General features: G+C 38.9%; 3 protein-coding genes and 1 long non-coding RNA gene across 9 annotated transcripts; all 4 read left to right on the top strand.

The window, feature by feature from the left end:
* Positions 1–10124: 10124 nt before the first annotated feature.
* Positions 10125–49649, top strand: TTK (TTK protein kinase). 4 transcript variants are annotated; one of them, XM_042803243.1, is made up of 24 exons: positions 10219–10268; positions 13674–13851; positions 19237–19381; positions 19665–19890; positions 24389–24495; positions 29071–29214; positions 32731–32839; positions 32938–33013; positions 33087–33181; positions 34244–34343; positions 35101–35191; positions 37197–37378; positions 37503–37639; positions 39792–39918; positions 41030–41122; positions 43138–43295; positions 43380–43531; positions 44769–44893; positions 45189–45269; positions 47254–47430; positions 48153–48243; positions 48458–48555; positions 48974–49097; positions 49200–49649. In XM_042803243.1, the coding sequence occupies exons 3-23, from the start codon at positions 19237–19239 to the stop codon at positions 49061–49063; spliced, it is 2604 nt and encodes an 867-aa protein (XP_042659177.1). In that variant the 5' UTR covers positions 10219–10268; positions 13674–13851; the 3' UTR covers positions 49064–49097; positions 49200–49649. The 4 variants fall into 4 exon arrangements, with proteins under 4 accessions (XP_042659178.1, XP_042659176.1, XP_042659177.1 ...); XM_042803244.1 differs by lacking the exon at positions 13674–13851 and adding an exon at positions 10125–10192 and having other exon boundaries at positions 10229–10268; positions 48974–49649; XM_042803242.1 differs by having other exon boundaries at positions 10201–10268; positions 13678–13851; positions 48974–49649.
* A 30553-nt stretch (positions 49650–80202) lies between these two features.
* Positions 80203–85174, top strand: LOC104359348 (nuclear receptor subfamily 0 group B member 2-like; the record flags this gene model as incomplete). The annotated part of the gene is made up of 2 exons (XM_009965086.3): positions 80203–80794; positions 84915–85174. Coding segments are annotated over 2 exons (852 nt in total), but the record flags the coding sequence as incomplete, so codon positions are not given.
* An 18417-nt stretch (positions 85175–103591) lies between these two features.
* BCKDHB (branched chain keto acid dehydrogenase E1 subunit beta) lies at positions 103592–234980 on the top strand. 3 transcript variants are annotated; one of them, XM_042803453.1, is made up of 11 exons: positions 103592–103771; positions 106505–106582; positions 109207–109275; positions 129436–129569; positions 130203–130358; positions 133849–133957; positions 142204–142301; positions 146628–146738; positions 180387–180473; positions 229430–229582; positions 234654–234980. In XM_042803453.1, the coding sequence occupies exons 2-10, from the start codon at positions 106519–106521 to the stop codon at positions 229568–229570; spliced, it is 969 nt and encodes a 322-aa protein (XP_042659387.1). In that variant the 5' UTR covers positions 103592–103771; positions 106505–106518; the 3' UTR covers positions 229571–229582; positions 234654–234980. The 3 variants fall into 3 exon arrangements, with proteins under 3 accessions (XP_042659387.1, XP_042659385.1, XP_042659386.1); XM_042803451.1 differs by lacking the exon at positions 234654–234980 and adding an exon at positions 233899–234121 and having other exon boundaries at positions 103664–103771; XM_042803452.1 differs by lacking the exons at positions 229430–229582; positions 234654–234980 and adding an exon at positions 211222–211273 and having other exon boundaries at positions 103664–103771.
* A 2129-nt stretch (positions 234981–237109) lies between these two features.
* On the top strand, positions 237110–240883 carry LOC116964108. Its single transcript, XR_004408556.2, has 3 exons — positions 237110–237231; positions 239645–239775; positions 240750–240883. It is a non-coding gene; the product is annotated as an uncharacterized LOC116964108 (long non-coding RNA).
* Positions 240884–288358: the final 47475 nt, after the last annotated feature.

The following is a 288358-nucleotide window of genomic DNA, read 5'->3' as shown; positions in this document are numbered from 1 at the left end:
TAGCAGAAGCAACAGTGACAGCATGGGGAACCATGCAGGATAGAGCACGGCATCTCAGCTTGACAGTTCTCAGCAGCGTATGGGAGCCCACATTGCTCTCTGCTGCTGCCCTTGGACTGCTTTCAATAACCAGGTTAGCTCATATAAGATGAGCTAAAATTAAGAGCTCTAACAAGGATGTCCTGAGGTGGATCTTTTGGCTCTCATGCTGCTATTTACAGCTGTGATAAAAATCAGTTACATATTTATTCCTAGTAATAAGATCTTAAAATGCACCTCACGTTTGGCAGGCTTAGATCAATTTCTTCTTCTAAGTATCTCCTGAGGCTCTGTTCTGGGCAATCTGCCTAGTACTAGCTTCCGCTAGCTTTGCTTCATTGTGTCATCTTGAATCGCATTTTTGGCTGGAAAAGTGTGTGAGAGAACGTCATCCAGTATCATTATTTTAGCCCCTTTTAACAACTTAGTATTGGGGACGAGACTTTTTCCTTTGTCTTCAATTTTAAATTCCTTCATGCTTCACAGAAAAGGCATTTCAATCAATTTCATGTCTATTCTAAAATTTCAGTTTGCTTCTCTCTTGCTTAAATTTAAAATCTATTTCTTAATTCCCTGATATCTCAAATCTTACCATTCTTCACTGCTTACATGGTCTCATATTATGAAAATAAAAAAGTTCTTTATTTCCATTTACTGGGAGGTATCCCCAACATAGCCAAAGAAACATTCAGTTCCCTTAAATGCTTATTCTTCAGTTGACCAAAGTTTTAGTTTTTCATTAAAAAGATGTAGGAAAAGAAGCCTTAATGTAAAATCTATCACACTTTAAAAACTTGTGGAGAAAATATTTATTAATTTTCTTGAAACATTAAAAATCAAACCACAAACTTCAACTCAAGGGAACTACTGACTATACTGAAGAAAATAAATTGAGAAAAATAAATTCAACGCAGAGAAAATTAAAGGAAATAGTTTTGACACTGTGCATTTTGTGGAGAATGTTGATGGGATTATTTGGCTGTATTGGTAATTAAAAAACAATCTACATAACTTCAGTTTAAACAGTATCCACAAGCAGGTAATTTTTCTGAGACTGCAACAAACAGTTTGTATCTCTGGTTCTATCTTCCTCTCTGGCAAGGTCTGATTAATCCCCATTTCCTATATGATAAGAAATAACAGGGTCCACTTTCTCAACACTACTGATGAATAGTAATTAACTCCAAAGAGTGCTCAAGACATTAACATCAAGATGATGCAACACAAAGCTGACCTATCTGTATGGTACTAGAATCTGTTGCTTCTGCGTGTAATTTTCAGTCCAACTGAATATTATAGTACGATACATTGTTACTTCTTGTTCAGCTTCACAAATAAAATTAATTCGATTTTGTCCCCATGTTATTTTTTAACAACTGCCTGAATTTTTAAATGTTTTTCTGAAGCTTTTCCAATTTGTAAATAACTTTGTGAAGAAGTAATAACTTTATGACAAAGTGGTAATCAGGAGTTGCAGTGATGCTTTTGATGCAGTCTGTCCAGGGCTGTTAAGAGGACAGGAAAGTCTGAATCTGATTTGTCTGCTAATTCTGGCAGCAAAAGTATCTGAATGCATGTCCCTGCCATCTTGGCTGAAATGACAGGCTTCTTTTTTAGCAGAACATTAATTTGTTGTAGAGCTGTTGTTTGTGCACGCTCCCAGCTCATCTACCACATGAAAATCTCCTGTTGAAATGAGCAGATGAACGCGTCGTGTCGCTGGAGTCTTCCGCTAATGCCAAGTGTGAGACAAACGTCAAACACTGCATGTTGTTAACATTTGTTTTCTTGTTAGTATTGGCAAAAACAGTGAGAACTTTCAAGGTAGAAATGAATTTATCCATTTTCAGGGGTAGGAGATGATTTTGAGAGTACTTACCCTGAATATTTTGATCATACTGCTCAGAAAAGTGGTGAACCAGTTTCAGAGACTCCCCTCATCCCACTGCCTGAGGTTACTGTCACTGTAGCAGAGTGCATCAAAAGGAACGCGTATTTGAGCTGCACCCTTTCAGCTGAGCATCCCGCTTTCACTGGGATTAAAGTACGCTGCATTCTTTATCTGCATTATGGAAGTAGTGACCTCCAACAAAAGAGGGGAAAACAGGTAAGGGGTGAAAAGCAAGATTCATGAGAACTCTGCCAGAGTTCTTAATTGCTTAAAATAACAGTTGCTTTTGGGGGCAGTTATGACATACTTAAGTCCTTGTGTAACATCATCTATACTTCCCTTGAAGCATTACTGATTGTCCACTTAGTCATTCTTTTTGAATGCTTGCAGGGTTTTTCTTTTTATAATTTTGTTTTCTGTTCTGGTTCTATTTTGTATTCTCCTAATGTTGTTATATGTTACTCTTATTCCAACTCCTCCCATTCACTTATCAATTTCACCAATATTTTATTTACTTCCTTCTTAAGGTCATTAATAAAGATGGGTCGGAAATGCAATCTCTGTGGCATAGTAATACATTGTTTGGATGAAGTGATAATACAGAGGGCGGAGTATAAATAATTGGCTACTTAAATAAATTTTGAATCCTACTTCTTCTAGTCATGAGGGGACACTTCATTCCAGTACAAATATGTTATTATTTATGCAATAATAACAATAACTGCATTTGCATACTTATAATAGCATCTTCCACATGAGGAACTGCGATGATTACAAATCCATTATTATCATCTCTTTATAGAAATGATAAAGCCTTATCATTTCTATAAAGAAAAAAGAAAGCCTTAGCTAAATGTCAGTGAAACAGTGGAAGACTCATAAAGAAAACACAAGTCTTTTCCCTATTAGCTTTGCATCAGCTCAGTTTTTATAAAATTGTTGAAAAGAGAAGCTGGGAAAAGTAGAAGCTGGCAAGTAAGAGGTGGTGTAGATATGGAGCTGCACTTACTCCTGAGGGGCACAGGAAGTGTTCCCACCTGTTGGATTCAGTGTCTGACCGCCTGACCCTGTCTAGGCTTGTTGGACCTTCATTGTGCCTTCTTGGATATAGTCATCCTCAAAGATTTTCTATCTCTCTAGGTCTACTTTTCTTCCCAGCAGACAATTTCTAGAAAATCAACCCATCTGTTGGTGGTTTTTTTTTCTCCTGTTACTAAATATCATAGTTACATGGTCTTATAGAAGCTGCATATGAAACCAGTCTGATAAGAACCGACTTCTTCGTTAAATATTTAGGTCACTTCATGTTCTTTTGGTTAAGAGTATCATTTAGATTACCTACATCTAGATCTTGCCACTTTTTCAGGACCAAATTCACAATTATATGTGGTACCTTTTCTTGATTACACTGGTTGTGGTAAAGGAGTCCTCAAAGGAGACTTTTAACAATTGCAATGGTCTCAACAGTTACAGTCTGTGGAGCAGCATGCCTAACATTTTAGAGATCTCCCAACCTTCTGAAGACCCCAGAGAGTCACATAGACTGGTGAATTAGCAGAAACAAACCTGTATCTTATTTTCTTTGCAGGGTCCTACAGTCTGACAATGAACAAATGTGGTTTGGTATTTATCTTTTTTTTTTTTTTTTTTAGACTCTGAAACAAGAAGTGTCTGATACCATAGCTGCGTGTCGTATTACAGCTATAATGGTGATTGATGTTTAGAGGTCTGTTACACCTCTTTTGAAAGGTATATGTTAAAATGACTGATGCACATTATTGCGTTATGGCCACCTACTCTTTGAAATACTCTAATAATACAGTGAACAATGGTAACATGTTGTAATAACTTTAGGCCCTGTTCTGGAATCGTGATCAAGTGCATCTTTCACCCATGCACATTCTTAAATTTATTACTTTGAGCTGGCCAAGTAAAACTACTTTTACTTGGTTCTTTCTGATAGTCTAATTATTTTCTCCACAACCTAACAATAGCAAAGTCTTAGGTCAGTCATTTATGAGGAAAGATGTCAAGAATAGATGTTGAGCAAACTCAGGTCTCAGATTTCTTCAACCGGAAGGCATTCAGAGATGATGACCCTCTGCCCACATCCCTTATATTTTCATTAAAAAATAAATTGCAGTCTCTCAGGGCTTTCTAAGGGAGAGGTGAAAATAGCTTAAGCTAGTCACATAGAAACCACACACAGTGTAAGGGTGGTACAGACAAACGCTATGCACAAACTAGTGTGTGCTGCTTCCCAGGCAGGTTTCAGAGGACTGTCCTGGTACAATTGTGTCTCTTCAGAACTGGACACCGTCCCCATCCAACTGGACCAGAATGTGGGCAGAAAAGTCTGCAGCTTGTAGCTATCTGACTAATTGCCCTTAACTGACCACTTCTGCCAAAGCTTTAAACACAGAAGTAGTAACCAGTATTATCTACAGTTTTAGAGGTCAAAACGTAGATATAAAATTTCAGTAAGAAACAGATTAGCAGCCAGTGTAACAAGTTTGATAAGTTTTATTGGAGTTAATATATATTATCTGACATTTTTAGAAATATATAAGAACGCTTATATGACATGTGCTGCAGTAAACATGGCAGCTGTACCATGCTTAGCTGCTATAAGATGGAAACTCAAAAGGAAATTTCCAACAGATGTATATAAAAAAAATGTTTTCTTTTGTTCTTTTTACATGGACACCCAACAGAACCTAAAGATCCAGCATGACTCAAAGTTGTGAACCTGCACAACAGACTGTTCACAGGATTTCTCAACTCTGTTCTTCTCTAGTTATTTCCAGCCCACATGAATCTGTAACTCAGTTTGGCCATATATGAAGTAAGCTGCTGAACAGCACCAGCTGGATATGACGAAATTGGTATGTACAGGTGGGTATTATCCTCCTACTGAAGGTACCACAACTCTCATATTATCACAGATTTCCTGTGTGGCCTCACACATACATTGTACTGGCCAGATAACAGAACAAAACATAGGAGAACTCCAGCTGAAAAGTCATCCACAGCAGATTACTAATTATCCAGTATGCAGGTGAGCAATCACCTACTGTTTGTTGTACCCGGTGCCAACCTGTAGAAGCTGACACTATAATAAGTCTACAATTAACACCGTTTGAAGTGGGTATATATAATAACATACTTTTCCTCAAAGATTAGTGCAGCTATTGAGTGCCAAAGAAATCCTCAAACGAGAAAGCTATTAATGTGTTGGAATTGTTATCGGAGTCTCTGGGGTTGATTCCTAGATCTGTTTTGGGCATCCTGTATGACGTAAGGTACGCCACTTACTTTCCCATGTTTTAGTTTTCCAATATAAGATGTGAATAATACTTCTCAGTCTTACATAGGTGCTGAAAACAAAATTCTCAGGTATTTTCAAGGTATTCTGATGAGATTGCGATACACAGAAAAGCATCAGAAAATGGATGTTTAGACTGTGTAGCATTTCATCATTGAGATATACAGGCTGCCTTGCTACTTCCAAATGAAGTATGTTAAAATCTGGAAAGTGGGACATCAGCTGAATTAAAGCCATTCAGTTTTTAACTTAAAAACAAAATACAGATTGTCCAGTGAGAAAGTATATCCATGAAGGCAGGAAGCTAGTAACAAATTGGTTAGGAGTTATAGCAGAGGACAGGATGAGGAGAAATGGTATTGCTTGTGGAAGGAAGCAGTTTACAAAGAATTTACTTCACCTTGTTTAATTAGGTGCAACTTATAGACTAAGATAGCTGCAGACATTCCCTCAACAGCCAGTTGAGAGGAGGAAAGACACCTCCAGAGGCAGGGTTAGACAGTCTCCCCTGCGCTGGCTGCAAAGGGAACATGGATCACTAGCTGTGTCAGGCTATCTACCTTGCAGATAGCTCAGAGGAGGGAAAATTAACCTTAGCCTCCTGTTTTGATTTTTTTTTTCAATAGTAGCCAAAAGCTTAATGCTAGCAATTATCTCAAACTGTAATAATGAACAATCAGATATTGCACCACCACAGGAGTAAAGATGTGTCCTTATTACAAAAGAAGTATAATTAACCCTATCTTCTCCATAACTCTCTCTTGTGCAACTGCTAGCTGTTTTTTGGCAAATAGCAGTTTTCATCCACATTAAGCAACTTATTTGACAGATTTTGAATATTATTTGAGACCAGGATTTCTTATGCAGCAAAACAGAAAGAGAAGAACAAAGAAAGGAAAAGAAAGGAAAAGAACAGAAAGTGGGAGAACAAGAAATGTAAGATTCATACAAGGGGTAAGAAGATTAATCAGAAATTATTTCTCCAATTCCCCAGGAAGCAGATGCTGTGAAGGAACAAATCTGACTGAAAGAAACTGTGTAAAATGAGAACCATACTTGCCAAGTGATAAAGAATGCTGATCAATTTTTGAACACCAAGGATATGTCTTCCCCGAGTCTTGTGGATTCACTGAGTTCAAGGTGGAAAGGTCCATTGGATTATCCAGCCTGATCTCTTCTTAGCACAGTTTAGAAATTTTCATGTAGTAGCTCTACTAATGATCAGAGTAAGTTATGCTAAATGTAACATACAAGCCTTAGCTTAACTGTGAAAAGCAAGAAAATGTATGCATTTCTTTTCAGAGCTTATCAACTATTTTCCATTTCCCAGCTCTTTTTCACTGCCCTTGCACCTCCCTTTCTCTATCCCAGTCTCCTCCCAAATACAGAACCTGCCTCTATTCCCCTTTTCTCCATTGGTCCCAGTTTTCATAAACCTACAGTCAAATCTGGTACAGCTGGCACCATTACCAAAGTGATCTCATACTTCTGTGGTGGTAGTATTCCTGATGTGGTTATGTAGGTGCTCTTGGTACAGTTGTACTCTGCGAAAGATGGCCTTTTCAAAATATTCCACTTCAAATACCTTTGAAGTTTGGCTATTCCTCATGTAACTCCCCCATAACCACCTGAGATCCAGCCACCTTTCAGTGTGATCTATAGCTTCTCACAATGCTATGTTCATCAGTTTCTCATCACATTCTTTAAACTTCCATGTCCCCTCAGTAAGCTTAACCGCAGGCCAGGACCTAGTCAACAGCCCAATCATTTGTCTGCAGCATTAACACCATCTTTGTATCAAGTTTATTGGCCGCCTTTTTATATCACCAATATAATACTCATAAACCATCATGGTTAGAGCCAATCCCTGAGGTATCCTTCTGAAATTAACAGCTTGAACACTTCTTACTGACACTTCCTTTTCGGAATCTGTTGATTAGCCAGTTTCTAAACCAGTATTCTGTGTGTGTGCACATCTGTGCATTTCAGAGACTTTCAGCAAAAAATGCTAACACAAAACACAAAGAAGCCCAGGTACAATGGTTCTCATTATTTTAGTGATTGAATGTGACCATCAATATGGAAAAAAAAGTTATTTTCTAAGTTCAGCCATAAAGCATGTGTCAGATCTGAAATGAAGAAACGCCATGGGACAAGATCCACTGATATATAAATAACTATTGTTCTCCATTTCTCTTCATTAAAAACCAAAATTACACATAAACCTCAAAGTAACCAGCAGCGACAAACAAGTAGTATGTTATGGAAACATAACACCTAGGGGTGGGAATACTAGACATGTTGATTATTCTGGCTGCTGAAAATCTTAATAGTTTGCTAATTATCTGCTTACTATTTTCAGAATAACTTCTTAGTTGTTGAGGTGACTTTGCCATCCAGAACGTTTGTTTGCTTCTTCTCCTGGGCATCCTCAGGTTGTAGCAATACATCAGCAGTCAGGAACAGTCCACATATTCTCAGTAAATGGCATCCATAAAATACTCTGCAGAGCATCCTCTAAATGCACTTTCCACCAAATCAGCTACACCGAGTATCTGTTATTAATTGTAACCAGTGAGCTACAATCTCTTTGCTTTTAGATCAAGCCTTCATATCAGAGACATTACACCTCAAATAGTCAAGAAGATGGGTTAGTGGCTGCAAAATTATCAACTAGAAGGGGAAGGCCTTTCTCTTATATTCTTTTGCAGAAAACACCATAGTGTGCTATAAAGATTTTAGCAACATTTGACTTGCCTTCATGACTCACCTGTACCTTTGCTACATTAATAATGGTATGCCTGTACCATTATCCAAACTGATACAAAATCTTACCATACGATGAGGTATTTAAACTAATGAAACAGGATTCCCCTGATGGCAACTCATTTCAAAAGACCAACCTCTCTCTCCATTTGTCACCCAGTCTAGTCCTTGTTTTTGCAATTCACACATCACTTCTGTCATTCAAACTGGAATCACCTTTAGTGGAGACTTCAACTAGTATAATTCTTAAATTTCCTATACATCTATGACTTTATAATGAATAAAATAATGAGCAATAGCATTTATAAGCAAATAAATGATGGTTCTACCAATAATCCAAACACCACACGTATTTTGTATTTTGTTGAAGAATAGTAAATGGAGGGTCCTTCTTTTTTTTTTTTTTTTTTTTTTTGAGGACTACAGGCTTTCTTTCTCTGACCCTTTTCTCTCTCTGATGCTTTTTTCAGAGGTCTACCCTGTCTTCCTTCTCCTATTCATTTTGGTTTTGCCAGGATTCTATATGGTATTCCGATTTCTCATCACAGAAATGGAAATTAAATGACAACTCCTGGCAACATTATTCGCTCACTAGAACAATAAAATTTTCTTCTCCTTTGACCCCATCAAAACTCCTGCTAATAAAATAATCTATGACTATGTTCCTCAAGTGAAGATAGATGCATAGCAGATTCATGCAACTTGTGCTGTCTCTTTTAACTTTTCACTAGATTTGGATTCTGGTAGAACATGACAGCTCCAACACAACAAAACCGTCAAAACCATCAAAAATGTGTATATGCAAGGAGTAAGGCAATGTATAAAAAAGATCATCTCACTTAAGCCTAGCTGAAAGTGAGAATTGCTTGGCAGAGAAGCACTGACACTTCCATGGGAACTTCCATTCCATTCTAAAATAGGTGTTTAAATTGAATTTCTCTCTTGAATGCCTCTTTTCCTTGACTGTGAACTTGTATCACTGGATTAGACAAGATACTTAAATTTTAGGTTAATAAAGATGATTAGGATAAATTTCAATGGCAGACCAGTGTAGGTATCATATTATTAATACATTGTGTGTGGTGTCTATGGAAAGCTAATGATGCATGTATATACATGTCCCACTGTTTTTTATAGTGTATTATGCTTTTATAGTGTGTTGAAAATATTACAAACATCAGAAGAACCATACCACAATAAAGAACACAGTAATTAATACGTACAGACAGAATGTAAACTGAGAGGCTGCACTGTTCTACTTAGTGCACTTGCATTACTATAATCCAAGAAGAAAGGGACAGCTCAGAGAAAGAGCTGCTTTTAGCAGCCTTAGACATACTGCAGACATGGGATCAGCTTATGAAGAATCGGCCTGAGAAAAAGGAAGAGGAAAGATGTAATCTTAGGGAGCTGGTCAGGACAAACAGTCCCGTTTTGTTACAGCTAACTGAAGCTTCAAAAAATTAAGTTATGGCTTAAAGAAGAAAACACTTTCGGATACATTTTAAATAAGTTGGCATTACCTCGCTTCTGTGTGCAGCACTTTATAATCAAGAGCTGCACCCGAGTAGCCCACACTTCCCTCTCCCTCCCTGTGGGAATAGGGAAGAGCCGCTGGAGCCATGCCAGCGCCCCGGGCGGCGGGCAACCAGGCACTGCCTCGGCCGCCCCGACCTGCGACCTGGCGGGAGGCTCGCCCCCCGCGAAGACCGTCAGGGAAGAGAGGCCCGTGGCGAGCCAGCCCGCCGGGACAAACCCGCCGCCGCCACTGAGGGAAAGCCCTTCCCGCGCTCCCATCACTGCGGCCGGACAGCGAGGCGCTCGTCTCCGCCCTGCAGAGCAGCGCAGCCCCCCTCTCCCTCCTCTCAGCTTTGGGGCGGAGGGGAGGGAGGGAGGGAAGGAAGGAGTTACCACGGCCCCTCAGGGGCTGAGGCGGCTAACGGCTGCCCCGCGCTCAACGCGCCTGCGCAAGACCCCCGACCCCCAGCCCCCTCCCTCCAATAGCTAAGGCGGGCTCCGCTGTTTTCCCCTTCCTCCGGCCAATCGGCGCCCGCTTCCTCTCCCCGCCCCGTGAGCCGTTCTGACCAATGGGGAGCGGGCTCTTTAGGCGCCGGTGATATTCAAACCGAGGAGCGGCGCGCGCGCTTGTTCGGCCCGGTCCCGGTCCCGGTCCCGGTCCCGGTCCCGGTCCCGGTCCCGGTCCCGCCCCCGCCCTCGCCGCCGCGGGCGCTGAGGTTGGAGGTGAAGGTGAGTGCGGCCGTGAGTGCGGCCGGGCGGACTGGGGGGGTGGGTCCGTGCCGCGGCGGAGCCCGCGGGGCTCCCTCCCCGCCGGCCCCGCCCTCCTCTGCCCGTCGCTGACCCGCGCCCTGGCGCACACCCCCCCCCCCCCCCCCGTGGGGAACGGCCGTGTGCGTGGGGGGGCGGTGTCGCGGGCCCCGCGGGGTGGGCTGCGGCGTGGCAGCCGGCGGAGAGATGCGCTGCCGCCCCCGCGGGTGAGGAGCCGTGGGGTCTCTCTCTCTCTCCTCGCCCCTCTCCACCCCGCCATCTCTTCTCGCTGCCTTTCTCTTCTCACGGTTTCTTTTTCTTTACCTGAATTTTATGAGGGCTTATGGAAAGTGGTGGTGTTTTTTGTTTTGTTTTGTTTTTTTTTTTCCCTTTTTTAAGGCCGATATGTTATAAAATTGAACGAGAAAGAAGTCCTAGACAGTACAGCTGTTTGCAGATTTGGCAGCATGTAAGAATATATACTTGGGTGAGGGTATCAATCCATTGTGCAAGTTATCTTCCATTAGGCTGAGGAGTAGCACTTTTTAGAAATAGACATACAGCAGAACTGTGCTTGATATTAACTTACACAAATTGTTTTGGAAACAGGAAGGTGCATGTGGGTGAGGAGAGAGAAAAGGAGGGAAAAATCTTGGAATGCGTGCCCATTTAGCTCTGTCTAGTGCAGGTGATAAAGCAATTTAAATGTCTGAAATGGTACCTTAAGTTAAAACTACTCTTGGCTACGTCCCTTGTTATTGCTTGACTATATGTTTAAACCTTCAGAGTTTAAAATCGTGTCTCAGTGGTTTTGTGCGATGCCCTGTTCTTTGCTGCCCCTTGGTAACACGCTGCTGTACAACCTGCAGTTTGCTTATGCTACAGCAGCTCACCTGCTCTGCTGTTGAGCCTCTTTCTGATTAGGCCCGTTTTTTTTTATCTTTGAGTCTTATCTTTTTTGCAGCCAAGACTAGAATTCAAATTTTCCTTTTTCTTTTCATAGTTGATGTTGCTGGATTTTTTAAAATTATTTTTTATTTTGAATATTCGGTGGTTTTGTTTTCCTTTAAGAAAATGCTGATTTAGCCTTTAGGACTTGTAAACAAAACCAAGCAAAGATTATGCACATGTATAGTGTTTTATTTTTTTTAGAGCCTGGCTAGAGGCTTCAAAAACACCACATTTCTGTGTATTTTGTGAAACAGTGCCTGGGTAAAGGAGAGACTTGTATCAGTGGCTGTAGTTGAGAACAGATTAGGAGTGAGTTATCAAGTCTGTCTAGTTAGAAAGCTGTTTTAATAATATTGTAACCCAGTCTTGTAATCAGGGTGTCATATGTGGGTTATGAAGGGAGTTGAAGTTGGAGAGGATTTGGAGGGCTTTGCCATTCAACTGAATTCAGATTTTGGTGACTGCTTTTGGAAAAAATGAGCTTGCCTCTTTCTAGTAACGTTTTTTTAAACATCTGCCTCAAGTAAACAAAAGTTGCAGGACTTCTTTCACATTCTACCATTGCAATTTGCTCTTTAGACTTTACCCTAAAAGCTTGCATCTTTTAACAAGGAGGTCTTTTGTTTTCATGGCTTCCTGTGGGTTTTAAAGAAACTCAGCAGTGTGAAAACTAGTATCTGTTCCTTCAAAGCAGTAATAAAAACAATCTTGTGCTGTAATATCTACAGAACACTAATTGATGACTGGATGAGTGACAGATAATGCCGTGTGTTTCTGAAGATGGTTGTGTGTTGTTATCACGCGTTTCCATTCTTACTTGCCTTGAACCAATGCGGCAAGATCCTGAGGGCAGGAACTTTTAAACGTTTAAATGTTCATGTGTAGTTTAGGAAGAGTCTTTGGTAGTACTGTGTTATTGATATAACTGCACTTGGAGATAGTTCTATTTCCTGTAACTGACAGCATTTTCTGTGTTATGTGCAAGCATGTGCATCTCTGCTTAAGTGATGAGCACCATTATGGTGGACTGAATATATGAACGGAATAATGCAAACACTGTAGAAGGTGGCAGCTATGGCTAATTTTTGCCTCATGTTTGTGTGTGATCTTTCTGCATAGGAAGGGAAGAATAGCTTAAATATAGGTGGGGGGAAAGTGTCAGAAAACATATGCGTGTAAAGTTCCTGTTTTAGAGGGATACATGGCATTTTACCTTTTCTACACAGGGTAGAGGACTTTAACTCAAAGTTCTTCAATATGTAGTCTCTTGACATCAGTAGATGCTTTAATCAGGCCATAGGATCAGACATAAACAAATATTTAAGATAACAGTGTAGCCACAATGACATGGGTGTATAAGGAAAATATAGGTAATAGCATTACATTAATTTCTTATACTAGGTTGATCAATTCACCCGGAGGAAAAAAGCTGGGCAAACTGTTAGGCACTTGCTTAACATTTTTGCTGCTCTCCACAGCTCCTGGGACAGACAGATGCAAAATATCAGTAGATTCTAGGTGTAGGAAGACTGTACCTTTTTGTTCAAGAATTGAAAAGTATTTTCATACTTTCTCAAAGTTTACATTTGAAGAAAAACTTCATCTGGCTCCATTTAGAAACAAGCAAGTAGTGTAACACACAGCAAATCCAGTATTTCAAGACTGGATGCTATAATTTCTCTTTATTATTAGCAAATATTTTTAGGTGTATTACACATTAAGCCTATGGCTAGCCTGTACTGCTGCTTCATCCATTTACAACATACACTGCTCTTTAGCCTGTGTCCCTTGGCTCCTTATTTAGTGGGTCTGTAGGAGGGGTTGAAGTTACTCTAACTACTATGCATTTTTAGAGGTAGTTCTGTATCTTCCTGATTTCCACATACATGTTCTCCCTGTTCCTTGGTTCCCTGTCCCTAACCTGTTTTCCTGTATGGATTTCTAGATCTTGGATGTGCTGTCATGTAGCAGTTGCAATTAGAAGCTCGCTTCCTATTGAGTGCGTATTGCTATTTTAGGTTTTTGCTGTTTTGTCAGATTTTGAATGCACTTCTCACACAAATTCATGGCAAATGCTTTCTTTAAAAGTGATCATGCAGCAGATTAAGCCAAAATGAGACTGAATACTTGCTTATGGTTGAACTTCAGTATGAGTAGAAGGATTAGTTGCAAATCATGACAATACACAGGTGAATATGCCCTTAGTATATTTTTTTATCTGTAAGTGTTGTAACAAGCTGACACATTTGGAAGTGCCTGCACTCAGTCCAAAAGTAATGTTTGAGCTTTTTTGTTCTGTTTTTACTACTAACTAGGAATAGTTTTATTGATTTAATGGAAGCTATATTTCTGGGATATCATGAAGATTTAGGCAAGCTTACAGGGTGTGCTGATATTAATTTACTTTTCGATGTCTAACCATTCAATTTTTGCTAGGCAGGAACTTCTTCAGGATGGAGAGCTATGTTTCTTGCCTTTGCTGGATTCTTGGGATCATCTGAGATAGTCTGACCCTCGTCCATGTTATCTTTTTGACAAGGCATATCCATTCTTCAGAAGTTGTCTCCATTTAGTACACATTGAACCTTGAACACTTAAGCAGCACACCAGAAATGTAAGTTTGATGAGTACTGATGAGAGTTAAAATGAAATTTATGCAAAAAATTATTTTTTGGTCTACTACATTTGGCAAGCTATTACTGCAAAAAAGAAGTCTTTTATACCCCGAGGAAGATATAAATATGGTGTTTTAAAAAAATAAAGTCCATCTGGGAATTGTTAGCAATTACAGTTGTAATAAGAGATCGTGGTATTACTAAACATGAGGTAAACTCATTTTGATCTTCTTGTTCTGAGTTCTTCATCCATATTTGAGGGAGTGAGTACAGTTTAAGGACAGGTCTTTAAGGATATTCTCACCCAGAAATAGGAGTTTGGGAGTATCTGAGTTCCTGTAACCCCTTTTACTGTATTTATGAAAGGCAAAACTGCAACATGTACCAAAATCTTCCTTGTGAAGAGACATGTTTTTTCCCTATGCAGTAAATAAATATCACCTTGAGAACGGTATGTGAACAGTCTTTGCTACAGTAATCACATATGTAATTTTTAGCAACATGATCTCCAAAGGATGGGACAGTTTACAGAGCCAGTCACAGAACAGCCTAAGTTGAATTTCTTCTATCCTCTTTAGGTATAAACAGATATTAAAGGAAGTTCCAAATGAGCACTGAAATTAGAATTTATTCAGTGTACTTTTTGGAAGAAAAATGGGTCTCTGTTCAGTGAAACAAAAATTGTGTTTCAGACAACACTGATTTAGCATGCTGCCTCTAGCTTTTATAGCTTTTTTTTCCTGTATGGATCTTGCTTACAGCTGTATTTGGGTGATGCTTGCTTCTACTTTTATTAGACCACTGAAAATATTTCATTTTGTAAAGGAAAGAAGGAAGCATTTTTGGAACTTAATGCTTTTTTTGCTTTTCTGCAAAGATACTATAAAGCCATGTCCTAAGCTTCTCACCACACTCCAAACGTTGTTAGTGACGCCAAGACCTTTTGATAGTTGTAATGTAGATGGTACTTTTGACAGACTATCTTGGAGCTTATACCAAAAAACCTGCGTTTTGAATCTACTAAAATAACTCTTCTATATAAACATGTGTTAATATTCCTGGTGGGCTGTTTCGAGTACAGGAAGGATGTGAAGTATGCCCACTTCCGCTGTATAAGCAAGCTTTGTAAACAAGACAGTCTTTCTGCTTTATGGTCTCTGCTTGGGGAAAGCTGTGAGTCTGGTGCTTTTAAAGAAATGCAAACTTGTAATGACTAAGGGTCTAAAAATTAATTGTGAGACTTCCTGAAAGTGGTGCCAGGTTTATTTTTAGATAGTGGAATTAGAGGTGGATGAACTTACTTTATCCCATTCAATTACACCTCTATCAATAATTAATCTAAAATAGATCTAATCTAACTGGGCCTTCCAGCAACTTTTCATTGACTTGTTATACCTGAGTACAAAAGGAACAAAGACTGATTATTCACTGTAAAATGAACTTAGTCTGTCTTTGACTCTTTTTAATCTGTCCAGAGTGCATTACCTTCCCTGTTTCTGGGCCCAGCATCACAGTAATTGGGAAGTCAAATCCCCTGGATATGCGCTTAATTCACCTAGGTTCTTAATATCAAAATTCTCCAGTTCATTACATGCATGGAACATTGATTAATGTGGGAAAAGCTGTGGTAAGTGTTTCATGAAAATGTAAAAGATTTTTGTTGTAGGCAAAAAAAATGTCGTTTTTCTTCAGTCTATTAATCACTCTTGCTCTGCTCATATTGTCTAGATTCTTCTTTCAGCTATATACATGCACTATATTTCCATTGATAATAAACTGATATAGTGTCAAGGATTTGGTATAAGTTTCTTAAAAGTCTTTAAACCTCTGAATCCATATCCTTTTAGAAACTTGAAAATAGGTGTTATTTGTTTTTGGCAATAACCCTTTGAACAAAGGAGCATGTGAATTCTTTTCTGCTTACCCACTGTGAAAACTAATTGCTGTAACCTGTGGCAAGGAACTTAGAATAACATTGAGTGCTAAACTTTTAGGCAGAATAAAAGGAGGATGAAATCATTGCTTGTGTTGGCTTTATGGATATGTATGTGCAGAACACGTCTCATTTTATGTCTTTCCCCTTTCTGTGAATTGCCCGTAGCAACTTATGTAAAGGGACAGGGGCTGTGAAGAGAAAGAGAAGACTTATTTTGTGGGAGATAAAGCCTGTAAGGACCTCTCTTTCTGTGAGGCTTTTTGTCCTGGAGCTGTTGGAATCTGAGCCCCTGGCTTTTCTTGTAGTCTGAACTGTGGCTGCTTTCTGTGTATTGGGCATGTACCACTTGTTAAAGCAGTAGGGAATCTCTTGGAGGAAGGGAATCATCAGAATGGGATAAGTTTGTGATAAACAGGGAGGATATAAAGTTTGTTTGCTGTTGTACAGATTTGGCTACATAATATAGGAAGTAATTACATCTCTGTAATTGCCCAATGTGTATATACAGTAAGTAATACAGAAGCTTGTGCTAATGGGTTTTAAAATACTAATAGACTGTGATAGGAAGGGGATGTGTGCTAGGGAGGTAGCTGAAGTATGAAAGTATCAAATAAGAGGAAAAATGCCATTTTTCTTACAAGCACTTGCTTGTGCTGCATCTGTTGAAATTGCTGAGCGTGTTGGTGTGCTCTTTCACTAGCTCTGCTGGAAAAAACCTCCAGGCTCTCAGTGTATCCCCTATAGACATTTTACTAGGGCAGTGGTTTTCAGCATCTATTGATCGGTGGAGCTCTTAAGTCTTCTAATGAAGTGTCAGAAAATTATAATTTCAGTGTAGTTTAATTTGCTGTGTCTTCAGAAGTCTGTTGATCTGAAAGTGAGACCCTTACAGTCAGCAGATCAGCCTTGAGTACCACTGCACTATGATGTATTAATTGAGACTTGAGTGGCATAACACTTTTTACATTTATTTAGACGTTATCAACTGCAAACCTAGATTGTAATTACCAGCTTAATTGATTGCAGGCACTTACATACAGCATTTAATAGCTATGCTACTATTATAAAAGACTTTTTTTTAAAAAAATCTTACCTTTTCCAAAATACCACATTCAAGGATATTTACTTTTACCTTAACTTTGTTTTTGCATTTTTCCCTGCTTTCTTTTGTCTCTTTCAATGTATTCTAACAACGTGCGTGCACTGTGCTATGATTTGTATTTAGGTAGGAACTTGTGAGCCCTTACCTAGTTAGTTTGTTTCTCAGAATTATATTTCTGCTGGACTTTCCTTTTCACACTCACATGTGTCTACAAAACTTGCAAGGTCGTGACTATCTCTCCTTGTGGTGAGAAGATCCCTGGGTCCTGTTACTGTCACTAACTGTGCAAAAGAATGCTGTAGAAGCATAACATATCTTAACCTATATCTTTGCTTTCTTACTGATCTCATTTATTTCTGCTGAAGTCTTTTCAGGCAGAGATGCATGCCATCCCTCATCCCTGTCTCATCACAGCCTTAATTTTGCTAAGGCTTCCCCAGAATTATTCATTGTTTGGTTCAGTTTATGTGTAAAAGCATTGGTAACTTTCAAATATTTCCCTGTCTTCACTGCTAACCGTGAGAGCAGAGGTTTGGAGTTATGTGTTATCTGTCACTTTGCCTGCTTCCAGCCAATTTTTTCTCACTTCTCCAACACGATGTTAGTTGCAGTGAAACTTTAAAATTTATTTTTCAGATTGAAATTATAATGAGTGAAATTAAAAGGTTTTAGTCAAATGTAAGCATAAAGAGAGAGGTTTGTATAGCATACCTCTGGGTAAAGAAAACTACCTTTTTATTTTAGTAAGACATCACCTACATCTGTGATGCTATCACATCCTTTGAAAAAGTAATATGGCTTGTTCTTTGGAAATATGCACAAGAGTTTGCCCTTCCTGAACAGAGATACTATAGAAGGGTTAAACATACATAGTTTTGTCTTAATGTTCCTAACATTTACTTTTGTAAGCCTCAAATAACTGCAGTTATGTGAACATAAGTCTTAGTAGCTGACAAAGTACATAGATTTGCCTTAGGGTTATCCCAGCCTGCACATAGTCTGTGAAACTCGATACAGATATGCTTTTGGTGTTTCATGTGTGAACTTTATCTTCTGACTAGTGTTTCTTGGCTAGTGCTCCCCTTTGCTATCAGTTTTTAGTTTCATGTTGATTGTATTCTTTAATAAAGCAGACATTCCAGCCAGGAATTAATACAAAAGTTGAATATTACTTATTACAAGCAATGTAGTATAGTAATTTGTTACATATCCCTTACTGGTTCACCTGTATTCAGTGGTTTGTCTTTGTTTGTATAAACTTTTAGAATTAATCCTTTTAGATAGACATCTAGGTGATAACATTTTGCAACAGTAAAAGTTGAAAACTAGGACAAGGAACTACTTCAGAATGTTTGATTTAGAATCTTAGTGGTATAAGTAAGTGTACCACATTTCAATTAAGTGTTGCTTTAGAGAAGGATAATGTTAAAATTGAGGCATAACAAGAATAAACTGATATTTTTCCGAGCACATCTCACTGTCCAACTATACATGTATTATGTTAAATAAAAAATATAATACCCATTACAGAGGAGATAATGCTAAAAGGCAGGTTGTGAGTATCTCTTATGTCTTGAAACTTCTTTCCACTGTAAGTTATATCAGTGATGGAAAAAATTAATATTGTTAAAACAATTCTATTGTTATAGAATCAAGTTTTCTTTCCAAATGAAAAATGTTTACATTTAAGGGAGGTGTGTGTGTGGGGTGACACATCTAAAGTAATCGAACCCAGCATTATAGGTGTCATCAAATTAAAGTCTCTCTTTCCTGCCTTTCCTTTCTCTTGTCCAGTTGAGAGAGCAGGAAAAACATCAGGCAGAAAGATAAAATCTTTCCCCACTTTATCTGTTTTTCTGTTGGGATTTGTCCCTGAGCCAGGTCACTGGGAAGTCTGAGTAATGCTTGTTCCATTGCTGTTTGTTCAAGAGAAGTGGTAGGAGTGTATAGCTAGGAGGAGGGACTACCTCTTAGCTGTCCTGATCGATGGATTCTGGATGTGATTTAACACAATGGACTCACAGCTATTCAGGCAATGTAACCCACCCCCAATTTTAATCAAACCCTGGATATATCTTATTGGAAAGAGCTAGTGTGAAGCATGGACTAGTATTTGGGCAGATGAGTTATGTACTGATTCTTTTTGCTTGTATAAGTTGGCTTCTGCGAGGAAGTTTACTTGTATAACTACATTGACAAAAGTTTCACAGAATATTTGTTACATAATGTGGTTGAGTCTCAAGCTGCGCAACATACACGATAGGCTTTCCCATGGTAATTCCAATTAAGGTGAGCTACAACAGAGTTCTTCAGTAACTTCACTGGTTTTTAATCTTGTGTTTGCAGATGGAGGAGGAGGACCTAAGTGAAAGAGGGTTGCCACAAATTGCATCAATCATGAATAGAGTTAGAGACTTGAAAAATAAATACAGAAATGAAGACAATATCACAGATGAGCTTAACTGTACTAAAATTTCCACTGATACAACAGGTATGTGTTTTTGTTACACTGTTGTCACTTATGCAACAGATCTTAACCTAGATTGAGTGAAAGAACCATTGAATGAAAGGATTTAAGATTTAGCATTTTTTCAGTATTAATGACCAGAACATACATTTAATCTCTCGTTGTTTTAGTTAACTGTGGTGCTCTAATCTTGTTTAAAAAAAAAAAAAAATCGCTAGTCATATTACATGAAAACTTACAGAAAGTGTTGTCTTCTGTTCACGTTTGCTGCAGTTTTAATCAATGTTCTTTCTTATTTTTCTATCAGATAATTCTGGGACTGTTAATCAAATAATGATGACAACAAATAATCCAGAAGATTGGCTGTGTTTTTTGCTTAGACTAGAGAAAAAGGGTGTTCCTCAAATGGATGTTAGCCTACTGAATAGACTCATTGGTCATTACAGTCAAGCAGTGACTGCATTACCTGCAGAAAAGCATAGCCAAGATGAGAGCTATGCTCGCATTCTTGTGAGATTTGCTGAGTTGAAAGCGTAAGTATAAATTTTCAGTATAAGAACGCATCATTAAGAATTCTGCATTTGAATGATGTTAAAAATAGCTTGTTTTCATTAGTGGTTTCTGCAACAAATTGTTATTTTGAGTGTTGATGTTTTCATATTGGCTCCTTAAGATGACTAGCCAAAGCTGCTGAATTTCATCTGTTGTCTCCACAGTACTTGTGTTTTTTTGTATAAGCTAGTAAATATGATTGTTCAGAGCTATTTGGTTTAAGAGATGTTAACACACTTTTTCTGGGTTCTGTGTGTAAGGTAAATGGGGAAATATTATGAGACGCTTTTATTTAAGCTTTATACTTCAGCTCAAAAGAAGCTGCATGCGTGAAATCTGATATAACTTGCAGTAACTATAATCTGTATATTAAACTATGTATGTTGTGAATTAGGATTAATTTCCCTGTGGACTTCTATAACTGATTTGGCTGTGAGGTAGACAGTTGGCTATTATCTAATTCATCTAGTCAAACCATAGTGGTCTGTCCTTATTTAGTCTTTCTCCCTTACTAGAAAAGACTCATCCCAGCTACATTACATTAGCTGCCTTAAGGTAGGAAGAATGTCTCAGAACATCATTGTGTACTTTCATACCTATGAAATTAGTTTTGATTGTGATCATTTATTGCTTTATTTGGTCCAAATTTGAGTGCTGTGGTGGTTCAGATGTTTTCAGACAGAATGTGGGACAGGGTTATAATTTGATTTTTTTTTTTGTAAGGAGTTCTTCTGTCACTTGAAATATCATTGCAGCAAATATTTTGATGAAGAGCTGGGTTTTAACATTGCAGCAATTAGAGTTGAGCAGGTGGTCTGCCAGTGAGTATAGCTAGTGTTTTTCTGTTTCTTGTATGTCCTCGTATTTGGCTTTTTGGCAGGTGACTTGATCTTGCAGTGTGATATTGTCCACTTTTGTATGTACTGTTATTTGCATGGGTCTTGCTGCATTGGTGTTTACTTCCATTGTATGCTTTTAGTAATCTGTTGAATCTACTGTTAAGGAACAAGCAAGAGTGAATAATGACCTGCTGTGAATCCTTAGTATTTTGAAATGTAAGGTACTTTAGTGTAAGTGAAGTAAAGCATATCTTCCAGAAAGACCTCTTGTCTTTAAAGATACTGGGAGTTGGTGTTCTTGTTCAAAGGTTAGTTGCTTTTCCTCAGAACAGAAATTGTGTATCATATGCTTCCAACTCATACTTTCTGGAATTCCTTTTCTGGAATGGTGATTGGATGCTATTATCAAGTCACATCTGTTACCTCATATACAGTAGGATTTGTAAATTCAGAAAGATTATTTCCTACCTCCCTAATCACTTTAAAATTCTGGACCTATTTCCACTTGATCTTTAAAAGAAGGTTTTAAAGGTGACTACTTTTAAAATGGATACTAGAACTACGTTCAGTTTTCTGTGTTGTATTGCAGAAAGCAAAACTGAAGGCATTGTCAGTAGCTTGTTGATGCTAGAATGCATGAATACTATTAACAGTTCTAGTTGTGGTGTCCCACTGAAATGTCTTTAGTTGCTTCACTGCTACAGTCTTTAGAGACCTTCTTGGGAGAGTAGTCTATCTTGTTTTGCTATTAAAATGTACTCTGTATAGCCATATTGAAATACCTTCTGCTTTGGTAGCTAGCATTACTGTAGAATCTACCTAGCTCACTGGGTAGTTCCGATCTGTTCTTTTTGTTTTCTTCTTTATATTTTTAACTGGCAAGAACCATCAGTCATATGTTTCCTGACTTGCTAATGAAAATTATTTTTTTTAAAAAAGATGAACAACTCGCGCCCAAACTCCTCTTAAAGGTACCCTCCAAAATCTGGCACAGCATAAATCCCAATGGAATTTTGCTGTAAGTATCTCCCTAAATTACGGTCCCCAATTTGAAAATTACTTTAAGAGATTAGCCAGTTCTCAATCATTTATTATAACCTAATGCTTTCTCATTGAGTGGCGTATAATGTCGATTGTTTATCTGAAACTATGTTTATGAACTAAATGTGTAATCACACCAGAACATGAAATTGCTTTTGACCGATCAGATATAAAAAAACAACAATGTTGCTTGACGGTAGTTTTTGGAGATTAATGTGACATTAATCAGTGAGTGATTATTTGGGTCTTTTGTTTGGCATGTTCACTCATTGCTCATAATTTTCTTGGTGTTTGAGATTTCCGTAGTGTTTTGTACTCACCTTTTCTGTTCCTGTCTGTCAGTTTGTCTAGAGCTATCTATTTTGTCTCTGCTCAGTTTTAGCATCTGTTGGGGAAAATACTCTCATTTCATGATTCCCTATAGTGCTTCTGATTTTTTTAAGCTACTGCAAGTAAAGTAACACTTTGATACATAGTTGCTCTGATGACACTGCCTTTGGCAGGAGAAAGATGCTCTTCAGTAAGTTGTTTGCTGTTCTTCCAAATGTTCCACCTAACAGGAAAAGCAAGTCAGAGCATCACAAACTTCAGAAGCAGTGACGGAAATTTGGGATTATAGTGTCCACTGGCATCAACACTGTTTTCTTCTGATCAAAGGTGGATTGTTCCATTATTTGCACCGGACCTGTATTGTCCTGGTATATTCTCTAGCCGCGGTGTGACTATGTCAAAACTTTTTGACCTATTGTGATACTGAAGCTGTTTAAAGAACCCTTGAGTGTACTCTGAAACAGGCATAGATGAAGAGTCAGCTGCATCTGTGATTGATTATTTGTATTGCACATTAACCATGCCAGGCTTGATTTTATGCAGTGCTGCCGGCTGTAGCACAGTGCCACCAAGTGTGTGGCACCTGATGCCCGTTGGTAACATTAGGTCTTGTTCTGCATATTGCTATCCAAGTTGTTGCTGCTTTCTACAGGAACTTAAAATTTAACACACTTGTCGAAAGTTAATGTAATTCATATTACAGCTTCCTTTCTGTTATTCTGACTTTGCCTGCAGATGGGTTATTCTGTGCCTGTCCTATAGTTCTGGATGATCAGAGCTGAGTTTATTAAACTTACTCGAGTCCAGCAACATGCCTAAGTTATGATAGAAACTTTTCTCATTCTTAATTCCACAGAATTATACTGGAAATATATTCTCCTTAGCTTTCTGTGTTGTATTTTTCTGTACATGTTTTTTAAGCCATTGCCATAAATTTTTCACAGTCCCCACTTCGAAGTACTACCTTTGCTTACCAGTTGAGCCAAGGTGGAATTTTGGAAAAAAAATCATTTATTTCTTGCTTGTAGATTTTGCTAATAAAAGTGTTGAGAGAACTCGGTTTAAAAAAAAAAAAAAACGGGGGGGGGAGGGAGTCCATTGAAATTTAGTGTTAATTTGTTCATTGTGATATAGATTTTGGCCTTTTGCTATCTTGATGAGTATTTACTGAGGCTGCAGATCCTCTAGCATATTTAAACGTTGGTGTACTGTGTGAAAGCATCTTGATTGTCCTACTTTGGAATCTATAGCTGAATGTAAAAGTAGGATTAAAATTTAGTAAAAGTAAAGAAACTATTAAGTGTGAAGCACCTTGTCAGCACTTTGTGGCACAATCTACATTTTTGAAGTGTACCATGTTTTGGTGTGTCTGCTGAAAACAGACTTAAATCTATCTTGTACCACCAAATTTAACTGATAAGGCTGTGTTGCCTAGGAGTGTGGGGAAAACAAAATGAATTCCCTACATCTTATAAGAAGCTGATATTCCCATAGAATCCTTGATAAGAGGTAGCTATTGGATAAATGTTTTTGTGTCCTAGTTTTTATAGGTATGGTGTTACAGATGTACCAAGAGGAACAACCTCCTTCAGCGACATACATCTCTGCTAAGGGAATATGACAATTTGGATGCAGTTGCAGAAGTTCTTCAATGTAGAAAAGCTCATAACCTCTAGGAAAATTCTGGAGTTCAGTATTGCTTTAATGTAATGGATTAGAAAGTTTGTGACCATATTGTTGCAGGATGTAACTAATAGTGTATATAATATCTTCTGACTTAATACATTTTTCCACTCTTGGTGTTTCTAAAGCAGTCTCCTCCTTGTCCTCCTGCTTTGCAACCCCTTTAGTATAGGAGTGTGTGCATCTAGAAGAACAGAGGTTTTTCCATGGATAGCATCAGCATGTAGCCTGAAAGGGCTACAAGTGAGTGTTCTGTACAGATTTGTGGGTGTTCTGAAGGAAAATATCTACATATTTTGAGGAGTAATATAAGTGGTGACAAAGATTGAATCCTCAATCTTTCTCTTCAGGTTTGAGCACTTTCTGGTTTTTGGAAAGGGTCAGCATGATATCTTTCAACTATTAGCTTTTTAAGGCTCGTTGCTTGTTTGTACTTCACTCATGGCTCTAAGAAAGAGGAAAGACTTCAGCTGTAGATAAGATTGCTTTTCCACCATTACCTAAAGCCATCCCCCAGCAGATGGAACTTTATCATTGTTACTCTGACTCTTCACCTTGTGTAACTACTAATATGCTGTCTTTACAGTCTTCAAGATCCAGAGGAGGCACGGGACCAATTTCATCTGGCCAGACTGAACTGCAAGAAATTTGCTTTTGTGCATGTGGCTTTTGCACAGTTTGAGCTATCACAAGGTGTGTAGAGAAACTTGTTTGGTGGTGTTCTGTGTCGTTTAGGTTTTATTAGTTTTAAACTTCTGCTCTGTTACATAATTTACAAGGAAACTGGTAGTTATTAGATCAGAAGAATAATAATTCTGGATTTTCTTTTTTGATTTAAATATAACAAGAATATATGTGCTCTTTTAAAAAATAAATATGCACACAGTTCTTAATAGTTTTTTTCCTTTTTAGAAATAACTTTCAAAAAAGATGAAAATTGTCAGTGCCAGTGATTTCTGTGTTTTTTGATTTTTTTTTTTTTTTTTTTAAGCTTAGATTTTTAGGAAGTATGAGTAAGGCTCTTGCTGCATTGAAAAATTATGCTCAAATTTGGGTGGCAATTTCCCTTCAGATATTTTCAGCTTGCTTGTGTAAGAAATTCTGGCTCCTTCCAAACAACAACTGCAGATCTTTGTGTGGTTTATTTTTAAACCAAAATACACTGTAAATGTGCAATTTGGTCCAGTTAAATTTTCTCCTCTGCTGCTCAGGTTTTTAAGTAGCCAGCAACTGGATTTTAATTGATCCTTCTATTTCTTGTTTCATTGATCAATGTTCATGTTGGAACAGTGGAGACTGTTCATATCTTGTGTTGCTTCATAAATGCTGTGGGCTGATGTCTCTGACAGCATCATAGATACCATGTTCTAGTCAGTTGGGGGGGCAATTCATCAGTATTCAAAATAGAATGCTGGTCTTCATCATATGATGCCATGCAGCAGTGTTTTAGGCACACCATTCTGGTATGAAAGTGATAATGTCTCTTAATAATTCCAGTTCTCTTTATCGTGTTCCTTGCTGTAGTGGATCTGACTTGGGTGGGAGTCAGTTTTCTTCACAGCTCATATGATGCTGTGTTTTAGATCTGTGACTATACCGGTGTTGTAGCTGTTGCTGAACAGTGCTTGCGATTTATGTTTCTTGCTTTGCCTTTCCTCTGCCCAAAGGCTGGGGGTGGACAAGAGATTGATAGGGGATACAGCTGGGACAGCTGACTGGAATTGATCAAAGGGATATTCCATGTCATATAGCACCATGCTCAGCAATAAAAAACTGGGGGATAGTCTTTCTGCAGTAGCAGATGCTTGGAGACTGGCTAGGCACTGGTCCTCTGGTAGGAGATGATGAAATGATTGCCTTTGCATCACTTGCTCTTTTCTTTTCTCCCTTTTTCCTTCACATATTATACTCTGAGTTTTTCCTTGGTTTTGTTCTTCAGTTCTTTCTCTAGACTATATAAGTTATACTTTAATGTATCTAGAACAACAGGTCTTCAATACTTTGGACCGGCAGGCCACAAAGCTCACCTGGGCTTATGTCAATTTTTTTCCTGTGGTGTGTAGGGGAGGTGGCCCTAGCACTTGGTAGCAGGGTTAGGCTGTGTACCAACAGGCTTGTATTTTTGGGTGTCTTTTTTTAATCTTCTTTCCATGTGTGATCTGAGCAGTGATGTATGCCACCCTCTTTATCTCTTCCCTTTAACAGCTTGCTCTATCTAGAAAGACAAGGACATTCCATTAAAGCCATTTTCTTCTTTCAAAGAAGAAGCCTTGCTGGATATATTTTGAGGTTTTTGTGGCTTGTTTTTCTTCGTGTTTTTTGTCAGTATCCTGCAAGCTGTTGTATATTGCCTAGTATGAGAAATTCTCCCCTAAATTAACTACAATAAATAAAGGAGATTATACTGTTTAGTATGCACTCGGGATTCTGAATACATCTTACTAGATACTCCTCTTTACATTTACTTCTGTTGTTTATAGACAAAACCACTAACAGTGGAAAATCAACTTTTGGTCAAGTGTTTTTTTTTAAAATGTGTTTTAGGATACGGTTTAGCTGTTCAAAGTGTGTCCCATGGAGCAGAGCCATTTTATTAAAATCAATAAGTAAATACTCATTTGTCTTCAGGTTTTCCAGTTTTTCTTCACTAGTAAGTTTATTTGTAATGGAGCATGGAAGGCTGTAGAAATACATGCCATGTAAGATGATGGAGGAAGGAATACTGAATACAGGATAGGGAGGAGAAGACAAAAATCTGCATATTTGTGACTTGAAGTTCCACGTTTTTCCTGTTTCAGATGAGTCAGTTATCAGACTGGTCTTGTTCTAATATAAACTTGTGGTGTTGAACTCATAAACAGTAGTAATAAGTAGCTAATAATTTGTTTAGTGAGCACTATATGCTTATTAAAAAAGATAATAAAACAGTAATACTGCAGTAAAATATATTGTCAAGTGTAATAAACAAAACCCATTGTGTAATTGAAGTACAGAAATGTTACTACTGATTACCAAAGACTAAATTCATCTTTTGATAGAATCACTTGTGAATTTAATTACCCTGTAGCTATGGGATGTGTTCATGTGATAGTTTCCCTTTGACAGAAAATAGTCAACCTAAAATGAAGTCCTAATCCCAAACAAATAAGCCATTTATGATTTACTTTGTTTTATCTCCACTATGTTCTCTGATTTGTATCTGTTATGCTTAAGCTGGTCTATTTGACATTAGGTAATATATATGACGCTACAGTGTCCCTGCTGGGTGCTTCAAAGAGGATTAATGTAACATGGGAGTTGTATATTGTTACTGAGTGCTGTTCCTCTCACTGAGTGTGTTGAGCTTAGGCCAGAGGGAAAGGAGGAGTGTAGTGCTTTACCTCCTCAGCCTGGTGATTTCAGCAGTACTTTGGCACACCTTCCAATTACTTCTGGATTAATCTGTATTTCCCTTTGCATTAAGAAGAAAAAGTTAATTATACATTCACTTTCCTACCTTGAGCAAAATTGTGAGCCAAAGCTCAAGTCAAAATTCTGCAATTATGATTGGCAAATTGATATTGATTTCCTTATAAATTGAATATTTATTACCTGAAGATGGAGTGACACAATAAAGGTACCGTTCTGTTCTGGTTTTATTTAAATGCTGAATACAACTTCATTAAAATAGGTCAGATGAGGAGCTCTTTCTTACTTTTAGTGTGCCTTGGGTAGTATACTTGAAGCAAGGTTTGTTGTGAACTTGGCTTGGAACTCATGACCATAAATAAAACTACTTTTGGCTATAAAAAATGTTATGCCTAGGTGGATCATTCAGGCTTTTTGTATGTGATGAAGTAGGTGGACTGAAATTCACAGATACTTCTGACTTAACTTTTGTGCCTTCGTTCCTCATCTGTTAAGGGGGATGGAGCGTTTCATTTTTCACACAGGCATTTTAGTTTCATGTTATTTTTTTTTTTTTATTCGATGATGCACATAATACTAGGAGGAATTAACTTCATTTTGAATAGCAGGTCTTGTTGAAGCAACGTGTGGTTACTAAATACAGCCATAGGTAGAATGCTGGTTAAGGATTCTTAAAAAGAAACACTCTCCACTTGCTAAGGGTTTAGGAGAAAAATAGTATTATATTATATGATTAAAAAACAACTTACAACAAATATGCACGATAGATTTAAATGAAATCATAGCCAATCTTATTTGGTGGTTTCTTGCTTCAGTGTCTGACATCACCCATTCAATATTCTTAAAAGAGGTTACTTATGCATAACTTGAATATATACATTCTTCTCCCCCTGTCTGAACTGCAGGTGACACTTCGGTTATCAGTGGAGTTTTGAGTGCTGCAGACATCATGGAGATCTGAAATAGAATAGTATATAGTATAAGAAATAATTATATATATTAGAACAAAGTGGTTTACGTTTTGCTGCTTTGGAACTGAGGAAAAAGGGCATTTGGGACTTCAAGGGCAGTAGCAGCTTTAACAAAACATTGCATAATTTTGCCCTGATGCCCTCTAAGCCAAGGAAAAGATTTTGGTTGTGGAACACTACTTTCTGTATTTGACTCTTGTATTTTGGGGTTTTTTATAATAGCTGTATGTGTACATGTTTACATTTTTAAATTGATTGCTTTCAGTGTTTTGTTAAAACATCCCTTTTTTCTCCCCAGTTCTTTTCAGTCTCTGTTCGTGGCATTTAGTAATGTATAAAACTAATGGAAGGATAGTTTTAATTTTCACTCCTCTTTTCTTAGCTGTAGTGCTGTCTGGAGTAGTGGTGTTTAACAGCTGCTTTTAACTTTGATCTCTATTAAGTGCATTGAAGATGTTTTATAATGCATATGTAATAAAGTTTATATCTGGGCAGATCTAAATGAAAGTCCATAAAGATCATCTTTGCTTGCTGATACTACAGAAAAAACCCTGGATTTTATAATTTGTTTTGTATTTCCGTACAGTTCCTGTAACACTAAACAAAAACTGACAATGCAGTTCTGTGAGTTCATAAAGCATATTTTGTGACTTGCTGTTCAACTTGGTGAGAAAAATTGACTTATGTCATTCACTTGTAACTGGTTCCAGGCAGTATCCTTAAAGTGGATATCTAAGGGAGGAAGTGCCCGATGACCAATGGCTTCAGAGAGTGATCCAAAGTGAATATAGGACAGCATGAGTGTAATCATGTCTAAAGAAAGACCATGTTGCCTTAGAGTAATTGTTCTTTATTTCCCTGATTTCTATCTGTGTTCCTTCCTGTTTAGGAAATGTGAAAAAGTGTAAGCAGCTCCTTCAGAAAGCTGTGGAGTGCTCTGCTGTTCCACTAGAAATGTTGGAAACTGCTCTACAAAACTTTCATTCAGAAAAAAAGCAGCTGCTTTCAAATGAGGACAAGGAGAACTTGGCAGGTAACTGCAATTTCTTAAAATGTTGATTGAGTTTATGCATGAGGTAATTCTAGATAGAAAAAGAAATCTTTCTAATGTTTGTCCCTTCTAGATATGAACTCATAATCTGCTATTGTCCAACAGCTGTATGTATATATATTGTAAGTCTTATTCCTTCGGTGCTTGGTTTCATCTTCAGTGCAGTGACTAGTTTACAGGAGCCATAGGATGGTAGATTTGCTAATTCTGCAGAGGGTGTTCCTCTGACTATCATTAGGTATTTGTACTTTTTGGTAGAGACTTAGAGCGGAAAATGTGAAGTAAGAGCCACTGGTGGTGTAGAAGAATTAGAGTTGAAACCTACAGACAGCTTCAAGGTGTATCTTGTGACTGGCTGGTGAAGTTCTGTCAGTCATTTCAATGAAGTCAAATCTAGGGAAATTAATCCATTTCGACTCCATTTTACAAATGGACAAAACCCCTATATTATTAGTACAAAATTGAAGTGCTTGGGTATATCATAAAACATAACTGATACTGATTGCTGTGTATATAATTTCAATAAGGGAACAGTTACCTCATGAAGTTTCCAAGAGATAAATTTGTTTGGAGTGGAATTTAGTAAAAAACATGATTCGACTTAAAGATTGAAGTGCATGTAACTAATTCTTCCAACAGTGGTGTCTAACACATCCGTATTTTTGCTTTGTATAAGGACAGAATTAGTGCAATGCAACATATCTAGAGATATGTCTTCAGGAATGTGGTTTGAAATTGTCTGGCTCCTATTGAATCAACGTTTGTGTGAAACACTAGTTGTGAGGGAAAGAAAACCCAATCATTTGGCAATAATTGCAATAATATTCAGTTATGGTATTAAATTTTTTTAATAAACTTTATTTTTGGTCCTATTCTGTTTACTGTTAATCAGATATAGACATTGTAAGTGCCACAGCTGATGTACTGTGCCACATGCATTTTTTCACATCTTCAAAAGATTGTTCAGAAAACTTTTGACAAGCTATTGCGGTTATAGTGATGTGAATGTAAAAACTATGCAGCAAATTTAGAAGCCTTTGGTTTAATTATTTTTTCCCATCTTACATGCACAGCAATCTAAAGTATTTGACACAGCAGGTGCAATAAAACATGTTTGGTTGGGAAAAAGTAATTTACTAATTAAGAAAAAAATGTAGGTCATAGTAAATTTCCTATACCAATGGAAAACAAGGCCTATGTGATGTAGATGATCATATAGTATCTTAGTTGTCTTTTTCAAAATACATGTTCCTTTGTGTGTGTCTTTTTTAAAAAATATATCTTGCATTGTGGAAGAGAACTTTCTATCTGAATAATCAAATATTAATTTCAACTTTAAAAAGGGTTTGTTAAGAAAATAATTTAAGAGGCTAGTGTATATTTGAAGGGTCTTAAAATAGCTCATACTCCACGGTGTTTCCTAAACAAAAAATTAACTACCTTTTCTATATTGTGACACATGAACTTAGCATGTTCATAGGCAGTTACTAAAGTGTTGATGTATTTGCATTAGTGTGTTCTGACTTCTTGTGGCCATTTGTTTGTCTCTGAGAAATTATGTTTCCTTCTTCACTTCTAGGAAAAAATAGTTTGAGTGATGACTGTGTTGTTCTGAGCTATTTATTTGTGGTTTTTAGGTTCTAGAATAACTTTTCAAATAACTTGATTTCTAGTTCTCCTTACTGTAAAGTACATCTGAAATAGATACTTTATTTTCACAAAGCTCATTAATAATGTAACTAGGAGTTGACTTGACATTTCATTTTAAGATTAACGTACAGCTTCATATAATTCTTCAATAACTGAGCAAGATTTTCTACTCCAAGATGGAGCTGGTGAATGAGCTGTTTGCTATTGCCTGTCTTGAACTTCCCTGACCTGGCAGTAGAGCACAGCTTACAAGACTGCTCTCAAATTTTCTATTGGTGAAATCAACTGGTTTAATTTAATCCACCTAATTGCTAAGACTAATTCAGTTGGATTTACCTGATATGAATTAAAGGCTACGCTCATAAGTGCTGTGTTGGCAGGTCAGTGAGGTGGAGGGACCAGCAAAAGGACTTTGGTAACAAGGTACTGAGGTAGTAAATTCTTCACTTGGTTAGTAGAATTGGCTGTAGAAGGGAATGTGCCCGTGGCCTAACTCTGGCAGGAGTTTGAAGGTGACTTTGAAATTTCTTTCAGCCTAGGTTTTATCAGTATGAAAACCATGTTCAGTAACTGAAACTGGGAAGCTTTTTAGTGTTTTAATGACTAAAATGGTCTGTAGTTAAAATGTCTCTCTTTCTAAGAAGGGGAAGGACAATCTCAACAAGAAAAACAAGTGTTTAATTGATGATTGGTATTTCTAATGTCCTGATTCCTGTCTTCTACCTTTGACACAGTAGGTAGTTCTAGGGATGTAGTATGCAACCTTCCAGAAATTGTACTGAAAAACCTAAAGGAGAAGGTATGCCTGTGAAAGATTTACCTATTTATGTTATGATTGCTACTTTTTATCATTTTCACTAGAACTGAAAAGGCTACATGCTTTCGTAATTGCAGGAACCTGTTAAATGCTTTAAATCCAGACGGATCTACAGAAACATAACTGAGCACAAAAATGTTGTATCAAAATGAAATACCACATAAATGAAATCAGAGCCCAAAAGCAAGTGTTCAGTAGGAGGAAAACAGGATGGGTCAGGGATATTATCAATATCTTGGGTCCCTGCAGTAGCACAGAGTTTGTAAGGATTGTCTAGACAGTTGTACCTTTGAGATACTACCTCTGAAACAAGTTGGGGTTTAATGTTTAATTTAGGATTTATTACAGTTATTTAGGTGTGGGTGTCCTCATCATGTGTGCTGATAACTTTGGAATGAACAATGAAAGAATCAAAACATAAGCAGTTTTAAAGTCTTCTGACGAGTTCTTGTGAAGCAAGCTTCCTTCAGATGATGCTATTTTGGAGTGGAAGTTTACTCTCAGAATGTAGATTTGGAAAATAATCTTGCTCTGAAAGTGTAGGTTTCTTCCTCACTCCCCCGGGATACTATTTAAATCAGTGGTTTTAGTGGTTGTTATTCCTCCTTCTGCATATAGGATAAAATTAACAGTGAGGTTTTTCAATTAGAAGTTAAATTGCTTGGATGGTCTTTGGACACCTTGAATCTCCCTTTCATGTGTTTAAACATAGTTTACAACTAGCTGTGTAGAAAATGAGTAGCTAATATATTTAACAATTGTTACAGGCTATTTTGTGCTTATCCTGTAAAGCTCCTTCTGGCTGTAAGTCTGTGTTTGGGTTTTTTCTTTTTTCATCTGAATTATCATGTCTTATATAATTATATAAATTGTCTATCTGGATCAGTAGAAAATAGTGATATGTCACTATTACTAGATTACTGCAAATGTACGTATTTTTAAGTTTCATTTATGAAGGAACATTTTTTTTTTTCTTTGGAAACAAATACTATCTTCATATTATCTGAATAATTTACCTAATTTGCCTACAGTATCAAGTACACAAGAGTCTGGACTTCAGAGCACAGCTGGAAATCACAGAAGCATAAAAAGGAATGATTCTGGTGAAAATTCTTCTACTTTTACCAAACTTTTGCTTGGGTAATGGCTTGATTTCTTATTTAATTTCTTAAAACATAATTTAAACCAAAACCAAACATGCACTACAATGTTGTGTTTTTGTTTTTTCTTGCCTTCAGGGAGGAGAAATCACAGGAACTTGATGCTCTAGTTAATTACCACAATCCATTAAGACCACTAAGCAAATCTAACCAGGTAGAACATGTAACATTTTGCTTCAGAATCTTTCTTTCTGCTTTACACACCTGGTAACTTTCATTTTTCGTAGGCCTGCCCCTTTGGGAGGGTTCCTGTTAAACTAGTAACTGATGCTGGTGATGATGTGAAGATGGATGTCCCACTCACAGCTAGTGTTATGAAGAGGTATGGTTATTTGGTTTGCTACAGCACAACAGATTTTAATACTCATTTTCAACAGTGTTTTTCTTGGGTAGTGGAAATGTCAGATGCTAAGAACGTTAAAATTGATCTAAAGACTCTTGACAAATAGTCGTTAGAGTTGTAGTAGGTATTGCTATAACATACTTCCTATCTTACTACTCAGATTCTTTGTATGAGAGCATGAAAAGATCAGTTTCTTTTGGCAAATCAGTAGGCTCAAAAGAAATGCAGACTAAGGCAAAAAAACAAACAAACACCACCAACAAAAAAACCACATTGTTCAAACTTTTATGTTTGTGTATTCCAGTTCCTAAAATTAGATATACAGCAGTCTTGTAGCTTCCAAAAGATTTTTAAAATCAGCTTTCTTAACATAATCCATATGATAATGATTGTATTAAGAAAGTGGTTATGCTCATTTTATTGTGAATAACTGTTCAGCAGCAGAAGAATCTGCCAACTAAAATAGCACTTGCTACATGTTACCTGACTAGCATAGCTTGAAAGTAAACAGAGGAGAAAGCTTCCACTCTGCCCCCCAGCCAAGTCTGTTCTGCTAACTTTCTTCCTTTCTTATTGATGTGTGATTAAATTAATGCAAAAATGGTAACTCTGGGGAGAAATATGTAACCAAAGAGTAAAAACTGCATACTTAGCCTCTCAGAAGTTGGTTAAAGCCCAATATTCTGAGTCTGAAAGTAGTGGAACAAGGTATTTCACGTAATAGTATTGTTCTGCAAGTATTTAAAAGATTTACTTTAGAACACGCCACTGGGGTTTAGTATCCTAGCCATAGCTTATTACTGTTTTTTAGGGAAGACAACCAGTTAAGTCATTTGTCATTTCATAGGATGATGGTGTCATTGTTACAGGTGTTTTTTTGTATTGGTTCTCACTTGGCTGTCTGAGTGGACTTGCTTTTCTGTATATTTGAAACTTGTAGCCATAAGTCTTCATACAACTGCCTTTTTCATCTAGTTCACAAAAAGCAATTGCTAGATTATATGTTGGCATGTGATGTAATTAACAATGTTATTTCAACAGGCAAGTATCCAGCTCCAAATGTACAGCCTTCATTTCACCTTTTCTACCACCAGAACCAAAATGTAGTGGGGGTGATTCATATGACCTGAGAGACTTACAGGTAACTTAAATCTTTTAAAAATAGATATAGAGGAATCTACCTGGCTGTCCTATGGTATTAGAAAGGAAAATAATAACAACTTTCTCAATTCAAGACAGACAAAGTAGCATTCTCCTTTATGTTAAAGAATCAGGAATAGAAACATTAATTGTGGCTTTTAACTTTGGAGATTGTTAGGCTTAATCAGGCATTAAGAACTTTCTCTGAAAAATACATCAGATGGGAGAAGTGTGGTGGGGATGTTAAAAATCTGTCATACGATTTATGATGAGTAGATAAACAGATTTCATCTTCACTACGTGCTTTCAGCTCTACTCATGAGTTTTATCATGGGAAGTACTCTATTCAATGAAGTCTATTTAACTGAGTTCACTAAGTGCTCTGTGGAACTGTAAATTATGGTTTTTGATAGAGATTAGTTTTGAGCTCTGCTGTGCATTTTTGTGTCCTGTGTCCTTGCTTCTTCCCCTCCACCCTGAAAAAAGAGAATTCAATAGTAGAAGGCATTTAGGTCTTTGTTATAGAAACTGTATGATGGAAATTCGGAGTGCTAATGGATTTAAAAATAACATCAGTAATACTTTTATGTGTACTCTGCACTATTTTCTGAAGCATATTTGCTTTGTAGTAAGTCAGTCATTAAATATCATAAGGAAATGTTTTTCAGACGCTATGCCTGGGATCTCCTTTGATTCTTTTTAAGAAGCTTTTTGTTTTCTTTAGTCCTTACAAGAAAAAAATTCTTTATGGTTTACAGATGTTGAATGAGAACAGCTTGGAGACCGCTACCAATTCAACTGTAACTCTCAAAACCAAAATGGATACAAGTCTTGCGATGAAAAGAGAAGGTAACTATTAATATGTGGTATTTTAGTAGTTTGAAGTAGAATAAGCATTGAAAAATTGCTATTCTGTGTGTTAAAAAAAAAAGCATTGTGAAATAAAATATTCTTCAAAAAGGTATAAAGTTGGTCTGCTTGGAATTGAGGAGCATTTAATTACAATTTGGCTTCTAAGTGGTATCTTTGAAAATTGTTAAAAAAGAAAACTCAAACAAAAAAACCCAACAAAACAAACAAAGACCCCAAAACCAAACCCCACAAAAATACCCACTGTTCGCACCCGTAAACGTGAAGTGCTGGGCTTGAAGTAAAATGCCAATGTATAGTGCTAATTCATTATGTCCTTAGCTCTTACAGTACACGTAAATAGTCATTGGAATAGCAAGTGCAAGGTTTCAGATTAAGACTTGCCAGTTTGAGTGTAGAAAAATGTTGCCAGAGTATCAGATAACAGTGCTAATTTATACCAAAAAAAAGGTGGATGTTGGCTGGGAGAATTCAGACTAAGGATTACAAAGTTCATGAGGGGTAGTCTGTTTAGACTTTTTTTGAGATGGACTCAAATTTTAGTAGGTTGCTTCTCCTGTGACTTCTTGTATATGCTCCTAATTTACTCTATAGATGCCATAGTTCCAGTATCTTTTGTTGAAGTTTAATCTGAGATTGTTTTGGTGGAAGTAAGCTTAAAGGTGAGACCATGACATTGTCTTTCATTTGAAAGAAGTGCAGAGCTCCTGCAACTCTCTCTGAATGCAGAACATCTGTGCTATTGGGGAATGATTTTTAACTTACTTTAGAAACAGACATTTTTGATGTATTTCAGAAATAACCTAAGCTCTACTTAAGTAATGGACGGAGTCTGTGTGAAGTCATCTCATGACATAGAAATAGGGGTGGTGTGAGACTACCTTACATTGTGGTCTTTCTGGAAAGTGTTATGAATAGCTCAGATTTATAGCAAGTATTTCAGGGCTGGTAAAATTTAGAAGGTTACTACTAGTGACTTAGCAGCAACACTGTGGAATATGGAATACGTTACTGATCTTTTACAGTTACTTGCCACTTCTGTGTTTCATCAAATCTAGCTCCCTAGACAGTTTTCTGATTTCTTTTACTGCTGAAGAAATTTTATGAAAATGTCTAATCATGTTGCAAGAGCTGGATTTAGGATTATACACATACCTTCCCTATTGTAGGAAATAAAAATAATTCCTTTCAAAAACAGTGTTTTTTTCCAACTTCAGTGTTTCCTCAACCTGCCCAGCAAAATCTTTCCCATTGACTTGCCTTGGGAACAGTTTGGGTTTCAGGTCATACTTTCCCTATTTGTGCTTCATGCAAGCTTACAGACAAGATGCTACTTGCAGTAGCTCTGTCCTTTGGTAACTGAATTGTGCTCAACTACTGCTTAGCATGGGATACTGCTTTTTAGTTGTTTGAAAAAAGCTGAACAAGCATGTGAAGGAACACTCTTTGGCTGTGCTATTTGCATCCTGCCCTGCAATATTCCACCAATTCAATGTCCTGTTACCTCTGCAAAAGGAACTGAGATGGAGCATGCTTTGTCCCTTTATGCCCCTGGCTTCATTCGTTACACTGGATTGTAGGTTGCCTGTTGTCACAGACAACAGACTTGTAATTTGAAGTACTGCAATAAGCTTGTCTTCTGTGCTTCGTAAACTTGCTCAGTGTCCCAGGATGTCCTACAAATTATGAATATGATCTTGTTCTGTGTGTTGGTGAAGGAAACAGTTGTATTTCTGTAACTGTTATAGTAGTATCCTAATATTTTGAAGTAAGTTGTCATGTTACTACACTATAATGTGTAATATGAATCCCGAAGATTACATTAGTGCCTTTTAATGCCTGATTTCAGCAAGTCAGCTGTGTTCACTTATTCTGATGCAGAAAATAAGGTAAAATTCTTCTAGAAACTGGGCGATAATCTGCCAGAAACTGTTTCAAGTACTAAATATTAAGTTTTGCTAATAATCTTTTTTTTTTTCCCCAGAAAATAAAGTCCAGCATGAGGAGGTGAAGGTACCTGACCTAAGGAGTCTGGAAAGTCAACAGCAACAATCTAGTACTGGTGAAAGCTATAGAAAGCAGTTGGATCAGATTAAACTAAACTGTGTTAACACCAGAAAAAAATGGCCAATACAAGAAGTGACACAGAAAAGCTGCTGTAGAGAGGTAAAGTAACAAGAATATGTAGTGGCTTCCTAGCTGCAGCAGCCTTTACATGTTGAAAAAATTATTTCTGTTTTCTTAGTTATGGCTCCTTGTGTGGAATAATATTTTGCTTTGCCCTCTGTAGGGAAAACAGTCAGGCCTTGAACAATCTGGTCATCCTGTTTCAAAGGGATTATCACCACCAGATGGTGTTTCGAAGAAAAGCGATCCATCATATGTTTGTAGAACACCAAGCACCACATATAATGATTATATGGACTGGTAAGCCACTTCTTCGAGCTGTACACTCACAAATCGTAGTCGACCTCTGGAAAGACTAGCAGTTTTTTAACAGGGTTTCTTAAGCTTTTCTGTTCAGATAGCAAACAAGATTTCAGAGTGCTTCTAACACTTGATGTCAGGTGCCTGACTTTAATCTTCAGATTGCATTTAGGGAACTTTGTCTTCCCTGTCAGCTTCTCAGCATTTAGAAGTGCACCATCAAATCAATAAATCCTTATTGCACCATTTTCTTCTTTCTTTGATCCCTACAATGTGACTCTTTCTTTTGGATGTCTTGTTTTTTGTGGCTGACAGGCTTTTTAGATTGATAACTGTGTATCAGTCTGGTTCCCATGATGCAAGTATCTGTGGGTTTAAGTGTAAGGAGTCTAGAGGCTTGCAGAATCGAGCACTCAAGTTAAGAAATGCTTGCATTTGTTTATTCATGCAATCTTAAATTAGGCATAAACCCCTGTGCATATGTTGATAAATCTTTCTAATTACATGATTACTTACTATTTTCATAAGTCTCTATGATGAATCATATAGGTCAATCCTGTATGATGAGTAAGCACTGTTTCCTGTTGGTAGGACCTCTGTTCCTGTAGCTGTAGAATTTAGAATATATGTAGGGAATGAAGCATATCATCTCATGATGGAACTTGATAAAATTAGTCCTTGCATAGATTCTGTTCTTGCTTCTTTCAAACTTTAATATGGAAATTTTAAAAAAATTAAGTTCTCATTACACAAAATATGTATGGTATGTATGGCATATGGTAAATATGCAGAATTGAATGCTTGTGTTCAGTGAGAACCATGCTTTTGATTTTTTTTTTTAAACTTTTGTCATTTAATTCTCTATAAAAAAAGTCCTAGGCATATAAACTCTTTTCCAGTTCTGATCTTAGTATCAGTTTCTGTAAATACTATGGGGGGAAAAAAGTATATTTTGTAACATCAAGGGAAAAAATTATTTAAAAAAAAAAAAAAATTCTTGCAATTTTTAGTTTTGTTAAATACATGATTTTTCCACTCATATACAGTGTAGCTAAAGCTCTCAAACAAAAAAAACCCTCTCCTAATTGCCTTGAAGTTGTTGGTCTCAATATGCTCACTTAAAAAAAAAACCAAAACCAATTGTCTCTTCATCTAAAAAGGTTTTAAATAAAGAACAGTAAGCTAAAGAAAACTGTGGCTTAGGTCATCTTGCTGTCTGTCCTGGTTTGGGCTGAAATAGAGTTAATATTCCTTTTCAGGGACTAGATGAGTGCTGTGTTTTGGATTTAGCTTTGGGTTTGATATGGTAAGAATGCTGATAGCACACTGATGTTTTCAGCTGCTGCTGAGACTTCAAGGACTCTCCGACTCCCCACGTCCTGCCCGTGTGCCAGGGCACAGGGAGCAGGGAGGGAGCACGGCCACAGCACCTGACCCTAACTGGCCAGTGAAATATTCCATATCATGGCACGTCATGCTCACTGTACAGAGGAGGGGTGGTCGGGAAGGGGCTCGCTCTCTCTCTCACTTCTGGGATTGCGATTGTGGGATCTTGGTACCTCGGGGTCGCTGGCCGGGAACGGGCTGGGGATTGGTCAGCGGGTGGGGAGCAATTACGCTGTACATTGCCTGTTTATATATTTCTTTTTGTTTTCCCCCCATCATCGTTATTGTTCTCGTTTTATTGCCATTATTAAACTGTTCCTATCTCAGCCTGCGAGTCTCCCTTCACCCCTCTGATCCCCTCCCCCATTCCCAGGTGGGGAGGGGGAAGGGAGGGTGACCAGCTGAGGTGGTTGGTTGCTGACCAGGCTCAAACCATGACACTGTCTTATGGTCAGCTCTTCTAGTTATATGGTGCTTTCATCTTCCAGTTTGTGGGGAGCGCCAGCTAGTATTTGAAGATGGGGATTTAATTAGTTACTGTTTTAAGAAATATTTCCTAATTATGTTATAGTTTAAGTGTACTTCTAAAGGACTTCTCTGTCAAGAAGTTGAAGTGGTCCTAATGCTAATTATTGAATGTAGCAGAGGCTTGGACTTTTCCTAGTCAATAGGGCTTAACTTGCAAGAAGCACTGAAGATTTCAACTTTGTTGTTAGAATAATCTTAATTACAACTAAATGCAGATATTGTTCATTACTTCCTTTAGTTTCAGAACGCCGGTTGTAAATAACAACTTTCTACCAGGATGTCAAATTTCTACTCCCTACAACCAGCTCCCATATTTCCTACCACATACTCCAGCAACTCCATTTCAAAATCAAGTTGGCTTGCAGGTAACAAGTTTAGATTGTCTTCTGCCATTTTTCAGTACATATTTTCATTGGACACTAGGTTCAATATATACATGTATGTATATATATTTTTAATATAAAGTTGCTGTTCATTTTTCTGGATGAGTAATGGAAAGAAGTCTGTATTGCTTATTCTCAAAAAAACTGTTTCTTCATGTGTGTGTCTGTAGGTAAAATAAGTCAGCTCTTGAAAAATCAGTTCAGTCGTGTCAAAATCCTGAAGCCTTGGTGTCTGAAATCTAAGCCTTTTCAGATTCTACTTCATGACAGAGGCAAAAAGTAGAGTCACTATCTTTGTTCTGCTATGCTTTTATAGTGGTACTACCCATTACAGTGGAGTACCCATAAAGAGAAGCAGTCTGTGTTTAAAAACCATAAGAGTCTGAGGCAAGTGAAAGAATGAGGAATTACATTCCTTCTCCATTTTGTTAGATTTTACAACTTTTGGTGCATTGGTAGTGGCCTGAAATCATGTTAACATGGATTACCTTAGATGGGTTACACATTCAGGTAGGAATCTTCCCAGCTGTAGACAGAATTGGAGAATAGGTTTAAGCTTACTACAGGAGGATTAATATTTAAAATCTGTGGCTGTTTTACAGCTTAGTGTAACGGGTACAGGCAATACAGGCTGTTTCAGCTTCACAGCACTGAAGTCTGTTAGCTAGTATTTAGCTTCGAATAAAATAGTAGGTGATTTGAGCACAGATCTAAGTTAGTTGCATGCTGTGACTGAAAGTCTCTTAGATAATCTAGTATCTAACATTATCTGTGAAGAGGGAGGTGTGTCTAATGATCTGAGAAGCTTTATTAAGGAACACTCCTTTCTGGATTTCCAGTGTGAAGAGCATTGCTATCTTTTAAGAGTTCAATAATGTTACATGCCAAGTGATGATCATTACACAAATACTTTTACTATGGGGATTTTTAGCTTTCAAGACAAACATATTTAAAGTTTAGCTTTGTTACACTTTATCTTGTTCAGGAAGACCTAGAAAACTTAAAGCGTAGTAACTTAAAAAGTAGAAATCTAAGCAGCTCTGCTGCATGTATACCAATAGTTACTTTCTTAACTTTTTCTCTGTGTACACAGGTTCCAGCTTCTATACCTTCAAATGAATGTCTTGCCATCAAAGGAAGAGTTTATACAATATTAAAGCAAATAGGCAGTGGAGGCTCAAGTAAGGTAAGATGCTCTTTTATCCTTTGAGACAGTCAATGATTCACACAATAGTAGCTGTACTGTAAACATGCATCTTGAAGCCATCCAGTGAGGAGTGCCTAGCACTAACGTACAAAGTGTTTCAGTGTCCCAGATAATCTGGAAATCTGTTGTTGTAATGCTATGCTTAGACTTTTTTCTTCCTGAATACAGAAGAAATGTAGTGCACAGATTAGATTTAGTACAATGCTGGTTTCTCTGAGTCTTCAGATAGCCTGCAATAATAACTGAATGAATGTATTATTATGAAAATGAAGCTTCATGCACTGTGTGTTACAAGAGATGGGAAGTTGGTTTTAAATGTTTCAGTATCATAGAATCATAGAATAATTTGTGTTGGATAGGACCTTTAAAGGTCATCTAGTCCAACCCCCCCCCCCCAACAAGCAGGGACACCTTCCACTAGACCAGGTTGCTCAGAGCCCCATCCAGCCTGGCCTTGAATGTTTCCAGGGAGGGGGCATCTACCACCTCTCTAGGCAACCTGTGCCAGTGTTTCACCACCCTAATTGTAAAAAATGTCTTCCTTATATATAGTCTAAATCTACCCTCTTTCAGTTTAAAAACCATTATCCCTTGTCATATTGCAACAGATCCTGCTAAAAAGTTTGTCCCTCTGCAGGGCCTCCTGTCCCTCAAGAGTCAACAGCCCTTCCCAGTTCTGTATCATCTGCAAACTTGCTTATGGTGCATTAAACTCCTGCAGCCAGATCATTAATAAATATATTTAACAGAACTGGCCCTGGAACTGAACCCTGAGGAACACCACTGGTGACTGGTTGCCAGCCAGTTGTAGCCCTATTCACTACAACCCTTTGAGCCCTACCATTGAGCCAGTTCTTCACCCAGTGCACTGTGAACCCACTCATTCCACAGTTGGAGAACTTGTCCAGAAGGATGTTGTCAGGGACAATATGAAAAGCCTTACTAAAATCTAGAAAAACTACATCCACCACCTTTCCTTCATCCACTAGGCGGGTGACCCTATCATAGAAGGATATCAAGTTAGTTAAACAGGACTTTGTCAACCTATGTTGACTGTGCGTGATGATTGCATTGCCCTTTAAATGCCTTTCAGTAGCACCCAGTATGATTTCTGTAATTTTTCTAGGAACTGAGGTTAGGCTATCAGGTCTGTAGTTTCCTGGGTCTTTCCTCGTGACTGTCTTGTAAATTGGAATAACATTGGCTAGCTTCCAGACAGCAGGGAGCTGCAGGAAGAAAAGCTTCCTGTGTTGGAAGTGTACAGTTGCAGAGTGAGGTAGGAAGGAAGGGGCCTCTGCATGTCACTTGGTCCAATGGTCTTAAGGCCAAAATAGAGCATGTTGCTCATGGTCTTTTGTAGCTGAGTGTTGAGTATCACCAGGGAGAGTTCACAGCCTCTCTGGACAACCCGGTCTCCTGATTAACTACATGATGGCGAAAGAAACTTCCCAATAGCTAGTTGGGATTTTCCTTGTTAGCTATGCCTGTTGCCTCTCATACTTTGATGTTCAAGAGGAGACTTTTTCATATATTCTCTTTAAATAGCTTAAGAGCAATAAGGTTCCCTGTAGCCTTCTCATGTTGACTGAATGAGCTCAGTGTTCTCATCCTCTTACGTGCTGTGTGGTCTAACCTACAAGTCATCTTGGTGTGACAAAATGGATGTGCAGTGGCAGGTCAAACTCTTACCTCTGTGGGAGGTGTTAGTTTGTGTTCTTTATCTTAGGAACATTTTAGACTTGTGATCAAATGCACCTGGTGAAATACAATGTGGTGCCAAGATAGCTTCTGATAGAGGGTTGTTTCTGTTGTAACTGATGGCTTCTTTCTTAATTTTTCTTTGCGCTGTCTTGTATGAAGTTCTTCGTAAGTTTAGTTTTGCTTCTTCCTTTTGCAAAGGTACACCTTTCCTTTGAAATTCTGACTGTGGTGAGATGAAGGACCATAGTAAATCAGAACTAGTATTGAATGAAGTTACTGATACTGTTTTTCAGGTGTTTCAAGTACTGAATGAAAAGAAGCAACTGTATGCTGTCAAATATGTGAATCTAGAGGAAGCTGATCAACACACTGTTGAGAGCTATAAGAATGAAATTGCTCATTTGATTAAACTGCAGCAACATAGTGATAAGATCATCCGTCTTTATGGATAGTGAGTAAACACTAATTTTATTAAAGTAGTATCTTTTTATATAAAGAAGTTGCCTTAAATTTTAACATAAGTATATTTTTTTAGTGAAATTACAGATCATCATATCTACATGGTAATGGAGTGTGGAAATATTGATCTCAATAGCTGGCTCAAAAAGAAGAAAAACATTGATCCTTTGGAACGAAAGAGCTATTGGAAAAATATGCTGGAAGCTGTTCACACAATCCATGAATATGGTATTCTTAAATACTTCTAGGTATTTGTATAGGTTATATGGCAGAGATAATGTGAATGTGTTTAAGTTTGGGAGGTGGTACTGTGCTTAGTTTTGGTGTTAGCTTAGTGATCTTCAAAGATGGGTATTCACTGTATTGGGAAAAAAGTCAGTGAAACAAGATGAGTAGGTCTTGATGCAGCAGTAGACTGACTTTGCTAATTCAAAGGGATCTCAAAGTAACATTGTATAATGCTTTCTATTTCCTTGCAACAGCCAGAAAATTAATCTTTTCTGTATTAGACCACATTGTATACTCCCAATACTGCTTGTTCTCCATTACATGCAAATGTAGCCACTCATCCTCTCCAAATAATCTTTGACATTAATGACAGCTTTTACACGTCTGTCATCTTTGCTTTGACATAGTGTTTCAGCTTTTTCTCATAGTTCTTCAGGCTCTCCTTTCATCTTTACCTATGTAATTGAAGTGCATGCATCTGTATTGTTTTGCTGTACAGCATGAGAGAGCGCAGATTTGGATCCTTCTATTTAAGAAAAAAAAAATGGAGAACTATACATATAGCAGAAACCATCACCTCTTTACAGCACAAGAACACTAGAACATTCAATAATATAGAAAGACAGCAAGACCTGCTGAAATAGAGCCTACTTATTATGTGATGTGTCCTTGAAACAAACAATTCTCCAAAATATAAAGATGGATTGGTTGATTATATGGATAGTAGCCAAAATTCATAATAAATCATGTAAGTAGGGTTTGTGAGAAGTCACTCATGTAATCATCAGTGAATGATACCTTTAAGATCAGGAAGCAGAAAACATCAGACTAAGCAATATAATTCCTTTAAGTACCTGCGTAGCTGATTATTTAAGAGAAAGCTACAGGAAAAGACAGGCCATTGAGTTGCTCCAGAACAGCAGTGCACATACAGCTAGAGGGCCTATCCCTAACTGAGAGATACTTTGCAACTCAAGTCTTTTGGAGCTATTTTGGGATGCCTCCAGATTTGAATAAGTAATAATTCGGACTATGAACTCATGCAAGTCTCTTAACTGTTTAAAAAGAAATGGAAATACTTTTATGAAATTTGCAAAGAATAGTTTGGTTTTGGCCAGGTAAAGCTGATCTGCACCTTTTCTCTGTGCAAGGTTTATGGGAATTGAGCAGTAAAAGAACCCCATAGTAGTAATGTAGACTGACTAAACCTAGATTGACTTTAAAATCTATTTTACAGGTATTATTCACAGTGATCTGAAACCAGCAAACTTTCTGATAGTTGATGGAATGTTAAAACTAATTGACTTTGGCATTGCAAACCAAATGCAGCCAGATGTGACAAGCATCATTAAAGATTCTCAGGTGAAATACTTCTGGAAAGTTGGTGTACACATTTCTGTAAAGTGCTATAGTACTTGCTGATTATGTTGATTAATGCAGTAAGTTAAATAAATACTGACATTTTATGCTGAATTTTTATACATAGAAATCTTTGAATTTTTACATGTTTTTATTGAATGAATAATAGTGACCTTGAGCCTTAATAGAAACAAATTTTCAAGGTGCTTTTCAGTGGTTTGAGACAAAAATCTAACTTTTTATCAAGTGAGTTAAGTGCATGCTTCACTTAAAGGAATGTTTTTGGTTTTATGGTTAGGTTGGCACAATGAATTATATGCCACCTGAAGCAATAAAAGATATGTCTTCCTATGGAGAAAATGGAAAATCTCGATCTAAGGTAACATATGACCTTTTTTCTCCTGTTCCTTTCACGTTAAGAAGAAAGTAATTCAGGCTTATATCTTAAGACTTAGTTTTCTCAGTCTTCCACTGAAACTAGAACATAAAGAAATCCATTGTGCTGTGATGGTGGCGGGCAGAGGTTGAAGGCTGAGTTTATTCCTCTCAAGTACTTGAAAGCATTTTTCAGATGGTGTTTAGAAAAAATTTAAGTGCTGAATTAATGAGTAAAATTGAAAGCAAAACAGATGCACAGGCTTGGGTGTTGGAGGAGCTGATGATAATATAATGATAATATTGAAACTGATAATGGAGCAGTATGAAAGTCTTCCGCTATGTTATCAAACAGCAATATATAGAGTACAGTGAAATGCATGCAGCCTTTTACATAGAATCATAGGCTATCTCAAGTTGGAAGGGACCCATGAGGATCACTTGAGTCCAACTCCCTTCTCACAGTCACATCAGAGGCTGTACCGATGACTGATGTTACAACGGTCTGTTGAGGATCTTAAGGGTCCACCACGCTGTGCATCCCTGACAGGCCCTCCTTTGCACTGAAATCACTCCAGGCTAGAGCTTTCAGGGAGTGTTTGAGAGGATCTTCCATGAAGCCGAGAGAGAATCGTTCCTCAGTCACTTCATTGCCTATAGTGCTGCTTATGCCCTTTTGTTTTACCTTTGTTCTGCCAAAAATTCATGGAGCTTTTATGGTACTGTTAGCTGCAGCGCAGCTGCATTTTAACGTTCTTCATAAATAACCTTGGCTTAGAAATCTTTTTCTGAAAGCAAGAAAATTTGCTGGCTGATATAAAACATGGTTAGGATGTTTGCTTAAACAAGAGGATATGATGGTGCTTGTGCCATTGTCATACTTTTTAATTCTTTTAAGTGAGTTTAATTCTTCTGTGTTTTATATGAAATGAGTGATACCTAATAAGGTCTTTTAAAAGATGATATAATGAAGTCTTGTATTTTAGGGGACACGTGAGTTCTGTGTATCCTATTAATTTCTCTGTGTATTGTAGAACTTCTTATAGCTTCAGGGCAATGGAATGTGAATGATGAGGAAAGTACAGAGGAAAGCAATTTCACATTGGCAGTCAAGCTTCAGTTAAGGGATACATAGTTTCGTGGAAATGTATTGAAGAAAATAATCCATGTTCATATGTACATGCATATACACACTCAAAGATTGTGACTTAATGGAGGTATTACAGTGTAGTGGAACAATCTTGTCTTTCTAAACATAGAATAGAAAGTTTTATAGATGGATTTATTTTAAGGTTGATATTTCTAGCCTTTTTTTGTATTTTTAAAAATCGCATGCAAAGTGCAGACTTGTTCTGGAGCTCTGCTCACCTAAGCAAAAATCTAATTGTGCTGGGAGTCAAACTCCATGTGCCTCTTTCCCCATGTTTCTCTTCTTCCCCTGCTCCCCCAGTCTTACACGCTTTTCTTAAAGTGCTTCAGCTTCAACAGGAGTAGTGAAAAATCTTCCTGTAAGGAACAGCCCAGGTGTGGTGGTTGAAATCTGGTTTTTAATCCTTTAAACCCTGTTTAGAGGAAGTGAACTATGGCTTTCCACTCTGAGGACATAGCTGTGATGTCTCATTGGTTTCTGGACTGAATTCAGTATGCTTTTAGTTGTATTTATTCATAAATCCAAAATTAAAATCCTGCTGTTCGACTTAAAGGACTACCTTTAATTTTATTTTCAGTTAGTTGCTCAGGTAAGTTGATTTTCAAAGCTAATTAATAAAAATAGCTTTTTTATGGAATATTAGTGAATGAAGCCACATCACTGTCTTAATAGGTAATGGCATGCTGTGTTGGTCATTCTGTGATAGCTGCTCAGATCTGTTATCCAATGTAAAAAAGATTTCCTGTTAAGTTGAAATTACTGTACAATTCTATGATAAATTGACTAAATGAACACTTCCTTAAGTGAAGAGTATTCTTAATTTTTTTGTTTTTATTAGATAAGTCCTAAAAGTGATGTGTGGTCATTGGGATGCATTTTGTACTGTATGACATATGGAAGGACTCCATTTCAACATATAACAAATCCAATTAATAAACTACATGCTATTGTTGATCCTAGTTATGAAATAGAATTTCCAGATATTGCTGAGAAGGATCTTCAAGATGTACTAAAGGTAACTGTCCCTTGAGATGAATTTTGATTCAAATAATGACAAATTTTTATTTTTTTAAGCATATTTTCTTAAACCGAATCAGTTGTGCTTGAGAAACTTTTTTCATAAATAAAAGTTTACTGCTACTCGTAATAACAGGCCTTCTTCCAAAAGAAGACTGAATGAAGCTAGAGCTACTTCATATAGTTTCCTTAGTAAAAGTCTATTTCCAGCTCAGTAGCAAATAAACAAGTAAATACATAAAGCAGCCTGGCTTAACTCTTTTGGCTGACCAAGGCCAAGTAAATATATTAGCTCTTGTACATGCCACCCCTTTCCCTCACCCTGCATATTTGTCAGCTTTTGAAACCTGCCCTATGCTTTTACTCGAGCCCTAATTGGTGTTGCTCAGCAGGTAACAAACTGAAATCCAGAAACTTATCCCCTTAACTTTCAAATCTCAGTGTCACTTTGTGTCATTTGGTATAAAAGGATATTGTAGGATCTGTTCTTAACGTCTTCCGACATTGTTGCTTGAGTAAAATAGGATACCAGAGTTTACTCTGAAGATAATTGCTAATGAAGGCAATTAAGTTAATCTGTTTTGTACTGAGTCTTTCTGAATATGTAGCTTGACAGTAAGAAGTTATGACATGGATCTACAGGATCTCTTAAAGATCCTCATTGTTAATTCTTAGGAAAATTCTTAACTTATAGGCAGAGCATTCTTTTTTCGTTTGCAGTGCTGTTTAATAAGAAATCCTAAGCAAAGAATATCTGTTTCGGAGTTGCTGGTACATCCCTATGTTCAAATTCAAAGTCAATGTCAAACAGGTATGCTTATTTTAAAAAACATTTTTATTAAACAATATTTATAATTCTGTTTAATAAAGCGAAATATTTTATATTTTCCACTTCCTGCTGTAAAAATCTGTTTTAGTGTATGTTTCAGAAAAGACTTCAGTATTTTAATTCTTAAATATCTTACAAACTTACAAATTTACAGGTAGTTGTATACAACTTTAGCATAATTATAAATTAACTGCAGGTGTTCCAAATGCAAAAGGAACAACAGAGGAAATGAAACGTATCCTTGGCCAGCTTGTTGGCTTGAATTCTCCCAACTCTATCTCTAGAGCTGCTAGGGTAAGTAAATTTTCTGTTTTGTATGCTAATACATGTTCATGCAAATGAAGGTTAGAATGTTTGGTAGTGAAAGCTGAAAGGATACACATATCAAAGCTTTAATCACAGCTGCAAAAACATTGCACTTTGTAGTAGGTTTGTTTGCAAGCATGCAGAATCTCTCTACATCCTTCTGAGCAGGAAGGGCTGAAGGAAAGATGGTAATCTTGATTTTAGCTTTTTCTTTCCTGATACAACTAGGCCGCCTTAAGTGTATCTTTATTTTCTGTTTTGAGAGATAAATTTTAGTATGGAATTTGGAATATTTCAGTATGTGATGACTTATTTTAAATAGTAATATTTGTTATAAAGATAATTTTGAATCCATGTGTCATACAACTGTGTTCACCTGAATACTTGTGTTCTTATTAACTTTCAGACTTTATATGAACAGTGCAACAGTGGTAAAAGTCTTGATGTATCAGCATTTGCAAAACTTGGGAGTCAAAAATCATGGACAACAAAATGATATACTATTGTTCAGGATGCCACAGAGATGTTTGGTCTGTTCAAAAAATATTTTATGCTGCTAGCTTTTAAAAGGACACTCAACATAAAGTTCACATTTTTAAATGTTTTTTGTGTCTTCTGATAATGCTTTGCAGATAATTAAAAAATCTAATTCAGTGCTCTTCACTGTGGGCTGTTTCACTCTTTGCATACCACGTGGATTGAACAATGAAAACTGCTAGTTGGTGATCATGGTCTTTGGAGTACAGAAACTTTTATGAGAATCTTCGAGCTCTTTTATGGCCCTGAAGTTAAAACAAAAAAAAGTTCCTAAAATGCTAGTTGATGTACATAAAAAACATGCAAATGTGTTTTGAAATATCTCCTATGACAGAATATTATGCGCTTCTGCTCTTTGCCAGCGACTACCTCTGCATCCAGTTTTGATCATAACTAAGGAAATATAAGTGATCATTTACAATACTGGTAGAGACATGTAAATGTCACCCAGTTTTTGAGCTGTTCCTGTGTTTAAATGACATGGTAGAAATACCAGTACTGTTCTGAAGTTGTATAAATAAAATATCTTTTTGTTCTATTAAAAATCATAGAATCATGGTTTGGGTTGGAAAGGGACCTTGAAGATGATCTACTACTTCCCCCCCTGCCCCGCCACCAGCCCAGGGTGCTCCCAGCCCCGTCCAACCTGGCCTTGAACCCTTCCAGGGAGGGGGCAGCCACAGCTCCTCTGGGCACCCTGGGCCAGGGCCTCACCATCCTCACCCAAAATAATTTCTGCCTTACAGCTAATCTAAATCTACCCTCTTTCAGTTTAAAACTGTCATCCCTTGTCTTATCACTACAGTCCCTGACAGACAATCACTCCCCACCTTTCCTGTAGTCCCCCCTTTAAGTACTGTCAGGCTGCTATAAGTTCTCCCTGGAGCCGTTTCTTCTCCAGGCTGAACCACCCCAACTCTCTCAGCCCAACCTCACAAGGGAGGTGCTCCAGCCCTCTGCTCATCTTCGTGGCCTCCTCTGGACCTGCTCAAGCAGGTCCCTGTCTTCCTTATGCTGGGGGCCTGTCCTGGCTTTGAGTGAGTGGTGGGGTTTTTGGTGCAGGTGAGGGGCCTACAGTGGTAGCCCCCTGTAAGAAACTTTTTAAAGCTCCCCAGGCTCCAAGTCAGCCCCACCTCTGCACCAAGGCCAAGCCAATCAGCTGCACCACTGTGATAATGTATTTAAGAATGGACCTGGGAGGAGGAGTTGCAACATCTGTGTGAACACCAAGGTCAGTGGAGGAATGGAAGAAGAAAGCGGGGGGAGGTGTGCCAGAGCAGAGACCCCCCTGTATCCTGTGGTGAGATGGCAGGGTGGCATCCCACCCCCAGAGGTCTAGGGTGGAGCAGACACTGATTTATGGCCTGTGAGGGGCTCCAGATGGACAATTAAGGTGGCTGCACCCAAAGGAGACTGGGATCCTGTGGGAAGAAACAGGGGCAAGTGAGTGTCTGTGTGGTGCTCAGTTGCCTTCTGAGCTCAAACCATGCCAGGGCCCCAGAGCTGGGCACAGCACTCCAGGTGGGGTCTCGGAGTGGAGTAGAGGGGGCCAGTCACCTTCCTTACCCACTGGCCCCACTGCTCTTGATGCAGCCCAGGACACAGTTGGCTTTCTGGGCTGTGAGCGCCCATTGCTGGCTCACAGTCAGTTTTCCATCCACCAACACCCCCAACTCCTCCTCCGCAGGGCTGCCCTCAATCCACTCCTCTCCCAGCCTGTATCTGTGTTTGGGATTGCCCCGACCCACGGGCAGGACCTTGCACTTGCCCTTGTTGAACTTCACGAGGTTTGCACGGGCCCACCTCTCCGTCCTGTCCAGGTCCCTCGGGATGGCATCCCTGCCCTCCAGTGTCTCGACCGCACCACACAGCTCGGTGTCATCAGCAAACTTGCCGGGGGTGCCCTCAGTCCCACTGTCTGTGTCACCAACAAAGATTATGTCAGTTGCTCTTTATCCACCAATACTGTAACCCCACTGTAGAAGAAATGCTACTCTAAACCCAAGATACTTTTTAAATTTCAAAATGATAGAAAACCCATCTCAACAGTCCTGGTGGTCAGAAATCACTACTTTGGATTTCTAGAAGCATTAATACTAAGCACTCTGTCATGTGGTTGGTAGATTGGGTTTTGTTTTAACTGAATTATATTTCTGGTGCAAGTCTATGAATTTTAAACTTACTTAATAGTTGACAGACATTAAAATTATATCTTCTAGTTTTAAATTAAAAAAAAAAAAAAATCTTGCTATCAGTTTCATGACAGCTGCCATGCTGTCTTTGGATACCTTCTGAAACATGGAGCTTGTCAGCCCTCTATATTGATCAAGCATTTTGAATTAGCCTGTTTTGCCTTTCATAACAGCCCTGCATACAAAAAGCCCATCTTTGTTATTGAAGTGGCTCTTATTTATCTGCATAACTTAGAGGTATGACATACTCCTTGATCAGTGATGGAAAAGCTGAAGGGCAGCACTAGGGAAGCTTTCCTTGACAATTTCTGTATGTTTGATTACTGAGTTCAAGTGTTCTTCTGTTCATGTTCAACGTGCAGAGGAGCACTGAAATATTTTAAAGTCTTTGTGATAGCTTTTGTATTTTGCGTGTCAGTTTGGGTAACATTGGGAAAAGATGTCATAATGTAATGCTTCACAAAGGCCTATGTTGAGGGAGGTTTGTCTTTCAGTGTAAGCGTATATTTATTCATTTTTTCCCTCCTGAGTTTTTTTTTCTTTACACTGCCTGGATTCACAGGATTTTTTTTTTTTTTTTATATTGGAACATTAGATTTCACTGATGTCTTACTACCAGTTGATTTCTGTAGCTTTCATTTCCATGACCGGTGAAAGATTTAGAGAATCAAAAATCTGAGTGGCATAGTGCTACTGGTTACCTGTTAACGTGAACCTGTATCAGTACTGTGAAATCTCCATCAAGCCTCTGAAGACGGGAGGTAGTCTAGTTTAGACTGCCACGTTTTACTACCTGTCAGAAGTATGATTATGCATCCAATAACTGCAGCATGAATCAAGTGCCTAGAAATTCTTCCTGCCTCCGTGGTGGAGGTGCATGTTCCTAGCACTTCTGTCATCTGTGTGCCATCTGGGAGGTTGATTAAGTCAGCTGTCTGTGGGGGGAAAAAATGCTCATTCTTGCTGCTGGAGAAGCCAACTTCAGCCAACACATCTTGCTGTGTTGGGAAGATGTGGCTGGATCCAGAGAATTCTTACAGATTGCTTTGAGCATCACGTAATACTGGGTAGTCGTGTTTGATGTTCTGAGGATGTGGATATTGTTCTTGAGAACTTTCAGTTTAACCTTATAAAAGGGGAATTCTCACTGCCTTTGCCGTCTGTATTAGCAGGGCTGAGATACCTTTATCTTCTTTTTGTCTAGGTAAGCTTATGTCATACCGATAGGAATAGGCATATTCTACTACGTGTGCTATTCTGCTTTCCCTTAGTGTTTACGGGGGATCACTCTTTACTGGCAACTTCAGTTAAAGAAAATGTGTTACCTTTTATCCCTGTAAGTCACAGCTATTTCTGCAGTGATCCAGATGCAGAGTGGCAGCTGTGCTTTGCATGATTCTTCAGCTCACAACATAACATCTTTCCATGCTTGCACACTGAGCAGTAGTAGCTTTATTGGTATCACTCATAGCACTATCATGATGTCTGGATCGGAAGTTAATAGTGAAGAAAAGAGGTAGCGAGTTGTAAATACCTATCTCAACAGCAATATTGGAGGGAAGACTTTATTTCAATGTATTCTTGCTATCTTTCCTGATGTGGATCTATCAGTTTTTCTGATGACTTTATAGCCCTATAAGAACTGAAGAATGACAGAAGAGAATAGCACACACTTTGATCTCAAATGATACGCAAAACTCAGAAGTACTGTATTTTCTCCCAAACTTGAATATCTTTGATTTTTAAATTAGGTTTTCTGAGTTTGCTAATATAACAAAAGCACCCCTTGGTAGTTGGGAAACTTTTTTCTTAGTTGTCTCATATGCAAAGCAACAAAACAATTCTTTAAGTAATTAATTTAAAAGTTCTTTAATGAACAGTGTTTCTGTAATTTTATCAGGCCTCTGCTTAATGCCTTTGTTTCAACACTCTAAGCCCTCACCACCTTCATATGCCAGTTAGGACTATCCTGCTGTGACAGAGCAAGTGCTTGTAAAAAAGCATTAATTATTTTGGGGTGTGGTATTCTTGTGTCTGTTCAACACCTACCCTCCTTTGTTTCAGGTTAGCAGTGATTCTCTGGATTACACAGGGAGAGTGATTAGGAGCAGGAGCTACTCCCGAGACCAGCCCATCTCCCCTCAGCCTGGTCTAGGAGGAGGGCTGAAGTGGGGGCCAGAGAACGTGTGCTCACCCCAGGGATGGGGCTTATGCAGGAACAGCACATCTCCCTTGTAAGGGCAAACAGACTGTGGGGTCTCAATTAGTCATCTGTGGGGACAGGGGGCAACTATTCCATATTTCAAGGGACAAAAAGTTAGACTTGTTCCCTGTAATGGTCCTGGGTTTTGGTTTTGTTTTGTTTTGCCTTTTTTTTTTTTTTTTTTAATCACAGACTTTAGTACTCCTGCAGAAGTTTAGTGGTATTTCAAGCAAAATGAGTACATATGCTAATTGTACTCTGCTTGTCTGTTATATAAATGTTAAAGTTATAAAGATTGAAGCTGCTGAAGAAAAATGCTAATGTTCTGCACCTTTAATATTCTAGACAGTTTGGGAGACTACTTACGGCATGGGAACTGAAAGACTATCTCTGGCTTTCTCTGGAGAGGGGGAAAAGACGTATCAGCCTCTTTGGAGGAAAATTTGTGAAGGAAATCTTTACAGAAACATCTTTTCACAAAGTTATTATTGAAATGTCTCCCAACTACTTGTCTAGTTTACAGATCTTGAAATATTTTTGTATAATTATTCTAATGTTATAATTGTTAATTTTCACTGTTTTACTTCTCTGGCTAGTGTTGAATATGCAGAGAAACAGTGCTACATGCCTTATTTTTTCTGTTGTAGTGTATGTTTTATTAATCTTTTCTCTCATTCCATGACTGCTAAAGGACCCACAGGAGGTATAGCTGGCCTGAGAGGAATCTTATGAAAGAGGACTGGAGCTGATGAGAGGCAGCAGGTTGTTATCAGTCATCTCTTTTAAACAAAAAATTTCCATTGCAAGTGGGTAATTGATTTTTACTCCTTCCCAGACTCAGTGATGTGCTACAAGATGCCTGCTTACCTTGGCAGCTGCCACTTACCAGCCCTCAGTCTATTCCTATTGGTTTTTTGCTTTACAGACAACCATCTCCCTTTTCAGATTCTTCTGGGATCGTAAAAGCGTGTGTGAAGTACAGAGTAACTATGCATGAGTAGCTTTAAAGAACAGAAAATACCAGTCTTAAATGTTGGGTACTATCAGCTAATATTGAGATACCACAACTATATGAAAAGTACAAAGGTAAATGAGAACATTTCAGTAAGTTCCCTTTAGTAATTCTTGTTTGATGAATTGATTTGGAAACTTACAACCTTTAAATCTAATACTGTGGTCCTAAAAACCTTTACTCAACAGCTAACACTAAAAAAAGCCTAACTACAGAAGGGTGATTTCCTTTTCTATTTATGGATGTGTATAGCACTATTCAGCCTGAACACCTGTATGTATAGTTGGAATTCAAAGACTAAATGGAGTGTAAGATTTGAAGGCTCTGCTCTTATAGTCTAGTCTGTCTTGGTGTGCCAACACCCAGAACTGAGTCCTTGACAAATATAAGAAAAGGAGGCTGTTCCCTTGCATAACTCGCTGCTCTCAGGACACTTGTCCAAGGTGCAGGACAAGTCTATCCCCATGGGCCTGGAGGACTTGGGCTCCTGCTTCTCATCTGGCTTTGTTGAAGGCACTGTAGGCTTCTGCTGCTGAATGTGTAGCTGGGTGGGAAGGGAATGGTTAAATCCCTAACAGTAAAGAGTGCAGAGCAGGGTTGAATTAAGTCTTGAAGATAAGTGGTCAAATTGTCACTCTATTTTGGTCCCTCCTCTGGGTTTCTGTTTTTCCTTTAAGCACTTGATAGTGGTTTCATGCCAAACAGATAACTAATTCTGGGAGTGGTGGTAAGTATCAAATTAAAAATGAAACAGTTGAAGTAAACTTGAGTTCTTGTCCACCTCTGAAGCCTTGCTTACTGCTGAGCTCCTCGGCAAGGAGCACAGGCTAATCCTTGCAGGTGCCACTTACAGCAAGTAGGAGTGGAAAACTATTTGCTGCTTCCTTCCCGTTGTCTACATTTTCATGTTGCCTCGCTGCTCCCTCAGTATGTGTGAGTTCTCAACAGCAAGAATAATAAAAATACTACTTTTATCAGGTTTGTGTCTCATGGCTAAGACACATCCTGTTTCAGCTAAGTATAAACTGATAATACAGAAGTATTCCCTTCCTGCCCAATGCCTGTATCGCCTCCCAAGTCAGTTATCCGTGCCCACCTTCCAGGAGCACAAAGCCTGTCTGTCAGTGAGCTTGCAGGGTATGCCTATTTGCTCACTGCTCCACATAAAGTAATTAAGAGAGAAATCTTCTTGAAACGTAAAGGCTATAAGGAATGGAGCAGGCAATGTAGTGTGATTACTTGTAGGATATAGAGATGTACACCTGTATGGAAACAGAAGGAAGCTTTGTATGGCCTGCCCATACACTTTCATGGGAGTTGCTGAAATGAAACCCGAGATAAAGATCTGACTCCTCACCCCAATTCCTCCCCTTGGCAGGTGGAACATCCAGAGCTAAACAGTGATGCAATTCCAAGATGCTAGCTCTAATCAGATGAATTGCTAAAATCTAGGCAGCTTTTGAAACGAGAGATGACTAATTTAATGAGGAATAGTGGTGCTACTGTTTTAAACCCTTAACAAACACAAGGAAAAGGTCAATGATTAAACAGCATCAGACCATTGGTCTCGACTCTTGCAGTATTTTAAAGATCTCTGGCTTTGTACCCACTTAATGTGCATGTTATGTGGTAAGTGCAAGTAAACGTCACATACCTGCTTGTTACATGCTTTGCCTATCTATCTCTGTCTCAAGTTCTTTCCCCTATTTTACACAGCTGTTGAAAACCAATTAAAAATACAATTAAATCACTATATTTAAGGAAATACGAATTAGATTCTTGGAATTGATACTTGTTTCCTGTGTGGTCTTGGATGGAATCATAGCATCATTTAGGTTGGAAAGGACCTTTAAGATCGAGTCCAACCGTTAACTTAACACTGCCAAGCCAAGCATAAAACATTTCTGAGTCTTTGCTCCTTACATTCCTTGTCTTGCCTGCTTATAGTTTGGCAGAAAGCTGTTTCGTACCACGAGTTTGTACATTGCCTGTTGCATTTGGTGGCTCTGGGAGGGGATAGAACTCTTGATGCTGCTATTGCAGAGTGGCATCATACTTTGAAATATTCGTAACAGCAGTAAAATTTGCCATCCACAGGGTGTTTGGATGGTCATACAGTGGGGGGTCTGGTTTATGGATGCAGAGTTGTGTGCAGCAGAAGGCAGTGATGTCCCCTCCGTGGTGGCTGAGGAGCACTGGGCACCACAGAGCTGCTGTGGGGTGGAGGGACTCCGGAGCCATCCACCAGGAAGCACTGACCAAAATCTGCCCCTTAGGCAGCGGAAGGCCTGCAGCCTACGTGTTTCACTTTGCTGATGAACGTGCCAGCTATTGCGCTGTAATGCAAAGCAAAACTTCTGCGGCCACCTCTGCTATGTGGGATTTGGACATATCTAGTGGCTTGGGCCCTTCAAGGGACTTGGCTGCTGAGACAGGGTTTCCAAATTCACCATCGTTTGGGTAAAAGGCAGCCAGGTCCTCCTTTCCAACAAGCCAGCGATGCCTGTTGGCAGGGGCAGTGGTGGCACTGTAGCGCTTCAATGAGTTTTACAGGTAAAAGTACCCACAGACAATAAGGTACCTCAATAATGAGACAAGCAGGAGTTTTCAGTCTTGAGCAGGACTTGGGTATCTGACTCAGGTGAGTGTCTGCGTACATCTCTTTCAGTCTGATCTTGGGACTTAGCAGAGGTCCGGCACTGCAAAGGTAAAGACATTTCCTACCTACCGTGATGTGTGCCAGGCAATGCAAATATGAACAAAGAATTGGTTTAGGGAGAGCAGATGACGATTCAAAGAAATCTGGCTTTCAGCACACTGTTCGCCTTGAGTTAGAGAATGCTCCCATTGCTGCTCTTGCTTCTCATCTTCTCTGGAAAGAGATGACTGTGACAGAAAAGCAAAGTTACCTGCATCTGTGTTCAGAGCAGAGGAGCTTGGAAGTTTTCCCGTCAGAGCCTTGCTTTGTAAGGGATTAGTCCAAGGAACTATTTCAAATTGATGTGCCAGTAACAGCTTTTTAGGGCAGTGAATAAAATGAGCACTAACAGTTCTCCAGGCCCAGGTGTTATTGACTGAAGGAGTCCATGAGCATGATACTCATATATGGCATATTTGGATTTTCCAAAAGCTACTAATGCGAGGTCTTTCAACAGCTCTTAAGCTAATGTGCCAAAACAAAGGAGAAAAATATCAAGGGTAAACAGGTGGGAGAAAGCTCTGGAATAAGTAGTCAGTCATTCCTGCCTAAGGACGATTACCAATCAGGTGGGTCAAGGAACTGCGGTAATGCACATTCCCAAGTGATCTTAGGGTTAAATAGCAGGTTGATGTTGATACAGGAGTATTCAGAAAAATAAAACTTAGAGCTTCCTGTGGGAAAACAGGTAGAAGAATCTCATATTATTGATGAAATGGCAGAGGAAAGCCTACATTGACAGAACACAAAGGAATTCACATGGGAGGAAGGTATCCTCATGTGCGTATAACACAAGGGGCTTCAGAGTCGTATTTGGGAAAGGTGGTTCTGCATTAGGCACAGTGCTCTGAAAACGTCTGCCCAACCCTTGTACTGGAGGATCCAAGTAGAATATTAATTATTGGGAAATGAAGAGAACAAATCAAAATAAGTATGTGCCGTTATATAAATGTGTTTGGTTTGAATTCTGTCTGCAGTCCTTGAAAAGGATCTAGTAAAACTAGAGAATATGGGGAGAACCAGTGAAGGTGTCCAAAGAGATGGAACAACTTCCATACAAGTCTGCAAGCTGTATGACTCACTTAGGAAACTGTATCACTCTGGCAGGGTGCTGGCGGGAAGAAATCAGCATTGCACAGGGCTAGAGGCTGATGAAATGATCAGTCAGAATTTTCAAACAGATGAAAGGAAGATACTGGGGTTTAGTATGCAAGATGTACTTATGTTTGAAATTAGGCTGGTGGAGGATGTTGTGGCAGCCAGAGGTATAAGCATGTTCAAAAAGATTAGATACATTCAGGGAGGTTAGGATGATCCTTGGCACTGAATGTAAGTGGTGTGGATTTAATCTCTGGTTTGGGAATTCCCTTTAAACCTCCGATTCCAAGCATCTGGGATGTTTTGCCAGAGATGGAATCACTTACCTTGCTGAAAGGGTTTATGTTGGAAAAGGGTATCAGACCACACTTCCTCTTGCTCTGACCCACTGTGACAACAGTTAGATTCCTTAATTGGAACCTTATGGTTGCGTTTCTTTGGGTACTAGATACTTGATCTCAATCTCCATGCCTGTCAACAAGACAATTTTCGCAAGCGGCATTCAAATGTGTTTGATTAGATACAACAGTGTCAACTGAAAAGCAATCATGTTTCAGCAGGCATTTTGTGTACCGCCAATGGGTTGACCATATCTGTACAACGTTATCTGGCATCCCACCTTCGCCTTCTACCTGAGCCACTGCCTCAAGCAGTCACGCAGGTTTTGTAGCTTCCCTGCTGAGATCATATGCCGTGCCTCAGGAGGGCACCTGGAAGCTAGGATCATGCCAAAGCCTTTTGCCTGGATGCAAGCTGGGAGCAAGGCTACAGCAAAGCAAGTAGCAGAGTAATCGGCTACAGCACTTTGTGGCAGCAGCAGGGTTCGGGTCGGCTCGTTAGAGGTTTGGTCTTCAGGTTTGGTCTTACAGGTTCACCTTTAGGTTCTCAATACGCACTATAACTTTCTCGATGCAGCTTGTCACCACAAACTGACACAGTTGGCACAAGGTCACATTTTGCACATAGCCTGCTGACAATGCTGGCAGCAATTCCTGATGGCAGTTTAGGTCGGTGCAGGTGGCGATGTTCCAATAACCACTTTGGCACACAGGAGGGTTTTATTCTACATGGGCAGGTCTGTAACCAGTCCTGCCAAACTTGTTTAACTAGCCCTTCCTTTGCACAGTTCCCTGCGTGCTCAGCCTTCCCACAGCACCTTGCCTCACACTTTGCTGTATGCGTGTCCTTACTCCCTGTTTTAGGGCAATAGCTGGAAGCTTTCCAGTGGTGGTTTCATGGGGAAATGCCAATTCAAGGAGTTCACAGTGTTCATTGCAAATTCTTCTGGGTTTCACTTATACAGGTGCCCGGTATCATTTGGGTAGACTCCTGCCATAGTTCCTAGCGTAATTCCTCCCTGTTCTGGAGTTTAGGTCCTTCCAGGATCTGGAGTAAACCTGCTGAAAAATAAGGAGCCCCACAGCATTTGCTGTTCACTTTATGGTCTGTCATTATGTTAGAACATTAAATCTTGCCTCTTCAGCCACTGGTCAAGGATGTTTTTGAGTTCAGGGAGGTTCTGGTTCATGGAAGACTAGTGAAAAATAAACTTTCCTGGATATTGGACATCCTGCTTTTAACTGTGTCTGGAAACATATGTTCCCAGAAGGGATGTGCATAGAGACTGGTTGTGCAATGAGTTAGTCCATAAATATTGCTAATGCACAAGTTGTGCATCCAAGCACATTTTCCATAACAGCTTATTCATCTTGCCTACATCTTACAGTAAACAGGAGTCATTACAAGTGGAGACTTGCTCATTCTTATTCACCAAAATACCATATCTTTCTCTCTTAATTTTGCAATTATAATAATAACTTGAAGTCTGTATTGAGATAAGGTATCACATAGGTTAATTGATTTTTTTCTTAAACTTCTCTTAGAACATCACAGCCTCATAATGAAGAATTTCCTTTCCCTAAGACAGGCCAAGCATAAAAGACAGATGAAGATATTAATGCAGGACTAGATGAAGTACCACTTCCCTCTGCAGCAAAAGCAATCTGTAGTTCTTGGTGTGAATGGATCCAATTTAACAACAACAACAACAACGAAAAAAAAAGTCACACAACAAAACAAACAAAAAGGCCCAACCAGAAACAGGGAGGTACTGTCTCCACTGTTCTGCCCTGTGAGCTGTCAAAAGCCTCGCTGGGAGGGTGAGAAACTGTCTGGGGCCCTCCTGCTTTCTCCCAGCCTTCCTTCAGCTTGGCTAAGTGATTAAGGCTTGTCTGTAGACGATTTTCCCCATCCACCTGGTAACCTCTCTTTGCCTTTCTGCACATTCTGGTTAGCCACACTCAGAGAAGATGAACTGAAAATTAAACTATTTCAGAGGACTCACCAGGTGCCTTTCAGAGGGAAATATTGACACTGCTTTGTCTCTTCAGGGGATACTGTTTGGAGTACAATATCTAGGCTGCATGCTTTTTGTTGGCTTAAGCAGCTGTGATTGATAACTAATAAAAAAGACTAATACAGAACTTGGTTTTTGGAGCGTTGTTTTTAATTTTTTCTTCCCCACCTCTTTCACCTCTGACTGCTAAGGTCACAGCATGCAGGTGAAATGCTTTGGCTTTGGTTCTAGGTGCTTGACCTGCTCTTTGCAATATTGAGTTTATTTCAACTTATTTTTACTGCTACCCATGAAAGTAAACACCTAGACCCAAATTACTGATCCTGAATTGAGGATGATAAAGGCGGAGTTAATGATAAATTTCATTAGAATGCTGGTTTTGTCATTAATGTAAAAATTAGCTGTGATTCTTAAATTTTGAAGGAGCTGTAAGAGCCCCTTTTCAGGCTACTGAAAGTGGTCTTGTTTTGCACTGAGCTCTTCAGGCCTCTGATTTCTTTCTGATCATCAAGGTGGCATCCAAATTCACACGATGAGCAAGACCATCCTTAGTACTCTGTGTTGTCATCTGTCTTAAAGGTTCACTTTTTCGCTATTTCAACTAGTAAGAGGCTGTTGTGCCAAAACCTGTATGTGGAGATATATGCAATACATCCTGATCTCCTGACTGACAGGAGGAAAGAAATTCTTTAGTAAGTTCTTATTTATCATTAATAAACCCAATCTGTATTTTGTGTCACTGTCCACATTACTATTACATACTTTTCCTCTTAAATCTAGACATACTTTTGATATCAGGCTAATTAGTTTTACATAGATCAGCACTTTTTGCCTTTTTTTTAATCTTGGTGATCTTCAAACATGTTACGCGCACTTTAAAAAGAGTCTACCTCACCCGCAATTTCAAATGCCAATTCTTTTGGAATTACTAAAGAGCAGCTTATTGGGGTCAGAATTAAGGTCCGCATGGCCTAATACCTTGTCTCTGACCAGTACTGGATGCTAAGGAAAGAATGGCCTGTGTGCCGTGATGCTTCTGAGATGGTGATCGGCACCTTCCCTTGAGTATAAATGAAGTTGCCCTTCCAATTCCAAAATGATGGAGTTGTACAATACCATGCTCAATTTCAGTGGCAGTCCTGCCTTTGCTCCATGGAGACATTATGGTCCTCACTGAAAACTGAGGCAAAGAGTTAATTTCTTTTGGGGTTATATGTAAATTTAGTTATCTGTATATTGTCCTCATTTTTCCCTGTTGCCTTTTATGTATGAGAACATCATATTTGTTTTAATATCCTTTGCAAGGTCAATCTTAGCTTACCTTTTAGCTGAGAAATATTTTTTTTTGAGAAGTTTTTCTCTTTTTTTAATTTTTTTTTGAAGGTTCTCAAATTTTTTATGTCTAGTATTCATGCTCTTTCAGATTTTAAAAATCAAAAGCTGTATTCTTAGCTCTACTTTTGTTTATTTGTCCTGCCACTTTATTTTAATCTGTGATCACCTGCTATTTCTAAAAGAAAATCTTGCAACCCTTCTAGCCTCCTTGCTTAACAAAATGAAACCAACTGGCTTTTGCTCTTACAGATTTAGGGACCATTTGGTAAAGAGAAATATCTTTCTCCAGGCTGTGTCTCAAACATTTTTTTTCTCCTGCTTTTTCGAGGATGCCAACCTCCCGTAAGGTTATAGCATATGGTGATATTCAGTTTCAGGTGTAGCCGCTGTAGTCCATGGACAGCAGCCCTTTTCTGTAGGCGGTGCTGCTGCCCAGGGTGGCAGACGTGGATGTCAGCTGCTGGTCAGAATGGTCAGAAAGGAATTGGGAGCCTGAGGAGCCTGGTCTGAGGCAAGACCATAAATCAGCACCTTCCTCATGCCGCTGGAACAGCGTGGCCACGGATCTGCCCTGGGAAGCTCATTTCAGCTGGGGACAGGACTGGTGCTTGGTGAGCACTGAGAAACTTGCTAGAAGAGACTTCCTCAGCAGAAGGATGTTCTGCTGCATCTTCTACACCCTGAGCTCGACTACTTGCCCTGATCAGAACACTGTCTTTTAATTTTAATGTTGCATTTCTGCTGTACCTGCTGCTTCCTTGCATTAAGGACTGCCAGCTTTTAATGTGTGTTGTGACTGTATCAAAATCAGAGCTGTACCAGCAGCAGCCAGAGTGCGGGTTTGCCTCCTTTGTCGTTATTCAACCATCCCAAAGTGTCACAGTCAGAACAAAGCAGTGCTGATGTGTGGCGTGGTTTTCTCTTTGTACTGTTGTCACGTACTGTGCTGGGGTATGTTATCGTCAGTGATGATGTTCTAGAGCAACACGTCCTTGTCCAGTCAATGTCAAATTGATACCGGCACTGGGATAAGAGCTGGGATGCCAGTGTCACCAGTCCCTTCTCTTCTTTGCCCAGGCCTCTATTTTTGGCATAAGACTGGTAGGTCTTGACAATGTCTTCAGTCTACCTATTCATTTCAAGGTAATATGAAATATCTTTTAGCCTTCTTAGATCTCTGTATTTCTAAATATATATATATATAAAATCATTTTATTAGACAGAGTCTAGGTGCCCTTAAACAGGTTTCTGCCTGTACTGACAGTTTCCTCATATGCTAGTAAGAGGTTGTTCATAATCTTTTGTATTCATAGCTCTAACTTCTTGGTAAAGTTTTGTTTTGAGTTACAGCTCCTGTAATTGTTGTCTGAGCTGTACAATACTTTACTGACACACCACTGGCTCTGGACTATATTTTAGCTCACTTCTGATTGATCATCAGGGAAAAAATTCTGAACTCACCAAATATCCTGGTTTCAGCTGGAATAGAGTTCATTTTCTTCCTAGTAGCTGGTACAGTGCTGGGTTTTGGATTCAGTGTGAGAATAATATTGATAACACACGGATGCTTCAGCTGTTGCTAAGTAGTGCTTATCCTAAGTTAAGGACTTTACAGTTTCCTATGCCCTGCCAGTGAGGAGGTGCACAAGGAGCTGGGAGGGAGCGTGGCCAGGACAGCTGATCCAAACTAGCCAAAGGGATATTCCATACCATAGGATGTCATGTTCAGTATATAAGCTGGGGGAAGTTGCCCAGGAGGGGCAGATTGCTGCTCAGACATCTGTCAGTGGGTGGTGAGCAATTGCATTGTGTATCACTTGCCTTGGGTTTTATTTCTCTCTCTTTTTCTTACCTTCCTTTTCATTACTATTTTTATTATTCTGTTTTATTCTGTTTTAGTTATTAACCTGTTTTTCTCTCAACCCATGACTTTTACTTTTTTTTTTTTTTTTTTTCCCCCAATTTTCCCCATCCCACTGGGAGAGTGGAGGAGTGAGCAAGTAACTGCATAGTGCTTAGTTACCAGCTGGGGTTAAACCACAACATCACATCTCTCCCAGGCTGGCATTTGATTTGAAAATTACATGTGTTGACTTCAAACACACACAGCCTTTTGGCATGTCTGAAGAGCTGTTTCTTAATGTTTTTTTTTTTTGTCCAGAGTGAGACAACACTGGTCTGCCAATGAACAGGTCTAAAATTTGTTATGACTACACACTGTGACCAAAACTGCTGCTTTGGTTCAAACACACTGGTTACTGGTGTGTGTTGGTGCCTGGTCCACATTCTACCAGCCCCTTGGGCTGAACCATGTAATGCTGCTGTTTTTAGAATACAATGCCCATGCATTCCTTCAATGCCTCAGAGTTATTGTAATCAGGTTCTTTAATTTCTTCAAGACTTAAATTTTTACTAGGATTTGTATCAGTGTGTTGGATACTTTTGCATGGGGCTGCTCTAAAGCAGCTGATTAGGAGAGCTAAATTAGAACCCATTTCTGAACTTGGTTTACTGTTTTAAGGAAGTTAGTATTTCTTCCCGCTCTGCTAGACAGCTGTTTCTGATTGACTCCTATTGACCATGATTTCTCTCTATATGTAGGAATACTTCTAATAAATAGTTTGCTGTAGCTCTAGTCTTACACTGCCAGTTCTTTCCACAGCTGCTCAGAATATTAAGTCATGCTTGACCAGCCTGATTGCTTTCTATGATGAAATGGCTGGTTATGGGGGTGAGGGGAGAGCAAGGGATGACGTTTACCTTGACTTTAGCAAGGCCTTTGACACTGCTTCCCACAATACTCTTGTATCGAAGGAAGGATATTGGGGATTGGGTGGATGGATGGACAGCTAAAAGATGGGTGAAACACTGGTTGGGTGACTGGGCTCAGAGGACAATGGCTAATGGGTTGTACTTTACAGACCCCTGCAGTTCTCTACTTGTCACTGAGGTGTGTCCTGTTGAACACCTTCAGCAATGGCCTGGAGGAGCTGATGCAATGCACCTTCATCAAATTTGCAGATGATAAATGCTTGAGGGCAGGGTTGCTTTTCCTTGACAGGCTGGAGGCATGGATCAACAGGAACTCCATAAAATTCAGCAAGGACAAAGGCCAAGCCCTGCCCAGGGGAGGAAGAGCCCTGGGCACCAGGCCAGGCTGGGACTGCCTGGCTGGGGAGCAGCTCTGCAGAAACGGCCACGATAGGCAGCAAGCTGAGCATATGTGTGAATATGCACCAGTACCTGCGTTGGTCTTCTCACAAACTCTGCCCATGGAGTGTTTAACTGAGGTAAATGAGCTAAGCATAGCTGTTAAATTATGTTTTACATCACCTGCCATGATTCAAATCCTCTCTAGTAGTAGCATGACTTGCCCTGTGACCTCTGAGCAGTAAGCTCAGGCAGGCTCATTGTATAGTCTTAAAAATGAGGTTTTTTATAAACTTATGTGAACTGGGAGTCAGCGTCTTTTTATTTCCACTCCAGCCTCTCAGGATCTTCCCTGTCTTCTTTAAGGGTGTCTGTTGTAACCTGTGCTGTCCTTATATCCTTCTGATATTATAAAGAGCACAGTACATTTGTAACATAAACATTGGAAGGAGGAAGCCATAAATGAGCCTGTCTTTTCTAATGTACTGTTAACCTATATGTCCAGTTCACTGCTTGTTATCTTTACAATAATATCTTTGTTGCTGGTTTCTATCCATCTTCTGCTGTGACAATGATGTTACTGTGAAGAGCAGTGAATCTGGCATCTATTACCAGTTAAATGCTGCAGTATCTCTTGATGACGAGCAGCATGCCTGGCTCAGGACTCATGCTGGTTTCACAGATCTGCTTTGTGCAGTGCCCAGATTGTACCTTCACCCTCATTATGTGGCACAGACCTCCCTGAGGAGCGTCCTTCCCTCTGCCTCGGTGTCTGTGTCTGCTCTGGCAGGTAGAGCAGACCTGGGCCCTGTCCCTGTTCCTGAGGGCCGGGGCACTGCGAGGCTCACATCCATACACTTGAACTTGCTTCTGTCCCAGACCAGAGTTGTCTCACCCAAACTGCTTCCCCAGAGCTTGTTCTGTCCCTTGAATTGTCTGGGAAGGGAATAGTTAGCTCAGGCAAAACTTCTGGTGGGTAATCTGTCACCAGTGAGGCAGTGGGGGGCAAAACAAGGTATTTCACAGCTGCTGGCATAGCGAGGTGACAGGATGGCACCAGGCAATTCGGCATCAACCGCTGATTTCCAGAGGAAGGCAAACAGTATTGCATCTGGGAAAGGAATCAAGGTCAATGGCGTTTGGTCTGTGGTTGGGACCACAAGCCCCGAGATTTTTTGCTTACCCCTTGGAAACATCAGCAGGGTAATGCTGCAACTGAGGCTTTTTTTTTTTTTTTTTTTTTTTTTCCTCCTAAATTAAATAATCTATTGAAAACAAAAACAAAAACAAAACCCAAGAAGCAATGTGTCTTATCTAAGTGAGAAACTTTTGGCCTGGCACTCTTTAATGTTGAAGTGCATTTATTCCTCTGGCGTTGCAAATGGCTCTCGGGGTGGGCACAGGCTGTTTCCAGTCTCGGATTGCAAACCAGAGAGCAGGGACCGCACTTAGGAGGAGGACGCAGACTGCAGCACGTTTACGAGTTCTGCATCCACTTGAGGGCACCAGCGCATTGCTGATAACAGTTTTTGCTAATTGCATGGTGGCCTGTTCCCTACATTTCAAAGGAATCTTTTAGGAAAAAGCAATCGCTCAATTTATTTAAAACCACCACCATCTTGTAAGAATGCCTATTTCTGATCTGGCTTATCTTCCCTGGGATTATGGGCATCTTGCCCTAGTTTGCAAGGGTTATACCAACCCATGCAGTAACCCCAAACACGGAGATGAGCTTTGTGGGTGAACAGACTCAAACAGAGAGAAAATAAGGAGTAATTTAGCTCGGAGCTCTTGTGAAATATGACCTGTGCTTGGAGAGCCAAGGCAGTGACAACTCATTTATTTGAGAAGGGCCTGGAAGCTGAAGCCAGCTACTGTGCCCAGCATTGTGGGTGTGCTCGGCACGCAGCCCCCCACCCTGCTGCTCCAGCAGGCAAAGCCTCCCCCACTGAGATGCTGAACTGCTTCTTCCTTCCCTCCTACCTCCGGTGCCTGCTTCCCATCCTTCTTCTCCCTTCACACACTGCTTTAATCTCAGCCTCCGATGCTCCCAGCTGCAACCAGGCTAATGTAGTCAAGTTCTTTAGAACCCTCTGCAACATCCTTTGCAGGCAGGGGCAAGTCCAGGTTTGACTGCAGCTGCCTTCACTCAGCAAAGAGTCCCTTCAAAAAGAAGGTCACCTTCATGTGGCTGAGCCGGTCTGCCCAGTATCGCACAGCTCCCAAGAGCAGCAGAGGCTGAGCAAGCTCCAGACCCGAGTGGCCTCACGTCACCCTGTGTCCGCTCATAGATGCGGCGTCTTGGCGCGGTGCTGGTGGTGGCTGATGGATGGTCACTTACTGGTTTTAGTGGGGTTCTGTATTTTGACGGAGGGGGTTGACTGAGGGTCTGACTCAACTGGAAAGGACAAAAGGGTGGTCTGCTTCTGCTAGGGACGATTGCTGAGCACGCAGGAGTGCTTCAAAGCACTGCGGAGAGCTGCCCAGGGAAACTTCCCAACGGGTATTTTGAATTCAAGCTTTTTACATCAGAGAAATAAATAGAAGGATGTGTGTGCTTCTCTGGCAAGTGCTGAGGGCCTTGGAGTTGTGCCCCAAAAGTGTTTCTGCTTGTATTTCAGAGGCTGGGCCACTTCAGGCTTGTCAGCACAAGAACAGGCTCCCAAACGTATAAAACTTCAGTAGGAGAGATCTGTCCTACAAAGTGAGAAAGAGCATGAGTAGATTTAATCTGGGGTTTGGCCTGGGACTCTGAAGGGCCCTGGCTAGCAGGGTACTAGGCAAAGAATCAGGAAAAGTGGTTTTGAGTCTCAAATCTACTGGCAGGTTGTGTGACAAACTGTGTGGCCTCTCTGAGCCTCAGCTTCACTAGCTGCATGCTCCACTTAATTATGCCCATATTCAGTGGCCTAAAATGTAAGGGGGACATCGCTGTCTAGATTTGCTTTTGTTATTTATGGCCTCGTTGAGGACCTTATCTTTCTCAGTGACTCATCTCTTCCAGAGCTCCTCTGTAACAGATGATATTTCACCCGGATAAAAGGCTTTAAACAGGCTGGCATTGGTCTAAAGGGTGGGAAGGACAAATGCCTCTTATCACTGGGTTAGCTGCTTGTTCACCAAATATTTAACTCTCTGAGATTTTAGTTTTGTTGAATGAGGTTGGTGACCAGGCTGTGAGATTTGAGACCGCCAGTCACTGTGCCAGCTGGGGGTGAGGCGCAGCCCACGCTCTCCACAGAGGCTGCAAATCAGACAGCAGCTGATTTTTATGAACTGTTTGGAGAAGGAATATTGATAGAAATAATTCTCTGGCTTTCCATGGCAAGAACTCAGATGTGTCCCCCTCACAGAGCTGTTGCAGTGGGAGAGCTGCACACGGGTGTCCTGCCATCCCAGTCGGCCAGTGGCACTTGGACCGTGTCTTACTTCACCTACTCTGAGTCAACATGTGGTTTGAAAGCCCAAAGATCAACTTCACGAGTTGTTGAGTCTTTTATCCCCTTCCTCTGTCAGGCCAGCTAATCAGCTGATTTTCTGTAAAGAAGTCAGAGCTATGAACTGTGAAGATTGACTCCAGGAACATTTCTGAGTCACCCTTTTAAAGCAGTTTGGAATAGGTGACAGAAGGAAATGGTTCCTGTTCACCAGCGTTTAAGGGATGACTATTTAACAGGCATCTGCACAGCTCAAAAAGGCTTTGAGAAATAGGCTTGACTGTATGCTTTTGTGAGGTGTTTCCACCACCTTCAGAGGCCTATAAGCTCTCCTCCAGTTGTCTATGAACCTTGCACTCTCCCTTCGTCCAGCTCTGCTTCTCAAGTCTTCATCTCCTTTCCCTCCCTGCCCAATTGCTCCCATCCATGCCATGAGGAGTGGTTACCTTTAAATCCTTCTCATTCCTTGTTTTCTTTCACATAAATCCATTTCTTTGGCAGCCTCTATTTCCTTTATGCCTCATCTTCTCCAGTGCACATTTTCTTACTTTATCACAGGTGGTGCTCCTGCCCACCATCTCTGAAGCAGTGAGATACAGATTCCATCTGTGTCACCACAGAGCAGTCATTGCAAACCTGTTCTGTATTTCTAGCTCTATCTTGTATGGCAGCACTGTCCAAAGTAACATTTTCCCCCATTTTCCTTTCACATAGAAATCCTATTCACTCAAACTGACTGAAATTTCTGCGTGCAGTGAAACATAGGGATGAAAGTGTGAAGGACTTTGTCAATAAATTTAGGTGGGGATGTGCATCTTACCTTTTTTTTTATGCTCTGTGTCTCTTGTAAATATAAACTTGGAAATTACTGGAGAGAGGTGCAGCATGAAGGAATCAGTCATAGGTGATGTTAGCTGGGGAAAGCCCCTGGGCTTTCTCTTGGACTGCTCTAAAACAGCAAAGCATATGCAAAAACCTCATTAGACAGGCCTGCTTGTGCTTATATACATGTATGTGTAAATGATTACTTTATTTAAAAGCAAAACAAAACAAAACAAAAACAATTTGGTGTCTTTGCAAAGTTGACGTTAAAGCACTGGTTTCACAGTGTGAGGTAAAGACAAAATCAAAGCAATCATGCTTGAGGTTTGGTGTCAAATGGTACTCACTGCATTGTGGCTTTGTAATGTAAACATGGTCATGTCCGATCAGAGATTAATATTTTCCATTAATTTTACTTGTTGCATAAACAAGATGGGATTATGTGTATTTTTGCATTTGAAATGGCATATTTAGCAAGCACATGCTGCTGCTGAATCCCAATTAAAGGTCAACTGCAGTCAGCTGTCATATTGGTCTCTTATCAGTTGTTTTCTATCTGTGAAGTCAACCTGCATATGATTCTCTGTCCTTGGATTTTGCAATTACATCTCGGTAGTTTGGCTTACCTTTAAGATGGTTAGAGTGAAAATAAATAATAGACTCATGGAGATCATTGTCAGATCAAAAGTCACTGGGTTCATGCATAGAGGTACCAGGTGTGTGCTCATCATCCTGTTTGTAGCTAATCTATCTCTACGTTCAGGGACTCACAAGTGTACCTGGATTTGTCAGAGCCAGAGTGAGATAAAAGAAGTCTTGGAAAGCAAGTGACAGAGCAAAGCTTTATAGTACTCTATAAACAGGGAAGTATTTTTCCATCCCTGCTGCTCTTGCTATTTGTATTACCATAAATAGTGCCTGTCACATGTGATACACATACATGAGGGTTTATCCCAGCAAGTATCTTAGAAATAATGATATATGGTAATCAAGGTTAATCTGCCTTCCATTTTTACTTTCACATTTAGAAATGTTTTGGGTTTTTTGAGAGAAATGAGCTAGGATGAATCTTCAAGTTGCTAGAGCATGTTTACTTGTTATATTAATTTGCTTTGTGATGACTCCAAAGAAAGTCAAGGTCCACTTTTTTTACCTGCTCTACAAACATCCAGTGACAAACAAGCACACAAACCAGAAGACAGGAAAGAAAGCGCTAGCAGAAAACATCTGATTATAAAGGAAATTAATGCACATTTTGATGTATATTCACATGCCATTGTTTCTTTTAGCATTTTTGAATCATAATATCAGCTATGTGCAGCTAAGGCACATCCAAATCCAACCACTTGTGTGGTTTCTTGTGGACATCAGTGCTAGAAATGCTTTATTTGGAGGGAAAAATATTTTCCTGTTAGAAAAGAAAATTAAAGGGGAAAAAAATACTTCTGCATTCCTGTTTTTATCTTCTTTCAGATTAAAACTTTCATTGAAAACTCCTAGCTCAGACAATGAAGTGTTAATTTCTTAATAAACAATAACAATCAACAATGATAATGAAACAGCAAATTTTTTTTTTCAATTATTTTCTTTTGTTTTCTTGGTTAGTTTGCTTCTTCAATTGTTCTCTTATTCTAAATGCCTTCATCTGTTGAGATTTCAGTGTCAGGATTTAATATGTAACAGAATGCACAGAGACCTCGCTCTTAATCTCACCCTTATCCTTTTCAGCACCAAAGTGGTTGCGTGACCATGTGGCTTCTGAATTATTTTCATGGGTTTACGGTAAACGGCAGGGATGTAGTAAAACAGGAACTGGAACACTTCAGTGCTATTGCACCTGAGAAGTCATTCACTTCGATGACATCAATACTTGTGCACCTACTCTTTTGTCAAAATGTTTTCAGTAATATTTTTTAGAAGGAAGTTTGATCTCCCCGGGACCTCTTCCTCTCCTATCATTCTAATTATTTAGTGGGGTGGGATTTTATATGTTCTACTAATTTTTTCTGTTCTCTTGATGCCTGAAATGACATTTTGGGTACAGACATGTGTTTTTGGATGTTATATTAACAATCTGCTAATCCCTTGACCACACTAAAACACAAATTCAAACAGAAGGTGAGGAAGGCCAACTAATGAACCAGCTGAACCTCTGCTTGGTGTTTTTTCAGACCATACAGCTTGCTGTGGACACATGAATTTAGGGGGGGGAAAAAGTATTCTTCACAAAATAAATATTTTTATCTAGTCCACATGGCAATTTTAATATATTCTGTATTATTTTTCTAACTCCAGAAGTGTTTAAAGTGACATCTTGTTTTGACATTTAAAATAAAAACAGAATTACTTTTTTCCCGATTTGTTTTGACTCAATTTTTGTTCCAGGTTTTGGGGGTTAAAAGGTGACACTTGAAGTTACAATAAACCAAACATCTCATGTTGATAGCTGCTGAAGAGAAAATGTGTGAAGAAAAAATTAAAATTTTCACAGCTTTGTTTTCTACTGTCTGTTCCATTCTTATATTTGATCTGAAAACCAAATCTACTTTTTTGCCATAGTTCAGTTTGTTAGTAAAGTAATTTTAGCATGCATGATAGCAAACAGAGCGAATGTGAATGCTGTCCTTCCAAGCACTGCTTTTGTTACTGAATGGGTCGCAGACCCTGGCTCCCATGCTCAGCATAACTGCACGGCAAACAAAATCACTGGTGGATGCCCCATGATGGGAAATGCTGCGGCTGCCTGTGAGTGGGATGGAGCAGGTGGGGAAGCTGCAGCAGGATCTTCCCTTCCAGCCACCTCCTGCAGGTCCCGACACATGTAAAGGTGTGCAGGACCTTATTAGTCAGGTTAACATGAAACAAAAATCATTATTGCTGCCATTACTTTTGCTGTAGATCATAAATTCTCATGTCTGGAAAAATGCAGTAAGAGGAGTTATCTGTCTTTGCTGAAATACCCGAGCTGGGCACAGTCATCATTTCTATGTCCCATATAACCTGAAGTGTTGGAGGGAGCCCTGCCCCAAAGTTCCTGCTAAGAATCTCACTTGAGCTGGTAACTCTCCTGCTGCTGAACCAGAGACAAGGATTTTGCCCATCCCTCAGACCAGCTCTGCCATCCTTTTCCACCGATGAACCAGTTCAAGGTAATTTTCTCTCTCTGCAGATGAGTTTTCTCCTGCTTTCCAAAGCAGGTAAGATGCTCTGAGGAGTCTGGTGGGTGCAGAAGTGTTTGGGACCCAGAGCTCTGCGTGGGTAGCCTCTTACCACAAGATGGGACCTGTTGGGGCAGCTTGGTACGTCCTGTCCCAGCAGCCTCTCTGAGTACTGAGCTGGGAACTGGGTTGAGGTACTCTCCAAAATAGTCACCTCTGTGTGTGTGGTTGCCATCAACTCTAGTCTCAAAGGAGATCAGGTAATGAGCTGTGTCATTTGTTCACACTTATGAGATTGCATAAAACATGATTAGCAGGGTGGGTACAGAATAGGAGGTTTAATATGAAACATTTATATCCTGGGATTTGGACATATCCCAGCTCAGCTCTGCTTCACAAAATGCTGAGAGCTTGTTAAGGGTCTTGGCCAGTTATAGGAATTTCTGTGACCTCTCTGAGTGAAGACAAACCCTCCAGCCCTGTCCAAAGGAGATTCACATCTCCACAACAGACGATATCAGGTACTGGCTAATGGAAGGAAGTGCTAGAGCCTTTCCTACTTGACCTAATGAACAAGAATATGGGGCAAGAATTGGGAGGAAAAGAGGGGAGAAGTCTGGACCAGAATGCCTCCCACTCTTGGATCTGAGCTATAAATGGAAGCAGGTCCTGAAGGTACAAACTCTTCAGTCCCTCTGAGTCTGGATGTACCGTCCTGCAGGACGGCGGTGAAGCTCTTACCATCTTGTCACAGGAATCAAGGAAGGTGAAAAGATTGTTGAGTACTAACCTAAACACTCTGCAGACACGTGCTTCTCTTGGTCTTTCGTTTTTTTACGTGTTCACACAAGCCTTGCTGCTCAATTGACTGACCTGGATTCTCCAACACTCCCAGCTGCTTTCAGATGAATTTTGCCTTTCCGAAGATGGTTTCAAGTACGTGGCTGGACTCTAAGGCATCTGTTCCCCTCAGGGTGGTAGTTCTAGGTATGTCGAGGACAGTGCTCCTCATACACGTGTTTCCCAGGGTAGCTAAAGGAGAAATTATATTTATAGAGTGCTAATCACTAGATTAGGCACTTATCTTCAATGATATTGGACAGACTTAAGTTTAATATGACAGTGGGCTCCATACTACATTAAAATGTTTATCAACTCAACCACTCTTCTCAGGAGGGGAGGGGGCTGAATGGAGGACTCACCTTTTCAGTGCCACTCTGGAAATGGCATTGCTAGCCAGGAGCATTTTCTAACTTTGCTTTTTCAAAACTGGGCCCATTTTCTACCATGCTTTCCAGCATTTTCCACTTGCTGAGCAATAATAAGTGGTACATGTATCTATATTTAAAATGACAGATGGTGCCTGTCCCAGTGCTGATAAAGGTGACTGTACAAACACTCCCTCCTTGAGAGGGGAGACATAGAAAAATGGCACAATCTGATAGGTAATTTCTGGTTTATTTTATAATTTCTATACCCCACCCCCTCAAAGTGTGCCCTTATAAAAATTTGTCAATTTACCCCTATAAAAATTAACCGATTTTTCTAGTATGAAGAAAGCAAACAATAGATGTTGGGCAGTTTAAAACCTAGTCCTGTCTCCAGATTGACACGTCTTGCCATACACTGCTTAAAACAAACTCTTACCTTTAACCAAGGCAGAAATGGCTCAGTAGAAGAACATCTACAGTGGTGTGTGCAGCTCTGCTGCAACTGCAACGTGATGATTGCTTGGGTTATGAGATGAAGAAGGCTCTGACCCCGTGTTACTAAGAGACAGGATAAAACTGTTCGGAAATAATGGAAAGGGTTTACTTCTGCAGCTGTTTTTTTTTGTTTGTTTGTTTTAAACAACCATGAAAGCCCTTTTGGGTTTATTTAAGCATTTGCATAGATGGAAATCCATTGCTGCTTTAGATTCATAAGCAACTGAAGAGTTGAAAAATATGTTCCTGTGTCACCCCATCTTCTGCCCAAGGAGCATCACCGAGATGATTATTTACTTTCTGTACTAATATTTTAGTTGCAGCTTTGGTTATAGCTCCAGATGGCATGTGTTTGCATTCACATTTGCAACAGCTGAAGTATGGCTGGGCAGTATAAAGTCTCTAACAAAATGTCCTCAGTCTAAAATGAAGACAAACACTCTCCCTTCTTCAGCCAGTGACCAGCACCCGCCAAAAAGTTGCTTTAAATGCTACTCCAGTGTGTTTGGAAACAAAGAACAGTGGAACAGGAGTTAAACGTAGATGCCTGGCGTAGGTTTTTAGGAAGGGGGTTTCTCAGAGCTTCTACTTCATGTCAAGATGGGGGACAGAAGTTCAGAGGAATTTGCCTTTTCTCTAACTTGGTCCCCAGAGGCAAGTTTAAAACAGGCCTAGTTTCAGTGATAGACAATATTTCACTGCAGGGCCTCCTGGGGCGGCTGCCCCTCTACTAACTTGCTACTTCTATTCGAATGGATATCATCAAAAAGATGCTGATTTTACCAGACGTAATCAAACAAAGAATTTTAAGCACTTGCTTAACTTCAGTCACTTGAGAGGTTTACCCAGTGACTTTCAAGATAAGTCAAACATGTTTAAATTAACTGGATTTATAATTTAACCACCCCTGCTTCAGATGTAAGGGCCAAATCCTAGTTTACCATAGCATTACCTGTTAGAGAATAAGCTAAAGACACTGTTTCAGAGTTTGTTTCAAAGCTGAGCAGGCTTTATCTTGGAGATGATACTTGCTACTATATGCCTAGCCAAAGTAGGTGGTCTCAATAGTAGCTCTCAGTTCCTCTGGCTGAGAAATGAATACCTTTATTGCTCAAGAAAGATGGTGTGCACTATGGGACAAGGAGGAGATGGAACTCTTCTAGAAAGATATTGCTTTTATTATTGGGTTCTTTTGTCATCATTAAGGCTGTTAGTGAAGTCAGGTGTCCTCAAAAGAACCAGTGACACAAGATTCACCCAACTCCCCCCAGAAGACAAAATGTATAAAACTCCTAGAGAAAATGCAGTTCTGAAGTCATATATATGTTTATAGGCCAATTAAATGTTTGTATGGGAGACCAGAGAGATAAGAGATCACTGAATCAAGGAATATGCGCATGTATCAGACTGGAGTAACAGGATGACCTTAAAAAGGCTGCTGTCAGCTTCCTAGGAAGGCATTTCCTTCTTGTAACCCATATGAAATAATAGTAGAAGATTGTTCTTCTCCAGAATTGCATCTGCCTCCAGTCTCAGCTTCTAGGAAAGTAGGAGAGCTTGCATCACTGCTTGGTAATAACTTAGTTACTATGTACATTATGCACCAATATGTATAGTCCAACATACGTGTACTTGTATATTTAGACACTCTACTGCAAGGATGTCAGATTTTCTGCCACTTAGTTAAATTATGACAGTCTTCTAAACAACTCACAGCATTAAATGAACTATTCTGAAGAGCAGTGGCTTCAAAATTTGAGAATATGAATGCTTGCTTATGATACAAAATTATTCAGAGGATGATTAGGGCTATCAGAAGAATTGCAGAGGTGCTTTATGAACATCACCAACTAGGTGTCAGATGATAATTCAGTGTGTGTATGTATATATATGGCAAAAGATGCACACAAAGTAAAACACTTCTGACTCCACTCCTAAGATGGGAGCCTCTGAACTGATGACTATCACTCAGGAGTAAAACTTGGGGCTGTGGCAGTTCCATGGCAACAACAGCTCAGTGTTCAGGAGTGACTTCTGGGAAAGACAAAACAGGGAACTTCATTCTGTCCTGGTATAAAACCATGCTTTCTAAGTCCTAGATACCACATCCTGTTCTGATACTTTCCCCACTTCCCCTTAAAGAATATCTTAGAAAAGATATAGGGCTAAGAAAGGTTCAAAAAAGATGATCAAAGATGATCAGACAAGATGATCAAAGTCATAGTACCACTCTAAAGAAAGAACGATTTTGGAAGCTACATCTCTTTAGCTTGGACAAAGGATGACTGTGAGAGTCTTAGCAAAATTTATAAAATAAAGCTACCTATAGAGAGGGTGAATAGAGATTGACTGATTCCTTTTTTTTCTGCAGTACAAGAGCAAGAAGGCACCAAATCCAGCAAACGTCATGTTTGATCAAGTTTTGTCTCACGTACAGCATTCACGGAGCTCCTTGACATAGGCTGATGTGGATGTCCATGTGGCTTCAGGAGCAGAGTGCATGAGATCATAGGGTAGAAACTGAGTTATTAAATGCATAGAATCACTATGGTTCAGGAATTCTCCAAGTGCAAATGATTGAAGGCAAGAAAAGTACTCATGAAAAGAGTGGTGTATATCTTACACTCTTCCTGAAGGACTCGTGTTTGGCTACTGCCAAGGTACCGGTGAGAGGCCACTTAAAGCTCCTATTTTATCTAACAAGTCTCTTCATCCTTCCAAGTATTCTATCAGGCAAATTAAGGCTATGGGCTAAGAGCCAAAAATACTACATGCCTCATACTTTTGGACCCAATAGGATATTTAAGAATGTGTAACAGTAACAAATATCCCTCAGCTCCTGCTGACTTCATTACACTGACCCTGCTGTAGAAGCCAGGGACCATTCATGCCTAGCAGGCAGTTTTTGCAAGTCTGAGAAATCCAGGGATTTTAGGAAAAAGGTTGTATCGTGTGTGAATCATCTAACAATAGTGATGAGGAGCTATATTAAGTATATATCACCTGTAACAGTAGGCATGCAAAACAACATTACTCATGGGAGAGATGGAGATGGCAGCCTCGCTTAGAGCAAGACAGTTCCCAGCAGTGGTGTGAATATCCATGAGCTGTCTGTAGCAATTTTGTGTGTGGACTTAGGAAACTTTTTTTTGTTGTTGTCTGAAATGTAGCACTCATACCTGAGGAGCAATTCTGATGGTCACAGAGAGAATGTGGTGGCAGCGAGTATTTGTGGGTGTATGTGCTTTGTTGATTGAAAAAGTCTATAAATGCAAAATAGCAAAAATAACAATGATGTGGCTGTGTCTTACTGTTCTCAAACCATCCTGCTAGAAACAGCTAAAATAGATACAAGTGCATGGGGATTTCTCACATCACAAAATTGTTTTTTGTATAGTATACTTTCTTAACATTTGAAAGTAAGAAGCATTGCTACTGTGGCAAGAAGACTGTAGATGCTTGATATCTAGGTGCACGTGGCTTCAACACCATTCTATAGGTAAGATTTAGAAAGAAAAAATAATTACTGTCTCATTTATGAGCATAGAGCTGAATTTAGCTGCCGGACTTCTACATTTGAGAAAATCAGATCACACAGACAGCTCATTTCAGACAGTTTTGAATCAGGACCACCAGGATCAGTTTCACCTGTAATTCAATACTGACTCATAATTCTAAGTAATCATTGTCTCAGAAATCTGATGACGTGTCCTTAGCAGTCATACTGAGGCAGTAACCTTTAATCTGTATTTTTGGTAAACAGTCATAAAGCTATTATACCAGGCATTTCTGTTAAAAAAATATGATTTGCTTCTGCCTCTCAGAACTGCACACAATCAAAGGAAATCAATTATGATAAATAGAAGTGGTATCCAATACCATCTGTTACTGACATCAGGACTCTGCATATGATCGATGCAGATCTCAGGAAAAAAAAAAAAAAAGTAGGAAAGGAACCAATTTAATCTGGAGTAGAATTTTAATAAGCACAATTAATAGGAACTGTGAAATGATGACATGAACCCTGAGGGCGAAATGATGACAAACTGTGAAATGGGCCTGATTTCAGTTGAAGTCATAGATTTTTTTCCCTTGGAGTTGAGGAGTTGGGTTTATCAGTGCTCACTCTCCTACCTAGATTACTGAAACACCACCATGTTCACCAGCAATTAGGAGACAGAACTTCTTTGCACAAGCAAACGCTCTGTAAGAATGATTTTAGCAAGATCAGTCTTTCTTTCTAGTATAGCCCTTAGCCAATCTATGTAATTCATGCAGAACCTCAGGTGGCATTAGCCCTGCAACTGGAGCTCATTCCAATGAACCTTAGCCCAGCTAGAATTCTATAGTGAGAATAAGAAGAATGGGACTTTCTGGGGACTTCTCTGTTGCTGTGCCATTTAATCTAAGATTCTCTGATACCCGAGCAATGAACAACAGTAGAGGGCTGTTGAGTGGACGGAGAGGTGGACAAGCAAACGCCACCAGGTGTTCAGTGCTCTGGGCCTCCTTGTCCTTCACTGCAGTTAGTGGTAGCTGCACCTCAGCAGCACTACACCTCTAGATTGCCTAACTTTGGAGCAGTCATCTCTTCCTCCACTTTTTATCTCCTCAGAAGGAGAAAATTTTGCAACATAAATATCCTGGAGAGGTAAATAAATAGAAATTTTAAAAAGTCCCAGTGTGGAAAAAACACACAGTTGTAGCAAAGGACAAATTTGCAGCTATGTATCTGATGGGATGGCCTTTACATACCTAAGGCTAGGACATCTAACAGAAGTAGCTCTTGGAGCTGTTGTTTTTAATGCTCAGTTATTGTGAAGACATGCCAAGAGCCCAGATGGGAGGAATGCATAAACATTATGCTTGGTAAAAAAACTTTGTACCTCTTACCCTATATAAAAGCAAGCAAGAGAGTGCAAAGTAACAAAAGTTGAAGTATCAATTTCTTCTTATGGAGTCTGAGTTCCTTGCATTCCTGCTACTAAATATTCCCCGATGTTGACTGAGGAGTCCTGACAAGTATCATTCAGCTCTTGCTCTGCTGCAAAAGTTCACGCATATAACAATATGAATTGACATTTTGCCCTCTTTCTTCATCAGTTTTATTTCCGCAGCTTATATGAAGACTATTTAAGCAAGTCTGGAAGTCCACATATTCTGTGTTTGAAAGTATCATATACGAAATGCAGGAGATAACATTGTCTTGAGCTATAGCAGCTGACTTTCTCTGAAGTTTCTCTCAAATCTCCCAGGAATGTGAAATAGTTCCTATATATGGAGTTTCAATCCCCAAGACTTTCACCTCTTTGACATAGATGTCATATCCTATTAGCTACAGTGTAAAATACGAACATTGTTATGTGCTCTGTGAAAAGTAAAGACAACCACAGAATCTTTAGGTGGCTCCTTTAACAAGAATTAAAGTGTCTTCTCAAGGGAGTGCTACCACAGCATCATTCATAAGTATAAATGTATTTCTGCGCACTCCGGAGCATTAGCTAGTGGGCAAGGTCAATAAAAACACAGACAACTTGTTTCTTCTTCGCTTACGGCGTCACAGTTTCCACCGGGCCTGCCCTCAGGGGCCGGCTGTACACGTTCTAGATATCTGGGCCTTTGCAAAAGCAGCACGGAGCCAGCGGCACGGTGGCAGGCGGCCGGGCAGGGCCTGGCTGCTCCGGGGCACGGTGCTGAGCAGCACCCGCGCTGCCGGCGGGCCCCAGCCCTCCCGCTCCCCCGGGGGCTGCAGCAGCCCCGCAGCCCCGCCTCGCTCGAAACAGGCTGGGGCAAATAAAGTTCAAGGTGACTTTACAGGTCAGGGTCGTATCGCTTTTCAACTTCCCGCGTATATAAAAAGCACGCAACGCCTTGCTGTGTGGCAGGAACGCTCTGCCCCGCTGTTGACGCGTAACTCCACGCGCACCGTTTCCTGCCACAGGGAGCCCTGTGGCTACTGAGATCCCAGACGAGAAATTTGGGAAATGTCAGTGTGAGGAGACACACCGTGCTAAGAGCATCCTGTACCAGAGCCTTAACAAAGAGCACGGAAGTGAGACCAAGTGTCACCAGCGGCATCGCAGTCCCCAGCCCTCCACGGGAAGCAAGGGCTGCTCTTGTACAAGCAGAAGAGTTGTCCTGAAAACACCAAAAGCCACGTGCAGGAGAGCTTTTGAAGTGCTCTTGAAGACTTCAGCTTTTATTAGAAACTTGCCTTCTTTCTACCACGTGCCTTGGGAGGATCAGCTTGTCCTCATACAACAAAACTGGGCACCTCTTTTTGTCCTGGGCATGGCACAAGAAGGGGTGGGTTTTGACCTGAGAGAGATTTCTGCCCCTAGTTTATTGAAAAGAATCCTCCTCAATCAGTCTTTGACAGGTAGCAATGAACTGGGCAGCTCGTCACTGGGAACATCTTTAGCAGAAGTTCAGAAGATGAAGAATTTATTATGGAAATTCTGGGACCTGGACATAAGTGCGAAAGAATATGCCTATCTTAAAGGGATTATTCTTTTTAATTCTGGTAAGTCCTGGAAATTACACAGATGATTAGGTACCTAGAAGGACATTTGGCATTTTCATTTGTGTACAGACAAATGTTTAGTTTTAGTCTTTTCTACGAATATCACTAATGTTCTCAAAAGTCTATATTCCACATTTTAATGATATTCTGCCTGAAGCAGTTTATTTAGGTTCCTTGGATGTGTGAAGCAGGTCACCCACTGTAAGCCAAACCAGCTTCTATTAGACAAATTTTAAGTCTTTAAGAATTTTAAGAATTAACTGTGTCACTTCAAACTGATTTCCAGTTCAGAGGTAATACAGCAGCCTCAGCCATAGTACAGCAAAGGAGAGATGGTACATGGGTACATGATGTGGGTATTAGAAGTATCTTAACAAATACTTCCTCTGTAGCAAGAACACTGGAGAGGATAAAATAATCTATATCATCTGATTTTCATCAATGAGGCAAAAAGATACTGTGTAGAGGTTACACAGCTTTTTAAATATGTGTTTATCCTTTAGTATTTCTACATTCAAAGCCTGGGCCAGCAGTCACGAGCAAACTCAGAGTAGTGATTGCATCCTCTCCCTTCTGGTGCCAAGTTCAGCCTCTTTAGGAAGGAAGGTTGACTAGGTCAGCACCACAGGGTGCATGAGTCATTAAAAGCTGAGCTCTAAATCCACTAAAGTAAATGGAAAGACTTATCAACTCCAGTCTGCTCTGGCTGAGATTCTTGACTCCTTCCACAGCAATCACTGCTGTTGGCTGCACTGTCTGTCAGCAGTGTGCTATACTTGGGACTGTACCAAAAGGATGCTTGAATGCTTCGGTTATTCCATGATATGTCTTGTGGTGAATGGTTTATAGGCTGCTCAAAGGCTGTAGTGACTTTTTATATGTTTCCAATAGGATTCAAATTCTGATTCTTGAGATGTAATGCCATCCAGATGTTTAGTATTATCTTGTGTGTCTATGCTGCAGCATCAACCCAGTGGAGTTCGTTTCAGTGCAAGTTATTTTCTCAGTTTTTCACAATAAAATCAGGCTGAAATAAACCACTGGTTATATCCAGGATGATGGTAAGAGAAGAAAGCCCTAATCTGCAGCGGCTTACACAGTTTAACTAGCAGGCATTTTTATTATCTCTCTGGATGAAATGCAATTAAGGAGAAAGCAGCAGCAGAAGTGTTATGTTCTGGATTCGTGCCTTCTAACTCCTGCTGCTTCCTCGGGGTGAGCATGAGAGGCCCAGCCACCCTTCTTGCTGTCTGCATACATGATCTGGAGTTTCAGGGCGACTCCCTAGTTCTTAGGTGGGATGACCATATTCTCTGGAGGTACCTTTCTCCATGGGCTGCAGAAGGTGCCTGGGAGGACTTCAGTTAAGCCTAGACTGACTCCGGATGAAACAAACTGTCACAGTCTAACTAGGCTGAAATAGGTACTCGAGGCTTATACACAGACCAAGTCGCCCTTTCTCTACCTGTTCTGCTGCAAACAAATCTGTACAGCTGTCATTTCACAGTTACTACCTTCAATAGTTTTTGAATACTTTCCACCAAACTCAGAAAATGTTTTCTTCATACATGCAGCACATTTTCAGCTGCCCTTTTAGTTTCAGCTTGATGTTTGGCCAAATCTTAATATTTTGCAGGCCTCAGTTCTAAGAGGATTTCAGACAGCCACCAGCAGTGACAATGTTAAACCCTCTCCTGGATCACGGAGTACCTTGTGTGGACTCCCACCCTGGATGGTTTATTCCTGTTAGGACCACCAAAACTGGCTGAGGCAAAGAGGAAGGACCAGGTATGGAGCAGTCCAGAGCTGGGTTACGAGCTGGAGTTCCACAGGGTGCCCACAAATGCAGCTGTAGCAGCACAACTGGGCCAGCGCTTGGGCAAGAAGCATGACAAAACAAGAATGACAGAGCTTTGCTTGTGCCTTAAGTGATCTCTTGTGGCATAGAGATTGTGTTTACTATCATAAAAATAACCCCTTTGTGAACAGGGTGGTAGGCAGCTTGGCGTGTAGGTCGTCCCACTAAAGCACAGTCTGCACAGTACTTCTGTGCAGGAGGCTCCAGCTGGATTACTGGCTGATCGCATCTGGGCGGGTCACTGATTGACCACATCTGGGCCAGCAAGAACCTGAGAAGGAGAAAGCTTGCGCCCAAGCCCTGAGGGACAACAGGCAGCCTTGCTTCAACTGAATCCAGACGCTCCAGAACATATTGCCATCCCTGCTCTTCACAGGGGTGCTTTGGCGAGGTGGCTTTGGAGACATCGAAGTGTGTATGGGTGAAGGGCCCAGCTGCAAGGCCTTCTCTAGGACTCAGGTAATAAGTCCAAGGAAGGAGCAGGTAGGACTGTCCCACCATGCATGAACAGCACAGAGCAAGGTGAAACTGCTCATGATGCTTTTGACAGTTGTCTAAAGAGCAATGGGAACTGTGCAGCAAAGGGATGGGAATCATGAAAAACAGCGCTGTTATTGTATCTGTATCACATTTACATGTATTTATGGAGTTACATATATATAACTCCATTAAGGCTGTGACAGGGCTTCTCTTAAAAAAGATGCTCGTAAGAGATTTACAGTTCGGCTGGAAACATCTGTTTAACTAAATATTATTACAATAGATCTCAGAATAAGAAGTTTCTCATTATTTGTAAATTAAAACCAGTGTTTGATTACATATAAAAGGGAACCAAATGGGGAAATTGAGCAAATTGAAGGGATATAAGCAATTGAAATTTCATCCTGAATATACAAAATTCTGACAGTTTCCTTTCCATGAAAAATCTAACACTTGGAATCACCCTCGCAGTTTGCAGCTGGTGGTAAAGATGACTCTTCTAAACCCTTCATTTCTGGCTAACCTGGTCGCAGGCTTTGCTGAGGTTTCTTCTCTGGCAGTGACGTCTAGGGAGAACTGCTGAAGACTGACAAAGGGCAGCCAGCCACAGACTGAAAGAAACCCGAGCATGTTGGTTTTGCCCTAGTACGGGGCCCTAGGTAAGAAGGCAGAGCCTCCCACGCTTAAACAAATGATCCTGTGTGAAACACTCCCTGGACTAAGTTATTCAGATCTCATCCCAGAGAGGTATGGAGTCAGTCACTGCAAAACATGCTAAATGAGATCTCCCAGCACACACTCCAGGTCCATTTAGCATCTTAGAAATAGGACGTCGGAGGAAGGAGAGGCAGAAGAGACAGAAGTCAAAACTTGGGGAATCATCCTACCCCTGTCCAGGCTGCAGCAATTTTAGGAAAGAAAAGATGGTGTTATCCTCAGGTGGTGAGGACAGGAGGCAACAGGTAGCTGAGAGCTACACAAGGCAATCTCACCAGAGGCAAAGGATAAACACGGAGCGTCCTCTGAACTGAGCCCTGGCATCCACGAAGACCCTCAGTAAGCCAGCAGGTTTGAAGTCATGTGCTATGGGAAGTATGTGATTGAGGCTCAAGACTATAGGGCAGAGGTCTCTCCCTCCTCAGAAATAGCTGAGGAAAGAGAGTACAAAATCAGGAAATACAATTATCTATCCTACTCCTGTGAGTCATGATACATCTCACAGAGAACCTTTATGCTCTTTTTAGACTGTAAATGAAGATATCTAGATAGCATGGTGCACCATAGTGCCCCAGCTCAGTCTAGCAAGCAGAAGCAACAATAGGAGGGAGGTGGGGCTGCACAGACTGGAAACCCATGTCTTCAGACTGCCAGCCTGCTCGCTGCTCCAAACCGCCACCTCCATCTTCCAGATGTTACCTACCTATTTTAGATTAGAGCTGGAGTGTCTCCATCTGCTCAGACTATGGTCTCAGCATCATTTGGTGGGTTGACAACACTATAAAGCTTCTTCTCCATCTGTACTGAGTCAAAGTTACCTCCTGTTACCATTTCAAAGCTGGATTTAATGTAATGGGCTAGATTCCAATGTGCTTACAGTGCTGCTCAATGTCCCTTCAAATTATTGAATTATTCAGATCTTCTTTTTCCAAAAAGTATGCTAGTTTTTGTTGTTTTCTAGAGAAAGTTGTACTGTAAGCTAGGAAGCCAGACACCCATCATAATGAAGAGCACAGAATGACAGTGTTTACTCAAGATTTATTATTTTACTTTTTGTTTTGACAGGATGCCATGTTCTAAAATGTCTCCCCTATGTACAAACACCGCAGCAGGAAGCTCAGCAAGCCTTGATGGAGTTTATCTCAGTGATGTTCCATAGAAACCAAGGCAGGTTTGCTTGGTTTCTTCAGCTAATTGCCTCTCTCCGAGATATCGATGCAACCTCTATCGAACAGCTCTTCTTCAGGTCCGTCCTAGGAGAGGCCACCCCTCTCCACCATGTATTACTTCTAGAAACACTATACATCAAGCCAGACTGGCTTTGAAACAGATGACATCTATGCTCTCAAATACCTATTTTTGAAGAGATGAGAGGATTTTATGAGCCAAACACATTTCAAACAAATCATTGATGCATATTTTTAAGCCGTATATATTTTTTCTATGATGAAGTAATTTTGTAACATTTTAGAATTAAAAGCAGAGAAATCTAAGTATTTAATGATCCTGTGTGCTTTCAAAAACCTTTAGTCTAACATTTAAAGACTGTCTAGGAGCACCAGCATACTTTCCAGTTGTGCTAGGTTCAACTGTATTATTTCTAGGGAGAATGTTTAAAACTATACTATATGCTTTTGGTTTTCCAGAAGCTTTTGGTTTCAGGAAAAGGGGCAGTGGTAAATTTTATTCAGTGCATCACCAGTTGAAGATAAATAGATACATAAAATACTGATCAATGGTAAAAGCAATATAAATTCTTCCTTTTCCTGGGATGTCATTCCCTGTTCCCAACCCCTTTTCTGTTCCACTAAGAACTGTAGTCCTTGGCTGTAATTGCTTGATGAAGTTCCCCATCAGTAACTGCTTTCTTATAGGTTCCTTGTCTATGTCTTGCAGTAAACTGTGGGCATTAAATCCCTCTCCCAATATTCACAAAGTCTTTCCCTGACTGAGAAATGGAACATTATGGTTCAAAAATATGTTGGCTAGACAAAAGCCATTGGTCAGGATTGTTCCCAGGATGGGAATAGCAAAGGCTTAAAGCTACTGTATTATGCCATAAGCAGTAGAACTAATGTAGCCCAGTTTCCTACATATTTAAGACCATTGCCCTTTAGCCCTCCCTGCACCCTTTTATAATTGCCCTCACACAAACAGATGGCAGATGTTCCTTGGACAGCAGAAATGCTGAAATGGTTTCCTACAGATGTGTACAGTCTGTTCCTCCACCTCTCACTGCAAGAGTTCCACGTCTCCATCTCCCAGTGTGTTATGGCATGCCCCACAACATCTCACTCTCTCCTATCTCTCTGGCTGGAGAAGAGGCAGCCTGTGTTGGGGTTGGCCCCAAGCTATGTGTGTGCTGACTGGTCATCTGTCAGGATAAAAAAAATCATTGAGCTTATACTTGAGCTGCAGTGGGGGAAACTATTTTTATCTCTTTCCTGTTCTATTCTTCTCCCAGTGGTTTCCATGAAACTTTGAGGAATTAATTTCTGGTTTTTTTTTGGTAGAGGGTCCAATTTAGTTTTGTTTGGCAAAGGGGCTCAGATTCACCAAATGGGGACTGACAGGCAGGTAGACAGACAGGAGGACAAAGAGTTTGACAGCTTCCTTAGAAAGTCAAGCTAAAATCATAACTTACATATATATACACGCACATATCAACACAGATTTACATACAGAGATGGATGTTCAAACAACTTAAAAAGAAAGCCAGTCAAGGAAAAAATAAATTTAAATAAGAAGAGATTACTACCTACCAGTTTTGGCTATGTACTACACATTTTCCCTCCACTTTCGTAACTGAGGAATAAATTGTAAAAATAAGGGGAAAAAAGCAAACCCCAAACAGCACACACCAACTAAGCCCTTGGGTACTAGTGGTCATGGAAGTAACGACCTCTACAGTAAACACAACCCACCTTCCGATGTTACAAGATAACCAAACCTTTAAGAAATTAAGCTTTTTGGTCTTATGTTTTCCATGGAAAGCCTTCAGGCTAGCAGTTTTCAGTAGCTTTTTGTTAAAATGGCTCAATAGTACTGCCACAGATCAAGCGGTGTGCGCTAACAGAGTATTTCATGGTTAGTTGTTTGTGTTAGTGAATGGAAACATTAGTTCCAGAGACGTGCTTTTTGACTGTTCTTTTTAAAATTCACTCAAGCGGTATACATCCAAAAACTGGTACTGACAATATCATATGATAGCAGACGTGTGAGTTTCTCTCTCTCAAACATCTCCCAAGTCCTAACAGCTTCTACCTTATGGCTACGTCAAACGCTCCACTTGCACAGGTGACAGTGCAGTGCAGCCACGGCTGCAGAAGCAGACCCAGCTGGCCTTGCACACGCAGCAGCTTCTGCAGTGAGAATGGGAAGAAGATCCCTGCTTCGATCTCAGTGCTCTCACTGCTGGTGTGAAGAGAGCAGAGGGGGGAAGAAACACCCTCAGCTCAGTGGGGACAGTGAGGAATTTTGCATAGAGGTAACAAGTACAGAAAACGTGAAATGAGAAATATTCATGGGTGGTTAGAGAAAGGAGCAAAAAGGGAGATCAAAAAAAGTAGGAGAAGGTGACAGAAGCAGCTTATTAATAGACCTAATTTCCGTGTAGTGTCCAGCCTACCTTCGTTAGCCAAAGGCCTGCTCAGTGAGGCACCAACAACCTGAACCCAGGACAGCATTCATGATTCAGTAGCCTGAATTTCTGGCTACTGAGAGCACATCAAACAGTCTATAATTGCAGCTTACTTCTTATCAAAATCTGCTTCAAGGTCTTTGACTTTATCTTCAAGGTATAAAGTGGCTTCAGTTCAGCTTTGTTTGAATTGGAGGGCACAATGCCAGCGAGTTCCCATGGCTTGGCTCTCCTGGAAGACAATGCTATATTTGCTGCCTACTCTTTTAGCCTGATGGGTGTATATGTAACCAGCTGTCTGAAAAGAATGTCTAGTGGACCTCACCTCATTGTGCTCTGAATTCAAGATTCAGTCCTTCAACAGGCCTTTAACAAAGCACATCTTCTTTAGTACATATGCAATTAAAAAACTCAACAACTTTGAGCTAAAGCTCTATGTAACCAAACTTTCCCCATCTCACAGACCAAATCACAGAGAGAGCGTGAATGCTAATAATCATTTGCTTGATATCCTGTTCAAAGGGGCTGAGATACTCCTGTCTGGCTGAGGGCAGAGTAAGAATCTGTATCTAACTTAATTAAGCTGCACATGAAGGTGGAGGCTGTGAAGGTACAAGAGGCAGGCAGGAACAGGAGAGGTGAGGGATTGTGAGCAGAGGCCAGGAGCAAAAGGAAGAGCTCTCTCTGGAAAGAGGAAAGGCACAGCACAAGACAGGCTTTAGAAATCAAGGGAAATAACACATTGGAATGGAGAAACAGAGACAGAAATGAACAGAAGGCAAGAGGAAGATAACGGAAAATTCCCCATACCTGCCCCCCCTCAAAAAAAAAAAAAAAAAAAAAAAAAGAAGAAGAAAAAAACAAAAATAACCAAGGAGAAGAGAAAAGTTTGTCACCACTTCCTTCAGCTTCTGGAATTGAAACCAGCAATGGAAACAGTTTCTCCTGCTGTGCAATCCATCAGCAAAGTATGTGTATCCATCCCCCTCTAGTGCCCAGGAGATGACAGTATTGCCACTACCTGCAATGTGATCTTAGCTGTTGGAGACCTGCCAAATAAAGTACCCAGTGCTGTTGACGACCCAGGCAGAACTTTCACAGAGAGACACCTCTCCTCTCCCAGTTGCTGACTTTTTCAAAATACTGTATGACAATATTTTAAAATTTTTAGAAGAAACCTACATTTGCAAAATGAAGAATGAAAAAGTAAATTCAATTTGCTTGTGAAACCTTATTCTAGCCTCCTTCTGATTATTATCACAAGTTCTTTTAATGACCTAATGACAAACTCCTGCAGTTTCCCCTCAGGACTCCCGATCTTACGTGGGGCAGAGAGCGGCCTGTGCTGTTGGTTATGACTGTGCAGTGGAGGAGGCTGCTGTCTGCTAAGGCTCAGCTGCTTTTGTTGCAGCACCAACATTGCAGAACCTGGATTAAAATGGGTCTGCAGTGACAGAAACAACGCTCTCCCCGTTCAGTTGGACGAATGACACCTTACAGACTGTGGGGCAACCACGTAAACTCAAGTGGCATTGTTCCAGGCACTCCAGAGTGGTGTATATCCCAGAATAAAGCTGCTACTAACAGTGTTAACTGGAATAAAAGTTTTTTTGTTTTCACAGCGGCAAACACAAGGTCTGGCGAAGTGTGTTTTGCAGAAGTCAGTAGGCTTTCACAGCTGCAATCCAGGTCACGCCAAACTGTGTCTCACACTTCCAAAATTATGTATAGTGCTGTAATTACTGAAAAATCAGTCTGTGCACACCCAAAGTGCACGGAAGCTTTCGGCAGCTCTAATCTTGCTGCTTTCATTCATCCTTTGTAAAAAGAAGTCATAATAATATTGTCTCTTTTCATGACAGATCTTAAAGAAGATATTAATCAGTGTTTGTAAGGAGCTAACAAATGCTATACCCGAGCACCTTAGAAAGCCCCACTGAAAACGAGTAATTCTGCGTTCTATGCTGTATTCAATAGCACACAGTAAAACAATGCAGAGGTCTACATATTACAGGGAAAGGATAAAAAGAGAATATACGGAAGAGTAAGATTTAGTCAGCAATGAGTAAGGCAGTGATCTTGTGGAAAAAATAACATGTCATTTGCTATGGTGGGATCCACCTTGCGAGCAAGTCGCTTGCGCTCTCTCTAGAGCACAGAGATGAGCAGGCTCTGAGGGAGGTATGACTCTTTTCTCTTAGACACCTATCTTAGGTCTGCATGAATCACGCTGTGAAGTGCTTCACCTTTGCTTATTGATACAGCTAAGGAGCCTACTTGACCATTTGAGATTCACTGCCTAACTCTCAGATGGTAAAAGTGAGATTAATCCCACCTCTACAACGTACCTGGAAGCGGCCTGGATCTGGTTTGCGCATGCAAGATTAACATCTTCTAATGTTAGCATAGGTTGGCTTTCCAGTCCCGACCTTCTTTAAACAGTAGGTGTTAGACTTGTGCTGCTGGCTAAATGTGTATTTTTAATAAAAAACAGGTAGGTATATGATATAGGCTTGGAAACAAAGATAATTCAGTGATTTTATGTACCTGTCCATAAAGGACTAAGAAGACACACTATTCTCTGAGAAAACATTCATCTATTTTGTTTAGGTGATACCAGATTTCAAAGTCACATGGGACATCACACTCGCATATCTGTACCCTTATCTATATCAATATTTCTATGTTTATCTGCTGAATGCCTTAATTAACTCTTCTGTAGAAATGAAGGTATTTCATTCAAAACCTAAATTCCAATTTTGCTAGAAAGCACTTGCAACTCATCATTTCAGTCTTAGATATAATTTTGTTTGCAGCTGAACCAACTGTTGTAGGGTACAGATATGTGAAAAATGCAGTGCTGTACTTCATATTAATATAGTCACACAAGGAAGCACACCACTTATTTCCATCACAGGTCCACTGATAAAAGCAGCCTAAGTCAGGGAAAAAAAACCCAAAAACTAGAGACAAGTTTTTATAATACAGGTATAGGCTAAAGAGGCTCCAGTTCCTTTAATTAACAAAAGGGATCTAACTGAAACCAGTGTTAATAATTGTACAGAAATCCTCAATCTTTTCCAGTGGGCCAGGAGACAGGAGGGTGAGTCAGTAGTTCAGTTTTGCTTGGGCTTGTTATCAGCTGTTGTCCTAGGTGAGGTTGTGATTTTGAAAGTACAAGTTGTCATTCTTCCTCTGTGCGCTCCCTCTCTCTGCCTGGGGGGGTAGCAGAAATGTTGCAAGATGAAGCGCTCCACATCTCACCTAAGATAAGAACTTCTTCATCAAAGGAAGACATGGCCACAGCTATCTGCTAGCAGGTAACCTCAGGAGCCAAGAATGCAAAGCTTCAAGTAGCGTGGGAATAGTCCCATTTCAGTCACAGCAAAAACAGTGCCAGCCACACACATTCACATAAGCATAGGTGTTTACTAGGAGGGCAAAATGGAAACGGAGCGTGGTTGAGACAGCAGTCAGGATGGCAGGAGAGGAATTTGCAAAATAAAGGCCTTGTCTGTGCAGATGACCATGCAGTGAAGGGTCTGACAATCTTTCCCCACCAGGATCTTATTAGCAATTACAAATATTCTGTCATATGCCTATGATATACAAACATTTGCTTCCAAATATACAAATATCAGTCAGTGCATTGGAACATAACTTGATGCAATAGATGGCTGTGGTCACTGCAGCATGAGCAGGTGGTTGTACATCTGTTGAGGAGCAGTGCAACTTCTGGGAGCATGATGTGAAGCATGACGACAGACAAGGAAGGGATGCCCTAACCAGGAGGAACAGTGGCATCATCTCCACTGCACAGTGTTGTCTAGGAATTCAGCACAACCGGGAGGGCAATCAAAGATGTAAGTCATCGTTACTGGTGACATGTCATACACAATGTTGGTGAATCAGACTTGTAGTCAGCCACCAAACATCACACTGCCACACAGAAGTGACCAGGGAGATGTTGCATGTGGCTCCCAAGTGTGCTGCTGTGGTACCCTGGATTAGCGGATGTTGCTACCGTGTTTCTTTTGGGAGTCCCCTCAGCCCTGCTACATCAGTTTGTACAGTCCCTGCACCCCTAATCTAAGTAGTTTTCACACTACTCTGAGGCACCAAAGATGTGAGCCCTCCACAGCCCCCTGAGGGAGCATCGATAGGTGTGGACTCCCTTGCCCACGGCTCTGAGTTAGGCAAAAGCAAGCCAGTTCAGATTGGAAAGTCATGTATTTGCACAGATTTAACAACATGGGCACAGCCCTGGGCCACCGCAGCTACACAGATTCCAGAGGTGGGTGGCATCCAGTTGGCTTGGAAAGCAAATGAGGCAAATATGTGTCTGTCTGCACCTGTTCTAGTCAATATATATGAGTCAACAGCATCACTATTAGGAAAATAAGATCAGGGAGGGGACTAGGAAGGTCCTCCTACAACATCCAATCTGGTCTCTCTCATCGTGGATATCAATCTTGTATATGAGTACATTCCCAAATTTATCAAGCTCCTGAAGATAAATTAGCATGTGTTTGCAAGCTCTATTCCTAATGGGACAGCACCCAGAGCCTCCTGATCTGATGGTTAGGAACTAATTCCTATTCTAGATTATTAATGATTGAGGTATACGCATTCCTTCTTGTACCAATATTGTAATTCAATTCGAATAGCTTTTCTCACTTGAAGGTGTTAATCTAAGAGATTTATAGACAACAGTTGTGTCCCCTACCCATCTGCCTCTGTCAGCTCCTCCTGCTGTCCCTACTCTGATAGTTTTCAACTTCTAGTCCGTATCTTATTCTCTTGTTTTTGACTGATGGCCTGACATTATGTTCACTTGATTTACTTGAGTCAGAGGATGAATCTCTCTGGTGCAGAGGTGAATCTCAGATTTGCTCCGTCACCTGGAGGTCATTTTGTTTCCTGTCCTATGTCACAGTCTCACATATGGCCTCATTGCTCTGTCTTAGGCTCCACCTTGTAGCTACCTCAATCATATCTTCCTCTCCTGTGTTGCAACTGGCTTCCCTCATTTTCTCCTTTGCCATTCCATCATCTGCCTTTTTCCACATCCCTTTCCATTACTGCAAAATAATTTCTCAAGTTATTCTTCTCTAACAGTTAGTCTTTTGTTTTGTTTTGTTTTGTTTTGTTTTGTTTTGCAACTGTATCCCTCTTCCTCTCTTACCCTTTCGGCTCTTTTCCTAGATCCCAGCTTTAAAGAAAGGATAGAAATCCTCAGACTTCCTCCTACAAATTGCTACACAAACCACCCTTGCTGTTGTTTTTTTTGGGCAGGTAGAGCATTGCTTGCAAGAGTAGTTCTTCCTTTGGTCTTGTCTGTAACAGTCTTTCACAAGAAGCTAAATGTGTGCAGTCATAGGCAGTAGCTTTGACAATACATACGAAACCATCAGTAGCACATTTGAAGGAAAACAACCCTAGGCACTCATCTACTGCAATGTAAACCATCCCAGTATCTTGCAGATCTGAACAAAACCACTCCTGTTTTCTATCTCATCTTACTTCTTGTTATCATCTTCTCAGCATACTAAGAAAGTGTACTTCTTTCTTTCCACTAATCTCATTTCTGGGTGATGTGAGAAGCCTAGTGGAGAAGACAGCAAGACGGTACAAAGCATGAGTCTTCATATAGTCATCGTGTGCCTAGGAAATACACTCTGCCCTGCTGTTCTGAATTTTTTTATTTCTCCACCTAACCTGCTTCTACTGTCCTGTCTGAGATTCCCCTTGCAAAGGAAACTCTTTCATTCATTCGAGTTAGTTCAGACCAAGGATATTCCTCCTATTTTACAGTGAAATGTTATTCTTTCTTTGCATTCTGAAATATGTTTTACTTCACTGAGGGCTCCTCTAAAGAATGTACTGAAAAGTATAAATTTACAGTTTATTACCTAGACAGTTCAAGAGAAACAAAGGCAAAATCAAACTGTTTGATGTTCTCTATAAGACATGAGGTAGAATAGGAATAAAAATCAATGATTTTTTTTTTTTGTGCTGAAGCACATAATTTTTCATGTTCTTGGCTTTACTACATCCACCTCAGAAAGTAGATAGAAAATACAAAATTCTGCAAAGGGGGCCGAACTTTGTCCTCTTGGACACAGCTCAGGAGAAATCAAAAAACTGTTTGTGACCACTCTTGCAAACAACTAGAACTTCTAAGGAGGATCCAGTGAGACTGAATCTTGTTTAGGTCCTTGCATTCTCAAAATATGACAGTATCTCAGAACATGTTTATCTTGTTCTGGTTGCTTCACATCTGATTGTAAAACAATGGAAGGACCAAAGGCACAAATGGAAATCTTTAGGATTTGGGCCCAGATGAGTAAGCAGCTCTTGACATTTCTGATACAATTGTGAAGAACATCATATGGAAAATGGTCTGATAACAGATAAACAGTCTTCCCTAGCTTCAGGCCTATGGCAACCCACATGTGAATCATGAAGACCTTTCCTTTCTGGAGATCCAAATATTTCATGCTATTTATCTACGGTTTTAAAACCATGAGGCACAATAAGTGACCAGCCTGATTTTATGATTGTTCCTTCCTTTTCTACAAGGGTAAGATAAATAAACGACCTCTGCCCCAGACCAAGTCAACAGCATTAGCCCATGAACTGTTAGACACCAAGCTAGTGAGAGCATAGCAGCATCGTTAGTGTTTACAAGCAGAGATGTAAAATCACGTGCAATCCAAGCTAGGGGTCAGAGTGTGCTGCAGACTCCAGCAGCAAATTACGACGTGCACACAGCTTGCATTGCATACTGCACTGCATGACACCTGCCTGTTCCCAGCAGCCTGTCCTTCAGAGAACCTGGAGAACCCCACTGAACACAACCCCCCTCAGAGAAATGCGCTTGCTTAGTGACTCACGTTTTTCATCAAGTCTTTCCAAGACAGTAATTTTGGACTATTGAATGGCTCACAAGGCACCAGAAAAAAAAAATATCGCTTGTTTGGTTCCACACAAGGTCCAAGTTCAGTTTCCTAACACTCTGTGGCTCCTCTCCTATGATCTTCATAATGTACAGTTACAAGGTAGAAATAGGGTAGGGTGATCTATGAACTGACTGCAAGACTATTCCATTTGGAGTACCAGGACTGCTGTCAGATGCTAAGGCTGACAGCATACTGAATTAGCTTTAACCTTGTTTGATAGCTTTCTGAAATCTGAGTTATTTGTGAAGGAAACAAATGGCTGTTGAAGATGACCCACCTTTTATGCTGACAGCCACAGTGGCCATAGGACTGTGATGTGCACAGGCAGTAAGTATTTCTGTTTAAAAACAGTCCAATTTTCTGTAATCCAAGTTAATGGAATCTGTCGCTTATGTCATCTTGCAGTACCATCATTATTATTGGGTTTGAGACTTTTAACTATTGAAGATTGCTTTTTGGATACACAGTTTCCCGCAGGATTACCTATGTCTGCATCAGGCAGATACAACACTAACTGAAACTCAGGGACCAAGATGAAAAACACTGAATCCAAATTCAAACAGATCTGTAGACCTTGCAGTTACTGAGATTACAGCTTGCACGCTTACTGTCAGCGCTCTCAGGCAACGCTGGGGCTGCACTGGGGGAACAAAGGACTCATTGCTTCCAGACACAACCGCCTGGTACAAAAGACACACACTTGTTCTGTGAGTTGCTACCACACATTTTTCCGTGATTAACGGTTTTCAGCCTCTCTACTGTCACTCACTCATTCATGTTAAAACTGCCTTGAGCTGAATTTCTCTGCGTATCAGACTAGTCAATAGCAAATCAACAAAATGTCGCTCCTGTGCTTCTACTCTTTTCAAGTGTTAGCTTCACAAATGCGTACGGCAAACTGCAGCTGCATCATATTCTCTGGAATTGTTACCTCTTTCTTTGGCATGAGTTTATGTTGTGGTTTAAGCCCAGCTGGCAACTAAGCACCACCCGGCCACTCGCTCACGCCTCCCCGCCCCTCCTCGGTGGGATGGGGAGGAGAATCAAAAGAAAAAGGTAAAAACTTGTGGATTGAGATAAGGACAGTTTAATAGGACAACACAAGGAGCGTAGAAATAATAGTAACAATGCTAGTAATAAAAGAGTCTGTGAAGCAAGTGATGCACAATGCAATTGCTCACCACCTGGAATCCAGTTCTGAGGTGTGATCCCTCCTTCCACCAGCCAGCCCCTGGGTCGTACCCCGAGCATGATGTCACACGGGATCGAATATCCCCATGGCTAGCTCTGGAGCTGTCCTGGCTGCATCCCCTCCCAGCTTCTTGTGAGAACTAACCCTATCCCAGCCAAACCCAGGACAGTTTATTACAGAAACATATGGCAAAACCTCCACTGAGACTTTCCAGTTAAGCACAGGTGACAATATCTGTGGTGCAGTTCCTAACAGCAGCATCAGAAGAGTTCAGGGGAATAAGAATAAATCTCTTAGGGGCTACTCCTGCCAGGGACTTCATTCGACGTCTCTGGGAAATGCTGAGCATAGGCATCCTTAACTCCTCCAGAGTCACTAGTAGCAGAATTAACTTCCCATACACCAACTAGCGAGCGAGTTATCACGCGGAAAAGTCTTGCTCTGTGAGTCCTGCCACCTACCCTCTCAACCTGTGACATCCACTGCAATTCTAAAATCAGCGGCCACTGAGATTTAGAGAAACAAGTGTTGCTTGCAGTATAAATTCCCTGCCTTTTTCCATCATGCACCCACCTGTCTGTCAGCCTATGTACCTAAACCCCATCACTTCAATCTCCTTTTACCTATGCTATGTAAAAAGTCCGTATTTATATCTGCACCCAGACAAAAGCCTAGTCCTTGAACCTTTGAGTCAAGGCTCCCAAAAGAATAATCAAGTTTCGTGCCTCCCACTAATGCCTGCTGGAATTAGCCTGGCCTAGGGGCTACTTCCAGCAGTCAGATTTAGCCTGACCAGAAGCAGAAGTAGAGCTACAACTGTGGTGAGATTTAATTTTTAAAGAACTCCCAGTAGGATGAATATGCCTTGTTTTCTTCTCATTTGACAAAAGGACTGCACAGAAAAGAAATCTGAAATAGTCTTGATGAAAACAGTGAGCCCTCCTGGTAAGTCATTTAATAACCAACTAGACAAAGCTCTTGACGATTCACAATAGCAAATAATTCTGATTCAAAAAGGGTGGAGAAAACAATCTGACAGATCTGTATTTCAACATATGTATGACATTTCATCAAGTAAATCTTTATGGTTCCCTGCCACCTAATGGTGTACGTGAAAAATTACAAATCAGTAAGACAATTCTCAAGTTATGATATTTCTAATAGACTTTGATAAATTTATTTAATCAAGAGAGATCAAGGTTATGGATAAAAATGTGAATTACTATTACTATTACTGGCTTTTGGTGAGATCCAGGCTGCCTAATTGAGTCTAAATTCTGGGTGTTAGTGAAGCTGTATTTCTACGTTAAACACCTGTGCTGCCTATGGGTGCCTCTGAAAACCTGTTACAAGGTATTCTGTTCATCTAAATTAAACTTAGGCAGAAGTATGTCATATACCTATTTGAAACAATTCTTTATATAAAAATTAGAAAGAATCAACATACAGCATTGCCACAACCTAGTTGGTTTTCTGAGTGAGGCACAAGAATGTTGAACCAATCTTAGATTTCCCCAGAGCCGTAGGAATTGCACGAGTGTTAAGCATTCCTGCTTCGAGTGGTCACTAAGAGAATTTTCAGGTGCTATGTGGTGATGAAAATCTTTAGTCAAAACTGCATATAGAAAGATACATTCTTTTTATCTTAAAATTAAAAATTGCACCTACACATCTTTTGCTGGGATGAAGAAAATAGATTGGATGAAGGAAAAAAAGAAGTAATAAGAAATACCACAACCAGCTACCTTATTTAAAGATGGCTGCAGGTGGGTGACTGCATTGGTGCAGACATCAGTGCCATACTGAGTGGAGCATCAGAATCTGAATATGATCCAATACCCCAAACCTTTGTAAATTAGCTTAGGAAAAAAATACCTAGAACATCCTCTAACTGCAAAGATGGTCAAACTAAAAGGGAGAGGCACATGTAAGGAAAAAAATATGCCATTTGGATTAAATTCAGGAGAACTGACAGCTAAGTATGGGGTTTTGCTTTTATAAAATTAGTAACATAGGTGCCTCCAGCGTATGATCTATTTTTGGGTAGCTTTGATGATTCACACTCAGAATACAGTTCTTTTCAATCTTCTCATGTTTGAGAGCAATGAAATGTGGGCCTGGATACTGCACTGACTTGTGCAGTACTGCCACTCTGGCTGTTGATACTAGTTCAACAAATGGACAAGTGATACATAGAAACTGACGTCTCCATACTTCAAACTCTAAATTTTACAGTTGTATGGCAGGAGTATGACTTGTATTTGGTTCACTTGCTGGTAGAGTACCAATTCTGTATGGTTAATTTACAGAAATTACTATTAACATTATGGGGCGAGATTTACTATTTTTGTAACTTTGTAACTGATGACAGCTTCCCCTCTGATCAGCAGCACAAGGTCAGTCTGTGGCAAGGCAAATGGAATCTCAAACACTTAAACCTGTGGAACACATTGCTTGGTACAGGGCTATCTCTAGAGCTGTACCTGCCAGCGGCAGGCAGAACACTGTGGACACCTGCCGGGAATTCATGTGATCCAAAGGTGACCTCTTTAGATCACATGACTGTTACTTAAAGCCAACAAAACTGAATAAAACTGTATCTTCTGACAAAAGATAATTCATGGACAGTGGATTTTCCTTTCTATCTCCTTTTGTAAAACTTCTACATGTGAAGAGATAAGATTTACAGTTTATTATTATTTAAATGAGAGCTAACGCCATCGGGCTGAATAAAATAAGCAGATAGTTCTCTCATAAAAATAATAGCACCAGAAATACAGGATTATGCTTCAGACTTACCTATAGAGGACAAAATGCTTCATAAAGGTAGCTCATTTAAACAGACATGGGAACTGCACTGTGCTCCGGGGGAATGACTAACTATGGGGAAACAGTGAGGCTTTGGCTCAGGGGGTTCCTGGCATAAGTTGATCCATTATACCGCTTTATTCTCCGTTTTTTAACTTTCACTGAACATCACTATACTATAAGAAGGCATCAAAGCTGACCAGCATACTCTAGTATATTATCAAAATACCAGAGTCTTTCCAGCATGTTTTACATATGATCTGCTGGATGGATATGTTTTATTCCAAGAATCTTGAATACAGGACTTTTGTCCTGTATTTGCTTTTTGAACACTGCTTATAATGTCAGTTGTGTGTGTGTGTGTATATATATGTGTGTATATATATATATATATATATATATGAAGAATCCTTCTCTCCACTTTTTTCTGAATCTGATTGAGACTTTTTGGCAAAATTTCCTGATCAGACAAATAGCAATTCTTCCTTATTAGTTAACAACAACAACATATATTTTAGAACTGGAAGGCACTGATATGTTTATTTCAGTATGATCTCACCCAGTAGTTTTGGTATCGGGATCATAACTTTTGTTTGAGCTATATCACATCTTCTACAAAGACATCTAGTTATTATTTGAAAAATGGAAGTGACGAGAATCCAGCATGTTCTCAGGTAAATTGTTTCTACATTTAATTATCCTCAAGATAAAAATGTGATCCTTATTCCTTGTACAAACTAGATTTCATTATGACTTTTTTTGCATTAGAATTATGAGCTGTCAACTATTAGAAATCATTTCCCTGTACAGGTATTTCTAGATTGAGTCACAGTAGAAAATAAGAGTTAAATACGCTCTGTGCTTTCAAAGCAATTAAAACTGATTGAATTAAACAGAGGAGAGTGGGATTCTCTTCCCGTAATTATGAAACACTGCAATATCTTATAAAAAAAGCTGAGTAATGTCTCTGTGGACAGACACTGCTGTTTCTAGCATTGCTTCACTTAATGTCAGGAATTATTCATATCATTTAGAAATAGGATTGTCTTTAACTCAAGCGTGATCATTCCAGTGAAGTGTTTAAAAAGCAACTGGGGATGAAAGCCACAGTCACTATTCTAGACTATGTGGGAAGCACTGTCTTAACACAGATGTGGGTGAAATGGCAGAAGTAACTGGATGACTTCTGACCCTATGTGCAAATGAGTACAAAAGTACTCCATTAAAACTTCTCTTCCTTTTTCTCCTGCTCTCTGCCAGACTACAAATTGGTTGGCTCCATATGCAGTGCTCCTGGTCTGCTTTTTATCAGTCTAAAGTAATAATTTCTCTGCTAAACTGCAAAATGGTCCCTGGCATTTATGCTACCTAAATGATACCATTCACTTCTAAGTCCCTTTGCTCAAAACCACTGCTGCTCTGCTCTTGTTCAGTTTGTCTTACATGTTCCTAGTGGTAAGACTACCCTTTCTGTTCACGTCTAATTTGTACAGGACTGATAATAAATCAGTCAGGTCAAAAGCTACATCTTCTTTCCACAGTACACTCCAGAAAACAGCTCTTCAGTTACACATACCCAAGAAAGAGACAACTGTCTCTAACCAGCAAAATAACCCATTTGTGTGAATGAGGAAGTAGGGACAGGGGAGAAAACAGCTCCAAAGTACCAATAAATTACAGAAAAAGGGAGGATGAAGCAGATCATAATTAGGGTAAGAGGAAGACAGAAGATAGCAAAGGAAGCAACAAAACAGCTGTAGTGCCAAGACATAGTATTAGTGTGACAAGAGTGCTTGCTAGCAGCTCCTGTAAGAGGGGGTGAATCAGCTGATCGACTGTTGGGGTGGAGAACATGCTACGAAATTCCTTCAGTGAACCACAGAGCAGTTAGGAAAACATACAGCAACACTATAGCATGACAGAATTGACAAGAAAATAACAGTGCAACTACATTCAAAGGAATGCAACAGAAATCACCTGGATGACTCACCATCTACAGAGATGTAATTTAAATAAAGCAACACCTACTGGGAAATGTGACAAGATCAGGAGTCAAAGGTTCAGCTGCAAACTATGTCCAAATTTTCAGAGATTTTGGAGTAGAATTGTAGACATTGAGCCATATGCTCGTGTCAGAGTCCAATACTCACAATTTGCTCACAATTAGATCCATGTCAGTCAGAGGTAACAGCATGGACTTCAAACAAATTACATCTGATTAATGATAGTATAAACATGGGCATAATCTGGTCTATGTCAGTTGGGTCTGCAGCTATCATCAGATCCTCATTAATTGCTCTGCATGAGTATTCAGAAATAACAGTAATAACTGTCAGAGTTTTTTAATGGTTGTCGACAACACTAAGGATGTGCATAATGACTAATACACAGAGCTGGGGAATGTAGGTGATTTCAGCTCTTTAAAGTCTGGTGTATGGACTTAAGAGAAGTGGCCCTAAGTGACTGAACAACTTCCAAATCAGAAAGCTGTCTTCAAAATGTAATTGAAGTTGCTGGAATATCGTAACATATACCAGGAACAATGTGGATATAATTATTACCTCATCAGAGCTGGAAAGACTTGAATGCTAGGACCCATCTCCACTAACATATTGGTCAGCCAAACCTCTCCGACTGCCCATTTCCCTTTTTAGTACCAGTGCAAATTCCCAAGGCCATGCGCACAAACCACTTTTTGTACTCAAAAGGCAGTAATAATTTAGGAGGCAGGCTTCATCTCCAGACACTTTTTTCTCTTTCCCCTTGCTCTGAGTAACAGGTGAGCAGATCTTACTGCAGGTGTTTCTTCTTTCTACCCCTTCACAATAAATGCCAAACTTCCTCTGCAAGATATTGGGATACATGACCTTTTTTTCCTGTCTCAAATTCCATTTATCACCAGATGTCAGAGACAACAGTTGCTGAACTAAGACAGCAAGGAATATCCTTTATCTGCCTGTGCTGAAAACGGAAGCATCTCCTGGAATATCTGACCAAGGTTATTGCCTTGGTTATTTTACAAACAATACAGCATGACAAATGCTAACTGTACCTAAACCAAATATATCTCATAGTTTATAGTTTGAGTTTAGCAATTCACAGGTCCAACAACTTACATATTAATAATAGATTTACAAATGAAGTAATACCTTCCTATACTATCTCTTCTCCACTGGTAAGTTTTGCTGCTCTGGCCACGACAACGTGCAATATAGCTAAATTCCTCCTACTCAGACACATTGCTTACTGAAAGGAATACCATTACTTGAATAATGAACTTGGATATTTGTAACCTCTTTTACTATTAGCCCTACAAATAATTGGTTATATATCATTTGATGATTATAATGTTTGCTATGTACTAAGCTTTTTCAAATATTTATGTTTTGCCTTCCAGTGGAATGGGAAGCAATCTCAACATTTTACATTTATACTCCCCTTTCACGGAGATACTGATTTTCTATTGTTTATTGAAATTCTCACCCCCTTTAGATACTCATCAGTATTTTGCTTCCATGGGATATACTGGGATATGTTAGAAGAGCTTGTTTGATCCCATGATGTTGAGTGGTTTGTCAGCAGTCTCTAGGGATTAAGGGCATGTTAAAGAGCAAGCAGCTGGTCTCCCCCGTTAGCAGTGGGATTAAGCCTTTTATCTTGCATAAATCCCAATGATCAAGAAATTAAAAATCAACACAAAAAATATTTTTTCACACAATACATAACAAAATAATGGTCTTCACTGAAATGGTCCCATGGTCATTAACAAGGATATTCAGCCACAGCTTGGAACTCAGATAGAAAAGAATATCTAAACGTAATAGTAATACATACTTCATATTAGATACAAAAATCTCATTTTCCAGTGTTTAAAACTAGGCCCTATTCAGACTGGGTTGCACATGAGCCCTTTAATTTGAAAGGGATGATGCCATATATACATCATTCTAGTTTCTAGTCTTTTTCTCTGAGGTAAGGTTTTGGAGTTGGATTTCTTGGAGCAGAGTAAAAATGCTATCCAGTAGGGTCAGACTATATTAACACAGACAAGGAAAAAAAAAAACTCAAAGGGACTTGTCACGTGTTGGGACACTGCACGAAAGGGGCTGATGATGAAGCACATGCATGGTCAAGATGCGGAGCGCTGGTACAAGGATTGATGTGGCAGCACCTGAAAGGTGGCAACCACAGACGTATGTAAGAAGAAAGGTTGCAAAAGTAGAGCAATTCACCTGGGTGATGGGCGCATCTGGAGAAGGAATGTGAGGTGGTCACTTTGGTAAGAACAGTAGAACGAATATTTTATAAAACCTGAGAAGCAAAATGTGTATGTATGAAAGACTGTAATTTCAGCTGCTAAAAAAAAAAAAAAAAAAAGTAATGAAGATATGAGCTAGAGTACTTGGAAAAAAAGACCTTGAACAAGAATAATAATTAAAAGTAAGACTGAGAGAGGTTGAATGTGCAGTTGAGAGGGGATGATAGACACAGGAAACAGTATCTGCAGGTCATTCTACTATTTGTTTTTATTCTTCTGGGCCACCTGCTGGATCAGAATTTGAGAATTTCAGACGTTTGTTCAGTGTTTCTTGATGCTGGGATAGCAATATGAAAACCCCAGGGGACGGAAGGACCAACGTTTAAGAAGAAAGGTGAAGGCTTTTGTTTCAGCTCCGAGGGAGAGGCGAGGCCCAGTTCGGCACTTCCCGATGCCACCCGTGGCCGCCACGACGTTACCAGCAGCGACACGGAGAATGGGGGGGGGGGGGGGGGAAAGCCCCCGCTCCCCCTGCCCAGAGGCAGAGCAGCAAACCGCCCCCCCCCCCCCCCCCCCCCGCCCTGAGGGAACGAACAGCCGCTCGCCCTGACCGGTACCGCGCAAGCGCCGCTCCCGCCCTCAGCGCGTGCTTCCCCCCCCCACCAGCTCCCGCTCCCTAGCGGCGTTACCCTCCGCGCATGCGCAGCAAACCGCAAACCCCTTCCTTCCCCCCCCCCCCCCCCCCCGCCCTCCTCCACCCACCGCAGAGCGGCTTCCGATTGGCCCGCCCGCCGCCCGCGGCTGGCCAGTCAGGGAGCCCGCCCGGGACCCCGCCTCTTTAGAACGCGCGGCGGCCGCGGCGGCCCATGACAGCGGCGGCGATGGCGGCGGCGGCGGTGGGGGGGGCGCGGCTGGCGCTGCGCGGGGCGCTCGCCTCCGGGACGGCCGCGGCAGGGTGCCGCCGCGCCGGGCTCCGGAGCCGCCTGCCCCCGTTGCCGGCCGCGCCACGCCGCTCCGCGGCGCACTTCGCTTTCCAGCCGGACCCGGCGCCCAGCGCGTACGGTGAGAGCGGGGCCGGGCCTGGGTTCAGCCTGCGGGGCCGAGCTCGCCCTCGCCCTCGCCCTGCTGCCGGCTCCGCCCCGCCGCCGCCTTCTCGGGGGAGGCCCCCGCCCGGCCGGGGTGGGGCGGAGGGGGAGGGAGGGAGAACGAGTGGGCGCTTCCCGCCTCCGCCCGCTCGGGCCGTCCCGTCCCGCCCCGCCGAGGCGGCGGTTGTGCCGCGGGAGCGGGGGCCGGCCCCGGCGGGGCAGCGGCTGCCAGCGCCGGGGGGGGGGGTCCGGACCTCGGGCGGCGGCGGCCTCCGGCTGGGTGCGTTTCCCTCGCTGCGTTCAGCGACAAGCTTGGGCCGTGGGTTAGGAGGCCCCCGTGGGTTAGGAGGCCCCCGTGGGTTAGGAGGCCCCCGTGGGCCGCGGGCGGGGGCGCGTCAGGCGCCTCACCGGTACCGCTCGAGGAGGGGCTGGTGGGGTGGTTTTGGGCAGTCAGCGCAAGAGTTGCACTGGGCCAATCCATCATCTATCTGCTCTGGCCTGCGAGCCCTGCCCCGCTCTCGTGGCAGCGGTAAAGCTTAATGACTTGCATCTATCCCTGTTCTTGCATGCTTAAGTCATGAATGTGTTAATAAACCAGCGGTTAATAAAGACTGCTGTCTGGTGAAAGGTTTGAGGTATTCCCCTTGATCACATGGTTGGGAGTAAACATACCAGTTGGACACAAACAGCTCAGGGTGAAAGTTGGTGTTTTAACTTTATTTCTGAGATGCATCCCTGTAAACAACTAGTGCTGCGCTCCCCTGGAGGAAGCCTGCCAGCTGCAGAAGAGCTGTTTCTCTTATGTGAACTGCACTGTCTTCTAGAAAGCTGTTACTTAGTTGGATACCTCCAAGCTGTTGTACCAGCTTGGTCCTAAAGTGAGAAAAATCTCAGCCATTTCTGTTAGTCATTGGGAGGTACAGGCATCCAAGGTGTTGTGGAGTAAAAGTCTGTGTGCTGCAGGTCCCTGCTTGAGATGATAGTGAAGAAACTCCAGTAGGACAGGCCAGTTTTTCTTGCCATTAGAAAACTACTTCCCTTTGATTTAAAATATACTTTGAAGTTCTTGAAATATAGTGAAGGTAAAGTTATGCCAATACTAATCCTGATAAGATAATGCTTTTCCAACTTCACAGTTCAAATCTGAAGGGCACAATCAATTTTTCCATTCCCATGAGGGCTGATACAGAAGCCTTTATTATAAGCAAGAACAGCAGGTCAGAACAGTGTGCGAGAAGTTTCTGACAGTTGCTTAAATAATTTATATTTATTTATATAAAATACTGGAAGGATTGTGTCTTATGGAAAAGATAACCTAAATACTAATGTGGATGACTTGGGAAAGAGAGAAACAATTGCTGTTCCCCAGCTTTCCTTCCCTTGAACTTGTAAATGTTTGTTATTTGTAGCTTTCATATTATTTGAAGAGTTTTCATAAATATTTTTCTTTATAGTTTCTTCTTCTTAAAGGGCCATGCAAAGTGTAACAGGTAAAGCTGCCAAGCACAGAAACGTGTAGAAACGCAGCTACTCAGCTTTGGTGTGACATGACATGAGTCTTTAACAAAAAATGCTAACGTTAATTAACTCATCAAAGCTATGGTAGAGTTAGCTTTCGTTAGGGTTGGTTTTCTGGAAGAAGGGAGGCTGAATGTTTTTTGAGAGTAGCTACTGGAAACAGAATGTAGTTTTCTGATTTCTGACACCTCTTGTCATGTTTGTCTGGGATCTTTACCTAACAATCTCTTTTTTTATTTTTATTTTTTTTTTTAAATCTGCTGTGTGTGCTGGTAGGAAGTATTCTCCTGGGCTGTGGCTCCTAGTCATCACTTAGATAGAGGTTTTGCTGGTTAAAGAGCTGCCAAATGTCAACCAGGCAATTTCTTATTACTCAGTTTCTGATAAGGCATTATTTAATTTTCTTGGAGAATCTGAGTTGGTCACAGTAGTGGGGACTGGGCTGCTGTTTTATTCCATCTTTGCTTTCAGGACTGTTTTTACTTTCAGTGCTGGAATGAGGAAAGGCACATGGGTAGCCTTTATTCGGTTTGAAGGTTTTTCATTCATTGGCACTGCAGAAGATTTTTAATACAGCAGTCTGGTGCATTTGCTTTGCCCTTTTTAAGTATAGCTCTTCAGCATAAAGTCTTCTTTCTTTGGAGTGTGGATTTGGTGCTTCTGACACTTTCCAACTGCCGTCCAGAGAGCAGGCTGGTGGTCTAGAATACTTCTGATAATAATAGGTATCTAAACAGGGAATGCTGGAGCTCTTAAAAAAAAAACTATTAAGCTTACTTTGTCATTCTTTAATGAGATCCGGTGAATCTTAGCAGAAAGCATCCCAATCCTCAAAACAATAATGCTTTAACTATGATTTCTTCCTTTGAAAAACTGTTGTATTAGTCATTGTTCCTAGTGTTTGACTAGACATTGCAAAGCTGCATTTGCTCTAGCTAAGAGCATAATTTTTGAAAGAAGGTTGAATACAAGGGTTGTAGAATTAATAGTTCTTGGAATTGCAAAGTATACTGTTCTTAATCCCATCTACCCCATAATGTAGGTTTACTCAGCAAATGAGTCTTGGGTACTCCTAACAAGGATCTTGTTTATGACAGTTAACTAAGTTTTTAGTCACATTTTGCAGCAGTGTTTTCTAATGTACTTTGTGTTTTGAGCCAAACTAAATGTCTAAATAATCACTCTCACACAGGGCAAACTCAGAAGATGAACCTCTTCCAATCCATAACAAGTGCCTTGGACAATGCTTTAGCCAAAGATCCGACGGCAGGTATATTATACCTCTTACTGTGTTTTGCTTTGTATAAATTGCATTTTGTTTTACCTATTTGTGTACAATATTAAATGTGTTTCTTGTAGCTTTTAAAGTTTTCTAATAAGTTATTTCTACACTTTGATCTCAAACCTTAAACATGTGTTGTATTAGATTATTATTGAATTATGTAATCTAAGATGCAGTTGTGTCTTCTATATTAGCTGTGTGTATTTAGCTTGAAGGCTGGGACAGAAAGATACATTGCTTAACATGCTTGTGGTATTACTGATGTGAACTGTACTTAAGGGCAGTTTGAGTCCCATGAGTAAGTAAGAGAGTTTTTAAAATGTAAATCTTGATTTGTAATTCCTTCAACTCTCTCTGCTAAAAAGGTGGGTTTTTTTAGAGACTGTATATTCCTTGCTCTGACCATTCTCCCTTCTCTTCTTCCCTGCCCTCCAAAATCTTTCCAGCTTTACTGATTTCTGTTCATCGTTGAGCATAGGCAATCTAAGATTTTCTAGGCTTTTGCAACCTGGATAACTTATAACTTTGAAGAAGCTAGTTCATCATAGCTTGATTTAAAAAGATTATCCTAAACTTTTTTGCACAAAATTATTTACTACACTTTTAATTCTCATACATAACAGGAGTCTGTTGCTATTGTTGTCATAACAAAGATGTGATGATGGCCAGATGAAGACAACATATTTAATGCCATGAATATGGCTGCAAAAGCTGTATGATCTTGTATAATTTTGGGTTTTCTTTTTAGTGTAACTCTTTTTGGCACTACTTGAACCACTGCTCAACTTGAAGTCTGACTAATTGTCTAATCTGTTAGGACAAATTCCATGTTGTCTGTCCAGTATTACGCCGGTTTACATTCCCTCTCAATCTACAGCTGTGTTATAATCACCGCATTAAATGAAACTTAGACAACTGAGGGTGAATTAGTGCCAATAACACATTTTAGTACCATTTCTATAGAATCAGCCATATAAAAGTAAGTCGAATATTAGTCCAGCAGGAACCTAAACTCATATATAATCCTCAGTCTTTTAGTCACTCTAAGGCTCCAGTCATGCTCCCCAGCTTTGCAGGGCTGGATCTTTGCAAAGCCCTTTGCAAGTCCATGTTGGAGTTCTACAGTCCAGACATGTGAGTTGTCAGTTCACCCTACTTACTGAATTAATTAGTACTTCTTGCTATAGAAAGCACATCCTTCATATGTTTTTAGTTGTGTGGGAACTGAGCAACTGTTGTTTATGTAGTGGAAATCTTCATACTTATGATGATGAGAATTAGAATCTGTCCAGGAAAATATTTTCAGTGGCTAAACAGAATGAGTAAATCCACGTGAGTTTGCTGATACCAGCATTAAATGGGATTTTTTTTTTTATGCCAGCTGGCTCAAAAGTGAGTAGCCATATGGTAATGGAAAGCCCTTACAAAGTTTTAAGTACATAAAAAAGAAAACAAATTTATATTAAATTAGAATTAGAAAGATGGGCTGGGGACATACTTCGGTCATATACTCCATGACTGCATTGATTTTTACATGATTATACAAGTTATTTTATATATATACAAGTTATATACAAGTGGTATCATTAATATGATTGTCAGAATAATCCCTTTTAGTGCTTTCAATCAGAAATGTATTTTATTTAAATAAAAATAATATTTGAAGAGCAAAGAGGCTAACTTATTAGTTTGTGCCCTTTGGAATATGGAGAGTATTGAGGAATTTGGGAATTATCAGAACTGACCCCAGTTCATGCCAGCAACTATTGGTGATACTGCTGTACATCTCTTACAAGTTTAAAAAAAAATGAGATGGGCAATACTTATTTCTGTGAATTAAATAACAAAGCTGTTTTAAGAAAAATTAGACATCATCATTCCATAAATTCAAAGAAACACTCCCCACCCCCCCTGAGATTAGTTGATATGAAGATAAATTTTAAAGGCAATTACTTTTAGTGATAAAACTTTATTGGTTACATCATCCACACTATAAGGATAATAGTGTTGAATACTGAGAGTTATTCTGGTTACTAGATATCCATCTTTTCTGTAGAGGAGTTCCTCTGAAGTTACTCTTCAGGGATCTGGCAAGGATGTCTGGAGAAAGTTTGAAGTTTCATGTTGGATCAGTATTTCAAAGAAAAGTTCAATTTGACATTTTTCAAAACACTACGTTTACTAAAATCTGTGGATGAGGAATGCAGATGGTTACCATTTGAAGCAGAGCACATCACTTCAATGATTTTTTTAGTGACTGAATGTAATTGTTTCTTGGAATTGCTTTTATTAATTTAAATTTAGATATTCTGATATTATAGAATATTGCAGAAAAATAAATAGATGGCTTAATGAAAGCAAAGCTGAATCAGCTTCATGAATTCTGTTTTGAGACATAGTTGGGTTGCTGTACTGATTCCTCATTAATCTTGGTTATTTGTTATATCTAGGCTGTGCATGAGAAATGACTAGGTCTAGATAAATCTTGAAGCAAAATGAAATGTTAGGTGCTACTTATGTTAGTGCCTCATTTAAAAACATTTGAAACACGCTCATTAAAAATGAGATGCATTGGAGTAACATTAGCCTCTTCTACTGTTCCTCTTTTTCAGTAATATTTGGTGAAGATGTGGCCTTTGGTGGAGTCTTCAGGTGTACAGTTGGCTTGCGAGACAAATATGGTAAGTTAACTTTTAAATCTTGACATTATTTTCCTGTTAGCATCTCTGTTCTTTTGTACCCCTCTATGGTCTGCGGGAGAGGAGAAGAACATTTGGGAGAGAAGCCTCGTGGACTTCTGTTTTTCTTTCTGTCCTTGGAAATATAAAGTTTTGAAGGTGTTACCATTTATGTAAGCTTTCAAAGCTTTTGAAACTTGCTGACATAATTTCAGGAGTCTTCTATTTCTTCAGCTAACTTTATTAATAGACTTAATTTTTTAAAACTGCAATTGGACCAGATATTCATCATTGTGGCCCCATTTAATTACTGTAATCATATTAAAGCCTCTTAACAACAATACATGGTGATGCTTTTTGGTCCTAGCTGTCAAGAACCGTAAAATGTATTTAAACTCTTGTCTAAATTATAGTGTTTTCTAGCATGGCCTGGAAAGCCAATATAGAAATGATGTGTTATAGGTATGCTTGTGCTTCATCTAGAATGTGATTGGTTTACTTGTTTGGGAGAATTTTATGAAGGCATTCAGAGAAATGGTACAACCTTTGTCTCAAAAAATCTTAGAAGTAGCTTTTATCACTTGTCTGGGTTTAAGCCCAGAGGGCAATTGAGCACCAAGCAACTGCTCACTCATTTCTTCCCCCTCAGGGATGGGGAGGAGAAAGTAAAACAAATGGGAACTGAGACAAGGACAGGGAGGGATGAATCACCCATTACAATCACAGTCGAAAGACAGACTCATTTGGGAGGAAAAAACCCATCAATTTAATTTGAACACCACCACCACTTAATTTACCGGAGTAGTACAGTGAGAAATACAACCACATCTTAAAGTCACGTTCCTCTCACCCCTCCCTTCTTCCAGGCTCAACCTCACTCCTAATTTTCTATATGTCCTCCCCCCAGCAGTGCAGAGGGGCAGGGAATAGGGGTTGCGGTCAGTTCATCAGTTGTTGTCTCTGCTGCTCCTTCTTCTTCAGGGGCAGGACTCCTCACAGTCATCCCCTGCTCCAATGTGGGGCCCCTCTCACGGGAGACAGTCCTCCACGAACTTTCTCTGACACGTGTCCTTCCCATGGGCTGCAGCTCTTCCCGAACTGCTCCAGCGTGGGTCCCTCCCATGTGTTGGAGTCCTCCCAGAACCGAACTACAACAGCGCCGGCTTCCCTCAGAGTTCTGGCCTTCTTTGGTTGCAGCCACTTGCTGTGGCGTGGGGCCCTCCATGGGCTGCAGGTGGGCTTCTGCTCCACTGTGAACCTCCATGGGCTGCAGGGGCACAGCCTGCCCTCTCACCATGGGCTGCAGGGGAGCCTTTGCTCTGGTGCACTTCCCCGCCTCCTACCTCTTCTTTTCTTCCACTGGCCTCAGTGTTGGCATAGGTGTCTCCCTTACAACTCTTCCTTACCACTCCCACTCCACCTCTCAGGTTTCCCTCTTTAAATACGTTATCACAGAGGTGCAGCCAATGCTGCTAATTGGCTCAGCCTTGACCAGAGGTTGGTCCGACTTGGTGCCACTGCTGTACTCACCTCCTCCGCTACCAAAACCCCTCTGCACACACACAAACCCAACACATCACTAGATAGGAAAAATAGGCTTACAGAGGTATATGAAAAATAAGATGGTACTTAATTTGTCTCATACCTCAGACAGTTGAGGTGAGTTCAGTGGAAGAGGAAAAATAGTTACTTGCAGGAACTCTTTAATTTTGTTGAAACCTGTTAAATTCTGTGATACCTGGTTGGAAAATCTAGAGGACTTTTCAAAGTCCTTCACTGTCCTTCCAATTAAGTTTCTTCTAAAGTTTACCATTTAGTGGGCTTTCATTAAGTACCCGTTTTACTATGAGAAATACTATTACTGCAATGCTAAAAAAAGAATCAGTGATTTGTGTATAGCAGGCGAGATAATACATAACAGTTTACAGTTCTTGGAAACTGCTTGTGGATACAGTAAGCTGATAGCTTTTAATTTGGCAGTTGCTGTCTCCCCCACTGGGTTATTAAACAGACGGAGAGGTTATAAAATGTTAAGTTTCAGCAGCTTACTTTCTTCATGGCACAAAGATGTCTGGGACCACTTGCAGCCAGTGATTAAATGTATTTATTTTTTCTCATCTGGAGGAGATGAGTTATTGCCATATTGGAGACCACCAAGTTCCAATTTTTTGGAGTGAACAAAAAAAGGGAGAGGAGGAAGAATGTACTTTTGAGAAGTTTTAGAAACATAACCATATTTTGTTGTCTTGTTTCTCTGCCTCAGTTATTACGTAGGTGTTTTCCTACTCTGGTTTATATGTTAACGTTCAAATAGTTTGGATAGGACTTTTACTAGCAGCAATCTTTAGTGCTGCATGTTGAGGTTGGGTTAGAGTTTTGTAACTCTGGTGTGATATGTTAACTCTCTTCACTAGACTTCATGTGAAAACAAAGACTCTGAGGCAGCAGTCAGCTGCTGGAAACATGGGCAACAGAAGACTTCATTTGGGAAATAAGCTACAGAAGCAGATGGCCCCATAAGCAACCTTTGTGGTTTTTAGTGAACATCTCCAGTTTAAAAGGCAAAATGAACAAATTTTGTACTGTTAGGGTATTGCTTTGAGGGTCTTTTTTTTTTTTTTTTTTTTTTTTTTTTTGGTGTGAGAAAGTCATATAATATTGGAACAAAGGAAAGACATTATTTAATTTGTGTAGTAGCATTTTATTGATGGAGTATTCAAAAGTGCAAGTTCTGTTCAAAGACTCTGTGATGGTCCCAGAGTGCATGGGGTACTGTTGGGATGGGTACTGTTGAGGGAGTGCAAAGAACTATTTACACTGTGTTAGTCTGTATGATAAGCAACAGTTACAGCAGCCTAGCTAGAATCAGATTTATAACAACAAAGTGTTTTTTAAATATGTTCTTGAGGAAGATGTTATATGACTTTGGGGGAGTACATGAGAAGAACTCCTTTAAGGCATGAGAAGTAACATGAGAAATTGTGGAAGTGCTTATATGAACATTGAACAAGGGCTAATGGAAGCTAATATTGCCATTTGATCAACAAGGGTATTGACCTCTTTATGGTGAGTAAGAGGATAGATTTGGTAAGGAAAATCTAAATAGTGCTCTTCTTTCGTGTGATTGTAAAATAAAATGGGTGGGTACATAAAGTGCTGGTGAGATCAAATTAACAAGGTAGGAAACTCTCTTCACATGCATTCAGAGCATTGCAAAGATTGTGTTTGCTTGAGGAAAAGTGTGTTAGCTAGAAGAGAAGGAGAAATTTGAAAAGCTTTTTGCTGTTTTCCTACTTAAAAAAAAAAGTTTGTCTTACAGATTCATTATAGAAAGAACTTCCTAAAATCTGTTTGTTTTGCAGATTCTGAGATTTAGGTGTAGGTGAGAAGTGAACTGAAGATGTTGATAATGATTGAGAGAGAAGGGGATGGAGAAGGCATGGCAGGAAAAACAAATAAGAGTTCTTTATGTTGCTCACGAGATGCCTGTAAATAAAGGCGGTATCTGAAATACTAGTTTGGACAGAAAGAGAAGTCTGAAAATGAGGTGAATTTAGTAGCCATTCACATAATGGTAAATCAGCTTTGTAAGACAGCAAGATGACACAGGTAACTTGACTTCTTTCTTCACTAAAAGTGAAATCCTGCAGAAAACAGGCAGTGGTTGAAGAGGATGTGGCAAAGATGAGCTAGAGGAGGTACTGAAAATATAGTTACAATGCTGAGGAGAACCAGGAAAAACTGAAAGCACAAAAATTGAAAGAATCCAAAATTTTGAGAGGGGTGTGGCTATCTATCAGTGTTGTTTTAGAAATTAAGTAAGTTCTGCATGCAGTGCTTATTTTAAGCAAAGGCTAGAGTCTGTGTAAAATAAGGAGGAATTCCAGGCAGAATTGATGAGCAAGCAACCTCATGGATCTTACCTCTACAAAGAAGATTACATACACTTACTGACTCTTCTTTTCCCATTCCCCTCCTGCATTTACCATCAACATAATAATAGGAGATACAAGTGATTATAATATGAGGTTGTTTCTATATGTTGATGTAAAATATGAAGGAATAATTTATTTTTTTCTCCTCTCCTGGAAGAGGGAGGCTGTTTGGTGTGGTTTGTGTGGTGGTGTGTTTTTTTTTTTTTTTTTTTTTTTTTTTCCCCCCTTCCTTCTGTAGATGATCAAAATCACTAGGTGGCAGTGTATGCCCATAAATGTTTATTTTGAGAGACATAGATAGTTCCTTTTTAAACAATTTTATAGAGGTCAAGGTCTAAATATCACCTAATAATATAGTAGGGAGAATTTAGTGTATTAATACTCAGTGGTAGTACTATACAGATGTTGGTTGCCATCCAGACTGTTACTGAAGTATATCTCTGGAGAGATAGAGAAAAGATTTGCTTTTAGAATAAATCTGTCATCAAATGTAAAACCTTCTTTGCCAGGAAAGCCATTTAAGCCAGAGTGTAGAGTTAGGTTGTAATATAAACACAGCTAGGGGCCTAGTGAAAGAAGTCAAGCTCATTGACTTTGTAAGGAAATAAATCCTAATTTTTGATCGGATGAATTTTTGACATAGAATCATAGAATCATTTAGGTTGGAAAAGACCTTTAGGATCGAGTCCAACTGCAACCTTAACACTGCCAAGTCCACCACTAAACCATGTCCCTGAGTGCCACATCTGCATGTCTTTTAAATATCTCCAGGGATGGTGACTCTACCACTTCCCTGGGCAGCCTGTTCCAATGCCTGACAACCTTTTTTGGTGAAGAAATTTTTCCTAATACCCAATCTAAACCTCCCCAGGTGCCACTTAAGGCCATTTTCTTTTGTCTTGTCGCTTGTTACTTGGGAAAAGAGACCAACACCCACCTTGCTACAACCTCCTTTCAGGTAGTTGTAGAGAGCAATAAGGTCTCCCTTGAGCCTCTTTTTCTCCAGGCTAAACAACCCCGGGTCACTCAGCTCCTCCCTGTAAAATCTGATCTCTAGACCCTCCACCAGCTTCATTGCTCTTCTTTGGATGTGCTGCAGCACCTCAATGTCCTTCTCGTAGCGGGGGGCCCAAAAGTGATCACAGTATTCCAGGTGCGGCCTCACCAGCACCGAGTACCAGAGGACAATCACTTCCCCAGTCCTGCTGGCCACACCGTTTCTGATACAAGCCAGGATGCTGTTGGCCTTCTTGGCCACCTGAGCACACTTCCAGCTCCTAGTCAGCCAACTGTCAACCACCACCCCCAGGGGTTTTTCCGACGGGCAGCTTTCCAGCCACTCTTCCCCAAGCCTGTAGCGCTGCATGGGGTGGTTGTGACCCAAGTGCAGCACCCGGCACTTGGCCTTGTTGAACCTCACACAGTTGGCCTCAGCCCATCGATCCAGCCTGTCCAGATCCCTCCACAAAACCTTCCTACCCTCAGGCAGATCAACACTCCCCCCCAACTTGGTGTTGTCTGCAGATTTACTCAGGTTGCTCTTGATCACCTATTACACAGCAGCCTGCATTTCTCTTGCATGGCGTGTCTTTCTATTTGCCACCAAGGGAGCCTAGGTGACCGCTTAAGTTAGATTCTTAATATTTGCATGCCTGATTAGATTACCTTCTAAGTTTTTGAGCTATTGGAAAATATTTTGGGGCTGAAAGAGTAGTGTAAATGAGTTTGTTTTTGCTTTTAAGTGGGGAATTCTTGTATAATGCCATTTTAGTTCACTATTTGGAAATATGGATAGAATGTGAATACTTTGAATGGAAATTCTTATTTCAAAGGTTCTCTCATTTCCTGGAGGATGCCACTGTGGGGTCTCCCACTAGAAGCAAGTGTTTGCCCATGGCAGAAGAGACTTGGCCTCAGTTCTGTCCCTCAGGAGCTTTGAACTTACTCCCCAAAACGTTGACTGAGATACCAAAGCTGATATTTGTGGGGATGCATCATAAATGGTTTTGTTAACAGTTGTTCTGTGGAAATGTTTTAGAATGAATTTGTCTTTTGCTCACGTGATTCATTTGTCACTGTTTGGCATCCTCTGTGTGATAGCAGAGTGAACCAGAGGAAGATAGGTTTCTTTCTTTCTGGACTAATGTCCTATCACCAGTTGGAGGGTCTTTCACTCATGTCTTTTATTTTTGTCTGTTCTGGTTTCTTTTAGCGGTTCTGTTGGTCTCTGTTATTGCTGTCCTCTTTTTGTCAGTTCTTAGAGAGATATATACTGCCCACAGCAGCTCATGGTATGCTTATACGAAGTCAATTGGAACAAGATGCTTTTCAGAAGGTTTCTGTGTAACATTGCTAATATGCTCTGGAGTGATGTTTGCTGCCTTTATTAGCAGGGTGGTGTTGACTGTCAGTTTGTGACATGCTTTAGTTACTAAGTACTTTCTATTGTACTGCTGTGCAGCCAGTAATTGCTTCTTTTCTGGGTGGACACTTGATAAAATGAAACTCTGTAAGAATATCTGTGTGTCACTCCTATATGCAGGATAAAACAAAATCAATCTCAGATCATTTCCTTTCAGGTAATTCTGTATTACATACATGGCTAGACATTCATACGTGCAGACAGTAGTAAATGAGGAATAACCAGCTTCTATTTTTTTCTTCCTTACTCGTTTTTCATAGCTAAGATAGATTTCCTCTCATGGAGTAGAAAAGGTGCAATTAAGTGCACACATATAACTTGAAATATAATTACTCTCTTGCCCTATTCTGTTCAAGCATACAGGCTTGCTTCAGAAAGAATCCTTGCTATGCTTTATTATTTTGATACAGCTAGGAGAGTAAAATTGTTAGTTTTTTTTTTTTTTTTTTTCCTTCCAAACCATATTTAAAGAAGTGTGAAATAGATGGGGAGCAGATTGTAAGCAGTAATTAGTGTCTGTTCAATCGGTGTAGGATATTTTCTTGCAAACTGGAAAATCACAGAAGAAAAGGAAAATGAAGAGAATAAATAACATTTATATTCAATCCTGTGAGTGTGGGGGGAGTTGAATCAAAGATTTCCACTGTGGAAAATTTCAAGCACATCAAAAAGCAAGTGACTGAACTATGGATGAAACCACAGTTATAGCAAGAAAATAGCATCCTTATGTCAGGATGACCTAGCCACATTAGCAATCAGCTGAATGCTTAAAAAATTATTTTATTTATCACTTCCATATTTGTTTTCCTCTACTTTCTGCCTGCCTTACTGAATTAGATTTCTGAAACACAGGGTATGTTTTGGGACAGATTAGCTGACAAAGGCTGTTCTTAGCCTTCAGTGATGTAGATGCCCTGGCTTCCTTACACACATGGTCCCAGTGCAGGATCATTCTTATGGTTTGAAGCTTTTTCTTATTGATAGTTTTCTCTAGGCTCTGGTTGGTGCAACTGAAGGATATGGGCCATCCAAAATTGGATACATTACTCTGGATCTTACTGAGTAAAACCTGGTTGTGTAAAGCTTTCTGTTGATACATCTTATGATAATGCTAGCTTGTTTTGCAGCAATAATGTTTATTTCCAACGTATGATCCACTGTAATCCCTGGTTGTTATTCTGTAAACCCTGTGTCTAAGGTGTAAAGACCTGTGAGCTTTCAGGGAACACTTGATTCTCAGTAAATGAGTCATTTGTTTATAGTCCAGTAAAATAATTGAGGAGGTTTTATTTATTTGGCCAGGAGATGGCTGTACCTAGTCATGCCCAAGGAACACCAGCCTTTCTAAAATTGTGGTAGTCATTCTTTGAAGAAAAGTATTTACTTGAACACAATATTATTTTATGAGCTTGAGCTGTAGAAAACTCCCCAAGGCAAGTTCTGTGTTTAAGTGAAATGTCTATTGAGGGAAAACATGGGTGAAAATATAAGGTCATCCCCAGATTGTCATGGTATTTGATGATGTTTCTTGGCTAAGGATAGGATGTACTTACAAAGATTGCTTAGTGTCGTGATGGCTTTTAGTAGTGTGATAACAGAACCTTTTGAAGCTGAACTAATAGAGGAAGAGATAGTGTGTTTAAAAAAAATAAATTCAAATAATTTGCCTCCAAAATCCATAAACTACTTTAAAATGTTTATATTTTAAATCTCTTTTGTTAGTGATTTCAGGGAATTGTTTATTGTGGAGACTTTACAACATATTACTGGTGAGGGAGCAGAGATCTCTCAGTGGATGTTCTGGGTCTGTTCTCATATTGCCAAGTGTTATAGTGCAGGGGTGAGAGGTACAACAAGACAATTTGGATAGGCTGGTTGGGGCAATGTATTAAGGTAGTCTGTTTTGCCTCCCAGAAGCTGCTAGTGGTTGGTTACTTCAACAGGTGGGGAGACATGCTGGGGTTTTCCTATGAGCTTTTTAATCAGTAATCATGGGGTCTTTTGCATGCTTTGAGAACATAGCAATATACTATTATAGGGAGGAGAAAAACTTAGCCTAAAGTAGCATAAAATGTTAGGGGGGTTATTATATAAACAGATAGCAAATGTTGGCTTGATGCTTTAGAAGCAGAGGGCAAGCTTGTTGAAGAGCTGTCTTTCCCCTTTTATGTAGGTGCTGGTCCTTCCTAATGTATTGTATGTGGTAGAATGAAGTAGGTCAGAATTTTTGACGTGGTGGACTTAAGCTGAGGGTGGAACATTTTATTGAGTTAAGAATGACTAGTTGTGTATAGATGGAGTAAAACTTAAGTAGTCTGGAGTTTGGTTATCCTTGTTTCTTTGTGGATGGATTTAAGCAGAAAATTCTGCTGTTTGCTTGCCTGGTTCTTCTTTCCAGAGCAGTTTGGCAAGATCTGGATTTTATTCTGATTTATATAAATGTCTTTGAACAGTAACATCTGGAGAACGTATTCCAGACTCATTACACAATAGTACATTTTGTTCATTTTCATCTTAAATAGCCAATTCCTTTCTTAAGATTTACAGTTAGAAAAAAAAATATTATTTGAGAACTTGTTACAGTGCAGTATGTGTCCTTTTATACTGTTTGAATCTGTGGGATATTGATATAAATCATTCTGTGTCAGTGCTAAATAGAATTTATTTTAGTTTTGTTTTTATTTTTTTTAATTGTTGTGATAGTTGCCTGGTGTGGAAACAGTACTTTATTTGTTTAGGACTTACTAATATTTACTATGTTTCCTTTTATATGTTGTAAACCTGTTTGAGGGAAAGATGTGGGATATACTTTTTAATACAGAACTTGATACTCAGTACAGGGCTTCAGAAAGCTGTTCTAACACATTTTTAAGATATTTCAAGATAGATTGCTGGGCAAAAAAGTATGTCCTGCTGAACTTCATAAAAATGGAATTTTCCACTTCAGGAAATACTTGCAGTGAAAAATTAAAAATTAATATTTTAGTAATACAGTGTCAAGGAAGATGAAATTTTTTGTTAAAGACACAAGATGGAATCGATGAGCATGACTAGTATTCGCAGTCTGTATTAATACCAGGTCTGCAAGCACAGTTCGTGTACCTTGTTTTAGATGTCAGTCTTTATGCCTTTACTTTTTCTTAGGTGGAATTTAGTGATTCTCAGTTTCCTTGATTAGTCCTGTGATCAGTATCATTTGTACTCTTTCATTTGTACTTGTCAAGTAGGCCTAATTTAGTATGTCTCCTGTTTTTTCTGCCTCAGGTTGGTGATAAGAGTGTGGTAATTATCACCACTGCGGTTTAAGAAGATGCTGCAGACTCTTACAGGGAGTAAACCACTCGGAGTTCTCTTGCAAGTAATTTGCTAGAAGCCTGGAAAGGTCGAAAAGGTCAAGACTACCATCCAAGTCCAGTTAGTTGAGGAGCTTTGCAACAGATGCACTTTGAGGAGCAAGTTAATCTTAATTTAACTCAATTTGGAGCAATCTTGCAGTGACTAGGCTGACATAACATGCTAGGCATTTATTATAAAAGATCTTTCTTTTAATTTCTGCAAACATTAAATCCTCAAGACCTGGCAAGGAGTTTTCACACTTGTATGTACACACCAAGTATAGATCAATTTACTGATTTTTCTCATGCACATGTGTGGTGGGTTGACCCTGGCTGGATGCCAGGTGCCCACCAAAGCTGCTCTGTCACTCTCTCCCCTCAGCTGGACAGGGGAGAGAAAATATAGTGAAAGGCTTGTGGGTTGAAACAAGGACAGACAGAGACCACTCACCAATTACTGTCATAGGCAAAACGGCCTCGACTTGGAGTAAGTAAGTTTTACTTACTACTAATCAAATCAGAGTAGGATAATGAGAAATAAACCCAAATCTTAAAATGCCTTCCCCTGACCCAGCTGCTTCTTCCCAGGCTTAACTTTATTCCCAATTTTCTCTGCCTCTTCCCCACCAGCAGCACAGGCAGATAGGGAATGGGGCTTGCAGTCAGTTCATCACGTGTTGTCTCTGCAGCTCCTTCCTCAGGAGGAGGACTCCTCACACTCTTCCCCTGCTCCAGCGTGGGGGCCCTCCCACTGGAGACAGCCCTCTATGAACTTCTCCAACATGGATCCTTCCCAAGGGCTGCAGCCCTTCACAAACTGCTCTGGTGTGGCTCCCTTCTGTGGGTGCAGTCCTTCAGGAACAGGCTGCTCCAGCGTGGTGTCCCCCATGGGGTCACAAGTCCTGCCAGTAAACCTGCTCCAGCGTGGGCTCCTCTCTCTGTGAGTCTGGAGGTCCTTCCAGGTGCCTGCTCCAGCACGGGCTTCCCATGGGGTCACAGCCTCCTTCGGTCACATTCACATGCTCTGGTGTGGGGTCCTCCCTGGGCTGCAGGTGGGTATCTGCTCCACTGCTAACTTCCATGAGCTGCAGGGGCACAGCCTGCCTCACCGTGGTCTTCACCGCAGGCTGCAGGGGAATCTCTGCTCCAGCACCTGGAACACCTCCTCTCCTATGTCTTCACTGACCTGGGTGTCTGCACAGTTTTCTCTCACATATTCTCACTCCTCTCTCCAGCTGCAATGCAATTGCTCAGGGTTTTTTTTCTGCCTCTTAAATCTGTTATCCCAGAGGTGCTACCACTGTTGCTGATGGGCTCAGCCTTGGCCAGTGGTGGGTCTGTTTTGGAGCCAGCTGGCATTGGCTCTATAGGACATAGGAGAAGCTTCTAGCAGCTTGTCACAGAAGCCATCTGTGTGTCCTCCCTGCTACTAAAACCTTTCCACACAAACCCAATACAACATGCTTTACATTATCAAGTGACAGGCATGCTTACAAGTGAGATTCATAAAATAATCTTAATTACTGCAGATTACTGGTCGTTCAGCACTTTGTTCATGAGTATTTCTTTAGCAGCATTAAATCCTTGCTGTTGTGTTGAGAATAGTTGTTTCACAGTTTAGGGTAGATCCAGTATGCTTTCAAATTTACTATAAAATGTTTTTACACTACTGATACTGAGGAGTGTGAGAGCAGTGCCTTGTATTTGACACAATTCTGCTTATTCCTCAGTTTGTCATCCAGATAGTGTACCCAGACTATTACAGCAGAATTTTCATTAGCATATTGCAATACTTAGCGTTGGTAACTGTTGCATTTTTTCCTATTGGATCTTTTGTCACATCATGTAATGTTGCAGGTAGTCTGAAAATGTGTGGAACTGACCCAAGCCACTTAAATAAAGCTGATACATTATCCCTTAGTTATACACATATGTAAGGGTTTGGTAGATGTAAATTTTAGAGTGTATTTTTGCAAGTGAGCATTTTGTCATCTGGTATAGCTTCGCACATCTAACTTTATAGTCAGTTATGCTTTTCTGCATGTGTGATTCTCACACAGCAAAATTTTTTGTGGTTGAGCGAGGAATGTTATTAATCATAGCTGGAGGAACACTTGAATGCCTTGGTGCAGTTAGGCATCATGCTTTTTTTCTTTAGGCTGATATAAGTAGGTATAGGAGCCAGAAGGAATTCAATGGGGAGTGGGCTATCTGCATAGTCATCAGTAAAAAGGAATTCTGGTGAGCAAATCTGCCACTTTGAAGTGAGCTGCTTATCGAATATTTTTCTAACAGTGTGGAGCTGAATCAGTACTATTTTATCAGTGTCATGAAATGCGTCCATCAGCAGAACAGGTACAGACATAGAAAGTTTGGGCAGTCAGCATGTAACCCTGTTTGGGGCTGTTAATGAATCGTAGAATACGGGTTGAAAGGAAAAGACCTTGAAAGTCATCTAGTACAAACCACTACTCAGTGTAGAGCCAGTTTAGGTTGTTTGTGGTCTTGTCCAGATGAGTTTTGAATATGCCCAAGGAAGGAGCTTATACAACCGCTCTGGGCACCTTGTTCTAGCATTTGACTACTGTTATATTGTTGTTTTTTTGTTTTTTTTTTTTTTTTTCCTCTTATATAATGTTTCCCTTTTTTGCATCATTTTTTCACCTATCACTGTGTACCTGAAAAGAATCTGATCTTTCTCCTGCTTATACTACTGCTTGGCTGCTTTTTCATTATGGAAGGATTAAATCACATACAAGTTTATCAGCATTCAAGTTATGCCAAAGCTTTGCATTAACCTCCCCTGACTCCTCCTGTTCCCACTTCTCTGAGAAAGGGAGATAATTAGATAATATATTTTAATATTTCTGGTTTATTCCTCAGCTTTTGGTGGGATGCTAGTTTGTCACAAATGACAGGAAATCTGAAGTGGGGGAGAGGGCCAAAGCAAGTTTTCCCTATTCGCTTTAGCAAGGCAGAGCTGTTTATAAATAAATTTTCATGGGTCCTACCTCATTCAGAGGGTGATAAGCCTGACAATTGAGTAAATGCTTAATGTTATGTTCATGCTGTGATCAACATTAAGAATTTACTGAGTTTTATTAGAAAGCAAGTTTCCTTTACTTCCAAACCTGCAATTCAGTAACCATGCAGATTATAAGAATTTTCAGATAATTGAGGAGGTTGCTCCCCATCCATGGTAACATTTTCTTTGTACTTCAGCAGTTCTCCTGACTCTGATATTGTTTAATGTCTTTGAGAGTGAGGATTAAATGACGATGCCATAAACATGCTTTTTTTCCTAAGGGAATATTGGGGGAGAGGAGGTGAAAGTGCAGTTTGGATCTGTGGAGCTCTTGGAAGAAAAATGCACTATCTTGAGTAAGAGAATGACATGTTGAGAATGCTTTGAGCTAGAACTGCTCGTTCAAATATTCACGCTTGTTCTAACAGTTGAATGCCTTGGAATTAGTAACTGGGGGAGACTTAAAAGGAAAATTTACCCTTCAGCTTTTCTTAATTTCCAGTTTACTTGAAGTACTCTTCAGAAGTTTTGGTTATGTCAATGGAATAAATAACCCTGTGCAGAATTTCTATTCTTACCAGTTACCTGTCAGAACAGATATCCTTTTCTTTGGGCAATATTGTGGAGATTGGTGCTTTAGAAGGATACATTTCTTTGTGCAGGTGATTTCCCTGCCCTGCTCCTCCCCTAAATGAAGCTTAATTAAGACTCCTGTAAACAAGTGAAACTTGAGTAAGACAGATTTATCTGTCATTTGAGCTTTATAAAACTTTTGTCTAGAGTAAGAATTTGGGCCCTCTGTAGGGTAGAGTGTGATAGCAGATTTTGCAGCAGCAGAAGAGGAAGCAGCTAATTTAGTTCAGTGCATGCAAATCTCTATTCTGACCCTATTCTAGGTCACTCATAGATTTCTGAAATACTTTTTTTTTTGACTAATGCATGTATCAATAATCAATAATGTGATTTTTTGGAATATTTCAGGAAAAAGTAATGGCAATCTGCATGGAATGAGTTGCTAATTAATCAATATTTGAATTAATGTTTTGTTCACAGTAACTAAATGTTGAAATTATTTTGAAAGCATAGGCTGCATATACATAGTGATTTTACGGGGAGTGAGGGGGATATGTGTGTTTCTCCTATAACAGACCTGACTCAGAGCACTTGACTTGAGACTACATTGACTTAAATGGAGGCTGAGACCTGTCTGCCCAGCTGTGTTGGGTTGAGCTCAGGCTGAGCTACACCAGAGGTATGGCTGAGTCCTTGAAGCCTGCTGTGGATGTCTGGGCACACACAAATGTTCTTGTCTCAGTCTGTGCAACTCGTATAGGGCACAGAATTGGGGAAGAACGGGAGAGGAGTGAAGCTCAGTTCTGCAAATTGTGTTATTTTACACACAGTAGGTAAAACTCGTAAGAAGTTACAAGCTCTTGCACATGAAATCCTTTTCACATAGTTACTTTGTTTGGTGGGTGAAATGATCTGTTTTAACATGGGCAGCTCTGGAAAAAGCAGCTTTTTAAATGGCATGGCATGTTAGTGTGCAAGGATTCAAGATTGAGAGGTAAACCATCTGTGTCTGTGAAACTGAAGCCCTGCTTTGGACAAGCAGATTTAAAATTTACATATTCAGCTGGAAAGCTAGCATGTTTTTACTGGTATTTACTATATAGGAACTGTGCCTGTTGCACACCCTTTTTTTTCAAAGCTGAAGATCTGTGACTAAGATATCAATAGAAGTGGTAGAACAAATTAATTAAATTTAATAAGAAATTACTAGAACTCTTTTGTGTTCAACCAGGAGCTCTAAAAGAGCTGAATATGAATTTACCAAGCTACTTGCTGTGATGCCCATCCTTTCACATAATATCAGAGAAATGGAAGATAACAAGTGTCACCAGTTGTAAAACAGGGCTTAAAAGAGATTGTGGGACCAAGAAAGTCTGAATGCTGGATAGATTATGTTAAGTTATGTTAAGGAATTGAATTAGTAGGCTTATGTACATCTATGAAAAATCCTAGATACTCTAGGATTAGAACAGGTCTTTAAAGGCAGGATTTACTTGAGATCAGTCATTTCTATTTGAATTATCTACACAAAGTCCCCAGTGAGTAGCAAAGAAGCTAATCTACTGGAATTTCCTTCTTTTTCCAGTCATTTGTTTCCCCACATACATCCATAATGGTTGCAGTAGAGGACTGAATCTATTTAGCTTGTTGGACTCTTCTATTTGACTTCTAATAGATGTTTTAAATGCAAGTTAATGAGATCATGGGGACAAATAATATGTTGTCCAGGTATATTGTTAATAGTATTCAGTGCTGACCTCTTAAGATGCCTTTTTTAACACAAGTGATGTCGAGGTATCTTAAAAACAAAACAAATCATCCTCCTTTGCCTAAATCATCATCAGTACTCCTTAAACCACTCAAATTGTCCAATGTAGGCTCTTACAGATTCATGTGAAATTACTTAAAGTTGGAGCCTTGGGTGATGTGTTAACATTGTAGGAGATTTGATATTGTTTGAGTATCTAATTTTTGAAGTTAAATCAAGACAGACACACGTTTCATTGCAGATACTGAAATCTGAAATTCTTTTTTCCTGACGGCTTGGAACAAATAACGATGAAGCAGGCCAAAACATTAATGCACAATAATCGACTACATATGTCCTGTAAACATGTTCTGTTAGGTTGCTATGAAACTTTTTATTCTTGGAGGATGAGAAGATGACTATAAGACTGCCTTAAAGCTGCTGTTCCTTGGACAGAGGGTCAGTGGTAATTTGAACGTCTGTGGGGTACTTAACTCTTTATTCTGAAAATCACAAAGATCAATCTTTTTTTATTTAAGTAAAAATAGATCAGGGAGGATGAAGTAAGTGTTTAAAAATTGCTTTTAGTGAAATACTGCTTTTTCCTTAATATTTTTAATGTTTTCATTAGATTTCATAATGTCATCATAAGATTTACCTTATTAGGCAACACTTCTGGTGTATGTATTCACTTGCTTAACATGCATCTAATGTTCTTCCTGAGTTATTGGGATGGAGAGATGAGAAAAATCATCTTTTTTTCAGGTCGCCCTGTTTGCCATATTGCTTCCCTTATTAGTTGGAAAAGGATACCAACCTGTTCATATGGCTGAAACTAGGGATGTTTAGAAAGCTGGACAGGTTAATGGAAGTGGACACCAGCATAACATCTTTCTTCAGAGGCTGACGCACCTGATTTCAGATAACGTGGTTTTCCCTGGAGTGACAAGTCAGCTTGAGGTTTGCGTTAGCTTGTTTTGATCTGTGTGGCTGACGCAGGTAATAGGAGAAGAGTATGTTTTAGGAAATGTTTCTTCATTGATACGGAAATGAAGTACGGAAAGACAAAGTATCTCTGGGTTATTTGTCTGCTTTCAGCTGAAATCTGACTCTGCTGGTTAAAAAAGGATGATGTGAACAACTGTTTATCAAAATTTACTTCCTTTTCAAAATGAGAAAAATGAAAAATGTGAAGTAAATTAGATAAAAATACATAGGCTTAATGCCTTTAAATGTTCACTGTTTAAATATTTTGTGCCAGTTTTAGTAATGGTTTTCATGTTCTGTCAATAAAAATAGAAGGTTAAAGCCATGCTATACAATTTTTGATGTACAGGGAAATAAATACATTTGTTTTATCCTAATGATGTGTAATATCTTTGTGTTAAAGGACTAGGTTTTATAAAGAAAACCCTATCCCTTAAAACTCTATCCAAGGCTTGTTTTCACATCTCATGAACAGTAAAGTGCTTTAGGTTTTGCTTTTAAGGGATCAGTATTATTATTTTAAATGTACAATCAAAACCATTCCTGAGTAATGAATCTCATTTGATGACAATTACCTGGCTCACTCTTTATTCTTTTAGGCCATAGTACTTCAGGATTATGCCTTTAGTTCTAAAAGTCCAAATTAGGTGCTTCAAGCTGATCATGTTATAGTTGTCATGTTGTATTTCAGATTTGCTTTTATTGTTTCTCACTTCATTTATTTAATCATACTCCATTGATAGCAGCATGCTGCCTCTAATTTAATATCTTAATAGTATTTCAGCGGTTTTATTAGGATGTATTTTATATTTTGAATTAGAGGGGCATACTAGTGTGGTGGATCTAATATGCTTTTAAATTAATTCACCTACCCTAAATTGATACTAAAGAATTAATTTTGAAGTTTTTGTCAATTATTAGTTAAAAGCTCATTTCACAGAATTGATCAAATACATTTCCATTTTTGTGTGATGATATAAAATTATTTATGGAATCAATGTGTTACGCTATTTCAGTGTGCTCTGAAAAATCTGTTAATGAAGAATAAGGTTAGGTAAGGTTAGTGTGATCTGAATTCTGGGCACTTCTCCATAATCTGTTTGTGTGGTTTTTTTTTTTTTTTTTTTTCTGTTCTGCAAGCTATGTGGTAGAGTTTTAAAGCAGACTTACCTGCATTTCAGTAAATCATTATGTATTAAAAATGGAACAGAAATTCACATGAAGGAAAAAAAAAAAGGCCAATTGAATATTTTGATTTCAATATAAAAATGCTATATTTTTAAATTTACTGTGAATTTAACTTTATTTTTTCTTCAATCTCTTCTGTGGTCTTATTTTTTCAGTGTGTTTTTTTTTTCTGGTTATGTCCTATATCAAAATACCATGTTAAGCAAGTGAAGAGAAATAAATTGATTTGCCAATAGACTTTTAATAAGTAGGAAAGTGTAATATGTCTTGGTAATGTTAATGCATTTTTAGTTTATTAAAATAGGCGTTGTTTTAAATTAAAAATTAAATGCATCAGTGAAAGAGAAGGGAAACAAGATGTCTAATTCACAATACCCTAGATTAAGTAAAAAAGAGGGGAAGAGATGTTTGCCAAGTGTTTATAGTGTTATAGATGGACGTGGGTACAGGGGCAGGTCTCCCCGTTGCATCTGAAGCAGGGCTTCCCCACGTTCACAGGTGGTGGTAAGGCCTGGGGCAACTACACATTTGCACCGGTGGTTTATGTTCCTCTTTCCTTGACTGTGGCGCCTGTCACTGAAGAGAGAGCGCGCCAGAGGATGCCGTACAGCCAGGGAACTGAGATGGCAGCCATCCCTCAAGAATGGGAACAGTTTACACAGTATACACTCCCTCTTGGTTCAGAAATAATCTTGCGTTCTCCTTGTTACAGAAGGTCTTTCATCTTTCCATGGCATTATTTTCCTTCTCTGTCCTATGGATTAATTTACTGATCTATTTACTCTGTAGAAGTGGGACTAATTAGCCCTGAAAGCTAAAGTTTCTTACTCTGCATGGGAGAAGCATAGTACTGATGTGACTGAAATCTTCCTCTTTTGTCAGCTCTTAAGGGAAGAGATAATTCCTGCATGAAGCTTTTTGAACTCATTTTTGTTATTTCTTGGCAGTAAAGCCAAGACACAATTGGTGTCTGTCAGAAGTGAGTGTAACTAAATTATGAGGACCATAAAAACAAGTTACATCTTCCCCAGTTCTGGGTTTCCCAGAGCATTCTGTGTTTCTGTTACTTGGAATGAAAATCTTTTAGGGCTGTGGCTGTTTTTATATAGTGACATTGCCAAATACAATGGTAGTCCTAGTAAAGGAAGAATAGAAATACACAGGCTAGTAGAGTTACTGCAGCACGCTGGTAAAATAAATGCCCAGCAAGAATAAATGTCAGTACTACGAAGTTACTGCCATTCTTACCTCCTATGCCATTTTCACTCTGAACAACTTTTGAGCACAGTATCTGCAGAGATTATTTTCCTTCCAGGAGATAGGAAACAAAGTATAGATGACCCACATCTGGAAGTTACTGAGATCAGCTTGCTCATATACCTTGGAAATGAGATCTGGCAGGTTTTTCTACTTGTAAAATGTTCTCTGATCTGCAAGGTACTTTGCTGTTATTCAGAGTTGATCAGGTTAATACTGGATGTGTTTGACATCCAGACAACAAAGCCCTACTCTATTTTGAGAGCTGTGAAACAGTTTTGTTAATCTTGTTACCCCCCCACCCCCCAACAAATAAACAAAAACCCCCAAATTGAAAAATCAACACAAAACAAAGTAACCCTTGAAGTATAAAACTCAAAACACCAGATAAAGCATGTGGACAGGGTACAAGCAGTGACAGTGCTGTGCAGTGATATGTGAAGATCAAAGATGTGTATTGAGAAGATTTGTAAAATGTACCTCCCTTTAGCATAGCATGAATACAGCTGTGGGTAATGGCTCTTTTATCATCCTTTTCTACAACCTTTTGTTAGCTTCCCATTCTCTAATTAGTTAACTTTCAGCTATTGAAATTAGGAGCCTTCATAGTAACAACTTTCCTAATTATTAATTGATTAGTCTTTCTTTATTTATTTGGTGATTATTTAGCCACTGGTGTGCACTGTGCTCACTTTTTTCCATTCAGTTCAAAGTCTTGGCATATTCATTCATGATGGACTCCTATAGAAACCTACTGTCTATTTCCCAGTGTTCTAAAGGGAAAATTTACTACCATAACTAGGTTGTCCTGTTGATCTGCTGAAAGAGTACAGTACTGCTGGCAAATATTGTAAATAAGCCTTATAGAGCATATTGTAGTGCTGTTTCATCTCCCTCCCCCTCCTTGTTTCTAATTTCATGAATTGAACAATTTTGTCTTTAGCCATCTTTTAGATAGATGAATACATGGAATCTGAAATTACTGTGGCACAGAAACATGTCAGGGCTAAAATGACCTTTTGCACTCCCACACAGAAGATACAAAACGCAAATTACTTGGTTTCTAGTCTTGTGACTCTGACAGCAGAAACAGCTTTTTTCTCTTGCCTTGGAGACAAACCAAATTCTTTAGTACGCACAGCCTTACCTTATGAAAGAAGACTGGCAAGACTGGGCACTGTTTATGGAGAGCATGGGCAAGAGACCGTATACTTTCGTACAGATGCTCTTGTAAATCCATCTGCCTTTGAGTATGGACAGTTAGTTTTGACTGCCTGAAAATAATTGAAGTAACAGTACTTTTCTTTATTCTAAGATTTTTTTTTAAATGCTTGTAAGTATTTGTTATTCCTCTCATATAAGCATGAGGTGTATGAATGCTTATATGTATGTACATGAGAACAAATTATTTTCCTTGAAGTGTTAAGAACATTGTGAGTTACAGAAACTGTTCTTATCTTTCATTTTGTCTCTCCTTGTCTTCCTCTGAGCTGTTACAAATTAAAGTATCTGTATCTGTAATGGATGTTTATTGTTCCTACACCTAAAAAAGCCCACATAGAGCTGTATGCTTAATTGCAGGTGACTTGTTTATAACTTGAATATTTCTGAAGCTATGTTTTTCACTTAGAGCTGGTGTGTTAAAGGAATTACGATTTTTTGTTTGCTTGTGGTTTTATTTTTTTATTTTTTAGGTAAAGATAGAGTTTTCAACACCCCTTTGTGTGAACAAGGAATAGTTGGCTTTGGTATTGGAGTTGCTGTTGCAGGTGCTACAGCCATTGCAGAAATTCAGTTTGCTGATTACATTTTTCCAGCATTTGATCAGGTCAGTACTAATAAACTTGAGAGAAGTAAAAAGAAATCTTATGAGTATTTAAATTATTCTTCTGTTAGCATTAATACTTGTTTTGACTATGTAATTTTTGCAAATATATCCACAGATGTATTACTAATATTTATGCCTGCTTTAAGTAAACAGGAAGGTACCAAGGCCAGTCTGAAGGCTCATTAAATAATGGAAATTAAAGATGTGGTTTGAAGCAAATGTTTCTGTTTTTATTTTGGTTTTGTGGCGGTGTTGGCTTCAGCAGCCTTAAATTCCTCAGCTGTCTTCCCAACACCATCTCTTCTCTACACTGCTGCAGCCAGCTATGTGTCCACAGGACAAACTGCAGATTTGAACTAGGTTGATTGACAGTGTGGGAATGGGGAAACAACCGGGTTATATGGCTGCTTCTGAGGCCTAGGCATCTAACTTGAACACACTAAATTATTGCTTCATTTGCCTTGGCAAATATTTACTTTTCCACTGACTTACAGGATTCCTTTGCTTCTGTTTTGGTCCTCCGAATCCCATGCATGGTGCAGATGATGTTATATCTCATGTTTGTAGAGGTTTAATGACACATGACTAAAGGTTTTGGACTGAATGTTACTTTTTATATATAAATCTTCCCAGATTGTTAACGAAGCAGCAAAATATCGTTACCGCTCTGGAGATCTGTTTAATTGTGGAAACCTCACCATCAGAGCCCCCTGGGGCTGTGTGGGTCATGGTGCATTATATCACTCTCAAAGTCCAGAAGCATTTTTTGCTCACTGTCCTGGAATAAAGGTACAGTAACTCTTATTTTCTGAGTATTAATTTTGTTTGTTTGTTATTTGTTTGTTTGTTTTTTAATGAACCTGACTAACAATGAGTATGGGTGTAGACAGGGGAAGAAGAATGGAAGTCAGTCCACAACAAAATATCTGAATATGTTAATTAAACTCTTTTGGAAGTTTTCCAGTTATAAAACTTAAAGTGTGTTAAGTGTTTGAGAATTTATAGCCATTATTGGAGCAATCTTTAGTAGACATAAGATTTTTGTATTTGTGTACTTTTTGCACTAAAAGCGTACATTTATATCTGTTCTGTGTCCAGTATAGTATGGAAACTAAAAACTGACACTAATAAATAGTACTTTCCTTTATTTTTCCCTTTCTGCATCTGTCTTAAGTGCATTATCAAATTCATATATATGAGTGAGAGTGACAGGCAATGGGCACAAAGTGAAACACGAGGTTCTGTCTGAACATAAGGAAGCACTTGACACAGGTTGCTCAGACAGCTTCTGGAGTCTTCATCCTTGGAGGTATTTAAAAGTTGCACGTGGCCCTGGGCAACTGGTTCTAGGTGGCTTTGCTTAATCAGGAGCATTGGACCAGATGACCTCTGGAAGTCCCTGCCAACCTCAGCTGTTCTGTGATTCTCTGAATCATAACTTTAGGCAAGCTTTCTGCGTGAGATGGTGGCATCCCTTGAAGCTAAGATATCTAGCTCTTAGATGGATAACCTTCCTGGAGAAGAGGGAAGGGTGGGATCCAGTTGTCTCAGATTAAGAGCATTGTTTGCCAGCTCTCCATTTCTTTTCTGAGTAAATTTTTGTCTATGGACTTGTATTTTTGGGTTAACTGCAATCCAGTCCATTGAGAAATGACTCGTAGCTTGATTTATGTGGAAGACCTAAGCAAACCTAGTGTTTGTGTATGCTAAAGACACATGTTCATTGTTTAGCTGTTGTTGAAACTGTCTATATATAATTTTGGTGTTATAAAACTTCAGATATCATTCATTTACAGGGAGGCGGTAGCCATTTCTCCTACTTGTTTCTCTTTACTTAATAAAAAAATCTTGTATTATTCACATTTTATTTCATGATATCTGAGAAACAGAATGCATTTTTGTCTTTGAGTATTCCTTATAATCTTTGAGGCGTTCCTGCTCTGAACTTGAAAATATTTCCTGATCTAGACAAAAGCCATCTACAAAGGCTTTTGCCAGGTAATTGAATCAGATGGTTTCTTGAGCTTGTTTAAAGACAGAGTAGTTTATTATCATATGAAAGCACAAGATAACTTGTATGGTTTAGATACTGATGCTAGGTCTAGCTAATGTATACTGCTCTTGTTGGTCAATCCCAAATCTTTATATACTGAACAAAGTGCTAAGATTTAGTGGTCCACTCTGGTGCTTAAAACTCCAGGATTTTTATTTTGTGTTTTTCTTAAGTGAAAGGTGAGGTTTGGATTTCCAAAGCAAAAGGAAATTTGTACAATTTTGGCTGTTCAGGGGAAGTACTATAACCATTAGTACTTAAGACAAGGCTTGTTGAGGTGACGAGGACATTGATAGATGGTTATATCTTTTGTCTGCTGTTGTGAGGATATATGTCTTAATGGATCAGACTGTCTTCCAGATTGCTGTATTGAGACTCTCCATTCAATTGTAAGACTCCTCCAGTGTATTTGCTGTCATGGCTAGAAGCTTTCTTTTAATTTCCAGCCTAAATTTGTTCCTGACTAACTTGTATATTTAACTTATCTGTCCTTCATATGCTAAGAGAACAATTATTTTCCCTTTAGTCTTTGTTTTGTTAGACTAAACAAACCAAACTATTAAAGAGATATTAACGATTTCTGAAGCTCTTTTGGCACCTGTTTCATTCATTTTCTTTCAAAACAGTTGATTTAGTCATGAAGTATTCCAGCTGAGTTTCTAGCAGTGATTTTTGTAATAGCTCTAACGCTTACTTGGCTATATTATTATGCTTTTTTTAGGGCTGTACTGCATAGTGTCCTAGTCATTCTTTGATGAGATAATAAATTCAGATGTGAATTTCTACTGCTGAGTTCTAAATTTATAACAAAAGTGTAGTGTTTAAATGTGTGACTTTTCAGTATGTATTGTTCAGTTTGCTTTTGCTTTTGTTAGTCTTGTCCTCAATGTGAACTAGGTCCTTTTGGTGTCATCCTCTGTACTGGCAGTGACTCTCAGCTTTTGAATAGTTTTCATTACCATGTTCTGACTTAACTTTGTAAATGAATAAGGTAAATAAAGTCTGTCGTGAAAACGATCCCTAAGGAACTGCACTAGTAATATGCATCAGTTGGGTAATTTCCCATATGTCTGTTACCAAATGCTTTGGTGAAATATTAATAGACTGCTTTTCCCTTGTTTAGAAAAATCACTTGTCAAGTTTATTTGATGTGATAGCAGATTTAGGTTGTGTTTTGACTCTTCTCTATTACTTTCATATAATTAAATGTTCTTACTCTCAAAAAATATTTTGAAGCCTTGGAAACTCCTGGAGGCAGTAAGTTAACATGTCTGTAGTTACATGGACTACTTTTTCTTTAAGTGCGTAGTTACATGGACTACTTTTTCTTTAAGTGCTACAACTAATGTTTTCAGTCAGAGGGGTCCACTTCTAACTTCACAGCTATAAAAATGCTTGCTAGTAGACTTCATGCTGCATGTGCCAGCTCTTTGAGATGTCTGGGATGTAAATTAGCTGGTCCTTCTGATTGAAGGAATTGAGCTCTTGGCTTCTAATTTCATTTAAACTGTGATAATTTGCTAATTTTCTGTTCATAATCAGCATTCTGTTAGATCATTCAAAATGCACTCTTATGTTGGCAGATCGATTATACTTTTTCCTTTCACGTATTCAGATTACATCTGGAGGCCTTGCTTAATTTTTTCTTTGCTTGATAATAGTTTTGGGTATTTTTTGGTATTTGTTCATTTCCAGAATAAATAAATTTCAGGCTTCCACCATAAGCAAAGGAAGTCAACTTTAAATATTTCCTTTTTTTAGTCCTCAAAACTTACTGGGCAAAGTGTGGATACCATCCAGACCTTCTCTGATGAATCTTTACTTAAGCAACTGAGAATCATTCAGCTGAATATTTTTGTCATGCATCTACATTAATTTTACTAAACTAACATAAAATATTTTTTTTAAATCTGACTAACTCATCTGTTCCTTCTACTTTAAAATATTACTGTTAAGATTTTAGTTCTACCTTATTGAAGGGGAATCCAATAGTATTTAAATCATGGTATAGAGGGGAACTCTTCAAGTCTTATTGATGAACAAAATAAAATTAAAAATTTGCAGTGTGTGTTAGTAATGTAGCACTGATGTTAATTCACTTTAAGAACTGCTCAATCTGTACATAGGCTTATTTAAAGCAAATAGTTGCTTGAGTTTAAATATTAATTGAGGAAGCTTGTAGCAGAATTGCAGTTTAAATAAACTATTTAAAAAATATTTTTACAGATTGTTATTCCAAGGAGTCCTCTTCAGGCCAAAGGACTGCTGCTGTCATGCATAGAGGACAAAAATCCATGCATATTCTTTGAACCTAAAATACTTTACAGAGCTGCAGGTAAAGATTTATATGTTGTATTTTTCAGTAAAGCAACACTTTTTCCCCACATATATGTTGATAGTCCCAGCTGAAACAATACTGTAGCAGAAGTCTTGACTTGTTTTGATTTTAGCTATATTTTGGGGTTGTGTTTTTAGAGGAACTGTGAAAACTGAATAAGATCTCTAAATTTGACTGCATAGATAAATGAACATTTACAGTCTGATTAATAATCAGTTAACTTTGAAAGTGGAATGCTTTGTACAGTCTTGGGTTGAAAAGAGGAAAAAAAAAAAAAGAAATAGAACTAAGAAGCATTGTCCTTTATCAAATTGCAGTATAAATTTGACAGAAGTTAAACTGCTTTCTTTTTGATAACTCTACGTACAAAAATAAGTTTCCAGATCAGTTTTTATTTGTACAAAAGAACTGAACATCACCACCACCATTTTCCTAAAGTTAAAATTTCTTTGAAGTGCTTAATTTCTAAATACCTTGAAAACCTGCAACTTAATCTTATGTGGAAGGAAGTGTGATTGCCGTTACTTTATTCATTTGCTTTAGACATAGTGAACTTTTTGGTTCAAAGAAGTTGTAACAGCTATCATTATGTGTAACATATAAGAACAGAGTAATTTGAAGGTGATAGTGCTTGAGTTGGTTATAAAAATTAACTTGTTACTTCTTTGAACTAGAGAAACTGAACTGAGAAAAGATAATGGTAGAAAACAAATTTTGCATGTGGAGAATGATTGGGTGAGCTACTCATAAAATAGAACTCAAGCCATCACTTTCCTTCAGCATTTCTATGTCATATAGCTTTATATACCAACTATGTTTGATCCTGTCAATCCAATTTATAAGTTGACTCTGTGTGTGGACTGAAGTTGAGCGAAGGACAAAATGTTTGTATTTTACTTTGGATGTTTTAAAAGCACTTTTCCATCAGTGCATCCATTTTGTTAGTAAATTTATACTCTTCCTAGAGAAAAGAACCAGAGAATAACAAGTGAAAGATTTAGAAAGTAGACATCAAAGCTACAAAAAAATAGCAGAATAACTGAGGAACAAATAGGATATTTACTGGGAAAGCTGCTTATTTGCTTTTATAGTTTCAAAAAAGACTCAGAATTCCCCTTAGCAATGTATTTTTAAAAGTGCAACTATTTTTATTGTGGTGTGATGTATCCAAAGGGCATTGCATTCCTTAAGTTCAGTGTATTTTGATAGCTTACTGAAATTTAGCAATAAAGACCTCTGACTCTTAATTTAGATGAAGTAGCTTGGAAAATGAACTTGAGTCTTAGAGTCCTGTTAAACAACAACAAAAAAATGGAAGATTAAAATTGCTGTGTCTTTAAAACAACCCTTTCTTTCATTTCCCCACCACCCCCAGTATTTACAAGTCATAAATACAGACTGTAGAGTTAATAAAATACTTGCTTTCATAGTGGAATGAATAGCTGCACATCAATATCAGACAGCTTTTGAGAATATAGGGAGGTTTTTGTGTCTGAGGAAATGACTTGTAAAGCAATTGCTTGATCGTCTAGTGAACATAAATCAGCGTTGTGATTGGAATCTTGAGTAAAAGTGTGCTGAAATAGTGGTTAATGTGGTTTATGTGCTGGTCAATAACCAACCACAGCATTGCTGCAAGATGATGTTGCTAGTTTCTTAAAGACTGTGGTTTCTTCTAATATTCTGATGCCCTGATTTTCAGAGACATTACCTATATTTTATCTTAGAATTTCTGAGAACTTTGATTTAGTGATGTAGGCTGCAATTTATAGTACATTTTTGTCAACATGTGATGGGGATGATTGTGACAGGTAACTTCTTTTATTTTGATACAATTTTGAGTGGACTTTTTGTTATTTCTACAATATAAATCAGGAATATATTATGTGGAATGTTTTTGATGTGGCTTTTATTTTCATTGGAAACATTTCTCTCTCGCATTGTTAGTTCATCATCTTAACTGTTTAGCTGTCCTTTGTGTGTTGTGTCAGTTTAACTGGAAGAGTGGTGTCTGAGAATTTCTGTTAGAAAATATCTCTGAGTTCCTTCTTATGCTGCTGGCCATGATCAGGCTTTCTTGTAATTCCACCATAGCAATGAAGTGGCCCGATGAATTCAGAAATGGACCAGGATCATCATGATTGATTGGTCCAAAGGCAGCAGCAGTAAGACACAAGCCTGATAAACAAGAACAGGATAAATGGTGGAAGGAAGGATTTTAAAAATGCAACTGTCTTCTGTGTCCCATATAACCGTGTTGATTCTAGCAGGAGAAAGAAGATAGTACAGATTCAGAAATTCTCTTACACAGTAGGCTTAAACTATATATATATTTCTTGTCTCTTTCCATTGATGTCTCAAAACACTACAGGGTTTTTCAAGGCTGTGAACATGTAGGCTTTCCAAAACAAGATGAGAAAATGGTATCAGATATCCTCTGTTGCTTTATTTACCTTTTTTTTTTTTGAGGGGTGGGGGGGCAGGGGCAGGGTGGGAGGAGTTACTGATTTCCACCAGGAACTTGCACTTTGACTTTGATACATTTTTAGGAGAAAGACAGACATTAATAGTATACTATGGTATAAAATCTCACCTAAGATTTGGGCTCTCATTGTTCCAGACAAAAAAAAAATATATTTCCATGATGATGACTAAGGCATCAAATAATAAATTTATATTGTCCCTACCATGAATTTTTTTTGTTCTAGCTTTGTGTGAATAGTCATGTTTGTTGCAGAGAACTTCATGACTGATGTTACAGTGGGTGTATAGGGACTTCACTGAAAAATTAAGGTGTCAAAGATGATAATGGGAAGTAGTATTTTCTATCTGTAAAATTAATGTAGGCATTTGAGCTTCATCATTCTTTGCTAATGGAATTTTCTTTCCCCCTATGAGGCCTTTAAATAGCTATGTGTGATATTTTGTTCAGAGTTGATATCTTTGAAATTGCAGCTGAAAATAGGCTGTAGATGGGATAGTCTTTAAAACACAGGATAACTATTCTTGTTTATGGGGGTTGAAGGTACTAATGCTTTGTTTAAAACAAACAAACAAAATAAAAAACCAACCAAACAAAACCCCACAAAAACTCCACACTCACTACACACCAACCAAACAAAAGCCTATGCCCTCTGCTTCTGCCCTGAAGTGTTGATATTATTGTTGAAATTAGCTGTTGGGTGCTAGTGGTGGAAGATAATAGATATCCATCTTAGGATATATAACCTCAAGTTGCTTTTTGAGAATGTTAAGCCAAGTGCCAGGTCATTGCTGTTTTATGGAAGCTCTTATGCAGAACCAACCTTGTTTTGCATCTGAAGCATACCTCCAAGGAGCTATATAGGCCCATCAATTGTTTTCAAGTGGTTTGTGTTTTGGTTTTTTTTTTTTTTTTTTTGTTGATGACAGGTCAGGTTTTTCAAGATTCAAGCATACATTTTTTTCATAACGGAAAAGATATTGTACAAAAAGAAGAAGAAACTTTGTAAGTGTTTTGAAACGCAAATCTAGTCTCCAAGATAAATCAGAGCTGTAGCACAAAATATTTCAGTGTGACTACCACATGGATATTGTGATTGCTTACTATTTTTTTTTGAATAATGAATTTAGCTGCAAGTCTTCCTGAATGAACACAGGTTTGCTTATTCAAGTATGTTGTATGCTTATTCAGACATGAGGTAAAACTAACCATGTTATTAAATGAACATTATTTTTTATATGAATATTTGATATTTGCCAATATTTGCCTTTACTCACACAAGATACAAGAATAAAATCAGACCTTAAATCTTCACCTTAGTCATCCCTGGGAGAAAGATGGATATCAAAGTATATTTGCCTTAAGTTCACCACATTCATGCTGTGATGAACTGAGGAAAAAAGGCAACTTCCAGAGTGAAGAACAGCTTTGCAAGAACATTTTGAAAACATTTTCCAGTTCATTGAAAAAGTAACTCACATCTTGGAGACCAAAGATCAGTAGTAACACCAAAAGGAGGTAATGGACTTTAAGCTAAGATCTTAAATTTTGCCTTGGTGTCTGTTAATAGTAAATTTTAAGTTACAGAAGAGAACTGTCTATTTTGTTTGAATGAAATACAGTTGATAAGTTTCACATTCTGCCTTAGCTCTGATGTGCCACCAATTTGAAATAGTCCTATATACAGATATATGTGTTTGTGTATAGTTATATATAACATGTTATCTATGTGCATATATACGTTTATATAGATACGTATGTCTGTAAGACATATATCATAAAGCAGTAACTGGATTGGAAAAGAAAAAGTATACTTAGCATGCATTGTTGTACCTAGTAACTGCAGATTTCTTCTTCCCATACTCTGAAGCAATATAGTGCTGCATCTTTGGCTAAGCTGACAGGGCAGGACTGGCTGTGTCTCTTGCCCACTCACTCTCTCTACTAGCAATTTGTTTAGCAGGGGACTGGCTGTTCCTCAGTGTGACTGGGCTCTTTGGAGTGCTCACCCTTACTCTTTCTTTACTTGCCTGGACAGTTATGGCAGTGACACCACCAGCTTGGTTGCACATATGTGGAGTGAGAATGAGTGTTTCTCCCCCAGGACAGCTCTTTTCCTTTCAAAACTTGAGTGGGGAATCTTAGCCAGTCTAGCAGCCCTGCATGGTTCCCACAGGAGAGGGAACAGCCTTTTACTTGCCTCACTCCAGTCCCTCCTGGTAGCTGGTGTTGGGGACACATGCTGGTGGCCAAGACCCTCACTTGCTGCTGTAGCTCACACCACAGGCCCAGGGCTTCTGCACCCCGGTTTGACTCCTATTGCTGGCCCAGTGTCTTGTCTTCTAATGCTGATCTCACCAGCAGCTGGTACGTTGTCCTTGCAGCACACACCCCTGCACAGGGTAGGGTTTCAAAAGAAGCTAGGACTGACCACCATGATGAGGCACAGACAACATGCAGACGGGCCTGTTTTATGTGCAACTGGGCCCTTCTGTAACCCTTTCTGTTTGTTCCCCACTTTGTTCCTCCCCAGCCCCCTTCACCTTCACATGCTCTCCTCACCTGGTTTAGTTCCATGCACCCCCCTCCAACATCCTGGACCCTCAGGTTTGCTGCTTATCAATTGCAGAGTCCTGGTTTGCCCATAGTTTCTTGATAGCCCTTCACTCAGTATTCCTGACCAGGTTTGCTTCCTGTCTTTGTTATGTTGTGTCTGTTTTGTTTATAGCTTCTCCTTTTTCTTTATCATCCCATTTGCTAAGGTCCTCCATCAGATAATCTTACTGAAAGAAACATTCCCACATTCCCTGTACTCTTATCAAGAAGTGGGAGTGAGCGGGTTTGTTTCTTGTTACTACCTTCCTCATGGTTTGTTAGGTTTGTGTCCCTGTGTGTTCTTCCTTACGGCTTCTCCCTCTTCTTATTATCTCCTTTTGCATTGAAAAGATCCTTGTCCAGACACCCTTAAGGGAGCAGATGCTCTCTCCTTCCACATAACCTTAGAGTGGTCATCAGAAGTTTTGTGTATGTTAATTTGCCTTGTATAAAATTAGAAAGGAGCAAAGAAACGTGTCATTTCTGAGTAAAAGTCCAGAGTTAAATATACAGGTATGCATATAGAGAGAGACTTACGTTGCTAACTTATGAGATTATAAAGTTACTGAAAGTGCTGTGGTGACATCCCCCTAAATGTCAGAGATACTAAGAAAATATCTGAACTAAAAAGAAAAAGGAGGCTCTGATTTATAGAAAGTAGTTAACAGCCTGTGCAGTGTCAAGAGCACATAATGATTGTGAATCAAAGGAGAAGATGAGTCACCTTGACATTATCAGGTTTAGACATCTTGTGGAGAACCTACTCTCATGTTTTTTGACCTTTTCAGTTTCATTTAATTGTACTATATATGACATTGGTGGTTTAGAAATAAATACGACTTGCATCAGTGGTTGTTATAGAGACAAGACAGGTAAGATGAGAAAACGTGTTTTCTGTCTGCTGTTCAGACTGTTCTTTTAGAAAAAGCAACAGATGGTGCAGCCTCTTAAAATTAACTTGTGATGGCCCTTTTTCACTGATAATTACAAATTTCAGTTAATTGTTTTCTTTGAAGTCTGTATTTTGAATATTTGATTTAAAGTATTTTATTTATGTCTTCAGTAATAGATGAATGGGCTGCTTTGTATATAAACGTTACTGTCCTTGTTTGGCTAATTATTATGGAAGAATATGCACAGAATAATTTCATATGCTACTTTTCATCATTGTTAGTGGAGGGAGGAGTTTTTGCAAAGGCATTTGAATAAAATCCTGCCAAATCTGAACTACTCTATAAATTTTTGAGAAGATGAATTTTGCACTTAAAAATGTCAGGAATTCTAGATGAGCTCATCCAATGGACATCGTGTTGCAGAATGGTTTAGCTGTAATAAGAGATTAGTTAATTTGTGTAATTGTAATCTGCAGTGAGCAAGGGCTGGATATGCCTTTCCTCTCTTTCTTTCCCCACCCTATATTCCTTTAGCCACTTGTTATTCAAATAGATTATTACAGGAAGACACTGACATTTTAATACATTAAAAATAAGTTTGCAAAGAGATCTGATTTTGTGCTATGTTTAAAAGCACCTTGTGTTTAAAATAATTTTTTTTTCTTTATTCCTTGATTGAATGGACATATGTTCTTGACTTAAGCTGAAAAAACAGTTCCTGTTCTGTTTTTAGGAAGAGTGATTTAGTTAACATATGTGTTTCCCCTTGCACTGATCAGGTGAAGTGAGATATCTCTAACGTAAGCATAGGCAAAAACATATTTACTGTGAGGGTGGTCAAACAGAGGAACAAGTTGCCCAGAGAGGTTGTGGAGTCTCTCACCACGGAAATAGTGAAAACCTGACTGGACATGGCCCAGAACAACTGCTGGTGACCTTGCTCTGAGCAGGGGGCTTGGACTAGGGGATCTCCAGAGGTTGCTTTCTACCTCAGCCATTCTGTGATTCTGTGAAATTAGTAGTATTTATATATCATTACTGATTAAAAAAAAAAAAAAATCTGCTATAACTTAAAAAAAATATACACCACTTGATTTTATTGAAAAGTTGTTTAAAACTTGTAAGCTTGGAAAACCTGTAGGTCGTTCTACTTGTATTGGATCTACCATACCAGTGAAGGAAAAAATACAAAACATTTAATTTCTCCTGCTTCTTCAGAAGCAGTTTTGTTCAGCAGGAACCTAATAACTATTTTCTGAATTACGAAATATGTTAACAAAAAAAGTAAACCACCTTTTTTATAAATTGATTTTGTTGATTTTATAAATTGATTAGAAAGAGTTAAGGTTTTTTTTTTTCGACTTATCACTGAAATTTTTTTTTAAGTATTATTTGACTTCCTGATGCAAGGACAAGTTCACCTTTAGATCAAAACAATATTTCTTTTAAAATATGATATATGGATGTCTTATCACAGTTTTATTCATTAAATCAGTCAACGTATAGTGCATTGGAGCATTGATTCAAAACTAGCACAACTGACCTAATATATTTCCATCTGAAAACTAGTAAATGGGTCTTCAGCTGAGTGGAACCACCTTAAATGTCTTAGAGAACACAAGATGCTTAATTTTTATCTATTCTCTCTAATTGTGATGTATTTTTGATGAATAGATAACATTTTTTTCAAAGCAAAAATATTTAGACTAATTTAAAACTGCTATAATCATAAGTTCTTGGTGGCACTTTCTGTGTAGGTTCTGAAAACATTTTTCCTCTATTTAGACATAAAACTTTGGAGCATCATTTTTGGCAGATGCCAGGAGGGCACTATCACAGCTTTTCCTTTTTGTCTGGATATTAAAGTATGATTTCAAGTCTCTCTTGATGCTTATCAGAATTAACTACAGTGTTTACTTGAGATTTTTTTATCAATTGTAGCAGTGTCCATTTAGAAATCTGATGCTGATATTTTGAATTGGGGTACACCAGGACTTACTGCTGTCATTGATGTGTATATGTGTATCTTATTGCTGTGGTATATAACATAAGTTAAATGATACACTGAATGTGTAGTATTTTTATCAGTATGATTAAAAATATTTTAAACTGCAAATAAACCTTTAAAATAAAGGCTATTACTCAATGTGATCTTGGTCTGTTGTTTTAGATGGCACTAGCACTGAAAAAATTTTCTTGTTTATTTTTATGGGATAATATTGAATAGTAAAGAAATCTAATGCTTATTTCCCCCTTTATTTTTATTTATTTAGTGGAACAAGTTCCTGTGGAGCCCTACAACATTCCACTGTCTCAAGCTGAGGTGCTGCAGACAGGCAGTGATGTGACACTTGTTGCTTGGGGCACTCAGGTCAGTAGAGCTCTTACTAGCTATTTGTCATCCAGTAAAACCTAGGCTAATGGTTAGGGGATGTGTGAATAGTGTTGCATTCAGGCTCAAGTGCCAGACAATAAACTGCGTGTATCTTCTGTCACTATATGCTTGAATAAATGATTGCTAGTGTTTATATTTATATGAAACCTGCTTTTTATTGTGTAAGATTTCATTCATTTGTCATGGTTTGAGTTCAAAGGGCAACTGAGCACCACACAGCCGGTCACTTCCCCCTTCATCTACCAGCGCTGAGAAGGGAAAAATAAACCAGGCCTGGGATTTGAGATAGAACAGGGAGGGATGAATCACCCATTATGGTCACGGGCAAAAGGCAGACTTGTTAGGGGAAGAAAAAAAGAACATAGATTTAATACAGACACTAACAGCAACAACACTTAATAGACAGAGTAGGACAGTAAGAAGTGTTACCAAATCTTGAAAACACCTTCCCCCCACCCTTCCCTTCTTCACAAGTTCAGCTTTGCTCCCGATATATTGCTCCCTGATATATTGCTCTACCTCCTCCCTCCAGCAGTGCAGGGGCAGGGAATGGGGGGTGCAGTCAGTGCTGCTGCTTCTTCGATCTTCAGTGGGGGGAGCTTCTGGAACTTCTTCCCCCTGCTCCAGTGTGGTCTCCCTCTCACAGGAGACAGTCCTCCACAAACTTTCTTTGACATGAGTCCCTTCCATGGGCTGCAGAGTTTCCCTCACTGCTCCAGCTTGGGACACCAACTTTCTCCAACTGGAGTCCTTCCCACGGGCTGCAGCCCTTCCTGAGCTGCTCCGGTGTGGGACACCCCCGCATGCTGCAATCCTCCCAGCGCTGAACTACAACAGTGGGAGCTGCTTCTTCCTACAGGATCCTGGTCTCCTTTAGGTGCAGCTGCCGTAAGTGGCTGTGTAGGGCCCACCCCAGGCCGTTTATCAGCATCTGCTCCACTGTAGATCTCCATGGGTGGCAGGGGGGTGCACCCTGCCATCTCACCACAGGATACAGGGGAGTCTCTGCTCTGGCACACCTCCCCGCTCCTTTCTTCCTCCATTCCTCCACTGACCTTGGTGTTGATGCAGCTGCAGCAACTCCTCCTCACAAGTCTGACTCCTCCTCACCACGTCCCTTCTGAAATACGTTATCGCAGAGGCGCAGCTGATTGGCTCAGCCTTGGTGCAGAGGTGGAGCTGACTTGGAGCTGGGGGTGCTGTAGCCCCCTCCTCTGATACACAAAAACCCCACAACTCACTCAAACCCAGAACATCATTTTTGGTTGAATGTGAATCTGAAAATGTGGAAGGAGGTTAATGATTTATCTGTGATTATGAAAACTATATATTTAAGAATGGAACAGTGATATGTGACTGAGGAACACAATGGAAAAGGAGAGTTCAAAATAGTATGCTGGAAGAAAAATACAGATTTTTACCGCAGATTTAGCAAAGTGCAGTCTGAGGTTCCCTTTATAAAAAGAGCTAAAATCCACTGAACATTTAATACCAATAGGGATTGATATAGTTTTGATTCTAACAGTTATATTTCAAAGCTGTTCAAGAATACGACTGGACATCCCCCTTCACCCCCGAATTGAGGTATGCAAATATTGAAAAATCTGGTAAAAAAGATACATATTCATTTTCAAGTATTATAGAAAAGAAATTTGAGTCTAGTTTGGAATTCCCCCAAAAATCTTTTCATTGCCTTTAACCTATAATTATGTAAATTCCTATTTTCCTCACCTAATTATTTCTGAGAAGCTTTTAGAGGAGGACAGATTGTTACAACTTTCATCGCAAAAGTATTGATTTGATCTCTGGGGTTGTGCCCTTTTTCTGTGGTAGTTTCCTTGTCCTCAGACTACTTGATTTCATCTATATGTATGGTTATTCCTACTAGTTTCTTATACTTTGCACTGATATTAAATTATGGACTTCTTCAGTATCTTCACTTGTACTGGTTTCTCCAGCAGAAAGCAGTTTCTATAATTCTCCTTGTTCCTTATGAAAGTGCAAATTTTTGCTCCATTTGGATGAAATCTTAGTGTTCATCATATTCCCCAGAGTTGAATTGATAAATTCATGGTTTGAAAGCTCGCTATGGAGATTTAATAATATCCAGGGTTCACCCAGTAGGCAGTAGTGCAGAGGGGACTTGGAGCGACATCCTTCAAAAAAACTGTGCTTTAGAGCTTGGAATATGTAGGCCAACTGTTAAGACAGGCGGCTCTCTTGATGTGAATAGTAATAGAACAGATGTGCAGCCCTAATCCAAATTTAGGACCTGACCAAACCATGGGTGCGGCTGTATAATCTGGCATGGGGACACATGCTTAGTGCGTACACAGTAAATCCAGTGTGTTCTGGATGTGTCAGGCTTCTGCAGATCAAATGTGTTCAGGGAGTTTGTGCTGAGGGTGTTTGCAGGCTGTGTACGTAAACTTGGAACTTGATTGTTAAATGTGCAACCAATCCAGAGTTTACTGTCAATAGGCAGAGTGATTGCATGTACTCACTGATTACTTCTCGTATGATTTCAGACGTTAGGTAGTTGCTTGGCAGCTTCTGCTCTGGTGGGGTGGCCTGATGCTTGCTTTCCTGGGTGGTACTGCTGAGCAGCAGTAAAGGCTTTTAGTTCCTCTCTAGTTGTGCTTAGTGTTCTATGGTCATTACCTAATCCTTACCCCTGTGAACTAGGTAAACATTCTTAATTATTCATCAGAGAAATGGCAAAAACCTCCATCCTGTGTGTCAGGTTGAAAATTCTCATACCCTCTTATTACAGCCACGGATGTATTAGAATTTTAAATAGGAACACTGCAAGCTACATTTTCTTTTTATTATTACAATACTTCTATTCATTTACCTTTTAATATCGCCCTTTGGTGTTTAGCTATTCACATTTGCATTATGTAGATGCATGTTTACATCCTTCATCATCATGTTTCAGCATAGATTTTTGCTCTACATAGAATTTAATACTGCCTTCACCCTCAGACAACTGACACTGCCTGGCCGTGTCCATATTGTTAAATCCTGTTGCCTTCCAGACCAAGATGACCTCATCCAAATTGCTTGTTGGGGATGGTTCTTGTACTCCAACCCCTTACCTATGCCTAGAAGTTGCTTGATGGAAGTCACTGGCGCCTCAGTCCAAAACTATATTATGAAACATTCTAACAATAAGAAAAATATCAGAGTTTATTGATAACATCATATTAAGAAATTATTTTTTTACCCACCTATCTCATGAACAAATATTTTTTGCTGTAACATTAGTGGATGATAATTTGAGTTGTTGTTATAACACTTGTTATTTTCCATGTTGGCGCATTTGCTTCCTAATGTTTTAGGGAAGCCAATGCTTACAATATGTTTTGCTTAAAAGTGTTATATAACATAATGTCAAGATACAGTTTTGAACACGTGTAGTATAGCTTTCTTTTCTGCTCATATCATAACATACCTTATGAAAAGGATGCTAATAGATGTGGATTGTTTTACATCTATTTTGATGAACTTATATATGCTGCTAAGTACATTCCTTGACTGGTGCATAGTGAATAACATGTATTCTAATTCCCTACAAGCCCCTTGCTAGAGGGGAATACTTTTTTGTTTTAGTAAAATGTTAATTATAATAATCAGGTAATGCAACATTTGCTGGTGTTAAACTGTGTTGGAAGACCAGTGAATGGTCATATTGTCATATTAGTGCCAATATGCTTTGGCTGCGGGGGTCAGGACTGGATGGTTACAGGTAATATTTTACATGGTACTTAACATCTCTCCTAACTGTTCATAAGATAATGCTTTGGAGATGATCACTTGGTAATCTATTGCCCTTTCAGTAAATTGTAGTAAGTATAGTTACTAGGACTATTTTTGAATATACAGAATGCTTTTTGCAGGATTTCATGTGATGGCTACATCAAAATACATTACTCTGATATATTTGGGCCTTAGATTAGTTACAGTCCTAAAAAACCATTATCCTAAACCCCAAACAGACCACAGATATAGTGAGGCCTGATACTGTTTACTGAAAGACACTTTTTCTATAAAGCAACAGTTTTCTTTTCAGCAATTCTTTACTGAAGTTAGTTTCTAAAACAGTGCTAAAATACTAGGAATAATGTAAGTAGTAAATAAGAAGAATGAACGGAGTAATAAATACTTATGAGATTATTGAATAAAAGGGTTTCTGATAAATATGCAGGTAATATGTTAAATCACTGCTTGTATTTAGTATGTATAACTTAACATCTTAAACAAATTAAATGTTCAGTTGGTGATAACACATTGCCTTTTCAGGTACATGTGATCAAAGAGGTGGCAGCAATGGCTCAAGAAAAGCTTGGTGTGTCCTGTGAAGTTATTGATCTGAGGACCATTTTACCCTGGGATACAGAGACTGTTTGCAAGGTAAGGAAATGATGCATGTTAATTTAAAAACACAACAAAACAAAAAACCCCACTAATAACAACAATTTAAATGCAAATAAAGATGACTTTGTTCTTTAAGTATTTTGAAAGGCCTACATTTTTTCCCTGTGTTGTATATATTGTTCTGTATTTTTTTGTTCTGTGTCACATATGAAGAGTAAATGCACATTACATGGTCCAAACATTTGCTTTATCATTGAAAGAGAATTATGTTCCAGGGTTCAAAATAATGTTAGAATACATGTTCTTTGCATTGCAGCAGAGAGCAGGATTTAATCAGACTGGTTCTTGAAAACTGCTTTTCTGTGATTTCTAGCTCTTTCTATCATCTTTGCTGTCTTTGAGTCTGAAAAGATCAGGTGAAGTCTTTATCTTTTTTTTCTTGCTGTTTTACACCAAGACCTTTATCTAGTCTTGGGTCTGCAATAATGTGCCTTAGTTTTGTTTATCCATATTTCTAGAAAGAAATGTTTTGATTTAAGGTATTCTTGGGCTGGGGAGAAAAGGCAGCATTTACTATCTCAGAGTATCTGGCTTGAAATTCATGGGTACTGTGAAGTCCTTGTTTGCTCTGTGGGAGTCTTTAATTTTGCACAGAATTTATTTCAAAGCACTGGGCAGTTGAAACTAGAATTTGAATTTCCATATACTGAGAAACCATGGGAAGTGGTTATTGTACTTCTATATACCTTGGTCTGCTTACCTTCCCCCTGCCGTACTGCTTTCTCTTCGGCAGCTAAGAGCTATTTGGAAGAAAGAACTTAAAGGAAATAGAAGGGGCAGTATTTTCTGAAAATCTTTGTAAATGTAAGAGAGAATCCCAAAACTGCCATCTGGGAAATTAAAAAAACCCCACCAAACAAACTGGAGGTCATTAAAGCAAAATCTTGTATCTGGAAGACTTGCTTTCCCTCCTCCCAATTATTATCTAACTTTTTTCCCGTTGTTCTGAATTAGCAATTTTTTGTGTGCATTATTTATAGTGCCTGTAATATATTTTTTTTCCCCTTCACTTCTCATTTACCCAGTCGATGAGATACTTTTACCATTCATACATGAATAAACTTAGATTCTGCAAAATAAGTGTTAGTATTGCTGCATTGGGAGTACTCTTACACAGTTCTTTTTTATAACTACCTCACGATAATTAGTCTGAAATCTCTTCCATAAAACCATTTTTTTTGTCAAGCAATGTGAGAACTGTGAGAGAAGAGCTGTTACCTGACTGCCATTCAACAGTACAAATGCTGGTGAACGTGCTTTTGGACTGCAATGCTCCAAAAGGTTCTGCAGGTGTTCTTTTTCTTTGTGTTATTTACAGCATTAACAGATAGAGCATAGGCAAAGGTTTACCCCTCATTTCATGGTAGTAACTGCCTTGATTTAACCTTGGACAAGTTGTGTGGGTTAGCAGTGTGCTCGCTGCTTCTACTAGAGCTGTGAGTTTCCTTAAGCTGGCAAATCCACTGTCCCGCAGGACCATGGCTAACAACTAATTCAGTCTCTGTACACTAGCTCATTTTATGCTGTTGATCAATCAAACTTGAGAGATGTTTGCAGCTTAGTTAACTCAGGCCTAGTAACTGTAGTGTACGGAGTTAAGATAACCATAGGGATGAGAAGAGCCATGGGCTTGAAAAAGGTGTGTGATTCCATCAAGTACCTTCTCTGCCTGCAGTTTCTAATTTAAGGCAATAAGGTATCATATCTACAGTGAAGTCAGATTGTACAGATGTTTAAATAGGGCAGATCAGGAGCACCTCCTTGTCTGATTCTCTCTGTATATTCAGAGTATCTTACTTGTGTAGACAAGTGTTTTGTCATTCTGTAGTTGCTCAGTAAAGGGCTTGCTCTTGGTCAGGTAAAATATAAACAGATTAAGTGTCATAAAGGGGAAGATGAACCATCGGTCCACCACTCTATGGCAAAGCTTGTAATTCTCCACGGTATGAATGTTACTGTTATGTTTGTCTGAGGGGCTGCCAGTGGAACTGGATGGAGCAGATTATGGGAGGACAGATCAACGTTGGGTGTCCGCTATTGGCAGTGTCCTATTGTCCAGTTGTGGACGTGTAACAAGTTGTATACTTACACACATTGCTATGTGTTGCTTCATATAATTTTGATCTTCTCAATTGAAGTATTTTCAGTGTTTGTTTTCAGTATAATTTCATGTTACTTGGATGTACTTTCTATCTGTAAAAAATGAAATGTGTTGAGTTGTTGTCATCAATATGAAGAGAAACTTTGGCAGTAATAAATGCTTTACAATCCCTTCTGGACGAGTAAAATTATTCATTTTTTTTATAGTTATTTTTTTTTTCCTTTTTTCAAAGATTTGAGCTGTCATTTTGTGAAAACAAAGCATCTCTTTGAAAGAGCAGTTAAGTCTGTTTTGTTGGATTGGACATATACTGAAATGCTGTCAGGAAAAAATGCAGCTGTGCATAGGAAGTGCAGATCTTTGTTTGTACAATGTTATGCAAATCTGTACTTTAAAAATAGATATTCTGTGAAGATTTTCAGCTTATGTTTCATCCTGAACATCTTTTAAGGTAACTGTGGCATAAATAAAAAGATGGAACAGATAAACCTGTTGCTTTAGATCTGTTAATGAGTTAACTCTCTTTTAATTCTTAACGGTAATTTCAAGAGAAATACAGTGCACATTGGCTAGGCAGTTCAGCTATTTATTGTAATAATTACCACATAATAAATGTTTTTTAGCATTGCTGTTATGTTAATATAGCTGCAGGCTGGCCAGTCTGAAGGGAGAAATGTTAAATTATCTACTTCTATAGATCTTGTCTGTTTTGCTCAGCTGAAAATAATTAGTGATTTGCATTTGGTACTATGCAACACTGAAACTTTTTAATTTAATTTGCATCGTGGACAACTTTTAAGGTAATGGCCAACATAAATAGAAGGATGGAAACTATAGTTGCAGCTGCTTCCTGTAACCTCATCCCAAGAGGAACTGCTTGGTGCAGCTGTTGCAGATGATGGTGGCTGTCAGGGTCAGATCTGGTGACAGGACTGACTCCTTTCCTCAGATGCTGTGTCAAGGACCAAGAGAGTGATAGAAAAGTTAGCTGTGCCAGAGAAAATCCTTGGCTGTCCATTGGTCTGCTTAAGTTCTCTTTGCAGGCTCTTAAATGATAATGGGATTGCTTTTACTCCAGTCCAACCAATAAGCAAATTATCAGGTCTTATAGGTTGCACTTTGCCTCAGACTATTACTTATGTCAGACTCCATAAATCTCAGGCCAAGTGTTTATGTTTTTTCTTGTCTTACGTATGTGTTTGAAATACATCTTGTTATCTTCTTGTCCTGTTGGACCCAGAGGAAAATGATAGTGCATGTAATGCACTGCAACCTTATTGCTATTGTGCTGGTGCTGGGCTGCATGGTCCTCTGCTGATGGGAGTCTGTGCTGTTATCTTATTGAAGAGCAGGTCTTTGGATTTTGATGTAAAAACACATATCCCTCAGTTTTACTGCTGGGAGTGGTGTCTTTTGTGATCAGAATGGGCTGTTACTTCAGTCCTTGGCCTGCTGCTGCTTTCAGTCCCTGCACACTCACATCTCCATTCACATCTTTCATGCCAAACTTAACATACCTGTTACAATTCTCCATATTGTTATGATTCTCCTGTCTGCTGGCTCTTTCTAGAAGGCAGGGAGCCTTACCTAGCTTCTTGTAGGTTGTGTGACTGTTCCTAATCATGTGCCTAACGTTAGGGTTCCCTGTGTTCCATATGGGTCAGTGTCATGAAGCTTTAATAAAGGAATTGAGTTTTACAGAAGTTGTATGCATTTACCAGTCTAATATGTTTTATGCTGCAGGCTTATTTTATTCTTATGCTTACCCAGGGAATGCTGCATTTTTATACAGGAATATTTCTGTGAATTTTCCATGTCAATCTATGTAATTTTTAAAGAAAATCAAGGAGCCTTCATGGTTGATGTGGGGGAATGAGCAGTCCTCATAACCTTAACTTTCTACTATCTTTAACACTGAAGTTATTTAATTTCTAAAGTTTTCAATGCAACTATTTAAGATGCTTTACTTGTCTTAAAGTTGCATACATTTCCAGTTTAATTTGACACCTGTGCTGTAGGCATGAAGAAGGATGAGCTGAAATGGTTAGTGCTTTGAAGATGAACAGTAATATGTCAATTTTTTCACTGAAAATCTAACTGCTTAGCCTGCTTTCTGTATCTGTTTCTGTATAGAAAATTATTTAATCAAAATGCATATTTCATAAAACCATGAGAAGTCATACTTCACAACCGCCACCAGAGGCCTCTTTTTAGCCAAGTTAAGCACCTGCTTCAACTTTCAATTGTTCCTATATAGCTCTGAATGAAACATAAACAAGCATAAATAAAAAATATAATGCAGCAATTTTTATTTGTGTTCCTAATTTTATAATTATATATTTCAATCATATAAATATGATATAGTATATAAATATAATATAAACTTTAATTATAAACAACACACTAAATATATAATACATACTTATAAGTATTATGTGTTATAATTTATAATATTTTCTTTGTATTTTTAAGATTTTGAGATTATGTTCAGTTTTGAAATAGGTTAGCATTTGTCATCTTCATGAGGAGGAGATGAGGGTGCATCTGCCTGGACCATACTGCTGTGAGCTTTGAATGGATCCCAGCAGTAATTGAAACCTTCTTTTCAGTATTATTCCTGGGATGGGTAAATGTGCAAACAGAGGCTAGATTTTTCTTTTGTCAATGTTCGGATGTGTAAGAATAAGTATTGAAGTTTGAGCTAGTTACAGTAGCTCATAGAGTTATTCTAGAGAAAGGGTATCTCCTGAGGGTCATTCATCCCAGCTGTTTCAGCAGCCTATTTTGAGATGAGATAAATTGGCCTCTGGAAATGTCTTGGTTTAAAAGTTTAAAAAACCCCCAACCAACTAACCAAAAAAAAAACCATAAGGGAACTATGATTGAGTGTAGTATAATGTCAAGTGAGATAAATTGCACCCTCATTGTATAGCTGAGAAATGACACTCACTTCTGACAGAAAGGACATAAGTAGTTGGCCTGTTTAAAAAAATATCTGACATCTCTTTGCTCGAATAAAAACAAAGAATCTGTGTGTGTGTGTGTATATATATATAAAAATATGTATATTTTTCATAGGCTTCATTACTATTTTACTTGGGAAAGCTTCTTGTGAAAGAAAGATTACCTTCCTTACTTAAAGGCAATAGATTAGGTACAAACAGTCCCTTGTCCCTGAAAATTGGTCTGGCCTGTTTCAAGATTCTCTGGCATTCTTAAAATAGCATTCCTGCTCTGGATCAAGAGATATCATTGATTTTACAGGCTGGCAGCTTAAAAAGACATACAGGAAATATTTTAAGTCACATAAGTTAGTTTAGACCTGTATTTTATATTTTGTTGTTTTTCACAGAAATCTGGACAGGCAAAAAAATTGAACTACATAAGATGTAGTATATTCCTTAGTTGTCTATATTCAATCAGATTTTGTCATTTTGAACATATTTCAAACTGCTGAAATTTTGACTTCTGTGCATACGTTGTTTGATAGGGTCAGTGCTGTGAAAGCTTGATGTGATGTCTCTGCTGAGCTTTATACCTGAGTTTTCATGTGCTTAGAAAACTAACTTCTGAAGTAATTATTTTTCTGAATTTTATGAAGTGTTTGTACCAGAGAAACTTTTTAAAAAAAACTCGACTTCTTGTTTTCTTTTGATGGTGACAAGGACTTTTTAATATATCACTTAACTTCTGGTTATATGCTTAGTCTTGTGCTAGTGTGCTTGTATGTCATGATCACTTAAACTTGGACTGTTCTCAAAGGATTGAGATCACATGGAAAGTGTCACTAGTTAAATCTGCTAGGTTTTCGTTTTATTTGTGCTGTAGAGCCTTTTAATAAAACACAGCATTCTGAAGATGAAGATGGGAATCCAGGACTGTTTCCTTTTGGAGTATGCCCTTCTTACAAGAGTGTTCATATTTCCTTTTGTTTACTCTCTTACTGTTGTCTGGTGCTTATTCTGTGCAATTTAGGGAACTAACCACAATAGACTATGACCAGGCCGATCTCCCAGTTTATCTTATAATTTGATAACCAGGTCACACCCCAGGGAGGTGGAAGATTGGATTGGAGAACCCATGTGCTGACAAGGCATTGAATCCAGGTCTCTCCTCTTGAACATGTGCCCTTACCCCACCATCTCTAATTGAAGAGCTGAGTAGCTCGTAAGCTTCTGTCCCCAGGGCCGTGATACTTTGCTGTCAGTTCAGTGTTAACAGATGATTAGTGTGCTCAAAGTGCACTTCAGTCTCTGAAGGATATAATTTGTTCTGGTTGCTTAGGCAGTGAATCCTAAAGGGCTGTATGTATGAACTGTGTGTTTAGGGTATTAAGTAAGACTTTCATCATGCCTTAGTTGAAAAGCCTGGATCCACGGCAGACTTGATGCAATGAGTGTCCTAACCTCTCCTGTCTTTGTGATCTGCTTTTGTGCCCATGTCAGGTTACTTTTTGCTCTGTCTACATAATATTGCAGTGTGCCATGAGATACCTGGATGGTTACCTGTAGTTATTTTAGGTTGTTGACTTGAGCAAGTGTTCTGAACCTTTTTTTTTTTGGCCATTTTTCGCTCATCATAGCCACTTTAGCTGTGTGGAAGAAAAGCAAGATCTCAGTAGATCTGTTCCTAAAATGAAGAAAAATGGTTTTATTTATAATCCCTTTTTCATGATGAAAGTTAGAGATTTCCATTATGAATGTGGAAGCAAGCCTTTTGCAAGGCAAGTCCATTAGCAGTTTACTTTTATTGAGCATAGAAAGAATTTTATATACATTAAAACACACCCTGATCTTTCTAAAGCCTTTCACAGGAAAAATGGAATGGATTGTACAGTTTATACACGCACAGAGCTCTGCTATAGTGCTTCTGAATGAAACACGATGCAATTCTTTGTGCTTCACCTCTAGAGGATTTAAAGTGAATCCAGCATCAACTCCCAATATGAAGCTGAATAGATCAACATAAAAGGTTGTGTTGTTATGTGTTAGAAAACTGACACAAGCTCGTTTAAAGAGTATGGGCTGCCGTTGCTGCTTCCTTAGGAAATGTAACAGCAAAGGCTGTCTTTAGATTACAGAACCTCTTGGCTATATATACATTCTCAAAGCACTATGTCATTTCATGGGCCGGTGAAAAATTTAGTGACTCTTTTTTACTTTGACAATCTTCACTGATTTCTGACTAAAGCTTTTGCTTTATTCCCTAGGGCTGGAGCATGGATGGTACAGCGGTTATGACTCAAAGAGAGGGGAGTTAGCTGTCCATAGAGTGGATTACTTTTTTTGAGGGAGAGGATGCATTTCCTGTGCTTATTCTAACATCAACATCCTATGTCTATGTGTTTTATTCCTGTATGAGGGAGCTGGGATCAGGAGTGGTTTCCCCCCTTTATACTGTAAACATGAACACATGAAATAATGTGCTTCTCAACATACACTGCTGCTAATGAAACCTCAGCCTTGACCATGCTCTGCCGACTCCTCAGCTGGTGCATGTGCACACAGACATCTACATTTTAGTGCAGCCACAGCAAAGATGTCGGTTCCTACCCAGTCAAGTAACGCTTTCCTACTACTTGATTGATGAGCTGTGTTATTCAAAGGCAAAGCTGTCAGGAAGGGTGCTGCTGAAGGAACTGAAACATGAGATGTATATGAAATATCTATAAAATTTGTTACTTTATAACCTACAAAACTGTTTAGATACCTTTTCTCCCATTCAGAAATCTAACTTTTCAGACAAAACTTCTTTCCCCTCCATTATACTTAACATGTTTGCTTGGAAGCTTTGGAGAGATTAGGCTGTATGGATTTTTCTGTCTATGGTGTGCTATTGATTAAAAAGCCAGTGGCACGTTTCCCAGTGCTTCGCTGGTCACATTCAGGGTAAAATTTTGTGGTTGTAGTGTTTTTTGTCTTGATACGCATGTGTTACTGGAAGTGGGAAATCTAGCTCAGGATTAAGTACTCCTAAGGGATTGTGCAAATTACTGTATTTTATTCATCCTGATTTGAGTCAAGCATGTTATTTAAACTTTAAGTTGATTAGTATCAATCTGCCATTTTCATGTTCGTAAATGGAAATTTTCAAATGCATATTTTTGTGCTTTTTTATTATTTAGAAGTCAAGTATTTGCCATGCATAATGATGGAGGTTTGCATCTATTACCTAATTAGTCATCCTAACTTTCTTTGAACTGTTGCTGCTGTAGTGCAAAGACATGCTGAGAATTATTCCTTCATGATTTAGTAATAAAAGCACTGTAAACTGAACTTCAGTATTAAGGGCTTGGGGGTTACTCTGAGCCTGGATAACTGAATTTTGAAAAAAAATAGTAGTATTTTTGCAGAAACAGAGTTTGTGGATTGACATTATCAATGATAGTTGCTTCTTAAGGACACTCTACTATAGACAAGTGAAGGGGTGTATGTTCTTCTGGGGACTTGGTGTTGCTTTGCTCTTCTATAGGAAAGGTTCTGCAGACCTCCCCACGGAGGTCAGCATAAATGCTCAGCAGGCTGAAAAAGCACCTGCCCTCTCAATGGAAAGAGCAAATCTGAGCAAAAGAGAAAGCAGTCACAGTGGGAACCAGTGGGTAGTACAGCACTGGGAAGCAGATTAAGGCAAACTGTGCCTGTTTTCCATTGAGGCCATTTGATGGGAGGCATTTTTAGAGTGTGTAATTAGAGCTTTCTCCTTAAGGCAGAGGTGGCATTTTTGTCAGCCATTGTCATCAAAGTGATTGAATATTTGTCAGTAGTAGATCCCTGGTGTCCTATACTTAACAGGCAGCATGTCCTAGCAGATCTTTTGGTCTACCACCCTGTTGTTCCCATTCCTTTAAGTTTACTTCATCTAATTGGACTATGAATAAAGGAAAACCAAGATCAGCGAGCCTGATGTGGTTTTTTTTATGCACTAACGGCACTCACCAGACATCAAACAGTACAATTGTAGCGCAGGTATCCTGGGATCAGATTTATGTTTCTTGGCTATCTGTTCTTGATCGCTTGCCATTTTACATGTTGCTCCTTGGATTTCTTACTGAATGGATCTTGTACCTATAAAATGTGATTAAAGTTGTACTGCCTGCATGATGACAGTTAACTTTGTCACTGTTTCCATAAGAAACTTGTGTCTTTTTGTCTTGTAGTTTCAGGCTTCTAGAGCATGCTGTGGACTGTTGCTTTGCTTCCAGAAGCATAGCACTGGAACCATGCTTGCAGGCAGTCATTTTAAAGTTATGAGAATATATATAACCATTTTAGAAACCAGTTGTTCACATCTTTTGCTCTTCTATATTTCAAGAAAGCTTTGAATGGAATCTTTATTTTTTCCTATGCATCCTGTTGTTTCAGGGAAGTACCTCAAAGCTGAGGCATTTGTGTGTATATATAGTTCTGTTTTCTTCTTTCTCCTTCCCAATATAAAAATAGTTCTCAAACTTTAAATTCCTGTGTCTGGTTTTCACATATATATTGATACGTGGTACTTGAGAAAGATTCTGATTATTGAAGACGTTGGTTAAATAGAGAACAGACATTTGTGTGTAATTTCTGTTAGCATTGAATATAGTGCTGATGATATGGTCCATGAATTCCTCACAAAACCTTTTCCCTTTTGCCCATGTCCTGTATTACAAGCTTCAAATTTAAAGAGACATATGCAAATAAATGAGTAGTGGTGCATAATCTATAGTTAGAAGCTACTTTATGGCTCCAATATGTGTTTTCTTTGGTGTTTTTTTTGTTTTTTTTTTTTTCCCCGTTGCAACTGGTGCTGATTGAATTTTAATGGAAGTCGGGATGAAGTTCCATGATGGTAATCATATATGAATCATTCTTCCATGGAGATAATTATTACTTCTCTACAGTATTGCCTTCCTTTAAATGTCTGTAGCTATTTATGCTGTCATTAGCAGTTAGTTGAGCCAGCTACTTTTTTAAACTATTTTTTTAGGAATCAGATGCTATCAATTCATATTCTTTGTGCATTATTATCCTTTACCCCAAGAGAATGTAGATTTGAGTATTTCTGCAATAACTTTGTGATTTTAAGATAATGTTGAAACTTGGGATACTAAGATTTATTTGTTTTTACTAAATTATTTTATTCCATTTATTAATAGCATGATGCATTGTATTTGGCTTATTGTAAGTATTTTTCTTTTCACTGAGCTTTCTGTGAAGGCAATCTGAAATGCTTGTAATACACAGACTGCATAGACTATGTAGACTGCAGAGATTTCCGAATGTAAATGTTGTTTAATTTTTAAAATATTTTTTTTTTACGAGATCTTTCTTTTTCACTAAGATACTTACTCATTAAGATATTTACCTTTGGATATTTACCAAAGATAAAGGATGACGGGCTAAACACTGACTTGATAGATATATTTATTAGACTTAGTTTTTATTGTGCTGTTACCTTTTCCCATGCTACTAATGTGGTACTGGAGAAACCATTTACCTTTCCTCCTATCTTTGTTTTATGCTAAAGAGCCTGTGCTTATGGACTGATTTAATTTTTGGTCTGCCACGCAACAATGCTCACCAAAATCAAAAAGTTTATTCTAAATAAACTCAATATATTCTACAGTAACTTTTATTAAGCTACTATGGAGTACTCCTAAAATCCCCTAAGAGTCTTGAATTTTTTTAGCCTATTTCCACTGCAGATCTGGTGAGCTGAATTAATGCATGAAATCTTGAATGTTTGGTTACCTAATTGATTCATTATGATAGAAAACAATTATTTTCTTGTTTTATTATCCTGTCTTATATTTTCTTGTTATGTACCTTTTGAAGGCTGTGACACACATTAAGATCTTTACCATGTTGAAATGTTTGATTTTCTGAATACATGTTAAGTAGTTCTTTGTTACTACGTTTGTCAGATGGAGATTGAACTAATCTGAAAATCTTGCAATTTGCTTATTTGTTCTTTGTATGTAACTTGCACTGTCCTGAAATTTTTGATAATGTTTCATTTAATAATATGCTACAGTAAGACAGAATTTGCATTGGCTTGGTGGACATTTTACTTCTGCATGTGGATATAGGAAAACAAAAAAATTACTGCCCTGTGATGTCACGAAAAATGTGCTAGAATGAGAGGCGTGGACTTTAATTATTGCATGACTATATAGTGGTTTAACATATGGAAAAAACAGATCTGGAATTTTTTTTTTTTTTTCCCAGAAACAAATCAGACTAATTTTTTTCTAGCTCTTTGTAAAATATGCTTTTGATATTTAAAGCTGTTACTACTAGTGTTCAGAAATTGTTTCATTTTATGTGCATTTTTGAGAATCTTAAATTGATATGTATATTTCAGAACTTTCTGAAGACTTTTTTTTTAACATAAAGCAAATAATAAAATTAAAAAAATAATTACACATTTGTCTGTGGTACTACATTCCAGCAGAGTATTTTAGCATTTTTTTTCCCCCCTTGTCTCTGATTTTGTTTCAGTTATTACATAGAACTAACCCTACAGAACCAAGAAGCTGTGTGTTGTGCATAATATTATTTTGCAGATAATACAGGACAGAATTTCAAGAGACAGACCCTACCTTTTGCTCTTATACTGTTCTGTTTGAAATTTTGCTCCTAGCTCAGTTGCATATAGGTTTTTTCTGTTTATTTTTTTAATTATAAGGGAATGTAGTAGCTCTGTCTGTACTTCAGGCTGTCTAAAAGACCTATGAAAAATGTAGTTTCATAGTAGTTTGCCAGACTTTAATTGCTCAAACTTTCCCATATTGGGTGTCAACCTAACAGTAGGGGTTTTTGTTTTTGTTCTTTGTGAGGATTTTGCTTGGTGGGTTACACTTGCTAAAGTTATTCAACCATATCTTAAAGCGTGGTCTAATCTGCTGGCTGAGCTGTTTATCTTGTGCATATCAATCATAATGAGTTGTGATAGAACAGCAAGACTGAACTGGTTTGCTTAACTACATTGGTGGGTGCTCATGGATTATGGATACCACCTGTACAGGTTTGATTTACTAGGTGGAGAATTGTTAGCTTCATGGTTGGGAAGCCTCTGATTGCATTATATCATTTTTTGGTGGGGTATAATGACTGTGACTGGCATTGCTGGAACCTTCAATTACAATAAAATAACTATAGTCCTCTGCATTTATTTAAGGCATTTGTACTTATGCTGAAAAAAGTGAAGCTAAAGCAAGGTTGGGAGGGTATTGAAGCAAAGCTGCGTAAAAAGTGAAATTAAGGATGGAGAAGAAAGAAAAAGATGTCATCCAACACCTGGAAAAACTCTTGTGGAAGGAATTTAGAGATATGGAAAAAATGGTTCCAAACCAGAGAAGAATGGATGTTTATAGGCTTGTGCTGCATTTTCTCATGTAATGAAGTTAGAGTTGAATGTCACACTACTACTTCATTTTATGCAGACATCTGTCTGTAGACAAATTGTGTGACATTGTATAGGAAATGTAGGCTTGTATTATTTAAATGATTTAATTTAATTTTTTTAACTACATTTGTAATGTAGCTTTTCAGTAGCTACAACAAGAGAACTCTTGCACTAGCATTTTCATATATAGCACCACATTTAACAGCATATTAGTCACCTTGCTCCCCTTTTCACTTTAAATATTTTACTTAGAGATTTTCATTAAGCCCACCTTATCTTTGCCTCAATGAGAGTGTAGCTTCAATAGGTGTCACTGCTGTATAACACCTGTACTCACCTGTACATCACTCTTACGTTCAGATTAAACTCAGTGTTTTAATAGTTCTCTACAATAACTGAGAGTATGGAATGTCTTAGGACTGCTCTTCATATTCCTTTACAAATTTTATAATCAACTAGAGTGTTTAATTTTAGTTTTTAGGTTTCAGTTTCCTGGGCGGGTTACAGAGAAATTTTATCTGACAGGGACCATGAGTTTCTGTGATCTTGTTGGAAACAACAAGATTTTGTATAACTTACTTCTCTGATAGTTGTAACTTAAGGTGGGAGGGTCATGAGATAGTATTTTATTCCTGTATTAATGAGTACTTGAAAACAGTATTTTTAAAAGTAACTGCTATCTTTTCTTTTTCTATGTAAAGTTTTAAAATATTTTGGGATAAGTTTCAAGTTGCAGTTGCTTTAAATTGAAGAAACTCGATAGAGAAGCTGATTAATGATGCTGTAGCACCAATGTGGCTTCATCTTTTGGAAGATCCTCAGCTACTTTACCTTTAATATCAGCTCTTTAATATCGCTGGAGATCTTTGTATCTGTTTGTTATCAGCACCTGAGGGTGTTCTCTTTTCTGTGCTGAAAAAAAGGAAAGCTTTGCTGTTGTTCAACTTGATTCTTCTCCTAGGCACTGAAAAAAAAAAAGAAAGAAAAAAAGGATAGTAGTCTTTGATTCCAGTGGTAGTCTTTATCTGCTCCAAACATAAGGAGCAGGAGAAAATACTGCTGCAGCATTTGCTGCTGCTCTTGTTGCTCTCTGCTTTCAGCTATCTGTTTTTAGGGATGTTATGTTAATTTCTAGCCCTTGTACTGGAAGTACAATCTAGTCAAAGTTGTAAATGCTGGACAAGAAGGGGCCAAATAAACGGAAGTATTCTGAGCTATGGCATATGTCCTCATTACTTTGAGAATAACAGAATAAGTTGGGCCATAGTGGTAGGATAAGCAGGATGGACCAGTGGCAATCAGAGAAAGCAGGAGATTCAGTTGGCAGTGCTAGCATGTCTTCATATTCTCGATTCATCTTCTCTTCTTCTGCCCATGACTTGACTAAGAACTACCCATCTGTATAGTTCTGGATGTGGTGTGATTTTACTTATTGCATAATGAATCTCATTACAGTGCTAAGCATGCAGGGAAATCAGGTGCTCTTTGCTTTTGGTAAATACTAGTACAAAATATGTTTCCTGTATTCTGTCATTCACACCGTTCTTCCTCCCCTACTTTTTTACCTGTGTGATTACCCTGCAAATTCTTTTTCCATTAATCAACATTGTAGCTTTTGAATTAGAGGTGCTGGTGTTACATGGTTGTTTTGCAAGCTTATTTGATTTAAAAAAAGGTAAGATTTTTATTTGTAAAATTTAATTGCAACAAAGAAGTTTTTAGGGTGAATTAGTTCAGCCCATTTTCCCTTCTCTTTGAAGATAGAATATTAAAGATAACATATAAGAAGAAATGCAGCCAGAAATTGAATTAGTAAAGTACTGGAAGGTCTTCATCTGAAGCAAGCTAAAATAACCATGTTAAACATTAGAATAATCTTTATCACTGTTTAAAATCAGGTAATATGAGGGGAATTCTTCATTTGGCCTAAATTTCATGAAGAGAAAAGGCTGCCAGCATTATAAATACTTAAAATGATATCATTTTAAGATCATGCAATTCATTCTTTGTTCCATTTGAACTGCATGTGAGGATTTATCCACTTGCCTGAGCAGTATTCTGTTTAAACTACAGTCACATTACTTAGATCAGCAGTGCAGCATGCTGTAAGTTGGAACTGTACTTTAGTTTATCTCTTGTAGCTTAAGACCTGCAATTAGTTACCGAGAATGCTAATCAAACTTTCCAGATGAGAAAAACAGTAAATGGTTGTTTATAACCACTTGTTTACAGTATAATGCTTCTGCTGTAAGTGCGCATGATGATTTCCCACCCAACTAAAAAAAACCATATAGCCAGTTTTGTTAAGTTACTTGGCCTGCAAATGACAAAACTGTAAAACCACTCTTTTGGTATGTGGTCAAACATTACCACCAAATACTAATCTATACTATATTGTCATTTCTAGCATCTGTGGTGGATTTACTGATATGTTACCTAAACTTTGAAGTTCACAATAGTGCTGTGTTTGAAAGGTTAAAAATTTATTAAGGAAAAAGTGTTTAAATGGCTTTACTGCAAAAGGGGAATCTTACTTTGAATTTAATGAGTAAGTGGCATCCATTTATCATTTGGCAGTAAACTGGTTCATTATTTTAACACTAAAAGCAAAAGTTGAATTATTATTTTTTTTTTAAAGTTTTGAAAGGTTTCTCTTTGATTTTCAGATTTCTTTAATAAATTTAGAATGTGTGATTCTTTTCTGTCTGCTTCTCCCTAGAGGAAAAATGGAGTTAGAGTTGAGGAGAAAAAAATAAATTGCATTCTTAAGCACAGCAATGTGACTTTTAGTTTTCCATTTGTTAGTGTTGAACTATTTGTAATATGATGGCAACAAATGTTGCACTTTAAAAAGCCTGTGGAAACAATTAATTTCTAATTACCAGCTACAGTGTTTTGTTGACATTAGAGAAATCTCTTTCTGCTATCATTTTTTTTTGGCTTAGAGCTTAATGATGTTTTTTAAATAATGGATTGACTGGAGGAAAAAGTGATTTTTAGCTCTTACAAATACTGTCAGCAGTTTGTATTAATGTAGTTTTATAATTTTATTTTCCTGTGAAGCAAATCTATTGAAGTAATCTGCCTACCTAGTTGTGTGTAAATTGTCCCTTCTGCTGGACATCAAAAGGTAGATAAAGTAGTTAAGGCATATGTTACTGGGTATGTATGTGTCTAGACTTAAAAAGCATCATGATGATTGATGTAGCTGTTTTGAAGTTAAACCTTAAAGATCTTGGTTGTTTTACCTAATTACATTTACTCGCACTAACGAAATGTTGCAAAATGTAGAGATTTTCTAATATATGGAACCTTTCTTATTTCAGAAGTGACTTAACAGGACAGTGGAATTTGCATATTACAAAAGATAAATTCAGCAATATATTTTTTTCTGTGACTTCAAAAGCTATTAAATATTTAAGAAGATTGTAATTTGTTTTACTTAAAGCACATAGTGTTGGGTAGTTTTCTGACCTGTAATACACTATAATAAAATACCAGGTTTTTTTCAGTATTGACAAAAGATCAAAATAAAGGTTACTGTAAAGTAGAGGTCAATACACATGTTCTTCCTCCTTCCCATACTCTCTGTTAATTTAATCTTTATTTCATTATCACCTAAATTAATGTCAGAACCAACATGACTGAGCAAGCTGATGGTTGAGCAAAGTACTGAGGAAACTGCTGTTGTGATGAAGTTTTAAACTTTCACCATATGCGTTCTTAAAATATTGTGAATCTTGTATACATTGGCAAGCTTCTAAAGAAGTACAATATTTAATGGTAATACAGAAATGTTAATCTTTAAACAAATAAAAGACTTTGAACAATCTAAAATTACATAATTCAGAGGCTCATTGCTTTTATAACTAAACATCATTAGAAATACAGAAGTGTAGAGGAAGAGATTGTGATCTGCACTAATCAAGTGCCTTACAAGTCCTTTCTGCCACATACTACTTAGGGTATTTGGCAAGTTACCTAATTTCTTTGTGCCATGGTTTTACCATTTATAAAATATGTATTAATCTCTCCTCTTTCCTGTTCTGTCTAATGTAAGTATGTTCATAATTTTGGATTTCCAGTAGCTGTTAAGGATTTAGATCTTTTGTCTAATTTTCTTTGAGGGCCTACAATACAACCACTTAGTCCCTTTTTCCAGTTTTCTGAATTTCACATGCTAGCTGTTTAATGTCTGCTTTCCCCTTTGAGGAAAATAAGTGACAAAGGCTAAGCAACACTCTCTCTCTAAAATTATTACATTCTACTCTAGAAAATTTCACCCTAGAGATCTAGAAACTGTGATAAGCCTGTTCATGAAAAGCTTTCTGCAAAAACAGAGTTCCAAAGAATATCAGAGAACACTGATTTTTGTTATTGAGCAGTGAGCTGATGAGCTGCTGTGAAAGGAAGTGTACAGTGGTTTTCTGTAAGCAAATGCAAATGTTGCTCAGAGTGTGAAAATGGAGAGAACTAGTAAGCAACCACATTTTGTTTATCACCTGCATTGCTTGGTAATTGGTCTTCCCTCTGGTCCTTCTACTAGGAAACCAAGTTTTGTAAAGATCCATAACAGATCTACAGCTCTGCTAATTATTCCTTTCCAAGAATGAACTGACATTCTGGTCAATAGAGTTTTGCTCAATTGACAACTTTGGTTATGCTTCTTTCATTGTCATGCTCTGAGATGTACAAAGCTCCTTAGTATTTCTAGGGATTCTTATTTAATGTCTTCTCAGTCTGGTCCTTGCATATATAGAGGATGTAAATTAAGAGATCTCTACAGGCATTTCAATGATTGTAGTGATGCAGAATTAATTTCTGACTTGGAATGAGTGTTATTCAATAACATTACATTAGGAAATCAAAGCTTCAGACAGGAAAGGCTCATTTGCGCCTTGTATGGTTCTTACGCCAACTTTGTGGTTTTCTGTCTGTATCATATCTGCTGTGGAACATAAAAACTGCCCTAGTGATTTGGGAGAAAAAAATCTTTGCGTGACACTTAGTCTATCACATTTCAAACCATTTAGAGTAAACATTGTGTCTCAGATATGTTAATAATATCTAATAAGCAGAAAGGGGGGAAGAAAGACATTTTTATTCAGCAATATTCAGAACTCTGAAGTGAATGATTTACAGTTTTTGATTATTTATTCTGTCACTTAAAGATGACTGCTGTCTTTTAGTTGATAAGCATGTAAAGGTTTCAACACATCTTTTAAGCCACTGATCTAAGTGAAAAATGCTAATGTCTGTGTATCATGTTGGCTACAAGAAACCAAAGAACTGATTCTTTGAGGAGTGTACTCTAAGTAAATATGGAATATTTAGAAACTCTTAAAGCTGATAATTTGTTCATGCTGCTGACTCATTTTAATGCCGTGGTGATTGGTACAATGGAAAAATTTATATCAGTTAATGGAGCAGGCTGTTTTTCTGAGGTTACTTTCACAATTTTTTTCAGCTCATCAGGAGAGGCTATTTACAATATATTTCTTGATCTGTAGCTAGGCTTTCTTTACATTTAAAAATCACTGTAAGTAGTGATTCTTGGGCTAACACTTGTGTTAAAAGATTCAATGTAGCAATTAAATGTAGCTCTGTTGTGTGTCAAGAAATGTTTGTCTCAAATATGAGGCTTGATTTGGTGTTTGGCATTGAAGAGACATCCATTAACATCAATGAAAAATGAATATATTTTGTGACAGTTTCTAGGTCACTTTGTATGTTACTGCTTTCTTGTCCCGGAGAACTCTCAGATATAGGTTCCATGGATTTTAGATCTGGCCTTAGCATATTTCCTCTTCTCATGCAATGATATGAAGGCATAGAAATGAATTTATTTTTTTATTTTTTTTACTTTGGATATCAACATTATGATAAATGAAAATTACTTACTGCATGAGTAATGAAGCCTGGTTTTCTATGGATTTGTGTTCCATATTTCCTACCTTCCACCATTCCATATTCTCCATTTACCTACATTAGGATGCTCAGCTCCTTTCTAAATGGCTAACTAGACAAAAAGCAGCAATAAAGACAGTTTATTGGTACTTACTGCTTGAAAGAGCTGTGGGAAAGATAGTGTTAAGAGCAGCTTGTCTTTTATTGGGTTACTAAGTTAGTAGGAGTACTAATCTCTCTCACCCGGAGAGACTCGTTTTTACCATGCTTGCAGGAACTTAATACCTTTAAGACTTGCATTTGGCTGCAAAATGGCTATCAGGAGGCTGACAAATGGACAGAAAAATAAGATCAGGTTGCAGAACCCTCATTTTCTTGGCTAAGAGGCTGAAAATTAATATATACCTTGAAAATAACTATTCATTCCTCCATAAGTTGAAGTAGGTCAGATATGAAGAGTGTAACAGATAGAAAAGAATGGAGATCGAAGAAGAAATGAGATGAGGATTGCTTAGATGGTTTCAATGAAGAGGGCACAAAAAATAAAAGGGAGAATAGGATAAAATGTAACACTGAAAGAATGAAAAGAGGAATTGGTTGTTACTCTAGAAAAAATAATTTAAATGGGAAGTAATACTGAAAAAAATATTCAGAACATAAACAAGGGATGCAGTAATTTTTAGAGCATAGGTTTGCAAGATATTTGGAACAAAATTCTATAAATGGTCTATATCATTCAAATAGTTATCGCAGCCATTAGAAACCTGCTAATGCTTATTTTTGAAAGGGGTCAAAGATGACACAGGTCTCATTTTCAGACATTTACTTGACCATCTTGGTCTACTTTGTATTTTTTTCTTGAATTTAGTGTTTATTTTGCTCAGATCTTTCCATTGTATTGCCTCAGGATTTCCCATATAATCCATGTTAGTAATTCAGATACTAAATCCAATGAGTCCTAGGCATAAGTGAGTTCAACAGCTGTAGTGTAATGGATTCGTCTGTCTTGTGATAAGCTGTATGGATTTGTGCTATCAGAATTGGAGTTAAGTTCAAGAAATAGAAATGAAGCAGATGCTGGCTGCACAGATGCTGAAGCTCCTGCTTCTTATGGAGTTCCAGTCCAAATTTTGTTTTAAAAGTGTAATGTAGCTTTTCAAAACAGTTATTCAGGTTATGAAATGCACTAGCTTTCAGATTTAGCATACATACTATGGTCTTCCTTGATGTGATTCTTTCAGTATTATTTGAAAAAGACAGTTGCTGATCTGAAGATTGCCAGCAAAGTGGTTGCGCCCCCCCCACACACACTTGAGAGACATCTCCACAGGTGTTTATCCCCTATTCTTGGTTTTGGTCAAAAAAACAAACTCCTTTGCCCAGTTCAGAACCTTTACACTCGATTAGTTGTGTTATCAGTGGTTCTGGCTGGCATGATTAGCTTACAGATAGAAAATGTTTTATTAGATTTCATGTGCTATTCATACTAGTCTTACAACTTGACTTTCAATCTCCTTTTTCTGCTGAAAATTTGGTGAGGTGCTTGGTTAAATCAGTTAAATGTAGTATCCTGAGTATGCTTTACATCTTAGAAGGGATACTTTGAGTATTGTGTTTTGTTTTGTTTCTCTTGAAAGAGAAAGGTAAACAATTATATTGGTCATTTGGAAGAGTGGTAGGGGGCTTAAAGCCTTAGAATGGAACAGAAGCAGGTGGAAGGGAATCTTTGAAGCCCCTGTACAGGGATAAAGAGCAAATTACATAGTCCACTATTAGATTATCTTGATCTATCATGGCCTGAACAAAGTCTCACTGCTGTCCTGGTCATCCTAGAACTCCAGTATGAACTGTAGTGAAAAACAGACAAGTGGTACGCCCCAACTGATATTGCCTACACTTTTCTCAGTTCCTTTCTCCATACCTTCCAGAATCCAGGTCTCTTCGTTTTGTAACTTGGCATCTGTTTTGCCTTGGCCTTTTTTCTTGCTGTTCTTTTCTTCATCTACATTTCTGCACTTCTCATTTTCCAGAATTCGTGTTTTTCTTCTGTCTGTTCTGCCTTTAAGTTCTTATATGCTTCTTATCATAGTCTTCCTCTTTTATCTACAGCTTTAAGAAACATCAGTTTTATTTTAATCTTTCTATCTGGAAAATAGAAAGGTTGCCCAGTAGTAAATGACAACTGCAGGCTATCTTGCATCTGTCCCCTGTTGCTCTGCCTACTGGCTTTCAGTCACATGCTGCACCTTCTTATTGATTGAAAGCCTTTGCGTTAGGGGGTGTGTGCAACTTGCCATATATATTTTGTTAGGGTTTCATTACAGTTTTAATGTAATTGTAAAGATGAAAGATGTTTACTTCTGTAAATCTTTTACTGTTGTATCTTGGGTTGACCAAAGAAGGCTTTTTTTCTTGGAGACTGTAACTATTGTCTGTCCTACATGGTTATTTGAATCATGTTAGAAGCTACTGAGTAATTTTATGGGGGAAAATGAAATTATTATGATGGGTTTATCAGTAAAATTTCAGACTGCTGTCTGAAACCTGAAAAAACACTCAAACTTAAAACCTTGGATTTTTATTTTTTAAAAAAACCAAGTATTATATTGAAAATATAATTATTCCAGGAGTTTGTGGGACAGCTGAAATTTTCAAAACCTGTGATTACTAATAAACAATATGTACATGATTTCTGAAGGGGAGGAGGGCTCAGATTTAAATATTAATTTATTGATAGACTTGCAACTTCTGAGACCTAAAATAAATGTTAGTTTTGAGCGTGGGTGTAGAAAAACTGAAGAAGCAAGTTAATTTAGGAAGACTCAATGTTGTATATTTAACAGTGTAATTTAAGCAATAAGAGAATAAAAAGCTGCAAAAGAGGACTTATTTCCATGGAATTTAATCTGAATGTGGTGATGCCCCACAAACTTGAAGAGGGTCTTATAATGTGCCCAAGAAGATTTCTAGGATGAAAAGAGCCTCTTTAGTGAAAAGGATCTCTTTGGTGCAGCATTGACTGTCTGTCTTTGCTGAAACTTGCTAATTTTGTTTCCATAAACAGGGAATTAAAAAGTAGTCTAATGGGGGGAGGGAAGGACAAACTTACCCATGGTGTGTTATTAAGTACTGGTCAGACTGGTGAAGGTTGGATGCTGCTGCTGAAGTTCTTGTTTTTTGAAATGTTTACTATTAAGTTTTATGTTCTAGGTTACATACTCAGAAAGATTGTTTGAATAGATGTATTTAATTGTGGCTAAGTAGGCAAATATAGGTCAAAGTATTGAGGAAATATGAATTACCAGTCCAGCAGATTCATTAATATTTTCCATTAGTTTGGTTGCCTTTATACTTAAAGCCTATTCAAGGAATCTGTTCATAGTTATTACTAGAAGATGACTGGAAGATTTAGAGGCAGTTGGTCGAAAGAAGCTTATTTATATTTATGTTACTTATTCAGTAGTGTTACCCAGGTTATATGTGGGGTCTTCAGAATTAAACAGGGACTTCTTGAACCAAATCTATAGTAAAATCACTAATTGTTAAAGAGAGCTTCCAGTATCGGAAAACAAATGAGATGTGAACAGGTGGAGGACAAGAATGCAATAAAATCAATATAGTGTATATGAAGTGATAAGAATGAGACAGGTGGGTTTTATTTTAATTTTTTTTTTTTGACTTCTGAATCAATTTTCTTTCCTAAACAATTGATTCCAGTGTGTACAGTTTATCTTAAAGTTATCAAGAGGTCATGCTATGGAATTCAAGAAGTAATTTCTCTTTGCCTATCTCTTACTGCAGTTGGTTAGAATGTTCCTAGATATTTTTAGGTTAAGAAGGAATATCCATCTGCACAGAACGTAACTTTTCTCCATTGTCTCCACATCCTATGACCAATATTAGCAGCCACTGTTTTCTGGGCAATTAACTGCTTTAGGGTATATGGAATGGTGTTATGAAAGTACTACAAGAGGGCTTATAGCAGCATTGTTTTACAAGAGTAAGTTTTCTGAAAGGCATTAAAGTTAGTCACTGGTTGGTAAGATATCATTCCTTTTAACCTAGTTTAGCACTCTTCTATTAAAAACTATATCAAGCAGCCCATACTGTGTTGAGACGCACCCTGCTGTGTCATGTCTCTTTTTGCTTTTCACAGTCTCAGCTATTTAAATTGAAAGTTGTTTTGGAGAGGAATTCTCTGCTACTCTGTATTTTTATGGTGCCTAACACATTGAGAATCTGTAATTGGTTCTTGGCTTTGCAGGAAGCTTATAAATCTCTCCATTGAACATCTCGGTCATACCCTGACGATGTCGTGTAGGATGTAAAGACCATTCTCTTCATTGCTGCTTAGGATGTTCTGCCTAGCCTGGAAACCAACCCTTTTGGTTTTGATTGTAATTTTTAAAATTTTCCAGGTTACTTTGCATTAGTCCTGCTCTTGTTTTCATTTCTTATTATCTCTGTACCACTAGCTTCATGCTACAGCATTATGTTTTCAGTGCTATGCAGGAAGAAGCCACGTTAGTCTTTCAGAATTATTTTTGGCATTTATAGTGTAAAATGATACATACTGGAATAATAAAATCCTGGTGTGTCAAGGCAGTAAGCTTTATGGTTGCGTTAACATTTCTCTGCAAGATGTTTCATATGTGCATCCCAGCTGTGGTCACATTAGTTCTTTATGAACTATTCCTGCCATGCATACATTTTAAACTGAGGAGAAGATCCATCCTGATGTGGATTTCAAAGTGGTGAGGTTTAACCAGTGCGTTATGCAACATCAGCATAACAGCATAAGCTGCGCAGTCCTGTCACTGGACACCATAAAAAAGAGCCTGGCTTTGTCTTGTTTGCACCTTCCCTTCGGGTATGTACATACATTGATGAGATCTCTTAATCCCAGTCCCTTAGTCATCTTTCTGGCCCGTTGTTGGATTCTGTCCAATACGTTCTTGTCTCTTGCACTGAGGAGCCCAGAAGAGGACACAGCACTCCAGGTGTGGCCTTACCAGTGCATGGTAGAGGGGAAGGATCACCTCCCTTGACTGGCTGGCAATACCCCTCCTAACGCAGCCCAGGATACCATTAGCCATCTTTGCTACAGGGGCACATTTCTGGCTCATGGTCAACGTGATGACCACTGGGACACCCGTGTACCTTTCCTGCCAAGCTGCTTTCCAGCTGTGTGGACCCCAGCATATGCTGGTTCCTGGTGTTGTTCTTTCCCAGGTGCAGGACTCCACGCTTCCCTTTTTGAAATTCATTAGGTTCCAGGCAGCCCATTTCTCCAGCCTGTCCAGGTCTCTCCAAATGGCAGCACAACCCTGTGGCCTATCAGCCACTCCTTGCGGTTTTGTGTCATCTGCAGCTTTGCTGAGGGTGCACTCTACCCCATCATCCAGAATTGACTGAAGTAGCCTGAAAAGAAAACTGCAGTAATATTTTATAAGTAATGATTTAGAATACAGTTCTGCAAATGTGTACTGGGATTGAGGGGGTGCTCTCTACTGTGGGTCATCTCCCTGACAGCACTGAGACTGCTTACGGATGCATGTCTTCTGCTTCAGTGAGCACTTGGTCCTGGGCTGTGTCAGCAGGAGTGTGGCCTGGTGATCAATGGCAGCAATTGCCTCCCTCTACTTCAATGCTCAAGGCTCAGGCCCCCAGTAAAGGAAATATGTTGATAAAGGCATCAGGATGTTTGAGGGCTGGAGCCCTTGTCCTTAGGTTATAAATGGTTATATAAATACATGGGGCAGCCAAACTGTACACCAATGTTGACGGTTTTATTTGTAATCCTTCTTATTAAAAGGAGATGCTTAATCAGTTCTGTTGCTTGGAAAATATATGTATTTTCATATAGGAGGATATCAGGATAAATACCTAACCCGTTGCAGGGACCTCACTTGAGCTTAGAGGCAGTAAAGCCTCAGCTGCTTAATGCAGTGCTATCTGAGGTATAAGGACCATACTTCTTCCTGAGAACTGATTTTATTCTGTTGTAAAAGGCTGTGTAGGTTTAAACAGGAGCACAGTAGTAAATTGTTTAAGTGAAGCTGATGAGAGAACTGGGAATTAGTTCCTGGATATTGTTTATATTTAGACAACTCAGATATTATTTATACTAAGTGATAGAACAAGAGCAAAACATTTTTGTTGCTTTGACACACTGAATTTGAGCAATTCATCTCAGTCTTCAGAGACATTTTTGTTTGTTTTGGTCTTGATTTTCTGAGAGATCAATGTAACTGCATTTCAGTTGGTAGCAAAGGAAATGGATAGGTAGACATATGCATCTGCATGCAGATAGATACATATGCATACTAAAACTAAGAGTTTGCAGAGAAGCCTTAAAGTAACATTTTTTTGAATGCTTGGTTGTCTCCATAGCAATTTAGTAACAGGAATACTGTTAATGCAGTTCAGTGTGTACCTACTGTGGTCAAAGTTCTCAGGCAATTGTCTGAAAATAGGTTTTGAGAATTATTGCAAGCCTATTAACTTATTTCCTCACTCTGACTCATCTAGTAGAAATACAGAATTCCTGTACAGAATGTACAGGTTGATTTCCCAACCACTATCTAGGATGTAGCTGGAAATTGTGGAAGTGATTTTATTCATAACCTTTGTGACAACAGGAACAGGGCTCACCAACTCCAGCAACAGGTGATGAACATGTATGGGCTTAAGAATGTTTAAAGGGAAAGAAAATGTTTACTGTCTTTGAGTCAGTTGATCTCTGGATGTATGTGGTCTGTGTATATCTATCCATATGTATCTAGAATTATATCAAAGGGTAAGTCTTACAGATTTATGATGAATCTCTGCTTTGTGTAGTGTATCAATGTGACTTTATTCAAAGTCTTTTAAAATCCAAATTCCTTGGGACACAGACCCATACTAATGTTGCCTTTACTGTTATCAGCTAGGTTTTTTCTCCAGAGGACAGTATTTGTAATGTAAAATATTTCTCGATGCTTAATCTTAAACATAGTGTCAAAGGAAGGTCAAAAGTCAGAGTTATGATGGATATCTGGCTATAATGCGTATGGGTTTTCTTTGTTTATATATTTATTTCCCCATCCTGCTGTTAGCATTTCTTCCTGCCTCTGCCTTTGCTGCTATCAGAAATGCAGTCCAACTGTTTCACGTGTTCCTTCCCCTTCCTTTGGGCTGTCATTAGGATTTTAATCCGGTTATATTGGGCTAATACTATGGAGTTGGTGGAAGTAGAAGCCAGGTAGAAGTACAGTAGGACTGAGATTTTAGGGAGAACAGGTTGAAAGTAGTCATGTAAAATTAACTTGAACTCTTTTCTGGGAGCTTTACTCCTTATTTGAATGCACAGTAATAACTTTCAGAGAGCTCAATGGAGAGTTGTCTACAACATGCTACGTTAGTACATGTTTTGATAATTTATTTCATGAAGCATTAATCGTTTGTTTTCAGGCAAACAGCTCATTGGACACCAAATACATTTTTAATACTTATCTTTCCTACCTTTTTTCTTCATTATTATGATACTTGAAGTTGTAATACATTATGCTTTGAGATCTTTGTTTTCTCTAATAGCTGGTCTTTTACTCTGATTTTAAATTAATTGGAAAGAAGGTTAGACTAACAAGTTTTGGGGTTTAGTTTTTGGGTTTTTGATTGTTTGTTTTCGTCTTTTGCTCCAGAGAAGGCAGGTAAGGGTATAGTCGTAGTGACACAGGAGGGTTGTGCATCAGGGACAGCCTCTTTGCCCAAACATGCTAAGGTCTTGTGCTGTGTTGAACACTAGTGGGGGGCGGTTCTCTGTTCTTTCTCTAGTCCCTGTTCCCTGTTACTGTTGTCTCCTTCCAAGGATGACATTTTTTGGTTCTCTTTGTGAGAAACCAGAATCCATGCCTGTTCACCTTTGTGCTCTTTGTAGTCTGGGAGCCCTAATGGATTTGCTCATCCTTGTCATGTAAATTATTTAGCACAGATCCTTTTGCTTTGGGGAAGCTCTGTCCTGGACACAGCCTGTCACATCAGCCTCGGGCCATGCATCTGCAGTCAATGAATTCCAGGTTTGTAGGTCAGAAAGCATAAACCTCAGTTTCATCAGTTGAACAAGCAGCCAGTAATAGATTAAAAGCCTCTGTTTTGGTTAACTACTAACAGGATGACAAAGATTTGTGCTCTTGACTGGCAACATTTTAGTTATTTGTGTCAAGTTAAAAAGAAAGTGAATTTTCCTTTTTCATTCCCTGCTGTTAATCAGCATACTCATCTATTACAAGACTGCCTATGTTTTTTCATTTTAGTGTTTGAAAAGTTTTCTTTAAGATTTATCTCCAATGGCTTTCCTAAGTGATGGAATAAGAATTAAGTTTTTTCCTTCCTAAAGAGTTTGATCTATGTACGTTGTTGCCCGTGTTCATCTAGGATTCTCTGTGATGATATTGCAGTATTCTGATACGTTTATTATACTTAAACTAGCCTTATGAATCTTGACAGAATGAGCGTAAAGCTGACTGTCTCATCACCAGTAATTGAGAAATCTTATTCGTACTTTGGGCTGTTGAGCTGTGTGTGATGAAATAATGGTTTGTCATGTCATTTGTTTGTCTTTGCATCTTGATTTTACTGATAAATGAGTTGCAGTTAATTTGGGAGTATAGTGTAGACATGATATAGTAGATTTGAAGGCACTCTTTCATTTTCCTTCTCTGGGAATTAGTGCTGTTGAAAACCACACCAAATGATGTTATTTTATTTTCTTTTAATTCAGATTAATTATTTAATATTTTTTCTTTAATGTTATAAATTATTTTTTTCTACTGTTTTGGAGCTTTAAAGAGTGCATACTGTTCCTAGCTTTTACTAATTCTAGGAGAAGGCAGTTCTGTGCAATTGATAGTTATAATTTGCAAATTAGATCATGATCATTTGGCAGTCATGGGGCTTTTGCATCTCCAGGTTCTTAGGACACCTACTTTTCCTCTTCCCTTCTATTTCTTCTTTTTGCGCCCTGGTAAAAAGAAAAATAAATTTCTTGAGGATCTATTTGGTTTTCCAGATTCCACAACTCCAGCATGGCTCTGGGTTTTCTGGAAATGGGGGACATAGTATCTGCATTTGTTAAGATTGTCAGTATATCACATGCACAAGCAGGTAATTTTTTCTGGCGTACATTGGACCTAATGTGTCATGTTACGGATCCGCATGTGCTCAGTAAATGTAATCTCAGTGATTCATCAGGCAAGTTATGTTATGCATTTCTCTGTGGGAAATGCTGAATAAAAATCTGGGATCTTATTTCTATCCCTATGCTTATGATATTCAGCACCAAGAATGCTGCTATGCAATTTCATTTGTTATTGAAACATTGAAAGGAAAGTAGAACTAATAGTTTGGGGAAAGTAACCTCCCTCAGGTTTTACAATTTCCAAGCACGAATTCATTAAAGCTGATCTAAAAATGAAAAAGAAAAGATGTTCTTCAAGGCATTTATTGAAACTTTATCAAGTTGTTGGTTTGATGTTGTTGGCTTTTTTTTTTTAAGCTTCCATATTCTGATTGGTTTTCAGTAAAGGAATGCACTATTAATGTTAATTTTTATACAATTTTATGATTGTTTGGATACATGCTTAGTGCAAAATGGGATATAATATAAATACAATTTCAGTACTTTCACAAGCTTCTTTAAAATTATTTTGGAAAGCTATTTTTTCAATTATGCAGGAATACTTTTTAGTCTCTAAAGAACACGATCAAAAGTATGCAAAACTTTAAATGTGAAAGTGAACATTGGAATAATTCCTTTTCTGTAAGAGATGGCAAATATTTTTATTCTGAGAAAAAGATTTTCTTTTTAAAGAAAATAGACAACTTGTCGTTGTGACACAATAACTGCCATTCATAATCTGATTACGACTGCAGTAATTTCTTTAAAGTCAGTTGATGTGTTAGTGAAGCAGCTGGTTATACTTGAAGTAGAACTGTTGCTATGCTTGTAGGGTAATAGTGTAAAATGCAGTTGACCATAAGACTCATTTTGGTTTAAGTCTGCTTTCTCCTAAGTAAGCACATAGTATGTTATTGGTAGTGTCAGCCCTTAGATTTCAAATCGCTTGGAAGAGCCAGACTTGTGTTGTTTTCTTCTGTCATCAGTGCCTGTAGGAGGGGAGAAAGCGGCCAACAAGACGAATTGATTGTTGAGCAGAAAAGTGATTATAGAAAGCCTTGGATAAAGAGTGTGGTCAGGGAGGTTGAAAATTTGCTCAGCTGCTTCACTGCAAAAATGCTGGGCTGCAGTTCAGAAAAGCTTCAGGCTGCAGTATGAACGCATTAGTTGTGCAAAGGCGTTAGGGTTTTTTTTATATTTCATTATCAGGGTGATCATGCCGCTAGCCTTTTGCTCTGACACAACATCAGTTGTCATCCTTGTGGATGGCACTGATATAAAACAGTCCTGACAACAAAATCGAGGTGGAAAAGTAAAGTCAGTATTGATTTCTGGTTTTGTTTTAGGGTTACTTTAGTAGTTATGAGCCCTAGAGTGTTTCTGCTAATGACTGGATAAAGCACAGGTGACAGTGGTGTGTCATGACCTGGGTCTCATCTGCCTTCTGGAGGGAGGGGGCACTGCTGAAACTTTTTGTGAGTGTATCCTGATCTGCCTCTGATCTCTGAATCTGTCTCTGGGGTGGTGTTTGTCAGCGAACAACAACTTCTGGTTATGGATGTAAAGAAGGAACATTTTTATCAGTGCCAATCTCCTAAGCCACACAATAGTTTTTGAAGATGCGTTTTTTAAAAGTATTCTACATGAGCTGCAGAATGTGCATGTGTTCTAATTTTTTAATATCTTACTGAGGTAAGAAGAAGTGTAAAGACTGGGGTTCTGGAAGACAGAGTGGGGATGTTGGGGAAATAGAGGAGAATCAAGCCCTTATAGAAATACAACAAGTCTTTGGTTGTGGGCACAAACCACATGATTCCTTGAAAGGTCATCCTTTTCATTAGTTAATCCAGATGAAAAAACCCCATTCCAACTATCCATCTTTTAAAAGCTGATAAAATGATAGGATTCTATGCTGGCCAGTTTGTTACATTGTGCTGATTTAACCACTGTCTTCTGCAGTTTTATGCCAGTGTTATTTCCCATTAATCTTGAAGGGTGAGAACTCCATTACTGGATGTTGCTGTGCTGCATTTATTTGGACTGTAAATGCTCTCCTGAAAGTTGGGCTTTGGTTATCCTGGAGGCTGAATGCTTTTATAGAAGAGCACTGAGATCTGAAAAGGTCCACTGTGCCCTATAGACTGTAGAGCAGTTACTTTTGAAATTTTCCCTTTTAATTGATTATCCATTTTACTTCCAGGAAATAAGATACAGATATTAAATAAGTTTGCCATTCTACAGCACTACCGATGTGGGCTTCTTCATCGTGGGCTAGGACTTTCTTCTAAATTATATGGTCTGAAAGATTTTTACATGGTAATATAATAAAAAAAAATCATATTGTTTGCTATTGGCTGCTGTTATTACTGTCTAACAGTGTGTTCTGTAAGACAGAGAAAACAGTAATTAAAATGAAGAGGGCTTGCAGAGACACAGTGTTTGAACCAAAGTATCTTTCTACCAGTAATTTATTAATCTGACACCTTATGGAGTGTTTTTTCTACCAAAAAAACTCAAACCAACCAACCAAACCACCAGCCCCCCCAAACTGTGTCCCAAATCAGTTAGAAGTTTTATAAAACTATGAAAAAAAATTAGCAAAGAAGCAGCAAGTAGGGAGAAATAGCTTAGAAATATACAATCAACAATTCATAATTAGGTGCTCACAAAACAAATTAATGTAGTTGAGAAATAAGGCATTAGCGCTGCATTGACTTTAAGTGTATGTCTTGCAACAGCAGTGCTAGTGAATGGAAATAGTAAAGTCACTGAGGTTCTGCAGAGTCTGATTATTAACCTGTTTTTTAATATTTTTATCAAAGATATGTAAAACATTTAAAGCCGTTACTGATAAGTTAGAGGTAACAAACAGCTGGAGAAATAGATAAAATAGACACTCAGTCGCTGATAAAGAGAAGATAGGTTCATTAACTGAGCTGGGTTCAGGCACACAGTATATTTTTCAGCATGTCCAAGTAGAATTTTCTGTCTTGGTCTTGAAATAATAAATGCAAACTGTATTTCCATCTTTATTCCAAGAAGCAGTTATCCTTTAATGACAAAACCCTCTTTCCCTAGAACAGGGAATCACAGTCATCAGTTGAAACTGGACTCGTGTTGTTATGCTTTGGCCAAAAGGCCTCATACATCCAAGAGTTGCAGTATCGAGGTTATATTATCTCCATATTTGGCGTGTTCTGACAAAGGCTGGAATGCTGGTTCCAGATGGAGGTACTTCAAGAAGGACCTTGAAAACTGGAGATGATTCAGGGTAGGGTTGTACGAATGATGAAGGAATTGGAAGTGTGCTATATGGTGAAAGATTTAGACTCAGTCTGCTTAGTTTAGCAAAAGTGTGGTTAAGAGATCATTTGATCACGATCTTAACGTATTCATGTGGGGAACAGAAATGTGATAATAGAGAGCTTCTCCAGCAAGCGAACAGAAGTAAAATAAGAACCAACAGCTTGAAGTTGAAGTCAGCCAAATTAGTTTGGAAATAAGGTGCAAAATTTTAACAGAGAAGGCAGTTAAACACTGGAACAACTTACCAATAGCTGCAATCCATTTGCAAACACTGGAGATGCCGTAAGATTGCATGTCCTTCTGAAAGACTCACTGTAGCTTAGGAACAAGTGCTTATGTGAAATAGAAATTGATGCAGGGGAGCTTGTAATATTCAGGAATCACAACACTCACATCATTCCTCAAAGTCCAGGACTCTATTTGCAGTGTATTGCAGTGGTTAATTTCTGCTGATCTTTGATTCTGGTTTAGCCATTAGGAGAGTTTTTAAGGTATTTCTACATGGCACAATGTGGTGCAGGTATCCATGTTGACCCTGAACAAGCTAGGATAGGTACTAAAAGCAGCAAAGCTATGCTAGCATGATTTCCCACCAGGAGTGATATATAGTGCTTTTTAGCAGGGCTGAGATGCTTGCATGCAATGATGGGTGACCACAGCTGCTTGCTTGCTCTTGACAAGCTCCTACAGGCAAGGAGTCCTTGATGCCCTTGTGAAACTTATGTAAAAACAAGGATTTCTCATATAGGAGAAATGGGTTTCCTTTTTTTTTTTTTTTTTTTTTTTTTTTTTTTTTCTTTTTGTTTATTGTTTACATGCATTCAATTTGAGAACAGATAAATTCATGCAAGAAAAGTTATCGGTTACTTAGAGCAAAAAACCTGTTGTGTGAAAATAGTTGGAGCCTGAGAAACAGTGAAGGAACACATTAAAGGCCCTATTCTTACTCTTTTCTAAACATCGAATTATATCTATTATGGAGACAGGATACTGCACTGCTGGATTACTGGTCTGTTCCCATGTGAATTTTCTTATATGCATTCTAACAGTGTCTGTTTCATACTATTAAATTCCGAGAAATCAAATCTGTAACTGTAATAATAGCTTGTAATGTTTCAAAGTGTGAACCTCTAAAAAATATGTGCAAACGAATCTGTTTAAAATAAAAGCAGATTCTCAAAAAACCCTTTAAAATTTATTAATTGTACCAGTTTTACTATAACAGTTTAATACTGATTGCATCAGTTTTATCTTACCAATTTAAAACTAGAGTGTACATTTTGTTCATTGAGCTGTCATTCCAATGTATTGGACAGATTTATCGTGCAGTTAATGCCTCTGTTCTTGAGATAAGAGTTTCCAGTGCTGGCAAAAGCAATTCAAGGAATCAGCCTATGTAACTGTGGATTACTTTCCAACTGTTGAAATGCCTCTTCCTGTCTTGTTTAGCTCTGAATGATATCAAACCACTTCATAGCACAGTATATGGGCCATCTTGTTTATAGGCCTGTGACTTGCCAGTACATCTGTGGATGAACTACTTAGAGCCATTGATAGTCATTGCTAGAAAAGCAAAAGAATTAGAAAACTACTTGATTCAGAAGGAAAACTGTATAATTAAGGCATTGCCTTTATGTACTGTATTATGTAGACAACATGGAGCTGCCCAGCTGGAGAAGGTACTGGTGTGGACATTAAATTGAAGGTCACAGCATTAAGAAGGTCTGACCTGATAGCTAGCACTGTCTTGGGCTTTTCCACTTGATGACTAATGGTACACAAGAAGTACACCGTGTACTTATCTTAAAAATCAGACTGTAACTGTTCTTGAAAGCTTAATGTGCAGATTATTCTCATTTTCTTTTTCTGATGTGCATCTGTAGAAGTTAATGAGACTCCTGTATGCACCTTATGAAGTTATAAAATGTATATTATGAAAAGTGAGACTTTGCTTTATTTCTGACAAAAGGTATCTGATATTGTTTGATTCTAGGCCATTTAGCATGCAGTTGTAATAAACTTCAAGATATTTGGGTGTGGTGAAGCTTTATATTCCCATCAGATTAAAAATATTTTGCTTTCATTGTTATGTTTCACAATGAACCCAGTTTGGTTTTTGATTAAAAGATGCTTAGATCATCTTCTGTATATATTGTGCTATGTGATTATTTATAAGGTGGATCACATAAAACCTGCACAAACATTGAGATTTAAAATTAAAAAATATTTCTTGTAATTGCCACGTAAAACTTAAATAAGGAGCATTGACCCACACAATTGTTTTCTTGCTAAAATTTTTATTTAACGGTTTTACTTTCTGAATAGCTATGATTTGTGACTTTACCGAGGATATAGTTATGCAGAGATACATATCAGCGAAGGATTTCTTTACATGTATGTCTTTTAGTATTTTTAGGATCCAAATTTTTACTGACTTCTTGTTAAAATATTTATTATTCAGAAATGTTACAGTTTGCATTGATAGGGTAAATTCATATTCAGTGGCATCAATTTTTATTCTTGATATTTGCTTAAAATGGAATGGAAGGTGTAAACACTTTTATAGTAAATATAAAAACATCCTGTTGATTACTCAATTTAGACTTTTAGGATGATTTATCTCTCAGTGAAAATGCAAGAGGAGAAAAGTAACTACATTCTAACACTGCTGCTATTGTCACATATTTCAGATATTCCACACGTAGCACAAGTAAGAAATCACAGGACCTCTAATTTGTTTACATTTTTGGGGTTTGTTTTTCCTTTTCAGTCAGTGGTGAAGACTGGACGATTGCTGATTAGCCACGAGGCTCCCTTGACAGGAGGATTTGCATCTGAAATTAGTTCCACAGTTCAGGTAAACAGGTTATATGTATTTAAGTGTTATGCATGGCTGAATATGTTTGCAGAAAGAATATATATTACTTCATTAAAAGTTGAGTTTTTAATATTTTTTTATATTCTTTTTTACATTTTTATTAAATATCAGTTTTGTGGGTGCTTGTGTTACTTTGTCTGAACAGCTGACAAACCATGTACCTACCAGGCAGTACGTATAGCACCTGCTAAGCTAGAAAATTTAATTTCACTGAAAAGCAGGGAGGATGCGCCATCGGATGCAAAGGGAAAATCGTAATGTATACTCTATTTTTAAAATATTTTTTTGCCTTTCTCACATTTTTATCAAAAACTTCTTAAAACTACATTCTGGGAATGTTGAAATCAGACACAGAAGAGCACCCAGGTCCAGTACAGTATCATGTGGTGTTAGACATAATCTTCAGAGACCCCGTTGGGACAGCAGCCTGCAGAAGTGGTTCCTGTGTAGATGTGGTGGTACTCGTAGAGCTTGTCTGCATAGAAGAGCTTTGGAACGTTTAGATGTACATCAGTATCAGTTGTCTGGAGCATTAGGCTTTAACTTTTTTGGAAGTCCTTTTGAGCTTTCTGACATGTTTTATATCTATACTTGCATACAGATTTTCCCTTTAACTTGATTTCTTTCCTATGCACATCAGTGATACTGGTTTAGAGAAACATCTAAACTAATTGAGTCCATCACTGATTACCATTTTCTGATTAGTCTATTCTAAGAGCAGTTAAATTATCAGACTAGAGAGAAATGGGATTGTAAAATTCACAAAATATAAGCCACACAGGCAGTAGTTAAATCTTGGGAATTAGCCTTTTTGTAGGAAAGAAGAGTGTTAATTGTTTTGGGAATGTAATTTTGAATTACATAAGCATAAGGAGTCAGAAAACTATGTTTCTTGATCTTTGTGATACAATTTATTTGAAAGAGTAATTGTACTAATTTTAATTTTATTCTGTGAAGGTCATTCATTTTTTTTCTAACAAAATTGTCTCCACTGAGAACCAAATATTTATCATCCTTCTAAGTTATTAGTATTTGATCTCCAGTCTTCAACGCTTTTCACATCACAAGTTTCCCGAGTCCAATATGGTTTCTTGCTCTAAGTAACTGATAACTTTTCTTACATTAATTTATAAGTTTTCAAACTGAACCCCTGTAAACAATAAAGAAAAAGAAAAAAAAATGGAAAAAAATTCCACCTTCCCTCTTTCATAGATAGCCTCTTTGATTAACGTAGGTCTAGTAAAGTCATAAGGTACTGCCAACCATGAGTGTTGAAAGTGATTGTATTTCTTAAGTTGTGAAATAACAAAAAAAGCCTGTTCTTTACTGTCTTGTGTTATTATTAACACGGGAGGAGAAAATTATTCTAAACTGTGCAGTAATCTCACAATTTAATGCCATAACAAAGGAAAGCATGTGTGTTGGAGAGAAAAGGGAGTTGAAAAGAAAAAAAGCTTATCAGTAAATATTATTGGAAGATTGGTTGCATGGGGTGTTCAGTATATTGCTGCAACTACAAAATGAATGTGTAATCTCCTCAGACCTCCACTGAGAAAGGTACTTACCTGATTGATCCATTTGGGGGTTATTTTTCCTATCAGAGATGTATTTTGACAAATATCTCTTACTTAGAAAGCAAATTTTAAATGAGATAATAAAGGGCTATTTATTTCTGTCAATACTGAAAGGAAATATTTGTTTAAGGATAGTCGCTCATAATTTTAATATTTTTTTGTGAAACTAGGATTTTTATCTTGAGAAATATTAGTGAATTTGTCACACATGCTACCTCAGAATAAACTAGAATATCACTCTTTGTCATTGAATTGATATATGGCAAGTTTCTTTCATATAAATTGGTTGACTTGAATCAGTATTATAACCTTATTGTCATTACTCTTTATATCCATTCTTGAAGATTTTATCATCCGTACTATAATTTTGATACTAGTTATTTTTAAGAATATTTATACTGCAAAAGAGATTAGAATAATATTTACTAAACATTACATCTTTTTAAAGAACAGTACTGCTTTAGGCATAATGAAGAACTTGCTTTTTTTATTCAGTTAAAACACTTGATCTCTAAATGATCAAGTTAAGTCCATATGTCTAATATCACTGTGCTGTAAAAATAAAAACGAAAAGTGAAATTTTCTTTTGCTGGATGCACTGCATACTGAGAATGCCAAAAATTGGGGGTTGCAGTTGGCTTTAGTTTCTTTTACACATGGAAGTAATAAGACTTCAATAAAGCGTGTCCAGCTGGATTAGATGGTTAGTTTCCATATTGTTATTCCATCCTTGCTGTGAGGTCTCTCATCATAGAAATAAGGTGAATAAAAGTACATAGGTTATTTTAAAAGTTAACTGTCAAAAATGCTTCATGGTGTTGTGCACTTCAAGGAAAAGACTATGGACAGAAATGATGGCTTTTACTCATGAACTATAGGAGAAAACTATATTGAATAATTCCCTTTTTGCATAGGAGAGATTAAAAACAGTGTTTAGAGAGTATATTAAATAAGATTTGTTCTGTGTCAAATACAGAATATTTTAAAGGGGCACATTATTGCATTAAGTAGTCATTTGTTCTGATTTCTCAAACACATAAAACTAAGAACAGGATGAAGTGGTGTAGTTAAACCTCCACATGATATGATTTTTCCCTTTGTACTGATGTTTCATATGTGATCTCAATGGGTATTCTGAAATGAGCAACAGATGACAGCATAAATTCAATACAGGTAAGTTTAATACTTAATATTGATTATATTCTATGTAAAAGCTTGCAAATCTGTCATGTTCAGCAGAGAGGGCACTAAACTTTTGCTTAAGGCGTACAGTTGGAGCATAGTTTGAGAAGCCTTGGAGAAGGGCCCACTGAGATGTCACTTCCAAAATAATGAGGCATTGCATGTGGAAATCGTCAGTATGTTAATCACTTGTAATATAAAAGAATGTAAATCCAGTATTTGTGTCCCTGTTAAGAAAAAAAAAAAAAGAGAAACAAGATGTTTTCAAAGAGGGATGAGAGGGAGAAAAAAGGGAAACAGGAGTAGATTATATTAAATTGTGTGACAAAAGGTTCATCTCCGCACATGCAAAGGAGCCCAGAGGCGCGGCGGCAGGCAGGGGAACCCCAATAACCCACTCTGGGAAACGGAGCCCCCGACGCAGCTCCTGCCAGGGCTGTCGCAGCCCCATCGGCCAGGATGGGGACACCCAGCACCAGGAGTCAGGGACACTCTAGACCACTCTGCAGACTGGGAGGGGTTGCTGCCTGCCAGCATTTGGGAATTACTGGGGGATGCAGGGAGAGCATTTTGGAATCATACAAGACGTACGAGATGTTTAGAGGAGGAACCAAAGGTGGGGACCAACGTGGTTTGGGGAGGAATAGATACAGAAAAATTGAAAGATAAGGTGATAAAAAGGATTGGCTGTATATTAACACACTCGTTGGAATGACTGGCCATGCCCTGTGCCTGATCTCCAAACTCCATTTCTAATTATTTTCCTGGGTGAGACTCTTTCTATTCTGTGTACATGTGTGTGTATGGATGTCTAAGTGCCAGCCACTGAAGTCAGAGCATGGGCCATGGGGGCCGGTGTGCCCAGGGTGCCGGATTGGCACTGGGTGAGCGTGTCAGTGTCTGTCACTAGCAAATATCAAGCTGGACTAACTGGGGGTGGGTTAAGTGAGCCAGGTGTGTATATATGTGTGTGTGTTTGCCTCCACGAGTGAGTCAGCTGGAGAAGTAGGCTGTGGGAGGAATCAGGATGTCCAAGCCAGCTACTTGGAGAGATCATGGGGCCTGGGGTCAACCGAGAGACCCATAAATGTATGTCTGGCAGTGAGTGGGACAGTAAGGGAGATGGAAGATCCAGGTCAAGCTACTGGACTGACTGCAGTGTCAAAGCCCAGTTTCTGCAGGGATCTGCAATGTGCGTGTCTCTGTGTGGTGGTGTGTAAGTTGGGGTGGATGTCTGCCCCAGCAGCTGAAGTGGGACGGTGAATAGGCGCTTGTGTGTGCAGGTGCCAGCAACTGGAGAGACCAAGGATCTTGGTCTTAGGAATTTATCAGGGTAATGTAAGTGTATGTTGTATTATTCTACCTTTTGCTTTTGTTAATCTGGTAATCACTTTAATTTGTATTGTTTCACCATTTAACTGTCTACTGTTCCAGAGATACTTATAGGTGAGGTTGACCAATCTATATGTGTGTTGTTTCTCTAATTACAGCAATGTTTCTGAAATCAGGTTAAGTTCTAATCCATGGATGTCTTTCAGTAGTGCCCCTGTGGTAAAAAGCTACCTTACAAAGCAGCAGCTACAATCCTACTTTCTCCTTATCATTCTTGTCATAGCAACAAAATGAAGATGATGGTGTGTCACAATTTCAGAAAGAAGTGCAAGACTTAGTTAGGGGACTATGAAACAATAGGCTCCAGGAGGGAAAATTAACTCGGTTGCATGAAGAACTAATCCTTGATTTTAGAAGTCTTTCACGCTTGCAACAACAGTTGTATGGTGGGTTGACCCTGGCTGGATGCCAGGTGCCCACCAAAGCTGCTCTATCACTCCCCCTCCTCAGCTGGACAGGGAAGAGGAAATATAGCAAAAGGCTCATGGCCCAAGATAAGGACAGAGAGAGATCACTCAGCAATTACTGTCATGGGCAAACCAGACTTGATTTGGGGAAATTAATTTAATTTAATACCAATCAAATCAGAGTAGGATAATGGGAAATAAAACAAAATCTTAAAACACCTTCCCCCAACCCCTTCCTTCTTCCTGGGCTTAACTTCACTCCTGTATTCTCTTCCTCCTACCCCCCAGCAGCACAGGGCTCCAGGGAATGGGGGTTGCAGTCTGTTCATCACATGTTGTCTGTGCCGCTTCTTCCCCCTCACACTCTTCCCCTACTCTGGTGTGGGGTCTGTCCCACAGGAGACAGTCCTCCATGAACTGCTTCGGTGTGGGTCCCCCATGAGGTCACAACTCCTGCCAGCAAGCCTGCTCCAGTCTGGGCTCCTCTCTCTTCATGGATCCACAGGTCCTGCCAGGAGCCTGCTCCAGTGCCGGCTTCCCATGGGATCACAGCCTGCTTTGCACATTCAGCTGCTCCACTGTGGACCCCCACGGGCTGCAGGGGCACAGCCTGCCTCACCATGGTCTTCGCCACGGGCTGCAGGGGAATCTCTGCTCTGGTGCCTGAAGCACCTCCTCCCCTCCTTCACTGTCCTTGGTGTCTACATGTTTTTTTTCTCTCACATGTACTCACTCTTCTCTCATGTTCTCACTCCTCTCTCCGGCTGCAGTAGCACAATTTTCTTTTTCTCCTTCTTAAATATGTTATCCCAGAGGTGCTACCACCATCACTGATTGGCTTGGCCCTGGCCAGCATCAAGTCCATTTTGAAGCTGACTGGCATTGGCTTTATTGGACTTAAGAGAAGCTTCTAGCAGCTTCTCACAGAAGCCATCCTTGTAGCCAACCTGCTACCAAAACCTTACCAAACAAACCCAATACAGGTTGATAACCCTTTTTATGAGATCTCTTTATTTGTAGCTGCTACTGTGTCATCAGCATTCCCATTTAAATTGCGATGTGTTGCTTTTTCTCTTGCAAATGAGGGGATTGTTATTCTAGGTAGCTTTTACTGAGATGAGCCTTTGAGCGTAGCTGTAATGATCTCTGTAGAAAGATGAGTTTCTTCTGAAAGAAGCATTCCTGTTGAGCTTGCAGTTGTAATGGGGGGTAAGGAATCCAACCATAAAGCCATAATCCTGCAGTAAGGCACCATCATCACTGGAAAGAGTGCTGTAGGTGATAAAGGTTTTGATTTCAACAATGAGTTGTTACTGAAAAGCTCATCTAGAACTAACTCAAAGGTTATCTTTTTGTCTTTAAGAAGTTATTACCATCATCTCTTTGTATTATTTCAAAATTGCTCATCTTTTACTCTGGGGTGTAGTATATTAGAAAGCTAAACTTACACTGAAGGTCTTCGGAATTTTATTGTGGACTAAGCAACATATCAGATTTGAAGAGAATTCTCCGATTCTGTTTTAGGAGGGACTTAAATGAAACTTTTTTTCTTTCCTCTGAAATTAGGTGGCCTTTCAATATGAAATCTCAAACACTTGTATTTTGTTTGGAAGTAATGTCTTAGAGTTTTTGAACTTTGGGTATGGCTGAAAATTTCATGGCAGTCTGAAGAATGCCGTCTGATATTTCATTAAAAGCATTTTGAGTTATACAGTTTTGAGAGAAATTTCATGTAAGCCTGAAACAAATAGCTATTATTTTTAAACCTGAATTTTTAATAGTCACCAATATAATATGCAGTTCTTACCATTTGCTGGTTTTACGTAGTGTCTGTGTATGATAGAATGTACACACTGTTTTGAACATTAGAGGCTATTCTACTTAATTCTTGGCCAATGGGATCCAATAAATAGCAACTGCTTGACCATGAGACTTTGTTAGCACTGAACTGGCACAGTACAATATATAGTTAGTTCTTGTTTTTCAAGTCACCTTTCTTGTCATTCTTTATCCAAACTCTTTTACAAAATCTATGCTGTTCTGAGAAGTGAAGGCAATTTGGTGGAGAATATATTTAGAAATTGGAAATTGAGGAAAACAGAATTAAGATTGATGGGAAATTTATAAGTTGTTGTTGAAGATATGTGCCTGTTGGGAAAGAATTGGGATGTGGGTACTGACTAGAGGCTTGATTTTTAATTTCCTGGGTTTATAGCTTGTATATCAAATGTGTTATACCATTCCTGCTTTCTACAAGTCTATATGTGGGAAGGTTATATTATGGTTACAATAATATGGTGGTTACTATTTTCTGATAGGGCTGAAATAGATGTTGGGAATTAGCACGTACTGTCTGGTATTGATTTTGCAAATACAGAAAATATATGTCACAGGAAGGTCTTGGTGTTTTCTACCCATTCTGTACAAATAATGGCTAAAATATTGAAAAACAGAAAAAGCTTTACTAATTTTTAATGTTTTCATCTAAGGAATTTGAAATTTCATTTAGGAATTTGATCTTTGCTTACATCAATAACATAGCAGAATACACCATGAAAGTGTATGCTGTTATTAAAATAGAAAAATGCATGTGACTAAAGAAAGGTGTTAGCTGGCCTGGTAAAGATAATTGCTGTCTATAAAATAACAAGTCGGCACAGTGGTTTTTATAGAGGGTTGCACAGATGCAAAAAGGAAAACATTTTCCTTATTTGTGCAGGAACAGATCAATTCTAGCTTAATTGTGGTTTTCTGTCTTAGTAGTGCAGGTTTTTTTCCTTATTGCCCAGAACCTACTTTGTCCCTGGGCATCTGACTCTGCCTTGTGAGGCTCTGGGAAACAGGGAATGTTGGGTCAACTACCAAAGAGATGTACAGGTGAATAGAGCTCAGTCCTCAGGATTCCTTCCAGAGGACATAGTTTCTCAGAGTTACGTAGAGGTTTCAGTCTTCCAGAAGATTGATATTAATCAGAGGATAGGTCCCAGCAAATTAAATGAAATAACCCGTTTCTGAGGATTGACTTACATGATCTTATTTTTTTTTTCAGTTCTTCAGTTCTATATCTAAAAATTGGATATAATAATATTCATCTGTTTGGATTGGTGGTGCTTTAGATTGCCTCCTGCTGCTGCAAAATAAGGCCTAATCTCCAGTAAGTGATGTAATTTGCTGCTAGTGTGTGACATTAGGAGAAACTATTAGATGAACTATTTTAATGAGAATCATTTCAGGAAAAGGAATGGTGGGAATGGCTAGGAATACCTTTCAAAGATGTAAGAGTTTCATAGCAATTTTATTCTAAAGCAGGTTACCATAGGAAGAATGTTCCAAAACAAAAAAGCTTGAAAAACAACAAGATAATTCAGTGGTTTCAGCAGTATGAGCATTTAAAGTAAAATATCAGCCTTAAGGCTGATATTGGACAGGAACTGTCTTAACTATTACTTTACAGAGTCCTAATGAAAAAAATTCACCTTTCCAAGAAAATGCTTTCAAAATGTTTTAAGATGCTTTCAAACTGAATAATTTTTTATACCATTACATTATGTGTCTTTAGAATTTGGGATGTTGAGATATTTCAAACAGTCCCATTATTTCAGTTTTCTCATGAGTGGAAGTTAGGGTGGAATTCCGTGACAGTCCCCCATGGCTCTTTGTGGTGCCTTGAGGAAGTGACTGCAATGTGGTACTCCAGAATGTTTGCAAGACCAGATTTGAGTTTCAGATTATTCATCTGTGCCTGTACTTTATGCAAAAGGAACTAATTGATATCTTGGTCTGTGGAATTTTTTTTGAAATTACAGTGAATCACATAAAATTTTGTGCTGGTGCCACTTAAAATCTAGTTTTAATGAACAGGCTGTAAAACTGCATTAAAGTCTGCCTGTGTTGAAAGCAATGCTTCTGCTGTAATTGTTACTAATTTATATTTAAATGATTTCATTCTCATAATATATGTTGAAGCAAATTGCCTTTTGAGCTGACCACTGAGGTATAGTGGAATGTATATGTATTAAGAATTTGGAGGAGTTTTAGGTAGAAATTGTTAGAACTACTTAATTATATAAATGAAGGAAATTTGAAATAATTCTCTATTCAGTTGGGAAAATAATAAAAGAAAGATCAATCATGTTTTTCTAAGTTGATCAGAAAGATGATTGAGCTCAGGCCAGCCTGGACAGCTTTTCATAGGATGCAGATGTTGTTCACTGAGTGCCATTTCATGGAATGGCTAAACAAAGAGGCTAAATGTAACACAGATACATAAGAAAAATGCATGCTAAAACATGCAGGTACAGGAGTATGGTCATTCAGGTGACATAAGGAAATTATTAAATCTGAATTGATGTTTTTTAACTTTGCTTTGTCACAGTCACAATAGGCGGTAAAACTGGAATAGATGTACTGACACAATGTAGTTCTTCATTTACTTTCCTGTTTAACTTTGCCACTTTCACTCTTTTAGCCCATCTAGCAGGAATCACAAACTATGAAAGCCTGGTTTTATAGATCAGATCACAACATCAGTTCCTGTCACTAGGAGTATGATCTCGGAAAAGTTGGTGTAGAATATAACGAAAAGCTGGAATAAATACAGAGAAGTAAATTCAAGGTGGGTGTAAAATATATAGTAATACCATAGAAAAAGAGCAGTGAGTTGAAGGAAAAGAAAATCAAAACATATAGAAATAAGCCAGAATAATGGAAAAGAATAATGTTATTTCCAAGTAAGGACTTGGGAGTGGTAAAGGAAAATATCACCATAAAGTTGCCATTCGGTGACTTGAGTCAAAGGTGTGTATATGAAAGGCGCATGAAGATGTTCCTTGTGTATGGAATATGAATATAGGCAGTTCATCAGAAACCCAATTTATGATGCAGCATGAACTAGAAACAATTTTTGCTATGCAAGTCTGAAGTTTTGCATAGTATTGAGTGTCATCAGCATATTTTTATAAGCAGTGTAGAAAACAGAAGTGAACAGACAAAATGTTACAAAGCCAAGATTTCTTAAAGGAAATAAAGCTGCATTATTTATCAATAAAAATGGCAGTTTATGTACTACAAAAAATGTTAAAAAAGTAAGATTCACCAGTGTTCAGTAAATTCAATATTAAAAAAAAGGCCTTTCATATTAGGAATTTGACTTATTAATATAATGTGAATCTCTTATACTAGTTATCAAACTAAAAGTTATTTTGTATCTGAAAGAGCTTTCTAAACAGCTTGGATACAGCAATAAACATTTGAGATTTTCTGCATTTGTTTGTAAACAGAACAGGTTTTGTGCCTTGTAGTCTACTGTGTGCCCCCTTCTAGACCATTGCCAGTCATTGCTACAGTGCCTGCACAGTTCCTGGGGCTTGTGAGTCGAGCTGCATGGATTTGGTGGTTCTGTTTGTCTGGCAGAAGTGGTATTTTTCTGAACCTGTATCACTTTTAAAAGGGAACTAAAATCTAACAAGCAATATGCGTTCACAGGGTAGTGTCTGTACTTTCTCCACACTAACTTTCTGAGGCCAAAATTGTTCTGGATGTTACACTAGTCTCTTACTATACAGTTTGATTCACTGTGTGGCAATATCTGAATTTTCATCTTGTCTCGTTCTGATGCCTATGACCCATACAGAAGTCTTGTTTTACAACAAGATGAATGGACTTCTAAGAAGTTTGGTTTGATGTTATCATATCATGAAGTCCAGTTTACTCATGAGACTTTATGCATGCTTATTTTATTTTTGGTGGACACAGGGAGGAGCAAATTACTCTAAAATGCAAACAGATAATCATTATAATAGTGGCGTGTGATACCCATTCAAGCTACAAGGGAGCGTTGTGTTCCACTAGGTTGGAATAAATTCAAGACTGAGTAGAGAAAAATGATTTAATGAATTGAATATAGCCAAATATTAAACGGGACACACAGTTATCTGTCCATACTGTGTACAGCTTCCAAATACATTTTATAAAACAAGCAAACAACCCCCAAATCCTAAAATAACATCAAGTTGGAAAATGAGGTGCTCAAAGATTGTGGCAGATTTTTATAAAATCTGTCCCAAAACACACTCTCTAAAGTTGTAAACACCGAGTGTTTACATGTCCAATTAGTCCAGTCTCTAGACACAACAAAAATCAAAATGTCTTACTCATCTGCAGCTCGACTTAATTCTCCCAGCTTCTGTGAAACACTTCATGAAAAGGTCCGCGCAGGAGTGGGCACGTGTGCTGAGGGATGTCCCAGCTGTGGGGTTTCATGCACACTCTCTCCTCTTGTTTTTGGGGACGGTGTCATTCCCTGCGTGGGAGGGAACACAAACCTGTGCCCTGGCTGCCCTGCCTGCAGGCAGTGTTCCAGCCATCCAGTTGTGGCCCATCCTTCTGGTGGCAAATGATTGACCCAAGTCTGAATGCCACGGGTGCTGATTTGGACATGGGTTTCTACATAGTGAGTGTGCCCTGCCCACTTGGCTTTGGGTCTGTCCTGTCTAAAAATTATGGAGTAAGCTTTTCCCATGCACCATGAGAGTGTCCTCAGTGCTAGCTGGAACTAAAGCTGTTTTTTTTTTCTCTCTAGAGAAGTAGAGGCGAGAATGAGACAGGAGCTTGTCAGTACCCATAGGCACTGGAAGGAGAGGGACAGTAAGTGCTCCCTCATTAGGATTGTTTAATAAGTGAGAGAATAAGGCCACCGGTAAGGTTTTGAGGGGCTGTTTCCAGTGTATGAAAATAAACGCCTGCCCTCTTGGAGTATGCTGTAGTTGCCAGCTTTGCTGCTGCGGGATCAGAGTTCACAGATGGAAAGGTTGGGTAGGGTGACGGGAAACAGCTCACAGTGGATGGAGCAGGGGAGGTTTAAGACAGCAGGCAGCTTGAGAGTGCCTGTCTTTCCATACAGACATTGGTGGTAGGCAGTACACAGCAAGATCAGGCGCTTTTTAGGAAAGCATTCAACTGAGAAAAGAGTATTTTTAAAGCTTGGCATTAACTTGTGCACTTTCTATAGAGTTACTTATTTTGAAGTAATATATTGAATAAATGCTTTTGGCACTGAAGCAAAATAACCCTCTCCTGTCCATTTTCAGCTGTACTGCCTGTTAGGAAATAGGCAGCATTTCTTCCAGATGCATTAAACTCCATTTGTCTTCTCCTGTCTGAACTGGTTTTCCTGCACTGTTGGGATATGCAAGTGTGTAGCCAAGTACTTTTTATTTCTTTTATGTGAATTATTGAAGAGGCAAAAGGAATTTATTCTGGGGCAAATACAAAGTGGTGATTGGCAAAATAAGCTGAGTCACTGTGGCTCTGAAACCAAAAGTTTGGGCTACTGAACAAGTTAAGTGTTGGATTCACCTTAATTAGTTGAGTGTATAGTGTTAAATATACTGTTAGTGTACTTACTGAGGATGTTTTTCCCATGTTCTGATACTTAATTTGGCATGCAAATGTTTGTATGCCTGAGGCTGAACTCCAGCATCATTGTCCTGCTGATGCACCCATGTTCATTCATTGTGACTGATGACTTTGAACAATGTGTTTGGCCTTCCATACACTAATTCTGAAAAAGACCAAAAACATGAGCACTGAGGCAGCATTAAAATTTTCTTTGCTGTGCACTTCCCTCCCATTTGCATGTTCATCCTTCTATCTATTAGATGCTGTTCTTCTAGGGGAAGGAAATGTTTTGTATTTATACTTACTCTAAGGTACAGTTTACATTTACAGTTTTAATTCAGACTGCTTTGATCAGAATCATGTTGTGATTCTAACATTACATTTCTGATAGCCCATGGAGCTTTTACTCCAAATAGTGAGGAGGCCAAAAAACCTGTGGACTGCTTATCCTATGTTTTCTGGTCTGTGACATGGTGATATTTTTTTCATTTTTATCCCTAATACCATATTAGAGTTCAGTAATATCATCATTTTTAACTGATATGTAAACATAACTAGTGATTTAGAGGGACACCAAAACTGAGAACATTCCTATAGCAATTTTGTGTTAATGTTGAAGCTGTTAATGAGCAGGCCTTTATATTGTACCATATGAAACAGCCAATTTGTTGCTTAATTCAAATTAATATAAAATATCCCTTCCGTTTTAATGGGTTTTACAGTGCTTTGAAACTGTGACTCTAGTCTGATAAAGTTGATCTCTGGCAGGACTCTAGAATAAAGCAACTCTGCATAGTAATTACTAACTCAAGGATGTTTCACTTCTCTTCTGCTTGAAAACCTAACAATACTACGTTTAACTTGCTTTATTTTGTTTGGCATTATCTTTTCTTCTGAATGAGTCGCTTTACAACTAACTCCAAGTAAATGGTACTTTGAACAGCAATTTATGATGGCATGCCCAGGAGTCCCCCATGAAAGTGTGGTAATGACCTTTCTTACAATTTCCAGTGCTTTAGAGCTATAAAAAATCTTATTGGGTGGTAGAAGTCTCTTGACCTTTGGCATCACTTCTCAAAACACTTCAGTGGGATGCTAGAATCCTTTATTAGCCACAGGTATAGCAACTTAATACGTACTAAGGCACCATGGCAAGCCAGGATAAAGAATAATGTGGAGTTCTTTAGTTGCAATGTATGTCAGGTTTACTTCTTTGGAGCGGATACTCAGTAGCTTGTCTTACTTAAAAATTTACTTTAGTGGGTTGGTTTGGGGTTGTAGAGTGTTGATTCACAAAAGCAAATTGTTTTTTCCTGGCCTTTCATGATTTCATACGGCCATTAGAAATGATCTGGCCAGACTATCAGTTTAGAGTGACAGACATAGTTCAGAGTAGCAGGACTGGAGGAGAGTGGTCCATGGCATATAAAAATCAATGCAGAATAGAGGAGAAAATACAGTACAAAACAGAAAAAATCTATGCTTGCGTGTTAATGGCTCACTGAAGTTTTTAAATTACTATATATGAGGAACATTGCATTTTTCTTTCTTTTCTTACAGATTTACTTAAAAGACCTGTAAAACAGTGTGTGTTTATTGATATTTTATGTACACACACAAGATCAAATTATTTCAGTCCCGTGCTGAATGTATTCATAGGAGAGGGTGTAAAAACAGCCTCTTGAACTCTTCTGTGCTTGTATGCCCTTCCAGAGTGCCATGAATTTTATCCTGTTGCTGTTGGCTACATTAAGATCTTTAATACAGAAGAAAAAATGGAGACTGCAGTTTTACTGCCTAAAAAAACTAGTATAGCAGCTTCTGCTGAGTCCTGGAGAAGGGAACTGCCTGCTCTCCCTGGGGACAGACAACAGCGTGTCAGTGACGAAGCATCACCCTGGCCTGCAGTCTCAAATCTGGACATACGATTGTAAGATAAGTTATGATAGTGGTGAGCTTCTGTGTGATAGTTTACATAGGCACAGAGAAAGAAATTCTGCAATAGTCTTTTTGTCCAGTAGTCCTTTTGAATGTAAGTGGGCACATGTTCATTGCTATCATGTAGGGATGTACAATTGAAAAGCTACAAAAGCGATTTAAGCTGATTAAGAATTTCTGAGTAACAGATTAAATCCAGAATTAGTTCCTGAGGAAAAGAAAATTGTGAATTTCAGTCAATTATATGAAAAGACTAACAACACTGGGACAGAGCCCAGCATGTCTCTGTTTCTATGGCCTTATCTGCAACGATGATTTAGACTTCTGGTTAAAGGTCTGTTATATTCTGTAACACCAGCAGAAGAGAGTGAACGTGAGTTACTATCCTAGTTGTAGATATGATTTGTATGCTGTATATAGGCAGTGCCTTGGAATTTTTGTGTAGTTGTGTTGAAGTGGGATTTTTGAAAGGCAGCTGTATTGAAAGAGCGATAGAAGGACAGGCATCTGTCTACATCTCACTGGAAATGTTGGTTACTGTCACCATGCTTAACAGTGAACATCTAATCAGGAAACAATGTTGCAGGCACACATAAGCAAATCATTCTAGCCACAGTTGTCTCTCAAAAGAGCGAAAATCAATGAGGATTTAATGTTAGAGGTGACTGAGGAAGGAGGGAAGGTCTGCTGTACCAAACTGTACCAAACATTGAAGAGGTCATTTTATAAAGCCCCCTTCAAAACTAAAAGAGTTTCTCTACAAAGAGCCAAACCCATCTTTTATTAATCTATATATGGAAGCTTCTGACTCTGGAAAAGTTGATCCATGTAGCTGGAATTGTTCCTAAAATATGCTGGCTTGGAAATAATATTTTGTTCCCTGTCATCACTGAATAAGTGCCTTATGTGTGTGTTATAGCAAGTGGAGTTCTGATCACCCAACTGTGTTTTGCTGAAGCACTGAGCATGCACAGATGACTAGCAGTGCAGTAACTTTGATGTCCAAGGCATATAAGTATTCTCTTGGATGGAAATCAGAAGCAGGAGGCAGAAGCATTTAGTTCTCTCCCATCACTTGATGAAAAAGTACCATTTTTCCTGTACATTATAAAGAAAGTAGTGCTCTCCTAGTTTTAGGATACTGCACACTAGGAAGGAGTATAGATACAATGTGGCTTTATACTAAAGGTAGCATTAAAAAATACCTAACGCTTAGGCAGGGAGGTGATAGGAAATACAGGCTGCTGAGGTTTCTATCCTCTCCCTCCAAACATGTCACTGGCACTACAGGCTTGGTTCTAAGTCACCAAGGGTGAAAACCTAGGTCGAGGAAATGAGGTCAGTGGATTTAAGATTTCATTCTGAATGCATTTTTTTTTCTTTGTTAGTATTCCATTTTTTTCACAAGTCAGTGAATTGAGAGGATGGTTGGCCCTATGTGGCACCTGTAATATTTTTCCTTTAACTGACTGCACATGTGTAGAATTGGAAAGCTTGCGTTCTTTACAGCAAAAACTACAGTGCTTTGTTTTTTTGTACCTTCTTTTGTTCACCTGATGAATGCAAACCGATGAATAACCTTGTGATAAGTAAACCACTGAAAAGTGCAGTGGCTTTGGGCAAAAAGAATGCCAAGAATGTACTCTAGTATTATAGTGTTATGAATATTATCAATATAATATAAAAAATTACTGTCACCGAGTCTTCTAGAAAGGAAATGTCTCATGTTTTTTGCTCTCTCTAGTTTTGTTGATTTCAGTAATCTCGTATCAGAATCTTATATGGCTTTGAACTTTATATTATATGAATAACCAGAGTTTATTGTGTATTAGGAGAGATAAAGGAAGCTGTTTAGCAGCCAGCTAAACTTGTAACTTGTCATGGTTTAGACCCAGCTGGCAACAGAACACCATGCGGCTGCTCACTTATCTCGGGTGGGATGGGGAAGAGAATTAGAGGGGGAAAAAAAAAAAGTAAAAATCTGTGGGTTGAGATAAGAACAGGTTAATAGAACAACACAAGAAGAGAAGAAAACAATAACAACAATACTGATCAAACTAATATATAAAGCAAGTAATGCGGAATATAATCGTTCACCACCCGGTAGCCCCACCTCCAAACCACGCTCGCCACCACCCACCCCCGGCCAGTTATATACTGAGCATGACATCAGCATGGTGTTGAATATCCCCTTGACTAGTTTGGGTCACCTGTCCTGGCTGTGCCCCCTCTCAGCTCCTTGTGGAAATTAATGCTATCCTACGTGAACCTAAGACACTTGGATACACTTATCTTAAGCTATCTTAGTCAAAATGTTGTGCATTTTTTAAGAGGACTCAAGTTTCCTCAATGCAATGATTCATTTCAGAATTGCACCCATGTCACATCAAAAGGTAAAAGCACCAGTAAAGAAGGAATCCTGGTTTTGAATTACATGCAAAAAGTAGGATGCTCATTATCCATTAGTCCTTCAAAAATGCAGGTTAACTCTTAGAAGTGTGTCTTGCCTTGCTGGAAGTTATGCAAGGCAATGCAGTGCATTTATGGACCCACACAACCCTTTGAAAAATAGGCCATGGTTACAGTGGGTCTGTTGTGGAGAATCAGAAAAGGTAATTTTACTTTTTGTTAGACTATGCAGCTTTCCTTTTTTTTCAGTCCTTTTCCTACATAACTTTCTTATAAAAGAGGTCTATTTTTTTTTTCTTTATATGGTACATGTAGTCAGACTGAGAAGTCTATATTTGGTTACCTAAATATATGGACTGACTTACAAAAACCCACATCTATCCTGAAGCTTACTGAAACATTCTTGCTGGCTTCTTTCTTTTAGAACTTATTCATGAAAGACAGAGTGATTATTGGGTATATGAAAAAGGTAATCTTAGTATCTTCCAGTTCTTCCTTTAAAGTTGATATTCCGTAAATTGTCTGCTTAGCAAATAACAGGAAAAAGGACATAATCACAGTGATACTTTTTCATAGAAAGTGCTGAAAGAAAAAGGAAAGAAACAACATGACTTAATGCCAGTGAGATTAGTAACTGGTGTTAATCTATCTGTATTGAAGTTTTCTGTCCAAGGATAATTGAACTACTGAGTCATTAGTTAACTTCATCAGGGCCAGCATTTCAAAACTCTTTATAGAAGCTTTCCTAGACTAACTGAAATGATTAGCAAGGTGCCTTTTAAGAGAGATCAGGTTTTTATACAGCAGCTTCATGCTCGTAACTGTGTGACTGAAAAGGAGTTAGGTTTTGTGCGCGTATATGCCCATTTATTTACTGGTTTGAGAACAGCTTTTAAATTTAGAGTGCTTTAAAAATGAGAAAATGAAAAGAATGTGTTGTTTAAAATGTTCGCTTAATATGGGTTGTGGTTTTGGGAGTATCCTATTTCTTTTGAGACAACAGCACTTTCAGGGTTAACAGTGATGTGTTTCATGGTTTACAAATTAAATGATCAAATGCAGCTTCCCAGGGACAGAGATTGACACTTGTCTTGCACATGTATTATGCTAAGAAATCTATTATGCTGCTATATTTATAATTTCTTTTGAAATAAGAATAAAATAAGCATTTGGAATAAAAATTAATTTTCATTTCCTTCTCTCTGATTTATTTCCTCATCTATGGGCTGAACTTGCTCCAGAGCAAGCATTATCAATAGGTGGGATGGCTTGCAAAAAAGGTTAGCCAAGAATTATTGTAAACTGTGTTTCAGGCATCTTTCTGTACTAAATTCAGAGTTTTCATATGTCAGGGACGTGCACCTTACAATGACTTTCACTTGTAGAAAGTGGTCTGAATTCTGTGATTATGCTGAGTACGTAATTTTGGCCTCCTGTGGTTAACAACACTGCTTTTTCAGGAAGTGATTTTAGTTAAAGGATGCAGACATAATCTCTACCATACACATAATAATTGTTGGACAGTAGAATATCCACTATGGGAAAATAATGTTTTTTTTTTTTTTTTTTTTTTCTGTTAAACTGATCATATTTTTTATATTTAATGTGTGCAAACAGTCTAATAAAAAGCAGAAATAATTGAAGCTCCACTCTGATCCCACGATGAGGCTATTAGTCATTATTGCATCTTCTGAACACCACAGCTAAATACACTCTAGATAGCATAATAAAATTAGCTGCTAGTAATTTGAAGGAAAATACCACATACTAGTTTTAAAGTGGAATACAGAATAATACGATACATACTAGAGTTATCCAATGAAAGCTGTTCAAACTTTTACAGCCAAGCAACTTCATATTGCAAAAGTGAATTTCTGGTCTGAGTTGTGGTAGTACACACTACTATTTGAATTAAAGAGGAAAGAAAGATCTGCTATTGAAACTTACATTCCAGTGCTAGTAACTGACACTATGATCAGAATAAAATGTATTTCTGAGCATACAGACATGTGTTGCAAAAGTAAATAAGTCCTCCTTACTGACATTTTAAAATACAGTCTGAAAAATAAAAAGCTGTTTGTTTGCATATGTCCTAGTGTTTTACTGTGGGATGTGGTTCTGCTTACTGCTAGCCCTGCTCTGAGTCATTAGCTGGGAGTTCCACTAAAAATATGATGAATATCACTTACACCTGTGGAAGTAATTCAGCTCTATCTGACTTGAAAAGCCCTTTGCAATATCAAAAATTTACCTCAAGAGTGAGATCCCAGTCCTCTATTTGTGTGCTGACAGGTACTGTGCCGGCTTCATTCAGGAGCTCAGGCCTCACTGCCTTGCGAGTTATCTGTCACTTTAAGAAAGGAGAGGTATGAGTGCTAATTATGAGACTTTGCGTAATGTGAATCTTAATCAGGTCCTGCTTCTGCAAGAGTTAAAATTGAGTAGCACTGAGAGACATATAAATAGTGCCAGTGATTGCAGTGTTTCAAAACAAGGCTGAAGTAAATGATGAAATATGTAAGGGCCAGTGTATAAGGTACTTCAGTTCTTGACTGAATGTGACAACACTAATATCACAGCCAGGATCCCAGTGAAAGTACGCATTTAAAATGCTGCTCTGAAATGAGCCGGAAGAAAGACTGAAAAGCACAAAAACCGGGGGTAACATTAGCAAAGGCTGTTGTTTCATGGTTTATTGTGTGTACGGATCGTTTTGCTGGTGGCAAACTATTAGGTTGTGGTGACTCAGTTAAACACACGTATGTTTTCTTTACTTTCCCCATCATCACAAGCAAAGGGAGGAAATTCTTTTCAAATAGCTGTAAGTTTATTCAATCCATGTGTAATATATCCATAGGGAATGATATGAAGCATCTGCTTCCTGAGAGGGAAAGTAAAACTGGAACAGCTGCAAATGACAAAAAACATTGTTCAAAGTATCAAAACACCCCAAACCCTTCTTCTGTCAGAACTAAAATGTCCTCTGGTACAAATCCATTGACTAGAATTGAGTCACACTGGATATTAAGCTTACAAATGTGTTAAGCTGAATAGAGCATAATGGCATCAATTTGAACAAAAACCAAAGGTGGTAACTTTCCCCTTTCCCTCTGTCTTTGATACCTGTTGAGGACTAGAAGGAAACCCTCGGTCGCTTTTAATTTTGCCATAATTTATTAACAGTAAGTATATTTAAAACACAAAGCAGTTAAAGAAGATGGCTGATAGAAGGAGTTTTCAAATTACTATTAATTTTGGCTTTACGGCTGAAGTGATTGAAAGCAATCATATTGCAACATGCCATTATTTCTTCTCTGAATGAAGTGACAACGTTCGTGCTTTCTGGAACCTTAGTGTACTCAAATAGGAAAGAAAAAGAATGGATAAATACGGCTTCCGATTTTACTGGCGATTTTCAAGTTTGAAAATAAGCAGTGAAATAAATATCATTTTGATATTCTTCTGAAATGGAAGAATACATCTTTTTTTTTTTTTTTTTTTAACTGTAAAGAGATTCCTCATTTTTTTGGGAAGGTTTTGTTGTTCCTAAGATTTCAACTGGATTAAGTTACATGAATAATGCTGAACTGCTGGTATACATTGATCATAGAAATCATGCTGGTTGTTACATTAAGCTTCTTATACAGGTGATTTGTTTCCCTGTACATTTAGACAAAATATTTTTTTTTTTAATAGACCAAGAAATAACAAGAGAAACTAATTTTTGGAAGATAATGTGCAAGCATGCTGCCTTCATACTCTTATTAGCATGCTTGCAAAAACCACAGGTTTATAGTAGCCATTCTGATAGACAGTCATGTTTGTGTTCAGTGCTAAAGATCATTTTGAATTATTCCTATATAGTTTCTTTGGGGCTGAAAAGGATGTATTCATGCTACTGTTCTTCTGGGCCATTTTCCCTGCTTTCTCATTTGTACTTGGCAATGTAAGCTGCAGCTCTCTAGGAGATCATTAACAGATCTTGAGGATGTTTTCACAGCCGTGGCCGCGCTTCCATTTTTGCGTGTCTTGAGGATGGGCATGGGAGGCAAATAATGGCTCTTGATTAACAGAGAAATACATAATCTTGTACTCTGTGTTTATGGGTTTTAAATTATCGTCTATTGAAATTCAAGGGTCTTATGTTAGCAGAAGGCAGGAATGTTTGCTGCCTTTGCCATGAAATGCCTGGGACTGTGCCCACCATAGCAAAGAGTGTTAATTAGGAAAAGCAAGGCAACGAAGGCTTAGAACTATATCAGTTCTCACAGTAAATCCGTATCTGTTATTTTAGAAAGGTTTCAAATCGTAAAAGCTTTTTGCAAAAGGTTGTTCAGAGTCTAATAACCCTAGAATACTGATGTCAGTGACTACGCAAGCAGGCTTTCTAGTTTACTTTGCACTTCCCCATATACAATGCAAACAGATAGCTAATGACTGGGTAAATACAATGGGAATGTACTTTGTGCACTGTGTGTTCTGAGCTTGAGTGTTTTGGTCTTTATTTTGTTTGCCTATTTTTATATTCTTTCGCAAGCATATTTTGTAATGATGGCATATTACAGAGTTCCTAGTACAGTACAGAGGAATAACACACGGAATGTATTGTGCTCACGCTTTTAAAATCTGAAATCCTTGCTGATGCTAATTATTTTTGGCTTTTATTCTTTTGAACTAATATAGTATGAACAAGGGTTATGTGTTTTGATTCTTTAGCACAAGAGTGTTCATTCAAAGCAAAAAAAATCAGACAAAAATGTAAAGACTTCGGCATATACATTTTCTTTTCCTAACTTTTTAACTTGTTCTTTAAATGAAAATCCATGAAAAGCTTAAATGTGTGAAAGAAATGGCAGTGAGAGCTGAGGAAAAGATCGTTAGCTGAAAACTACTACCAGTTGTAGTATTAACCCACAAAGGTTACATTCGAGTCGTGTAAGGAATACGATTTACAAAACCACAAAAGACAGACGTTGAAAGCGAAGTCTTTAAACCCAGGCTGATCTTGGACTTGCTAACAGAGCCCAGTATGCCATTCCCTGCCCCTGCTGGAAGCGCCTGCTGCTGCCTGGCGTGCAGCTCCGTTGCCCGGCAGGATTCCCGGCTTCTTTCCTGCAGAGCTGCTTTCCAACCGGCGGCACCAGCTTGCCCTGGTGCACAGGGTGCTGGGAGCCTGGGTGCAGCACTTGTGCTTCATGAGGTGCCCGTCAGTCCATTTCCCGGGCTGCAGGGGTGCCGCTGAATAGCTGCTCCACGTGCCAGTTTATCAGTTGTTTCTCCCTAGTTCGGGGTCACGTGCAACCTTGCTGAGAGTGTGCTCCATCCCGTCGTCGACATTGTTAATAAAGGTGTTGATGAATGCTGATCCCTGAGGAACACGTCTAGTAACCAGCCACCAATTGGCTTTTGTCCTGCTGATCACCAGCCTTTGAGCCTGATCCGGCCAATTTTCCACACATTTTTCAACCTGTGTTTCACCAGTTTGGCTAAAGGGGAACTGTGAGAGGCTGTTGATAGCCTTGCTAAAGTTCTGATCAAACAACATCTGCTGTTCTCCCCTTGTCCATTAGGTGTGACATCCCATCTTAGAAGGCAACCAGCTTGATCAGGCAAGATTTACCCTTGTTAAATTAATGTTGGCCATTCCCAAATAACTTGTGGTCCTTGGTGTTCTCGGTCGTGGCATCAAGCATGGCTTGCTCCATCTCTCTAGGAGCTCGACATTAGGCTGATTGGCTTACAGTTGCAGAGTCAATCAATTTTTGTAGATCCTCCTCCTTGCCCTGCCTAAAAATGTGAATTATTTATGTTGCAATGCAGTTCATGTCCCTACTGTGTCTTGTTCCTGCAGTCATACTGTATTTGAGGAAGAAATCCACTATTATAAATCTTTCTCTGGTACCGGAGAGTCCCTCAAAGTAAAAAAATCAACCCTGTGTCAGCCACCTGATTTAGTTTAAAGGTCAGACTGGGTTCTGTTTATGCAGTACTCAGTGGATTGAATAGAATGGGTTGGCAGAAGTGCGTTGGCTGGTCTATTCTTACATAACTAATTTTCCTAATTAATCTAGAATATTATGGTGGAAAGAAGGGGAAACTAATGAAAGCATTTCTGTGAAAAAATGCCCCAGTGCCTAGTAGTTACTGTGTCAATATGAAAAACTGCAGTGACCATGCGAGACCAGAATGCTTTTGCTACATACAGTGTTAATATCTCTCACTGCCTAAATTACCTCTCATCTGGTCTGTCAAACCCAGTCATGATCAAACAGGTCAATTTGGGTTTTGTTTGAATGTTCTCCTGACATACTTATCTTGAAGGTTCAAGCAGTGACACTTTGAGATATTTGGAAAAGATAAGGTAGATGAATATTTTATTGTTTTTGAGGGAAGGAGGGTATTTATTTTGGAAGTCCAGTAGGCCTTGTATCCTGAAGGGATACATGGTCTTCAGTATCAGATTGCTCTGAAGGTTTTTTTGTGTTGCATTCCTTTGCAACAGCTGGAATTGGCTTCAGAAAGTGGACAAATGGAACAGTTCTCTGAAGAAAATTTGGAAAATTTTCTCTCCTAGATTCCTGTTTTATATATTGCTGGCTGATTTAGATAAAACTAAACTTTAGTTTGGAAAGTTTGCAAGCCTGTGATGTGTTTGTGTGGGAATAATTAGCATCAAAAGCACAGTGTTGCAGCCTGGGTGTTCATCTGTTATCTGGGATTACTTATACATATTTCTCTTGATCAGTTCCTTGATGCTGGATGAGCCTTGACTGCTGTTGACAAACAGCTTTCACTTTATTTTGGTTTCTGGTGTCAAATAGTTTCTGTGGAGCTGTAGTGTTTGAATCCATTTTATATTTGGGATTACTGGAAGCTATGTGGATGAAACATAATTGCTTGTTCTTTATGGGGCAATGGACTAGATGTTCTAAAGGACGGTTTAGATCTCCAGACTATCAAGTTATATGGGCATGCTACATAATTAAAAAATTGCTTTTTTGTTGTTTTTTTACTCTTTGTTTTTAATGTACCTTTCTTATTTTAATTTTTTGCCTCTTCTTAAATTCAGCACTATTCACTTATTTTAGCAGCTCTTTCAAATGCTCTTGGAAGGGAAGCAGTCACATGGTCTCATTTACAAGAAAATATTTTCAAATGATCTAAGAAAAATTTATCATGGCAAACTGATTTTTTTTTTAACTGATGCCATAAAAAAATATTTAGAGAAGTGTTTTGAAGCTGCAAGTAAACCTGTTATTGTCTTAAGATGAATTGCAGAGTAAGTGAGTGCACTCCATAAGGGTTCTTGCAAAATGCAGCACAAAATGTTTCTGGAAGTCACAGAGTTATTGTGACTTAGAATGCAGGATATGTTCCCTAAACCTTGGCAATATCAGCAAGCAGCTAATTGATCTTGATGAGATTGATGCTTTAGGTAGGTGCTCATCAACAGTTATTGTGTAATTGTATTGAATGACTATAACTGAGCTCCACTGCTCATGTATTTTACTTCCACTTGGAATCGGTGTAATCAATAGAAACGTCAACAATTGCGAGTAAGTTCTTTGAAGTTTCAGTTGCTGTACAAAGCTTGCTAGCTTCATATACAAACAGTAACGTGATTGTTATAGTTCAGCTCCGAGATGCGCTGATGTGATTTGTGTATTTGCTCATTTTGCATTATCTCAAAAATAGAAATAAAATTATTTAATAAAATTCAAAGCAAATGTTGAATTGATTACATTTCTGAATATTTTATATTCATACACTACATATATCTATGCTTGAATGTAAATGTTCTCCAAAGGCGAATGGCTGCTTCTGTAACTGAATATTAGCCTATAGTTTAAAGTTGTATTGTGGATAGTCAGTTTCTTAATACATACTACTTTGTGAGAGTTTTAATCGATTAAGATCAGATTTGTCTTATGTAATTTTTTTTATAGCAGATGAAACAGACTTTTATGGAGAATAGCTGACCTTTTTCTGAAACAGACTGACATACACAGAGGATGTATAATGTCTGCTGTGTCTTCTATTTCTCGTCTAAAGAACTATGATGGTAGGTGGGCTAAGACGCTTGATTTAAGCTAAAGTTAGGGAGAAGTTCCACATTTAGAGGGGAGAAATAACAGACAGCTGAAGTATGCAAACAGCACAGAGTGAACCACATCATTCACAAAAGATGATTTATAAATCTGTGTCTGGTTAGAATTACATGCTGAAAATCTCTAATTCTGAGTAAGAAGTGCTAATGTAATCTATTCAGACAATTCATAAACATTAAAAAGACAGCACATTGTTTTCAAAAGTATTTTGCTCAGTTTTATTGTTGAAAGGAAACATGGCAATAGTAAATTATTTATAATTAGCACTTGGAGACACTCAGGTTTGTTGATTTAGAGTCAGACATCTCCGAAGCAGACGTTCATTGCCAAATAAAGGAGGACTATTGTGCTATTTCAAATGACAATTGTATACTTAAAATACTCTCAGTATTTTTAATAAGGTAAAGAATGCATTTAGAACTGAGATTAACATGCTTATCTCTGAAGGCCAGGTGTGGAGGAGATTAACTTTAAAATGTAGAGCAGATTAAGAATTTTGCACTGAGGGCAATATCTAATCGTAATATGACATGAGCTGTGAGGAATCTATTAATAAAATGCAAATGAAGCAGAAGGAGCAGCTACCCGTTAAACATATTTACCTTTAAATATATCTATGTACCTCTAGATTGCTACAAAATAAGGACTCCCAGTTATAAATCTCAGTGGGGGGAAATGCTCTTGCATACAATTGATGTGCGAATAGGTATTTATGGGACCAAAATTCAATCAAAATTACTACTTAATCTACCACAGCGTCTTCAGCAAACTTACATCCTGCATGATCTAGCAAGATACCGTTTCCTAAGTATCTAGAAGCCTTAGTTTTATACGCTTACAGCTCACCAGCTGGTAGGAGTACTTTGCAATGGTGTCTGTGAAAATAAGGAATTAAAGGCTAAAGAGTAACTTATTTTCTGAAGACAACTGCAAAACAGCCCCTTACCCTATAATAGCAAATATTGAGTGGGAAATTTGTAAATGAAATCAAACTAAATTTTCAAATCCCAATCTTAAATTTTTCTCACAGAAAGGATAGCATATCCTTTCAAACATTACTTGCTTGATGAATGGCAGTTTTGAAATCATTCATGAAGAATAAGCACTAGTGTTTTACAAAATGCAGCTGTGAAATGTGGGGATTAAAAATTTTTGAGAATATGTTAAAGAATAATTCGCTTAGAAATTGTAATACAGGAAGTTGAAATAGGTCTGTCAAAAATCTGACTGGTTTAGTGTAATGTGGTAGACAAAATGACAGTTTACCAAATGAAAGTAAGCAGCTACTGCTTGAAATCTTTAAATATTAGTAAGAAATACGTTAATAACATGAGCTTGATCAGTCTGGTACGTTTTCCAGATGCCTGACTTTTCAGATATCCTGAAACAGTGACTTAGAAATCTGAATTTCTGTGAAAAGCAATCATTCTGATTCTCTCACTAATATTACTGTGGAAATAAATAGTATCGGAGTTGAGAACGATGTCCAAAAGAAGAACTGCATTCGGGGGGAACTCAGGAGTGTTTGAAAGTTCAGAATTTGTGAGGAAAAAAGAAGGGCGTACACGATCAAGATGACAGTCTTGAAAAGAACAGATGAAATTAATTCTGGACAACAAGCATGTGAAGCACAACCAACTAAATAAGTGTGACTGAAATGATGATATAAAACTGGCTCTGCCATTGTCTTACTAGTCTTGGTAATTGTGTAGACTTCAGAGGATTACATATATAAAAATATTCACAGTTTGTATTTTAAAATGGAAGAGAACTATATCAAGAAAATATGTACTATTGTTAATAGGTATTCTTTCATGTCAGGCTTTTTCAGAAATACTTTGTTATGGAGAGTTGTTTCATATGCTTATAATTGTTTAATTATGTTGACACTTTTGTGGCTTTTCAGATTTTTTTATTTAATTGAGAAACACCATTTCTGGAGAATAAGATTAAGAATAAAACATACTTGATTAAAACTGTAAAGGCTGTTCTTATTTTTTTGCTCAGGTTCATAAGATCCAAATTGCTACATGTATGCCAGTTTTTACAAGTAAGCAGTATTCTACAGACTTAAGAATGATCTTTTTTATCTGATTTTTTGAAAATCAAGATATGTGCAATAATTTGCTCTGCAAATGCCATCGATGCTTTGATTTGATCATGTACTGTAGCCTTTAACTACTCAATTCACTGGCAAAGCTGATGCAGACTTAGCAGAGAAAAATGTTCGAGCCGGTTGGAACCGCTGACGGTTTCGATTCTGTAGCTGGGAAATAGTGAGTGACCCATTACTCATGTTTCTCCTGCAAGTCTTCATCCTTGAATATTAAGGAGAGGAAATTTCTTCTCAGCTCAGGAGTGTTCAATATTTATAGCAAGAGAGTTGAAAACTAGGATTTTCAGCTGCAAAACGTGGGGGTTTATGTTTTAAACTGAGTGAAGCCAGAGCCATTAGTCCAAGATAGACTCACTTATTTCATCTGGTCACGGAGCGATGCCATGAAATGGTGAATTGCTAGAGCCGATGTCTGACACGAGAGAAGTGGGAAAAGATTTGATCTTCGATATAAACCAGATTAGTTAAAGACACTGCTGTTCAGCTGAGGGTGCTGATAGTCAAGTGTGTTACAGTGGTACAAACTGTTGAACATTTCAATACCACAAAAGTATTTTTATACTTTCCTTTTATGCTGTAGCACTTTTTGGCATGTGGGAATTTTTAGTAGTTGTTCTTTGCAGTTCTTTGGCTGGATAGTTTTTAGCTATTCCTCAGTGGCTCTCTTGATTTAAGACATGCTGTACTGCAACATCTACCAGCACATATTGATTTATTGCACTGTATGAAGAATAAAGATATCACCTCACTATGTAAGCAAGCATTAGGATGACCAGGGCTCATGGTAGTTGTGTACGCTCTCTATGTTCTTTATGGCTTGAATAACAAATTTGGTGTTGGTAATTCTTTTATAAAAATGGGGTTTAATTTCTGATTTAGTTGTTGCTTGATTGGGCAATTGCCTGGGCCAGATGAACCGAAGGGGCTGGGAAGTTTTGCTGCCATAAATTCCCTCTGCAGTCGCAAAGCAGAAGTCTCGGTCGCGCAGAGCTCCCGAGGACTGCCTGGCCGCTGGGGCTGGGGGGGGGCTGGCTTCTCCCTTAAATTGTGAGGAGGTTTCAGACAACTAGCTTAAACCAGATGCTGGCTCTAAAATAGCCAACTGAGGTTAGAAGCGTCCCACTGTAATGAACCAATTTCAGACATTTTGTTGATGAAACAGTTTTAAATTAAATATATTACTGTCCAAAATACATTTTGAAATTCTTTCAGGTAATACTCAGCTGCGGTTGCTGCCATTTCCCTCTGGGTAATGCAATAACACAAATTTATTCAGTGGCTTCTGAGTAACAAAACCTGCTTTTGGGTGTCTGAAACCTGCCAAACGGGCTGCAGTGCTTGCTTTGTGCCTTCAGGGACTGAACTGTGCCGCCGGAGGTTGGAAGGTGGTCGCGGTGGTACCCCTGCCTGCGCAGTGGACAAGAGGGATCTGTCCCCTCGGAGAGGAGGGAGATGCCCCCCCTTACCCGGGGAGCTTTGCCAGTCACCCCGGCGCTGCGCTTTGCTCTTGAAATGTGCCCTGAGGGAGGTGGGAGTTTTGGGTCGGAAAGTCGCTTGCCTGGAGAATTCGTAGAAGGTGTTTGCCACTTGAATTCAGAAATAAACGTGGAAGAGAGCACACAGAATTGATTTTAATGAAGGAAACGTGTGATGAATGGAACGTGCTACCACCGCTTTTCTCAGGGGCTTACTTCCAGGCCAGTGGTCGAAGCAGACTGGTTGCTATATTCGAGTCAATTGAATTACAATAAGTATAAAGCAAAATGAGTTGTATTAGATTTAACAATTCTTGACCAGATACCACAGAAATATGAATATTTGGTGGTGTGGATGCCTGTCTTCCTGTATGGCCGAAATACGCAGGGAGTTAAACTGGGATCCTGCCCGAGGTCACAAAAAACAAACTGCAGACTTGTTTTACAAATGAAATGTTTCTTGCTTTAAATCCACAATTTAGTGGTCTGTAACATGTTCGATCAGTAAAATAAGCAAAAATAAGACATTTTAGTACATTAGCTTGTTTTGTACTATTTCTTTCACAAAAAATTTCAGACCTAACCCTTTGTTTTGTTTATTGCAATCATCTCTTAGTGAGGTGTGAGAATTTTAAGTAAACATGGAAAGCATTTCACAGCTCACAGGACTGGAGCTGCTAATCTCTATGCAACTTTAACTTTTTTTTGACAATTTTGAGCCAGCCCTTTTATTTACGTAGTAGAAAGAATTCACAATGTTAATTAGTGAAAGTAAAAATGAAAGAATTTAGGGTATCTTTCTATATAAATATTAGTAACAATTACAAAATATATTCCAGAGAAAATGTGTGTTTTTGTTATTACCTCAGATTGTATATTTCTTTTCAGAGCTTGACACTAAAAGGTAATAAATTGCCTCTAATTCTCTTTATGTATACAACAAGCATATTTGCAAAATATCACTATTTCAAGTAGGTATTTTTAAAGCTTTATTTTCTATAAACACAGCATAAGATGATTGTAATTTGAATTAATTGCTTCCATGTGCTCTGGTTTGTAGTAGCACTACATCTTTAAAATCTGAAAGCCATTCTCATGCCGATTTCATAGCATGAGATTTTACTGTAGATTATGGAACATAGAGAACTTAAATACAGGCTTGTAATTTAAAATATATTTTTCCATACTAAATTGATCTGTTTATCACTTACCACTTTTTAACAGATTATTAAATTTTATTCTGAAGATCAAAAAAATGTTGAACATAGTACTAGCTGTTCAGAAAACCCCATAATTTTTGTTCTAAAAAACCCACTAATTATGTTGTAAACCTAAGTTTTCTATATGTAAAAATTATGATATTAATTATGGTATTGTATCTGGAACTCTGTATGTTTAATTTTTTTCTATTTTTAAAGTCTTTTTTACAACTAAAGTTAAAATTTTCCTTTCTACAGCTGTTCATAGGTTTTACAGTCAAGAACAGTTTTGAATAATACAGTGAAAGCTTCATGGGGCTACATTTGTACTTTTGCCAAATAATGTAATTAATTCAGTGCAAAAAATACATTAGGGTATTATATTATAATTATAAAAATACACAAACTGTAAAATAAAGTGCAGTCATCTTATTTTGAAACAATTTGCTGTATGTGAATCGTCTGTTAGCTGAAGCTGAAACACAAGTCTAGTTCTGTGTGCTTTATAATGTGATCTCAGTGTATAAAATCTTTGGAGCAATATAAACATATGTGTAAATGAATTGTTTTAACATTCAGTTTTTATAATATAATTGCCTTGAATCATGAAACCTCAGACCTAAGATGTTCCGTCAGGGAGGCAGAAATACTGGTAACAGTAAAATCCAAAAAGCATACAAGAAACAGCTTTTGGGTTTATGAGTCCAAAGACAACTCACGTGGTGTTTCTGCAAAAACTTAAGGGGAAAAAAAAAAATAGCAGAAAAACCCACTCCTTAAATCCTGCATTATAATGTGAAAGCTCCATGCTTTTGTTGGACAGCTGAGATGGATGAATCCTAAAGTATTTTAAGATTGGCTGCTGCTCTGAATACAGTCAAACTTATACTATTCAGCATTGTCACAGAAAATAAGTTATCTGCAAGCCCAAGTTTTGGTAATTAAATCCTGGAAGGCCCCTTGGGTGGCTAGCATTGACTGGTGTTATTCAAGAGAAACAAGCATCTCATTTCATTTATGAAATAGTTGAGTAGAAAAACAATGTATCTGTCTGCCTAACATAGTTTCAGTATTTTTCTTTAAGGTGAACTGTAAAAGATGTGCAGACTCTTATGTTTGAATGTGTCTGTAAATCATGGCTAGATCCAAGGCAATAATGGTGGGGGAAGAAGACAGATGAAAATTGCCAAGGACCTGGAGGAAGAATGAACATCCAGTTCCACTGTTTTGGGGCTACTAGTATTTAGTCCCTGCAAACCTATTAATTCAATCAGGCAGGAAGCTAATTATATGCAATGCTTTCATCCTTTAGAAAAAAAAAAAAAAGTGCCTCTATTTTAGGATGGGCTGTGGATTTTTTGGCAAAATATTGTTCTGTCAGAAAATGCCAGTGCCAAATTTTTGGAGTTTTACTGGGTGGTTTGTCAGGGAGCAGTTTTGTCTTTGCAGGTGGAATTTCTGACAAACTTGATGTTCCCGAGTGAAAGTTTGAGTTTCTTCCCTGGGCTATTTCTCTGTTTTGTTTGCAGCTGCTGAATGAAATGCATGTGTGAGGAGAAATGGGAATTCAGGAGCTGCCATCCCTGAGGTGAGCATCCTGGCTACAGGGAACAAATGTCATACTTGTGTTCCCTTCGTTGTTTTTCGGTGGCACTGTGGTTTTTGGGGTGCCACAAGAAGAGTGCTTCTCTTTCCAATTTTACCTGCCTCTGTCGCTAGTTATTAGAACAGTTCTGTGTTTGTGCGAGTACTTCAAACATTCTTTCTGTAGTGAACAGGGTTGTCTTTCTTCTTTGTTTGTTTTTATTTGCTTGTTACAGAATAACTGCAGCAGCTACCTTACCTGGAGATTAGGTTCCAAATGACAGGTTCTTGCTGCCCTGGGTACCACCAAGCAACCTTAAACAAAGTTGTCTGTGAGCTGTTTTCTGGTGTTAATGCAGTGCCATTCACTGGCCTTACCCAGAGCACAAGTCCCTGTCAGATTTGGGCTGGTTGTGGGTTTTGAGCAGGATCAAGCGTGGGACGAGGAGGGCGCTGATAAAATGGGAATGGTTCTTTGAGTGCAGAGCAGAGCTTTCAGTCGCTACACAACCTGTAGCACGGGCAACGTGTAGGCATCTCAGACATGCCGGGTGCTCTGGAGATGGGGAATCTGTGTAATATTTCCCTAAGGTCCTTGAGACCTTTTTGAACCTGGGTTTTCAGAATTCAAGGCCTCTGGTTTTACTCTCAGTCTGGTTTGTTCTTCTGTTTGTACCTGAGACTTGTGTTTCTGGATCAGAAATTAATAGGTGGGTCACCTTACAGGTTGAAGAAAGCATCTTTGGAGCATTCTGATAGCGGAACAGAGCATAGCTTAAATATGTGTTTAATTTTACATTATCTACCATTATAATGCTGGTTTTTAAATTCACCGTGGGAGTATGAGGATGAGGTTAACTTTCAGGACGTCCCTCACTCACGTTGTTTCTGTGACTCACTGTGCCTCCGCTGCAAAGGGGAAAGGAAAAATCTGTAAAGGGGTGGCCAGAATAAACAACCACCCATAGCAGATCTGGGTACTGGGTTTTGTAGAAGAGCGAAGGAGATTTGAGCTTTTCCCCTACTCCGATATCTCACACATCACTTGCTTGTCCCTCTGCAGTGCTGCATTCACTTGCTCTCAGTTCTCCTCCCCAGGCGGGAGGTCTCTGCTGGCCCAGGACCCTCAGGCCAAAAGTCACGCTCGCGTGTGCTGTCCTGCTGCTCACAGTTGCTGAACTTCAGTGCTTAGTGGCCACAGACCCTGGGCACGCGTGCTGATCATCTCTGTCATACCTTGGAGTTATGAATATTTCTAACTTTATGTATAAAACTTGGTGGTACCATATTTAAGTCTTTATGTAGGCTAAGAAAACCACAAATTGTGGAGTTTTGGTTTTTTTTTTTGTTTGTTTGTTTGTTTGTTTTTTTTTTTTGTAATGAGGAAAGTATCCCTTACACAGCAAAACACAATTGTTCTCTACAAAACTATATTGATCATGAATTTTCTCCCTGCAGCAGATTGACAAATAAAACATTCAGTGATGTAAGTCACCAAGTGTATATGTTGCTACCAATGGAAGTTGAAAATAAACCAAAATCTCTTTGTAAAGGGTATGTTGCAGAAGCGTACTGCTTTCACTACCACAGTGATGCAAGACTTCAGTGTCATCTTACTAAGAACCCTGACAAATATGTCTCGATATGTCCTATGCAGCTACTAAGTTTTGTTATGACCTAGTTTCTTCCTCTCTTCTGCTGTGATCATATGGGTGATCCTTACATTTAGGAATGCTATTTGGCTGAGAATAAGAAATACTGAGTATAAAAAGCTAACATTGAATATTCTTGTGTGTACTGTAGGTGTCAAGATAAAAGTCCACTGTATATGCATCTGTCTGAGTCAACTGCAATATATATTGATGTTGATGGAATTAATGTGTTTATATTCTAATAAATATATTGATAGAGTTATGCTGTATTCAGTCCCAAAGGGCAGAAGTGAAAGGAGAGAAAATGTCTCTGAAATATTAGTTGTAACACCATATAGTGCTATGCATTGAGTCAGCAAATTGTTCCCATTTGTTCAGAATGCTTCAGATAAGCAATTTATTTTCGGGATGTATTAAGAATGCTTCAGATGAGCAAGGAACCTGGTAAGTAATACAGAAGAAGCAATCCAGTGTTATTCAAAACTGAAATTACATCATCAATGTTGCATTTCAAAGACCATTTTAACAATTTCCCTGCAGAGAAATCCTGCTTGGTTATATCAAAATTGAAAAATCTAATTTCCTTTGAAGCAAAATCCTCTAATCTTTACGTATTTAATCACTGTCTATATTCAGAATACTAAGAAAAGGATTTCTCATATAAATGTGACAGGATTAAGTGACTAAATGTGGATGTTAGCGTCTTTGCAAAAGTTATAAAGAATCTTTTATTATTCTTTAATGGTAGAGGTTCTCTGATTTGGTGTTGAGTAGGAAGATCTGAACTTCATATGGAGTTCTGAGCTACTGGAGGGAAACATCTGTTTCTAAGTACTGCATGTAACATTATATACGGGTTTAGAAGTGCAGTGTTATGAGTGTGGATCACTGTATTCTGTTAGACATCTTTCCTTATCAGTTTATATATTTGCATGCATTAATTACTCATAGAAAGTTAAGAAGTATTGTCTAACTGGATTCTGTTCTTAGGAAATGGTCATTTCTGTTAGTAGCCTCATTGGAGAAGCCAGTGGGTTAACCTAAACCATGCTAAACTGAATTTATAGGGGCAGCTTCAGAAGTTATCAAGTTACTTAATGAATGACATTTTGTTTTCTTTTATAATGTGTTTGATTACTTGCAATCTTCATTCACCTTCAAAGCTGGATATTATACCAACTTTGAATTCTAGCAAGTAGTCAAGAAACTTGGAATATCTGAAGACCTTTTATCATCTGTGTACTGACAACATATGATACACTGTATTTTGTGCCCATAAAGATTTTACAACCTTTGGCAGTTGATAAGGAATGAAAAGAGGGGGAAATACGGATGGATTTTTAAAGTAGCATTGTCTGTGTTACTATTATTGATGGACACTCTCACTAGGTACTACAGATTTTGTATTGGTCCAGTTTGGTATTAGAAAGCTTCCACAATAACTCAGTTTAACTGTGAGCATTTGTCTCATCTCTGCAATGACCTATGTAAAGACAGCCACTTCAATGAGGTGGCATAGCTTTGAATTTTTTGTTCATAATTTCTCAGATAAAATTAATCTAAAAATTACATCTCTAATCCATTCACTCCAGGCCTCCTTCCTAGGCAGTAAGAGTAAACTTTGTCAAAGGGTGGCACATTTCATTTTACAGCAAATGTCCCTATGGAAAGCATTGAAACTTTTTAGCCGTGACTGCGAATTAAAGCTCCTGTTGAATATCTCCTAACACAGCTATCTCCCTTACAAGAACATAAATAGCACTGGACATCCAGCCTCTAATCTGTCAGTGCAGATATCTCGCAGTTGAGATTACCCACCCTAAAGCTGATCAGCTGTTTTGCAGTGTTAGCAGTCTGTCTGCAAGGCAGATTGCAATTGTCTGCAAACTGTATTCTGAATCACTGTAGCTTTTATGTATTTTTGTAAGAACAGCATTAAAGTTTTGATTTGCTTTTAAGTGTGAAGTATTTTGAGGTTTTTTGGTTAAGTCAATTCACTCCCAAAAGTATTTACTTTTAAAATTTTAAACAGCTTGCAGCTTTATTCTCCTGTTGTTCAGATCTATTAGTTGTCCATTGCCATAGTAATATTCTGCGGTTCACTTAAGACCACTCACACCCTTTGAAATGACCCATCCTGAAGGAACATCTCAGAGTAAAGGAAAAAAAGCCTGTCTTAATAGTTTTGTTCTGTTCTCAGGGAAGCTGACAAGCTTAACATGACATGTGACAGCACAGAGAAGAGTATATAAACACTGGTTACAGCTGAGAATTTCAGATACATACTTCATATCCCCATTTTTGGGGAGGAAAATCAGAAAGAAAGAAGTAGTGAAAACGGCTGTTTTAAGATGCAAACAGTAATAATTTGGAAAAGTTATATCAAATAAGTAAGAAGCCCTTCAAAAGATGTTTAAATGTTGGAAACCATTGTATTCAACAAGAAAACTGCAAAGCAGCAACTTGGATTTCATCATGCTTTGGTCACCATGCTACAGTAAACCTCAGCCTTTGCTCTGATTGGTCAAAGGGTCTTCTAGGCTGAAGTTGTTTATTAGCCTCTAAAATCTAAGCTTTTCTTTCTCTGTATAATTTATGGTGACCACTAAAATAAGTAGAAATATCTTGAAAAATTATACACTGTTCAGAGAAAGCTGCTTAAACCTCTATTTTTGTAGACTATTCAAAATAATACTGATTTTATGATGGATAGGAAACTATGCAGCCAGCAAAACCCATAATTTCTAGAGAATCCCTGAATTCATAGCAGAAACAAACCATGAAAATAATGTTACATGCGAGCTTTATTTCTGTGGCTTTTTTTTTTTTCAACCAACCACAAAAGAAGACATTTGAGAGCGTGTTTCTTGTCTTGATGAAGACAAAGTACAATGTCAAACACTTAAAGCTGGATCTTCAGTGATATAAATCCATGCCTGCAGTGCCTACAGTGTCTGTATGTCTACTGGCGGATGCACGAATAAGCCAGAATTAATGTAGTCACCAAATACAGTGAGAAATGCCCCATAACTTCTGTACCAGCTGGGTTTTTCTCAACACTGATTTTCCATCTTCATAGCTCTGAATTCCCTCCTAAAAGCATAAAGTACTCAATTTCTTCTGTTACTGTATTCTGATAAAAATTTTTTAGTGTGCTGTTTTCTGAAACTTAATTTGGTACTGAGTTTGTTGGGCTTCATATAGCAAGTGCATGTTGTGCCAGTTTAACCTGACAGATTGTATCTTGACATTACAGAATCTTGATAGTACAAGAACTACAAGGGTTATGAGTGTAGTATGTTGGGCTCTCAAAAATGTTCCCGAGTTGTAAGAGTCTACCGGTAGCATTTTTTAACACTTGGTTAGATCTTAATACTCTCTTTAATATATTTGTAACAAAAAATAAAATTTTTGAGTCATGAGGTTGGTCTATTGTTAATATAGTAAAAATTAGAATCCTATAATGAACCTGGATCATGTTGAGGGTATCAGAGGCAGAAACAGAGTACTGTCTAATCAGGAAAGTACAAGTTTACGTAGCTAGGAACTGATAATTTATTTTTAAATAAACATAGATTATTAGCTGAGCAAAAGAGCAAGAGTTAGTTTATTAGTTACCTTCTGCTCAGCTGTGTGCAACCAACATCATGCAGTTGGATAAAAAGACAAGTGCGTTTGGAGAGGCCCTTACAGTAGAAATAGTAAGAATTTATTTTGTAGAAGATCGCAGTAGGATCTTATGTGGAGATTGTATGTCAGTATGGTCAGCTAGTTTTAAGAAAAAACCTTTGAAACCACATGATGTGAATGAGGAGCTGCTAGGTTAATTGAGAGATGTGGAGAGCCAACTGTATGAATATAGCTTAAAAGTGCCTGCCTTCTTCCTGCTGTCAAAATGAAGGCTACAGGAGTTCAAGTCCTGTTTATAAGTTTCCTGGGGAAATAAGCAAAGGTAACTGTCAGAAAAGGGCCTATTTTACTACAGTAATGCTGGGAAAAAATAATACATGAATGAATTTGAAATGAATGGCTTGAAATTAGGAAAAGGGTTTTAAGATCACCTGTCATACAGAGGGAGCAGGGATAAGAAAAACCCAGTAACTGCTGGATCACCACAGTACAGTACAATATAGGCAAATATGATCACTTTATGGTAGAAACTATAACCTTCTGTGATGGCAGAGGCTGGGCTTCAGTTCTGAGACCTCATCAAGTCCTGTGTCCTTATGCTTTCTCAGAAATTCGGGAAAGAAAAAGCTTGGGCTGGACATGGCCTGGTGGTCTCATTTATTGAGAGGAAATCAGTGTGTGGGCTGGCGGGCCTTGGAACTTCCTTGACTGGATAACCACTGTTTAAAAATGGTTTTGTGGTTGCACAGGTGGAAGAACACATCAGTGTCAGTGTATAATCCCTGACTTCTGGCATCAGTAACAGTTTAAGTGATGGGAAATCTGATTTGATCAATGGTGGGTTTGGCCACCAGCAAAGGAAATGGACCTAAATAAAAGCTTAGACTTCCACAGAATTCTGCTTTTTGGTTTCTCTCTTTATGCTTCCTCTTGTATATCATATACTGCAGTCTCTGTGATTGCAAGTAGCTAGTTTATGCTACTGTATAATTACAGTACTGGATACAGGGTGAAACAAGAAGCCAAATGTGCTTCAAAAAATATGTTAAATATTGAAAAAATCAGCTAACATAGAGACCTTTAATTCTTAAATTATCTGGATTTAATATAATAACTTTAGATTTATTTTTTTCAGGGGAGGGAGATGGGGATTGCTGTTTCACAGAATCAGACCTTGTAAATAGTAAAATAATCCCCATTTGTACTGTAATTCTGTTTTATATTTATGATATTCAATGCCATTTGTTAGTGATCTCCACTCCTGTAGAATGTAGCTTGTGTTGATAGATTAATCTCTAAGCAAAAATTTTACTCGTTGAATAAACTGAGAAAGAACTTGCTAACATTGGGAGAACATTTTGATTTTTACTGTTTAGCAGTCATACAGGGGGGAAAGAAAATCTCAGCTTGAACTGGGTTGCAAGTTCCTTTTTGCAATATTACCAATAGCTTATTTTTACATTTCATTCATGGCAACTGTACTTTGAGTGCTAATTGTGTGTAACTGAAAAGAAGAAAATTATGCCAGGTGCTTCATGGTAACTAAGGCAGCTGTAAAGGTATTTTACTTTTTAGTCTGTTTCTTCATAAAGGAATTTGCTATACAATTGATAGCGTTGGTGGAAGAGATAGATTAGGCTACATAAAAGATTTATAGTTTTGTCTGTAAAGCAGAAAGTTCATTAGTGGAGTGAAAATTAAAATTTCATAATTAATTTGGTGTAAAAGGTAAAGTTCACATAATAATTTTAAATATTAAATTTATTTAAGCAGTCAGTTCTAAAACATAGACCAAGTTAAATACTTGGGCTTAATCCAATGAAAACTTCAGTGAGACTCATAGAATAAATATACAGTTAACCTCTACCATTACATTTCTCTATTGTATAAAAATAATTAATTCTGTCATGTATATTTCTGTTCTTAAATGCTGCTGGATATTTAACATGCATGTCCCATGCATTTCATTTTACACATGCAGTTCATTGGCACTTCAAAATCAGGCCATTAATTTTGAATTGTTAATTCTGGGGTAAAGGTAAACAAAAATTTCATAGCCGCAGAAATATATTATTCCTGGTCTTCAATTTTAGACCAGTTTTTAAATTAAGAGAAGTAATGCTACCTTGTTTAGATAGCTTTATTAAGCATTTTAAAATAAAAGTGTTTCATTTGCAGCATATTTCTTGGTCTTTTGTAACAGAGTTGCATTAAATTTTTATAGCTGGAAAAATTAATAAAGTATTAATTTTTTTTTCTTGGAGGTTTTGCTTTATTTTTGATCTTGTGGGGTTTTTTTGAGGTATGGTTTTGTTTTGTTGGCAATTTTTCTTTACAGTGGAACAGCAGTGTAGCCTGTTTGTGTGAAGAGTAATTTAGGAAATGTGGTGAAAAATGATCAAAACTATTTAAAAAATGCATCTAGCTAGGAAAGAAGAAAATGCTAATTACTGTAAGAAGGTTGGGCATAACTTGGTATAAAAATTTGAAGTTTGTATGATAAAATAATTCCTTCACGCTTTTTAAGTCAGCCTGTACCCAACTTCAGTCTCCAGTACAGTTCATTCAGTGTTTCTAAGGGATTTTGTTTGCATAAACATATACTTTCTGTAAAACCTCATTGCATTTCTCTCCATTCAATTTTTTACAATTTTTCTGTAGAATAAAAATTACTTCTCTATACTTACCAGTTACTTTTGCCATTATATGAGAGGATATTTAATATGAATTGAAGCTTTGCACTTCAATTCTTCTATGTGTGGGTTTGAATCATCAAGCAGCTTCCTATAAATTTAAATATATAAGTAAAATGGCAGCTTGGTTTAAAGAATACACTATAAAATTCCTTATACATCTGTTTCAAGTAATCTAATATTCCCCCCCTGCTCCAAATCCATTTTACAAAGACGGTAATGTTAAAAAACTCTGTGGAAAAATACTCAGTAAGCCCCAATCTTTTCATGGGTGGACGAGATAGTTCCTTTGTACTTGCCTCAGCCTGGCCAAGCTGTGGGTTTACACTGGAGAAGTGTTTGGTGACAGTCAGTCAGAGTGACAGCATCGTTCTTACTGTGCTGTCCCAAAATGCAAATGCTTTGATATAAAATGGGAAATATGCTGTTTTAAATTGTTTAATAACAACAATTTAAATTGCATTTCCTTTGAACTTCATTAGTGTGTGTTGAGTGAAGTACTGTGAGGATTTTACTGTGCCAGATACTTTGATTGACAAGGCTGTCTTTGCAAGAATCTCTCAGCTGCCTAAACAGCTGTAAAAATAAAAATACCATTCACTGACTATTAAAACTCTTAGCAGCAAATCCTTCCAGTCACTTCTGGCATGCTGAGCTTAACCAAGAGATGTTTTTGCAAAATAATTAAATAAGTAGATAGAATGGTAGGTGATAAATGGTAATCTAAAAGTATAAAGTCTGATTATATTGGTAGGATATTTCTAGCATTATTAAAAGGTGTAGGGTGTAATTAGAGGAGGATGATCCTCACTTTAAAAAGCTTAACAAATGTTTATTATATTGCTTATTCATGCAGAAAAATGACTTGTGATCTGCAAACATTTTCACATATGAATAATTTTACGTAGGCACTTTAGCTCCATTGATTTCACTTGGATTATTCGCCTGATTTAACGTATGTGTAACAGTTGGCAAGATCATTGACTGAACAGATGAGTTAGTAATGCCAAGTGACTAAATAAAGCAAATACCTTCTGATGCACTTGGGCCTGTGAAGTCATTCTAACTGTTTGTAGGGTTTAGGGCATGTTTTTAGAAAATATGTGGTCCTGGTGCAAATATTCATAATTACCACTTCAAGAAAGTGCATAATGAAATTGGAATATCCTATAGAATAACATAATTTGTAGTGAACACGCTGTAAGGTTGTTTGCTACTCTACAGAATAAGTAACTTCCATTTGAAGAATTTTGTCATATTTTGGGTATATACTGTATAGCATCTGTAATTTGTAGGAAAGACCTTAGATTGTTTCAGATACGGTGTAGCAATAATTGCCTAGGAAAAAATAGTATTTCTAGTACTTGTAGCAAAAAGATGGGAAGTGATCATCTAGTGGATTACAAGTAAATACCAAAAAACTCTACTTGCCAAAGAGCATTATTATGGTCCATTTAAAGCAGTAGCATATTCTAGCAATCTGGAAGTCCTGTTACCTCCTCAAGCGTATCTGTCTTGTGCCATTTATTCTGGGGAGAAGAGTCATGCTGACTGCTGCACCTCATGCCCTAAACAATAAAAATTATAAATTTACTGAGAAGAACATGATTTCTGTCAATGTGTCATTATAGATTGAATATATTTCAATTCCAGTCCTAGACTCCACCAGGTTAGATTTAAATTGTGTAAAATTTTAATGGGAAGTCTTAGCCTTTCTTCATAAAACATAGGATGAGATGGGAAGAAATGATAATTACTTTTCATTAATTTTCCTCCTTTTGTGGGAAGGATAAGCTGTTTGACATAAACAGAAGGGGTTTTTTATTTGTTTTGTAGGAGTATTTTTTTTTGTAAAGTCCTTAGGAATGCAGTGCTGTTTTAGTTCAGGTCTACAACCAAAACAACTAAGCCATGGACCGAGGCTCTAATCCCAATTCATTTAATTTTTCAATCAACTTGCGGATTCTTTACTTCCACATAACAGAAAAAGAGTCCATATTAACAGCGTGGGCTTGCAAGGCTGCTGCTGGTGCACAGCCACCCCGTAGTTGCCATAGTGACTTAACATCATCTTACAGGATTGCAGTTATGGCCATAGCACCAAAAATTCTGTCCTGCCTGAAGGAAGCAGTTTCAAAAATACTTTATTTACTACATAGGAATGTTTGTAGTCTTACAAGTCTGGGTTACTCCCACTTGTATTATTTTAATTTTACACTGTTTGCAATTTAAACATTTTTGTTCAAATTCCTTGAACATTTATTGGGAAACCTTTTAGGTATATGGTATATAGTAGAAATGTTTTCTAAAAGTGTATACCTGTCATATAGAAGGAATTTATATTAACTGTCACCCTCCTCCCCACCAAATCCTATGTGTTTCTTTTGATGAAGATGTTTAAAGCACATGTGCGCTCCCTTTCTTTTCTAGTAAGGATATTTGTAGAGAGAATTCATATATCAAACTTTTTTTTTTTATTTGAGTACCATAATGCAACATTTCATAGATAATTGAAAAAAAGGTTTAAGTATTAAAATATTTAAATATTAAAACAGGATTAAGTATTACTCTTAAAATGCATTATGTTGTATGTGTCTGGATTCTAAAAGTGCTGTGGTCAGAAGTATGTTCACTGTTAATAAATTCAATGCTTGTGATTAAAAATAGCTGAAGTAAATTCTCGTTTTAGGATGATAGATTTGAAGGATGTGAATTATTTGGAAATAATTTTGTTAAGTTTATGTTACAATAATTTATCTTTTTACGGTAAATTTGACTTCATCTATAAATACTGTTTTATGTGAATAAGTTCTGTAAAGACAATATTTGCCGTTAATTGCTTTTTAATGGTAACGAGCCAATGAATTACACAAAACAGACTTTTTTCCCTCTAAGTGCTTATATATTTTTTTAATTGCTTATGTATTTTCTAAGTAAAAATATTATCTGTTCAGCAACCGTAAGATAAATAATTTTAGCAGTGAACTATTTCTTTGTATTTGACAAGATATTAATCATGTAAATGCAAAGAATTGGTACAAACAAATGGAACATTACAAGCTGTGCTAAGTTATAAAAGGATCGTTTTAAAGTGATTTCAAAAAGCATTTACAACATGTAACTGTAGCATTCTGAGGAGAAATTGTATCACTATTGTAACTATCAGGAAGAGAAGTATTTTAAGGCAGAAATGGCTAGGCTGTTGGAAAAAATTGTTCCTTCTAAAAAAGTTATATATAGATATATATTTCAACTTGAAAATATCTCATGAGTATATAGTACTTATGTAGCTCATAGAAGTGGCTTCATAAGCATATAACATATATATGTTGTCAAAGCACAATGTGTTTAAAATTTTTAGCATTTGGTGCTTGCAGCTGTCAAGGAAAGTACTGTACTGCAATTACGAGATGTATGAAAACTGCCGATGCTTGACTTTTCTGTTATTGAAAGCAAACTGTTCAAAATAGACATTTTTTAAAAGCAGAAACCAAAGAAAAATAGCTTTAATCTGTATTTAGTGTCAGCTTTATTGCATGAAATCCACCTTTTGTAAAATGGGGTTTAGTTGATTGCCTCTTTGGAAAGCTTCTTTACCTAAGCTTTGACTTAAAAAATAGTCTCTGTTGTAAATGAGATCATGTTCATTATTAAGCTATAGTAGGATTCATCTCATTCCTACAATAGTAGGTAATTTACAGTTGAAAATCCATATGGGGAAATAATAGATAATATAAATGTAACAGTCATTTACAAAATGATACGCAGTAACTTTTCCTAACTGTTTGAGCCCCACACTTTTAATTTATGACAACAGCATAAATAAATCAGAATAAAAATATCAGATCAGAAAGTGAAACTCTAATGTGATGTTTTCTCTCTCAAAAGTTCTTCAAATATAAACGTGGTTTTTAAAATTTTAAAATCTACAGATGAGATGACAAAATTCAGAGTTCTAACTGACAGAAACCACAGTTGAATTAAACCTTTGTAACTAGTCACTGAGTTCCTGGGTCTATATTTTGTATTTACTGTCAGCAGAAAAATAAGTAGTCTTGCATGAAAAGTGTTCCTACAGTTTGCCTTGTGTAATGGACCTTAACCATATGTTTAGTCTTCTTTTTATTATAATAGCTATAATACCAAAATAAATATTAAAATTTCTGTCAAACTCTGACTTTAAAATCAACTTTTTGTATTCCTACAGAAAGTAAGTTCCTGTACTGAAAAAAGGAGTTGTAAAATCAGTGTTCTCATATAGCAACTATGTAGTCAGGTGATATTCTTGTAGCTCTTAATTTTTTTGAGTACCTGTAGTGTTGCAAAATAAGAACAGCATGGGAGAGACCACTGGGACATAAAATGTTGCAGAAATAATTGATTTTTACGTGAAAGTTTTCTCATCATAGGGAGTATTCTACAGAGTAGTAGAATTAAAAAAGAAAAAAAACCTTTGTTTTTACTGATTTTAATACATGTCAGTCAGACAGGAAATATTAAATAGGCCAAAGAGATATGGAAGTAAAGAGAATAAGACCAAAATAAGATAATTAAGGGGAAAAGTATCAGTTGAGAATTGTCTTGCTAACTACACATTAAATAGTCTCTTTTACTGGTACTTACCATAGTGTTTGCATATGGAGGTTTATTTACTATGAATATAAAATGATAGAGATTCCCTTCAGAGGAAGGAAGGTTTGGAGCAATAGACTTTCTAACTATTTTCTTACTGGCCAGATGCCTAAAAGCACTTCCCCTAAACTGCAGACCAGATTGCTTTATTTTTCTATACATTGCAGAAGGATGAGTAATGCTTTCTTTCAGTCATGCCTAATAATGGATTTGTTTTCTTATTTTATCTTTTTTTTTTTTTTTTTTTTTTTTTTTGTACAATGGTGTATCTCTGTAAAAGCCTGCAATTCTCAGTTGTACATATCTATAAGAGTTTTACACTCAGAACCCTGATTTAGCAATGAGTACGTGAATCTCTGATAAGAGTAAAATATGCACTTAAATAAAGCTAAAATAAACTTGGGTAAAGTTTTCTGTATTAGCACATTAGAATATTATAATTTGATGGAAATAGAGGGAGTATACCCAGTACTAGAGGCTAAATTTCAAATATGATCATGCAACATCTAGCAAGTCCTTGGTTTTAGCATCTATTCTAAAAATCAAGGTATAAGATTGTTTTGAAATGGTGCGTGCAATACATTTGACTGATTGCTGTGAATTTCTTGAAGAGATTTTTAGTGGGACTTGTACTCTTAAGGTGTTTTGAAAAGTCTTCCTAAATGTGTATTAAACGTGAAATGTTGAGATGAAATAATGTGACCCATTAAAATGCCTTTATAGAATATAAAAATGTATTTTCCAGCAGGCTTTGAGTGAAATTCAAGCAAATGAAGGCAATTGGCAAAGGCCGTATTGAATAACTGAGGCCAGAATTTTTGACCTCTGCAGTTATGAAGCAGGAAGAACAACAATTTAATGTTTTGTCTGATTTTTTCTTAAATTAAGACAATTTGGATATATTAGACTAATAAATATATCTATTCCTTTATAAGCATTGTTTTTCTAACAAAACAATATTTTTTTACTTCAGTTAAATTTTGAAAGTTATTGTATGGTCTGCTAAATAAGTATGAATTTTTCATACTGATTTTCAAAACTGAATTTAAAACATTTTACACCGAAACAGAAATCCCATGTCTACTACTTCCAAAACCATTTAATTTTTAACTTTTTTCCTATGGTCTTTCTTTGAAAGATGTCAGATTGTTTAAACAGTTTCTGAAATTGCAGGGACTTACTGAAGGCTGTAAACTTGCATTCCCTTCTTGTACAAGTGCTTTGGGCCAGCACCAGCCCTTATATGACCAAGAAGTATGGACTAAATCAATATAATTTAAAATTTTGATTATCTATCACTCTTTTAAATAGCACAGTAGACTTGTTCTGATAGGCTTATACAATGAATATCTGCTAATTAGTCTTAAAAAGAGCTGGATTTTGTGTATTTAATACTCTCAGTCATGTTTCTTTACAATGTGGCTGCACAGGTGCAAAAAATCTGGCACAGGAATATGTACAGCGGATGTGTCAGTGTCGTATTCGGGATGAGGTAGACTCTAGTTTCTCCTACAGTCTAACTTTTAACAGCAGGTGTGAACAAGAATATGTGTAAGATAGGCTATTTGATGGGCTGATCACTTGAATTAAATGCTCTTCAAGCTCAAAAGGGAAGATGAGCTAGACATATGTCCATAGACTATATATATTTTTTTTTTTAAATTAGGATATAAGTCTTGCTGACACTGATTTTTCAGAGTCTAATGCCATCTAATTAAAAATGTAATCTCATTTTCTTAGATTACAGTTATTAAGTTAATGCCATCAAGCAGGCAGTTTCATATTCTGTAACTGTGAAAAAGTTTGGTTTGATTTGGATCTAAAGAACACAACTGAATATACTGTCCCATAAATTAGAACTGATTCCAGAGATAAATTAAAACCCCATAAACTGATAAACTTTATTAGTTGTATTTTAAACAAAACTGGCTCCAAAACTAATTATAGATCATTATCAGAAAAGACTTCAGTCCTATAAAAACTTGCTGCATACCTAGATGTATCCAAAGCACAGCTGTAAAATAGTAGTATCTTCTATCAAACGACTTCACATGTTTGTAAAAAGAGAAAAGACACCATTTCCCTCTAAATAATTTTATTAAGATATTTCCTTAAGCTTCTTTTCTGTGCCTACTTATGTGTAAAATGTGTGGATTTGTGAATTTTTTTTTTTTTTGAAGACCAAATACTTAGCATATGGCAGGGGTATCAATATGATTCTGTGAGTAAATCTAGCTACCCTTCTGTAAGCTTTATTCCTTTTTGAATGAGAACCATGATGCAAAGATCAAGTGTTTGCCAAGCTCTTAGCAAGATCAAGACTCTTTGTCTCTTTACAATATTTCTACATTGTAAAGTAAAAGTGCATTTTCTTGATTGTTTTCAAATACCTTATTCCGATGATAACTTTATATTCCACCTTCTGGATTATGATTTTATTTCCACTCTATTAAAAATAAATCTTAAGCTTTTGTTCTTTGCAGTTTGCTCTTATCAGTATTCTTGCAAATGTCAGTAAATCTGTAAATTAAATAATGTCAAGTGAATCATCTTCATTTTGCTAGGTCTGCAGCATTTCTGTTGTTACTGTGGTCACTGACATTGAGAGACTTACTCTAGTAGGTTCCATAACCAACGCATCAATTGACCCAAACCTGCATCTGTAAAATGTGTGCATCAATAATCTAACCATCCTCTGCATAATAACATACCCATGTGTATAGGATTTACTTATGACTTTAGATATGGCCAGTAAGGTAAACAATACATTGTAAGATGAATTTACAGTGGGGTGTGGACCAGATGATCTTTGGCAGTCCCTTCTAACCTAAACCATTCTATGATTCTGTGATGGTTCTCTAAAAACTGTAAGCCATTCATTCAGTGTATTGTTGTACAAGTATTATCAGTTCACTAGGAAAATTACTTTTTCCATGATAAACTATTACAATGTGAAATTCTTTGCATGGCATTATTACAGTCAGAGCCACTTGGGTGTGAATCTTTGTGAAGCTGTGTTGACTTCATTCAGATAACGTGTACCTCATGGATTTGACTGGTGGCTTGTGTCTGTTTTTTCTGCCTCTGAAGTATTTTACTCATGCAGTGCAATAGCTTAGTTAAAAATCTGCAAACACACACCCTTACATCCAGAAAAATAATAGTAAGAGAGTTATGTCTGTACACATACACACGGAGAGTAGCTGAGACGTAAGAGTTCTTCCACCTCTGTTGGGTTGTCATTCTTGGATGGTATCTGACAATGCAACGCTACTCATCCCAGCTTCACTATCTGACTTCCTCACTGAGGCAGGGAAATCCACATGACTTTCTGGAAGCTGTACAAGTTTCAAAGCAAAAGGGGAATGCTCAAACAGAAAGCAATTGCTGAGTTTTAAAACCATGGAAGGGGTGTTTGTAACAGCTGTTTTGGGTTCTCCCTGGGGAAAAAAAAATAATAAATGGAGTTTTGGAAAGTCTTACGACTTAATTTTTATTCTGGATTAAATATAATAGCAATAGCATTAATAAATATGCACTATTCTATGTCTTGGGTTTACCAGCTGAGATTTCTATTCACAGCCAAGCCTGGGGTCTCATTCAGGGGAGTATAGCACCCACCTGCCAGTCGCATCTAACTTTTCTCTGTCTGCTGCTTGGGTTGCTGAAGGTGCAGTGCTGCTCTCTGCATGGATACCCAGTGTATGGGGAATACTGCAGTAAATATTTTCAGTGAAACTAATGGACTTTCTCTCCAAGCTTCATTTGGGATGAGCCGCTATCGCAGAGCTGGTTATGATGTAAACGAAAGGTCTCTCCTAGGTAGTGGTCCTGTGTTGGGTACTCTGAAATAGCAATGCAGGACTGAAAGGCTGTGAGCCTAGAATATACTTGTATATTTTGTTGTAATGCAACTTCACAGGTACTCTGGACAGTCAATTTTTGAATGGTCTGAAAGTTATTGCTTTCTCTTACTGGGGAGTCACAGCATGGGAACCAAGGACTGATCAGTATCAAAAATATCCTTGCCAGCAGGTTGGGGTAGGACATTATGATCAACCTCATGGACAGGTAAAGGACTTAATACACTCTACTTACCAGCATTTTGTACTAATATGAATCTTTCACCTTACCAAGAAAAGCAAAGGAGTGCCTGAAAATGGAGCTCAAAACTTCTTTATATTGTTTGCATATATTTTTTCCTCAGATCTATTCAGGCTCTGAAGTTTTCAAGGTGAATTATTTCACTGTTAAATGTCATGACACTGTATGCAATCACACAACCTCTTGGACTTTTTACTCCCATCTATCTTCCAGAAATATGCCACTTCACAACGCAACAAAGTGGTAGCTGGAGCAAAATGTTATAATCTCAGTGTGTTATGAGTACCTTCTGTGCTGCTGAATATCGTGATGTATAGAAAGCACAGAAGTTAGAGTTAGGCTGCCATGGACTGCAAGGCAACGTACATTCAAAACAGTTCATCGGTCTGAGAAAACACTTAGCACTTTGCCGCAGAAAAGCACAGCTCTTTGTTTTCCTTGTGGGCCTGGTGGAAAAGGACTGGTAGATAATCCTTCACCTTCCATTTTTCTGAGCCAAGTACAGGGGCAGTTGGCCAGGACGTCTCAGTCGCTGCAGTTCATAAAGGAGAGGCAAGGAGGAGACGTTTTTCATCTCTTCATTTGTCTGCTCTGGAAAGCAAATACATATGCTAAAGGTTTGGGGAGAAACAGAGCTGATAATTAACATCAACATCAGTTTGATCTGGCAAATCTACTTCCTGCAGATTTTTATGGTCCGTACCATCACTCTGGTGCTTGAAAGTAGGAAGATTGAAACCCCACTGTTTGATTATTAAAGCTGGTAACATTACACATACTTCCACAGGTTACTTTCAGATTAATGTGTTGTATTTGTAATATTTTGTGCCCCACTAGGTTAAGTAATGAAGCTCTCACAGTCGCTGCCAAATCTGATCTCCAAATAGAACACAAGTTGCGGGGTTTTGTGGAGAGCATGGGTTGGGTTGAAAATACGCAAATCCTCTTGAATTCAAATTTGTAATTTCCATGACTGCTTAATGCTTCTCAGACAGAGTCTTAATAATCTAAGGGTTCAAAGAAGTCTGAATATTATGTTCATGTATCCAACAAATATTACACACTCTTAGATTATGTAATTTTTCTATATGTTTAAAAGTGGCACAGGAAAGGAACTCTTACTCCTTTGTTCCTAAAATATTTGTTTCTTGGCAGCACTTGTCTGGATGTATAGCAGATGTACTAAATATAACCTGCCTATGATTTAATGCAGTACACATGTAGAAAATGAAAATTACATTAATACAAGTTGTTATTTTAATATGGACCTTTGGGCAAGAGGAAGCACTGTTCTGGTCTGGACTGCTTATGCTGTGATATAAATAGAAGGTTTGAGTTTCCAGGACTGTCAGTCTGGCAAAGTTCATTTAACCTCAATTTGTGATGCAAGACTCCTGAAAATAATGGCATCACTAACATTTATTCTGTGTTTCTGTTAATAGGAGGAATGCTTTTTGAATTTAGAAGCTCCAATTTCAAGAGTATGTGGCTATGACACTCCTTTCCCTCACATCTTTGAGCCTTTCTACATCCCGGACAAATGGAAATGCTATGATGCTCTTCGAAAAATGATTAACTACTGAGCAGTAGTACAGGTGAGAAATAATGTCTTATACTGACAGTTTACCTCTAAGAATTCTGACAGAGTGATTGCAAGATTTGGGGTTAGAGTACTACTCTTGTATTTATTTATTTGTTTATAAAAGGAATTATGTCTTTGGGCCTTCAGCCTTAAAGGCATCTGAATATTTTTAAGTAGTTCCATTGAAGTCAGTGTTTAAAATTAGTTACCTTGCTTAATCAGTCTGAAAATTAAATGTCTTATATCCTGAGAAATGAAAAGAATGTAAGGTGAAAGGAATAGTAATGCACAGAATTTATTTTCACCTATATTAGAAGACTTACAATTATTTCAGAGGCAAACCATAGCGTTACATTTTACAGTTTTGCACTTTTCAGGGTGGCCTGTAATCCTGGGAAGTACTAATACAGCCCAGTTTGAACAAAATATAGGCACTGCATTGCAGACATACACAGAGCATTGAAAACACTTGAAATTTCTGTATTATCTTACAGTTCTGTTCAAATCTGTAAGGCTTATACTTAATATTTATTCTAAAAAGAATTTTTCTTTATAATATTTTATTCAATTTTGTCATGCTTGAAGATTTCTGTTTGCAGAGCCCTTCAGGCAGTAAGTCTGTGAAGTAATATATATTTCTATTACATGTCTATTAATCACAGTCTGTAACAACTTTTGTCTTTGTTTTATTATAATATCATGCTAAGTACCATTAGACTGTGCAGTGGCCAACTGGGACTTAGTATTGTGTGTTGCTTTGGGAAAACTGGTGTTTAATGACCAAAGTTTAATAAGAAATGTGTCAACGCGCTGTATTCTCTACTTCCTCTAATTAAGTGAATCAGGTAGCCTGGTTTTTGAGGTTGAGTCTTGATGGGTCTTGTGCATCTAAACTAAAAAGAAAAGAAGTAAACAACAGGCCTGTTTTCCTTTGTCATAAGGAGATCCTGTAATAGGCAGGCAGGGGATTTTTAGCTGTTGACACCAAAGACTGGAGGGCCAAGGTGGACCCTATAATAGGGGCGCCCTCTCGTGTCCATTTTATCTATACGTTAAGCTGTGAATTAAATTTAGGGCCAGGGATAGAAGGTTGTAAATACTTTAATGTTAATCTGGTTATATGCATACTTACTTTCAGGACGACTCTTTGCGTTTCACTCTCCTTGTTTCCACTGATAGCTGATAGTGGAGTGCCTATATGTGAAATGGGAATCCTACCAGTGAGGCAGCATCTCTGAAAAATAATATAGTTCCACTTACAGTATTTCTCCAAAATCACCTGTTATTGACATGCCAGAGTGTTTTCTTAGGATTAAAACTGAAGAATGTTGAGATCTTTTTTGTAGAGTACGTGGTAAATGCTCTCTTTTTCATGACAGTTGTCCTCACTTTTTATTCAAACTGAAGTAATCGTATTAAAGACTTAATTTCTTTTTTATTTGGCACATCTGTAATAAAGTCAGTGAAGCTTTCCTAAAGAGAAAGAGTTGTATCTTCTCTTTGAGGCAAAGTATGGGGCCAAGCCTAGGCAGCCTCTAATCTGTTCCTTTCCAAAAGAAACCAAAGGATCAAATATTCTTACCTCTTTGTAAGGAAAGGGAGACAAACCAAGGATATCTGGTGGTTCAGAGACTTAGTTTAATCCCCGTTCCTCCATAGGATGCTAAAGTGAGGGAAGTATGAGGAGAAAAATGTGGGTTCTGAGATTGCATTGAATTTGCACACAATCCAATTTCCACACTGGAAGTCCACACTAAACCTTTCTGTGAAGGTACTATGGAATAAAATGTGGGACAGCCATTTACATTCATGTTTACATCTCTCCTCTGGGCTGCACCACACACAAATATCAGAGGAAGTTATTGGCCAGCTGAAAACGTGGATTTAACATATCAAGGAACAGGTTTGTTAGGGGTTGCCTGGAAAACAATGTAAAGACACAGAAAACTCTGCTTTCTGGTTTGTCTAAGAAAACATCCACATGGTGGGGCCCATCTTTTGGTTGGTGTGACTAGAAATTAGTGTTACAGAACAAGTTGCTCAAAGGTTTTTACAAGAGAACCTTTATATAAAGGTTCCTTGTTGTAAGGCATATTTCAGGGGAGTATTCCCTTATTTTTTCATGTGCTCTAGTAGGTAATTGGTCGTACGTACTTCACCCAGCACTTGTAGTAGATGTTCGTCCTGTCATCTACTCCACAGAGTTTGCGTATAAGCTAGTGCGCTTATGTTTCTGAGAAATGGAAGGATTGCTTTGCATTTTTTTTTTTTTTTTTTTTATTCAGTGTAGCCTTTATTAGTGACATTACTTTCCACTGAACTGGTGAGGTTAATGTTCCAAACCACCTCAGGTATAGGGAGACAGAAGTGTCTTTTCTAAGAAATGGTGTTACAGTTTGTGTGGATTTGAGCACAGCCATAGTCTTCTGGATGTTAGAAAGGTTGAGGCCCTACTTGTCCTGCTGCTGGAGAGGAGAGACAGAGGAGCTAGCAGTTCTCTGTCGTGAAGAGGGGTGTAGGATTGGCTGTTGGGTTACCAAAATGGCCAAGATGGCTATGTTATTGCTTGGCTTATGCTTCAAGTAATTTCTGTTAGATACAAGTTGGTAGCAATGGCTGGCTACCTTCTTCTTTTCCCCTCTTAAGCAACAACTTACTAGAAATTACTTCATCTGTTGCTTCCAGGCAGGCTGTGGGGAAAAAAAAAAAACAAGTGGTATTTGTTAAATGTATCAGTGATATATATCAGACTGTCCTTTCTAACATGGCCTGAAATCTCTGTAGTTGGGAAGAGAAGCTACCTGCAACTTAATTTCATGAAGTCTGCAGTGATATGATTCCCTCCCCTTGTTACTGGATAACACCAAGTTGTATAATGTTTTATGGTCTACCACTGAAAGTCCTCATCAAACCTGGAAACAGGATCTATATTAAAGCATGGGGATGCTAACTCGAAACTTACTTTTACCAGTTACAGTATGCTTTTATGTTATTGGTGTGTCAAAATATTTCTGTCCTTATTCACACAAGTAGGTATTTCCCACTTAACAAAAAATAAATCTACATCTTTAAAAAACAAACAAAACCACCCCCCTCCCTGAATTATGTTTACCTGCGTGTACAAATGTACCTTATACCCAGAAAGGTTCTCTCAGGCACCTGAATTAACTTAATAGTCTGAGACTAATGCAGGGTCTCAGGCTGGATGCTACAGTCAATAATTTCTAAATATAACTTTATTATCTTAATGTACATTTGGTTTTATTGAACCTTTGTTGACAGTGTCTCACACATGCATAGTTGCTTATCTTGAGACTGACAATACAGGTGGTTTTCCTACTGAAAAACAATGTTTAACAATGCATGTTCTATCCTTCACCAGTGAGAAAAGCGAGAGCAAAATCTGTATCTTTCAGCAGCTTCTTAGTTATTAAAATTTATAGCTGTGTTAGCTATCAGAGAAAGAGCTTCCAGGTAGGCAGGTGTGTTCCAGATAACTTTTTGTAGTTGGTAAAAAGATAAAGAGAAAAGAGGCTGTGTCATTAGGATGGATATACATTTCCTGGAGAGATGGAACATTGTCTTGCTGTTCATTTAGGGAGGGAAATAAACAAACAAAAAAAGATAAAAGAAGAAACAGAAGAAAACAGCCACAAATTTTATAAAATATACTCTTGTGATACACAAATATATTGAGGGGTGGTTGTAGCATAGGAATGGCAAATAGCCAAGTACTTTTCTGTTACTTTTTGCTGCTTTTTCTACCACATTTGCATATTCTATTTTCTTGTCGAATTCTGATTTTTAAAGTGGTCTCTGCCAAGTGACAGTTTACCTCCATGGGAGTGTGTGTTGTATATAGAGACACCATTACTATTACAACTTTAGTCTCTAAAAATACAAAGTTATAACACAGAACTTCATTGTGGAACTATTTTATGGAAAGTTTATTCTAGATGCTTAAAGGTTAGGGGATGGTGGGGGGTTGATTTAAATGTATTTTTTGTTCCAAGCTGGTATTTGAAGTTGTATTTCAACATCCCATGCAGTTTGCTTAGAAACAGTGCTCCATTTGGGAGAGACTTGCAAATGACGGCAATGCTTTCCCTTTCTCAACCAGTAAATTTTGCAAGGAAGGGACCTGGTAGATATTTTGGTTAGTAATTATCTGTTCTTTGCAGTCGTGGTTATCAGGCAGGGCTCCATACAGGTTAACTTGATGCACAGGAAAAATATAATTCCTTTCCGTGTTTGGTAAATAAAATACGAGTCTGTGCAAGATCATTTCTTTTTAACCTGAGACTAACAACCAGGTTTTTTTCAACACAGAATCCCAAATGTGGCAGACTAGACTGCGTGCCTTTTATAATGTGCTGTCAGTAACCCACTAGAATAAACAAGCTCCAGAGGCTTGAGTAAGATGCTACATTTCTGGTTTATAATGTTTTCCTGATGGATGGCAAAAATCATGCAAATGGCCAGTGAATCATGTCTTATTCACAACCAGTGAGTAGTCCAACTATAAGATAACAGTCTACTAGTGCTATGAGTTAGTCTGTTAGTACGGCAGTTGCAAGTCTATACTTGCATTCAGTCCTTGATGCGAATTCATGTAAGATCAGGAATAATTATGTTATCTTTAAAAAAAAGCTGTAAATAAGAAAGTATTGACTATAGTTTGTTTTTTTTTACAAGACCCCTCTTCACTGTAGTACTAGATGGATACTATATCTAGTAGAGCTTTAAAAAAATAACACATTAGACATTGCTTAACATTCTAAAGTGGGATGGCAGGCATTTCATCATAAAGTTTTTAGGTAATGATGGGAATTAGTGTTGTCTTGACACTAAATATCAGTTGCAGCATTTCTGATTTCTGCGTGTCTAACTTGGCAGCTTTGAACATTTAATGTAGCTTTTAATACACATAAGTAAGTATTCTATTATAGTTCACATACCTTGAGGTTAAGATGACATTATAAATTTTAACAGTAAGATTACCGTGGAGGGCGATCTGAGTTTAAGTTGTGGATATTACTTTCAGCCTTAAGATTTGTAATTTATTTTGTCATTTTCTTCTGCAGCGATGAGAAGAACAGGGAAATACAGAAGCTGCCTTCAAAACTTTCGACACTTTACTCACGTCTTTTGGGTTTGGAATTCACATAGCAGACTGTTTTCTCTGAACTCAACTATCCTTAATATTCATCTTGGCTATTCTTCAGAAAGTTCAAATCTACCTTAATTATGAAACAGTGATGGGCAGGTGATTGCTATGCTAAGTAGTTTCAGATGTATTTAAAGATATTCCAGATGTCCTATGAATGTTACATGCTTCAGTAGGTTACACCTCTAAACTTCGCTGTGTAAATAATAGAAGCAGGATTTTATTCAATAAAACATATTATGCATGTGTTGCCTCTTGGTTTTGTTCCTGTTTTGGGGAAACCCAAAGAAGTTACTTGAGTGTGACTGTATTTTCAACAAAATAAACCTCAGACAGCCAGACCAGCTTGTGTATCTGGTCTGATGAAGATGTCCTTTAGCCAGTGTCCTTAGCTGTCTTTCAGGTGAATGGCTTCATGTAAAATAGTCTCAAATACTGGTTTTCTTTCCTGCAAGGGAAATGAAAACTCCATTTGTCTTTGACAAGGCAGGAGAGATTTTTTTGCTTTGTTGCTATAGGTGAGAGGCTCCACTGGTACATCTTTGCTGCAATGTCTTTGTTTAATTATTTTTCCTCTAGATATGGAACGTGTCTGCTGCTAAGCAGTTGTGCAAAATCTGCCAATTTCTTGACAAGAGGTCACAGTACCCTGATGTATTTATGCCAGTGGTGGGAAAAGAGGCAGCTCACACACCTTTTTCTGTTGGTGAGGACACAGAAATACAAAATTACCAAAAAGACTCTGCTATAAAATGAAACTGGAATGATTATTTTTCCTGTGCTAATATAAAGGGCACTGAATATCCCTAAGTGCTAAGTGCAAAAAGGAGTCCAACCTTTCAGACAGAGAGCTTCTGAGCTCAGTGAAGGTTTGCTTAATTTTTAGTAATGCCTTTCTTTTCCATATGACAAGCCAAGGACACAGCAAAGATGTTGTGAAAATTATCCTCACTTGTCCTACATTCCAGGATTGTTCAAAGGGCAGCAGATCTTCTTCCAGCACAGTAGTTTCAAAGTTTATTACTGAATTCCTTTGGTACCAGCTCTGCTCATTTTTCCACCTTCTAAATTAAGTGTGAATTTATCAATTCCTAGTCTTTTTGGTTGCTTTGCTCTCTGTGCAAATCAATCTCATGCTACATTGCTTCTTATTATATGGGGGAAGGAGGGGAGGGATTGGGAGGGCATATGCCAGTAGCCAGATAACCATATTTCCATTATTATTCAAGGGGATCTTTCAGGGAGAAAGAAGAATACCTTTGTACACAAACCTGCTCAGGGCAATCCTTAGCCTGACGGCTGAGACACACCAGGGAGGAAGCTCAGGAGGAAAATTTGACTCTGTCAGTGGATGTTCTCCACCATGCCTCTCCGTCACCCGTTCTGACGGTCTGGGAGGCGGTTAATCAAGCAGACCCACTAAGATTCAAGGGAAATATGGTCTTTGGGACTACATCCTAGATTGTGGGTGCCAAAGTGAACGTGCCCACCTCTCGAAGTGGTGTGCTTCTCCTGGCTCCTAGGCATCTCTCATCTCGCTCTCCCAAACCTCGGGAGCGATCTCCGTAGCGCGGTTCGTTGTTTGTAACGTGTGGTGATGCTTGCCCTCCAGCAGGACTCGATTCAATAAGCCACATTCAAGGGACTTGTGCAGGTGGAAGGTGCTAAATGATAATCCTTTCAGATCCTACTACCATTTTGTGTAAGACTCATAGTTCATACATCCCCTACAGAATCTCACAGCTGATAATGAAGCTATTTGTTAATGTTTCTAATCAAAATGACATTACTAGTCAAGTCTTCTCTCTGTAAGTCTTCTGTAAATGCTGTGTATAGAATTTGTTTATTGTTTTAAATAAGATAGATGCATCATGTATTTTATATTTTTTGTGCTGGATGGAAACTATTTTGGTTTTATGAAGAAAAATGGTTTTAAAAATTATTTCTCTCTTTGTAGAAAATCAATAGATATTTTAGTAACTGCCTTCTAAAAATGTACTGTTATTATATTTCAAAGCATATAAGATAGGTACAATTATAGTACTGCCATAGTAAAATGTGCTTTGGTAATTAATAGCTTTAATACTATATACTTTGTACTTGCGGTTTTCATAGATAAAAGTGGTTTGTAATTTAATGCAGAGCTTAAGTTCAAGTGCATGTATGGAAATACAGAATAATATATTTCTTAATAAACATGTAGAAAATATTCGCTCTTAATGTGGACTATTACAATCTGGTTGAGGGGCAGGTTTTATATTTTCAGTGAGTGGTGATGTGTCATTTTTTAGTAGTATAAAAATGTCCCTTTCTCCTCCGTTTTGGATAATAAAATGTTTTTTTCCCTGGCAAAGACAATTGTTCTAGAATAGGTGCTGCTCCCAAAAGCCTGCCTAGATGGCAGTATCCACTCATGTAACCTGTACTCAAGGATGGCGGCTGTTTAAAGTGCATGTTATGGAAAAATGACATAGAGTTCTAAATTGGACAGGAAGGTAGGTGCTGTTACATACAAATAACTGTTTCTCATTAAATTCCTTAACAATGAAATTCAAAGGCAAGTCATATTTTCTGGTTTTTAACCACTTTGGTCTCTTAATTAGATTAATTAGATTATGCAAAAAACGTGTGGAGGAATACTCTCAGATTTAAACTGGGCAGTGATTGTTTCACCCTAAATAACTCTTTCTAAAGCAAAAACTGTGTCAGTACTCCTTGCTGATAGTCCATAAAATTTGTAATCTATCTAGTCATGCTCATTTAACACTAATTGCTGGAAATAATTATGGTACATAGTTTAATGCTGAATCCTGAGATTGGAATTCAAGAAATACATACACAGCATTCATGGGATCCCAGATTTATTAGCTGCAGATGAAAGACTTGTACTCTTCTTCTGTCATCTGGCTCAGTTAAGACTGTAGTGCCATAACAACCTCATCATAATAAACAGTTCACCAATTAATAAAAATTGGATTTAAATCATTAGGGGCATTCTCCCTCATGGAAGTACACGTGTTTATAAGAGGATTAGCTAGTAGTACGTTCTCCCTGCAGTAGCCAGGAGACTCGACACAATGACCTTCCACTCCTATGGTCTGATAATCAGTTCTGAGCTCATGAATCTTTTCAGACAGCTCTCTTGCTCCTGTAGCTAAAAAATGGTGTTCCTGGTGCACTGGCATATTGCAGAAGCTCTGTTCTAGCCACATAACTTCAGAGGCAGCAACTGAAAAGAATCCATTCAGCAAGCTGGCAGAGATTGTTATCACAGCAGCTCATGGGGTTCAGTGAGCATTATATGTTCATAACAAAATAAGCTGACACAGTCTGTAAGCTCGGCCAGATTTCAGTAAACCCGAAATAAGGATGCAATTCTTTTGTAGCTCTTTAGCTGCTTAGCTGCTCTGCAAGATACGTGCTTGTTAGATATGGGAGATGTACATCTGACTTTAGTATAAACAGGATTTTTAGAATGTAATTCTGTTGCTTACGCTTTGGCATTGAGCACCATTTGAGACACCCTGGGGTATCCTGCATGGTCTCCACATCTCCAGCTACTGCTTCCATAGGTCCTATGTGATATCTGCCAACCCTGTGTGTATCTTGGGTGCCTTAGGGCATCTCAAATGGCGCTAGATGCTTGTGTTCAGTCATCTAAATGGAGCCCTTTGTTTTCTGGGGCTTGGATAGCTGATGTCTGACTATTTTTCTGGGAGCTTGCATAAAATGCTAGCACTGAGATTGGTGCATGTCTCAATTTTCAAAATAAATTGCTCAAATCCCCAGTAAGTACATAAGGTGGGCTACATGACATGTTGTGCGTGTGAAGGGAAGGTTTGTCTCCTGAGTGATGGGCTGATGCTGAGCTGGGCAGTTAGTTCCTTGAGGCAAATAATTTAGAGCAGAACTCCACCCTTCTAAATGTCTCCTGGCTGGAGTTGGTTGCCCTAGTTCACAAGGTTTCTGATGAGTATCTGAAGATAACAGGGGGGCAGGTCTTGGTTCAACAAAGCCATCAGCAACAGTGGTGAGTTAATGGGAGATGAGGGATCTGTAGTCCCCTTTCAGGAGCTGTATGTGGGATTCAGTTGAGGATTAAGCCACCTAAATTTAAGTGTTGGATAAAGGTGTGTATGGCCGAGCAGGGCAGTTGAGCAAGCTAGTAAGTGCCGTTAGGGTAATCTGACTCACCTCAGGCACTGTTGCTACATACTTGTGTGGGCAACAGGAGCTAACTCTCCAGTGGCTGTAGCTGTCACGGGATCACAGCCCAAATGTGGATGTTAGATGCTTAACTTCAGATGAAATTGCCCATTCCGTGGTATTGGCAGAGAGGAAAGAGAGTTGGAGAAGCAGCACACGAAATGTTAGGTGGATGCTGGGGCCATGCACTAACTGGTGCATGGAAGAAGCCGGAAGAAGATGGTCTGTCCCTCAGTCCAACTGCTACAAGCAGCAATGGCCTTACCTGTACTTAATAACATGTTAGTCATCCCCAGCCCTCTAAGAGAAAGAACTAAGCCCCCTGATTAATAATACTGATTAATTTGCTCATTAGTCTGTTTCATATTACAAATGCAACACTGAACCAACCCCAGCTTTGCGTTTATGTTACTTGCTTTGAAATTATTTTATGGTCTTTGGTTACATTTTTAAACCCTATTTTTGTCTATCTTGGAGGAAATAAAATAAACCAAAATAACTTACGTACTTAAGTACTACGTTAAGAGTAGAAACTAGTGTCTGTAGGTCTGCTCATGTAGGTCTGTGGATAGCTGTTCTACGACTGACAGTAATGTGCCACCAGTGTTTGAGAAGGACTCCCTGTTGATTCCTGCATCTAATTAATTACCTTTATATGATAATTAAATCATTCCTGTTTACTTGCACTCTGTTTGCTTGCAGCTGAGTACTGGCTGAAAACAGAAATTGAGTTTATGATGCCTGCGGATGCACTCTTCTTGCAGTGTTTGTGAGCTCTGCCATGCCTGAGCCGCTGCTAGTTCCAGTTTTGTGTGGTCTCAGGCAGTTCTGAGGTAAGTGACCCGGGCTGCAGACAGATGCTTTCTTTCCAGTCTTTCCACCTCAGCCCTTGCTGGCACCCCCCTTATCCTGGGCGACGAAGCAGTGCAGATGAGCACAGTTGTTCCCGTGCCGGGCGAAGCCTCTCTGGTTAGCTCCCACTATGAATTCGGGCCGCTCATGCCTGACCTGGACTTCTCCCGCCTTTTCCAGAGGGAAACCTGGAGGACAAGGGAGATGGTGGAGGAGCAGGGTTGCTCCAGCGGCTGGCGGGGGGGCTGGCAGGGCGAGCAGTCCCCACTGCTGCCTCCACCCGCACCCCCCACGGGTCGGTGAGAGCCCCCCACATACAAATGTGGTTTGCTTGGCTTCCCAGGGCTCTGGCATAAGCCGCACAGGTAGTAAAGCTGATGCATCCCCTTCCCCTCTGCTGCTCTGCCAGTTTAGGTTGTGCTGGGGACCCCGAGGCAGCCCTTACCAAGGGTCCGAGTGGTGGAGGGCACCATGGGTGTGCAGAGCAATGCCAGCATCCCCAACACTTTTGGTTTGGCCTGGGGCGAGGAGCACTGGCCCGAACCCTGCCTCTGCCCGAGCTGTGGCAGCGGGACAGCGTGGGCCACGTGGGGACCGTGACCTTCAAGGGGTTGCAGAAGCAACCTGTGCGGGGGCAGGCGACGGCAGCGCAGGCAGCAGCCGGCACGCAGGCACAGCGGTGCCTCCCTCGGGCAGCTGAGCCAGAGCAGCGTGGTACCCGACAGGCTGGAAATAAGCCGTGATGGGAGACAAATGGAAGAGCCAGCTCAGCCCCGCGAGCCGGGGGGACGGGTCCTGGCTGGCCTGGAGAAGCAATTCCAGGTTGTTCAGTGACAACCCGGGACCTGACAGGCACTGCGTGACCCCAAGCCCGCACACATTTGCAGTGCAGCGCCTTGGCTTTCCACGTGCTTGGGTAGCTCAGCCATCTCATGCTCTTCGTTTGCTAATCCAGGGTTTTTCAGGAAGGGGACAACCTAGATATGTTTGAAGTTTTGGTCTGATTTCTGCAGCAGACAGGGGGAAGGTGCCCCTGGCAGGACCCACAGCTGCAAGGTAGTGCTGTAGGCTTTCCCCTGCCACCCAGCCTGGTGCAGGGCAGTGTCTCAAGTCAAAGCAGAAGACGCTTGAGAGGTATGTGTCACATATAAAAGTATTTCTGGGTAGCTTTTTATCCCATAAAAACCAGGAAGATCGTGTCTGCTCTGATGATAAAGCTCTAATGTCTATTGGCTTGACCTCAGGGATTTTTGAAGATGCCTCTTAAGAAAGCAGTGAGGCAGTAGAGGAACAAAGAGCAGTCTTGTTCAAGTGCAGCTTCAGTGGCTTCATGGCATCCCATGCTGTAACCCACTGGTCCTGTGTTTTATTCACAAAACATAATTTAACTTGGGAAGGAAAGTGTGAGCAGTTTGCCATTCAAATGTTAATACACAGAGAACAAAAAGGACTAATGACAAGGTTAGAGTAACCATAACTTACTCATTTCCAATGATTTTTTGTCAGCTCCCTCCCATCTCTTCAGTAAAGTTTTCTGCCTCCCTTTTTGCCAACAACCTAGCTACTTTTTCAACTACACTTTCAGACTTTTAAAGTGTCTTTTGTCTCACTTGTTTGTAATAAAACTGAAGTACAGGTTATCAAGCTCTTCCTCATTTGGTGTTTGTTACACTTGAGTTAGAGGTGGCGGAAGCAAAGGCAAGCGGGTGTTGAACTGCCTTGCAGATCAGAGCCAGTCTGGAGCCTTTGCCTTTTCCCTCCATCATTTCCTTCCTGGCTTTGCCCAGTGCCACAACTGACCCACAGCTTCCCCAGGTGTGGGGAGGCTTCGCTGTCCCCAGGCAGGAGCCGGGGCTGAGCCAAGGAAGATGGTGGAGCCAGTACTATGGAGGCGGCTGCTGCTGCCGCCTCACGATGAGAGTGAAAGGGTGAAGAGGTGCAAGGTGGGCACTATCATTCCATAACGGGGTCACAGCCCTGCCTGCCCTCAACCAGCGATTCCAGCTTCCCTGGGCTTCCCCTCCGCTGCCAGCCCCAGCTCCAGCCCCTCAGGAGAGGGAGCCAGCCTGGCCATCACGGACTGGGCATCTGTTGCCTACCTGCAGTGCCCTGCCTGCTGCCGCCTCATCCCCCGCCTCATCATTTGGTCTTGTTCCTCCTCCCCCAGGTGAGGCAGCTTTGGTGACGTACAGCTATTCACGGCTCAGGACCATCAAGAGGCTGAAACACTGGCTGAGGCTGTGGTAGGGGTGTTGTCATACGCACAGCATGAGCCTTTGGGAGCTTGCACTTTATCTAATTAGCTTTCAGCAGAGAACCTGTGATTCATCTTGTGTTACGAGCAGTGAAATTGCTGAGAGTTTTGCTGTCCCCCTCACTAACCGAGCCCTTAGCTACCATAGTGCTGTGGGTTAAGTGAAGCCTGGTGCAAATTTGTCTGGGTTTCTGCTGTTGCCACCCCAGCTCTCAGCTTGATGCTACCTCTGCTCTTGCAAAGCCACTTTGTGGAAGCACAGGAACTGCCTCTGTTCAGCCTGCTGTTTTGGGGAGGAGGATGTTCACATTTGATAGTTAAAATAATCTCAGCGGCGCATAGCTGCAAAAGTAAACTGATAATTTGGTGTGTCTGCATCTATACACACTCACTGAAATGAATCAGGCTGCTCTTGAATGAATCTGGCTACCTGAGACTGAAGATTAAAATATTTTTCCCAATGAGTTTGAATAATTTTATTTTTAAGGACAAACGATCCTTGGGTTTCAGTCATTTCCTTCAGCTGTGCTGGTAACAACTGTACATATCTATAGATGAAACCTTACAATCCTTCATCTAGGTATGAAATATTGGGCCTTTTTCTAAGTAGGTTCTTTGGATTTATTTGCTTATTTTTCCACCAGGGGGAATAGATAAATTCAAGTGGGCTTTTGTTATTTTATTACTTATTTATGAAGCTCTTTAATCCTTTCATTAAATCTGGTGCTATGCTGAGAACTCTGCTGGGCAAGCCTCGCCGCAGTCCCTTGCCATGAGGTGAGTTATGGCTGCGGACGCTCCCCGTTCTCTGCCAGGCAACTTAGAGACGTGACGCTGTATCTGAGAAGGACAGCCATGACTATACTGTCCTGTGTCCTGTACACCTGGAATACATCAGTGCTTCCTGCCCTGTCACCAGGGTCCGGCCGTGCCGGCTGAGAGGACAGGGCTTGTGCAGGACTGGCCACCCCTCCGCACGTTCCTGCAGCTTGAGGAGGGTGCTGAGCGCTTCGTGCTGGCAGGAGCACCAGATCAGAAATGTTCCCATGCCTGTTTGGATGTGAATAAGTGGTTCAGGTCTGGGCCACCAGTACCACCAGCTAAATGTTGTGCTTACTGAGGCTGCACTAAATTTCAGCTGCTCTGCCAACATGCTGTGCGTCCTTACTGCCACCCACGGCCGTAGGCTCGCTCTCTGCGCCGAGCCCGTCGGGCAGGAAGATTTCAGGCTCTCATTTGCACATAAACCACCTTTTCTTTCCAGGGCTATTGGACTGTGTAGGTGGCAACCCTTTCAGCTTCACCAGCCGGTCGTTTCCTCTGCCCACAGTGGAAACTATTAGGTGTCCCTCTGCCCCAAGATGGAGGCTCCTCGCTTTGTAATTTGCTAGCCCCACCACGAGGGGAGCGGGCCAAGCCTGGCTGTGTGACACACAGCTCCTGGGGCAGCGTCCCAAACCCCTGCTCAACCCCAGAGGCTGCTAATGACACGGAGCCAAAGGGTGAGCTCAGCTGGGCCGGTCTGGGGCTATTTGTGCACTCCTGATTGGTTTGATCAAAAAATTATCAGCAGTGATGATCAGCAGGGTTGGCCCCAGCCAGCTGGTGTAGAAGTGCATGAATTTTAGGCTGGTGGAGCAGTGACTACTGACTGTGCGTGCGTGTGTTACATATATATACTTCGGTGAAGAGCATACTCAAGGTACCTGAATATCTTGGTGGGAAAAAAACCCAACAAAACACTGCTCATGCATTTTTAAGAGGCTGTATATAGTATGGCACTCTAGCTGCATCCCATTATCTGAAATGAGATGTTCAGAAACAGTCAAGAAACAAGAAAGTGACAAAATGTGGTGAAGACTGTAAATCATAAACTACAAAGCAAGCCCACATCTTGCAACAAAAGCTGCTTTATTCAGACAAGGAAGTGCACTTAGGCATAACTTTAAATAGCATGCATCAGAAAAACTCTCAAATTCTATATAATTTGACATAATTAAATGTAGGTATTTCATCCTACTACAATTTACTGCCTTGCCCCTTGTGCCTACAGTGTTGATATTCATCATAGATCTGAGCAGTTTATTTCAGTGAAAGCTAACCCACACTTGCAGAGCCCAAATTATAATTATCCTACTCCAAACTGCCAGTCACGGCTCCCTCCATTGACCATTCAGATCCAACCCCAGGCAGAGAGGCGTTTGCCTCCCAGGGGATGCAGGCGTGTGCAGGCAGACCCCTGAGCAAGCTGCCACCCTCCTGGTGCCCCTGTCTTCTTTCTGGACTCCTCTTTTCAAGACTGCTCTCTTTTCCTCCTCATTTTACTCCTCTTGTCCCCAGCGTAACTGCAGTTCTGCCTTTCGACTGCTGAGGTCTGGGGATGTTACATTTCTGTGAGAAAAACATTGTTTCAGGCAGTATAAAAAGGAGGAGAAAGTCCTGGAAGCCCTTTTTGTCATGGCTGTTATTCAAACCAGAGAGATCCCAGTGGTGGCAGCTATGAGAGGGACAGATGGACCACGGGGCTGTGTGTCTGTCTTCTCCTGGACTGGAGAACTGCTGTGGATTGATGCAGGACTTCACAGAGCTGGGATGTTAAACACGGAAAGAAACTAGCCATGGATATGTCACTGGGGCCCCAGTTCCAGCACGCACCTGGGAAGAGCTGCCAGCCCATGAGAGAGTGCAAACCTCCCCCAAAGGCGGTGGTGGGTTCTCAGGGGTTCAGAGGGCTGTGACCAGGACACTGTCAGCTCACCCAGAGGGTTACAGGCACGTGGGGAGGGTGTTTTGGGAGGGGTGGCGCGGGCATGCCGGTGCCCGCAGCAGCTCTTGTTTGCGCGTCTGGCAGGCAACGCCGTGCCGCGGTGCCAAGGGCAGGCAGCAGCCCTGCTCTGCCACAGGGTGGGGAACAAAAGGCCGTTATCCAGCCCAAACCGCCCAAACCCCGGGTTAGTTGCTGTTGCTGGGGTGGTGCCACTGGAAATGTTGCGGGACGTGCAGGGAGCAGGACGAGGTCTTCACCTACCCCACCACCCGTGGTCCGTCACGGGGGGGGGGGGCAGAGGTACACCAGGGCACAGCTGGGGAGCTTCTCCCTCAGCACTGTCAGCACGATCACCTTAAAAACTACCTCATTGCTTCCATTTCTAGTGCAAGCTTACCATGGTATTGCCAGTAAACATTGTATACTGACAGAAGTCTATATTATGTATGCTCAGCCTCGTATGTACTATCAGATGGACTGTATTTTTTGCTGGGATGGAGTCTGCACATATTACCAAGGTTCAGCTTAATTCCTTTGCTTTCCCTTTCCTTGCTTATTATGTCATTGTTGGGAAGGAAAAAGTGACCAAGAAGCTTCTCCAGTGATTTATGTGGAGAACATACAAAAATCTGACCAGCAGTGAGCTAAATTAATTTTTTGATGTGGACTTGACACCCACATCTGTGTTTAAAAGAATTAAGCTGGTTTAAATTCTGCTGTATCAGCCTGAACGCCCCCAACCAATTTTTTCACTATCAAGTTTTTTTTTTTTTTTCTTTTGTAAATGGCTTTTTGTTCTCTTATTTTTTTTTTTGAAAAAATAGATCTGAGAGAAAAGTACCAAGTTTTTGCCAGTGTGCCAGATGCCAAATTCACCCAGGTAAGTACATTGGAAGAGAGGGATTATGCTTTGGTTTGTTTGGGATCTGGTTTTCTGAGGTCTGGTTTTAGCTCCAGAGGCTTAAGGCAAGGCTTGTAAAAATGGTAGCTAAAAATACTTCCAGGCATGTGTAAGATTTCAAATTTTACACAATTTCTCTAACAGAAAAACCTGTCTAAACAAAGCCCTTGATTTATTTTTTTTCGCCACTGTCTCTCAGACTTGGCCGCACTCAGCTTGCAGCATAGGTACAGCTAAAGATGATGAAAAACATGTAATGAAGCATGATGGGGTTTAGCTTGTGTGTGTAGCCATTCCCCAAGCAACACTGGCCAGGCTTTCAGGGAGGCATTACCATATCCATACATTTCTATTTTTACACCCTGCAGCAAACATGTCATTACCACTGAACTGAGCGGGGCCTGCTGAGAAACAAAACTTCAGACATCGCCTCTCGCACACCAGAGGAAACCAGTGCCACCAGCCCAGCCACGGGGGTTTGCAGCACATCAGCTCTGGAAGCAGTGGTGGGGATGGGATGGGATCTGATGGGGATGCTCGACCCAGGGGAGCTTGCTCTTCACTTGGTCCCGCGGGAGCCTCATCCTCCCCCTGCCCCGGCTGCGGCTCCCAGCACAGGAAGGGTCCCGGTGTGAAAATCAGAGCTGGTTTCTTGTTTCCCATGTCCTCACGAGGAAGCCATGGGCCAGCACCTGGACCCAAACATACTGGCACCTTCAGGGCTTTGCAGAGAGAAATAACTTTTATCAAGCCCTTTGAAAGTTTTCTAGTTTGCAACGAGTACACAGGTCAGTGGTCTCACTGTGCAATTCAGTTACCAAGATTAAAGTCTTGAGAGTGCTACTGAGCTTCCAAAATAATAATCATAATTAAAAAAACCCAAATTTTTCCTATTGCATGAACATGCCAAAAGTACAAAAAATCCATGGAAAAATAGATGGATTTTTCATTTTGGCAGATCCCATAAGATTAATATATTTGCTGAAAAGCCCTTTTGCAAGCAGTATTTATGCCAAGTGTTCCCTTCTGAAGCTCACAAAATATCTGAAAGCATTAAAAAAATCCAAGTTCAGTACCTGTATGGCTTCCAGTTATAATAAAGGCAGTCATGTGGCAGATATGATTGGACTGATCTTTTGTAGCATTTTGGGGTTGTTTACATATTTGAAGTTTTCTAATTCAGATCCCTGGGCCAGAAACATGTAGCAACCTTTTCATGCTGAAATTTTTTTAAAGTATTATTTTTCACTGTGTTCTCCCACAATCCCGCTTTGCGTTTTGATACAAACTGAGGCAATAAATGAAAGGTAAAACTGGTGCTCCAGGGTGATCCTCACCGCAAATGTTTGCTGAGGTGAGCTCTTCTGTACAAAACATACCAGCTTTTGCTCTTGAGACCTCCTCTGGCCAAAATCATGTTCGTGGAAACGTGGTGCAAGTTAGCAAGAAGAAAACAGTTGGTCTCAGAGGGGCATCTTCTGCAGTGGAGAGCGCTGTGGCTTGGCCAGGCCAGAGACACATACGCTAACTGCAATAATAATAACTGGGAATCTCTTAGTTGCATACTTGATTCCAGTGAGATCTCCGACCAACATGACAAGTTTGGCTGTATGGAAAGGGACAGTGGCTGCTGATGGGGGTAGATGAGAAGACTTCAGAGACGGGAGGTCATATATGGAGTAAACACAGATGCTGGCAGAGACTTCAGAAAATGCACTGGAGAGCCAAGGTCAACCACAAGCCATACCAGCTTGGTGATTGTCTCCTGATAGTTGTGGTGGTTTGGAGAGAGCTCGGGGAAGGTTACGGCACCTGGGAGATGTCAGAAGAAATAGAAAAATTACACTGCAACTTTATGCTAATAGTGAACATGGTGTAAAACCCCATCCCAAAATCAGCAAGTTGGTTTGAGGTAATGGCAGAAATTGGGCAGAGGTGATGGAAATTGCCTCTTGTTTTTTGGGTGGGCTAAGGGATGCCTCAGGCAGCAGTGCTGGGGTGGTATTGGCTGATGGTGGGAGCCCTGGATGTGTGGGTGAGCAGACACCTTGCAACACCTCCTCCTGGCACGCAGGCAAAGTTGCCAAGAAGTGTCCAACATGGGAAGGCAGTCTGGGTAAATCCTGTTTGTTTTTCACTGGAGGAGAACGGCAGTTGCAGATCAACAAGAGGCATTAAAGGTCAGTAGTATCAAGGAATTTCATTTACTTGTTGAGCCCGTACTGGTATGGAAACAATGGAAAGACCAGAGGAAAGGTCAAGGAGAGAAGCTGGTGGAAACGCTTCAACAGATAAAACACTGAATCAATGAAGTACCAACACTAGGTTTCTGGTGGAAATACATATGGATCGTAGGAGTTAAAACCATTCACTTTGTCTCATAATGTTTGCAAAGGATAGGAGCTGAGAGAACAAGTTGGGTTACAGGTCTGGAAATGTCTGAGAGAGCTGGACCACAACCAGTAATCTCTGATAGGAAAGCTGGTTAGGTTGGGCACACAGTGAAGTAGAAAGCTGGCAGGGTCCTGCAACCAACACGGGTCTGGAAAATGTTTGGGCAGAGATACCGTGGGTGACCAAGAGCATTGTGTCAACAAAACGTTAACAAAGACCTAAATGAGCCGAAGATCAGCTGGGAAGAAGTAGATGAAAGGTCCAATGGCTGCGGTTTTGGAGAAATCATCTGCTGAGTTTATGAGTCATGGAGACCAAAACCAGATAGGAACAAGAACTGGGCAGTCACAGTTATGGCCTGCTGGGTCTGGGGACGAACCACTAATTTATTTTGCATGCACCATATTGCTGACTCCCTCCATATTTGAATTAAAAAATAGGCCTTTTTACACCCAGAAAAATGAGTAATGCTTGTGAGCTTAATTCATACCACTTGTATCGTTGCTTCTGTGAATCAGATGGCCAGCAATTTTGAGAGTACGTGGGAACCTCGGGCTGTTTCCTTGCTTTCATTTCATCTGTTTACTACACTTATGGTGAGACACGGAAGTGGTGATGAGTATTGCAAAACCAGGTTGCTTTTGCTGGATCCCACTGTGCTGTAGCTCCAGCTACTTTCCTTTCCCATGAAGGCACCGACTCCCGCACGCTGCAGTGCAGAGCTCTGTCCCAAGGCAATAGCTGGAGAGGCGACAGCTGTCATGCAGTCATGGCCAGATGTGCGCACAGGGCTGCGTCTGTAGCCGTAACAGAATGGGATGCAGCAAGTTATGAACTGCATTTTTTACCATGTGCTGGGCTTGCTTGGAGCCTGGCTGAGGACAAGGCTTTTCTGTCACGTTCCTGAGAGTTTGGGGAAAGATTTCTGAGGGCCTTTTACGGGGTGTTACTGAAGGCCACTATGATACAGTAATTTAAGTATGTACACTATTTCTCAGTCACTTATAGCCTCATGGTGCCTGCAGGATGGGGACACCAGAATGACCGATGGATCTGGTGTTTTCCATTGCTCCTGATGCTCAGCGTCTTAATGGGGGGGGTCTCTGACGCGCCAATGTTTTCCTCCTGTTTGTGTAGATAGTGACATATCACATCTTGTGATTGTCATTTCAGATAGCAGCAACAACCACGGTAAGCCTCCAGGAGACATAGGAATACCAGTGGAAGAAGAAACCGTAACGGTGATCTCCCTAGGCTCAGTTTCTACAGCTCTAGTTGACAAATTCAGGATTTCACCCAGCAGACAGAACAGAAAGTCTTGTCAAAACATCTTTTACAAATAGGGAGAGGTCAGACCTGTTTTTATCCTGAATGGAACTTTGACGCAGTCAGTCATGTGATGTTCCTAGTTAATGCAGAACCAAAAATATAAGGCACATGGTTCCTTCATAGGTCATTTCAAATAGTTCAGCTGAACAAAAATTTGCCTTTTCACTAGAAAAGGTAGTTTCCTTTTCAACTGTCATTCCAAAGCAATGCTAGGAATGTCATTGAGAAATGCTATGACATAAAACTTGGACCAACTTCAAAATAAATTCTAAATGTATTTTCTCCATAATATCTGCTTAGACCCAGACCTTTTATTTTTTTTTTTTTTTCCAAAACACTGATGACAGTTTGTAGACCACAATACATCTCTTCACAGTGCAGTAAGATTCCGGCCCATGTCTTCCCACAGTCTGTCCAGTCACTTCCTTGCACAAATCCCATCAAAGATGCCTGTAGCTCACCAAAGAGCTCCATTTTGGTTACATTTTCATAATTATGCAAGAAGCACAGGATATGTCTCTCTCCAAGCACACTTATTTTTCTCCATATCAAAGACACTTGTTTCCTTGTTCAGATCAAAGACACTTCTCAGTGTTAGAAGTTTCTTACATGAAGAACTAAGCTGAACAATTACAGCAAGCTTGCTCGATACCTCTATCAAACCATACCTCAGCATGTTCATTACTTTTTACTTTGTGTTCTCTCTGCTGTGTTTACATTTGGTTTATTTTCTTTTAACCTCAGAAGCACAGGAAGGCTGTCACCATGCACTGCAACAGCTTTAGTATTCCTGTTGTAATACAGTCCTTTTCGTAGATTTTTGTTTCATAAAGTTCTTGGTTACCTATTCCAGAATGTTATGACAGGTATTTAAAACTGGATTATGAGGTCCCATAGAGAATTATATTAATGAAAAAGAGGCTAAGTGCCCAGAGAGGTGGATGCAGCAGGCAATGGGGAGCTTCAGGGAGCTGTTTCTTATCGCACTTGGGCATATTCCTTGGAGTAATTACCTCTACCTCCTAGAAATTGCTCTGAGTGTCAGACCATTTGCACTTCAAAAGCACAAGACTGTCCTTTGCTATTTGCTAATTAGTCTGAAAGCTCTGATAACACTGGTTAAGAAAAAAAATAAGGAAGTGGGGCTGGCTGTCTTGGCTGTCTTGTCTCCTCCAGTAGAACCTGTCTAAAATAATCAGAGACATTGGTTTCAGCACCATGGTCCCGTGAATCAGCAAGACCAGGCGTATATTCCCTCCCAGCACTTTCCCTACCACGTGAGGTCAGGGGGAGAGGGGATGGGGTCTCACGGAGCACCAAAGTAGCTTTGATGTCCCTGAGCCTTCAGAAAATCTTTTGTGCCTTCATAAAGGAATGGTGCCCATGAGAAAAAGCCTCAGACTTCGGGGTGTCAAGCTTGAGCCTGTTCACTATCTGGGGCTCCTGGTGATAGGCAATATAGCCAAAAGAGAGAGGATAGATTTCCCTCCTTTTCCTTCCCATGGTGCCCATGGACACTTTTCACAAAAGACCCCGGTGGGTAAAACCCCAAAAGTTAAGTATGAAGTAGGTGCTGTTCATGGGACTGCTAGGCATACAAGAAACAAGGCATGAGGCAGATCAGACTTCTTGTGCCTCTCAAGCAGTCACAGCAGCTGAGCCCAGCTGCAGGAGAGCTAACAGCTGCAGGCAAAATGTGGGCTAAAAAGATCTAGTCAAATTTTAGCATGAGACAGACAACATCTTCCCAGTAGAGATGGGAAGCATTAGCACCGCTGTGCAAGGCTTTATGTATGATTTTGTTTAGAAAACTGTTTCCAGCTCTGATTAGCTGTGTTTCAATAAAAGATAAACTGGAACAGATGTGGTGAAGGGCTCTAAGGGTGATCAAGGCAATGGGAACTCTATTTTCCACGTGGAGACGGAGAGTGACTTGTTTGGCTTAATGATATGAAGAAAGCAGGGCCTTCATGAAAAAAATAATTATGTGAAAACATAGGGAAAGAAACAAACTATTTAGGTTAAATGGCAATGCTGATAGTAGAAAAAATTTGGTGATGAAGAAAATTAGGACAGAAATGAGAAACTGGCCAGTCGTCCAAGGAATGGCATCTGGAAGAAGCTTTCTAAAAAATGGAAGAGTGAGGAGTTGAAATGTCTTCAGAAGGACCTCGCTGTGTGTACAGAAAGGTTTGTGTGACACTAGGGGTGAGCCTGCACATCCCTCAGATGTCCTCGAACCCTTCCGGTGGGGTGATGTGCCTCCTGCTGCCCCATGTATTGCAGTCCCTGTGGGGCACTGGAAGGACAGTTGATTGTCCCTGTACACCCTCTGAGGCTCCCTGTATACTGTAAAAGCACCTGGCCGTGGGCTGTACATGCTGCCAGATCCACGTTACATTTCATAGTTCTGGGCAACACGATGCCTGAGTCTTTTTGTAGCTCTAGTCTTTGGTCTCTGTACTGTCGTTCACCACTTGCTATAAACCAGAGCTGTTACAGCTGGGATGCTTAGCAGAGGTGCTGGGAAGATTAATGTGTGAAAGACAGTGAAGTGCTCAGATGCTGCAGTCATGAAGGTCATGTGAGTATGAGAGACAAGCAGTCTAGGATTCCAAAAGCTTGGAGGAAACTCTGCTGAAAGCCATTGACACCTTTATTCCCGTATCCCTGGGTAACTTTTGAAATTCCTGTGCTCTGATGACAAAGAAAAGCCATTTTTTGCACCTGCTTCTCTGAAAGTTTAGTGGGAAGAAGAAAGTAGAGGATGCACTATCTGGCCTGTGGGTAGCATGCACTGAGCAGTTCTCCCATGTTTCTATATTCCTCTGCTGCATACTCCAGACCCTCACTCTGTCCTACAATATCCAACCACTTCTATTCAGATGTTCTTGTCCTTGGTCTCGCAGAGCTGCCTGCAACACGCACAGCTTAGAAAGTGGATGTCTGCAAAACAAAGCTAGTTTCTGTCCTCTGCCTTTCAGAAGAGTGCAGTGAAGCCTCTCCCCATTCCCAGCAGAGGCAGCTGAGGCTAAAGTTACTATCCTCCTGATGTTCCCTCCCTCTGGCTGCGTGTCAATCCCACAGTAATCAGATGGTATAAGTTTATCTGTACAAATGTATACTTTAATGTAAACAGGTAGGAAAAGTGACACAGAATTTGTGTGGTTTGGAAGTTGTTTGCAGGACTCCTGAAGGCTGCTAAAGAACCACGGACAGGCAAGGGTAGGATGATGATTGTTTCAACCTGGTGACATTCTTCAGGATGTCACTTTCATGTTTCTGTCAAACACCTGTGTGGAGATTACACTGATCACAACTCATATTCACTGGTGGTTAGGAAATAGCAGGAAAGGAAAGCAATGGATCAAAACTAAATCATTCCTGAATGAAAAACAGAGCAAACTATTTGGGGCGGGTCTTCAACCAGCTGAAACAGGCAGCGCTGTGCTGCTGCTCTCCTGTCTCTGGAGTGTGAGCTGAACAAGCCTAGAGGATATCTCTCCCATACCCACCCCCTTGGGTTTTCCATCTAAGTTTCACACTTAACGATTTTCACCTCACTTTTGATAGAAGAAACATAGTCCACTTGTGCGTCTCTATTCCTGTTTCATTTATCTCTGCATGTGTTGCATCTGTGGCTTTACTGAGGTTATTTCTCAAAGAATAAGTCCTGTGGTGCTCTAAGTGTTACCCAAGCACAGCTCTGAGGAATTAATAGACTTAGAGGATCTCATCAATATAACAACAATAAAAAAAAGACCAATTTCCTCCCAGTCAGCAGCCTAATCAGTTTTATCACAGCTCATGCATTATCAACACTTGCTCTTTGATCAAGACGCATTTGGGCTTTGGGGAAAGTCGTTGTTGTTTGTCTGTTTAATTCAATTACTTCTTTGATCACTTCTGAGAGAAGTACCTGTAGATTAAACTCGCATTCATTTTGTCTTGGACATGAACAAAGAACTCATCAGATGCAGAACTCATCTTTCCCTCATTTTCTGGTGTCACAATGGCAATGTGCAGTGTGTATTTATTTGCACACACATAAACCACATGTCATTACTCCCTGCTTTCAAATGCAAGAACAAGTTGCCCTCTTGCCCCATGGACCTTGGTTATCTGCTGGGAAATACAAGAGCACCTCTCACTCCACTGCAATGACACATCCTCTCCTAAAGCATTAACTCGGGCCTCAAAACTCTGCTGTGCTGTTTCATTGCAGTTGCATTGGATGTAACACAGACACACAGTCTGGCGTGATGGACACAGTGGTTAGATTTCATTCCTGATAGAGCCTCAGAAACAACAAAAAAAAGGTTTTCCCTGAAGTAGCTGCAGGCTCATATTTCAATAAAACTCCCTAAACCAAATAGTTTATGAATAGCCAGAGATCAAGTCACATGGGGCTGCAACAAATGTCCTGCAGAAGATACGAGCTACTCTCAGGCAGCTCCAGGTTTCCTTCACAGGCCATTCAACAGCAGAAGGCTGTTTTGCTTCCTTTTGAGGACACTTTCGACTAATATTTGGAGAAGACAGCTAGTAGGTTGTACTTCATGCCTTTCATCAGCTTCTGGGACCCTCTGAACTAGATGGCAAGACTAACAAAGGTTGTTTTTTTTTTTTTAAAGTCAGAATGTCTGTGGTGTGAGATTATTTTATAATTAGTTATGAAAGCAAAGACTAACTGTAACTATATCCTGTTGTCTTGATTATTGTGTTATTGTCATATTGGTGGATATGATTTTTGTAACCAATAAGGACATTACTGTAACACATTGATCACTATGGTGAAGAAATGCTTAAAGTATCTGTAAAAATGCAACATGTTTAAAGAGCTAGTTCTTCAGTGGTTGTCCCCAGTCACACTTCTGGACACCATGCTATCTTATTTTTCCTAAGGTGTTTGAAAATAAACAAGGTGACCAACAGCACTGATTTTATCTGTAAGAAACATTAATCTCATCCCCTGATGTACATTTGAATGAAACTATGGATTTGTAAGGCAGTTGCATTCTGTTCAGCAACAAGGAACTGTTAAGACTCATTTAATCTCTGTCTGACATGACAGTCCACAGTGCCCTTACCATGAAACCGACTGTCCAGCTGAAGATTTCTAAGTGCATCCCCACCTTCCTGGGTTTTGGTTGCTCAACACATTCCCACCCTCATGGACATCTCCTTCTTACCTGAGGTTCCTGCATCTGCCTTCTCATCTCTCTCCCCAGAAATTCTGGTGCCTATCTAAACCCTTCCCACAATTTCATTTGTAAGGGGCTATTGCTCTGTGCCCTTCCCAGCCCCTGAATTAACATCTGAGAAACTGGTCCCTGTGGAAATGCTAAAAAAGCCCATGTGGAAGTCTTTTTTTCTGCAGGGTTTTTATGCCTCAGTGATGGTTTGTGAGCCTCATTTTAGCTTGAACTCAGGTAAACTCCAGAGCTGTAGGCAGGATTCGGTATGATTAAAAATATTTTTCTTCTACTTTCAGCTTGCAGCCCTCACCATTTCTATGATAAGTTGCTTCTCTGTCTATTTTAGCTCATGTTTAATGTAGAATATACTTAAGAAATGTGGAAGAGCATGAAGCTGTAAAATAGTCCTTAAGTGAGTCATGAGGCCCAAATAGCTCTGCTGAAAACAAACCAAAAGTGGTTCCCAGGCCTCAACCTCTCCACGTCCACCCACATTTCTTGTGCACCGCTAGCGCCTACCTGCCCCCACTGGAAGGGAAGCTGCTGAGAAGTCCTGTTCTGTGAAACGTGCTGAGGTCACGTGTATGGCCTCAGCACATTTGATACGACCCTTACGATTTAAGGGGTGTCACACAGGTGCTAAATTCTGTATGTGGAAGGGCTTTACCACCCACCTCTGTTCTCTTATGAACTGGGGTCACGGCGCATCACACTGGGGGTAGCCATGTGGCTCACGCAGCTTACGCTGCGGTTCTCAGTCAGTTTTCCTTTTACAAAGTAACTTGTGACATAGCATGATTTCCTCAATGAAATTTTAATGATGCACTAATTGGCTTTTTCCTAATTGTTTTCCCAATAGAAAAATCACTGAATCACTTTGTTCATAATGTAAGTACAGTTTCTCATGCTGAAACCCCTGCAGAAAGCCTATAAAATAAAAAAGAATTCAGTCTATATTTTATTTCTTGCAGGTTTAACTAAAAGAAAAGCATATATTTTTTCAAATCATTGAAATCTACATTTTAGAATTAACTCTGTAGGAAGAGCAGTGTATAACCGGTATTGTCTAAAAATGTAGTTTAGATACGATTTTAATTTTTAAAAAACTGGAAAACATTGTATAGCTAAATGAAGAGTTGCAAAATATTTATTCCGGAAATATTTTTTCCCTGAGATTTCTACATGTTAATGTAATTCTTTACCTACAGAAATAATTTGTAATTTATTATTGAGCCAGGGTGTTTTAGAAGATTGTACTCACATGGTAATAAAACATACTTTATGTTTCATTTGCAGATATCATCAGAAAATAATACTGAGCTGAGGATTCGTATGACGCATTTATGATATTCAGCTCCAGGTTCAAGTTGTTGAAGAAATATCAAATGTAGGTCTTAAGCACATCTTGATCAGTATCCTGATTACCTTTTGTTTTTGAAGTTGTCCCCTGTCTATCCATCAGACTTCATGGTGATGTTACATAAATTCTGCTGGTGTTGTAGTGGCATTGTAAATGTTGTAACTTAGGTGACTTTGCAATAAGAGTCATGAATCTTTATTTTCTGCATGTTTAAAAGATAAAATTACAATTGCTGTAGGCAGCAAGAGAGATCTGTAACCTCTGCATCAACAGGAATCTCAACAGAAGTGGAGCTTGGGTGCTTGATGGTTTAGGTAAGTTTACTGTGATTTCAGTATGTGCTGAACAGTCACAGAGTCAGACCAGCTCCAGCGATGCCTTAGTGCTGTATTTGCCATCAGAGAAATCTGTCATTTTATTAACTTACTCATTGATTTTTCTGATTATTAAATTACTCACTGATTTGTTTTACCCTTAGTGAATATAATCAATAAAAGGTAGGTTTGCTGTGGGACATGTCCCTGTGGGTTTAAAAGCTGTTGGTATGGTGGAACTGGAGCTTGTTTCATCCCCTGTCCCCATTCCCTGTCTCTCCCGCTGCCTCTTCTGGATCCCAAAGGAGGAGTCAGGATTTGGAGCCTGCCTGTCAGTGGGAGAGATGCTTCAAGTGTTACCTCCAGAGCTGTGTTTTTGGGAGGCGCTTATCACAGCTGAATTTGTTGCACATTTACACACCTGGTCTTCATGAGTTAGGACATAGACTCACTACCCCAGTGAGCTTTCTGAAATCGGGGGATTATTTAGTGTATTTATTTTTGGTAAGGGACTGTGTAGATAATGAACCCATTAACTTTTGTTTAATATCTGTTTTTAAGTGAAAGGAGCTTGTTGGCATTAGTAGACACTTTGTGAAGTTGACACTGTTTTGGGCACTAAGGATTAAATCAAAACATCTGGTTGGGCTGGTGTTCTGAGGAGCTGCTGCAATTCTGTGTATTCTTCAGGGGGAAAAGAAATGCTAGAGGACATGGCAGAATATTGTGTGTATGCATCACTGTGATTACCGTGGCAGCATTGCCACCCTGGGCTGAATGCCTGGCCCCAGGGGAGACAGTCAGGGCTTTATTGATAACTGTGAGGATGTCAGTTCTGGATTGAGATCCGTGTTTATATAGTGTTACACATGGAAACAGACTGGTAATCTCTGCTGAGTCTCTCTTAGGCCTTTTTCCAAATCAAGGAGCCAATGCAGATTTCACGTCAAATTCAGTCCATTTTTCCCCCTTCTCTAAACAAGAGAAGAATACCTGAGGAAAATGTATTATAAAATCAGTGCTGGCAACATTGTCCTGTAAAGTAAAATATCCCATTACCTCCTATTAAACAATCATAACAAGTGTTGCAAAATGGAAATGGCATAACCATGCTGGTTTATTTACTAGAATACAATGAGGGATGTTGTGCAATTTACCTGAGGCATGAACTAAATAAATATCCTTTATAGGCAGATATCATCAGCACACAGCCTTGTTTATTGTTTTTAGTGAAAACAGAGCTATTGACTATTTAGGAAGGTCTTTATAGAGCCAAATGTCAAAGGTAATGGCTATTTACCTGGTTGTCACTGTTTTATCTACATGCACTCAGTTGCTATAACACTTTTTGTATGTTTCTCTTGCTCATAAATATGTTCCTCTGCCTGTTGCTCATGAGGCTGGTTGAAATCGGACCCCTGTGTGAGATGTATGTGGGGTTGCTTTATGGGATCCCATTTTCTGGTGCTCTGCTTTGCCACAGCTGTCAGGAATGGGTATAAAACCTGACTGCAGACTGTGAGCTTTGGTGGTATTTGCATGTGTGATCTGGGAAACAACAGGCTGCTAAACTTTGGTTACATTTATCAGCATTTTACTGCTGTCAGAGTAAATACTCCAGATATGTCCTTTATTTCCCCTGATGATTTCATTGTGCTTATGCTTCTTGCCAGCACCTCTGATTCCACTGATGTCTTCAACTACAGAAGTGCTTCATGAGTTTGATTGTAAATCTACCCAAAGGTACTATTAGTCCTTAGTTATATGTATAACAACCAAACATTCCTATAAAACTAATACTTTAATTCTAGGTCTGATAAGCCTGAAATCCAATTAAATTTTTTTGGAGGTATGAATGTATATTTATGAACACAGTCCAGACAGTCACCTCATATCAAAAACCTCCATCTGAGGAAATGCTGACTGCAACCCTGTCCCTGGGACTGCCGTGGTCTGCGCTTTCAGGAGGGATGAAGGAATGAGTTTGAAGCCCAGCTGGGACAAAGGGCTCATACATCATTTGTCCAGTGCCAAAGGATGCAGGGACACTTGCCCAGCATCCCTGCCCAGGGCTCCAAGGTGGAGCCAGTCTCATGGGGATCAGCCCAAAGCTGCCATTGCTCTACAGCACAGTGGGAAAGGTGGAGTTCAGCAAAACAGGAGGGAGGATGGCTCTTGGCATCACGCTCTCTCAAGCTGTTTATTTTCAAAGTGTCTCCATAGCCCTCCCATCTCTCTCATTTGAATCCCTGCTATATTTTCAATTGCAGTCTGGAACATATTGAGCATGTAATTAGGGAAAAAAATAAAAAGTTTTAATCAAGAAATGCTGAGAACGTGCTCATTAGTGCAAATATTTGGATGTGAGTCGTTGTTTAATCCTTCGCAGGAAAAATAGACATTTGCCTTTGATGGCTCTCAGTTCTGTTGGAAAAGAAACACCAGGCACAGAACCTATCATCAGTTCCTCATTAGTATGTCTCTGTCCAGAAGAAATCTACATTACCTGGTGAAGCATTCATGTTTTCAGCCAAAACCACCTTTCCTAAAAATACATGGGGATTGCAACACTGTTCATGTGTGTGCATCGTGCAGCTCTAACCAAGGGGCAGCAGCCATCAGTGCAGGCAGAAGCGGGAGAGAAGAGAAGAAACATTTAGGTATCTGTGAAATATTTGCAAAAGTCTGTAACACTCTGATTAAACTTAACCTCCCAGTTGCGCTATGATCAGCAATCCCGCTCTGTACAGCATCAGTTAAGCTAGGAAATGAGCTCCCCTTTGGAATTGGCAAGCAAATCAAAAAAGTGTTGGCCTACCCATTGAGTCCCATCAGAGCTACAGTGAGACTCTAATGGATGTCAGAGCAAAGGGGTGGTTGTGTCACCACATAAAAAGGGAAAAAAAGGGAAACAAATTGCATCAGAGGGCACATTATCTTGATAAAATGCTAAAGAGCTCATATCTGAAAATAATAAATCATAGACTCATAGGATCGTTTGGATTGGAAGGAATCTTAAAGACCATCTAGTTCCAACCCCCCTGCCATGGGCAGGGACACCTCCCACCAGACCAGGTTGCTCCAAGCCCCGTCCAACCTGGCCTTGAACCCTTCCAGGGAGGGGGCAGCCACAGCTCCTTTGGGGAACTTGTTCCAGTGCCTCACCACCCTCATAGTAAAGAATTTCTTCCTAGTATCTAATCTAAATCTACTCTCTTTCAGTTTAAAACTATTACCCCCCATCCTATCACTACACTCCCTGATAAAGAGTCACTCCCCGTATTTCCTGTAGCCCCCTTTAAGTACTGGAAGGATGTTATAAGGTGTCCCCAGAGCCTTCTCTTCTCCAGGCTTGTCCTCATAGGGGGAGGTGCTCCAGGTTCCTGATCATCTTTGTGGCCTCCTCTGGACCTGATTGAGCAGGTCCCTCTTATGCTGGGGGCCCCAGATCTGGACACAGTTCTGTGGGTGGGCTTTCACTAGAGCAGAGTACAGGGGGAGAATCACCTCCCTCAACTTTCTGGTCACATTTGTCTTGGTGCAACCCAGGGAACGGTTGACTTTCTAGGATGCGAGTGCACATTGCTGGCTCATATTCAGTTTTTCATCCACTAATACCCCCAAGTCCTTCTCTGCAGGGTTGTTCTCAACCACTCATCACCCAGCCTATATTTGTACTTGAGATTACCTAAACTACATAACTGTGTATAAATAATAAAAGTAATAAATCAATGTTATCTGCAAAGTGGCATATGCTTGTACAAGTGTCAGAGGATAAACTCTGTGCTTTCCAAAAACCAGTGTCAAATGTGCTGCTACTGAATGGTGAAGGCAGTTTTATGGCAGCAGGGCCCAGGGAGCCAGGGTAAATAGGTGGAGATGTGGGTGCCTGGGGGCAGGTCCCCCCTTCTCGCCTCGTGCAGTCCTACCAGCTGTGCTTAGTTTGCAGGGCAGGCAATCATCTCCATGCACAACAGGAGAAGCAAGTGGGCAAAAGGGAACCCCCAAAGCACCAAAAATGCCTGCTCCGTAGCCTGTCCTAGGTGTCGGCAAAGGATACATGGTCATTCAGCTGCACAGGCACAGGATGTTTACAGTAAACTGGGTCACCCTCCAAGCTCCATCTGTAATGGGCATGCAGGCACCAACTTCACAAGGAGACACTTACATTTAGGTGCTTTTAACCTTCAACTGCATCCCAGCCTAAGTGTTCCTTGTAAGAGAAACAATAGCTTCTTGTGAGTTAGATTTTTTTTTCCCAGTCTCTTCAAAACACATTTCAGCTCACCCAGAAATGAAATCAAACAACAATTAAATAAAGTCCATCAGGAAGAAATAATTACGATGAACAATAAATTTTAATGACTGCCTGTAACTAAATAATTTAGCCTCCCTGAGTGGGCCTGTTCCTCTCCATTGTGGCTGTCCAAGGCTCCCTTCACTAGAAGTGAGAACAGAAATACAGGAGCTTCTAAACATTTTGAAAAGAGCCATTGAGGGCTTCTAAACTACTGTATAATGTGAGGTTAAATGAAGGAAATGGTAGTTTTCATGCTGCAAGCAGAAATCATAGTACTTGGTTTCCAGAGTTGCTGTGTAGCTGTGCTGATTTTGACTGGAACCACATGTGGCTGCAGAGTTTACATCTCTCCAGGGCTGTTGTTTCTATGCAATGTGAAGTCCAGTGGATAGTGGGTAACAGTCATGTTTTTGCGTAGCCTGCTATCAGATTGCTAGAAGTGAGCATCACCAATGATGTGGTGCAGATCAAGTTGAATAATGCCACAGCATCCCTTCTGTCAGAGCACCAGGTCCTTCATCTGTTGTGTGAGATTGGGATGGGTTCTGGCTTCTGATAGATAGGCATTAGCTGTCTATTTTTTTTTATCATTGTATGTTTAGGGATCCTTAAACATACAGTGATAGCCATAGCCACACATGGCAATAAAAGTGAAATGTTGAGATGTGTTTCTGAAGAGCTGATACTGAAATTGCATATGGGACACGGGAAGAGCAGAGAACCAGGAGGGAAGGGTGAGGAGCACTGGAGTTACAGACACAAATTCCTGTAGTTGCTTGGTTTGGGCAGGTGTGAAGAGTGTCCTTGTCCTCCTCCTCCTGACAGCAGAGACTGCTGCTGTGATTAACCCCCTCAATGGACACCTTCTCTGCTGCTCGCAGCTGACAGCCCACCTCCCCACAGCACCTTGTACCACCTTCAGAAACTTCCACAACTCTCTGTCTCTGTAGTTTTATGCCATGTGAGGTATCTATTTCACCTACATGACCTGAGTAGTGGAGCTGATGTAAATGACTGCTCCCCTGTGTGGTGAGGGAGTGCCCGAGTCCTGGCCAGCATTGTCGACATGGTTTGTACCTGCCTTTAACTTGTTTTTTATGAGGTATCTTCACTACAACTTTCTGATTTAGATGTGCCCCCAATTACTTTTTTTTTTTTTTTTCTTTTTTTTTTTTTTTTTACTAAACCCTGCCTTATAATTATTACTTTTTTTTTTTTTTTTTTTTTTTTTTTTTCCAGCAGGAAGAATCTATATCCCTAACAATAGTGAAATTCCAGGCCTGCATGTTAGTTCTATGCACATCCCCGGCTGCTAGGGACCTCAGTACTCTAGTTCAGCACCGTTGCTCAGCTCAGTGGTGGCTGGAGGCACCCCGGTGGCATTTACCGGGGCATCGTTTCAAACATCTGCCCAGTAAACCCCAGGCTAAGGCACCCCGCTGGATGGATCCCCACCACAGTGGTCCTTCCCCCTCACCATCACTTTCTTCATGTGCTGGGTGCAACCGCTCCTCTTTGCTGCCTGACCTCACATCCCTCACAGCAGGACAAAACCCAGACAAAAATATCACCTTGTTCATACATAATAAAAAAGTCATTTTCACCCTAAACCAGGACTAGTTTTGCTTTAAAGCTGGCATGCTCTCAATGGAAAATGGGCCTGATACTGCTTTAACAAAATGTGCAGAAGTGAACCCATTTGTTTATATTGAGCTAGGAAAATCCCTTTACTTTGCTGTAGTTACAAATGTTTTTCACACTACTGTTCAGGACTTCTGTTCTTTCTGTCTGGCCTAAAAGACAACTCTCTCCATCCATCGAGTACTTGTTAACCCCATTTATGGGAAATGGTTGCACACTGAGTCAGAGGGAAGAATGACACTTATTGAATCACCAGCACCAGTGTCCCATGGGTTTTCCTTGGAGGCCTCTCAACTAAATATTAGCTAGGAAAACATAGGGACTGCAGCACCGACTGCAGCCAGAAACTCACCTATCGTTGTTCTGTCCACACAGACATGCCTATAACCGATGGAGCCCAGGCTCTGCCTTGGCGCAAGGTCAGGCACCGCAGGTTTGCATCCAGAGCTCACGTCTTACTGCACATTAATTCTTTCCAAGCAGCAGATGATGTTCTATCCTCAGCAGCAGCTGGCCTGTTGCTTTCCGACTGAAAATTAAAATTCTTCCAGGCAGCATTCGCTGCCTTTCCCCCCAAGTCCAGCTCCAGCTCTGGCAGGGGCAGGGGGTGACAGTACCAGCAAACAGCTTCCCTGTCCCTCACCGACCAGGCTTTTCCCTTTGGGTGCGAGGCTCGCCAAAGCTGTCCTTCCAGCATGGGCTTTGGTTGTGGAACCCCACCACTCCTCTCCCTCTCCATCCTTGCTACCCTCTTCTGAGGAGGTAATTTATGGCATCCCAGATCTGGGGAAGAGGAGGACAGCTCAGGAAAACAAAGTGCTGCAAACAAAGCTGGGCCTTGAGGACATCTGAGACCTCAGAGGGCATGACAAGTTGCATTGGAGGAGTCATTTGTGCAATGCACTTGGTTTCATGCCTGATTGACCTGAGAAAATCATGACCAAGAAAGGATCGTGGTGTGTCTCAGTCCTTTACATCCTCACTTCTTTCTGGTCTGCCAGGAGCTCTGGTGCTCAAACTGGCTCAGGGTTCAACCTCTGACTCAGGTCTGGAGTAAGCAAGAGACATTTCCATGTGGAAACAAGTTCTTTCCCCCATCAGAATGGGTGAAGTTGTCTAGGTGGGCTGGGTAGCTGCAGAATTGTGTGCCAAAATGGATTTTTATCAATAATTGCCCAGAAGAGAATGTTTTTCTTAATTTGAGATCACAAAGTAGTAGTATGTTGACATTCTAAAGAACTTTTTTATCATGAATTTTTAAAGTGAAAATGTTCCTCTTAAAAAAAAAATAATCCTCTTTGCTACTGACTTACATGAGTCTAGTTGTATTTGTTATTCTTCTGTTGCACAGGTATCTTTTAAAAATTTCTAAGAACGTTGAAAAAGATTGATAATAGAAGGTATTTTATGCAGTCTGGATGCATCCATTACAGAGGAGATGTATTCTGTAGCCTTTTATGTAGGCTTTCCATTCTTTGTTTCACCTGAATGTGTTTCAAAATGCAGATAACAGCATAAAAGACATTCAGGTGGAACAAAGACAGTACTCTTTCCCTGTGTATGTGTGTGAATGCAAAAGAGAAGTGGAGAAAAGCCATCATTCACACCACACTTAGCAGGCATGAAAACTGCTCAGATCCTTTCCCAGATCCCAGTTGCTTCCCCAGTTATGTCAAAATACCACCAAGCAGACAAGTCAGGAGTGCTGAAGGAGGCTGCAGGACTGAAGGTTGTCATACTCACATCAGCTGGCAGTGAATCAAGACAGCAACCTCTGTAAATCTCAGCAGATTTTGATGTGTGGTCAATAAAAGCTTGATCCAAACCAAGTTCCCTGATGCAGCTGATATTCCCCTTGTCTCCTGGAAGAGTCTTTGAACATGGCCCCACTTATGTCACCAAATTTCTGGCAAGATCAAATGTTTCATAGCTGCCCGCTGTCAAATGGAGATTATACTGATAGAATAGTTTCACATGCAGAAATGATGGTCTTTCTACCTTTGCTTTACAAGCCATTGCATTGTACTGGCAATTCAAAATTACTTTTCCAATGTAGCTCAAACCTGGACACACTGCTGTTTGAGGTTCCTTAGTACTCTCTCTTAAGAGGTCCTGTTCTTAGCACCATTAATTTTGTTAAACTGTAACCATTTGGTCTGACATTTTCCACCCTAGGCATTGACCTCAACCTTTTTGGTTTGCCTTTTTTTTTTTTTTTTTGTCTGTTTTTATAGGAAGATGAAGAAAGAACTAGAAATTTCAGAAATTTGATGATTCCTGGGCAATCGTGTCCAGGGAGGAAGCTAGAGGGAAATATACTGATTTACCAGAGGGATGTGGGGGGTGAAATCTTTTCCCCTTTCCCCTGAATGAGGGCCATACCTTTGGGATGGTGGCAGTGGTACAGGCTGGGTGAGATATGGTACAGGAGGGGCAAGAGAGATCCAGTGACTGGGAGGGGGAGGACTGAGATCTGGCTCTGGGTTGCATATGGAGCAAGGACTAAGCACCTTGGTGAACCCCGGTCTCATGGACACTGTGAGGCTGGGGAACACATACTTGCTTTTTCTAGGAGGACCAGGTCCAGCTGTACTGCAGAGCTGCTTGTTGTCTGTATTTTACAGCATTTTTCCCCAATGCCAGCTTTGAATAGTATATTCATAGGCATTAACCTCTCTCAAGCCAACGGCAGTGTTTTCATTGATTTAACATAGCCAAGGTTTCATGCCACATCCCAAAAAATAAATAAGACATGATTTTTTTCTCAGTTCAACAGGGGTTAAGCCATAGCATCTGGAATATTTCTCTCCTACCCTCTCTCAGGACTGAAAGATTGAGCATATGTTGTACAAAGTTTAAATCATACAATTATTAAAAAAATCTGCAGTGTTGGCTGTTGCTGGAGAATGATAGCAAGTCTTGGGTATGCAGTCCAGGGTGAGAGAAGGTTTCTTCTTGGTTTCAGAAATCTGACATGCCTGTGGTCATAATGTTTGCAACTGTTTATTGCAAGTGGTCAAGCAATAACTGTTTCAAAGGGCAAATTTTAATAGTGCTGAGGAGCAAAGTAGACGTTTCAGGTCTTAAGCAGGGTAAGGAAGAGCTGTTCTCCAAGAAGCCCTAGTTGTGTTGACATGTTCTCTCTATGTTGACTTTTTGGGTTTGTTTTTCTATTTTATGTTTCTCCAGAGTACCAAGGTCTCGCTGCTGGGCAGGATTCATGAACCCTCTAAGACTGTGCAGCAAATTCTGTTGGCTTTGCTGCCTGACTGATGCATCTTCATCTTCTCATCACCCAAAGTTGACAGGCCATCTTACCTCCTGGTCTTCTCTTCAGCACACTGGCAGGGATCTTGATGTGATTCTCCACCTCTTTAGTAGCTAAAGTTATAACAGCTTGTGTTGTGATCTGATCTTTTATGTGATCAGTTTTTTTGCCTTTGTAGATGGCTTGTGTATCAGTGGCTTCAAGCTCTTTTCTGCTTTCTACATGCATCTTTTACTTGCTTGAAGAAGAAAATGATTTAGTTGAAGTTTTTGGATTTAATAAAGGTATCTGGATGATTTCTGATTATGTGGGTGTACAGGAGATCATAATAAAGTCTCCTTTGGAGATATTTTCAATGGAAGTGTCCACATAAAAGAACTCAGGCCATCAGGGAAGGGTTGCATAGGAAGGTAAGAACAGCCATATTGGGTCTGACTCCTTTTCCAGGCTGGAGACCCTGCTGGAGACAGGGTACTGCACCACATAGACCCTTGGCCTGGCTCAGAATGGCCGAGCTCACGTGTGCTTTATTATGCTCAACATATTGCAGAAGGGGCTTCTTCAGCTGAAGGACCTGTTGTGCAAAGCAACATTTTCTTCTGTTTAGCTTCAGTCTACCCCTTTCTCCTCTCAGCTGATGCTCCTCAGTTCGTGTATTGAAAGAGATGGTGAAAAATTTATCAAGTATGGAAAGAATAAGCAGCAACTACTGAGAAATCTTAAACATAAACAAGTTATTAACATTCTGTTCTACTAAATTTTTGATAACAGTATCAGTTTCAGCAACATTCCTAGAAGCATGAATGTATCTTAAGAAAGTTTAGATATCAAGAAGTCATTGACATGATTTCCACCACAGGCACACATTTTGGTTATTTTGTTTACAGTCAGTGCCTGTTGAAACTCAGTGTGCCTGTGGTCTGTAGGCAGCAAACTTGGATGTTGTTTGATCCTTTCCCCCTGCTTAATCACCTCTCCTGCTGAAATGCACTGTGTGCAAAGGGGATATAAGACACAGCAATTTAAATTACATTTTGGACTGAAATTAATTTATTATATGAAATGACCATGAGCTCATATGAGCTACACTATTTTGTTCAGTTTAATATTTCATATTACTTACATATAATGGAAAAGTACACTGTTCCACAGGTCTGCTTATTTTCCTTTCTCTCTCTGTACAGACTACTCACTCTGGGGAAGTGGTTTGGGAAATGTAAGTAAAGGTTAAGCAGGTTATTTCTGTATTATGCAACTACTTTAGATTAGCGCTTCTCTAATTTATTTAAAAGTAAGTCTGCATTAATTTCCTCTCACTCATAAATACTGATAGGTACTATTTGGCTAAATATATAATTAGGACAATCAATTTCACTTTAGAAACCATCTGAAGCTTCATTGGCTAATCTCTCATCAGTTAATAAATATTGGCCAGCTGTGTTTGGCAGTGTCTTAAGAAATCCAAGGGTGGGGGCATTTCAGATTTAATACAGTATTCTTCTATTATTGTGGTTTAATTATTAACTTCATACTCAGATATTTTCATCAGTTGGTAAGGGAAGTGTTTATTCTTTAGCATTGCCATTTGGAGTACTGTCTGTCATTCAAGGGAGCTGGTTTAAGGAAATGCAAGTACCCAGGGCAAGGAAAACAAAAAGGTTCTTCTGTGCTGCAACAGTGAAGGAAGAAGAAGAGGCAGCATGTGTATGAGAGTTTTGGGAATATGAGTGTATTACACTGGGGTACGACAATATGGAATTTCAGGGCATGTCATCTGCTCTATAGGACCTGTGCATAATTTGCTCTGCCTTTAATATAAAATAACTGACTCATCTTTACTGGGAAAAATAACTGGGGACCGGTTTACACAGGGTATCTTGGCTTACATTCCCCTTCATCCCCTTATCAATAATATACCATTTGTCCTGGTTGAATTGAAATTGCCATAGAATCTTGAAAAATGAAAGATATTTTTTAATAATAAATTGGAATGAAATTAATAATCTTGACAGGTACTTGTTCTCACTAAGAAAGTCTGAAAAAATTATTTCAAATACATCTGCTCTGATTCCAATTGCAGCCTTCCTTGAACCAGAACAGAGCAGAGTTCTGGTGTTCAGTTGAAGCTCAACAATAATGAAACATCATTTCTTAGCTCAGCTCAGCTGCTGTCTTCAAGAAATGAAAATTTCCCCCACTAATTCAAGAAACAAAGCAAATATATATCTTTACTGTTTGCACAGTGCAAACTTTCATTTAGCTAGCATCACAAAAAAAAAAAAAATGACACCACCACCTTCCCATTAGAAAAAGAGTATTTAAATTAAAACCAAGGTAATTTGTGCAAGTTATGTTCCCAGTCTTTCTATGCTAAACTAAAATTTCAAAGGATTCAAAACAACATAACTTTTTTTAATCTTTTCTGCCATGGACAAAACCTCCCTAGGAGCCATGTTTTTTGTTTCAAGGAGTACAAAATGATATTCTACTTCAGGAATGTATTTTGTAAATAAGGAAGGCTTTATGGTGAGTCATTAGCCAAATAAAATTTCTGTTAGAAGAATGGCTTGTGGAGGTAATATCCACTGTAATTTGGGATTAGGTTACTTAAAACCATTTTTTTTTTTTTTTTTAACAGATTCTGATTTTACCAGACTATAGTCAAATAGGAGTTTCTTCTACTTGCTGGAAAGCTGAGGCTTTGGTAAGATGGAACGGGGCTCAGGTTATCTGGATGTTTTAATTTTTTTAACAAATCTGAATGGCATGATATGAGCAAAAATAATTGTCCAGAGAGAAAACGGGAGGGGGCAACTCCCTCTGATCATTCCTTGTGTCTGTCCCCACGGTGGCCTCCAGCAAGAGGTAAGAGCAATTGCATGTAAAGTTCTGACAAAGCCCCATCGGTCCAGAATGGAGCAGGATCACTGAAACACATTTTGGGACAGTTTTTCCAAACACTAACAAGTATTTTTACTTTTTTTTTTTTTTTAATTCAGAACCTTAGCCAGATTTAGGGGGCTTTTCTTGGGCATATCATTCCTCCCTAGTGTTATTACAGTCTTTCTGCCAGATTTCAAGTCTTTGATACAAGGATGGGAGGCAAAGCTAGAGCTTTTCAACAAAGGAGTAAATTTTCATAGAGTAATTCAGGTATAGATACCATTTCCAAGACATTTATTATGAGTGACTTCCAGTGTTTTCCGAGTCTTTGCTGGATTCAACCACAGCTATTTTCATTAAAATATTCTTTTAGTGCTTGATTGTATACATCAACATCTGAATACACATAGCTGTATCTGTACCAACGTTATTTTTCAGTTTTAGAGGAAAATAAGCTCGATTACAAGTGTTTTATTCCCTTCCCTGTACATTTTAAAAGGCAGTGAACACAATTCTGAATGCAGTGAGGTGACAGACATATATTATTACAGACATAAGCCCTTCTCAAATGAGTATGAAGGAAATCATTGTCTTCACTGTCAATATAGCGTTGAGACTGATTGTATTTTAATTTGATGTTTGCCACCTGCATGTCTCATAAAAAGCACTAAACAGCAAACCAGGAGAGAAAGAAAAACAAATCCTTGACTTCTTGCCTTGCCATAATAGAGCTGGAGTTATTTCAGGAACAAGCTGGATTGGTTTTCCTTGGGACTTAAAAATATACACGAGACCGTGGTTTTCAGAAAAGAATCAAATGGAATGAAAAGCCAGCACTGGAAGGGAGAGAAAGACCCTTTCCAGACACTGGGTTGTTTTTCACTGGGCTATGTTGGTCCAGCCTTGGGAACATGGCGTTCCATCAACGTTGATAGCTCCTCCTGAGGCTCATCACGAATCCAGGGAGGAGAAAACGTTGGGCACTAAAATTAATTTCTGAGAGAAGTATGCTTGTTAGGGAAGCACAATATAATAAAACAGAGCATTACTGTCAACAGCCTTGCTTACAGCATTTTGGTCTGGAAAGAGCTGATAATGATGTATCAGCATCACCAGGTCATCTTTTACCTCCAGTGGGTGTGAAGGACAAACTCAGGATGACTAACAGCAGCATAGCATAGGCTTTCCTACTCCTAATAGGGTTACTGATCAGATTTTTCCTGTTAACAAAATTAATAGAAGCTCATCCTTTGAGCCTCCTTAAGCATTTCTTGAGTGCTAAATCCTTTGATTCATCAAGTTCTCCTCAATTTTGCTAATTGTATGGGCAAAACCTGAGCTCAGGCTCATCTTTCTCCTGATGTGGGTAAAATGCTGCTGACAGAGCAAACGGTGGTGTTGTATTCAGAGGTGTTGGATGCCACTTGTGTTTCAGACCTGAGGATATAGGTCTTGTTCAGCTGACTGCTGTTATCTTGTCCCAGCTGAAGGTCACCTGAGGTACACTGACTACTTCCTTTCATCATGGTTGTGTTGGTACTAGGAAAGAGAATGAACACATGCATGGCAGAATCTGATAAAACAGACAGTCCCAACATGGATGATGACATTGTATCACTCAAATGAGATACTGAATTTGGTTTGCTGAATGCATCAAAAACAGTACAGTGGATCATATGCACTTTTTGATCCACAAGAACATAAACCCACTTATTTTATAAGAACAGCTGGGTTACCTCTCAAGATAAACTTAAAACATACAATCAGATTATAATCCTTTTGAACCTGGTAGCCTGATGCTGACTTGTCTTCATCTTGTTGTGATGCTCAGGACAGCCAGTCATGGGTCTGGATCCTGTTTTAGTAGGCACTTTATAAATATAGGAAGAGGCAATAGATGGATACAGACTGAGCAGGAATGAGAAGATATGCCTTAGATTTATGAGCATTCATAATAGCCTTGACAGTTTTTCCTTCTTTAGTGTGTTGGCAAAATACAGTTCAAGGAAGGACTTGAAGGATGATAATGAAGTAACTATCAATCTGCACTCTAATTGCAAGCATGCACCATGAAACCTCAGTACTACTTAATTCTAGTGGTTTGGGTTGTCCAGTGTCTAGAAGAGAAACATCTTTGTTTTGTCCAGAGCTTTCCTAAAATCAGAGTCTGTGTTCCAGACATCATGGTTAGCAATTGGTCTTTCAACAGAGGGATTCCTGACATGAGAGGTCTGATTTGTGATAAAAACTGGACTGTCTTTCACTTATGCAGTGGTTGATGACTGATTCTGTAGTAATCTTCTTTTGGCAAGGCTCAAAGCCCACTGACTGCAATGGATTGGGGTTAGACTCTGAGTTCTGCTCTGCTCCCCAAGTCCCTGAGTCTGTTCTCAGGAATTACATGCTGTGAAAAGTGTGAGAGGTAAGTGGGAAGATAAGGCAGTCCATTTCTCATGATGGTTTTTCAGTGAATAAACACTAAGGACTTAAGAGTTCAAAGGGGAAAGAAGTCCAAATCTTTCTTTGGTGGGGAAGGCAAAAGTCTTGGGAAAGAAAAGGGCTTTGCATGGAACAGAGAAGACCTCAAAGCTGGAAAATTGTCAGCATTTTTTTTTTTCCCCCCTTTTAAGCCTGGTGCTTTATTTTTGTTAAAAGATTGGAATTTTTTTAATCAGATGGAATACACATGGGTTGGTTTCACTGGAAATACAACTCCAGCAAAAATTAAATTATTTAGAATTACTGTTTTACAGAAGTCAGTAAAATATATCTAAATACCAAATATGCTGATGATAGCAGTACAGTATGACATGTCCAACAAAAATCTTCAAATTTGGCCTAAGTATCCCACATCACCAAGTTTACCAATCTGTCACAAAACTAATTATGCCTTGGCATTATGGTGGAAACTGCAACAGTGCCCTGCAGCAAATCTTATTGTGTACCAAGCACAATGTTGCAGATAGCAGACTGCCTGGTCCATGACTGGTGCATTTGTGCACTTGTTGAACACAGCTATTCCATGAGTTCATTTTTATAAAGGAAAATCTATTTTTAACTGTTGCAGATATTAAGGGGATATTGTTTTTAAAGAAATGACGTTGTGAGACTGTGGAGATTGCCTTGGTCTGGCTGCTATGTCAGCTTTCATTCTGAACTGAAACTACTACAGAGTGGTCAGAACAGCTTTGTCTTGCATAATATAAGTAAATGGGAGTAACAGATCTTCCTTCTTTGATTGCAAAAAATTTTCATAGAATCATAGAATACCATTCTAGAAGGGACTCAAGGATCACCTGGTCCAACCTTTCTTGGCCAAAGCATGGTCTAAAGAAGATGGCCCAGCACCCTTTCCATCTGAATCTTAATAGTGACCGATGTTGGGGAATCGACCACTTGCCTGGGGAGAGTATTCCAGTGGCTGATTGTTCTGAAATAATTTTTGAAAAATTTCCCTTGTGTCCAATCAGAATCTCCACAGGATTAACTTGTACTCATTATCCCTTGTCTTTTCCATGTGACTCCTTGTGAAAAGGGAGCCTCCATCTTCTTTGCAGCCACCCTTTAAATACTGGAACAGGTGATAAGATCTCCCCTTGTCTTCTCAAGGCTGAACAAACCCAGCTCCCTCAGCCTCTCCTCACATGGCAGGATTCCCAGTCCTTTGATCATCTTTGTGGCCATTCTCTGGACCCTCTCCAGCCTGTGCACGTATATTTCTGTACAGTGGGGACAAAACCTGAGCACAGTATTCCAGGTGTGGCCTGACAAGCACTGAGTAGAGTGGGATAATGACTCCTCCATCTCTGCTGGTGATGCCCTTGTTGATGCAACCCAGGACTGTGTTGGATTTCTTTGCTGTTGAAGCACACTGTTCACTCATGTTGAGTTTGTTGTCCACCAGGACCAGCAGCTCCCTTTCCACAGCGCTGCTCCCCAGCTGGGTAGATCCCAGCCTGTGCTGCACTCCTGGATTATGTTTTCCCAGGTGCAAGACCTCACACTTGTCCTTGCTGAACTTCATAAAGTCTTGCTAGCCCACTCTTCCAGCCTATCTAGGTCTTCCTGCAGGGTGGCTTTCCCTTCTGAAGTGTCCATTTTATAATCTGGATTAGCAGTCCTGCCTCATTATGCTCAGGGTTGGTTTGCATTCTGACTGACAGACATTGGGGTGTCTCACTGCTATTCTGTGGGTCTACCTGAGCCTGCCCCACTGGGACAACACCTGGGGGGAGGGAGATTGAATTTTGGCTTGTCTTGTTCCTTGTTACTGCCAGCCAGGAGTTTTTCTGCTGTTACACTGTTGTTGATTTTGGTGTGGACCATCTAACACCTTTTCTGTGGTATGCCATCTGAGTGGGTTAGGGTGGAATGCTACATCATGAATGGCCACAGAGTAGAAAGGAGAAGATGTTTTCTGGCAGCAAAACAGTGATACCCTTGAAGAAGAGACAAGTAAACTGTGCCTTGTTTTAGACTAACATCTGCTTTAAAATAGGATACAAGAAATATCTATTTTTATTTTAAAATTCTGAGTTTAAAATATTTTGGTTTGTACCTTCAAATAGAAAATTCTTTATCTTGTAAAGATAGTAACACATGGTGGCTTTTTGGTATTACTTTATAGAACTGAATGACTGCCATGGGTATTCTTATTTTTCAGAATCACTTCTGTGGGAAACTATGTATCAGGAAATAATAATTTGCAAAGCTGAAGACATAAACTTGGCCTCCTGCTCTTCTTTTTTCTGATGTGTTGTATTTTGTTTTGTTATTCTCTTTAGTCTCATTTATGTAATTTTCCTTTTCCTTTACCATTCTTTTTAAATTTTGGTGCTCTTGTTTTTTTAAAGTGTTTAAACAGAGATGGAAAGGCTGGATACCATTTGTTAGTTTAATTTATCAAAACGTGCAATGACAGCTGAGAATCTCAAAGGATATAATTGAAATCAAACCTCTGAAATGGTTTTAATGCATTTCTAGCTAAGCCCTTGAAATTTGTGTTGCTGTGTTGGTAGCTTTGTTTTGTGGTGTCAAGTCAGTGACATGGTGTCCTACAGAAAATAAAGCAATTAGTAAATGAATTTAAATAATAACAATAACAACAACAACAACAACAACAATAATAATAATAATACCTTTTAAAAACAACAATATTTCATGAAATATTATTTAGAGGTCTTTATACAAATTAAATAATTTTCTAATGGATGAGGATAACAAGTACCCCCAACCTGCAATGTAGGTTGCCTTGGTCCAGGAAGTTTCCTGCCTTAGAAATCTATATAACTAGATAGTAATGAGATAGTGATTCATAAAAAAATTCAATGATGCAACACAAATTCAAATAAATTACAGTTATTTATTTATAACTATTTTATGTTTCCATCTAAAGCTGAGTTTAGACACACATAAAATAGGAAAAATATATCCTTTCCACTCACTTAATTTAAAGCAGATCTTGTGGGTGAAATTCAGACCCTATGCAGTAGCCCTGCAGTTTCATTTGAAGAATGAGACGTGTTGTTAAGAATCTTCAAGGTTTGGAAGAAAAAATATCACCTTTCATTTTCAGCAGAGTATTCATATGTAGTATTCCTAATAATGCATCTAGGCAATAGCCTCCTGCACCATTACCTCTTTTAGTTTAATTTTGCAACTTCATATGTATGAACATTCCCTGGCTCTTCCTCCTTGCTGACGCTGTGAGACCTTGAATATTCTCCTGTCTGAGTAGCTGATGCTACAGCAAATGTAGTAGCATGAAAATTGTTGTTGATGGAAACAACAAATAACCATCATTCTGTACTATATATGTCCATAACTCCAACAGGATATGAAGTTATAGATGTTACTGTACACACTAAGGAATTTTTTCTTACATCTCATTACATTTCTTTACTAGCTTTTTTCTTGGCTTCATTTATTCTTTGTTCCCTGTGCAGCAAGTCAGCTTCATCCTCTGGTGCAATTTCATAAAAACTTGAACTTCCACAAGGGCTGAAATTGGATGGTGATCAATCAGGAGGTGTGTCATTAATATCCTGCTCAAAGGCTGGAAGAGATGGAAGACAAGGACAGAGCCAGAAGTGGGACTGAGAAGCTTATTTGATGCTATTGACAGATAAGTCATACTTCCTCATCTCAGGTTCTTCATCTACTTGGAATATTTAAAATACATTTTAACTACAACAAAGGTTTATGACAGCACTCAATGGGCCTATAAGAATAAGTCAGTTAAATAAGAACACAAACAAATGATTGGAGCACCGCAGAAGTGGTGAAAAGCACAGTCAGACCACTGTGGAGTTTTATCCGAAACATATGGTTCTCTCCAGAGTGAAGTGACCAAGTTGAATCAGCATTGGAAGCGGTAGGAGAAATGCTGTGGGACCTAATGAGAAACAGTTATTCCAAATGAACAATGTCATCAGCTGTTTTTAGCCATCATGAAAAATCTGGTTTATGTGCAAGTCTATGATCTTCTTTCTTTTATTTCCTTTTCTTTTTTTCTTTTTTTTCTTTCTCTTTTTCTTTTTCTTTTTCTTTTTCTTTTTCTTTTTCTTTTTCTTTTTCTTTTTCTTTTTCTTTTTCTTTTCTTTTTCTTTTTCTTTTTCTTTTTCTTTTTCTTTTTCTTTTTCTTTTTCTTTTTCTTTTTCTTTTTCTTTTTCTTTTTCTTTTTCTTTTTCTTTTTCTTTTCTTTTTCTTTTCTTTTTCTTTTTCTTTTTCTTTTTCTTTTTCTTTTTCTTTTTCTTTTTCTTTTTCTTTTTCTTTTTCTTTTTCTTTTCTTTTCTTTTTCTTTTTCTTTTTCTTTTTCTTTTTCTTTTTCTTTTTCTTTTTCTTTTTCTTTTTCTTTTTCTTTTTCTTTTTCTTTTTCTTTTTCTTTTTCTTTTTCTTTTTCTTTTTCTTTTTCTTTTTCTTTTTCTTTTTCTTTTTCTTTTTCTTTTTCTTTCTTTTCTTTTTCTTTTTCTTTTTCTTTTCTTTCTCTTTCTCTTTCTCTTTCTCTTTCTCTTTCTCTTTCTCTCTTTCTCTTTCTCTTTCTCTTTCTCTTTCTCTTTCTCTTTCTCTTTCTCTTTCTCTTTCTCTTTCTCTTTTTCTTTTTCTTTTTCTTTTCTTTTTCTTTTTCTTTTTCTTTTTCTTTTTCTTTTTCTTTTTCTTTTTCTTTTTCTTTTTCTTTTTCTTTTTCTTTTTCTTTTTCTTTTTCTTTTTCTTTTTCTTTTTCTTTTTCTTTTTCTTTTTCTTTTTCTTTCTTTTTCTTATTTTTTCTTTTTTCCTTTTTCTTTTTCTCTTTATTTTTATGTTTATTTTCTTTTTCTTCTTTTCTTTTTTTCTTTTTCTTATTTTTCATTTTTATCTCTTTCTCTTTCTACCTTCCTATTCCTCTTTTCCCTTTCCACTTTTTCTTTCTCTTCTCTTTTTACACTTCTCCCTCTTTTCCCTCTTTTCCCTCTTTTCCCTCTTTTTTTCCCCTTCTCCCTCTTTCCCTCTTTCCCTCTTTCCCTCTTTCCCTCTTTCCCTCTTTCCCTCTTTCCCTCTTTCCCTCTTTCCCTCTTTCCCTCTTTCCCTCTTTCCCTCTTTCCCTCTTTCCCTCTTTCCCTCTTTCCCTCTTTCCCTCTTTCCCTCTTTCCCTCTTTCCCTCTTTCCCTCTTTCCCTCTTTCCCTCTTTCCCTCTTTCCCTCTTTCCCTCTTTCCCTCTTTCCCTCTTTCCCTCTTTCCCTCTTTCCCTCTTTCCCTCTTTCCCTCTTTCCCTCTTTCCCTCTTTCCCTCTTTCCCTCTTTCCCTTCCCTTCCCTTCCCTTCCCTTCCCTTCCCTTCCCTTCCCTTCCCTTCCCTTCCCTTCCCTTCCCTTCCCTTCCTTCCCTTCCCTTCCCTTCCCTTCCCTTCCCTTCCCTTCCCTTCCCTTCCCTTCCCTTCCCTTCCCTTCCCTTCCCTTCCCTTCCCATTTTCTGAAACCTTGGGATAGTCAGTGTCACTAATACAATAAATTTTCCAGTTCTACACATTCACAATATTTTCAGTAGGGGGGTAGCGGGGAAGAAAAAGAAAGAGAATATAGATTGTATCAGGTTTGTCTAACTCATGGACAGCTGATCCTTGGAGTCAAATTCAGGACTGTCAATGAGGAGTCCAAACTCCCTATTCAATGTTTGGGAGAAAACATGGAGAAGACGATACAAAATGACTATGGTTGAGTGTAGGACTGTTCATAACCAGAGAAGAGCTGGCTGAAACTGATGAAAGAGCTGGGCTTCCAAAACAATCCTCTAAGGTAGTACCTCGATCTGCCTTGGAGCCCCAGCCCAGATCTCTTCTATACCTTTTATTTGAAAGAGTTAACAGGGAACAACTTGCCCAGAACTCAGTAATTTTCTTTTTTTGCCTGAGGTGTTTCCTGGGCCACCTGGACCAGGGGGCATCTCTACATTACTCTGCAATTGTTGTTTCCATACTTAAACTAATGCCTGGTTAAACTGTTGTTCCCACATGCAGGGGAAGAAGGGAAGCTGTATTCTCTTTCTTCTCTTAGGAATTAATCACTTCTCCTAAAGGCACAAAGGCCTTAATTCAGCAAAATATTCACTCTACATTAGAAGTACCATTTGTCTGTTTTTCCTAGTTGAATTTTTTTTTTTTTTTTTTTTTTTTTTTTTTTTTTTTTTTTCATTCAGAAGTTGTGTCTAAGTGAATTTTGGAGATACTTTATTCTTGTTTGGTAGCTTCTAGCAAGTTGGATGATACTGTGAAGGTAAAGTAGCTCCAGCCTGGTTGCTGTACATGTGAAAACCATAGTTAAGTTCATAATGCATGTGTGGCTCAGCATGTACTGTTCATGCCCAGTAAATCCAGTTCTGGTGGGATATAACAGGCTGTCTGTGCATAGTTGTTACACAAATGCACCACTTCACGATATGTTAGAAAACCTGAAAAGTGGCATGAGGTTATTCATAATCCTTAAAAACATACAACAGAACAGTGTGAAACTTTTTGCTTTGTTTTCTAGAGGCCATGCATGTAAAACATGGTCTGAGATTTGTCTGAGATAATTTCTGAAGCAGCCCTCAGTTACTCTAGCTAATGCAACCCTTCTAAATATGTGACTACAGCATAGCATCAAGGTCTTAATTTGAGAAGGAAAATTACTGCTAAAGAGCAGGACTTCCTTCTACTATTTCTGTTCAGAAATATTTCTCATGATGAAACGTCATCTTGGTTATGAAACGCTGGAATGATGGAAGAAAAAGGCTGAACTTTTGATGAATTAATAATGTCAGAAACTGACTGCCTGTGGAAGGGCTGGTGAAACTCCAGATTTTGTTGCTGTTTGTTGCACAGATTGGATTTTGCATCTTCACAGAATTTTACATGAACAAGAGACAACTATGACAGACAGATTGGCTCTCCCGCATCATATGCCCTAAGACAATACCTATCACTGTCTTTCAGGAAAATAGATCTCATTTGATTACTGTGACTTGTGTCATTCTTCCTATGCATATCACCTTGCATTTTTCTGGGTTAAAGTGTTTTGATCCAAACTGATTTAACTGTTGCATCCCTCAAGTTATTTGTCATTTTGCAGATAGCAAAATTATAAATTTAAACAGTGGCCTTATTTTTCTATATTCTCTCAGTTCATGTTTTATGTTTACTGAGAATAAAGATGCTCAGACTAGAGCAAATTCTTGATCATTATCTGGAGTAACTTTCTGTGACCTCTGAGAAGCCAGTTTTTAATTTTATTAATAGAAAAAACATTTAACTTTGTGCATTCAGATACCAAGGTGATGACTGATGTAAGGGTATGAATATAATAAGCTAGTATTATGAAATATGCCATGTGGACAATGTTTTTAATAGTCTTAAACTTTGGAAGTTTAAGACACACTGTTTTATGTAGGAATCGTTTCCAGATACTGAATAAAAGTGTTAGTTTTCTCAGAAATGTTCAAGTAAAGTTGACTTTTATATAACTGTGAAAAAATGTGCTGTTATGTGCAGAAATCTGTAAGAAAAGTGCCAATTTATATGTCTTTTCCTCTAATATTCCTAAAATGGTATTTATTTTCTTAATGAAAAGAGCCAATATGTCTGCCTTACTCAGAAATATTTATTTGAAAGCGTATCTTGAAAAGTAAATATGTTGATTGAATCAATACATTGGATTAATCAAAGAAATAACAAGTTCAAAGGCTAATAATAATAATGGTGATGATGATAAGCAACAAAAGTCCAAACAATGTAGCTGTCATTAAAATTTAGACCCTGGAGAAAAGTTAGAGATTGTAAAATGAGAAAAGACTGGTCTGTGCAAACTGTGAGAAAAAACAATGCCCTAGGTTTAATTTATGTATTATGCTATTCATCATTATTTGGATGTCCACATGGAATGGGTGAAAATATTCATAATTCATGAAAAAGGAAAGATTTTTGGGACATGATTTTTTCATTTGAAGATTCATAATGGAAGTTAACTTTTGTTTTTCATCAGTATCCAGATTTAAGCATTTGTCACTGATTCAGGGATTAGAAACAATGCCATATGGTTTGAGAGGCCAATCACACAGCACAAATAACAACAAAAAGTGGTCAGAGTGAACATCTGGTGAACATTCTGAATCTAAAGATTATCCTGATTATTCTATGAATATTTATGAGTAAAGAACAGTTTAATAATGAGCTAGTCCATTAGTCCATAAACTCTTCACAGTGAAAAGAAATAATTACATATGCAATCAATATTATTTCAAAAGAATAATTGAATCAGTACAAATTCAACATACTTCTGGTTATAACAAGCCTTTTGCTCTGCTGAAATCTCCATATCTCTGAATCTTGAATCTGGAGGCAGTATTTGCCAAGAGATTTTTAATCCTGTGTTTAGATTTTGTTATACGTTGTATTCACAAACAGTGCATCACTAAAAAAGAATTAGAAAATTTGTGCTGATATATTTAGAATATATATCACAGACTTCAGAATACAACAAAGAGTTTAGGTAAGCAAAACATAACTGTACACATGTCAAAGCATGCAATAAATTAAGAAGTTGAATTCACTGGAACTCGTTATTTAGGAAAGCCTGGCTGGACATACTACTTAAAGTATTTCCTTCCATGTATTCAAAACTTTCAATAACTCCAAATGCAGAAAATTTGAGAGATTAGAGAGACTCACTGAGTACTGATAAAAGTTCTTCAGTAACTCTGTAGAAGCAAACTGCAAAAAGAGTTGTTAAGTGCTGGGAGCAGGCACATGCTGCATAGTGTTGAAATACAAGACTTTGGACACTCAGTCAATAGGAACTTTGATGATGATTTTGATGGATGAAGTGACATAGTCTTCAAATTCCTTTTAGAGTCATAAAGTCATAGAGCAGTTTGGGTTGGGAGGGACCTTGAAGATCATCTAGTTCCAACCCCCCTGCCATGGGCAGGGACACCTTCCACTGGATCAGGTTCCTCAAAGTCCCGTCCAACCTGGCCTTGAACCCTTCCAGGGAGGGGGCAGCCACAGCTTCTCTGGGCACCCTGTGCCAGTGCCTCACCACCCTTACAATGAAGATGTATCTATCCCAATATCTAATCTAAGTCTACAGTCTTTCAGTTTAAAACTGTTACCCCTCATCTTATCACTACACTCCCTGATAAAAAGTCCCTTCCCATCTTTCCTGGAGGCCCCCTTAAGCACCAGAAGGGCACTAAGTCTCTCCAGAGTGTTTTCTTCTCCAGGCTAAACAACCCCAAGTCCTTCAGTCTGTCCTCATAAAGGAGGTGCTCCAGCCTCCTGATCATCTTTGTGGCCTCCTCTGGACCTGCTCCAATAGGTCCATGTCTTTCTTATGCTACAGCAGTGGGGGCCAGAGCTGGACACAGTACTCCAGGTAGGGTGTCATAAGAGATTTTAATTCTTAGGCTGAAACTGATGAGAAATTCTGTAATTGATGTTACTGTGCTAGGATTTCAGCCTTACTATTGTGCCATCACCATAGAGGCAATACATCTTCTTGGGCAAGGCATTGAAGTGAGGGTTAAGATTTTAATTTCATCTTGTCTCAGTTGCATGTTTTGTTTAGGTCACTCCTCCCTCTGTCTTTTGTTTTCCCCATCACCTATCATTTGTGCTGCTTGTTCATCTCAAATACAAGTGCTTTGGAGCAGTGTCTGTCTCCCTTGCACATTACTTAACACCCCGAGTCTTTGAAGTATTTAGAAGTTATTGCTATAAGAACAATAACAATTAGAATGCTATTCTGTGGAGAAATCCAAGCTGGCTTGCTGCATGGATTCATCAAACTCTTTACAGGAACAAGACATATATTTTAAAAGGATGTTTAATTTTTAGCACTGGTTTCAGCTGATATTACAAGTCTATGCAAAAATGTATGTAATCTGAATTTCTACAAAAATAAGTTTGTTTTCTTTAAAAATAATGAGTTTATACTAGTTATTTTTGGTGATGTTTCAGACTAAAATAACACTATAACAAGCTGCAGAAAATCCTGTGGCTCACACCACAGCAAGTTTTAAATCTTATGGAGTCAATGGTGCAGTTTTTGCTTAGAAAAATAGATGAAAATAAAGAATTTCCTAGATTTGTTTTCCCAAGCCAGGATAGGGGTGTGACCAGCCTAAAGTAGTTTCTGCAGTGAAACACTTCTTTTGTTCATAGAATAATGTTAAAACCTATTGAGACTGCAATATTTTTCTCCAAAAAGGGTGCTCTTATTTTGCTCTATCCACAGTGTGCTAAGGAGCAACAACAGCTCCATTTGAAAATTAGATCTTTAGAAAAATTAATTTGGGGAAAAAACTTCAGTAACTAATTAATTTTCTATAAATGCAATGCTGTCATTAAATTTCAAAATGGCTAAATGAGTAAGAAATAAAATGTTTCTGATGCCAGTATTTCCAGAGTAGTCATTGGCTTAGACTTTATTCCATACCTATTGCCATTCTGGCAAAAAAATAAGAGTTAATGTTGTCAAGGTGCCATTAAAGTCAGCGATAAATCAAAATATATTTCTGAGCTGGTGACAAGAACTCTGCTCTCTTTTTATTTAGACTTCTTTAAAAATTGAGATTTTACGATGATGCTTCCAAGAAAACAGGATACTATATTTCATAGTTGTTTAGAAATGCTTGATTTTCTACCCTTTCATGCTGCACAGTAAGTTTCAGGGAACAGCAGTGAAGTCTCATGGTTCATACTTGATTTTTCCTTCCTGGTGAGTTTCCCTATTCTATTGTTATGCCCATCACCACGCCACATTTGCAAACTGATGCAGGCAGTAATTTGGCTTTTCTTATTCATACTTTAAAGCACCTTTCTCCCTCCTGCACATTGTCAAATAAGCAATAAGAAGTTACAATAGTTTTAGTGGATACAGAACATGTTTGCTAGAGGAACACAATGATAAACTTGTCCACTTTAAGGACCATTCAGAGCAGGTGTTTTTCAGAGTAGTGCTCAGATGGGTTGCAGGAGAACAGGGAGCATTCAAGAAAATTTGTATTGAATCTGAATGTCTTGCAGAAGATAGACTCAAAGCCTTGATTTCAGCATCCCAAGAAAGACCAAGTTCTTTGTAGTTTTAGTAAAAGTCTCACATAAGATAATGGCAAATATGAAAGCCTGCCTTTTTAGTTATGAGGAGCTCATCCAGCAGGTCAATGGAAAAAAGGTGATTGATCTTGCATAAGTCAGAGAACCCAAACCAGAAACCCAGAAATGGAGACCATCAAAATAAAGATGATTAGACTTCATATTCACAAAGAGAAAGACTTCCTGAATCAGACAGATACTGTTCAATCTCTTTCTTAGTGCTTAGTATTATGTTGCAGCCTAAGCACCAGTAGAAACAGGTGAAAGGACAGAATTAGGGCTTCTGCTGCTCTTTTTAGCCCAGTTCCCTAGCTAGTTTCACAAAATATAATGGAAACTCCAAAAGAGTTCTGTGACCTTCCAAAAGATAAGCAGCCAGATGAATGAGAGAGCAAGACCCCTTGACACACCTGCCCAATCTGTGTTTATTAGATACCAGAAACCCACACAAGAAAGTCGCATTATAGCTCTCCTGGACTGGACAGTATTTTAATAGGGCACTTAGAATTAGGGGGAGACCAGAGAATTCAGTCATGAGACAAGAGAACATGGGAAACTGGGGTTTGTTAACACTAGTGCCCAGGGAATTAGTTGGTTTTGTTGTACTGGCACCATCATTCTGCGAGGGTAAATCTTTTACATTTTAATTTTTGCCCCTGTTTTTTATTTTTCACTTGAGAACTTAATTTTCAGGCAAGTCCCAATCTTGTTGGTCAGAGCAACATTAGTATCTACAGCAAGCTGCTGTGTTGATCTCTACAGAGACCAAAAGAATTTCTGGTGATGGGCAAGTCACTTTAGGACGTGGACAGTTCCTAAACCTCCCTTTTCACAGTATCTGATAGTTGATAACTACCTCCTGTGTCCCTACTCACAAAATATGTCATTTCAAGTTAAACAGGTGTGGCTTTTCTGGCTAAGGATGGTGATGGCAATGAAGGTGGTGGCAGGCCAGAAGCTTACATGAAAACATGAAACCATTGCTGCTCAGTGATGCCAGATAATCTTAAACATGAAAAAAAAAAAAAAAAGAAAAAAAAGAAGCAGAAGCACCCTGGCCCACGCCTGCATGCCTCCAAAGACCAGAAGTCTTGCTTGGCAAGGGAGTCACAAGATAAATCCTCTTTGGAGAAGAGACTCTGATCCAGGAAAGTCTTTTCCCAATATGTCCACCAAAAATGATGTTTCTCATGGACAGAAATCATTTATGTTGCTGGGCCAAATGTGACAAATCAATGGCTAATACAATATCCAAGGGCAGAGACATTAACACCCTTAAAAGAAAAGGAAAAACTTAATTTCTGTGAATAATCTACCCCATTTTTCATTTATTGCTGTAATGTCAGTTTCTTTTTAGATTTGGCTTGAATTAAATTTCTCATTTAACTTTTTTGGTCCAGTCCCAGACTACAAACTCTATTATTTGTTGAGCTCTACAGAATGTAGTTTATAAAGAGAATATAAGTGAGTTATAAGCCTGTTGTTCCAGAAAAAAAAAAAATGTTTAGAGCCATTGCAATATTTCACTTGAATAATGTCAATACTGAAATCTAAAAAGTGAAATATATATAGGAATATAATGGTAAAATTATGATTTAGAAGTTAAAATGAAATAATGGAAGAACTGTTGAAAGGCAAAATTTTTTCATTATAAAATAAGTTTTATTGACACTTGAAAATAAGAGTTGATGATATTAATTTTTATTGTCTCCCATTGTAAGCTGTCAAAGTTAACACAACTCCCAAATGTTTCACACTTGATAAAAATATAGGTTTTACTGGAAGAGTGAACATTTTTTTGAATCCTACTGAAAGTTTGTACCTACAACAGCATAATGTTGATCTGCTGTGATATGTGACAATCCAAGCAGTATTAAAAAAATATTAAGTCAGGACGCACTTTTTTTCTGTGCATCTTAGAAAGGAAGGGAAAATGAAAACTTATGAATATTTTACAGTGACGGAGCCCATCAGTGAGAGCAAAGGGAAGATGGCAACAGGAATAAACTCTGAAGCAGATGGCCTGGAGCTAGAAGAGCTGAGTGCCCTGGTACAAGAAGAAGTGTGATGGCCTGCAGCCTTTTTCTCCCTGGGGACACCAACTGCATCTGTCCATTCACCTCATGGCAAGCTGGTAGGAACTGAGTACGTGGGCACCCCCCACATGTACATTAAAGAGCTCTATCCACTACCAGGCTACAGTCCAGGACAAAGAGGGTAGGAGAAATTGAGATGTAGAAGGGAGGAAGTGGCCTTGGGGACCATCCTCTATAGTAAGAGTAGATGTGAGTTATCCTGTACCACTTGGTCCAGGGGCCAGGGCTTAGCCTATGTGTTGTGGAAACACTTGAGAGAGTGCTGGGAGCTCTCTGTCAAATTCAGCTAAGAACATTGAACAGCTTCAGATCTACTGGATTGGGGGAGAATGAGCTAGTGGGTCTCTGAGCAAATGAGCAAACATGCATGCAGACAGTACATGCAAGCTGAATGTAAAATAAACACAAAGAACAGTTGTGATTACTTTTTTTTTTTTTTTGCTATGTGTTGCAATGACTGTTAACTGTTGTAGTAAACTTACTGAGGTGTTAAAAGTCTTAAGACATAAACTTGCAATGTGAAAATCCTCCCCCTAGCTTTTCTGGGAAAGCAGATGGAAGTGACAAAGGCACTGAGCCTTGCTTCCCACACTTACCCAGGAAGCCTAACCATCGGCACCAGTCATGCATCATTCAGTGAACTAGAGAAATGCAAAACACATCCACCCTTGGGATCCCAAGTTCCCAAGCAGTCTTTTGCCTTCTCCTAAGTGAGTACATGGCACACAGATGCTAACAATGACAGGGGAAACAAACTCGAACTTTCTCACAGGGTATCTGGAGGCATCACCTTCTCTCAAGAACACATTGAAAAGCCCACCTAACGTGAGTGAGGAGAAGTTCAATCTGTCTTTGTTGATATCGTGGGTATGACTTCATTGACCAAGGCTGGGAAAGGCTGGACTGGATTGCCAAGAATCACAGTTGGTGCAGAAACATCAATAAAGTTGTGTGGTAAGAGCAGTATTTCTGCCCGTCTCTTCTCTTCCTGTGTCAGCTTCAGTTGTGTTGTTGCTAAGGTGGTGGAGATAAATAAGATTCAATACTGACTTAGGAAATAAATAATGCAAAAAAAAAAAAAAAAAGGAAAACATTTTGCAAATTATATTTGTCACTGATATGTACAAAAAAATAACTCTGTGAGCCTACAGAAACAAATATGCAGATAAAGGGATTTTGTGGTATCATCCACGTACAGGGTAGCAGTCACTACACAACTGCAACACTGGCTGCGAGAGATAGAAATCTGGAAATAAGAAACGGTGAAAAAATCTGGCTCAGTTTTAATTGCACTGACTTGTTTACAAGATACCAACATCCCCAAATCACTCCTTTGTATTAGTGAAGATGTAGGAGTCTGCCTGCAGGACTATGCATCCTACTTCTTTTGGTTTTGGGAGGAGACACCAGATCACCTGACTTCCCTGAAGTGTGGAGGTCTAGGACCAGGAGTTGGGGTGTTTCAGGGTCTTGGTGCTCACTGCAGGCAAAGCTTGGGTCTTCGTTCAGTGGGTCTGAACTACCCCAGGTGCACTGTGGCACACGTGGAAAACACTGCATGGCACTGTGCTGCAGCAAACAGTCAGGCTTTTGGACATTGTTTGGGCATGGAAAGATTGATGTGTATAAAGAGTTTACAGATAATTTTCTTGCAGTCCTTAGTGCTATGAAGAAGACAGTCACTACAGGAGACAGTGCTGGCCAAAGCTCTATTATGAAGCAGCTACGGTCAGATGGCCCAGGTCCCTGCAGTAACACAGGCACCCAAAATGTTCAACACACCTGACCCAAAATTACTTTGGAGAGTTATTCTGTCTTCCTCATTCCAGTCAAATGTTTTCTTAAGTGTTGAAAGATCACATTACTAGTTTACCTGTTTCTCGTTAAAATTGTTTTTGTCTAGTCTTGCATACACTCCTAAATAGGCTTAAAGTGCAGTATGAAGTTACGTTAAGCCAACCCCACATCAAAGAAGGTGTATCTCCAAAGAGAAGACATTGAGAAGACATTTTTTATCCTGCTTTTCTTGATTCTGAAGATTACCACTCGTTATAAACAGGTCTGAACACTATAAAATTGCTAATCCTATGTGGTGACACAACTGTGCTGACTGATGCCATATCATATCTATCAAAGACATCTAGATATACATACAACTGTGTGTGTATATGTGTATATGTGCACTTATGTACATTTCCACTTACTTTTGATTATCTTTTCAGATAAGGTGTTTCTGTTTATTTTTAATTTACATCTAAATGCTTTTAATTGCTTTTACAAAACACAGTTGGAGTTCACAGAGCAGTAGCTGGCGTCAAGGCACTTCTTCCTTGTATCTATGGTGATCCTAAGCAACATGAGCCTGCAGTATCCTGACATGCTCTGTAGCCTGAAGCTCTGGGGCAGAATCTCCCCCAAAAGTAAAAAGCTATGCCTGTGTTTAGTTGCATTGCATAGGCCATGAGATGCCTGTCTGGAAGAGAGTTTTCCAGTGACTAAACATGACACTTAAACTCTAAGGTTCCCATGGGAGCTCGTGATGCACAACCAACTGGAATTGCAAACAACCTTTTAATAGGATGTCTTACATGGAACGTATGACTAAATATGAATACCTTTCCTTAAAAATAATAATGATCATCTTGTCTCAGGCCCAATTTTCTTGCTCTCAGTCATTGCCAAGAAGTGAGATGTTTTGAGACCTCATGCTGGCTTTGAAAGAATGCCTTTGACATTTGTTGAGTTTGGTTTTATCAGTGATCCTTTTAGCTATGAAAAAAGGAAGAAAGTTAAGAAGTGGAATGTCAAAGGCTCTGGGCAGCAAATGGAACAGAGGGGTTTTCTTAAGCGTAGGCTGAAACCCGAAAACAAAGTTGGAATCAACATTTAACCCTCAGGGATTAAGTTAAACTATTTCTCTGCCATTTCGCTTCCAACAAGCATGATTGACACCATCTTTCTGTTTATGTTCTTTAGCTGGGCTTCTGGGATGCTGATCTTAGAGAAACCACTTAAACCACATTTCTCATCCGCTTGGGTTCTAACTGGCTCCTAGGATTAAATGACAGGCTTATTTTCTACTAATTGCTCCTTTGCCTGTCATGTAATTTGCCCTATATACAGTACAAGTCCTCCAGTATTTGTCTAAAATCCTGTTTTCCCTCTCTATATTAACCAATCTTATGTCTTTTCTCACCGTTCATTGCTGTAGACCTGTTTATTTCTCTATCTCTGCCTGGACTTTGCTTTGACTTTTTTTGTTTGTTTGTTTTTTTTTCGTTTTGTTTTTTTTTTTTTTTTTTTAATGTATCTTTTCTCAAAAGCCTTTTTATTATGTAATATTTCTAAATATCATCTTTTGGATATACTTTATTTATAATATTTTACATGTTGGCTCTCCTTCATTCTTAACTCTTCCACTTGTAGATAATTTTCTTTTCTTTGGTTCAGTATTTACAGTTCAGTACACTTTCTATTCCCCAGACCTTCCTGTGTTCCTCTTGTCCATGCTCTTGCTTTTCATCTCTTCCTGCAGTCATTCTATTTTTACCTTTACAGATAATTTCTCAGTAAGTCCTCTTGGTCCTTTCGTCACTAACATTTTCAGACTCCATTGTATTTAAGAGACCACTATTTTTCTGGTGCACTGTAATAAACACAATGACCTAGTTCTTTATTTTGCAGCCTCAAAAGAGATACTGCTCATCACGAAACAGAAAAACTAGCAAAAAAATGATCTTATATTACATATTGCAAAACAGAGGCAGAGTATCAGAAAAGTCCTCATTTCAGTCATGGTTTCATAGCAATGTTTAGCCTTTTATCACCATCTGGCCATGTACCACCTAATAGCTTTAGTCCGGTATTTCTTCATTTTCTCAATGGTAAAGATATGGAAAATGCTAGAAGAAAAAGTCTTCCCAGTTTCTGTGGTAGGAAGTGAATAAAGAGAGTTTTTATTAATCACCATCTGGTGTATGCTGTCCTCTCACTTTCTGTGCCTTTGACAGAGAAGGTGGTGGTGCTGGTCTGGCATACCCAGGCAGATAAGAGTATTCCTCTGGCTGAAGTGTGAAGTGTGCTGTTGCCAAAAAAAGTCCTTGGTCATGGTGAAGGCATATTTTTGTAGGCCTAGATTCTGCTCTTGTTGCAGACAGATAAAACCTGTGATCCTGCAAGTCAACTGACAGGTAATCTCTGTGCTTCCACAAGGAGGTTACATTATGATCACCCTGTTTTTGCAAGAGTTTTGGGCATG

The sequence above is a fragment of the Tyto alba genome, unplaced genomic scaffold, assembly GCF_018691265.1.
Source record: "Tyto alba isolate M040663 unplaced genomic scaffold, T.alba_DEE_v4.0 Super-Scaffold_40, whole genome shotgun sequence".
NCBI lineage: Eukaryota > Metazoa > Chordata > Aves > Strigiformes > Tytonidae > Tyto > Tyto alba.
Note: the sequence above shows the minus strand (reverse complement) of the source record. Positions and strands in the feature narration are given on the sequence as shown.

What these genes read in the sequence shown, in the direction of transcription:
- TTK (XM_042803244.1), top strand. Translation starts at nt 19,237, where the DNA reads ATGGAGGAGGAGGACCTAAGTGAAAGAGGGTTGCCACAAATTGCATCA. An exon ending in AGATTTGCTGAGTTGAAAGC is followed by an intron (nt 19,891 to 24,388) that starts GTAAGTATAAAT and finishes CTGTCTTTACAG; the next exon opens with TCTTCAAGATCCAGAGGAGG. An exon ending in CACTAAGCAAATCTAACCAG is followed by an intron (nt 33,014 to 33,086) that starts GTAGAACATGTA and finishes CATTTTTCGTAG; the next exon opens with GCCTGCCCCTTTGGGAGGGT.
- BCKDHB (XM_042803453.1), top strand. Translation starts at nt 106,519, where the DNA reads ATGAACCTCTTCCAATCCATAACAAGTGCCTTGGACAATGCTTTAGCC. An exon ending in TGGCTTGCGAGACAAATATG is followed by an intron (nt 109,276 to 129,435) that starts GTAAGTTAACTT and finishes TTTATTTTTTAG; the next exon opens with GTAAAGATAGAGTTTTCAAC. An exon ending in ATACAGAGACTGTTTGCAAG is followed by an intron (nt 146,739 to 180,386) that starts GTAAGGAAATGA and finishes TTTCCTTTTCAG; the next exon opens with TCAGTGGTGAAGACTGGACG.